Source organism: Myripristis murdjan, chromosome 5 (genome assembly GCF_902150065.1).
Source record: "Myripristis murdjan chromosome 5, fMyrMur1.1, whole genome shotgun sequence".
Taxonomy (NCBI): domain Eukaryota; kingdom Metazoa; phylum Chordata; class Actinopteri; order Holocentriformes; family Holocentridae; genus Myripristis; species Myripristis murdjan.
The window spans coordinates 15,549,851-15,828,153 of record NC_043984.1 but is presented as its reverse complement, the minus strand read 5'-3'; the positions used below and the strand labels follow the sequence as shown (position 1 = coordinate 15,828,153).

Genomic DNA, 278,303 nt, shown 5'->3' with positions numbered 1-278,303 from the left:
GCAGTCCAACTTTTATCTAATTATCAACTTTTATCCCTTTGCCTTGCACTGCTAATAGTAACATTCAAGCAGGTGGATTAAAACTCTCTTTGGCTATGGACAAGTTTGTTAACCTCTGAATCAGAATCTTATAAAATTATGTTTGAGGTATTTTGATAGTCATAAATCACATTATAGCCCTGGACTTAGCCAGCAAGCCTACTGAATTCATCAAGCTAGAGTAGTTAGCCCATTACTAAACCTACATTAACAGTTTGGATATTTTTCTCTCACTGTAATTTTCAAGGAAATTGTGCAATTAGGCAATTAAGTGATGCAATAATTAAAACTTCATGGAGGCTGAACTTTGCAAAATGTTCTATTGTTCTACAGGTGGATCTGGATATTCATTTTTTAGCATGTGTCCTGTCCTGTGTTTTATATAAGACACCTGGCTGCAAGGAGACTTTCCCATTTGGGCCAGTGAGGTTGTATTTAATTGTATTGAATTGAACTGATTGAATTATTGTGTATATGATACAACCGGTGCAATTTAATCATGATCACTTTAAAACACATACCGATACAGACAATTTTTTTTTCCTATAAGAAACTAATTTCCAACTTTCTTCCTTGAGTTTCTTTGCACCTGTATTAAATATAGCTCTGTGCCTTTTCTACTCGGTAGCAGCGTTTATATGGCTTGGGAGAGAGAGCACTAAATTTTCTTTTTTTTCTTTTTTTTTTTTTAGAAAGTTATAAATACACCTGGAAGGAATTTCAGAAGGGGTTTAGCAATATCAGTTTCCAGTTCTTCTTTGATGCATTTACACTTGAGTTTAAAATTTATCTTCACACCAAATTTATTTTTTAAAAAGTGATAAAAATGAAATGAGAGTCAGCAAAGTTGCTTGCTGTTTACACTGACAAATACCTTCATGCTGTGGTAGTATTTCTTAACTAAACAGTGTGTAAGTTGGGCCATCTTTTTTGACCGTCATCCAAGTAATTGCCTGAATCCTACACAATATCTCATCCAGGACTTGTCTTTCCCACGACTGGCAAAGGAGGGGTCAAGTGGGGGGGGTGGGTTGGTATGAATATATGACTACTAATGAGGCGGTCTCCATAAAGAACCTTACAATTTGGGTATGAATATGTGAACACAAAGAAGACCTGACAATAGCATCACCTAGCAACTCTTATCTGGAGGAATTTCAGAGTCAAGTCTTCTCTGTGAAACAGCGTGTACTTGGACAGGAGAGCCCCTCAAACTGAGAGCCAAACACAGCCGCCCCTCTTGCAGAGACCCCCCCCAAAAAAAATCAACTGAAGAGGCAGACATTGTCTCGTCCTACGTTACCATACACGGACATTAATCATACAACAGACAGAATGAAAGATGTTTGTTAAAAAATAGATTAACAAGTTAAGTGTGGTTTGTATCATGCCTTCATGACCCTGAAATGACAATCATTTCACTTGCTCACAAGTACAAATGGTGGTTAAACATGAAGAGCGCCATTCAAGCAGGAGATATCAACATTATGCAACCTGACTGGTGGAATTAGAGCAAAACAAATGATGGCACACAATTAAAGATGACAGCTGTCTTAAGATCTTTGCATGCAAATTTACAAAGCTTCCAAGGGTTTGTTGTCATTTGTTGTTAAAATACTGAATGATGAATTTTTTTTTTTTAATAAAATGCCAACTGAAATTTGTAATTCAGAATGCCATCTTTCTCATACACAAAATGTCGATTTGTCTTGTCCTTCCATGTATTTCTCATCACTTGCTTTCAAAACTGTTTGTAAGATGTTTTAAGATCCTTTGGTGATTCATTTAGTAGCTTTATTTCAAAAACAGACATTAGAAACCACAGACATTTTAAGGAATTGTTTTCTCATCTCCCTTTAGGCAAAAACTGTGATCTGTTTTCATATCTCAAAAAGAGCCCACACCATGCTAAGAGGATCCAGAAACCTCTCACTTTTAAAGTATCCGACACACTTTGTTTTGAGTGTGAAACCGCCACTTGAAGGAAACCTCAACGACGCACTCAAGAAGTCTTTTTCTCGCTTGTCTTTATTGGTTTTGATACACACCGCGGTACGGTAAGGTGTTATTTTCAAGTGCGTTAATGCTAAGACTCTGAGAAGTGGTTTCTGTTGTCGTCCATTTCTCGAAGGTGTCAAAGGTTAACACCCTCTCCAACTCACAAGTATGCAAATGCTTTCTTTACAATACAGGCTCCTTTTTATTCACCTATAGAGCATGCGTCCTGCTGGAGAGTGGACTGCGCTTACAGATACCCCTTTTCCACCAGGGCTGGTTCGGAGCCGGTGCCTGACTTAGCACCAGTTTTTTGGTTTTCCACCGCCCGAGCTGGGGCCAAACTGGTGCCAAACTGGTTCCAAACTGGTGCTAGGCAAGCACCGACTCCGAGCAGGGGCTAAACAGGAGCCAGAGAAAGAACCGATGACGCGGCCCACCGCGTCATTGGTGGGCGGGGTTACAAAACAAAACAGGAACTGCGAACGCTATAAACATAAACAATAATCCCCGAGAAGCCGTGGGTTATACTGATTTTACAGCGGCATGGAACGCGGCTCGGCAAATTACATTTAAGGATGAGAAGCACCCGTTTTATAACTAAACATCGCTGTCATTCGTTCCGATCGCGAATCCGACAGGTAGCCGGCAATAATTGTGTTTTTCGCCTCTGTATTGAAACGTAGGCTTGTAAAGACACACGCAGTATTTGCATCGCTAATAAATCCAGATCCTGCTCCACCCGGGGCCAGAAACTGTATCGGGAAAGCAGCATTATATGCTTGACTGAGACGCGGCTCACGAACATCATCCCCGACTCCCTGATCAGTTTCAGCGGCTTCAGGACAGGACGGGCGGACAGAGACAGAGACGCTGCAGCCGCTGGACTGTATGAGTGTGCAGTTTGATCTGTGTTGACGTGATGAAGCTGCCGTGACAATGTAATTTCCTGCAGCGGATTAATAAAGTATCATTCATTCATTCATTCATGATGGTTATTGTGATTCTGAGCGGGCGTCTCGCGCACCCGTCATTACGTTTTCCGAAGACGTCATGACGTGGCTCTGACTTGGCTCCACTTTGCTCTTGGCCGGTGGAAAAGCAAACCGGTTCTTCGTTGGCACCAGTTAAGCACCGGCTCTAGCACCAGCTCCGAACTAGCACCAGTTTTTTTCTGGTGGAAAAGGGGCAAGAGCGTTGAAGCCCTCCGGGTGCCCAAACACCCCCTCTGGTCCTCGGCTTCTGAGGGGAGTGACAGCACAAAAGTACTTCACACTGGGGGCTGGGCCGGCATTTTGGGGGTCAGTGAACAGCAGCAGCAGCAGCAACGCCGTGCCATTCAGACTCTGCTACCCTCACACCCCCCACTTTGCTTGCACCTCTTGTGGTATCAGCAAACAGAGAGGTGGAACACCATTGTAAGCACTGGGGAGTTTTTGTGTACCGCCAACATGAAATGTGCCTACCGTTTTCTATCACTCTCACAGCCAGGGTCTGCAAAAATCTCATTAAGGAATGGTGAATTTTTGCCTTTGTAAAAGCATTTCACTTATTGGCCGTGCTTGTGTAAGTTTAAACTTTATTTTTGTTCTTTATCAATATGTCTATTTTATAGCCAGTATGTTTAAAATGTGTAAATGTTGTGCAAATACGGGGTATGACTCGCTAAATTCCACATGTTCAATATCCAGCAGGAGTATCGAGTGTCTTGCCAAAACCGAATAAAAGACCCCACATAAAACCACATAAGCATGAAGTCTGTCCCAAACCGCTGTCCTTTCATGTTACTAACAAAAAGGGGTTAGATGTAGTGGGAAATTCCTCTATATGTTCAGTGTGCTCTGTTGCCCAGACAGTGCTGAAAAGCCTGTGCATTGTTTTTCTCCATTCTCTCACACTAAAGGTTACATGCCACATCTGAAAGCCCTACCTCTCTTGGTTGGAATTTGGGTGGATGACTGATTCCTGTGTGGGATGTGTTGTGTGCGGTGTAGCGCTGAGGAACAAAAGACGAGAGACGTGCCCTTACATGTTTTTTGTCTTATGAAGGGGAGAAATGTGGGAATGCGGTTAAAAACACTGAACATTACTCATACTTGATTTAAGTCCACTTGTGGCTCCGCTTTGAACGCTCATCACCGCCTGCCCTGGCATTGGGATCATATATCACCATGAACTGGGTGATGCAGGTTGAGCGTTGACTGAAAAAAAATTTGAATCCGTAAGATAAAAGGCAGTTGATAGTGTTCTCTAACTTTGAAATATAACACCACTACCAAATCGTACTAAGAAGTCCTTTGTTCTTTGTATTTAAATTAAATATATGCATAAATTAACCAAACAAATAGACCAATACTATGAAGTAGAAACATGACAAACTTACATAAAAATTGACCTTTTTTCATGCAATCCAAGTCTTAAAGTATTATGTTCTCTCACTGGTAAGTAACAGGTTGTGTATTCAAGTTTATCCCCAGAACCCCAGTGTCTGTAATCCTCCTCTTTTCACAAGTAGGGAACGAAGGCATGGCTTGAAAGTGAAAACTCATTCACTAAAGACCCATGGTAAATGTAATGTGTGTTGGCAAAGGGGCCTAATAAAGATGACAGCACACATTCATATGCATTCGTTTGTGTGCTCAGCTTGACGAAGTCTGCCCTGCTGACTTAACAAAGGGGAGGAAGGAAGCCAGGGGCTGAGCAGAATGCCTGGGGGGTGTGGGGCCGTAACACACACTTCGGCCCTCCAGCTTGTCTCCTGCAGTCTCTCAGCTCGGAGGTTATAGCAGTGACAGCTGGGCTAGCAGGCTCTGCATGGGCCCATTCTCTCCCAGCAGCCTCTAATGCCCCCCTCCAACACCACACACACACACACACACACACACACACACACACACACACACACACACACACACACACACACACAGGATGTTCTGTGCTGTTTACTATTTACATTTCACACTGGCTGGCCAACTTGGGGGGGTTTTGCAGTGTAATCACTGGCAATACAGCTGTCTGCAAGGTCTGTAAGGTAGAGATATTTGACACGTGTGTGTGTGTGTGTGCAGGGGGGTATATGGGTGGGTGGGTGGTCTATGTTATGATACCAGTTATGATATGTATATGTAAGTTATGTTATCATATAGTTGTACTATACTATAAATGCTTAGAGTTTAGTGTGAATCATGAGCTTTTGCAGGCCATTTGTTAAATCATTTGTGGTAAAGAAACAGAAGAACTCATGTCAGCCCTTAAGGAGCTGATGGTTTGTAGGGTAAAGAGTGACAAAAAGTTTTTTTTGTGTTAAAGTCATCTGATTCTGGCTGTTAACTTCCATCAGCGAGTATAAGGTGGCACCACAGAGTTGCTGAGTTGAGATCTGTGCCGTATCGCCAACTGTTTAGAACAGGAAATGGGAAGGTCAGAAAGTGCAACTGGCAGTGTGGTCCACAACAAGCAGATCATTATTTGGCCAAAAGGGCACCTGCTTTGTTTGAGGTGGGCCGAGAGTCAGGAGGTGATGACACGAGACAGAGGGACAGTGTAGAGCAAACAGAAACCAATGTTTATCCACTTTTACAACAGCATATTTCCATTTTTCTGAGATGTATTACTTTTTGTTTTTATAATGTAGACATACAGTGAGGCTGTGTGCTGGCAACATATAAGGCCTGATGGCATTTTTCAGGTCATTTTCATATAACCATATATGATAACCATGGCACAGTTTTAGATGAGATGATGCTCAGTGTAAAAAAAACAATTTCAGCACACAGAGAGCAGATTATTGCCTCAGCAATAAACTACAGCCCAGAGCTGCCCCCAAGTGACAGACAAGGGCCACAGCTATGCAATGTTCAGCTGCTACACACAACAGCCCCTATTAGTTTGGTTAACACCACTGGAAACACTTAACATGAGTTTGTGCTCATAAGGCAGACATTACACTGTTAATTAATCATTCATGGTAATTCATTAATGGTGTTCATGGTATTCATTAATTTATCTGTTAATGAATATTTATGATTTATTTATGTTTAAATGTCATTCGGTCAGTTATTTTGCTTTCTCTGCAAAGTAGACATTGTCTTTGAAATGCTGACATTTTCTTGGCCTGAGTCAAGTTGCTATGACAAAGAACGTAACATAAACGAAAATAAATATTAATTAGCTGTCACATGTTTATGGCTGCACCATCACAGTTGTAACAGTGGAATATCCGCCTTATGAACACAGCAGACAACTTAATAAAAAAAAAAAAAAAGGCCACATAATATTACTCGTAGAATACTGCAAACTGAATTACATGACTCCTGTCCACTAAATCAGCTATTATAATACCATTATTATAAACTCTTTTTGATTATTGCACATGAACACAGAGGCTCTTGTGTGTTCTTGTGCAGTTATATTTTAGGTATTGAATCTCACAGCCTTTAAATGATAAAGTTTCAGTGTTTGGCCGTATATAGGTTATTTACATGACTTACCGTGGCCTTAATTGAATATTGCCTACACAGCCGCACAGCACGCAGCAGCTCGTGTCACGTGACCACTCTAGGAAGCGTCGTTTGACCAATATCCGCGTAGAGAGAGGGGGACACCATTCATCCAACAAAGGGACAGGTTCGTATCAACTTTTCTCCACTACTCTGTTGCCCCTCGGTGTGGAGCCTGTGTGCCTGAAGTTTGGTGGTGATGCGTGTGTGTTTTTTAGCGACGAGACGGCTACATGTACACAGAGAGGGCTGGTTCTCGCGCGGCGTGTGTCTAAGTGTGTGTGTGTATATATATGTGTGTGTGTGTGTGTGTGTGTGTGTGTGTGTGTGTGTGTGTGTGTGTGTGTGTGTGTGTGTGTGTGTGTGTGTGTGTGTGTGTGTGTTGAAGTTTGGCAGCTAGCAGGTGGACCCGTGGAGCTGTCATACATCCTTTTGTATGAGCAGCAGTGATGGCCATGCTCACTTCAGCACATGGTTTTCAATAGGCTCTTCACGTGATGTAACGCCAGGCCCCCGGTGTGCCTACATTTGTGTACTAAATATAAGAGTGTTTCTCCCGGCGGTGTGTGTTGTTTGGCGACGGCACACGGGGATTGCCGCGGAGGAAATGCACCTGTAATGTTTGCCAAAATGTCACGTACGCTGCTGTGCGGTCTGATAACCTGTGGAGTGAAGGCACTGTTTCCGATAATAAGAGCACAAACACGCGTGGGCTGCGGTGATTACCAAACAGTTCAGGGTAGTTGGAGTGTTTTGAAAGCCAGTGATAGGACAACAGTCCGCAGTGTGTTTGTCTTCCTGACTTTACGGCGAGGCGCTGTTCAAACGCCGGGGGATAGTCTAAACCTGTCTGTTCTGACACAGCGCTTACATTAAACCTGCACACTTTGAAGCCGAAACATGGAGAATGTGGCCCAGGTTACGCCACGACCAGCCTGCCTTTATCAGTTTTAAGTTGATCTTCATTACCCCTCTTGAAGTGATATGGCTCTATACGCTATGGATCCTGGCATGAAGACACACTGGTTTGTGTTTGGCTATTGAATTGTTCAGATGTCACACGTGAATAACAAATACGTTCAAAGTGATCACATTTAAACATAATTTTCAAATTCACACAATCACACACCTTTTTTGGATTTGTACCAATTTTTTAAATTATAATAAAATTAAACTATTCCTCATTTTGCTGAGGACCCACTGGAAGTTCCCTATGGGACCCCATTGGGGTCCCAGGACCCAACTTTGAAAACCATTGGCCTGGACGCCCAGTGTTCCAGAGATTTTTTTTTCGTGGGATTGAAAACCAGACTTTGAAAACAGAAAATGGCAATTTTTTAGTGTGGCTTACATTTAATAGCAGTGTTTCAGCTCGATCTTAGCTAGGGGCAGATCAGCACCTCAAGATGATTATCAGTTTGACCCCATTAGCCCAATTCTCATGGGAATCTACACTTCTGGTACAGCACATCGCCCAGATGTGATCCTGCTTTTTGATGTGGCGAAAGAGAAACTGCAAGCTTTATGGTTTGCTTCTCAGTTTTCATTTTGCTCAAAGCCATAATTGGTTTGCATATCGCAATGAAACATATCATTGTGTGTGTCTTGAAAGAGGTCTGTCACTACCTGTGCAGATGTGTCTTGACTTTAATCATTGACCTTTATCCTAATTGTAAATTGTAAAAAATAAGAAAATCCACTCAAAACTTGAAACTTTGATTTTATTCTAAATAAAATACGCTTTTTTCCATGACATTCAAAATTATAATACATTGTATATATCATAAATATAATTATATGTAAGAAACACTTAATGGCAAATTCAGCAGACTCAGTAATTGATTTAGAGAGTAATGTGTGAAGACTTTATAATATGCTGCTGGCAGAATGGAAGTAGCAGTATCTGCCTGCAGACTGCGGAGGAATCATGTGCTCAGCAAAGTTCACAACATTCTGAGAAAGAGATGCTTTGAAATTGAGTATGACATAGCTCTCGGTCACAAGCATGTCTCAGAGGGCTTTAGATACCGTCACATAGCCCATGTCAGACAGAAATGGGCATACATTTAATGAGAAAAAGTCCCTGGGATAGTCCATGAAATGCTTGTAAAATAAAATGGAGAAAAATACAGAGTACTCTTTGTGTTTCAGCCTGGTCACATTTTATGTCTTGTCATATTTTCATGTAGTAGTGGGACTGCTGTTTCCTGCAGTCCACTGCGGGTGGGGTCATCTTTGAATTTCTGACCAGGCAAGTACGCAGCCCGAAGCAGTAGAAATGTTGGCGTCATGCTGTTGGAAGAGAAAATGCTCAACAGTATACAGTACCCACTGCGTCAACATTAAATAGATAAAAACAAACAAGACACTTGTGGTGAAGCTGCCAGCTTAGACTGGACAGAGCCGTGGCCTTTGTTGTTTGCATTACCGCTGTGTAAACTTTATTGTGCAACGCAGGGACTCCAGATGTCATGTTTCATCACAAGACCAGCCCCTTACTGTAGATGATGTGGTTCGCCTTGTGTGCCTTTCATCCTCCTCCTGGAGCAAGATTCAAGTTTTTTTTTTCTTTTTTTATCATGATTCAGTTTTATAACTTCTTCTTCAGTTATATGCACTTTCCATTTAGAATTGCACACACAAAATCAAGTTTCTTATGATGGAACTAACTGCAGGCAGTTTGAAGGAATTACTCTGCAAAATCTTGCAAAACAAGTCATTTAGTCTTATATTCATTGTTAAAATATGTTCACTGTTAAACCCCAAGTGAAAAAATGTGCTAGTGGGATGCGATTTTTTCACTCCACTTGCAGGATCTGCTGCAGTGTTTGTCATAGGATTTTAGTATCAGATTAATGGTGTGATCAGATGAGGTTTTTTGCAGGTGCATTTCTATCAAGACTTAATCCATTTTCCCTGTGAGCCCTACAACCTCGATTTAAGATATTTTTAAGGCCTTACAAAATCCTGAAACATTCAATAAAAATGCTGTGCATTGGGACAGCAAAAGCTGGACTTTCTCAGCCCACTGTCAACAGAGGAGCTCTTCTTCCAATTGGAAAATCAATGCCCTCGGGTAAAGTGCACCATCTACACTGCTGCTCTACAAGTAGCCAGCAATCATTACGCTCATACCCATGTCACGACACCACAGCTCTGATTCTCGTGGGACTTCAAAAAACTGAGGAAAAACTCTGCTAAGTAATTTAATGATTACCTCTTTATCATTATGATTATCTCAACTATTATTGCAGTTTGCTTGCATTTATCTTTTATTGTGCTCAGACTGTAATAGTTGGTAATATGTTGTTAATTCTTTATTTAGTTCCAAGATTAAGTTCTCTAGTGTGATTTATTTTTTTATTTCTCAGGAAAAAAAGATTTTTTTTTTTTTTCATTTTTATTGCTTTAGTTTCAGTTTAGGTTTTTCTGTATTGTCACAGTGGCAAACAAAGTAACAGTAGATATTTTATGTATTGCTGGATGGTTATTTGTATCATTTGTATAAATAGGCTTCTTTTCATTTCTAGGTTTTCCACTATATAGGAAACAAGACTAACAGTGCAAATACTTCTTGACCATTTTAGTCTGATTTCAGTTAGTGTTCCGGACATTTATCTTTTTTTTTTTTTTTTTCCCAAAAAAGATTTCTACTATTGTGTTTTCTTGCCTAGTTTCAGTCCAGGTTTTACCTTCAAGTTAATACGTAATGCTTGATGGTTCTACATATTGCGTACATGTAATGTCCCGCATTGCTGTGTCCATACAGGAGCTGGGATTAGCTGCTTAGGACCGGAGCATGTTTGTGGCTGTGTTCCTGCTCCTGATCACTCTGTGTGCTCAGGGAGGAAATGGCGATGAGGGGCAAGAGGCACAGAGACTTGGCCATGTTTCGGTAGTAATAGCAGGAGGCACGGGTGACCTGGCTAAGAAGTACCTGTGGCAGGGCTTCTTCCAGCTGTACATCAACCAGGTCAGTAGCGGGTACACATTTTGCTTCTATGGTGGAGGACTGTCACCCAAGGACAAGGGCACACCGGCCCTTTTTGAGATCTTGAAGGCTGTGTCCTGCCCGAGCGGTGTTCCTGTAGAGCGCTGCGCCGTGTTGAAAGAGCAGTACCTGCGGCTTGCGCAGTATAGGCAGCTGAAGACTGCAGAAGACTACCAGGATCTGGATAAGCACATTAAGCAACAACTTCAGGAAGAGGGAATGGTGGAGGCAGGGAGGCTCTTTTATCTTTCGGTGCCAGCCTTTGCATACGCAGACATTGCTGATAAGGTCAATAATGCTTGCAGACCAACCACTGGGGCGTGGCTGAGGGTAGTGCTAGAGAAACCTTTCGGCCATGATTTCAGGAGTGCACAAATACTTGCAACTCAACTTGGGAACTCCCTGAAGGAAGATGAAATGTACAGAATTGACCATTACTTGGGGAAGCAGGTAATTAAATCTTATATGTCCAGTAAACTTAAACTCATACGTCCACAACTGAGATGTTTGATTTCATGACATGCTTCCTCTGTGGTTAAAAGGTTGTTTCAAAGATACTGCCATTCAGAATAGCGAACAAGAAGTTTCTGGATCCTATCTGGAACAAGTACCATATTGACAGAGTGGAGGTTGTACTGAAAGAAACCCTGGATGCTAAAGGTGACTAAAAACATTGCAAATTTATTTCAACAGAATATTTTCCCATAATTCGGTTGAATAATTTTCAGAGGTATTGGAAGAGAGCAAGAATTCCTGAAATGCAATTACTCGCTCACCTCTCCTGTCTGTCCTCAAAGGTCGTATTCCCTTCTACGACGAGTATGGTGTGATCAGAGATGTGCTGCAGAACCACATGATTGAGGTCATGACCTTGTTGACCATGAGGTTACCAAAGAACATGAGCAACAACCAGGAAGTTCTCCAGAACAAGCTGAAGATCTTCAGCACCTTGCAGCCCCTAGGAAAGAAACAAGCCGTCATAGGTCAGTACCAAGCCTACAACGCAGAGGTGTGGGCGGAACTGAACAAGACGAAGGATTACGTCAGTCGCACACCAACATTTGCTGGTGAGTGTTGAAAGGATTTCTCTTTCATTACTCAGATTCTGCTGTTTTTGCTTTTTGTAAATTGTGTATTGCAATAAATTTAGATCCCACTAATGAATGTTGTTGTTTTTGTCTCTTTCTATATTTCAGCGGTTGTGACACACATTGATGTGGCCCAGTATGATGGTGTGCCAGTTGTTCTGGTCTCAGGCAAGAAGCTAGATGAGCGTGTGGGGTATGCACGTATTCTTTTCAAGAATGATGTCTTTTGTGTTCAAAATCACGACAGTATCCACTGTAAGCCGAAACAGTTAGTTTATTACTTCGGGCATGGCAACCTTCAATATCCAGCAATTCTTGTGACTAAAAATCTGTTCAAGCCAGCTCTAATTGACAGTGAGTGGAAGGAAGTGACAGAGCATAAAGACATTAAGGTTCTAGGTTTGCCCATTTCAGACTATTATGTACAAACTCCAATAGTGCAGAAGGATGCTTATGCAGAACTTATCGCTCAAATCTTCTCTGGTCGGAGGGATAATTTCATCAGTGCTGAAAACCTCCTAGCCTCCTGGAACTTATGGACTCCACTGCTCGACAGTCTTGCCAGCTCTTTCCCCCGCATTTACCCAGGAGGTGCCGACAACGGGAACCTGTTGGACTTCCGTTTGAAAGGAAGGGAGATTAGCTACATTAGCAAAGCCGTAATAATCCCACCTGACCAGGTGGGTGGCTCTTCAACAGACAATTTCCAGATAATGCAGGGCAAGTATCGCAGTGCTGACATGGTGACCGCTTGGACCGAGGAGCTCATCGAGAGGCTAGCTACAGACCTGCAGGCAGCAGCTGAGGCAGTGGTGAGTGAGGGAGGAACCTTCCACCTTGCCTTGTCTGGTGGCTCCACTCCCCTGGCCTTGTTCCAGAGACTGGCCCAGCACCACTTCTCTTTCCCCTGGCGGGACACCCATGTGTGGATGGTGGATGAGCGCTGCGTGCCTCTGACAGAGTCTGAGTCAAACTTCCACCTCCTGCATGAGCACCTGCTCCAGCACATTAGGATACCCTATTACAACATCCACCCCATGCCTGTTGAGCTAAACCAACGTTTATGTGTGGAGGAGGATGGAGGAGCACTGCTCTATGAGAGGGAGGTCAACAAGCTTGTCAGCAACTCCAGTTTCCACTTTGTACTCTTGGGTGTGGGCTATGATGGTCACACAGCCTCTCTGTTTCCTGGCGATAAAGTGGATGGCCACGGGGAGCGCCTGATCGCCCTCACCGAGAGCCCAGTCAAACCTCACCAGCGCATGAGCCTCACTCTCAGAGCCATCAACCGTGCCCACCAGGTTGCTGTATTGGTGATGGGAAAGGGCAAGCATGAGCTGGTCACCCAGCTGAGCCGAGTCAAAGACAGCCCAAACAAATGGCCTGTGACTGGGGTTAGGCCTACTAGTGGAAAACTTATTTGGTATATAGACTATGATGCCCTTTTAGGATAGGAATGAATCAGACAAATGTCAGTGTCCACTGGAGCTGCTGTAACTGGACTTGTATACTGGATATTAAAAAAAAAAAAAAAAGGTATGGGTTATGAGCCAGCACCTAAATGTGTTCAATGTGAAATCCTTATTATTCAAAATGGTGATTTTTTTTTTTCAATATTCATGATTAACTTAAATCCTGAATCTTGAAAATAAAGACAGTTTTCCCTCCTCAGTTATGGAGAGAGAGGGAGATGAGGAAAAGAAATACATAGATGAGAGAGAAAATATACCATGACATGTCATGGTATATTTATACCAATATACCATGACATGTCATGGTATATTTTAGTCTAATTAACTGCCCAATGGGCAGAGTTTGCTGCATAAAACAAACCAGTGCCTCTCTACAATTTACAAATTACAGCTTGTCTGCCACTATACTTTGATGTGCAAAACCCACATACTTGGTGCTTTGAGAGTTGTAAGAGTGTGTTCAACCAAACAGTAAGAATTATCTGCATATGCTATGTAACCGAAGATGTGTGTTTATGTGTGTGTGAATGATTTTTTGTACCAAACAACATCTCAGGTGAATTTACTCCCTCTGACACACACACAGGCATAAAATAGATTTTGTCAACATTCAATGGAAAACATAAACTGAACATTTTGTGTAAAGATTTTTCAGGTAATATAATTTGGTGCGTGACCAAAAAGCACATTCCTAATCCATACCAATTTAATTTCAATACTGGTGAAGTGAAGACATATTTTAAATAACAGGAGCTTAAGCACATTTAAATATATAATTCAGACCACTTTCTTAAAGTGCAATTCAACCGAATTTCAGCATTCACGTTATTACTATTCCTAAGTAATGACATATGAATACCATAGATAATAGAGACATATTGCAGAATGTCGTCCTGTGGCCTTGTCTGTTGTGTGTACAGTAAAGCTCCATAAAGACTGAGTCAGAAAAATACTGAAAAAAGTGTGTGAGAGGCTATAGTGTTTTTTTCTGGGGCAAAAAGCAAGTCGTTTTTCCTATACATCTAACAAATAATTTTCTCAGACATGTTGGTAAGTCTTTGTTTGCCTTTGACCATACTGTAGGAGTATCATGTAATTTCTTAAATGAGTGCCTTTTGAAGCTATTATGGTTTGCCCCCCATAACCTGACCATATTTTCCTGTCGTTGACCTATTATATATGACAGATGGAAATTAATTTATTTGGTGTGCATACTTATCAAAAACTGTAGAAAACTACAAGCTGATTATTGGTTATTAGTTTCTTGGTACACAAGATGATCTGTTGTGACCTGACCAAAACTATGGTTTTCCCCCCATCCCATTATGATTATCTCTAGAGGGTGATTGTGAGTTAGCTTTCACTGCAGTGTTTGCACTTTTACATATTTATTTCATTTAAAATTTCAATTACTATTTTCATACTTGGCTGTCTTAACTTCTAATGTGGGATAAATCAAAGTCTCTTTTCTATTCATTCAATTCATTCTATTCAATCTATTCATTATGGCTTTACTTTCCCAGGGGATCTGACAACCACTTTCAGTACAATATACAGTTTTCAAATGTTTATTTGTGTAACTCAGCACAGAATCGAATTAAAGCACATATTTATAGACTTTTTAAATTGTGTTTTACAAATTGAACACTGTTTTTTATTGTATAAATCAATGAATAAAAAGCAACACCAACAATTCAGACAGATGACTGCTGTGTAATACTTTGTCAACAAATGAACATAAAGAATGATTAAGTTACTTTTCCCTTTGAGTCTCTATGGTTTAATCTGACTAGCTGGTGGTGGCATGGAAACCACATAAAACATTGATGTGTGGAGTGTTGAATGTCAGCATGGGACAGCTGGACTGGTTTACTGCTCATTGTTCCCTCTCAGGCCGTGCACGTGAAGTCTTTTAGTCAGCCAGAGCCCTCCCCGCACCGTGAAAAACACTGAGTAGACATCACAGAAAAAACTTGTTTCAGTGAAGATGCTGCACACTGAAAGTTACTGTATGTGATCTGCATGTATTGAGTTTCAAGACAGTTTCACTTTACCTGTGCTGAAAATGCAAGCCACTGTTAGAATAAGGGATAAGTAGTACAGCTCTGGGGTGGTTTTTGCCTGTGAATATGCAAGTTTTGTTTTAACTTTGTTTTCTATAGTGCAACAAACACACTATTCCTGCTGTTAGCTTTACATACACTTCATGTTTTTGTCAGTCGGTAAGTGTGAGGCACTCTTTTCCTTACACATCCTGCTGCTGTGAGAGTCAAGACAGCAGTGCACAGTCCTTGGACAAATGACAGCAGTCCAAACACATGGTAGGAGGCCTGAAAGCCGGGAGGAACTGGATCTATCAGTGTGAATGTCACTGAAAAACCTGTGGAGAGAATAAATACGTTAGCATGCCATGACTCTTCCTCATTGTTTGTGATTACAGGTTTATTTGAGCCATGAGGTTAAAATTCTGCATTGTATTGTGAAATCATATCACGTGACATACCTGAAGCTATGATGGACAAAGCAATGGAGGCTGAGAGATTGTTCAGAAGAGGCTGCCTGCAGTATCGGGATGATTTTGGCCTTCGATCATAACAGACATGATTATTAATATCAAGCAATTACAATTATAAAGCTGATTTCAAATTATTTCAGTGGCTTGATGTCATTGCCTAGGATCTAATTACCTTCCCATGATGTAGAACTGAGGCAGCAGAACCAGTGCCATGAACAGAGCGTTGACTATTTGACTGCAAATGAAAAAAAAAAAAAAAAAAAACACTCAATACAACCTCAGTGAAGCCTGTAGCCTGTAGCAGCAATATATAAAACTCAAAAAATACATGAAGTTTAATTATTCTATTTTCCTGCAGTTATGAAACCATCCACCACATCATCACTTACAATTTTAATCTTTGATGCCTTGGTATCCATCTGCTGCTATGATAAGCCATGAAGATTAGCATGTAATGAAACATGGATATCATGCGTCCAGCCAGACATGTAACTCCATTCCTGGCGGCTGGAAGTGCTCAGCGAAGGAACTGCCAACTGCTCCAAATGTGAGCCTGAGGAAGGAAGCATCACGTTTCACAGAGCGCAAACACATGGAGTGCCGCTTGTAAAAAGTCAGAATGATTTGCCAAAAGCCCCACGTGTGCACATAAGTTCAGCTGCAAGATTATTGTTAAGTTTTTCCTCTATTTTGGCTTCAGTGCCATACAGACATATGGTTTATGCATCATGTCATATTAAAAGCCTCAATTCTCAAGAGGGTAATTTCCCCGTAATCAGGTAAAAAGTCCTCCTCATAATTAGGTAAAAAGTCTTGTTCCGCTCTCCAGTGCTCTTTTCATTGTATGAGTCCAAAATAGCAGCAGAAAGCAATATATCACCTCTGCCCCATATTAACACACAATGGAACAGCCCACCCACAAGATTTATATCTGTTCACTCCTAATATTCATGCCACTTGCGCTTTCCAGAGAGTCGCACAAACATCCAACATGCCTGTCAACTACACTGGGACCTGGGACTTTGTCAGTAATGACAATTTTGAAGGATACATGGTTTCTCTTGGTGAGTATCTTTACTCTCTTGACAGATGATCCAAGTGTGAAAATGTAAATTTTACAAGTAGAGCATCACATTGTCTTAACTTTGTATTTGGCAGCAGTGCTCATGAGCTGGTTCCTGAATTCAGTTGTTGATTTAGTTCTCAAAACAAGATCACAGGACAAATTTGTGTCTATAAGGAAATTGTAACATATTTGTTATCTGAACTAGTTACCTGAATGGTGAGCAGTGTCTTGTAATATGAGAGTCTTGTTAAATATTCCAAGTAATAGTTTTTGAATATATGAAAGGCATTTATTCAGACATCAGAACAAAAGACGGTAGAGGAGATAAGTTTAACGGTAGTGTGTGAAGTTTTGACCTGTCTTTCTCTTTCACATACAGGCATTGATTTTGCAACTCGAAAGATTGCCAATATGTTGAAGCCCCAGAAGGTGATTAAGCAAGATGGAGACTCTTTCACAATCCAGACATTTACTTCTTTCAAAAACTACTCGTGCTCATTCAAGATCGGAGAGGAGTTTGAAGAGGTGACCAAAGGGATGGACAACAGAGTGTGCCAGGTGAGTGTTTTAATAATACGCCATATCACAGTCAGTGCGATATCACATGCTGCTGCAGTCAGGACAGAACAGAAAATGAAGCAAGAAAAGTGAATCCCCAGCGGCAACAAATAGAAACTGTCTACACGTAAACTGACATTATGTCCTTGTATGTCCTGTCATTTTCCATTTTGTGTAGCTTTTGAAATAATTCCAGACACTCCAAACTGCAGTATGTAGATGTCCTGAATCATAAACAGAATTAATAACCTTACCTGCTATTTGGCTGTTATTTTCTATCAGACTGTGGTCAACTGGGACAACGATAAGCTGGTGTGTGTTCAGAGAGGAGAAAAAAAGAACAGAGGATGGACCCACTGGATTGAGGGAGACCTGCTGCACCTGGTACGAGGAAAACTTTTTACCCTGATTACAGTCCAGTCAGGGTTTGTGAACAATGTTTTGGGAAATTTAGAAACCAGTTAACTAAGACCTATCATTTGTCATGTCCTACTAATGCACAATGTACAGCAAAGCCATTGACAATGGCTGGCTACTGTGGACTCACACGGTTTGTCATAATTTTAAATATGAGAGAAGTAAAATATACCCCTCTCCCCTTCAAAAATCTGACATAAGACACTTTCTATTAATTACACCATGTGTCCAAGCAATATCTGATTTGTTATGTAAAGTGAATATCCAGTAATACAATATAAAACTAATAGACAATAACTGATGTACTCATAAATTCACTGTTTCCTCTCATGCTCTCTTTCAGGAACTCACTTGTGAGAAGCAAGTCTGCAAGCAAATGTATAAAAGGACTGCTTAACCGTTTCTACTGTGGAGGCTCTGCACCGGTGTTGATGCAGATGATCGGATGACACCTTCAGAGCCTGAGAGAGAAGAGAAACTTCAATAAAATATTTACATGAATTTGGCTGAACAACATAATCAGTCTGTGTTGGCTATTTCTGTGTGTTAACTATAAAAGTACCGTATCACTGATGTGGACATGTAATGAACAGGTAATGTGGAAAATAATTGGTTGATTTGGGGTGATTTTGAGGGGTTTTAAACATACTAACCACCAGATGGTGCTCTAAAATTTGTAAATGAAAATAAATATGACAATAATATCCATGTATTATTACTACCATTATTATTATTAGTGGTCGTGGCAGTTTTAGTAGTAGTTGCTGTTGTTGTAATAAAATGTGGTATAAAAGCGGTTTGCAACAATAAACACACACAACAGAAAGAAGGGGGAAACTGATATTCCCCTTCCATGAAGCAAAGCTGAAGCAAAAGCAATAATTTAGAATAAGGCTATACAAAAATGGCAGAACACTTGGAGACAGGGAGATATGGTCATTTCAAACAAGCATATAGACAGAAACCGAAAAGAAGAAATTACACTAGAATCAGGCTGGGGCGTGGCAAATAACGAGAAAACGTTAAATGGGTTAAATAGTTTGGTTTTGGTTTTAATTGTCAAGTGAAACAATTAGTGCATCATGTTATAATGTGGGGAATATCAAAATGAATGAGATGAAAACAGCCTTAGACAGAGCTGGAATTTGAGTGCTTGTTTAAAAATTCTGGGAAAGCTTTATGTAAGGACCTATTTAAGTTTGTGAATAAGTAGGTAGGTAGTAAGTAAGCTATTTTATTTTATTTTATTTTATTTTATTTTATTTTATTTTATTTTATTTTATTTTATTTTCACAACAAGCAGAATAAAGTTCTAGACCTCACCTCGTCTGGCCCACACTCCGGACCAGCAGGTGGCGGTAATGCGCCGTTGTGCTCGTTACCGGCCACCGCATGAACACAACAAGTAGGTACCATCCTCCGCGGCTGTTGGTTGGACAGTTGATTTGTGCCGCGAAACTTTTCAAGTAGCCTCTGGAGCATGTTGTGATTTTCTGAGGACTGGGACAAATTCATCGCTGTAGTCGGCGTGGATCAAGCTGTAATCGTGTGTTTTCAGACATCTGACGGAAGAAGAAATGTCAGTTGACACAGACGCGGCACAGCAGGTGAGACCGTCTCTGATAGCCACAGTAGCTTTCCCCCGGGGCTGCCTCTGACACACTGCCCAGTATAAAGTGTGGATTTGTCAGGAAATTTGATAGATAACGTCTGTCGCGCTGTTATGCGAAGTTCAATGCCATTCAAGCTGTTTGGGGGATGAGTAAATTTGTTTAGTTAGCCGTAGATGTTCAGGTTTCCTAAAACGTCTTGATGTGGCTGATGTAGCTAACTTAATGTTAGCGTGATTGTTAAAGTTAAACGACACCTTGAGTTAATAAGCCCGCTTACACTATGGTCATCTGCCAACGATATAAATATGAAAATACAGTATATTAAGCAAAAAAAAAAAAAAAAAAATCACTTGGTGTGTTTCCGTTCCCGGTTGATAACTCAATAACGAGTAAACTTTGACAGCTGTGCTTTTTACTGTTGCCATGGTTACACGTTGAGTGGCGGATTCATTTTGAACGTTGGTTAAAGTTGGGCCGAACTACGCGTGCAGTGCACTATTTTAATGCACAGAAAGAGTATTCTGCCAGACCGTGGTGTGAGTAATATTATGCAGACCTGCCGACGACGAAAACACCACAACATTGTCATAGTTTGTGCGACTCCTCCGATGCAAGATGTCACTGCAAGTAAGTTACTAAGCTGAGGTAGATGATGCTGTAGAAATGTGTAGGAGTAGGACAGTAGTAGTGGATACATCGACTTAATCTTGCACATTTGACCTGAGTTTGATTTCAAGCGTGTGAATTGTAGAGACTGAAGGCTGCGGTGCATTTCACGGTGGGACGGATGTGCCACAGTCTTGGAGAAGACCACCGGAGGACGTTCAGTCGACAAGTCATAGCCGCAATAGCTGAAACAACGTTCAGGCAGTGTGGTGGGTACCATCCAGCATGCACCGTGCTGCAGTCACCACTGTTTATGTGGGCAACACACTTTTTTGGGGAGCCATGACGATGTGAAATTAGACTTGTTTCAACTTGATTCAGTGTACTGGTCTAATTTACAGCACATAGCAGGGTAAAGTAAACTTGAGGTGCTGTAGAGACCAAAACAATGAAACTTTATTCACACATTAAGTTTTCATTCAGCAGTTTCAATCAGGTGTATAGTACCAGGCAATGGAGACATGAGTTTAATAATTTATAGAAATCCATCCAGTCTTTGCCTCCCACTAATGATTCTCCTACTCCTTTTTCAGATATATTCGCAAAGGACTTGGAGGCCTTTGCAAGGTAAGAACCATTAGACCTGTGTTACTTTTACATCTGTATATGTCACTACAGTAGAGTGGATTATCCAGAACCAGGCTTGTCATGGGAGATCTTTGTTTCATGCACTGTGCAAACCATTATCAGTTTCTTTACCTTTTGATGTGAATTTTGTAATTAATGTGTAGTGTTTGGGTTTCAGGCATGCAAAAAGAAGTACAGTGTCTTCAGAGGATGTGAAGCTCGCAGCCCGACGGAGTACTGCGTTGGTAAGTTACTTCCATCACAAACAAATGCACATATCAACAGTGGATGTATACCATCCTCAGTATTGTTTCAATAAGTGACTAAAGGTCTGTCCACATATACTACAAAGTCCATTTTTGTTTATCCACAAACTCAGAATCAAACATTATGTACAGTGGAGACCAGTCATTATAGACAACTTAAAAAACATTTCTGGATATTTTCATTTTTTACATTTTACCATTTCATTCTAATAATGCATATTGAAAGCATGTAACAATATATTGTACAGCAGACAGCACATTGTTTGATTTCCCTTTATTTATTCCAGTCCATCTTCATACAAAATAAAATTGAAGAGCTTAAAAATCAGGAGCAGAGGGATTTAAAGAAGAAGAATACTGGGAAGAGGAAGAGCAGAGACACTGAAGAGGACAGCAGGGAATAACGACAAGAGAAAGGCAGGCCTGCAGTGTCTCCTAAACTGTTGGCAAAATAAAACATGCTGACTGCTTTATTTGCCATGAGTCAAGTGTCATCCAAACAGTTTTTTGTTCATGGTGTCTATTCTGCCTGTGATCTGTACTTTGAACAGCTCTATAGTCTTCAATTCTGTTAGCAATTATGCATAACTACAATAGATTGTGTTCACTTCTGCAGTGAAGGAGAAATTAACCTCCCAATACTTGCTGCCCTGAGACTCACTGATGCCACCATCACTTGGCAAAATTATAAGCGTCACTCAAACATGGATTGATCAACACTGAAGACTGACCTTTCATTAACTGCTACATGTATGCAGGCTAAAAAATAAACATTGCTCTGGTGAAAACTTGGTTATACAGACTTAAAATAAAAGTTGACTTCATTTTTTTGTTGGGAGCGATGTTTGTATTATTAAATTCTTACATTAATGTCACATTCAGCATGTTTCTAAGTTAGGGAGTTACTTATGGTGAAACCTAACCTAAAGAAATCTCAAGGGACAACTGAGACTGTCAGCTTCACTTCCCAGGGAAATAGAGCCACCTTCCCATTAAAAAAAAAAAAAAAAAAAATCCCATCACCACTGAAAAAGCCCAGCAATGTGTCATCCACTCCCTAAATTAGAGGACACTTTAGGTATTGATCTATGTATGGCCATGAGCTAATGATTTTTTTTTTTTTTTTTTTGTTACCACCATCACTTTGGGAGTTGATGCCACATTGCCATGTTCACCCTTTCTGTATAAAAGCCCAAAACTGATCCCTCAGCACCATGACATAACAGGGTGCAAGTAATCAAAGGCATGATTCACTTTCAGAAAAGCCATGAAAAGCAGCAAGAAGACAGGTACTACCCCATGTCTGAGAAGGCCACACAATGTAAGTGTTGGAACTTCCATCTTCGTCCTTCAGAACAGACTTCAGTCAGGATTCAAACGGAGACCTCGACCAGCAGAGCCCAAGGTCCCTAGATATGTGAATCGAATTAGATTGTTTTTTTCTTTTCACAAATTGACACAAGTACTGTCAGCTAAGCATCTATTTAAATGAGCTTTATTAGAGAACTCCCTTCATTTGACATGTCTTTAAAACACCTCATAAACATCAAGAACTACTGGGAACCATTGAACACACCACTCCACGTTCTCACACTATCACTCACGTTCCCCAGTGTCTTCAGCAGATGTCATCCACATCAAGTTCATACTTACAGATCAGTTCAATAACAAGAAAGCACACACCATACAGCATCCAGATCAGATAATATAAGCAGTACAAATAAGTCATCACAACATTCCACTACATTTTGATACTACTTCTGCACTTGATCGACATACTAAAGGAAAGGGATAAACTGCAAAGATAAAAAACGACATGTTGAAGTACTAATTAAAGAATGTCCATGTTAGGGGGGGAGGCGCTCGTAGCATCTGCAGCTTCCATTCACACACTCAAAAGCAGTCAAATTGGGCTCTTTCACCGCACAACCAGTCCGTTTCACGCGTCTCTCCGTTCGCTCACTCATCGCTTCACTCTTCGCCACAAGCCATCCTCAATCGCACTCATCAGTTCTTAAAAATGTCAGTTGCGCAGTTCTTTCCATTTAAAAGTGGATAAAAATGAAAACACCCACCGTCTCTCAGAACATGCGGAGTGAAGCCGTTCTTTGATGGCATAGCATTTACTGGTGGGAAGAGGGAGAGTGATACCGATATCACCCCAAGAATGCTGCCAAAGAGGAGCTTCCTCCCAGGAAAATGGAAGAGAGGTGAACTGCAGAAGAGATTTCAGTGAAGGCTTTTCCACAGAACTTGACTGCAAATAAAGTTGCACTTAAAACAGTTGTTTCAACCAGATTCTTCCCAATGCAAGATTGCATTCTAAGTTGATGACAAAGCTGGATAATGGTGAGCCACAGACATTCATGCATTTTCAAAATGATCGTTATCACATTTCACAATGCATGCATTAGAGAATCCAGTTGAAATGTATACAAACAAATGAGACATCAAAAATAGCACTTAAATTGGACATCCTGGTAAACATTTCACTTCAACACTTTCTAAATTAAATCTTTAGCATTTTTTCCCAAATGTACAAAACATCTTTCACAAAAGTGTTTAGTTTTCAGATACGCGTAACACCAGAAATAAATTTGAGAAAAGACCCATCTTTCGCACAATACTTACCATACAAAACATTTACCTTACATACCCCACCCAGACGACTTTGAGTCCATACTGGACCCAAACCCTGAGCTAAACCCAGTAGTAGTGGATGCAGAGTTTGACCCTGTTCCCCAGCCCAGACTGGCTGTGCTGGTGCCGTAGTTGCTGTTGCCTGCAGTGAAGGACTGACTCTGGTCCCTGCTAGAGCTCGTTCCAGTGGAGGTGCTTCCTGAGGTGGATGTCTGCCCTTGCTGGCTGGCCAGCATACCCATCATCCCCCAACTACTCTGCAGAGCAGCCTGCGCAGCAGCCATCATGGCGGGGTTCAGGCTAAATGAACCAAAATTAGCCAGATTACTATTGGTGCTGCTCCCTAATCCGCTACGGCTACTACCAAATCCTTGACCTCCAAAACCGTTCCCAAACCGCCCAGTACGATCCATCTGCCTATTGCCATGTTTAGGCTCTGCATTTGAAATGTGCACACTGACCCCCTTGATAATGAGGTCCTCTCCACAGAGAGACTGGGCAACCTGCATGGAAAAGATAAAAATCAGGTCAGCTGGGTGTGACAGAGTTAAGGGAACCACAAGCAACTCTTTATAAATGATGTTGCACCTGATCATCTGCAAAGGTGACAAAGGCAAAAGCACGGAATGGCTTGGGGATGAAGACATCTGTGACTTCACCATACTGCATAAAGAACTGCCGCAGATCATCCGTGGTCATGTCCTCTGTGCAGCGGCCCACAAACACTTTCCGGCTCCTGAGTGGCTCATCTGGACCTTGCTGTGAACCAAAGGAAAAAAAAACAAAACAAAACAAGCAAAAAGAAACATTAGAGGTTTTAAATAACATAACCAGACCAGCATGAACCTCAAGTTGTCCATTCCTATAATGTGTGTTTGTGTACAGACATTACCATAATCACCTTTGAGTTAGGAAGCTTGCAGTCGCACCATCTTCCATCAATCATATGGCGCTGGGAGATGACCTTTTCCTGTGACTCGTATTCTGTGAACCTCACAAAGCCAAACCCCTTGGAGTTCCCGGTTTTGGCATCTCGTTTTACCTGAGGAAATAGTAAACCAATAACTAGCAATTAGCGATCACAACCATGTACGCAAGCCAATGTGTCAGTATCAGGACTTCAATCATTAGGTGATCAATCAATTAGCTGAATTGATCATAATTTATACAACTGTTTTAGCCAGTTACAGCTTCATGAAGATGCCAATATTTGTTTACATTTCTCTGATCATAATATAAAATATATACTTTGAGTTTGTTGGGTGCTGATCAGACTAAGGAACCAATATAGAAAGATATCACTTGAGGTTTTCTGTTGTTCCAATGGACAACATTATTTATTCACTGCAGACTACATAATCTACTGATAAACAGTACTTGATGCAGCCCTTGGAAATAAGCATTGTTTTTAACTTATGTTACCTGCACCATGATGACTTCTCCAAAGGTGCTGAAATAGTCTTTCAAATCCTGCTCTGTCGTTTTCCACGGCAGACCCAGGACGATCAGGTCAGATGTCTTCATATCCCCCCTCTTCATTTTGACGGCAGAGGACGCATCGATCTCATCCATCTTCCTTTTGTTATCTGAAACACCAATGTTCACAATAAACCACTTAGTTTACTTCAAAAACCCATTTTAATTCGGGATGCTGCAGCAGGGGATCACTGGATGTGAACTTGTTTTTTGTCACTGGTACTATTTACAGCCTTGTGCGTCATTAATAATGAATACAATTTTCACATTAAGAATTTATGGAAAGATAACATAGAAGCACGAGTGCCTGTGCCCACTGCCTACCTTTGGGGTAGTTCACAACATACACCAAATTGCCCCATCCGTTCTCTGGAGCGTGCAGGACCCCCTCCACCAAGCGCACCCCTCGCATGCACTGGGACACGGGGCTTCGGAAGCGCAGGCCGCACGCTCCTGGAAACTGAGCCGCCACTGTGGACAGCAGCACCGTTCCGTCGTCCTCGGACGGGATCTCCATGGGCTCCTCGTTCTCCTCCTCCGCCACGCGAATGTACACTTCAGCCATGATCAAAAACAAGTTTCTTTTTTCTTTTTCAACTCAATCAAAACAGAACTCACGTTAGCAGTTAGCTTGCTGGCTATCCACGCTTGCAGCTAACGCTAGCTAATGTTGCTAAAACGCTCCAAAAGAGTCGGGATGGCTTCTTAGCACTTACAAGCTTCACAAATACAGTCATAAAAAAAGTCAAACTATCGCGTTGGATGGATTTCCGCTAGATGTTTATATAAAGAGTATCTCAGCCCGGGTTGCACCAAGTGTGTGGGCCTTGCTCTCCGTTCCTTTGTTCGACGGCTTGCGGAGCTGTGTCATCAGCACCGGACGACGACCGATCAAAATGTGCCTTTCACCACCAACACATCCGCACCGCCGCCCGCTAATCCAGACATGCAGTTTCTCCAAAAAAAAAAAACAACCTATAAACGCAATGTCGGGATTATCTTGCTGCAACGGCGCACGTGTTTTATCTGTACGGCAAGGTTAGAAATAACGGCAAGTAGGATATTTTTTCCACGAGGGGAAAATGTAACCACCCCGTGAGGCCTATCAAAATGGCATTATCTAAGCGAGACAGGAAGTGCGTCATGACGTCGGGACGATTCATTTCACAGCAGTTATATTGTATATTGTTTGTCATCAACCGATACATTTGTCTATCATGTTGCACGCACAAAGTTTAAGCGTGCAGTTTGTCAAATATGCTGCATATGCAAATTCAAAGAGAACTTAAATTTCAATCGACTAATCGTACAGTTGTTGCTCGATTATTACCCCCCGTGTTTGACGGAATATAGCAGACCAGTAACCAACAAATCCAACAGCTTCCGCTCAGTGCGAGCCAGCATTTGGAAGATGGCCGACCGGGTGATCCGGATAAATTTTGACATGAAAAACGATGGTTTAAGTGTCTTCTGATTGATCCACGCTCAACGACTTGGAGGATTTCGATTATAACTCAAACACGATACTTTGGACAGCTATTCGGTTTCAGTCAGGCTTAATAATGCATGGTTGATTTCTGCTGTTTTGGCCGAGTGTGAGAGTTTGATCACCGCTCCAGCCAGCTTGTTAGGTAAATAGCACTTGCCGCATTTAGTCGGATAGCTATCACGGTGTGTTTTTCCTCCAGTGTGATGCACACGGTGATCTCCACCTGGAAACCAGTGGGTAACATCAGTGTTAGTCGCTGGTTTCTCTGGATGAGCTACCTCTTGACAGACGGAGCAGTTCACTGTGTCATGATCAGGAACCAGAGGCTGAAAAACATCACATCTGGTGGCTCACCTTTTCATGTAACTACACCGAAGCGAATGGACATACAGCCACCACAGATCATACACCTCGGATTTTTTTCTCTAGCCCGTTTCCATTTATTTAACCATTTGTGCTCAGCCTGCTCTCAAGATGGCGCGAGGCGTAGTTGCTAGGAGACGTGACGCAAGTTGGCCACATTCAGAGCTGGGCAGTTTATTCATTTTATTTATTAATTAGGGCCCGAGCACTGGAACAGTGCGAAGCCCTATTGTATTTGCTTCGTTTCTTTTTTTAGGGCCCGAGCACTGGAACAGTGCGAAGCCCTATTGTATCTGCTTCGTTTTTCTTTCTTATTATTATTACGCCCAAATAATGCTTAATTTGACCCCCTAAACATGTTCAAAAACCCACCAAATTCGGCACGCAGGCCAGGTCTGGTGAAAAATTTGATAAAATGGACAAACAGACCCCCAAGGTGCAAAAATGGCCTCGGTAGCGCCACCTAGGCACACAAAGGCAGCCGCTGCGGCCCACAGGAATGTGATAGAAACACCAAACCAACGCCGAAATGTAGGTCTCATCAAGCCCTACAAATCACGCGCTGACACCCCCTGCCTAAAACCAACAGGAAGTCCGCAATTTGCGTTGCAAAGTCATGTTCACGCCCAAAATTCCGCTTTGAACAAAATCTATCTCCTCCGAGGGCATAAATGGCAGCGGCTTGAAAATTTAGCAGATGACAGAGGACACAGTGCTGAACAACAGTTGCTAAAGATTTCGTCATTACTCGATTCGTTTGGATTTTATAAGCCCTCAAAGTTGGAGTGGCCAGAGCCAAAACCTCATTTTTTCCCATGGAGTTTGGTGTGCAGAGGCTGACACTTGGTACTAATTAAGCCCCTGGAGTCTAAAGTAAAAGTCTGACAGCCTTGAAAACTATGCAGATGGACAAAAATTCCTACAAAAATATGTAGTTTTGATGTGGATTGGACCAAGTTTGTGGGAGCTGTGAAGAGTTTTCAAACATTTTTGACTCTGGTGTGCTCTGCTCTGCACTCTACCTGGACATGTGACTCACTCTAGCTGCCTCAGGAATGCGCAATACACACCCATTGTAAGAGCTCAGAGGGAGCTGAAAACACTCTCAAACTAAAACTGCCATAACTCAAAAACGGTAAAAGATAGCAAAATCATGTAAATGGGAGATTTATACATCCGAGTCTCGTGACTCGTTTAAGCTTTGAATAAAGTCTGTAACTCAAACGGTGACCGAGCTGTGATACCTCAAAAAGGGGTGGGTTTTCTGGATTTCTCCATTGGATTGAATGAGGATTTCTCTGTCTGCCTGCATTTTGGTCTGATCACGCCACAGCTGTACTCGTGTCGGTCACACACTAGGACTTCCGCGGCCTTTCAAAATAAAAGCCCAAAACTCTTTCAAAATAAAAGCACCAAAACATACCCTTAAAACTGGCACAAACTCAGGAATTGTCTACACTTCGACACGCGCGCCGTCCCCGACGTGCATGGGGGGGGGGGGGGGGGGGGGGGGGGGGGGGGCCGTCCAACGCTGCTTGCAGCTTTAATTTTATTTTACTTCTTACTTCTCACTAACAAATTCAGATTTACAAAAAAAATGATTTAACTTCATAAAGGAATTGGATCAAAACATGTCAGCGATTTCTTCCTCACAAAACAAAACAGCTATCAAAACAATGTGCGCAATCAAAGTCTTTCAGTGAGTTTATTGTCATATACTCATGTTCCAATTAATTTATTTTCTATGACTTTCGTTTTTGCAGTATCTCTCTCTTTTGGACTACTTTGTTTTATCGTCTCAGTGCTTCGTCGTGCTTGCTGTATTTGTAAGCAATGTCATCTTCTTTGTTCATGACTTGAAATAAATATTAACTTTTTTTTTAATGTTGTGAAGAATTTTTGGCTGTAGGACACTGGCAGAAATCATGACTCAGGGGTGGTACATTGTTCATAAAAGATCGTTGCTGTAAAGTGGTAAGAAAGAAGATTAAATGGGCTAGAAGAAAGGGTTGGGCTGTTGTCATGATAAAGGAAAAAAAATAAATAAATGGGTATCTACATAAGTGTACTATGAGTTAGTTGACAGAATAAAGATTAGGCAGATTTCTACAAATAAGCAGCGATGGAGCAGTGCAGAAGACGGACTTTCAATGTCCCAAGGGTTTGGATGATAAATTACCCTTGATTTTCCTGAAGAATGGATTGCTGGAAATATGAATAAGCATAAGCAATAAAAGGTTAATTAACTGAATTAGTTTATGGATAAAGGGGATGTTTTTTCATTTCAAATCAGTGCATTTCAGTAGTCCACTCTGAGTTGTCTCTGCTGCCATAACACAAGAACTGCCAGGCCTATGCACATAAGATTGGCAAGTGTGGTGCATTAACATGAAAACTGCCACAAGGTGACAGTGGGGTAAAAATGACATGACTGTTCAGTAACCACCATCCTGGTGAGCAGTTAGTCGCCCTGACTCTGGCTCAGTGTGGCAGGTAAATGTTTTGCACACACCTTTTCTCTAAAGACCTGGAAAGCAAAGCCAAATCCCTGGGACCCAAACACACCCTGGACCTGTGCCATGTGCACCAAAAGTATCATTATTCTGCTAAAATTAATGAAGCCCATGCTTAATCGACTTTATTATATTCTTACCCAAAGTAAGTCTAGCTAATTGCATATTCACTTTTAAACTTCCCATTTCCAAATGGTCAATGTGTTGAGTATAAACTTAATTGCTACACACTGTAAAACAGCACAGAGCCCATCACTCCGACTCAGATTAAATTTCAGTCAAGAAGAAAAAAAAAGATCTCAAACAGCTTTTTATTACATGTTCAATAACAGTACAATTTAGTACAGTATCTATCTTGCATCCAGCTCACCGTGGAACACCAACAGACTGAAATAAAATACAAAAAGTGAAAAGGTACATAAGGGTGCAGAGCTCTATCATATTAATGGAAAGAGAAAAGGGAATCCATCTCAGTTGAATTGCATTTTCACTTGTGGCCACACACGAATACATCACATTTATTGTACATCATTGCAGAAAAAAGAAAAGTGAAAATATGTCACAACTTTAACAAAAGTGCTTCTGTATACAGTGAAATGTCCTGCCATTCAGATGCTTTCTGACTTTTAATTTAAGACCAAGAAAAAAATGTACAAAAAGTTTTAGTATGGACAGTATGTGAGGACGTTTTTGTTCCATTGAGTGTGGAGATTTTAAGAAGAGGGAGGACTGGTCGAGAAGGATAGATTTCTCAATGATTGTTGCAATTATTACAAAACTTGGCATCATTAGAACTGGTAAGCATAATTTACACTAAGTACGCAGTCAATATTAAGTCCTTTCTCCATTCCTGCTCACTCTGGTGCATAGCATTACCAGTATTAGTACTTGACATATGCAGAGTTTGAACCAAAACAAAACAAAACAAAACAAAACAAAAAAAAGGCTCCTATCAAGTCAAATTTTATTAATAGGATACTCTCCTTTTGAGGGGGAAAAAAGATACAGATCTAGGATTTTTGCACCATTGAAAGCAAGTCTACAGCATGCACATCTAAATTAACTCATGGCAGACAAAATTAAATGTCTTAACTTAAAACATCAGACCATTATTTTCAGACATTGATTTGTACATTTCATTCACAGAGTTGCAACTGCAGTCCCAAGCAAAGGAAGTGTCTATTTAGTCAGGCGAGGTGTTTCACTCAAAGTGGATACTAAACACAGCCCCCCCTCCCATCCATATAATAAAATCCAGCCATGCCCCAACCATTTCAGTACCCTACACTGCCACCCCATCCCTTCCCTCCCAAAGTCAAAGGCATGTACAAGAATTAAGGGGGTTAACTGGTTAAGGTTACTCATAATAACTCCTTCTGTACTGGAATGAGCATTCATAACAACTTATAGCATGTGCTTGGTTAGTTAACATAGTATTAGTTGAGAGGCAAAGCTTTTTCATGTGCAAAAAGCTGTGATGAAACAAAAACAGCTAGTATATAAATACATCATGGACATTTCGAAAGCTGCTCATGTAATCTGATCAAGCTTTTGCTTCTGCATGTTTTCTCATCTTTCTTACATTATTTAATTGGATTAGAAAGACAAGCTGTAATTTCAAACATATCTAAAACCACTGAAGAAATATGACAAAAAGAAAGCCATCAAGAATAACAAACCATCAGAATAGAATTCTTAAAAAAAGTTAAATAATTTGTACAATTACACTCCAACATTTGCTTTCAGGACGCATACATTTGCATGGGATGATAGTGTTGTTTTCTCTTTCAAGGTAACATAAAATGGTCCAAGAAGGAATGCACAAGTTTCTGATTTGATACCACAGGAGATCCTTTTTTAGCTAGGTGATAAACAATTGTGCTCTTCTTTGTGTAGGAAAGGCATTGGTTTCCCTTCGTTTTTGTGGTGTCCAAGTCAGTTTAAACAGTGTTGAAGAAGATGCTGTGAAATATAACATTCTGAAGTTGTAATGGTCTTCCAGTCAACTTTGGAGTTAAAATAACATCTGAAGAGCAAAGACAGATTAAAGTCAGACTTTAACAGAGTGGTAACTCCTGTCAAGTGTAATTTTAAAGATCAGAGTATTAAAATTCACAGAAAGCCAGCCATTCATTCACAAGTCAGAGTCCTAAGAATTAGGGGAGTCCTGCGTATGTTCAAACTCTATCCACAACAATTTGGAGAGGGAGCTCACATTTGTTAATTGTCCTTGTTGGGACCTTTCCAAATGTGAGACGCTAAGTCAAGGATTTCAGTCAAACACTGTAATTGACTACATTACTTTAGTTAATAACTCAACAAAGTGTATTTGTACAATAAAATTCTTCCATTTTACAAGCCTTTTATCATCGTCTGTTTTCTCACAGCAGCAATGAGCTGTTTTGAAAAGGCACAATGATTTGAGTAAAATGAACTGTCTAGCTGGAATAATTAATAACTATAAAAGTGGAAACATTTACATGAGCTACAGTATAGTTACCAACAAAAGGACTTTTCTCTACACATCTGATCATTTTAACAGTGAAAATGCCACATTTGGTAGAACGTTTGGCCTAATCACCTTTTGCTCATTTGAATTTATTTTTTTTAACCTGCAAATTTTGTTACTGGGCAGGTTTTAATTTGAACAATTTCAGTTCAAGGAATAACTTAAGAGTAATGAATACAATGATAAAGAGTCTACCTTCAATTCTGTTACATACTGCACTTTAAAAATGTCAAACTTAGTGTAACAACTTCTAGAGAGAAAAAAATGCTGTATGCTGATTATAAAAACTTAAGTACCAAAGTATTAAAACAGCAAGAGATGTGAGAATTTGGCACAGAGGCCTTGTGAGTGGTGGAAACAAGACAAAAAAAGAGGAGCACCTTCAGGCCTCAATTCCAGATCTTCAGAAAACTGTCCCAGGATCCTGTTGCAACTGCCATACCATCATCAGTAACTCCCAGGCAGCTAACACGGTTGTCATGTCCAGCCAACACACCTAGAAAAGTACCACAATGTTAAGCTGGTCAACAGGGAGACAAAAATCTCAACTTTGCACACATTTGCTCATATGTGTCGTTCCTTTCCATTTGACTAATACTTAACCAAAAAGTAAGTCTTGAAGGCAGCACAACCATTTTTGTGTCATATCTGAATTACTAACCGGCGCGGTCAGCCTTTAGTGTGTCCCACACATTACAGTTGAAGTCATCATATCCAGCCAGGAGGAGACGGCCACTCTTTGAGAATGAAACTGAGGTGATACCACAGATGATATTGTCATGAGAGTAGATCATTAATTCCTGATCAGCACGAAGATCAAAGAGCCTGCAGGTGGCATCATCAGAGCCCGTGGCAAATGCATTGCCATTAGGGAAGAACTGTAAAGTACACAAAATAAAATTATTAATACAACAAAACAAAGCAGACAATTACCACAGTTGTTGTAACATTTATCATGTCTCACAACACAACTTGGTTACAAATGTCCAGTGTAAACTACTTACACAGATGGCATTAATGTCAGACTCGTGGCCAGTAAATGTCTGTCTGCACATGCCCTCTCGGACATCCCAGAGTTTAGCAGAGGCATCACAAGCACCAGAGACAAATAACCTTGTGTCAGGAGCCAATGACAAGCTCATGACATCACCTGTGTGTCCAGCAAACGTGGTTGTCTGCTGACCAGTCTCAATATCCCAAAGTGCACTATAAAATGAAATACAGGATTAGAAAGCTTTTCAATTCTCCAACTTTCTCAAATGTTTATAAACCCTGTTCAGATGTAAAATAACATTGTGCATAAGCTCTGTTCACACTCTTGTTACTCAGAAAAACCCAATGACATGATAACTAAATCTAACTGCAAGTGTCTCGAAACTTACCAAGTGGTATCTCCAGAGCTTGTAACAATCTGGTTGTCATCAAGAAAGCGACAACAGGACAGGTAACCTGGTATTTAAGAATAGAGTGGTCGTTAAAAATGAATATATGGGACTTTTAATTTAGGAGTTAAACACAACTGTCAAATCAAAATCTGAACATTTGTGCAGCAACTGAATGATCAGCAGTTAAGTAAGTCACTCAGTGCTTGCATTTTAAAACGTCTTAATTGTTGAATTTTCATGGGAATTTCAGACACTGCTATGAAATGTTTTAGGCAGCATCACCACTCAGACAGGCAGTTCTCTGTTGACTTGGATACTTGTATGTCCTCCTGTGCAAGTTTTAACTGCAGTATTTCAAGGCTCTTAGACACTATTTGGTGCTCAATCTATATATTCCCAAACTTTACTATTCCAAAGAGTGGAATAAAGATAAAGTCACTCAGCATTTCCAATCAGCATCCAAATTTTATAACAACCCATTTGAGGAAATGTAATTAGCAATATGGTTTCAGAGTTTTGCTGACTAAACCTTGATATGTCATAGGTCTTCACACAAGTTGTCTATTTCAGTTGAATGACAATGGCTGCTTACTTATGAAGTTAACTTTATGAAATAATGTGAAAAAAATGTATTGTAAAAACTTTATTATAACGAATACACTGTTACTTCTGTAAAGATTGTCATACTATGCTATGATAGCAATGACTGCTATGTATTTTTTTCCAGACCTATTGCCTTTATGGTGTGAGAAATAGTCCTTTGCAGTTCATTTGGTCTTTCATCGTAATTCTTAAGGTCTACTGTAACAGATGGAAAACAGACAGCAAGAATAAGAGTAGTTCATGCACCTGTATGTCCAGCGAGCTCACGGCTCACACGTACATTCCCCTCACGGGTTTTCAGGTTGTAAATAGAACAGATGTTGTCTAAACCTCCACAGGCCACATAATTTCCTGAAGGTGCATATGCACAAGTCATGACCCAGGAAGAGCGAAGAGGAATGGCATGAACCTAGAATCAAAGTGACAAAAACATGCAAAAACAATGGGTTGTCATTTTTGCGCAACCAAACGATGAAAACATTCCCCTGGAATTGTAGTTAATTTCATTTGATTTTCTTGAGCACACAGATGTAACAGTTTTTGTATGAGAAAAAAAAGTCACCTAGCTACTTTTAATAGGGTTCTTATGACCCTTAGCATTCACTTTTAGCATTATGGAAATTACCTGACAAAGACCTCTTTTTAACCTAGTATCGCGCATCATCTAATACCAGTGTCAGTGCATCCCTAAAATGACCCTTGTTCAAGTTACCAAGATAGCAGTGCCAGAGTCTACAGTCGTTTGCAGTAATTTTCTTCATTCTGGACAATGACTAGATGTCAGTTTGCTGGATAACATTCAAGACATGTCTATTATCACAGGCTGTAGTGACCAGTCTTATCAAATCAATACATTTCCATGGCTAAATTGTTATGACAACATTTGCATTATTGTGAAGCCTAGTGCTTTAATATTACATTGGGATAGTCACTCAGCAAAATGCAGAACTACTCAGCATGTAACCCCTGACCAAAGCAACAAGAACAAGTTGCTATCAGGGCACAGAAATATTAATGAACAGACATTAGGTAGTAGGCCATACAATCACACAAGCATCCATTTAATTGACAGCAACTTGACTGTTGTTGTTAGGTTGCTACTGACTACACAGTGTGACTATTAGTGAACCTTTGAATGCTCAAATGGTATCCTGTCACTTTAATGTAGCCACATCATTAGGTCTAGATGTGGTGGAAGGATGGACTTCTAATGCCTTGATTACCAGTTTTATTTGTTGTCCCTGTATTCAGCTGAATAATTTTGCTCAATGTTTTTTCTATGGCTGGATTCCATCTCAAACTTTGTAAGTGTTAAGGTTTTGGTGGCTGAGGCTGGGTCAGAGTTAAGTTATGCTTCCACCAAATCCAGTGACAACCATCACTTCCAAGCTTTCCATTCATCTTCTATGTAGGCAGCTGTGCAATGCATTCTGGTAGTGAAGCAGCACGGTTCCAAAGGCTGCTCTACATTTGTATTAGGTAGAAGTCTACTTTATGCAAATCAGTGGCACTGAAAATGACTCACTGAGTATGTTTACATGCACACCATATTCCGGTTCGGGTCAATATTCCGGCTAAGGTAACTGCGCCGCGGCAACTGGAATATTCCGTTAACATGTTACTTGGCATGCCCCCGTGTTTCGGCGTATTCCACTCTCTGACGTAATGAGACACTCAGCCGCGGGGGGCAGCAGTACGCGTATAGGCGTCTGGTCTGCCGGAAAAACAGACGAAGAAGTCTTCTTCTTTTTCTTCTGTTGCTATTTCTATGTTTTCTCCCATCGATATACTCCATGATATTTAAGTCTTTTATTAGCTGAAGGCGGACTGCAGTCTCCTGGCTCTTGCTGCTGTTCGCCCTGCCGTTTTCCCCGCTTGCAGGTAACCATAGCAACAAAGACGCCACAGAATTCCTTGTGAGTCGAGCATGCGCAGTCGTGACTGAATATTCCGGTTCGGGGAGTTTTCCGACTAAGGTGTTTACATGCCCCAATATTCCGGTTGGAACAGGCATATGCCAGGGGTCTTATTCGGAATTCTCTCCAACCGGAATATGACCTTAATCAGGTTTGGTGCGTGTTTACATGACACGTGCACAACCGGAATATTGCGAATATTCCGGTTAATACAGGAATAAGGTGTGCATGTAAACATGCTCACTGCCTCTGGTAACTCCCAAACCTCATGAACAAACTTTTAAACTACCTATTGCAGATCTAAAACGAACCAAGATTTAGCAACTGCATGGCCTATTTTTTGGCACAAATATTTTTATGAACAGGTTTTAGTGGACTGTTTAGGTGAAATATTACTGAACAAGCTGCCATAGTTTCAGTTTGAAGACCAGATACAGAAACCAAGGACAGTCCAATCTAATCTTTTAATGCAGACTTTAATCCATGTCAGATGAAAGTAACCACACTATGCAAAACTCTCAAAATTCTGTCTTTGCACATAACTGTGATTCGGACTGCACTGAAATAAATCAGGGAGGAGAATCCATTGGGTTGTAATATTTGGAGATGTTTTGAGAATGAGCGCACTTTTCATCTAACAGGACGCCGCCTTCTTTCTCTAAGGGATAGACCCATCAAGTGGCCAATATTGGGAAGCAGCACAGTGCATTCCATTTAATAACATGATGGTGGAAACACACCATTATGGAGGAGGTAAAGCATAATGCTGATACTGTTGCAATTCATACTGATCACCAATAGAGAACATGGATTATATAATGCCGCTTAAACTGCAGACTATTAAAAACATGATGTTTCAAATCAAGGAGGTCTTCCAATACTCTTCTGCTTTCTTTTAGCATCTGTAGTAAAATTACTCTGAAAATTGACCAAATTCTCTCATGAAATACATACCTTGTTTGTGGTATAGCTGTCCCAAATAATGAGTTTGCCATCTTGGGAGGCACTGACCAAGAGCCTGCAGGAATGAGGGGGGGGGATTAGTCACAGGTATCACACCAAATCTATTGTAGTGTATGTAGTGATATAGGCACTTCATTCATTTAGGCAACTAAATGAATGAATGAATGAATTAATTAATTAATAATTAAATAAATACTAAGGGTCTGGAAAAAAAATCCAAAAGCCATGTCCAAGTTAAATGAAAGCACAGTTAGGTGACTTTAACAGCTTTTACATTTAGGTAACATGTTCAGCATTTGCATCTTCCTCAACATTTGACACATAACAGTCGTAAATAAATGGTTTTGTTCTTTGTTTTTGTGTTGTGTTGTGTGTACCTGGAATCTGTTCCCCAGTGCATGGCATAGATTTTAGCCAAGTGGCCCCTCAACGTTCGTCTTGTACGCATCTGAATTCGGCCAACAGGGTCAATATTGGCTGTGATCTGAAAAACAAAGGGCCCATTGATTAATTTCAAACCAAACTCTGGGTCTTTGTGCAAGAAAAGAGTGATTTTATTAAAGTAAATGTTACCTGTGATAGTGTGGCATCTGCACATGCTTTCCTGGCATCCTGAGAGAAAGGACACATTTTAGCAAATCCTTGAAGCACAATTTATCTCAGTCTCTCACACTATATTAGTCTCATATTCGTAGCTGTGACTGGAAATTATTACTTTATTTAGATACTGATGGTATATGATTGTGTGTGTGTGTGTATGTGTATATATATATATATATATATATATATATATATATATATATATATACACACATATATATACATACATATATACATATATATACATATATATACACATATATATACACATACATATACATACATATATATATATATATATATATATATATATATATATATATATATATATATATATATATATATATATCATTGCTCACTCACTCTGATCTGATTTTTGAGCTGCTCTGCCTCTTGACGTAACTGGTCCAGTTCACTCATTTTTCCTCAGGTTCTTCGATTACCTTACTCCAACTGGTTGATCTAAAGAAAGAATGAAGAGAAATACCTCAAATCACTCACATAAATCTTCATGTACAGCTATCACTAGGCCCAATTTTGAGCTATAAGAAATGTAGGTTCAAACTCAGTTAAGACAAACAAATCCGAAACCACAGAGGGTAGTGGTGGAGGAAATTCATTTTCACACCATTATTAGCCTAGTCACTATTTCAACCACCCATCATTACTTTACCAACTATTGTGCTATATCTGTACAGGCTAGTTCACAGTTCAACCTTACTTTCCCACCTCAATGTCACTGACATAATCCTGACACACAATTTAAATTGCCAGACAAATCCTGTTAAGGCATGATTTGCCAATGATCCGAAAAGCAGTCATTATCCAGTTGACCCCAATCCTGGGGATACTCAGAATTTTAGCCAAGTGGTCAATAAGCCCGTTATATTAGTACAGCCTGAAAGCATCTTTACAAAGTCCAAGCAAAAAATAAAAACCGAAAAGTCATATCACACAAGCAGCATATTCCCAATATTAATAAGCACTATTAATAAGTAGCTTAATCATTATGTTGTCATTGTTTGGAAGCAAATAATATGATTAATACATATCAACCTGTGCTGAATTAAATTATTTCAAGACAAGGGTTCTGAGGGAACCAAGAGGTCACAGGTCTGATCCCCAGAGCAGTATCCTCGTACAAGGCACTGCACCCTCGCCCACTCTAGGGCCCCGACATCATGGATAAATTTCTATTTAGAACCATCTATTAAAATACACAATTGTGTCTCAAAGACATATTCACAGACACAAATCTTTAATTTGACTGTATATGTACAAAATGATGAGCAAATGCCAACAAGAAAGTGAAAATGGGAAAAATGAACAAAAATGGAGAGTGCTTGCAAGGTTCTGATCAAATGCTTGCTCAGTTAGGATTTCTCTAGATAGGGCATTTTGGTAAACGCACTTTTGGATTTAGTTAAACTTTATTTTCATTTTAACTCAAAACACAATGACTTAATTATACAGAATCTACATAACATGTCCAAAAGACAACTTTCCTAGGGCACTCTGCATGACATTAAAAGAGTACAACTTAGTTCCAGAAATCCTCTACTGCAGATCCACCCTATGGCATCCTTACCCTTTTTCATGTACCGTCTCTCTTTAAAAATAATCACCTCATAGATAAAAGTGCAGTCTATGCAAGCTGCTCTCACATGAACAAGGCCTGCCTTTTTGTAGTCTCAAATAACAAACAGACACTTAACAGTGACTTCTGCATAACTCAGTTTAAGGCAACATTACAACTTGCACAAAAAGGCAGTACGCTGACTTATGAACGGACTAAACAACTAAAACTTACTAAAGATGGCAATGTGCCATTTTAACACTCCCTGACAATTCAATCACCTTACGTGGTGTATCTCAGTCATCAGGCCTATGTCACAGAACGTTTCTTGACAAGACTGAAAATCTTGCCTCCTTGATCACAGTATCCTTTAGTTCATCTGATTGGTTGACCTTTTCACACACACATTATCCTCTGACACTTATTAATCTTATAATAAACATTTTATGGAATATAATTATTGTGTAGTATCAACAAGTGATGACTAAATGCCATTCGCACCTTGAAAACCTCTGCAAATATAGCCAAGCATAATTTTAAAAACATGCTTTCACAGAATTCTACTTCTTTGAATTCAATCCAACTTATACTTCCTATGAGAAACTGAAACTTGAGTGAATCAACTATGCTGAAATCAAATATCTGACAATTAAGTTCTTAATCAATGCCAACCCTAATATATGGCAAATATATTGTGTTTCCTTTATCTTATTTGGCATACAGTGAAATTGATGCTTTAAGACAACTCAAGCTAAATACAGACAAAAAGAGAGCGATCGTCTTTATCTTGGTTCAAGCAATAAACTAACTGCATATAACCAGTTATTTCCATATTATCAGTTTCATTGCAACTCACAGGGAAGATAACCAAGTCATTCTTTCACTAGAAGCTGCAGTGTGGTTATAAAGGGCTTTTGTGTCAAAAGTGAAAGGCTATGCCGCAAACCAAAAATTGCTAACTCACTGAATAGTTAAAATACAAAAAATGTTCTTCTGTGATCCAAGATAAAACTCCAAATTATTTAGTGCAAATAACTACTCAAATAACTAAGAGGGAAATTTTGTGTAAGTTGTTAACAATTCTATTTTTGACATTCTGTTTTTTTTTTGTTTGTTAGTTTGTTTGTTTTAAGCAAACTGCAAATGGTAAATCCCAAAGAGGATGTGTTCACATTATAAATCTGAGATTTTTTTCCACTTTTAAGAAATATTATTTGTCATTGACCTCTATAGATGCTTTCAGTTTGGAGTTCCTCTGCCTCATCACTTCTCCTTTCCAAGCGCCTGATCAGGGTCAGCTGACTGCATGATAAACAATGAACTAGTGGCAAACAGCCTGGAGTTGTGGCTTACTAGCTGCTCTCAGGTCTCTTAAGGGCAATGTGTGCCTCCCTGGAGTCAAAGGTACCTCCTACATTTGCAGATGTAAAGTACAGATTCTATGTCTCTGCAAAAAGAAACAAATTTCCTGTCTCAGAGTACAGGCAAGTTAATCTGTACTGTTGTATGATAATAATGCAATGTTTTACAGGTCTAAAGCTGGATCACAGAAAGACCATAACCAGCACTATCACCAAGCAACCACATAATCCTAAAAGCTAAAATCCTCAGTCAGCGAGTCTCTAATCCTGTCCATGTCCACTAACATATAAACAGCTGGCAAAGCCAGCCAGGATCAGAAATATGTTTTCCCTATCATAAAAGGATGAGTATAAGCTTAATTCTTTTACACAAAACATGCTTTAAGTAAGTGCCTGGATTTTCACACTGCCAGTTCAATGACTGGCCTCATATCAGTGTCGTCCTTGTGTGAATGAACTAGAATTTGGAGTATTTTTACAGAATCCATGTACATAACAAAATAAGTTGCAAATGAAACTCATAACTGGCAGTTAATAGTAATGATGAAAACAACAAATTAAAATATTATATGGCATACATAGCATACAATAACATAAAAGAAACGTATTTAATAATGGATTTCTGTAACTGTTACACAGGTTTGGCCAACACTGTAGGAGGTGCACCAACAGCAACAGCAAACCAGCACAGTCATTGTTTGTAGAACCATGATTTGCCTCCCAACAGTAAGGTACTTTGCATCACATTTGAATGGCTGCTGAGCAACAGTGTATCTGTCAGTTACTTTAATCAGTTTGAAAGTTTGGTCTGCAAACACTACTCATAGTGTGAACTAAACAACTGCTGTAGCTCCACCTAATAATATAGCAAAACAGTGTTACTTTAAACCATTAGGCGAAATTAAAAAGACAAATTTTGAAATTCACTGTACATCACACATAGTAACGTTAATCCGACGTGCACTGATGGGAATCTGAGAAGATGCAGCTAAACGCCATCTTGCAGACCGCTGCCCGCTAGTTAGCCTGCTAGCAGCCTTGACAGTGTAGGCCTGCAGGCAGGGCTGAGCTACTATCCAAGAAGAGAGATCAGGTAGTCACATATTAGCGACAATTCTGGTTGTGACTGAAGAGTGCATTTATGGTTAGTCACAATACTGTGCCACCATCGATGAAATGATTATGAAAGCAGCTTACGAAGCTAAAATCATTTCGCTGGTAGTATCTAATGTAACGTCAAGCTAAAGTTACCATGGTCACTTTTGGGAAGACTCCACTGCTCTTCCGCAATTATATGGATTGCTGGGTAGCTAGCTTTCAAGCTGATGTAGTGAGTTGACTGACTACTCCAGGCTGTTTGCTTGGCCTTCGGAAATCCAATTACTTAGATACCAACAATCTTGTTAAAACCAACTGTGCCCATTTGATTTGATTACGACGTAGCATATATCTAGTTGATTCCCTAATCCAACAAAGGACCTGAGCCTGGAGAAACTGCAAGGTCGGCTGGTGGCCTGTTTGACTTTAATGCATAGCAAAATGCAGTAATAGACAGACGAAAAATTCCCTTGGTATATTAACACCTCCTACCCTATATTTTTGTAGTTAATCACCGTTTGTTAACTAACACGACTAGCTAACTTAACCTCAACATCAGTGCAAGAGGCGGTCCACCGGGGTGGCCGTGTCGCTGTAGACGGGGGTAGACGAGAGGCGTCTTATGCTAATTATTCGCCCTGTAAAAAAAAATAGGGTGTTAACGCCATTACAACAGATATCATTAACGGCACTCAGCACCTTTCTAAACTAAACCTTAACTAGTAATGTCGCTTACTGTCTCGCTATCACTAATAACTAACGATTGCTATTAATGTGTTAATAGGACGTTTGTTGTTCCAGCCGGCCAAGGGACTGTGTCATCCACTGACAGCAGCCTGAATAAACTCACGGAAATGTTAAATTTTTCATGTAGGAAACCAATGTTAACCATAAAGCTTACGACGTTAAAGTTACAAACATTTTCCTAGAGGTATCACTGCCTGTTAGTTAAAACAATAACGTTACCCGCCAGTTCAAGCAATTTAGGCCAAGAAGCACCTCCGCTGGCCCATCATCGGCTTCACTCGCTACTACAGCTGCAGCTAGCAGCATTCACTAACATTTAACTGAATTAGTGCTAACTGAATGCACGGCGAGCTCGTTACTTCAGCTAGTTTAATAACAGTCAGTGCAAAAGCTCAGCGTTGGGATGGTTCTCAGCAGCCACAGATCATGCTGTTGTCTTTGCATATGAGATAAGAAGCTAACCCCAGCTAACTAACTCGTTAGCAAGCTAGCCATCGCTACCCCACCCCCAGGCACTTCTATTATGCCAGGATTCAACAGCTAGGCTGTTATTCTTGCAGCGAGTGTCAAAGTAGCATCTTTATGGTGTTTCTCCTTACCTGCTTCAATTTGCGTTTGTTTTTATGTTTTTGGCATTGACCGGAAAGGAAAGCGGTGTATCCCTCCAGTCCACGCATCAACGAACACCGAAAAGCTAGCTTACAAACTAGCTAGCCAGCTAGTTTTCTGAGGAGCAGCCCTTCCCGAACGTAGGCTACGGTTGGGGAGCTTGACAACCTCAGTCAACCAACCGGAGAGGGGAGGGGGGGGGTTACACCCACTGGCCCTGGACTGAAAACACGGTGTCCTTGGGATTCTCAGGCAGACAAAGCAAATAATCTTTAAATTCAGTATTCTTGATTCAACAAGGTTGCCTATTGTCTCCTTTTTGTCAGGCTTGACTTCTGCCCTTTCCGTAGTAACGCTCTCGCCTAGCCACCGAAAGAGGAGATGGGCGCGGTAACCCTGCAATCAGCTCTGGGAAACCCCACGCTGCAGCAGCGATGGAAAGAGAACCTTCGATTGGTGAAGAGCTACAGATGCGTGTGTATGTGCGTGTGTGCGCGTGCGTGCGTGCGTGCGTGTGTGTGTGTGTGTGTGTGTACGTGCATAAATGTAAATAAATATACTACATATATGTAAATGTGTGTGTATGTATGTGTGTATGTGTAAATATTATATATATATATATATATATATATATATATATATATATATATATATATATATATATATATATATATATAATGCACATACTCAAAACACACAGATGCACAACAAGCATTTTTGTGTAAAATAATTCATAATTATTTTAACAATTTATTCTCCAGTGCCCCTCTACCACATGAAGTGCTTCAGGCCATGTTGTGCACAAGGGACTTTGTTCCCTGAATTATGACTGGAAGGTAGTCCCCTCCAAGACTACCAAGGTCTGCCCACTTTTTACACATCCTGTTGCTTGCTCATCTCCTTAGCCAGTGACCAAGACTTGAGTTGGTTCATGCTTTGTGTGGAAACAAACACAGTGGAGTGTGCATAGTCAGAAATTTTCAATTGTGGCCAAACAGACTGGACAAACTAAAGTCTCATGTACAATCATACACCACCTAAAATCTGAAACATTATGGAAAAAAAAAGGAATCAGAATTGCTGACTGTTTCTGATGTCAGTGTGTTGTGTTGGGAGTTGTCAGTGCTACTAAAATCTAGCCCCTAGAAAAAAAAACAGCTCTTCTTCTCACTTGGAAAGAGTTGTAAATGTTCTCATGTTGATAGAAACTCATTTTCTGTGCGTTTGTTTAATATCAGGAAATGATTTGTGTTAGGAATTGTGCTTTTTTCCCTTATATTTCCATGGTTACAGGTTACAGATATCGTGTATCTATCTAGGAACATATACATCTGAAAACAAAGAAACAAGTTAAAACTGACATGAACATGGCATAATGTTCTAGCCATTCCAGTGGTAGTGGATTGATTCCAGTCAGCTATAAGAATATAAAATAACCAGCAGCTCTAATGTTGTGCTGGAGGCAAGATGACTGAGCTTTCCAGACGGCCAAGTGTTAGCAGAGAGCAGATATAGGCCCACTAGAGAGGGAGGGCAGATCCTGCAAATGCTCTTTCAATTTACAGAAACCCTTGCCTGCTTTAGCAGAAACACATAGGGGCAGGGAAATCAACTTGCACATTAACTGAAAAAAACTGCAATATTATACTGATGAATAGTAATGATATATGTTGTAGTATTTTTAATAATTACATATTTAATGAAAGATATTCATCAATTATACCATGTTTCACTACACAGGTGCAAAACAAGAGCATCCATTAAACATTTATTTATTTATGTATTTATTTATTTATTTATTTTTGCTGTTTTACTAATTAAAAGATACATGTGGATCTCATGCTACTATACCAAGAGCTTAAACACTATGCTGTTTTGCCTGAGTCAAATAAGCCTTTTGCACAAAACAAGATATTGGTTTGAGTATGAGACTTTGTCACTGAGGCAATCAGAGAGGACTGTAATGTAAGAATTTCATTGTGCAGTGCAGCTTGCCTCTGTGCATATGACAATAAAGCCTTTGAATCCTGAATCCTTGAATCCTGACTCCAGCCAACAAAAAAAGCAGTCTGGTGTGTTAGTGTTTTCAGTGAAGAGAGAAGTAGTGAGAAGTGAGGCATATCTCTGTACTGTCTGGTACAGAGCCTCCAGACATCCTAAGGAAAAGCTACACAGGGGCATGCTAATGCTAATACTGATAACACTAATCTGGCTGGTATTTAGCCTGTCTTGAGGCAAAGCTATTGTACTGGGGTTTGATGTATATATGACATATGCACTAAAAGAATGTACTTACAACTTTCCACACAGATTTTTTTTTTATGAAAAAGAAAATACAGTGAGAACATGTGTACCTCTACATATGCTTTACACCACATGCACATACATTTATGAATGAGCTGAGTATGATATAACCATGTTGCATAAAGAAGGAAAGTGGCAAAGATGAAATATTGGTAATATTTTATTTGGGGCCTATATTTGTGCAGCATAATGCAATAAGTCCCACTAGAGCTTCATATAATGATATAATGAATGTCCTAACATCATTTTTTCTACTAGTATGATTTTTGTTTGAGTGTGAGTAAATAGGGTTACATATTGCCATCCAAATTGTACAGTAATGAGGGAATAAGAATAATGCCCATATTAGGTCATAAATTAGACCCACTTGTGTGATCAATCAATAGGCCATTATGGCTCACAATGTATGATGGTGCATGATGACTGTGCATAATAATGGCTGCTTTAGCACTGTCAGATGGAGAGGATGAGTGTGATTTTCTGACTGACTGACATTCATGGCCAAACCAGGCCTAACAGAGGTGTAACTGTGGTTCTAACTGTGGGAGTGGGCGTTAGGCACCTGCATGTGCATACAATGATTGAAATGTGTAAAACAAAACAATGTGTGAGCACCATGTAAACAGGTTTTTTATGAATATGAAGACAATTCTGTGTATACATGTATCCAATATTGTGCATTTGCAGGTTTTTACTCTTGAATCTATACAGCTTTACATATCTGGCCCCTACACTGTATAAATAAATACACCAGGTTCTCCCCTTTATTACTGTTGTAAGAAATCAGTGCATTTGATCCTGGCAGGTCTATAGTTTGCAGAACTGTCATATTATAGTAGATAATCATTTAAGTATGTTGGAAGAAATCATGTTAATGATCACCTTTTTTCCTAACATTATACATTATACATAGATTAGAGTCCATATTAACTTGATTCAAGCTGTTATTATGTTCCCAACACAACTTACTCACTGATGCAAAACTGGTGGCACAAGTTGTGGGTATCAATCAACATGAAAAAGTGAGCCACCATTCAAACGTGCATTTCTGTAAGTGGGGTGAATAAGGCTCGTTTAATGGCCAAGGTGAAAAGCAAAGCACTGAGCACATACTGTTGTGACGAGCGGGGCAGGCCCTACTGCATTAAATTAGGCAGCTGGGCTTCATAATTCAGGAAACAAAACTCCCTTGTGCCTGTTGGTAGCTCCTCCTTCTGCCCCAAACATAATTTAATTGGTCAACTCAGAAAAGTCAGCTTCACAAACTGGGAGCACAACCTGGCCTGCTGACCACTGAACAGCCTGCTAGTTTAAGTTTAGGTTAGTACATTAGTGCAATTTGCTCCATTTGATCATTCAGGATCATTCAAGAGTATAAATCCATAAGAAACACCAAATCTATTTCTAAAGATACACCCCTTTAAATGTATTATATTTCAGAGTGTAGCTACTATATAGCCTCTACTAGATGGCAGTAGCACACAGGCATGAACACACACTCGCTCACATTGCTTTAACAGCTGAAACAGGTACTTCAGTGCAGAATTATAATTTGAACCTAATATACAAATGATCAAACATACACATTGCAGCTGCACATTTGATCACAATCTGAAACCAACTGGATTTTCTTTGATTTGTTATTTGTATTTTGTCAAACACTGAGCAGAATTTACATTTCAAGTAAATAAGGTAATAGTAGATTATTTACACTGTTATTTTGAGATAGGAGAATGGCTTATTTTTAAAGGGAGTTGGAGAACATGATGGCATGAGTGATACGGTCAGCTGTGTGCTGACAGAAAGAGGACATTTCAAATTGCTCTTCAGCATTTCATAACATACATCATTCAGGTTTCAGAGATAAAGTACATATCTGACAATATATCAAAACAGTTGTTCACTGATTTCCACTGAAGTCGGTGAACAAAAATTAAGATCGTCAAGATTAGATACATAAAATTACATTACATTAAATTAAAGTAGATTACATTACATTAAATTAGATTAAACGGTCATAATCATCATGGGGAAACTAGGTAATGGCAATTTTTTCCACTACCTGCACAAAACAATGTGAATGGATTTGCAGATGCCTTGCTCTTCACAATGATTTTAAAACAATAAAAGAAGCAAGAAATATGGGCACTTATTTCATTTGTGGTTCAGCAGCTCTGACTTTGGCTTCGAATCTGAGGATGACTCTGATGTGAAGGTCAAAGCCCTTCTTGCCAGTGACAAAGAAGGCAGACAAAGTGGTTGCTTGTCTGAGCCATCCAGTTGTGAAAACTTCTGGTGTCAGCCACACACACCTGCCTGCTCCTGCTGCAGTTGTCACTCAGAGCTGTTCTGCCATAAATGCAATTACTTGAAAGATATTTAAAGTTTTTTGGTGTTGTCCAGACAAATGTGTTTTAGGTTGACAACTGAAAATGTGGCAGTTTTTTTTTTATTTTTATGAAGTAATTTTATCTACATATTAACCCTGAGCTCAGATCTTTGACCCTTTTTCAGAAGTTCCTGGAAAGGAAAAGCTCAGTGATCATGATAAAATATTGTTGCGATGTAAATTTGAGGCCCAAAACATAGATAACAAAACAAGTAAATACGGTGAAGTAAATGCTTTTTGTCTTTGCAGGGCAGTATTGCAGCAGCCAGTCATCACCTGTGCGGAGTGCCTACACTGGACACGTAACCACCAACCAACTCGGCACTGATCTGGGAACGAGCAGTGGTGTGCAGATTGTTTGTGACCAGAGCAGACCAGAGTGGAGGTGTGCAGGAGGTTTGAGCAAGACATAAGGCCCCCAAGTGGAGGAGGACCGCATGATCTGCCCTTCTGTCCAGCTCCGTCCACAGGCTTCAATACCAACCAGCCAGCTGCAGGAGAAGCCATTACCATTTTTTGTTAATAAATATAAAAACTTTAAGAAAAAATCTATCTATATACATATAGATAGATAGATTTTCAGCCAAACTTTTACCTGTTGGCTCACTGTCAGTGATTTTATACTAATTCCTAGGTTGGGATCACCCCCACAGGTTATGGGTTAGTAGGATCCTATACTGTATGTGCCATATTTTCCCCTAGGATGGCAACATCATGACCTAATTGACTTTCATTCTCTACACTGTTTCCTTAATCTTAGCCAAAACCGACTTCTGCCTAACCCTAGCCTTCACCATAACTAATATGCCAATAAGCCAAAATGACCTCTCAAATGACTTTGCCATCCTTGGAAAAAAATTGACTAACTCGCTCTTAACCAGTCAAACCAGCCTAACCTGTGATCCTATTTTATAATATGTGTGTTACATTTTCCAGGTTTTTAGTATCTTTATTCAAGCTTTTATACTATACAAGGATTGCTGGAAGCATATTGCATCCATTGGCTCACAACCTTTTGCCCTCAGCTGCCCCTTTCCCCTCAGTTGCCAAATTTCAATGACAAATGTGACTTTGTTAATGTTCCCTATGCAATGTTCGAAATAACCTTTGGCAGTTAAGAGCCGCCTTATTTGGTGATGCTTTCATGAGATTCACTGGGGACCGCACAACACCTGCTGGTGGCTCACAGGAAGATAACTGCAAGTCCCATAAGTGGAACATGTGATGTCGAGGTCACACAAATTAAATCTGATGCTGGTTAACACATTGAGTTTGGTACTTTTTACCTTGGTTTCTTTGAGAATGAAAAGTGAAAAATGTGAAAAGTGTACCTAATAGAATATTTGCCCGTATGATTTCTCTATTGCATTTGTTGTTTGAGATCAGTATCTAAATATTCCTCATGGGTGAGCAGTAAGCCCATCCTCTAAATGCCATAAAAGGTGTTAACTCAGGTTTTACTAAACTCTGGGGAAAGGGCAGCATAGGTCTGGTAATTCTGTGCCTAAGACATCATCTCATTCTACAGTTTCACTTGCCTTTACACACAGCTCAGCTGCTCTGTATTACCAGACAAATGGTGAGTACCTCATTTTTGACATTAACTGACCTCGCACACAATCCAAGATGATTTACTATCATTAACCTATGCAGAACCAAAATTAATAGCTGTTGTTAAATTCATCAGAAAATTATTTCTGAAGCTTCACTGTGCCAATCTATAAATATTCCTTTACTTTCTCATTGTTGATATCCAGAAAAATGCACTGCATTAATTAACTTAGCCTTGATTCCTATATCCCATAGGCCAGCAAGCTCACACAAGAGCAGATCACCGAGTACAAAGGGGTTTTTGAGATGTTCGATGAGGAGGGAAATGGAGATGTGAAGACACAGGAACTGGAGAGACTGATGAGTTTAATGGGAATCAATCCCACAAAGAGAGAGCTCAGCCAGATGGCCAAAGATGTGGACAAAGATGGTGAATATATACTGCAGTTATTGCAAACTCCTTGCCATGAAAACAAATGACTGTGGCAGGTTGTGATAATGACACACTATCTATATATATAGACCTATACACAACACATTAGCCTGAAGCAACTATTCAACCTGTAATCCTGAAAAGTTATCTTGTACAGAGGAAAACCACAATAGAAAAAAAGAGATTGTAGCAGTGTGTTTACTGTAGGTATTCACTTTAAACTCTAGGTGTCAGTATTTCTCTATATGTGATTTGTGTCCATGGTCGATAATTCCCATTTTGACTTGATTAACCCTTAAAGTGGAACCTACACTCCTCCATGAGTGGGTCAAAACTGAACCGTATTAGAGTCAATGTATTTTGCAATAATTTAAGCTGATTATTTTTTATCTTTTTTTTTTTTTTTTTTTTTTTTACCAACATTTATTAAATAAACATATTTAGTGCACAATAATGTTGACACATTTTTAACAGTAATACTTAACATCAAATCAAACCGGGATCTCACCTATTATATGGGCTTCCAAGCTAATTAGGCTGCAGGTTCGTGGCCATGTAAAAATGTAAAACAAATGTCCTGGTTAGTAGCCTAAGCATCTACCTCTCTCTTGTTGCTCTACTGTTTGTACGCAACAATCACCCAGGGGCACCATATGTGGGGGAAAAGTTAGGACAATTCCAAGGGCCCTTGCCTGACAGGGGCCCTAAAAAATAGGTAAAAACTAATATAAAATTATTAAACCATCATCGAGTAAATAGATATCTATTTTTTTTTCATGGGGCCCAAAATTCCTGGCGGCGCCCCTGCAACCACCAAACCTATAATAATATTATCAGGCTATTTTGAATAGTTCAGCCATTAACAAAAAGTATATAATATTGATAATATTGATATGATGTGATATAATATTATATAAAAATGTGTAAAATAGTCTGTGGTTACACAGCTGACATTTGAATTGCTCAACAATAAACAGGCTTTGTACTTCATAAGGTTTTAGACCCACTTATGGACACCTGGGGCAGTAAGACAAAGTATTATTCTCAGTACAAAAAGTGCAAAAAGTAAATTTAAAAAAAACTGAATGTGATGGTATCAAAAACAATATTTTTTAGGAATACCTAGAACATGAAAAGATGAAATATTGTAATTACAAAGATATTACAAAAAACAAAACAACAACAACAACAACAACAACAACCAACACAGGTAATTTTTACCCACTTATGCATTTAAGGGTTAAAATGCCTTTTTCTATTGTAAATTTACAATTTGTTCCTAATTCTAGCAATAATTATTGATTTCCTGCTGTGTCAATAAATATCTTCCCTCAAAATGACTCATAAATCATACAAATCAGTCAAAAAGACAAGTGGTCAGGGGTGTCATCCTCCTGTTGTTGTCATGCTGGAGGATTAAATCGATGTGTCTCACAACACAGGAAGTATGCCAAAAAACAAACAAACAAACAAACAAAAAAAAAAACTGGTAGCTCAAGGCAGGGACGTCAACTCACTAAACCTTACTGCATCTGATTTAATTAGCCTCCAAAACCTCCAAACTAAAAAAAAAAAAAAAAATAAAATAAAATGACTGAGTAAAAACAAAGTATTATGATGTGGTTAATGTAATTAATTATGAGAAGCAGGTCATTAGAATGTCAGCTTATAGGAAACATTGGCTGTGAATGCTTCCCAGGTTTTATAATCTAATCCCACTTTCTGTTTCAAAAATAAATTTATTGTTTGCTCAAAACTGTATTTTGCTGTCCTTTAGGAGTCTTTAAATTTTACTTTGAAAGTTTATTAATTCTGCATTAGTTCAACTAAAATGGCCAAGATTTTTAAAGTGCCACAACGATTCATCCACATGGTTCCTGATATTTTGGAGGTAAAAAATCAACAAGAAATATATCTGTCCAAAGATATATATTTTTATATAAGTTTTTTTCCCTTTAAATTAGCCTTTTTTACGGAGAAGTTGTGGGAGCTGAGACTTTTTGTAGATACAGAGATATGTAGCTTTATACCAGAGCTGCAAGAGACAAAGTGAGATATTTATTATCTCTACAAAGTTGGAAGTAGATATGTTTGTGTGGAATAACAATACAGTTTTCAACCATCATTAGATAGTTTTATTTATCACTAAAGTGTGATATGTTATATTAAATTCCTTTCATCTCAAATAGGCTGTAAACATTTCAAGCTGCCTAATGTGTTTTTCTGTCTGTCTGCCTGCCTGTTTGTCTATCTACAAATTAACGAATAAATATCAGCGTTTTATAGTTGCACTTTGATAATGCTGCTGCTGCTGCTTTACATTGTTTTTTGTGAAATTTCAGGTAAAGGCACATTTAACTGTGACAGCTTCTTGGGTCTAATGGCGCTCTACCACGAACGAACAAAAAACCAGGATGCTGAACTCCGAGCTGCTTTTAAAGTGTTTGACAAAGAGGCCAAAGGATATATTGAGTGGAACACGCTGAAGTAAGAGTAATATTTGACAACATTTTTGCAAGGTCTAAGATAAAATCTCCTTTTAAAGGAAAGGTTTTCTATTTTATTTTCCAGTGAATGTCCTGAATAAATTAATTCTCCACAATCTACATTAAAAATATTCTAGCTATATAGCAAATGTTACTCTCTCATAACCCAGGACCCCCCACTCTTTCATGTTCTTTCAGTATTCCTTTATGTTTCATATCCTTTGCAGATATGTACTGATGAATGCAGGAGAGCCACTTAATGAAATCGAGGCAGAGCAGATGATGAAGGAGGCAGATAAAGATGGAGATGGAACCATCGATTATGAAGGTATGAGAAGTCAGATCAAGCTCAGAATAACTAGTTGTCATCATGCTGTATACGGCCAGTGGTCTTTTTTTGTAGACATTTATCTCAGTAAGAACAAAAATTTGACGTGATACTCTCATTGTTCAGAAACAAAAGATGTTGTTTTTCCACTGTTTTGATTTAGTGTGGAAATATTTAAATTCACAGTGAACATTTACTCTTTATGGCATTCAAAATAAATTGTAAACTTTTTGGATAGATAGATTTATTCCTTTTGTTATTTCAGTTTGACTCACCAAGTTGCCATTCCATGCAGCAACAGCTATGTAAATCAAAGGAATGGGGGAAAAAAAATCATCCCAACATTTTAGTTCTCTCAAACAAGGACTGTTTTGTTAACATTTCAATTAAAAGTGGAGAATAAAAAAAAATGTGCTAATACATTTTTGTCACTGATTACTGTTATTTTTTTTTTTTTTTTGCCCACATTCCTATTGTTGGTGCATGATACTATGAAGATGAAATGATAAACTGATACAGTAAAGTAAATAATAGAAATATAATACCCTTTATTGCTGCCTATTATTCTTTCAGAATTTGTGGCCATGATGACTGGTGATTCATTCAAAATGAGCGGATGACTCAATGAAAGGAATGGCCCTCGCACTCAATCCTGTGGATATTTTTGTTCTGCTGCTTTGCACACACAGCCTTATGTTTCAATCACATTTGATGATAAAACATGAAAACTGTTGCTGTTTTTTTTTTTTGTTTGTTTTGTTTTTTAACATATTCATAATTCCACTAATGGAAATATGTGCCATAACTACATATGTGTGACTCATGAGGAATTGTACAAATACTTCCCACTAAAATAATAACACAGATGCTTCAGTGAAAGTTTTTTTCTGCTTGTGTGTTTCTATTTGAGTGGATTCAGGTCCTTGAGGGTTGGAGGGAAGACATCATAGGGTTAATTTCCTCACCCGGATGCAGTCATTCGCATGGGCCTGACAGCATCTGGTGTGCAGAGCTATTAAATCCCACTCTCATCCCTGCAAAGCCAAATAGACAGCTGAGGGAGCCAACCGCATCTATCATCTTTAAGCCATTAGACCAATTACAGGGTGATGGGGGAGGGAGCTTGCAGCACAGATCTCTGTTTGCAGCATCCCTGGAGCAGCTTCTGCTATGTGAAACACAAGAAAGGGCTGGACAGGGGGGAGTAAATCCTAGGAGGCAAGCGGAAGAACAGCAAGGGGATCTGTCGGAGGCTGCTGGGGATAGGGTTACCGGTTGTGCAGAGTCCATCCACAGAGAAAATGGCTGTGTTTTCCATGTAAACAGCCTGTGTAGCGCCTGTATTGCTACGGGGAGAAGCAGAGGAGGAGGGGTAGAAAGAGGGGGAAACGTTCCCTCTTCCAATGAAAATTTCCCTTCCCTAGCTAGTCCCCCGCTGCAACTCCCCTTTGAACTCTACATGTTATATGTTAAGGTACGTATACATCTCTAATCTGTAGAGGCACATGGAGTAAGAGCTGGTCACGTTGGTAGGATTAGTAGCCCAGCCATTTGCATGGGACAGCTGAGGTGTAATACACGCTGACTGAAAATAACATGTCATGTATCACTAAGACATAGAAATATGAGCATGAATCGACTCAGACAAAGATGACCATCTTGTATTATGTAAACATCAAATGCACTGTGTATGCAGCATAAGCTTGTTTTTAACTGGACAGCAGCAGTGACTGAATCGAGCTCTTGGTTTCCATTGGTTGTTTGCTTTAGCTGCACATGTTCCTCATTAAGAGTGCGAGCAGACAGGATGCACTAAGGAAGGCGGAATGGATCTTATGTCTTTGTTTTCACCGCCTTCCTGTGTCACTGCACACAGACTACAGTGTGGTAACGCTTGCTTTAAAATGGACAGCAAACATGACAGTAATCCATATTATGTAAATGTTATTAAAAAAAAAAAAAAAAACATGAATACCCAAAATGTGCAAATATTATTCCTCACCGGGAATTGCTGATAGGGACCTAAAATCTCAATCTCATGTCGCTGAGATGTGCACATGTGTGGGTGGTGGGTACATGCACTGTGTCTTGGATGCAGTGGGTATTTATGGAACCCATATGCGGTATTTGTGTGTGTAGGTGTAAGTTTGATTTTGAAGTTCGAACACACTTCTGACACATTTGCCTCACTGTGCATGCTACAATTTGAGTGGTTGGCATTCTACAGTATTTTATCTGCTTTGTTATGCCACCCGTCTTGTGTGCCTCTGCTACCCACATCCTGCCCAAAACACCCACCACAACCCTGCTGGCACAATCACTTATGGGTTTCATTCGGATAACATTGTAGAGGTGGGGCTTTGTTTTTGTTTTGTTTTCTTAATTCTTAGCCCTGAGTGATCATGTTGCGTTTCCTTTGGGGCGGTAACGGTAAAAATGTACCGGTAAGATGGTGTGAACCTGTATATTTCAGGTTTAGCTCCTGGGATTACATGGCCAGAGCCTGTCCAACGCTTCAGCAGATGCCATGCCAGAGGGAGGACACCTGCGTCGACCATGAGACACGCTGGAGACTGAGAGGCACACAAACATCCATTTAGACGTTCAAAATACACTCATCAGTTGGAACTGCTACACACGACCATGGCTTTGACTACAGCTAAGACAACTGCGAGCTTTCTCTCCACAACTGCCACAACTGCCACCACAATCCCTTTCCTCTCAACAAGCACAACCGCCAGGGACAATATCACCTCCAGAACAACACTAATGACTGTTACCATCACAACAAATGAGACCAGTTTCAATGCCACCAAGTTTCCAGAGGTGGTAGTCGAGGGCTCAGGGATGGGAATGGTGCTGCTACCCTTCGGCATCATCACGGTTATTGGCCTGGCAGTTGCAATTGTAAGAAATAAAGTAGTTAAACACTATAATACTTTTTTTTTCTTTTTACAAGTCCTCACTTGTTTTCAGTTCTTCTGAATCAGCTGGGATGCTTATTACATCCTCTGCTGGTTTCTGCACCGTTCTGGCAGTATCTTAATATCAAAACCCTTTGCCTCAGTTAATTGCAATAACTGCACATCACACTCCACTCTCTTCTTCGATAAGTTATTACATTTGTGTCATAATATTTCAAATATATTATATCTCTCCTCTCTATCACTTATTTGTCAACACAAAAACTGTTTGATGGTGGATAGTTTCATATTTTTGGAGCAGTTGCTCATTGATAAAATAATAACTTTATAATGACTTGGCTCTCCTTCCCATGATGTCTCTCTTTCTCCATGTAAGATGCTGTACATTCGGAAACGGAAGCGGTGAGTTTATTTAGCTTTTCTTTACTGATCTCACGAGGCTTAATATTTATTTTGTCTTCCTGTGGATTATGGCTGGATGATACGGACAAAATGAAATATCACAATATCTGTGGTTGAATGCCTTGATATTGATATTGATATTGTCACAATGTTGTCATACAAAATTACCACCCAAGATAATGTTTTGATAAACAATCAGTAGTATTGTGGATATGATGACCATGCAGGAAGCTCGAACAGACTAATAAGTTGAAAAAGTTGCATCCCTTTACCGCAGTGCAATCTGTAAAACCTGGAAAAGAATCACTTATGCCATATTACAACATTATAACATCCAAAATCCCAGACAACATCCTGTGTCATATCATGATATCAACATAATACAGCCTTACTACGGACCGTGATATCAGTCTTGACCTCTGAACTGTTGCCATGCAGGTTGGAGAAGCTGAGGCACCAGCTCATGCCCATGTACAACTTTGACCCGGCGGAAGAACAGGATGACCTGCTGGAACAGGAACTGCTGGACCACGGCCGGGATGGCAGCCTCACGGGCCCCAACGCCAAGGTAGGCCAGTCCCAAGATCACTCTGAACTGCACAGGCACAGGCACCGGATAAAATAAATAATGAAAATAGATGAATTGATTTAAAAACAAACAAACACAGGTAAATCAGGGATAAAAGGTGTCCTGAGAGAATTTTGATTTGGTGAAACATTTCTGTCCTCTTGGTGGAATGAAAATGCCCTCATTAGACCCAAAGTGCTGAATTAATGGTCTGACGGGCGTAAAAGCAAGGCTAACCATATTCCACAGCTGTATCAGTCACAACATCCATTTCAAGGTGAACTTCAGCTGGTGGTGTTTTCACCCTTTATTTTGAAGTATAGTTATATTTAAATGTCAGTTTGACATTGTTTTGATGTTTTTTTTTGTCATAATATATCCATGCTCTACTAATTATGTAATGTACACAAAGTTACTTAAGTCTCTCACTTCTCTTTTGAGTCTATAAAATTTGATTTAATGAAAAAAAAGGTTGTTTTCCTGTCATAATTCACCGTTTTCTTTCATTTCTTTTAAGTTTTGACAATGGCATAATGGTAAAAGGCAAAATGGTAAAGTATCGCCTGTGTGTTTTGATCCATGTTCCTAAACCTTTTATTTCACACTACTGATCCTTTTTTCAGCTTCACAGTCTAGTAGGTTAACAGTCTTTCTAACTGATTTCAGACACACACACACACATACAAATATCTTTCATCTCCTTTCTTTTGTGGTTCCATCACTAAATGATTACACATAAAAAACTCCTGGGGCCAGATGTATACACGATGTATATGCAAAGTAAAAAAGTAAGTAAAATACTATTATTACTACTATTATTATATTATTATGGTGGTTGTTGTGTGCATGTGTGATAAGAAATCCGTCCCTCTCCTGTCCTTAGATCAGTAAAAAAAACAAAATAAAACAAAACAAAACTTAACTCTGTCCTACAACCTGATGATCTTAAATTAAATTAGTTAATTAAAAAGTAGTTATCAAAATAGCCGTGTGGATACCTGGAAAATTAACCACCTGTCAGGGTTGAACTGCATGAACTTGGAAAATATAGGATTTGATGCATTTGAGCATCCATTAAATGCTAAATAGGGGAATGCACATAAAGCGCCCTATTTCATTATGACTGTCATTCGAGCAAGAGAAACAGCCTTACATTTAGTTTTTTTTTAATCTGACAGAAGAGAATGAGTACTCACTTTTTGTGCACACATTTTTACAATTAAATTTCCACAGTTTTATACATGAGGCCCCAGGAAGGATACTAACAAATGCTGCATTGTAGAAGTGATCAATCATCTAACTCCAGAAATATTCAGCACATTCAGCTGTGTGTTACTAGAATATGTCTGAGTCCTTCACCTGTCCCTCCTGTCAGTGGTCCTACCAAACCAGATCAGTGACAGATATTTATTACTTCCACCAGAACGACTAGTGATTACTGATCTTGTTGCAACTCAAAGCTGGAGTCACCATGTGAATTCAATGTAACTTGAGGTTTTACTGTTTTGCCCCCCACTGTGCTCACCATCTTCCTGCTGCCCATCTTGCTTGCAGACTCTCACAACCTCCCAGGGGACGACGCAGAGGCCCAGTCGTCTGGTCTTCACAGATGTAGCCAATGCTCTCAATGCTTAACAACACTCCACCAGTCATAGCTGAGTTGAGCTTGTGGGGTCTACTGTCCTCATCATGAAGATATGTCGCTCAGGAAGAAAATTAAAAAAAAAAAAAAAAAAAAAAAAAAAAAAAAGGGAAAACTGGAGTGTTTGGGAACAACTGGAGCTTTGGTGAATGTTTTTTGGGGTGGGGCAAGCTGTGAGGCACTCTGATAACTGGTGTTTTAATCATATGTGCTCCCGACAATTTTCATATTTTCACATCCACTTCCGTTTGTACATGTTTCTTCAATGTTTAATAATGGAATTTCACGAGGGAACATCATGGATGATCTTGCACTGTTTATCATTTGGTGCACAAAAGCGATACAATGCACATTTCTTTTAATCACATTGGTGTCATTGCTGTTACAAGGTCTGGTAGCTTGCCAAGTTCCTCTGAACTTTGATATCTACTTCAGTGTTTGATAAGAAGGTAGTGTAAATTGAGTTGTATTTTATTGCTTTTGTGGTCTTAAGACTATGGCAAGATTAAACACTGGACGTGTTACCACTCCCATCCTAAAGTGAACAGTCACCCTTCAGTTCATTTTGTTTCTTCTTTACTGAGTAATGCAGGAGTGCTTCTTTCAGTACTACATTAAACATATTCAAACCATTTCTCAGTGTCTGCGCTGTGTTCTGTATGGATATATAACAAAACGGAGTTGAAAGGTGTGATATTTTATTGAGAAGCGATAAAGAAGCAGAATAACACAAATCACATTGCAAAGAATCATAACAAAATTTACATTTACACATGGTACAGGACTACAAATTGCTGTTAAAAGTAAGGCTTAAAGGATGATTTCTCAAGTTAAACTATTGAAAATTCAACTTTTTAATCACTGAAAATAGATCAAGTATGTCAACATATCATATCAGTAAGATCACAGAACAACATTGCCACCATGTAGTTTGTAAAGACAGGACAAACCTCGTGTAAAATTACAAACATTGACTCAACTGTAGTTAAGAGGCACCGCTACTTTAGGCTGACATCCACTGAACATGGGTGATATGAGCGTAGTGAGATGAGATGAATGGACTACAGGATTGCTTTTCGATCTCAAAAAATCACGGGGAGTGGTGCTCTCGCTAGGTGTCTAGATCACAGGGCCAAGATCCGGATTGCTTGCAAGTTTAAAGGAGAGGTAGGCCTGTATGCAAAACCAACCAAAACCTCCTCTGAGATGGTGCGGCAGACCCAGGCGTGACTGTTTTCAGAGGTAGTCCACAGGGCAAAAGAAGGGAAGTCGATGCAGAGAAACAAGAAAACACAACTTCCTGCCAGTGAATTCAGCTGTTCTGGTAGCATTTTAGTAAACAATTCTGAAATACATGAACTCACTGAGAAACAGCATGGTAACCGCACAGTAATAAAAAGGCAGTTTGAGGCAGAAAACAAAAACACACTTCAGAAATTACTAAGCAACATTAACAACTAGGTTGTGACAGCAACTAGCGAGTGATAGGCAACGTAATCTCTAACTAGCAAGTGACGTGTAAGTGGATAAATAAACATCTGGCCACGCATGGTGACAGAGGGACAGCGTTTTAGGAAGTAGAGGCAACTCAGATTATAACTTGAGGCACACCAAGTGCAGTAATCCAGACCAAGTTAGCTGTTGAAATTTTTCAACAAGGTCTCAAACGAGTTTTTGAAAAACAGACAGGAGGCTAGAAAGCTTTGAAGCTGCTGAGGTTAAAGACAGTATGGATGGCGGCTGTATGGAAGAGTGATAAGGAAAAAGACATCCAAATTAGTCCAAAATAGCATAAAAAGCTGTTCTTCGTTATGGGAAAAAGCTGATCTGTGACTGTTCATTATGAAAACATTTAAAACAGTGGCTAGCTGAACAGCCAACTGGAGTAAAAGGCTTTCCTTAATTTATTTTGGAGTACCTTGGATGTCTTTTAAAAATGAGAGTAAAAATGGTCAAACAAACAAAGAAGGGGGATCAGATGTACTGCATTTAATATTTGCTTAACTGCCCACAATTGACTCAGTAATTTTCACATCGTTGTTACTTTATGGATAAGTACTTGGATGGTATCTTGTTGTTTTGCGTTACTGTCATGCATTTCAGCACTATGTAGTTATGTGCCACAGTTAAAATCACATGGATTAAGCGTGTCACACATACAGTATACAGTGTAAGAATCAGAAACAAAAACATGATGTAGTAAAAAAATGTTATTGTAAGATCTCAAGGGAGTGACAGACCCAAAAATAATTATTTCACAAGACACTACAACCTAAAAAAAACAAAAAAAAAAAAACAAGCTGCTGTAAACTATTGGCTGAACTGTCGCCCAGGATAATAAACCAAGTCTCATTTCAGGTTTGTAAAGTGTTGACACTGACATTCTTATTTGTACACTGATAGGAGTCGAGCTTGCTGCAACTGTCTGCAAGATCCGTGTGTGTGTCTGTATGGAGGCTTGCATGCACTACAACTCTTTCCCTGCCTGTGTTGGTGTGTCTGTGTGTGTCTTAAATGTGTGTGTTACTGTTGAGGGAGCGGACAAGCGCTTCGTTGGAGATCTTCTGTCCTTTGTGTTACTGAGGTAGAGTGAGAGACAAAGAGGGTAACTGAGGTCTAAATGAGGTCTTTGTGTCAAGGCATACTGTTAATGTCAAATACAGATCAGAAATCCACAACAAACATAGCACAATAATCATAACCGAGTAGACTGACAACATGTTCCTGAATTGTTTTGTACCTGAGGTTTCAATATTGTGTAAAAGCAATGTAACAGTAAAATCCTGAGTGCAGTAAGATGACACGTCAACACTGTTGTTGACTACACACTAAGAGTAGAGGAAGGCGAAAAATACATTTTTAAAAAAGCTGTAAAGGAATATCATCAAGCTTCTCAGCTATCTAAATATCCTTGTTTACACTGACACTGTAATTGTATGCAAATAACATCGTAACATTGTTGTCCCTATAATGAATATGGCATTTTGGAATCAAACTTTTCACATCTATGTTCATGATAATGACTTCAGCACACACTGTAAATATTGTAACATTGCTAAAAAATGTCACCGACTTGCTCCCATTTGATATGTGGGATCACAACAGTTGATTTAGAAATGTTGTTCAATGGATGTTGGTTCAGTTTGGTTCCTTTTTACCTCAGTTCCCTTCGTTTTAACCCATGATCCCAACCCTTCTCCACACAAACACCACACTGACATAAACGCACGCACACACACACGCACGCAACCACACACACATGCACACGCACGCCCAGAAGTTGAGTAAAGCAGACATTCTTAAGAGCCCTGTCCATATGCCAAATTATTCAATGTTCAAACAACAAAGCTTTGTCAATCATTCAACAAACTACTGAGGTGAACCAACAAACCCAAATTACAGTATCCCATGATTTTTGTACAGAGAAGAAACCACTGTGATGATGTTTGTTTTGTTTTTTGTTTGTTTGTTTGTTTGTTTTGATTTTTTTTTCGTGCTCCTGAATCCCCAAAATAGATTGGGGTCAGACTGTACCCCTCTTTGTTTGAGGCCAAGCCTTGAGGTAGGTAGAGAGGCACCCTATCTACTCCCCTTGCTCCTGCGCTGGAACCTGAGATGACGAGGCCTCAGAGTGTGACGGACCCTCCTCAGCCTCTTCTGAAGGGCCCTGGAACAGGAGGGACAAAACACGCTATCGCTTTGTCTGTGCATGTCTTTCTCTGCGTCTACAGCCTGCGGATCGTTATGTACAGTGCAACGAATCACGCAATACAAGAATGAGTGTGAAAATTTCAATGAGTGATTGTGTGCATGTGGGGAAACAGGTCCAGCTGTCAGACCTAGAAATGTGAGGAAGACGACAGTTATGTCAGGAAACCAACAAGACAGGGGAAGAGAACAGTTAGATCAGGTTTCCCCTCTCTACATTGACTCATTCTTCCCCTTCGCGTGTGTGCATCTGAGAAAGTGAGTCTGCCTAACGGTTTCAGTTCTTGAAGCATCTTAACCTCTTTGAAACGCTGCTCGGCAGAGAGGACGCGATAAGACAGGCGGGGGGCATCAAGAGAACTGGCCCCTTTTGGTGAAAACAGTTGTGCAATCTGTTCGTTCATACAACGAACAAGTTGGCGTGTAAAAACAAACTTTCTCACAAGCTCTGGGCTGGCATTCACCCCGGTGAGAAACGGCACCCAAAACTGGAGTAGCTTCAAGAGGGGTATTTGGAGGTGTATTTGGGGAATTCAGCACTGCCGTTTCTGCGTTTCCAAGTAATCATATCATAATGAAGTCAGTTTACGTAAAACACAAGCAGAGTACAGTGCTGAAAAGTGTACACAACTTCCTGCTCTGGAATCGGAAGGCAATGCGCCAATTAAGCATCAGAAATACCTCAGCATTGTGATCTTAGCCTTTTCTCACAAAATTAAATGCTCAATTAAATGACCAATTTTCTGATGTGGCTTAATGCAAAGCCAGCATTATTAAACTGGTTGTCATGCCGCTAAAAAAGCTTTCACAGAGGACGTGGACATTAGAAAACGTACAGCCACATCTGTAAGGGTCAGTCAATAATGTGCGAATGATGATCGTGGTAGAGTAGGCCAAGGATATGCCTTAGTTTTAGTAAGAATACTTATTTATAATTCATATCTGTTTGAATATGTCTTGGTCTTGTCAAAAAAATACAAATAGTTTTATTAGGAATACAATAATGTAACATATGCATGGCAGTACTGTCATACAAATTTTTTTTTTCTCACCTGCTGCTCTTCAGTTACCTCTTGAACTACTTTCTGCGGCTGTGGAGAGACAAGCAATTGGATTAATGAAACACAAAGGAAAGGCTGCCCTCTAAGACTGCAATTATACAGTTCTGATATACACAAAGACCTGGGAGGCTTCAGACCAACTTTTACAATGAACTGCATGATGTCTTTATGGTGACAGGAATTGCTCCATACCCATTTCCTTGGTCGCCCACGTGGTCGTCTCTCCCCAACTGGCTCTGCTTTCTGAGGAGTAAGAAATGAGTGGTTGAAGGATTATCTGTGATTTTAAGAAGTAAATTAGACTGATCATTAGCCAAGATTCAGGGCATCCATATCACTGTTTTAGTTGTCAAGAAGTTGCCAGTGAGGTATGAAACCAGTCCTTTCAGAGGCCATGCAGCTATTGTTCTTTGCGCAGAAAGAATATGTAAAAGATGTATTTGGGATGATTGTCATTTGATTTGATTTTACTAGCAGTGGTTAACATTGTCAAATCATACAAAACAACAGCACAGGGAGCTCAGTGGGAGGCAGAGTGAAAACAACTTCTTGTCTACAAGAAGAATCTCTCTGTAAAAGTCAACATGTGTCCGCATTAACTTGGAAATCTGCATCAACAAGAAATGAGGTAATCTCTCAACAAACATAATATCAATTTCAACAACCAGATACCACATTTTTTGCATGCTGTTTCTAGATCCTATTGATCTGAGAAGGAGCTCTGAAAATTAAAAATTCATATTTCCTAAATAGAAAAGTGGCACCTTAAACAGTGGTTTAAGGTCATCGGCATTTTTATTTGCAGGATCAAATATAAAATACTACAATTTTGCTCATTTTAACAAGCTCGGATACAAAAAACATTTGAATGTATGTAATGTTGGAGAAAGCAGTGTTTCTTTTTCCTAGATGTAAGAAAAATCTTGAGAAGTCATCTACTGTTTTCAACCTGTCTCCACAATATAAAATACATAAACTAGACATTTCCCCCCCAAAAACTGTATGGAAAGACCAATTTATTTACTATATATACATCTGCTGCACGCCATATAATGCTCAGCCAGTTCCTGCCAGGCTTCCTATTTAAATGAATCACTGCCAGCGGGGACAGTATGACAACTCCTCTCAAAACAACAGACCTCTTAAAATCTGTCAAACCTGAACTTAAGTGAGGATTTGGCAAAACTACAATGGGCATCTTTATTCCAGTGTGTACTAATACAATCCTCTACAACTACATAAACAGCCATGTTCCTGATGGTAGTGTTAATGTGTGAATATTTGTTTGCATAATTGTAAATTTCCTCTGAAAGCTGTTGTGAAAATATATGAACTTGAACTTCACTTTAGCTTTTGGCAGAGTATAATGACTTTATGGGGCTTTTATTTATCATACTTTTATGTTGATGTTTTTATGTCTTTTATATGTTACATGTCTTTTTTTGTTTTTATTGCTTGCTATTGCTTTTATTGCTTCTGCTTCTTTACTGTAAAGCACTTTGGTAGGCCACTGGCTGTTTTAAATGTGCTATACAAATAAAGCTGACATTGACATTGACATTGAACAAAACATATTAGTACTAGTATAATGCAGTAACAATGTTTTGCTACAATTCTGAGATTAGAGTGATTGATCAGATTCCTACAGTTGTATTTGCTGCTCCATTTGAGTGTACCATTGAACCTTCAACTCCATGTCACAGAACAAGAGCCTCACTGGGAGTGTGTTGCTCCAAAATTAATTAAATGGATATAGAAGAGCAAACAGAATGTATATATATATATATATATATATATATATGTGTGTATTTGAAGGATGCACAACAATTGGTCAGTGGATCATTATAAACTGTGATGCATTGGCAGTTCTAGGAAAGAAAGTAGTTGCGCCATTTTGGAAGGAAGGGGCGCTAGAAGGACTGTCTGATGATTCATTGATAAATGTGTTGCACTGCACCCTTCAAAAAAAAAAAGTGGTACACTAACAGTGAAGATCTCATTCTGGTGTTCTGGTGACAGGGAAGGAGTTGCAAGGTCAAACTCTATTGGTATGGAGCAGGAAAATATGACTGTGTGTGTAAGAACCCTAACTATGACTTTGAAATCTACAATGTGACCAGAGTTTTAGATACTCTAGATGATCAGGATGTTGCACCTTCAGTGCAGCTCGGGGACCCTTGTTCTTGCTCCCTTTGGGTCGTCCTCTGGGCCGCTTTGGAGTTGGAGGTCCAACAGGTTCCTAGAGAGAACAGATTTGGCCATTGAAACAGCTTGCTTGAATCTGTTACTCTCTGCAGTCAGGAAACAACTGAGTTGGAATTCATTATAAAATACTGAGCAATATAAAGTCAACAATGGCACTTGTTCCAATTAAAGCAAGCCCTGATCTGTAAAAATTGTAAGTCCTACCTGCTGCTGTTTCCTTGGCCGGCCCCTTCCCCTGCGCTGAGGCTCGGGAGGTGACTGGGCAGTGCCTGGCTGGGGAGACGGCTCTTTGGTCCCACTGTTACTCATACCTGTGTCTTTCCACCAGCTTCAAACAGTGTGGGCATCGAAGCCTGAGGGAGAGGCCTCAAGGGCTAGAGCAGGAGAAGACCTGAGTGTCAGAGGCTGGGGACACAGGCAAAGACAGGGGAACACAACTTACCAATTTTGAATAAGTAAATTCGGATTGGCATATTGGATTATAAATACCATACTTGGATGTGTACTAATTATATGTTTATAAATGTTAAAATAATCTTTGAGGAATGAAATGTTTTGACTGGACATTCCACTACATATTTCCACACACATTCAATCCATTTTTCTTTCTGCATAAAATACATTTTCTTGCTTCTGCTCGATCCATTTTCTTTCTCACCAAAACCATTTTCAACATATGCTCAATGTGGCACTGAAGGGATGATTCAAAAAAATCACATAGGATCCTGTTTGCAGTGAGAGCGTGAGAACTGCTTATATATAAGCCTTGGCACCAGTCATTGCAGGTTCATCCGAACACAGACAGGGGTTTGGCAAATGCAGGGAAACATGAGATGGTCTGCAGTGACTAAAAGTAGCACAGATATTCACAACTCAATATACCATCCAAAATCTGGATCTGGGGTGCCCATCTTTCTATCCAGACCCTGGGAACCATTTCTCAGCGGGTGTTTAAGCAGGCTATTACCGGCTATAGGTGTGCTGATGCTGCTTTTTTTTAATTGCTGTGGAAATTGTGAAATTACAGTAGAGAAAAGTAAGCACACTGAAGCTGTTAGAGTAGAAACCAGGCTACAAGCAGAGCTGAAATGAAAAATCACTGCAATATTCCTTGAAACTTACAGATTGTGATGCTCAACTTATCATAATCAATGATATTTATATCCCTTATGATGTCACTATAATATCCCCATAAGGACAGAGGCAACTAGTTTTGTTGTGAAATTTACAATTACCCTCATATGATGTATTACATTGTTATTACAAGTTTTACCCAAAAATAAAAAGAAAGGAAGGGGGAAAAAAGAAAGAAAGCTCTAAATTGGGTGTTGTGATACTAGTCCCGAGGTGATCATTTAACACACACCGTCGAGATCCCCAAAAAAAGGAATGTGCCAAACACTAATTGCCAGCACAGCCTATCAAAACGCCCGTATCGAAGCAGGAAGTATGTATGCGCTCCGGTTGAAACGATATAAAGCCAAAAAACAGACCTGACGCACGGCGCTGTTGTTCCTAAACTCGTTTCGGCGTTAAGAAACACGACCTACACTTTAGCAGCAGGATATCCACCGTCTGAACGAGTGTGTTTGGCGATTAAGTATAGCACGGGCTGTGCTTTTTTTTTTTTTTTTTTTTTTTTTTTTTTTTTGCATATGGGGCGTCATTTACAACCATAAAGAACATACTTTAACAACTGTAAAGAGGTGTGTGTGGCGCTCTGACCTACACTATGAAGGCAGCTCCTCACGTTTGGACTGTAATTGAGTACAGTAGATAGCTCACACTTCGGTTGAGTAACCGGCACATGTAGACGCCAAAACAAGAGTCGAGGCCATCAATGTTAAAGTGTAAAGTCGGGGCTCACCACCCAGCGAAAGCAACAACTTCCATCACTTGCGCAATTTCAAATGACTTCTGCAGTGATAACAGGTCCAGCAAAACTGGATGTAGCCACCGCCGGCAAGAGCGACAAAACTTTGTAGAAGAACAAGGCAAAAGGCAAGTAATACAGGTGCAAAAAACATCTTAAATCAATTGCTCCAGACACAGCCCGTGTTGTTCAGTGGCTTGTCTGCTTGCAGCAAAAGGGAGCAGTGTCAAATATCAGAGGCTGCACAATGACAGCAACAAAAACATTTAAACTTACCTTGCGTCGGCAAGATGTGTCCTTGTTTGCTGTTACCTGGAAGTTCAGACAGTCAGCCTACTCTGTGGTCCTGTACAACAACTCTGAAAATCTTAGTAAAGCCTATCGCCCCGTCTTATTGGCTGGAATGAAAGGGTAATATCTGTCTCTCCTCCTTGAATCGGAAATGTACGTGATCCCCAGACGTCCAGTCACCCCAGTTGAAGTATAAAGGGGGTTATAGCTGAGCAGTATGCATTGCATACTTTCTCTATTAAAGCATGTTTCAAGAAAGAGCAGGGTAGGAGGGTTGAAACAGTGGACCCCGCCCCTAAAAGCTCAGTGGACCACCCACCAGAGAGAGATGGGCATCATACAGGGTATAGGCTAGACCACTGGTTCCCAATGTAGGGTCTGGGGACCTCCAGGGATCTGGGACAGGGTCCACACCAACATGAGGAATAGGTTCAAGCTGTCCCAGCAGAAGCCAGGAGGAGACCAGACTAGTTTGACTGTTTGAATCAGAGGTTTCACTCGTCTTGCTGCTGTTATCTCCTCATCTAAAATGCAGACATTTTGAAATTTCTCCAAGTCATAACTAAGAAAAAAAAAAAAAAAAAAAAAACAACCTCACATCAGGTTGCTGGTGCACTGCACAGACTGTACTTTAGAAATGAATAGTCATGAGCAAAAAGGCATGATTGAGCTGGTGCACACGCAAGATGCCCAAACTGTTTTTCACAATGTTAAAACCATGGTAAATATTTCCTTTCAAAGTTTAAATGTGGTGAAAGTTCATGCTGTCTTGGCTGCCTACGGTGATACCACTTGTTTTTGTTTATTGAAAGCTATACATCTAAAACAAACAGACTAAAGCAGAACTTAGATTTCTTTCCCTGTTGTTTGTCACTCTCAAAGGGTAATTTTTCAAGTCGCAAGAAGTGAACTGAATATAGATGGAAGTGTTTAACAATGTAAACACACATTCCAGGAACAGCTAATGCTGGCCTGCTCATGGAGTCATGTCAGGTGAGAGTGCTGGCAAAGGACCAAACTATTACACTTTAAGTTAAAAGTATCAAGTACAGGGTTAGAGTCGCATGGATTATAGCGTCAAACTGAGGCTCCACTGAGGCTCAAATCTGCTTCATAAGTCAGCGCACTGAATATCCTGAGAAACCAGGTTACTGAAGTTTAAAAAATCCTGAGGTTCAAAATAGTTCTTTCAAAGATTCAGAGTTTTGCCCTCATTTAGCCTGCATGTGACTTACAAGGCATAACCATTACCGTGACAAATAAAGAAATACAAAACTAAAACCATAGCAAATAACGTGAAATTACAAAGAACTGATGAATGTATTTTCACTCCTTTATTCAATACTTCAAGTCAAAGTTTCCCAGAAATTTGTGACAGCAGTTAGTGAGAACTGACAGTCATATGTGTGTATGATTAGTCATATAGATTAGTCACTATAAATATTACTAAATGAAAGAAACAGAATGACGCTTAAATCATAACTGACAGTCTGACATTGCCAAAAGTTGGTATTAGAATGATTGGCCAGAGAATATAATGTGGGATATATGCTGCACTGTGGCCCTATTGCCTTTTCTTTTTTTTTTTTTTTGCACAGAAGAAGTACAATTTTAGGATTTTACAGGCAAAAGAAAAGTGTCTGAAAGGGTTGGTTTGCGAATTATGGAGCGAGACAGAAAGGGGGATAGAAGAGGGGGAGAGGGATAGAATGAGGAAGAAATTGTGTGTGTGTGTGTGTGTGAGAGAGAGAGACAGAGAGAGAGGGAGGGAGAGAGAGACAGAGAGAGAGAGGGAGGGAGAGAGAAAGAGAGAGACAGAAGGGACAGAGAGAGTTCAGTGGTCCTCTGCAGGCTGGTGTGTCTGAGATTCTGCTGGACTCTGATCTTGAGGTTTATTTAAGCTGAATTCCGTGGGCTCATCAGGACCGGGTTACAAAAATCCTCCTATAGAACTAGAAAGAATGTGCAGCGCATACAGTTCTGCATAAGGCACAAAGGCATGTCTTTAGAGGTGGGGGCAGGCATCAAAAGACAGGCAGAGGAGGGATTTCTTTAGAGGCTGGGGGCAAAGAAGGTATTTTGGAGCTCCATTCAATGCCAGGGAGAGGGGAGGTGTGCAGTTTTGTGGTAAACTGTGAGAGGATATTTCCAGGGGATGCTGGGAACTTAAAAAGTTTGGCATAAGCCCCCCACCTCCCACCATCCTCCCCATATGAGTGCCATTGGAAGTTAATTAGCTCGAGTCATTGTGCTTCCCTGGAACTGGGGAAACTAGCCACAGTTTGGCTTTATTTTAACCTGTTTTATCATGCTGATAAATAGCATTAATTAATACTAAACAGCGTGCACTACTGCCACATGCATCTTTTAATATTTTTCTTTGTTTTGCACTGCTGTATTGCACATGAATATTCTTGAGAACATAAGTGTTTTTGTTTTGTTTGTTTTTTTAACTTCTGTCTGGGCGTTGTCAGATGTATGCCTGCACGTCTAATTACTGGCTGCTTGGAACTGGCAATTCAGGAATTTAATTTACTCCTGTCACGCAGCTATTGTTAATTATTCTCGTTGAGGGTATCAACAAAATGTAAATGTAAACACAAATTTATTAAGCCAAAAAATAATGACTCGTCCTACTGTCCACGTACCTTTCACCAGGGATTGCATACAAAACAATATTGTCTACTTGTGATATTTTATACATGAATCTCTCTGCGTTATGATAATGTTACAGATAATAAAACATGCTGAGTAATTTTGTTGTGTGAGAGAAATAGTTATTATGAGAGGACAATGTATGAGGAGAAAAAAACACGTGTTTTTTGAAAGGGCATTTTATAAGAGCTGGTTATGAGATTGTGAAAGCAGATTTGCTGGATGCGTCAGTCCCTGTTGGATTCCCGTATATCTGTCACTAAGTCATTTCCATGACCTTCTTGATCCAATCCACATACACAGAGACTCGGATGAAGATGTTGGGCTGGCCTGGGTGTCCGCAGCGCCTCATGGGGATGATCACGCCCTCAAGCACCCAGCAGTCACTGTTCTGACAAGCAAGAGGTCCGCCGTAGTCTCTCTGCAGGCCACACAGGAACAGACTCTGGAGTCATAACTCATTGTCTCTTTTAAGATTGACTCTGCCTGCTGAGGTTGGACTAGTCACATCTTGCCCTGTCCTCTCTCATTAGTCATTACTTCCAGGATTTGATTCATTAATTCTCAGTATTGTTGTTCTTTGTTTTCCTGCCCTTTTCCCCATATACCCTGCAGTTACTGGCAATCAATTACGTCTGTAAACAAGGAAAATCTGCTGCTAGTCTATGAGAGAATTGGAAACAAAAGCTTTACTCTAAACAGATAATAAAGCTGTTCAAGGTTTTATCTGGTACTGTACACCTTGCATGGACACCTACCTCACAGGCACCCACACCACCCTGGAAAGAGCTGGTGCACATCTCGTTCTCTCGCACGCGACCCCGAAAGTATTTGTTGCATTCCTTGTTACTAAGAACTGGTATCTGGGCCACATTGAGGACAGTCTCGTCTCCGGTGCCTTAAAAAAAAGAAGAGGGAATGAGTGAGCAGCTCATCTGTTTAGGTGGGTCACGGAAAGATGGAGAAAAGAAGAAAAGGTGGACAGATGCTGAATAATTCTGGAAATAGCAACACCATCTGTTGCTTAACAGTCTGAACACCCTCCTCATTTAGATGCAACATTAAGGAAACTGATACTTCAAGGGCAGAAACAAGATGCTTGTACTAAATTAGCCATCTATGATTAGTATAATAATAATAATTATTATTACATAGCCATATACCTATTGCAATAGGTGCAGCATGACAGCAAATACAGTGTAAAATACTGAATCCCTATGCATTATACTTGCCTTTAGTCTCACCCCATCCAGCAATCTCACAGGGTGTCCCCTCTGCTACAATGTAGCGTTCAGGAGGAAGGCAGATCGGAGAAACCCGCTCATTAAATTGGGCAGGGCTAAGGAACACAAAGGGAAACCAATAGGATAGTTAACTTGAGTATGTGCGTGTGCTTGTGTGGCTGTATATGTGCTGGAGGGTGCGAGCTAGCTTGACAGTACACACTATGCCAGTTGAAGCATGACCAGCTGAGATTCAGAGGGTCCGCAGACGATCTTGGTGAGAGGGATGGTTTGCACATCAGGCTCTCCTTCCTGGGGATCACGGAACAATGTTCCCATCCTGGCTGAGTATCCTGGGAGGTCCACGTAGCTATACACACACGAGAGAAATATGCTTGTATGTGCACCCGGAAGAATAGGCAAAGTAGGATATTTTGTAGAAATTTTTTTTTAAAAAAGTGTGCTACACTGGGTCAAACATTGGTGCTCTTCAGGATGGGCAGCAAGCATGGCAAAGGGTGTAAAAAGGATGATTTCAGGCACTCAAATGCAATGTGAAGTCCTTACTGCAGCATGGCTAACCAACACATTCTGACCGACAAAAAAACTTGAAGGGTAACTCTTCTTCCTGACGAAGGCCTACGGCTGAAATATGTTGGCTCTTTTTGTTACAATTTTATAGGCCTATCTCTTCTCCAAAGAGCGTTGTTTGTTTTTTTTGACAAAACCCACACAAGTGTTTACCTACATAGTGTTTGCACATTTTGGCTGCAGCTGAGTCTTCATCAGGGTTCAGCTCCAGACTCAGCTAAAGCTGAAAAGCATTGCTGCAATAAAGCCTTTTGAAACTGCATCAGGTGGTAAATCCCCTTTCGCATTCGATGACATTTTGTGTTTCACGTCTTATCAAAAGCATCTGTATCAAGTCTCGGTTGTGCCATCTTCAAAATCAATCAAGCTTACCAGGAGGAGAAACACTGCTTGGTGCTGATCACCCATTTGGGGTTAATCAGGGATCCTCCACAGAAATGGTTCCCCTTCCTGCGCACAAGGATTTTGAGATTATGCAGAGCAGCAGGTCCCTTGATTGTCCATGAACAGGTCAAATGCCAACACAGCCACCCCTTCCCCCATCCCGACTGACCTGTCTCTGAGGCTCACTGTCCACGGCGAGTTCCCAGGAACCCCATTTACAATGCGCAGCATCATTGGGGGAGGACGATCATCTCTCTTCCCGCACTCATTAAACTGCGGCTGCTCTGCGTTCACAAACAGATATGACGGATGTAGAAAGATGAACTAAGTTATGGGGAAAATAAAAGTAAGATTTTATAAGATGAATAGTTACGTTGGAATTATTGTTGCATTTGGGTTCAATAACTAACCTGCTGATTCAATCATGGACACTTTCTCTCCAGCTGTTCAAAACCAACAACAAAAAGAAAATGTTAAATTGCCTGTTGAGAAAAAGAAGCTTTGGATGAACTGCCTCCAGATCTATATGAAACTAACTTGAGGAGTTTAGACAGTTTTATGAGGAAAGCACAAGGAGAAAGCAGGGTCATTTACCACATTGTTTGATGGCGCAGTAGTCAAACTCAGTTTTGGGGTCAGTGGTGTAGCACCAAGGTCCATGCTGGTCTTCATCTGGGTTACGACAGTAGTTTTCTGTCAGATTGGCCTCAGGGTGTGTCTTTGGGTTTATCCTGGAAAATCACACAGTATGCTTTGAAACTGTAAAACAAGTCACAAGCCTTTTTAAACAAGTCTTAGCAATACTATCAATATCCCCTAAACATTTTAGACAGATAAAGGCATTCTCTTCTGGCTTTGTAACTCATAAATCTCTTAAATTATATTGATTGTCATACTTTGTTTGGTGAGGTGTGTTAACGTTCCATTTCTGGCAGGTGATACCCTTACGAGTTTTGCGAACCATGCCCCTGTAGTTTTTTCCATTTTCATGGTAGCAATCTGAAAAAAAAGGGCAATATTTTAACAGTGACTTTGATGAATTTAAGTATACTGTGAATGTTGACAGTAGCAGGCGTGTGACTCTGAGGCTCTTAGGGACATTAGTCCATAGCCTCATCTTCATCCACTAAGGCAGACAGTATCTTCTTGACTAAATCCAAAGCAGACTCAAACAGCAGGGGGCAGTGTACCCTCAGCTTCAATGTCATCTGCACAGCGTTTGATCTGTAAGCAGAAGGCAGTCCTCATTGTGGGCTCAGATGTGAAGCACCAGGGAGCCTCCGATCCATCTGGGTTACGACAGTAGTTCTCCTCCAAACCCCTGTAATGCAGTGCAGCTCACAGTCAGCTGTGGACTAGAACAATGTCTATTCACTCATCCTTAATGCACTAAAAGGCCCTTTTCACAGCCCCAGCAGCCTTGTCCTTTCAGTGTAGCTATTTCACACAAATACAGTATAACTACATCTGAAGAGGGTGTTTCTTTCAAGTTGAAAATTTAAGATTTATAAACAGTTTTGGGTTGATAACTGTCTGCATCACAACCGAGTTTAATAGTCGGTTCACGTCCACATTGCCACTCAAAGTCTGAGAAAACAAAGTGTGCACCCTGTTTGCAGGGTGGTGTTGTTGAACATCTATCATCTACTGTCAATCTTCAGCTGTCAGTGGTGAAATAACAGTGTGAGGAACGTCACTGTAATCACATCTTGACATTAATGTTCATGCTTCAAGGAAATACTGACTTTCAAACTAATGGGTGTAAAGAATGCGCAAAATAATGCAAAAATTCTGCCCAAATATTTTCTGGATTTTGTGGCTTTTTTGACTGGGCTGGCAAGACAACTGATCCGTATAAACTGGAAATGTCCCCGGCCACCCACTCATACCCCTTTGATGAGCGATGTCCTGCACTTTATGCAACTTGAACAGATGAAACACACCCTATGAGGCTCAGAACTGCAGTTCCTCAAAATTTGGCAACCTCTGGCATACTATATTGATAGTATACAATTAACCCCCCCCTGTACCCCTAACAATGAATTGGCTCTTTCCTCATCCTGTTGTCCCCTAAAGCCCCCCTGTTTTGCTGTTTTTTAAGTATAGAGCCATTGTTACTGTTTATTGATAATACTTCCCCTATGTGTTCTTCCTAGTCTTTTATTGTCTTAACCTGAAGAACCCACAAATTAATCATAAACAGAAGGAAGAAGAAGACAGAGGACTAAATAAATAAATAAATGATCAAAAAGGAGCAAAAAATACTGCCCCTTTTGTTGAAACACAATGAGCTTCTTTTAAGTATGCACGTACTTGCATTCATATGTATTTGGATAGAAGGGATGCTCATGAGGTTCCTGGGCATCCCACCGCTGACAGGGGATCCCCGATGTCGTCTCATTCACTTTCCCCCGGTAATCCTCCCCGCGGCCACGAAAACAGTTAGTGGTGTAGCTGGAACGGTGCCGTTTCTTTGGAACCACAGCTGGAGAGGAAGGAGGAAATGAAGACGATAGAGTGGTGCAGACACACACTGATCAGAAGTATGTTGGCCCCATGTGTAAATTATTTTATGAATATGATGTGATATACTTGAAATGTAGACTATAGCCATTAAAAAACACTGTAGTAAACTTAAAGAAAAAGCAAGCAAGAAAAAATGGAACATATGTGAGAGGGTTTTTTTTATTATTGTTATTATTGTCTCTGTTTATCTGCAGAGTGAAAATGAGAGTTAATTTTGGGCACAGATTTTGTTTTGCTGTTTTTTGCTGATCACCTACCACTATGCCTCAAGATGGCGCTATCCTGTAAACTGGCTTGTTCAGCCCCCTGTGAGCACCTTTTGCTCTTGGAAAAAGGGCCAGTTTTTGCCAATGCCATTGCTGTTTACACAACTCATGTTGAAATCTGGGAGAAAACACTAGAGTGTTGTTTGGGATTATTTTGAGCTACATGGCTTGAACTCAGATGGCTGCTGAGTCTGCCAGTGCATTCTGTTTGTTCAACTTGAATCCAAGTGCTTCCAACTTGAAGCAATATGAGGATGCAGTGAAAAAAATATCATTTTTAATAAAATTTATAAAAAGTATTTGTCATTGCTTATGTATATTACACAATCCATGCTCCAAACATATATAAAATACGTGATGTTAACTTTTACAAACAAATGACCAACTGCAAATAACCAACTGACCCACTGACTAACTAAATAAATGACTGAATAAAACTCCCAATCCTACATTGAAAACTAAGAGATAGTAAGGATTTATATAGGGTGTGTAAAACACATACTTTCTAACGGCTTAATGGTAAGCACATACAGTATAAGAATAACATGCATATTTATAAACTATAAACAACAAATTATATATGAATGCTTCATTGGGGTGGGGGATTAAAATAGAGTGTTAACAAAATCCCAAACTAAAATTACCCTGAAACCCAGTGACTCTAGAGTGCCTTCACTGACAACCAGCAGCACAATTTAATCACCTTTACAGTGAAATCAAAGCGAGTCACAGGGGCAATCATGAAATATCTGACATTTCAGGGAGTATCTTTCACAAATACCAAAACCTGATTGTTTATCTAATTACACTGATTTAATGAGACTCCCTTCTCCTGCCATGCCTCCTCTTACTATTAGCTTTGGCTAAACTGTCTCTGTGGCAAACAAAAACATACATCCCTGTTTCACCTTGTCCTTAGATTTCTCTCCGAGCACTGGGGGCAGGGGTAAATAACAAAAAGTCCAAAACATGGGCAGTATTATTATGAGCAGTAATAAAAACGGAACAATCCAGAATATGTGGTCGGGTTATAGGAGGGATGTCTTACTGCACTTGCTGATCTCACAGCTCTCTCTCTCCACCTCGGGGTCTGTAGTGTAACACCAGGGGACTGGCGAGGCATCTGGATTACGGCAGTAGTTATCATCCAAACTCTTATCGGGATACCTGAAAACAACATGTTGGAGTCATATCTTTTTAATGTTCACAGCAGCACAAGGAGGGACATAAACAATTAAGCTGCTATGGGAAAACCTGCAGAGCCTCTCCTGACACCTGACATGTGATGAGCTCCTACGTGATTAGTAGGTACCATCACCCTCTCCACATATGGTGATAGAGGCAGCTGATACACACATCACAAACACACATAATCTTTATCCCTCTCTGGCGGTTTTCCCCCAGCCTGTCCCTCTCATGCTTTCCTGCACATACAGTGTAAACAACAAACATATGCACACATACCACACACATGTCAGGCATTTCACATTTTCCCATCAGTGTGAAAAATCAGGTGTGTGTGTGACAGTCTAGAGAGATGTATAAGTACTTTTCGGGCTGGTAGATGTGTTGGTGAGGGTACTGCTGGTCCCATCTCTGACACTCCCTGCCACTCACAGTGTGGTCAACTTGGCCTCTGTAGTCCTCTCCGTTACATGTGATACACACCTCTGGGAACAAACCCAAAACACATAACACACTTTTACAGAGCAGTGTTATGAGATACAATATGGCATCACATGTATTTATATCCACTTCCTATACAGCGTGGGACTCAGCGGGATGTACCATCTTTGCAGTGGGGGATATTGCAGCTTTCGTAGCGTCGTTCTGGGTCAGTGGTGTAGCACCACGGCCCGATACGATCCCCGTCTGGATTCCTGCAGAAGTTCAACTCCAGGCCATTAGTAGCTGTGGGAGTCCACCTAATAACAAGTTGAAAACAAGAGACAGACAAAAAAAAATGGGATTACTAAACACTTTTGATGTGAAGAACTTAAGCTTCTATAAAAGGATTCAGGAGAAGAGCTGCCTCACCTGTGATCATGAGGGAACTTGGACCACCACTGCTGGCAAGTGTGCCCACTTTTTGTCATAAAGACTTTGCCTCGGTAGTCTTCTCCTTTACCCACGATGCACTGCCTTACGTAGACTATCATGAAAAAAAAACAACAACAACAACAACAACCAATTCCAGTGGATATTTCATAGCAATCTGCGCATTAGGCCTTGGTATCATTCAGTGGTTATCGACACCAGTACCAGCAACAATACCTTGACTTCGAAACTGGGTCATGAACGATACTGTTTTGGATACCGATTTTATAAATCTCATTATAAAATCAACATAGTGTTTGTCCTGTGTGCCTCTACAATGTGTAATGTGAGACAGCCAATCACCGACATTATTAGATTCTGGTACAGGTGCGCTGCGTGCTTATTGCCTCAGTGATGCTGATGAGATTTACTCCTTGGGTATTGAAATTTGGTACCAAATTTCAGCATCATGACATTTTTTGATACCCAATAGTAGGGGTGCAACAGTTCACTAAACCCATGGTCTGGTTTTTGGGTTAAAATTTTTGTTTGTTTTGTACATCAGGGAACAAAAACCCATTACCATTTCCAATGTTCTCTGTACTTTGTCTTATTTGCAAAAATAACTTTTTTCATTTCACAATATGAAATCAACAAATGTTATTTCAAAGGCAAAAGTCTACTTAGTCTACTTAAAAGGAAGCTAAAACTATTTTCAGTATATTCATTTATTCATCAGCTCAGTGTGTGGTAGCATGGCTCTCATACAGTCGATGTGTTTGTCACACTGCACTTTGTAGGGTGTATTGTGTATTGAATGTTTTTTTTTTTATTGTTTTTTATTTTTCTTTTATTTTTTTATTGAAGCAATTTGGTCAGTACCGTAAAGTATCAAAGTTCAGTACCCAGCCCTGCTGCACATAAATCATTTCAGGGCACATCACACCATCAGAGTGTAATCTTACCTTTCTTCTCATAAAGGTCACAGTTAACATTCCTCTTCACCTCTGCGTTGTCCCCATCACCCACCCAGGGCAAATGTTTGCAGGTGATGGAGGGGCGTGTCTCATAGTTGAAGGCCCTGCAGGTGTTGAGGGATATTTTCATGTCAAAGTCATATACACTGTAAATTCTCGAGTATGAGGCTCTATCTTGGGGAGGTATAGGGGTGGCTACCTGCACTCCAGAGACTGCGAGCAGCGTGTGGCACAGTCCTCCAGGTTCAGGCCGGGTAAGATGACCACTCGAGCCGAGTTCCAAGGTGTAGGAACGAGCTCCCTCCCCTCAGAGCGCTGGAAGTCATTCAGTGGGCTGCGGTACCCTGTGAAGAAGCACAGTGAACACAGTCCAAATTTTGGGGAATTTGGAATGACAAATTAAAAAAAAAAAAAAAAAAATCATAAACACAAAGACACAAAGCCTGGCTCTGTATCTATTTCAGTCCTATTCAGAGGAAGAGTCCAGGTTGTATATAATGGTACCCACAAGCTACATTTGGGCATGGGCCTGCACACATATAACCTTTGGACCAAGACACTGCTGGTTTGTCAGGCTAGTCACAGGAAGACCCTTAAAAAGGCATTCAACAGCAGTGGTTATAGAAACATGCTCCTACTATACACGTCTCCAGTAAAACAGCGCAACAATTCAAAATGAAGTTAAAGCCTCAAAATAATAATAATGATAATAAAAAAGGAACTCACTGAAAGAGTGCATATTGCACATTAGGCAACAGGAATGCTTCAACTATAATTATGTTAAAATTACATTGTGAAGTGAAGAAGTGAAGATTGTTAGTGATCTACACAGGTTTACACTTTAAACCTCCTGCCAAAGGTATATTAAAAACACAACTTCAGTGTCTCTTAGCACTTAAGCAGAGAAGATAAAGACAAAGTGAATTAAAATTAAAAACATGAATCATAAACATTTCTTACCGACAACCAGGCCGTTGCAAACTATCAGGAGAATCCAGGACAGCACCAGTTTCATAGTGGACGATAAGGATGAGGTTGTTTATAACACTAGATGGAAATTAACAAAAACTGGTGAGTTACTGTTCCTTTGAATTCTTCCTCTTTCACTGTTTCTTCAGAAGAATTAGTCAGATCTGCGCTCGGACGTCACAAGTCGACTTTCTGTCCTGGGAAATACAAAAAATACATGTGCTGCCGGCCTGGAGATCCACTCAGAAAGTCAGTGTTAAAACATAAAATAGCCACCCACACGAGAACACTGAGCGCTTAATCAAACAGAGGCTCTTATCCCCCAAAACACAACCAATCAATAAGTGCATTAATCATTAATAAAAAGTGTCACATCTTGGAATATACCTACGTGATTTATTTATTTTGGGTCTTTTGTTTTGTGACAGGGGTTTATCTTAGAATTACTTTAAAGAAACACAGAGAAAGCGTCTTGTCATTTCATTAACTTTTATTCCTGAATGAAAAGGCATTTCTCCAGCTAAACGCTAGACGTCAGTAGAATAAGTGCCTCCTGCTTCTCCTGTTTTCCGGGAAATAAAGTGAAAGTAGCCTACAGCTGGATAGGCTGGCGAAGTGTACAGCAGGGAGTCGAGAGGTATCTTACGTTGCAGCTGAAATACTGAATATTTCTGAGTGCATTTCAGGTAAGGACTTTTTATTCCTTATCTTTGACGGTGTAGTCTCAGTGTTACAGAGTATAATGGAATAATCTGGACTTTGATCAGACTATTCGGCATCACGAATTGTCCACAAACTTCGCTCAGTTGACTCCCACATTGCTTCATCAGGTGATCAACGCCATCGCACTTCGCTGTTTTACTCAAATTTCTCATAACTGGCCAATAAAACTATATCCTAAGTTTAAACGCACAAGTTGCATTAAATTGTGTTGGTGAAATAAGTCAAATAGGCGGATTTGTTGATGCAAGCAGCTGCCAGCTGTCTTCTTCCACTTGGAAGTGTTAGTTTTTTATGTGCTTTACCACAGAACAGCAGGTAATGTCTACCATATAACTCCCATCCACACCAGCGCATTATTATTATAGTATAAATATGATCAGTATCAGTGCCCTTAGTACGACTGCTACTACTAGTAGTACTGCTACTCCTACTAGTTAGTTGTATTGCTACTACTCTTTATACTTTTGTCTACATTGCCCTTCATAAAGTTTGCCTCTGCATTAGCCTCTTATTATTCTTTTGGAATTGTTTGCTCCAGCGTTTTGTGATTTATGAAGAGTGTCACTGTAATGGGAAATTATTCTCTCTATTTTCTGTGCAGGATGTCGTCTGTTAAAGTGACTGAAGGGCATGTTAATGTGGAGTCTAGCAAGACGCAGCTGTTTTACAGGCAAAGTGAGCCTGCCACAGGGGAAGCTCGGATGTCAGTTTTGCTCCTTCATGGCATCCGTTTCTCATCAGAGAACTGGCTCAAGATTGGCACCCTGGAGGAGCTGGCCAAAGCAGGGTGCCGTGCCGTAGCCATTGACCTGCCAGGTTAGTTTGTTGGGAGTTGGCTGCATGCAAAAAACCTTCCTTTGTGCTTTGTGTCTCCCCCTCTCCTCCTGTTCAGTCCTTCACAGCTACAGTTTGCCCTCCTCTGCCCTCTGTCCACAGGCCTCGGCCAGTCCAAGTCAGCAGAGGCCCCGGTAGCAGTGGGACAGCTCGCTCCGGGAGGGTTTCTCAAGGAGGTGTGTGACGGTCTGGGCCTGAGTCAAGTGGTGGTGATCAGCCCATCACTGAGTGGCATGTACTCCCTTCCCTTCCTCTTCCAGCACCAGGAGCTCGTACAGGCCTACATCCCCATAGCTCCCATCTGCACCGAGAAGTTCACTGCAGAGCAGTACCAAAGCATAAAGGTACAGTCTTTGTGCACTTCAGCACTTCAGCACACATCTCACCATCTCTACTGTATATTCTCTTTTCATTTTAAAATGATACTTGCACTGATATTGGCACTGGTTAATGTTAAACCCATTTAAACCCAGATTTTCTGTGGATTTGTACATGCATAGATGAAAAAAAGTTTTATCTTGTGGCTTTTTCCCTACTTACAGATGCAGTTAGCTCTCATATTCCTCCAAACTATTGCAACACAAAATTTTTGAGATAACAAAATAGTAACATAATCCTTGAAGCTGTGTGCCTTCACAAAATTTCTTCTACAGGCCTCATTTAATAGAAACAGTTGTTTTGGGAATGAAATGTAGTTCCTATATCCAATATTATTATCCAGTGCATACATTGTCAGGCATAATGATAATATTTCTTATCAGTGATGAGACCTGTCGCAAAATTCTGAAAATACTAAAACCAGAATGGCACTTTGGACAGTGGGCTTAGAGTTTACATGACCAGAGTTACCTTTTAACAAGTGTATTTGTATTTTGTGTTTACTTATTTATTTGACAGGGAGAGTGCACATTAATGAACACTGCTGTAAAAATGCCTATTAGCCTGTTCATCTGTAGTCCCTCGCCAGATGTTATTAAAGGCTCTCTCTAAAAAAAAAAAAAAAAGTAAAGATAAAGACACAATAATTGAAATATGACACAAGCAAAAACTAAAAGTAAAAATGTTAAAATTGAATGATGTGAAATGATGTGACAGCACTGACAAGACAACATTAAGCAGCATTAAGCAAATATAGATGAAGCATGTAGTAAAGAAACATATAGCTGATGAAGCACACGATGTTAAGCCGCGTTACACAAACACTAGTTGAAGCATTGAGGCAGTCGCCTACAGAAGCGCAGCACGCAACAGGACATTAAGCAGCGTCAAGCAAACATTTGCTGAGTCAAGCAGGCAGTACAGCAGCAACAGAGAACATGGAGCAGGCAACACATCCAGTACATGTGAGACAACACATGAATCACACTGACAGAGCTACACACGAAACACAAAGCGCAGAAGACAGCAGACACCAGTCCAGCAGCTGCAGAGACAGCGGCCAGGTTCACAGACTGACATCAGCAGTGTGGCAGCAGCAGAGAGGAAGAGTCTTTTAGTGCTGACCGAGCTGACAATCAGTGAGCCACGGCTTTAAAGGCAGGGTTTGTAAGGGCGCTGGAAATCCTTGAAAACTTCTCATGTGGGTGGCTAGTTTATGTTTTAACACTGACTTTCTGCGTGGATCTCCAGGCCGGCAGCACATGTATTTTTTGTATTTCCCAGGACAGAAAGTCGACTTGTGACGTCCGAGTGCAGATCTGACTAATTCTTCTGAAGAAACAGTGAAAGAGGAAGAATTCAAAGAAACAGTAACTCACCTTTGTTAATTTCCATCTAGTGTTCTAAACAACCTCATCCTTATCGTCCACTTTCATGTATTTTCAAGATTTGAATAGTGCTTGAAAGTTTTCGGGCATTTTTGCTCTCTTAGACAGTGACAGTGGAGAGAGACAGGATGACCGGCAGCATAGGCTCTGGGCTGGATTCAAACCCAGACCGCTGACACAGTTTTTGTTGTTTTCGTCACACAGCAGCATCTGATTTAATGAGATGAAGAAGTGAAATGATCATTGAGTAGCTGTAAACAGCCGCAAGGTGCTGGAAAAGCTTGAAAAGTGCTTGAATTTGATTAAAGAAAAGGTGTAGGAACGCTGCTCAATGAGAACCATATGACTGGTTCATGTTCAGTTCTCTGATATGTGCTGGAGCTCCACTCTCACGAGGCTCTGACTGAAGAGGCAGAATGACTGAATAATGCAGTCCCTGGTTTTGTGTGTGTGTGTTTGTGTGTGTGTGTGTGCCGCTCTCTCCTCCAGACCTCAGCTCTCATTGTTTATGGCGACCAGGACACTCAGCTTGGCGAGGTGTCGCTCCGCAATCTGAGCCACCTGGCCAATCACAGCGTGGTGGTGATGAAAGGAGCAGGGCACCCTTGCTACCTGGACGACCCGGACACTTGGCACAAGGCTCTCATAGCCTTCCTCGAAACTCTGTGAAGCTTCTCACTGTAGTCATGCGAGTAATATAAACTCTGCAGGACATGTGAAAAGTTACTTTAAAGGGATATTTCAGCACTTTAGGCAAAATAACCTTTTTCTGACTTACCCAGACTGAGACAAGCTGACTGTCATTTAAAAAAAAATTAAAACTAAAAAATACAAGACGTGTATTTCGTATACACATGGTACACTGTAAATAACACAGCTTTGCAGTTGCTGTAAGGTTTATTTTTTCACCTTGGCAGAGGTGGGCTAATGACCCCCAAGCTAACATGAAATGCCACCCATTGGAGCTGAACCAGTGGACGTACAGAGGTGAAAATGGTATCGCACATCTTGTCTCGGTCGGAAAAAGGGGATTTTGCCCAAAACCATGGAGAAGTCCTTTAAAGTACTTTATATTCTGGCAACTGTCTTCTTTCTTACACATTTCAATACCACTGACACACAGAGATGATTTGACTGCTTGATTGCTTGATGCTTGAGCAATTTAGGTAATTTGCACCAACCACATTCTTATGCAGGGCCTTTTTTGACATTATTCATGATGAAACTGATTATCTTTGAAAGTCATCTTTTCTAATATTGAGTGCAGATGAAGATTCAACTTTTCACAATGTGAAATATAATAAGGGATTGTTTTGTGCTGTGATTGCTGTTAAGGATCTTGTTAGAGCTAATGTGACACAATAAGCTATATTATGATTTATAGAATTTATATAGATGAATAATTATAGGTAATTACTCTTGACCACGCAAACAAAGTAAATGAAAAAACAAACACCACTCGTGGAAATGAAGTGAAAAATATGAACATTATTTAATAACTGATTCTCTGTAATAAACAATTTGAAAATATTTTACAAGGAGTCACAGACACAATATTTTACAAATTTTGCCCTCTTCTTTTTTTTTAGCTTCATCTGTACAAAAGAATGGAGCGACATGGACCAATGCCCAGAAAGAAGGAGCTAAATCTTCCGCGCACACAAACATTCACACTCACACACACGCACAAGAAATCAACAAAAATAAATTTAAAACATTTTGACTTCAGGTCTCAAACTTATCAGCAGTGCTGTATTCCTTTTTTTTTAAACTTCACTTAAAATTCGACTGATTTTACTCTTTTTTTTTTTCAATGTTGCTGTTTTTTTTTCACACATTTGTCAAACATGGTCACATAGCACCAGACTACAGACTACAGAATCACATACACACGTTGTCTTTCCCACAGAGACGCACCTACACAGATGCAGCGAGGGTCGGGAGGGAGGGGCAGGGCAGGGACTCCAAGGAGACCCTCCCTTTTTGGGGGTTTGCTCTTTAACAGACCCCTCCCTCGAATCCCCAGGCTGGTCCATTTTTCTTTTCTCTTTATTTATGTATTTATTAATTTTTTTTTTTTTGGCAAAAGTAAATTTCTCAAACCACAGAAAACAGACCTGTGTCCCTCAGAACACTTGTGGTGTTCCCCGTCGCGATTCACACACACACAGAAGTCACTCGGATTCTCTCTGAGCTTCTGTTTGACACAGTCCCGTGCTGCTCTGTGGAGACCCACTCCCTGAGCTGACCTCTGACATCCCACAAGTTCACAACGGGGGGAAATTCAAACGCCCGGGAAGTGGAACTCCTCGGCTTGCTGCCCCCCCCCAGAGCTCGACATCTCCCGGCTGGACGTGAATCACCAGCGCCTTTGACCGATTACGTGTGCACTGTGCATCATGTATTTATGTGTGAGACTGAACGTGTGCAGGATAACAGAGGAAGATACAGAGGGTGCATTTCCACAGGCAGGTGTAGCATTCATTTACAGACGGTGAAAATAGGGATCCACAGATAGACTTAATGGCACAGGACAGAGACAAACAAATGCCAGAATAGAATGCAACAAAACTGCATCAGGCAGCAAATGACCGGCCCATACCAAACACTGCAAAGAGCCAATTGAAAATAACAGATCATTAATTTCAACTAGTTAACAGTCTCATTAAAATGAAATTGTCTTTCTAGCAAGTTGGATTTTTTTTTTTTTTTTTTAATTTGTTTGTTTTGTTTTTGAAGGGGGGAGCTGTGCTGCAGTTACTATGCCAGCATGTTTGTCTTATCAAATAGTATCAAGGATTCTGTACAGACGGTGTAATTTAAGGTTCAAATTGTCGTGTAACTTCGCCCACCTGAGTAATACAATGAGGTCGGGTGGGTGAAAATCAAGATTGGAGGCTTTTGAAATTTAAAACGCCCACCACTTCAAGCATTAATCAAACAGGCATCAATCAGGAACTATCATTCCAAGATGTAAAATACAAAACTAGAGCTCACTATGCTTTCTCCAGAACATAAAAAAAAAAAAAACCCAGGGGGCGGAATATTTTGGAGGATCCATTTGTGTGTGTGTATGTGTTACGTGTAAGAGAGAGAGTGATAGTACAGTGTATATGAAGGAAAAATGAATCAGAGCTCCATACTGTATAACACTAAGGCATTTAGAGAGGCTTTGTAACTATGTTGCCTTTGAAACAGAAAACACTGACATACTAAACATTCTTTCAGACACCTCTGAATCACAGGGGCCGCACTGCTCCCACAGGATAATATTTACGCAGACTGATCATTAAAGATGGACTTGATTTTGTTGTTGTTGTTGTTGTTGTTTGTGTTGTATCTGTAAAATACCTTTTTTTTTTCTCCTCCCCGCACAACGATGTTGAATTACATTTTGTCCATTGCAACACAGGAACAAGAAAACAGCGGTGCTACCACAACTGCCATTCCTCACACACTCCACTCGTTTAAAAGACATTCCCTCTGAGGGTGTAACTCAAATGAACACACACATCCACGCACGAACACAAACAAACGCACATACAATTCAGGCAGAAACGCAATTATAGCAGTCAGGTGGCCCTATAAACGTTCTATGGCCAGTTAAGTTGCTTTATACTTATAGTGTATCATAGCTCTATACATGGCTTTGTAAAGGAACGGTATAGTAACTCCATATGATGGCAGTCAGGTAGCTCTGGAAGGGTACAGTGACCACAGCCATGTGGGTGACTACATTAAGCGAGAGCCAGCAGGGCGGCTCTGTATAAAGCTATCTCTATAGCCAATAAGCTGACTTTTATCAGGATCCTGCATTATCCAAAGCCTACAAGATGGCTGCTCTATAAAGGTACTATACAGTAGCTCTACTGTACACAGCCAATGCATTCCAAAACAAAGTGCATCAAGGCACTATGAAACAGAGAGTGGCTCCTAAACATGGGAGTCTAAATGACATTTCACATCATATTGACCAAAATAACATGTACTGTAACAGATTACAACCAGACTGCAATGTGATCACCATATTTAGTGGCCTCTTCTGCACTTCTGTTTTGTTCGAAATGTTGATAAGCCCCTATCCCCCAGCAGCGAATGGTCTGAAGTTTGAACAGCATCAGTCAAAGGTAATACAAGCTTAAAGAATTTGCCAAAAACCCACCTGGAACTACTATGAGACGGTCATGAGGCAGAGATATCGGTATGTCTGTTGTGTATACAGAAGTAAAGCACATACAAATAAGTGATTAGGAACATTAGTAGAGGTTACTGGAGAAGCCTCATGAGGATTGGCAGAGGTGAGTTTTCGCATCAGAGAGCACAAGTGTTTATACATCAGTCCAAACCAGAGGTCTGAATGGTCTGTTGATCATAAAGGAGAATACTACACGACAGCAACGATGCTTCTGACCAAATGAGCAGCAACCGAGTGCTGATTCATATTTTACAGCAGCTCTCACACATGCTCCATTATCCTACACTGGTGAGTGGGCCAGATCACGGTAACCTTTAAGAAACAAATACCAGAAAAAAAAATACTGGATGAAATTGAGATTACCATCACAGAACGGCAATAATCTCAATGGGCCGTCTTCTGAAAGGCATGAACCTGTAATTAAATTTGGGACACGAGAGCTGTACAAGATAAATCAGCATTCAGTTTCTGTCTCCTCCTCCCGCAGTTTATCCTAATTCTTAATCAGAAGCCTTTTTTCCTCTTGCTAATTTGGCTATAAAAATAAGACCACATGAAAGTCTATCTCATTTTGGCAAGAAGTAGATATAGTGCATAAATTAATTCATGTATTTTTTTTTTTTTTTAGTTAACACCTAACAACTTCCTTTTCAACCTAAATATATGTTTGGAATACTCATCACTTCAGCAGTTTATACTTGACATTTTGTATAGCTGAAAGTTATTTTTTTCTTTTATGTATTTTTTTTTTTTATGGTGGCTATAACTGGCTGAATGGTCCATAGCCCCTTATGAGAGGCGAATGACAGAGTGGTGAGACTCTGAGATGAGGGAGAGAGCGAGGGATGCCAAGTCCCGCCATCTGTCTGACAAACAGAGGCAAAGGTGGACAGACAGCCTAAACTCTCCAGTCCGGATGTGGCAGGAGGTCTGGGACAGGGAAATCAACCCGTCCTGTTCCCTCCCTCCCGGTGATGGTGGAGGCGGCGGCGGCGGCGGAGGTCGTGGGGTTTTTATTTATTTTTTTTCTTCTCTCTTCTGACATGGCCTCTGATGATCCAGGTGGTCCGGCACCACCCACTCTTCATGTAGATGAGGGTAACTGGCTGAGGACAGGATCGTCCCGCAGCTGTCGCTAAGCAACAAGAACTGAAGCGAGCTGGGTAGCGCGGTACTCAGGGCTTCCGACTTGACGCGATGGGAAGTCCCATTATTACCTATGACTATATCAGGAGTAGGGCATAGGGGCGAAGAAGAAGAGGAGGAGGAGGAGGAGGAGGGTTTGGATGAGTAAGAAGCTTGGGGTGGGCGGGGCTAAACGGCTGGGATAAGTGGAGGAAATGGAGTTAATGTAGTAGAGACAGAAGATAGGGGCTGGCGACGGGATAGAGTAGAACCAGCTGAAGGGCCAGTACGGTGTAGAGGGAGGGCCGGAAGGAGTGGCCCCGTCCGCAGTCTGACGTGTTCTCCTGCAGAGCGAGAAGTGAAGCTGCTGTCACACATCCAACACACTTTATCAACTCTTTAAACGCAGTGTGTCTATGGAAAGCTGTTCTTTCTTCTTTCCCCTTTTTACTAGTTTTTTTTAATGCCTTTTGTTTTCTGTGCATTTTTAATGTTTTTTTCATGTTTGTAAAGGTGCACTGTAAAACTGCATTGAGGTGAGGATGCTTTACACTCAAAACATGGAATAAGGACAAAAAAGTTTAAAGTGGAGGTTTTCGTTGTCAATTTGATGCAGTGATAAATTCCTCATTTATTCATTTATTTTTTTTTTTTTGTCAATCGAGTCTAAATGGTACATAGTTCAATGCTTAATTTTGTATAATGCACCTTTAACGTATATGTGTTGACGCTGGAAAACCAGTTTCCTCTTTTTGAGGTAATAAAGGTCTTCGAAATCTAAGTCTAACTGGCTCATTAGTATTTGTATTCGATTCTTACTTTACTACATGTCTATTTTGTTTTTATTTGTACTTATTTAATAAACATTAGTATTACTACCTCTCATTGCAAGTTGAAAGTGCAATTTTTTTCTTTTTTGGAATGCTTCCCTTCAATTCAAGGTTGTAAATCATAATTTGAGCCAACGATTTCATTCAGCATTTTTAGCCAAAATGTTATATCCATCAAATAAACATATGCACTAATGGACTATCCTGTTTCTTCTACAATATGAAAAAATTGGACAACTGAAATAGCATTATTCACCAAAAATACTGCAATTCAGTGTTCTGTTACTGTATACCACCACAACATTAAGTCTTCTTTTTCTGGAAAGATTCGATTCAAGCATTTCACATTAACTCAAGCCAAAATGTATAATCAGTGCACTGATGCAGTGACTGAATCGTTACACCCTTACTGCAGATTATTAACTTAATAGCAATGGGAATAAATGATACGCTTAAAATTTGTTTTCATTTGAATTTCATGCATATTAGTGCCATGCTGGTAAATCTTACAGTGTGGTTGTTGTCAAAACAGGTGGAGGGTCCTTTTCGATAGCGCGCCACATTCATTTCTTCACAAGGATTATCTTCCTTGACTGAAAACGACACAGTTAAGGAACGGGACAATCCCTACAACCATTTCCCCCCCAATCTTTCATCCTTTCATTCACTTGAATATTGGTGGTTCAACCAGCTCTATACATGTAAATGACATGGCCATAACTTACCCCACTGATAAAAACAGCCTTTACTGCATATGAAATATCAGTGTTTCCACAGGTATGGCAATAAGGTGATCAAATAGTGTGGTTAGAGATCGCCTCTCAGTGTGAAAAAGGATACACTCCTCCTCCTCCTGGGACAGCTTCTCTATCTCGCAGGTGTTGCAGGGTATCTTCTCTGCCACCACAAACAGCAAGTTGGTGTTGTTTATCCTCTTGGCATGAATCAGCCTGCAGAGAGACAACTCTGTCAACAACCCCCTCCCTCCGCTCTCTTACATCACAGGCTCATTTGCTAATGGATCAGCTAGCTTCACGAGGACGGTCTTATAAGGCTCATTTAGCCAATGATATGACCGTTTCATTAACTCCGATATGGTTTAATCATCAGCAATGTTTATTAGCTCCAACAGAACGATAAATCTAGCTTGCTAAGTGTGCCTCTGTCACACTGTTTGTTTGGTGTGTGTGTGTGTGTGTGTGTGTGTGTGTGTGTGTATTCTATCATTCCCTCATGTATACAAACCTGGAGCAGTTGCCGCAATCTTGCAGCATGTTGTAGGAGCTGCTGATGTTACTGAAGTAGTACTGGGTTTGTATCATCACACAACTCCTCTCTTTGGAGTCGAAACCCTCTGCATCCACTTCATCTAGAGCAATTACAAATGCACAGAGACAGACGGCCCATGATTGCATTTGCCATGTTAATAATTTAAATGTGGTTTGCAGATTTAATTCCAAAGGAGAGATCACAGCTCTGTGAGTCCACACTAGGCATCTCCTGTAGCTGTATTTATTCAAATCTGCGTCTGCATTACTTCTTGTCACGCTCCCTCTCTTCATCTCTTTAAACTGCGTATATTGAACTAATTGCACCAAAGCTTAGATCCATCCAGACAATGTTGAATCACAGAATCACAGTGCAACCCCGACCACTTCCATATCAAGATCTAATACAAATGTGGCGGAAACGTCATGATTGGCTGATTAAAGTCACATTGAATAAGTGTAACCGTGGCAAAGAATGCTAATTCTGTTAACATCCTGTGCACATTAATGGCCATACACTGAGCATCCATTTCAACTTCATCCTCAGATTTCAAGTTTATATGTTTTAAGTTAATATAATACATGTTATAAGTTAAACGGTTACTTTAAATGTTGTTGTTCAGTGATTTTCACATGATGGCATGAAAACACCCAATTCATATTCAGTGAAAATGCTTGTTCACCTGTGATGAACCAACTGTGATAAGCCATTCCATATATGAGCTGCTGGAACAAGGACCTGCGAAGAAAGACAGGGCGTGAACAAATTCGATTAGTGCACTGTGTTTTTTGGAGAAAACATGACGTGTAATATCAAGAACATAAGGTATTGTATAATAGGAAATATATTTCCTATTTTTCTTATTTTTATTTTATTTATTTATTTAGAGAGGACAGTGCACATTAATTAACACTGCTGTAAATGTGCCAGTGTTAGCCAGAGGCTAGTTTACAACCGCAGTCCTCCGGCATGATGTTAAAGAACCATTTCTTCGGGTATATTACAGTTGACTTTATTTTATTAGACCTAGAGGCCCTTACCATGCAGCTGCTGATGTCCACCAAGCCAGATTTACAAAGTCTGCAATGGTGGGCTGTAGGCATGGTAAGGTGGGAGTGAAAAAGAAAAAGGAAAATATAAAAAAGATTACCTGTAGTACAGTATGCATGTCATATCAAGTATTTTACACAAGCATAGTATATCAATCCATCCATCCATCCATTCATACCTAATTAATTAATCCAGTGTTCAACGTTAAGTTCTTACCACAAACACTCCTCTGGGTGCGGCGCCCGCTTCGCTGTTCGGCACACGTTCACACACAGACTGGTAGTCAAACGACTGCTTGCGGTTGTAGAAGGAGTTGTTGTAGAGAGCGTACATCAGGTAGGGGTCCACGTCGCTGAAGAACATGCCCACCTGCAGAGGGAAGGGGGGATTCTGGTCAAGCTCTGTGTAAGGATCATCAGATGGAAGTTCATCGTGATGAATCGTTCACAAGTTTCACCTTGTTCCAGTCGTCTTTCTGATTGGACATGATTAGGAATCCACCGTCATCTATCAAATAGCACAGAAGATCCTGCGCACACAAACCACAGATGGAATGTTAGACAAGATCTGCAAGAAATATTAAAAACATTGCTAGATTCAGCTCACTGTGCATTGTGTGGGTCTTGAATCATTTCTTACATCGCTGTTAGCTTCGCAGTCCATCTCACAGCCACTGTTTGGTCCACACTGCCATCGAGAAACACACAGGTCATCAGCGCAACAGCGTAACACTAGTAAAGATGTCCAGTAGAACTAGATGAAAATTCTTGTACAATATTCACTGCAGTCTTTTTGTTACCGTGTTTGAGCCTTGACGGTTGTCTGTATGGTTGCTTGCGAGAATCTTGAACTTGTCCACCCAGGCTTCAAGGTCTAGTTTCACTCCAACCACTGACAGGCACAAGTTAGGAAACGGTTAAGGAGATGGGAAGGGGTAAAAAACGCAGACAGACACATATACACAATGTAGAGACTTGTCCAATCACAGACTAAGGGAGACAAAGTGCTAGGACAGAAAGAGATGCAGAGATATAATTATCAAGTCAAGATTTGTCTCTTTTGAGAACTGGGTCCACCTGCTGGTTTGATGGTCTTCCCTCCCACTGTGATCTCCACAGCGGTGCTAACCAGGATCCCTATGGTGTCATTCTCCGGGTTCAGCAGCTCGTCTCTAGCTGCCAGGAGGAAACAAACAAAGCAACAAGCCAAGAATGGGTGAGGAACAAAGAGCAAGCAGCATCATATGGCTCTGTGTGCTGGGTACTGAGAGCATCACTCACCTGTTCGATAAGGCGCTCGAAAAATGTAGCCTTTGTTGTCCAGACTGCGGCGGTAATAGCTGGCATTAAACGGCTCAGGGTCTTCCTCCCAGGTCTCTGCAGCCCTGAGATTTAAGACCATGCATAGGCTCAGGACAGTGGAGCTGTAAATCTGTGATGTACAACAAGCTGCCCGTACTGCTCACACCTATCCTAAATGTTTATGAACCGTTGAAAATCTTCACAACTTACTACTTTAAAAGAGAATAAAGTGAAAGTCATAATGCAACTAGAGTAAGACGCTGCCACAGTAAAGTCTGGCAAACAGACACAAAACCGTCGTGAGGAGTGAACTCACTTGTTGGGAAACACTCTTGTGATACCTCCATCTGTTGCAGCAAACACAGCCAGAAAGCCGTACCTACATGTCAAAATAAAACGCAATGAGAAAATATCTGAGTGTATCCATAACCCATTGCTCCCAGCGTTGGCTGACACTACTCACGTATTCAAGTCTTTATTCTTCCACACTTTCTCCACCAGTTGTCTGATGATGCCAGTGTCCAGAATCAAGTTGTGAAGGAGCAGATTGTCACCTAAACGTGATTAGAGATGAGCAAACAGGGGACAGACACAATATCTGTTAAATTTACTTCAAATATTATATTGCTTCTGCCTTCAACACTGAGTCTATCGATAACCAGAAAAACAAGTCAGCAGTGCCCATGGCACCTCACACAATTAAGAGTAAACTGCCCTGGGTGTATATAGGCAAAGCACATTGCTGTTTAAAGGTCTGTTGGATATATCAATATCAATGCAAAACACATCATTCCCCAAAGGTTCATCAAGTATGACCAAGCAGTGTTTAAGATACTGAGCGAGATGCTTATGGCCCTGTTGGTGTTACTGGCTCACTGAGATGAGCCTGTAAGTTTCCTTTTGTCAGAGCCACATCTCAACATAAAGCTTCATCATCTCACCCAAGGTGTATCAAAATTGGGCCTGCAGTGTCTGAGACATTGGTACTTGAAGCTTGGGGACTTTTTGGCCTGGTGGTGGCACTGTGGATGGCTGATCAGGTTAATATCCAGAATGCCAGACCCCATAGTAAAAATTCATGATTTTGCCAAGTTTTGGCCAAGCAGAAGCTCAGAAATCCCACGTGACAAACAAAAGGAGCGACAGAAGCCAGTTCTTAGTCCCTTCCCTGATCTTCAGTCGTGGGGCACGATAGCCAGTGGGGAGCCACTTTAAATGCAAAAGTGGTTCCACTCTGATTATTTTTCTTGTATTTTTCCCTTCTTGGGAACCCACTGCCCTTCACCACACTTGGTTGTACTTGCAGCGACCAGACAGTGTATGAGAGAAAAGAGAAAAACTCACATTGTTTGGAGTCAGGTGTCACCTTCTCCATGAGAGCAATGAAGTTCAGCAGGAACTCGGTGTTGTTGTTGGACAGTTCCAGATCATTGCAGTATTCCCTGAGGAGAGCCAAGGCAAATTTTTTTTTAGCTCTGAGAAATAAGGTGAAGACTAAACGTGTATGGAATGCTCACTCTCCCGTTTGCCTCATGTATCCCTTATACAGGGAAAGGACAAAACCACTTTGGGATGCATGAGCCCATATATGCCTTCCTCTCATACTCTCTTATGCAGCATGCATGTCCTGAGTATATTCCAATATGCTGACAAGGCTGTCAGTCAAAGTGAAATATGGATTGGATTGCTGAGCACAGCACTGGCAGCACAATGAAGGACTGACTTTATCAGTGTTTCAGAATAAGGATTGCAGCTCGAGGACAGGAGGGTCTGATAAAAAAACGAGCGCATGCAAAGACGTTCTCATTCATTTTTTTTCATAGATCATAGGATTTTTTTGATTATACTTTATGAAGTACAATATCCATTAAATTCTTAACTTCACACCGCACACAAATACAAACATACTCACAACAAACTAACATGCAGCACCAACGCAGCAGCATGCAAAGGGGATTTTGATGGGACTTGGAAGCGATATTTCAGACTGGACAGATATGTTTTGGTATAGTCTGGGGTAGTTTGTGGAAGGAAAGGAGTGAATGCACAAAATCATATAAAATGTTGAATGTGGAATGATAAACAATGTACTGTGCACTGAAAGACGTGGAGACAAGACCAACAACGGATGACCACCCATGACAGCAAGCATTCACACAGGGCTACCTGGGAGCTATGAATACATGTCCTTCGGACTCAAAACTGTTTGGCAGCAGTGATTCAAAATCTGCAACAGAAAGGGGAAGATTATCTGGGAAGAGCCATGAGCGGAGCAGTGGGGAGTTGTGGGTAAACAGCAGCTGTTCTTCAGAGGTGCAGGGACGCAGAAGGGAGTTTACCATAGCAACACTGAGGAATCATGGGGGAACACCAGCGTTAGCCAATATGGTGCCTAAAATGGAACCTGACACTCAATGGACGACTGCTTTAGTTTCACAAGCACTCACAATCTTTTTGTTTTCTTTTCTTTACCAGTTTGTCATCCAACAATCACTAATTCATTTGGTTTCAGTCTAATAAGCTTTGGATGTCTGAGAACTGACTTACCAGACACAACATGTCAAGAAGCAAGTTCTCAGACAAATTACCCACAATGAGTGCTTTTTTATTCAGGCAGGCATCAACATGGCCAACTATTGCAAGGGAGGTGGGTGGAGGTCCTGATGGAAGTGGTCACCCCTCAGACTGGCAGGGGAGAGGGCACAGTGAGACACATAATCAGGGGAAATGCATTGCATTGTGAAGGGCATGTTGAAGGGCAACTTATTTGAACTGCCATAGACAAAACAAACCAACAAAAAAATCAACCTACACCATAATTATAGCCTCCTATGAAATCCAGTTTAATGCTGTATTTCTGTGTACACAAGAGGAATGTGATGTGTATATATATACTTTGAGAATCAGAATAGCGTGCCCAGGTAGTGTTCCGCCCACAGTGCCGTGCAGATCCGGGTCATGTTTACTGAGGAAGCCGTTGGCCATGCCCCAGGCAGTCTGAGGGGTGAGAGGGGAGGGAGACAAGCTGATGGAGACAGGGATTACAGAGGGACGACAAACGAGTCAGGCGCTGCACCGAGGGGCACCCTGACGCCTGACGACATGAGAGGACCTGAGCGGGCAGGACAGAGCTCAGCCCTGTAGGGTTAGTCTGCAGTCACTTCAGCTATAGATGAGATAGTATGGTAACTAGCAAACATTAAAAAAGGCTTTTTTTTAAAAAAAAAAAAATACCACTTAAGTACAGCTAGCTTCATTTATTCTTACCTCTCTCCTGATTTACCTGACAATAAATTAACTTACAAGTGGTATGCCAGCATCATTATAGCTAAGGTATGGTCCTATAAAAAGAAGACTTAAGGGATGTGTGAGCTTCCTATGACTACACTATAATAATTATAAATCCTTTATTTAGATCTCAATACGCTCTAACTTTCCTATAGCCACTGCGATTAATAAGGGGGATCATTGTTGTTGTTGTTGTTGTTGTTTTTTAATTCAATGAAAGATTCGTCAAAACCTGTGCACTAGCGTGACAATTAGTCAAGACATATCTTAGCTACAAGACATTGTAAGAGAACGATAGAGAGAGACAGAAGAAGACAGAAACAGACAAAAGAGGATGAAAGAAGAACAATGGCAGAAAGACAGAGAAAAAAGGGAAGATGACAATAGAGAGAAATATGTTCAAAGAGATATGGTCAAAGACGGAGTGAGAGAAAAGAGAGTGAGAGAGAGAGAGAGAGAGAGAGAGAGAGAGAGAGAGAGAGAGAGGGAGAGAGAGAGAGAAGGCAGACACAACCCGCTTGGAGCTATCCACAGAAGGGAAAGGATTAAGGGGGGACAAAAGACAAGTTTTAACAGAGAACATGAATATCTGTCTTCCTCGGGTGTGGTGGGTGTTTTGTGTTACTGGAGCAGCGGATACGTGAAGGTGAGATTAGGGACTGGAGGAGCCATCGTGAGAGATGTGGGATCTGAGCTGCAGCAAGAGGGTGGGTGGGTGGAGAGTGAGGAGGAAGGAAGTAAGGAAAAAAGGAGGAAGAGGAGAGGAGGAGGGAGGAAAGGGGGAGGGGTCCTGAAGGCAAGACGGGCAGGAACAGAGGCAAGCAGGCTGGGACAGGTGAGGGTGGGGGGGCAGCAGGAAGAGGTTTAGGACAAGAGGTGTGGGAGGAGGCAGCGGGAGTAGGAAGTAAAGGTAGGGTACGTGGACCAATATGGAGTATACTTGCCCTTGGTGTATGGCACTGTGTGGATCCATCAGAGAAGGAGTGAGCAAGAAAAGAAACAGGGGATCGGGTGGGAAGGGGGGTCACAGACAATATTTTATTCAATTACTGTTTGAATAAAAATATTGTTTTCTCAAAAGAAAGAAACCAATTAAGTCGAACAAGACAAGAGAGAAAAAAGAAATGAAGAGCAAACCCCTTACTTGCAAGAGCAAACAAGAAATGGAACCGACAAAGGAAAAGGAAAAACTTGGAAATTCAGGAAAGGAAATGCAAGGAAACAGTAAAGACAAAACAGATATTGTGGAAGATAATCACAAATTAACCAAAAATCAAAACATAACAGAATGAACCAGGAAAAGAGGGGAGTAACGGGGTCTGTAGAGAGAAAGAATGAGAAAGACAACAGGTGTCCCCATTCAGACCCACACAACCCAAACTCCCACATTAGACAAGCCCTCTGCCCGGGCCGTGTGGGAGTTTATCTACTGAATGATTCCAAAGCTGAGAAACACCTCACAGCAATCCAACAGAAAAACTGAGAAGAAAAAAAAAAACCAAATAAACAAATAAACAAAAAAATACACAGAGGCACACATAACTAAAAGAAATTCCCCAAATCATAAAACTCATCATAAGGAGTGAAAAGCATGCATGTTTTCACAGTTTTTCAGAACATCAAATACTTTGAAACACAGATGCTTCAGAATCATTACTTGGTGGAGAAGAGGCGAGAGCATTTGGCAAAAAAAATAATAGCACAAGGTCACCATTATTTTCACCTGAGTTACACAGTAAAACCACAGCTTTCACCTTTCTGTCATTTCAGTTGTTTTTTTTTCTTCAGCACGTGTGAAGAAAAAACATCACCATTTTACAGCACAGCATGGAGACAGGAGGGAGTAGGGGGGCAATAGAGGAGTCGGGGGACTCCAGGTATGATCCTGCCTATCGGATACGGAAGAGAGGGGGGGTAGAGGTAAGGACGGGGAGGGAGGGGGGGTCGGGGGGCAGAGCCGAGGAGTCCACTTGGACACTCCTTATGATGATGTTGGAGACCCAGGACAAAGGATTGAATAAGAGGGGCAGCGTAAGGTCATTTTTGGGAGAAAGAGAGGAGAGACAGAGAGATAGAGAGAGTGAGAGAGAGAGAGAGAGCAAGAGAGATAGGAGAGAGAGAGAGAGAGAGGCCTCAATTGTCTGCCGGGTGTTCCCTGGTACTTACACTGCACCTGAAGGATCTGGTCGCTCAGGTTGGCCTTGATGTGGTTCTCACTGTATGTGGGCAGTACCAAACCTAGACTGTGGTGATGAGGCAGATGCAGAAAATCAGAAACACATACGCATGCGCAGTACGCCTGCGCTGATATCTGATTATATCAAATATCACAACATTTGAGCACAGCTGATATTTTTTTTACAGTATTGAAACCCCACAGACTGCCGCCCAAAGTCGTGAGACCAGAGTCAGACCAAAGCATAACAAATATGCAAGGCAACGGTTTAATACGGAGCCCTGGTATTTAAAGGACATTATTCTGAAAGGTGTTGGAAGTTTGAATGTGATGTTTGAATCAGTGTATGCAATTATTAAATGTATTGTAACAACAGGATAACCATGTTATTTCTGCAGCTGTAGCACTAAACTGCTTCTTTCATTTAATATTGACTTTTGTTTCACTTATTGTTTTATTTAACTTCAATCAAAATTCCCTATGCAAAATAGGGAATTTTGATTGAGCAGTTTTGAAGTTTTGCAATTCATGTACATAAAATGTTTTATTTTTTTTTTTTATTTTTTTTTATTGAATTTTAGGTTGATGTTGGGATGAGTGCGTTGGGATAATATCAAATATTGCAATATTTCAAAGAGACAATATCGCATATTAAGTTCTGGATATTTCCCAAACCAAATGCACACACAAATAATCTCTCACACGGGTAGACACACATTCTCTCCCACAAATACGCAGACACACAGACAGGAATGTAAGCAGTCATACTGAAATTCAAGTGAAATGATGAAAGGCTTGAGACAAATGTTCCAGATTAAAGGGGAAATACCATATCAGTCTGTCTCTGTAACATGTCATCTCTGCGCCCTCATGCAGTTTGATCTGCGCTGGTGAATATTTACTATTTTCTCCCAAAGTCAGAAATCAAAGAGAAAAAAAAAAAAAAAAAAGTCCCGCCCCTTAATCTGGGGTGTCACACAAAGCTAAAATATAGCTCCATAAGAGGATTAATTGGAACAGGGGGAAAATACAGCTGCGACCTTATCAGGTTCAAGCTGACATCACCGCTACAGTATCTATAACATAAAGCCAATGCAGTTTTCAAACAAATTCAAATATCAGACATTGTGTGCGAGCCAACAAAGTCGGGCTCCCATGTATTGTCCTGTGAGTCTAGCTCTGGTTTCCATCTGTGGGAAAGAGTTGTTTATGTTGAGGAGCACTGATTGCACTATCACAGGCCATAACTGTAACATATGATAATTCTTAAATACAGTGGAATTTCCCTTTGAGCTAAATATTAATAGAATTGTGGAGAGGAAGCCTCATATGGCCTGTCCCACAGCCAGGACCAGGCACACTGCCAGCGGATACAATAAAAAAACACACATCAGGCATTCGTAGGACTATTGAATATCATAAACTGTAATTTGCCTGGAGAAAATGTCATTATAACGCAACCTCAAATGTTCAACCAAGTTTTGAGATGAATAAACCATGCAGTTAATTTGTGCTTGGGGTACTGTTGTGAATTTTATGAGAGAAGGAATAAGGTTCCTTCATTTGGGTGTTTCAGATGAATCATTTAGTGCGTGTGCAGAAGGCAAATGAACAACTTGACTTTAATCAGTAATAGGTTTTAGTCTATTCCCATCCTTGATAGATGGCAGCTATATTCCTACATTTACACACACGATTAGCTGATGAATAACAGCTGTCAGCCACGCGTCTCTGAGACTTGTGTGATATATTTAACTCAAAGGGATGAATCAAGGTTGCGTCACGGCAGTATCAAAGTTGGACTTCACTCACAGGTTCAGGTTGTGCAATCTTGTGGTCTGAGGTCAGGTGATGGATGTTTGATTTTAAACCTACCTGTAGTCGGTGCCCTCCACAGGTGTCCACGTGTATGTGCGGATGGCCTCGTCGATGTACCTCTGTTGTCACACAAACACAAAACAGGCCCGGGTGAACATCGCTGTCATGGCCTCGACACAAATCTCTCACTATAATTGGAGGGAAACAACTGATCCCAGAGTACCGTGTGAGTCTGATTCAATATATAACACTATTCTGGAAGGTGCCATTTTGGATCATGATTGAGTCTCATATATTGATGACTTGCCTCATCAACTGACTTAATGAGCGTCTTGATTTTCCTTTGCCCTGGTTTGCCATCAATCATCTGTCGACGGATCTGAGGAGAGACAGATGGTATAGTGTGTGTGTGTGTGTGTGTGTGTGTGTGTGTGTTTGTGTGAAAAGGCACACAGAGATAAAGAAAAGGGAACCACCATGAAAAGACGAGCGGCGTAATCACTAAATCGGACAAATGCTAAATAAATATGAGTTGCAACCGATGAACAAATCGTGTCTCTGTTGTTATTCCTACCTCCTCCTTGTTGCTGTCCTCCAGCTCTGCGTCCAGAAAGTCCAGAGTGACGGGCTCCCTGAAGTTAATGATCTGAGCAGAGAGAGAGAGAGGGAGGCAGGGAGGACGGAGGGGGAGGTTTGGCATAGTCGTCAGGAATAATATCCAAACTTAGCTTGAGAATCATAAGTGCAGAGGCTCCTACGATGTGGGGCAAGGTTCAGCATGATTCCTACCTTAGGCTGTAGGTTGGGATGCAGCAGCACATAACCATTTGGGTCAATGGCAAAGGTGTAACCATTGGCTCCAAGCTGCAGAGATAAAGGGATGACATGACACTGTTGTCTGTTGAACACCTCCCATCCCCACTGCCTTGTTGCCTAATGAGCATTTTTGCATTTTAAACATGTTTCATTCACCCAGGGGTTACATAATTTTCTCATTCCTATTGATGAAAATGTTATGAAACAAGAGAATTGTGTAAAAAAACACCGAGCCATAGGCGATGACTGTTGTTCAACAGAGAAAGAGTGCAGTACAGCCTTTTGGCCATCGGGGGCAGTGCTGAACACTTGCCAAACAGGATAGAACATATGTTATTATATGTTGGTCAGTGAGGCTGAATGCTATAAAATGATCACTACCTTTCATGACAAATATTTACCAGAAACTAGACTATTACTGTTATTGTTACACGACCCAATATTTATCATGGCGACATAATTATAAGCTGGCGTGAAATTGATGGTTGTAAAATTATGGCAATTTCAGAGGGTTTCCACTAGAATAGCTAATGCTACGTTCTGTTGACTGGTTGCATAACCGGAGGGGAAAAAAATCAATTCTTTTTTTATCCCTGAATGGTTCCAGATTTCATTTATCTAAGCACATAGAGATGTGTTTTTCTTAACCACCATCTGGTGATTTTCACCAATGCACAGTAACAAAATTAGCATCATTTAGAGAGCTGATTATATTGAAAAGTCCCAATGACTGCGGTTAATTTTACTGTTTAGCCCAGTTTAAGTGCTCTACGTCTCCCCCTGCAGGTGGCCTCACATATTCTTGAGTGAGTGGAATATTTCCCAATAGACTATCTCTGATGTAACCCTGCAAGTGAAGTTAAAACATGAAAATCACCAAAACTGGAATTACCATGTTTTCATCTGGCAGTGACAATGTGAGTCAATAAACATAAATATGCAAAAATCAGGAAAATGACACAGAATGTGCGGCATGCTCACTCTATACGTCGGTGTCTTCTTTTTGATTTCGCTGATTGCAATATCCACTCCCATGACTCCAAGGATGAGCTGGTTCTGTGTGAAGAACACTCAGCAATTAGTATTTTATCCACAAACACACACTGCTCGCTCTCCCCAGTTGTGCCATCAGAGCACCACGCAGAGCTAAGGAGCTGTGTGCCGAGCACTGAGAGCATCTCCCTACCATCTGTGACTGATCACTTTGTGTGCAATCTGAGTAGTCCATTTATTTACAGTCTATCTTAAACTGAGTCACTTTGCTACAGTATCACTGCTTTAAGCCTGCACGATAAGCTCAGAGTAAATACTTTGGTCATGGATCCTGAGAGCTTAATGCCTCTGTGCCCATGGATGATAATGGGTACTGCAGGACACAAGCTGTTGTGATGTCTGCTGTCACCTCAGGGGGGAGGTGTTGCCCAGAAGAGCAGCAGCTGGGAGGACGCCATTACAAATGACTGATGATGGTCAACATCAAAGAGATGGAAAACCCTAATATCCTCCTGCTACTCCAAGTCCCGCTGGGTTTAGCATCACATACGTGCATCCATGCTTATTCCTTTCCTAGATAGCCTTAAACACCTGAAGAACAGTGATAACGCCAAGCTTTTGATTGTACCTACATTCATAATAAAGGGGAAAGATTCATTAATAGCAGGGATTAGCTGGTCTAAAGAATCAAAACTTATTTATTTCAGTCCAAAGTACTGTAATGCAGTGTTGCTTCTACCTGAGAGTTGCCCCCATCAGCAGTGAGGTTGAAGACTGGCATTGTCCCAGTGATGACGAGACCCAAACCCTAATAAAACACAGCATTACATTGTAACTTCATCTTATTTAGTGTCTTTATGTGATACATAATTATATTACCAGTGAACATGAGGGTGTTAATCAATCTATTAATCAATCAATCTGAAAACTGATACAGGACTAGATTCTGTTGTTTAGATTAAAATAACAGTAACTAGCACTAGGAATTTCACAGAAGTAAGATGTAATGATAAATTCTAATTACTATTGTAAAAAAAAACAAAAAAAAAAAAACATGACTGACACTGTGACCAGTTTCTAAAGCGGAATTTGCTGGAAACTATTAAAAATGATGACAGCTGATAATTTACACATCAAATGTAGCAGAAGAGGGGTGAATAATGAAACATAAGATTGGAGAGTAACATTAACTTGCAGGTTATATATATATTTATGGGCAGTCCATCGCAAGCTTTCTTTGATATTAACTGAATTAATTGCTTTTCAGAGATGTTGGTTAAAGTCGTGTCTCACCAGAGCGTCTTGGTAGACATTTGTCCACTGGACCTGCTTGGCTCTAGGCCCAGCCAGCACCATGGGACGACCCAGGACATCCAGATACTCCTGAAACGGCAGAAAAAACACACGCTTGTATGAGCAACCATGCACATATAAAGCAGGGCACAATGGACAAAATCAAACATCACAATATCTTGACTATTTATGCTTTCATAACCTATTTACGCATAAGATTTTTGCTAAAGTTATTAGCAATGTGGATATGATGATCAGTCAGGTAGAGGCAAATAACAGAACAGCTTCAACAGTCTAATAAGTTCAGAAAACTGCCTCTCTTTACTGTAATGGCTCTTTGGAAATCCAGGAAAAGACAACAGTTATGCCATATCACAATATTACCATATCCAAAGTCTAGACAACATCTGGGCTCATATCACAATATCGATGTAATATCAATATAGCGCCTATTATGTGACACTGCCTTTGGGCACAAACACATACACACAAACACACATGCTCTATCTCTATTTCCACCACACTTGACCCCCCATCACACCCTGTTCCTCCCTCTCGGCCTGTGCCACAACACTGACACAGAAACGCACACAATCAAACACACTATTACTTTATAGTGCTTGTCATGTACAGGCGTTAAAACAGAGAGCTGGAAGTGTATTCCAGCGTTCATCTGTCATAAAACTATAAGAGCCTGACCAGCCTCCTCTCTGTCACCACATAAACCAGTGGGCCACCAGCAGCAGCAGCATCCCGGCCCTGTGGAGCCATAAAGCCTGCAGTCCTCAGCCACTCAAGGCCGTTTTTCATCATTATGAAGGAGCTATTAAAAACACATTAGGAGTGTCAATGGCACGACGTGCAAACAGGCCGCTCTCCCAGCGGCTCTACTGTCAACTCAGCGCTAGAATGTCCCGCAGCATTTGTGAATAGGGGTGAAGGGTTAAATCTACTAGTAATATATCATATTCACTATATTCTCTTTTCTATAGAAACACTCCATGGAGTCCAATACCAGAGATGTTTTTTGTAATCACCTATTGATCCACATCATTTTGGAGTCGGTGTGTAATCGGTGAAAAGTATTGAGTGGGTGACCCTGTGACACACAGTTTGGAGGAGAAAACCCTGCGGATTTACTTTCCAACATCTCCCTGTGCTTTCCAGGGAAGCACTGATCTCACTGTGAGCCAACCAGCAGCCTTGTTTTTGTTGTAATAAACACCGCAGACAGTGAAATGAGTCTCATTAAAATGACTGTGTATAGTTTTGCCAACAGCTCTAAATTTCTCCTCAGTATCAAATTCAGCAGTTGGTTACTTTATAATGCTGATTGCTTGCCCCTGTGTGTCAACTAACACAATATACTGTAATATAAAAATAGGATCAGCAGCTCTCTCTGGGCATCTATTTTAAAAACAGTAGCCATTCTCATAGCTTGACAAATTTCTATCCATTTTACACTAGAAAAAAAAAAAAAGGAAATGTTATTGCAAAAGATCTGACCCTTGCGCCATCACCCTTTGTGTATCCATCCCACATGCACAAAGGGGAGCCCAGTATAAGCACACAGCTATTCCAGTATTATGCTTCTGACCGTTTGTTTTTCATCGCCTGAACACTGAGGTGCTGACAGCCGTAACCTATTCTATTATTAGCTCAATAAAAGTCCGGTTTAACGCGCCACAGGGAGATATTCCATCAGGACAATGACAGCCAGACCTTTTCACGGAATATAGGGGAAATTTTCCGCCTGGCTAGAACAATCTAGGGAACATAAAAAGTCAGCAACCAGAGATATGTGGTCCAAAGGAACCACAATCATAAGGACTCCAGCTAAAAATTCCAGCAGCATCTCTGCATATTGATTAAAAAAGGCTGGCTTAGTAACAGCTACACTCGCAGACAGTAAACTCATCAACACACACACACCTCAAGGCTTAGCCAATGCTTTTCGCCACTTTAATGTTGCACACGCTGCACTCGATGCTGTCTAAACCCATGGACTGGGCCTGATCGAGTTGAACATGGTGGTCACAGCCAGTTAGGGGGAAAAGCTTTAAACCAAATAAATAAAGAAATAAAATGTCGAGCGCTTAAAAGCCTGACACACAAAACCCCATAAAATATACCTCTCTTTCTTTTCCAAACTACTCCACCCTTCCTCAATGAACGCGTGAATCAGGATTATATGAATAATGTACCATCTGATAGAGCTTATTTTGACATAATGTCCTCATCTTTGTCAGGTGAGACGGCGTGATGAGTGCGCGACGTTGAAGGGCAGAGTGCGGTTAAATAATGGAGGGCTCTGATGTGTCTTCTGTGCCTATATAGACGGCTGCAGTCACCCACCTGCAGAAAACCTATTAGAGTAAGTGGCAGTTCTCAGAATATAAATATGCCAGAGTTAATGGAACAGCTGACAGTCTATTCTGGGACCCGATGGCTCAGTGGGGTTTGGGGTTGGGGGTGCGGTAGGAGGAGAGGGGACAGGGAGGGGTGTGCAGCCGCCCACCAACCCCCCCCCACCCCAGCTACTGAGTCAATTTCTACAACTGGAATGAGGTTATCCCAAGGGCCTCTAGAGCCTCATAGTGCCTCAAGCGAGTAGAAGGGGTTGGCAGTGCCACGGGTCTGTGAGGAGCCTGAGGTGTGTGTGTATGTGTGTGTATGTGTGTGTGTGTGTGTGTAGAGAGAGAGAGAGAGAGAGAGAGACAAAGAGAGAGAGAGAGGGGACTAGATTAAGCAGCGCAGCCGCTCTGAAAGCCTTTATCTCACAGAGCTTCGAGAAACACTCTGAGACGGACTGGAACAATGTTTGTTATCACTCCATCTTCCAACTCTGTCACTTCCTTTCTACAGTCATCCAGCCGTGCCGCCTTGTGCCCTTTTGTTATGGAATATAGGCATATCTATCTATCTGCATAATTATCACCAAAAGCAGGCATCAACTAAGAATGAGCAAGGGTGAACTTACAATGAACTAGCACGCATGCTGAATAACAGTATGCAGTTGATTTTCATATAAATGCACACTGTGGCATATGTATGCACTTCATCTCACCTGGGTGTTGATTCTGATGGCGCCAATCGATGGGATTTCAAAGTAGTAACCTGAAGATGAAGAGAAGAGAAATAATGCATTATAGAAAGAGGAGCGTCCCATCCAATCTGCCCCATGTCCCATGTCTGTAAACGCTGATGTTTGGTCACAAAGTTCAAGAATGAAACAACCGCATTGCCTTCAAAAGTGATCTGTTTGTAAAGTGAAATCAAATTGTTTCCATGTAATTAAATACATGTAATGCCATCAGCGCCGAGTGACGACGCTGGGTTATACAGGCACAGTGGGGCTTTTGGCCATTGACCTCCACTCTCATCATTGTGCTGTTAAATGTAAATGTGGAGGCTCATTGGGAATGCTGAGCCCCAGGCGCTGCTGCTGATTAGGAATGGAGGAGAGTGACCGGCTGGGTCAATAACCACGCCGCTCCCCAAGTTATTAAAGCCACGAGTGTTTATACAAAGAGCCACGAAATGGAGACAACATCCCTAGAATGTTAAGAGGCAGAGATGGCTCTCATTATTTTGATATATTATGCATTTTGCCACAGCGTTTCACGTTGAGATTCAGCTTCTTTGTCTCATTCGTTTTCGTGTGCATGCATGCAGGCGTCTCACGCACACATGCACACACATTTGTGCACACACACACGCGCGCGTGCCTGCAGACACACACACACACACAAGCACAGAGATTTGCTATGGTTTTGTTCAGAGCAGTAGTTTGTTCCACTGCTTTTTGGCTGCTTGCCAGGGAAGGTGGCATCTGTGGTTGAGGGGCAAAACACAGCAAGAAGTGAGGTGAGGAAATCAAAGGCAAGAAGTAGGGATGTAACGTTTTCCCCACCATGAGGGTTAACAACATACACCCACTGTTTGAAGGGCTATTATGAATTTGATTATTAATGATTTTTTGTGATTTGCATAATGCTTCAGCACCATTTTGCACTCATTTTTCCCAATTTCCTGATTTCATCTTAGAAAATTACTATGCCATTTGGGCATGTTTTAAAGCAGGCATTCACAAAGAGCGGCCTGCGATCAGTTAAGGCAACATGACGAAGTGCATGCGTTATATTTGGTCCAGATCCGATACAGTTTTAACAAAACCTACAGCACACAATACTTTGCCGAGTCATGTTTGACTTGCGGGACAGATTTCGTCATCATTGCAGGTATGTCAGCCGGTTAGCAAAATGGAGCAGACGGGGGCCACTGCCCAATAAAACATTGTGTCAGTGCGGAAAAAAAGATGTTTCAGGAGAGACGGAACAACTTTACTTTGTTGTACGTCACAGTAAAGTGATGTGCCTAATCTGCAAGCAGGAGAATGCAATGAACATGGACTTTCGCATAAAACACCACTATGATACCAATCATAAAATGTTCATGGGTGAGGAGCACACAACTAAGCTGGAACAACTGATCAACAAGGCTTACCTGTCCAGCAGTCAGTTTTCACAAATCTTTTAGCCTCATTAACTACAAATTCTGTTTATCTTACATTGCAGGCCTCAAACCATCCACAGAGCATACACTACAGACATGTACCTTTGTCATTAAAACATATACAAAAACACAAATGGGATTTTTTTCCTCCAGAAAACACACACAATTCACAACAGGCCTGACTTTTACTCTAGAAGAGGCTATTAAAGAAAAGATTTGTTTTGGAATTATTTTGTTCTATTTTTCTGGGGTCTGTTTTTATTTTCTGTTTTTTTTTTTTCAATCCAGTGTTGGGTCCTTAAATAGGCCCTCAGTCATCAAAACGCTGACAAGCCCTGTTTCAAAGTTTAGTTTGGATTTTTACTGCTACAGTGACATTTGCTGGTCCATGTGGGAGTCATACATCCACCAAGTTTGGTTCATAAACTCCTTCCCTGTCACGAGAATGAGAGCTTGACCGAGACTGTACTGCTCCAAAATGAATGAAGTAGATATAGACTGGAAAACAGCACTACTGGTGTCCAAAATAGCATAATTGTTTTCTGCCATAAAATAGTTCCATCATTTTGGACAACAAGAGGCCTGGTAAGAGCACTGAAAGTGACACCAAAACAAACCCGTGCTGTTGTGCATCCTCAAAACAATGTTTCAGCGATGTGCTGTCTCTCAAAACGGCGCTGTTTTCCGAACACTATCTGCTTCATTCATTTTGGAGCAGGATACTCCCCGTGAAGCTCTCGTTCTCACGACAGGGAACGAGTTAACGAACCAAGCTTGGTGGATGTGATACACTTGCATAGACCCACAAATACCAATATGTGTAAAAATCCTAACGAGCACTTTGAGACGAGCACGTGCAATAGCCCATTTTGAGACATTTAACTGCTAAGTAGACAGTTTTGAATATTATATATTAAAGATTTCTGCTGAGAACTCATATGTCTGAGGTTCACCCACTAAGCCTATGTACCAAACTCCATGGTATAATTAGAGTATGTTTCAACATCACTTCCACTGCAGGTGTTCATCTCGGATTTTCCCAATATTTTACTTTTGGCTAAAAGATTTTCAGCACCACTTTGTGAAAGTACTAGGCTCACCCCATCAGCACACACACACACCAAATTTGCAGCTTTTATCCTCCATTTCACCCATTTTTTCCTTAAAGATAATTCCCCCTACTAATTTCGTTACACCCTACAAGTGAGCATGGAGAAACGGTTTATATGTTTTCTTTAGCCACATGAAAGGGAGCCTCAGCCAGGAGAGAGTCAGGGAGGGGTTAGCTTCTTCTTAAGATGATGCTGCAGTTCAAACTGAGTGAGACAACAGCGAGTATCACAAAGTGGCCTAGATGTGTGTGTGTGTGTGTGTGTGTGTGTGTGAGAGAGAAGGGTCTGTGTGGGTATGTGTGTGTGTGTGTGTCTTTCTGTCCCTCTGTTTGTTCGATGTGTGTATGTCATGGGTGAAGGGCTTGGGGCCTGAGGAGGTGTCAGGACAGTGTCTCTGTTTGAGTGTGATACCAACGAGTAATAAGTATTGAAGATGTGAGAGGACAGCTCCACAGAGGCTGGCGTGTCAACACCATTGTCTTATGTTGGCACAGACCATGGTAATCATCACAGCAGTGAACAGCGGAGAGCATGTTGGCACAGAGGCGTAATCCTGGACTTCCCTCAGTCTGACAGGGAGATGGCAAGGTAATCACCCAGCTAGCAGGCTCCTCCTGCTAATTAATAACAACTTCTGGGGAGATACTTCTGAAGCACTCGGCTCCTCTGGCAATAAGCTAATCAGCGAGCAGTTAGCCGAGGCTTTACACAAAAAGCTAAAGGAAGCTTCAAGTGATGGCAATATTGAGGAACAATCGAAAATCAAGCCACGAGGAGAGGAAGCAGAGGAAGTGAGGCATGGTTATGGGTCGAAAATACCAGCATGTTTAGCATGCAGCATGAAGTGGGATGGGCATAAATGAGCTGAGTCAAGCTGAGATTCACAAGGACACGGGGGCTGATATGAAAGAGCAGCTGAATTATATGCTGTGGATCATCAGACTGTTAGTAGGACTAACTGGGCTGTCTGTTTGCTGAGTAATTTCAGGGTCCGTGACAGCTTCACACGGAGAGAATACTGATACGAAGATCAAGGGAACACCTGAATTAACCTCTTCAGTACTGCTGGTCTTGTCGATGAGTTCAACACAACAAAAGCATGACTGCACGACTGAGATTTGCTCTAACTTGATGATTAGATTCTAGTGGAGATGCCAAGGTTTACAAAAATACCCAATATGTGCTGCTGAATTACAGGGAAATGTGTGTAAAATGATGCATAAAACTCATCCACGTATTTTCTACTTGATGTAATGGTGCAGCCAGAAAACAATGCCAACTTGAGTTTGAATATTTCACTCCACATAAGCTTCAGCCAAGTGCTGCAACCACCAGATAAAGAGCATATACGTGTCATTGTTGTACAATATGGAGCAAAAGTTTTTTTTTTCTAACTTTGAAGTTACTTAAGAGGAATATGGGAAAATCTTTCCTCACTGATGGGTTTGTAACAGTGTCTGTAACAGTGTTTTGTGCTGTAATTACATTTCCACTTATCAGAGAGACATCATGGTCCACTCTAATCGGCATTAAAACAGCACTTTATTTATGATTGCACTGGATCTCAAGCACAGTTTGTCTGCAGTCAGTGCTCAGTTGGTATCTGGTTATTGCCAGATCAATATGGTCAACATTATGCTCCTCAGACTAATGCAGTCGCTGCTGGTTGTTGCGCACCCTGAGGCATCATGGTCCCATCAACACAAAAATGCAGCACAGACACACGCCCAACCACCTCAGCACAAACACCCAGCCCACTTACCTTTATTGGCACAAGCTATCCACTGCAAAGGGGTAACATCGTAGTTGTGCTGGCCAACAGAGAAGGTGAACACACGGACCTGATGTCGAAAAAGAGAGGGGCGACAGGAAGAGAGACAGAGAGAGTGGCGAAAGTGATAAATCACATGAAGAAAATGCCAGAAAAAACAGCCAAAACTGCCAGAAAGCAAACTTCCTGCAGAGACAGCTATTGGAGCGAAACAATACCCCCACAAACCTCCTTCTGGTCAGCAATAAGTTCACTGTCATGTGACTTCCACGCACAAATCCTCAGCAGCCAACATTAGATCACGTCACTAGTCAACTCACAAGCCTGTCTAACGCAGAGCCACAGTGAGAGAGATGTCAAACTGTAGATTACTCCTGTATGACAGCAGCCGTCATGAGGGAACTGGATAGTAATGGATATGAGAATAAATATCAGTGGGGCTATAACACAGGAAAGAGAGAGGTGCGGGGGTGACAGAATGACAGCGAGAGCAAAGCTGGGACACAAACGGAGCGCGTGTCTTGGCCGTAACTTTTTAGGCTCTGATGATAAAGTAGCTAATTAGTCAGCAGGTCAGAGCTGTTCACACCAGCAGCAAAACAACAAAGAGACAAGAGCGACAGAGAGAGAGAGAGAGATGAGAGAGGACAAAAGAGATGAATCACAGGAGGGGGGAAGCCAGGGGGGAAAAAAAGCAGCCAAAATGGACATGCAGGGAGTTTGGACAGAATTTGGCTGCGGCACGCACAGATTGGACCACTGGCATTTCTATAAGCCGCACCAAAACAATGGCTTCTGCTGTAATGAGATGTGTTGGGCGAGAATGTGGTGAGAGACAGAGACAGGAAGCGCAGAAAGGCCCGGTAAAACAATTTCTGGACATGAACGATCTCCTGCATTGGCAGAGCGCAAATAGATGAATAGATAATTGCCTTATGGGGACAGACTCACCGTTTTGTTGGGCCAGTTGTACTTCTCAAAGATGTCCTGTGCACGATCCTCCCCACCATCTGTAAACATCATTATCATCTTATTGCAGTTGGCCCTCGGGGCACTGCTCTCCTGTGGAACACGGAGGGAGACAAGAGGGAGGAGAGAAGAGGGAGCGAGGAGAGAGGGAGTGAGAAAGGTTAGCTGCAGAAGGAAAATATAATAAGAAAGGGGAAGGTGTTCATTCCAGGAAATCACTTAAAAGACCAACTGTATTATGTGCACACAATGTCTGTGCGCATTAATCCTTGTCAGTCAGAGAGGGTGTGTGCGTGTGTGTGTGTGTGTGTGTGTGTGTGTCTACGTTCATATACGTGTGCATGCTTGTGTGCACATATTTGGTTGTGTTTTAATCATCCAGGACTGATTGCTGATGGTTAACATGCAGAACATTCAGTTGCCTCGTGGGGAGGGTGTAACGTCTTTTCACCTTGAGGATTAAACATTAAAATCTGACAAACATTATTGCACAGCTTCCTGCTGAGGCAGAATACCTTCATCCATAGTGTTGAAACTGATCCCCCCCTTAAACCTGGGAAGGGTTTAATATATTATGATGACATGGCGATTTTTAGTATTTCATGAAATATCCACTTCTGCTGTCAAAACTGATAGCGACAAACAAATTTTTAATTTTCAAAAGTGGCAAAATGAAGTTGGTTTTCTTTGACACCCAACCTGACCATTCAGCTCAGTAGGGTGAACTTTAATTTAAGCAAAATTGCAAAACTGAGGGCTGAATGAAGTGAGGACCGTTCAGACTCTTTCAGGTGTCCCTTGGCGATTCTGCATAGTTTTACCATGTGACTTTGCAGTGCAAAGTCTTTGGAGGCAACATGTATGTAAAGCAAGGTTACTGAGCCAGCAAGTCCACTTCAATTTCATTTCTGTGTTGTTTCTTGTGCATCAGACTGTCCTGTATCAACAGAACCTTACATGACGTCATTCGATGCAAAACCACACGGCTCTAGTTTTAAATTTGATTGTGTTTCCGGCATTAAATTCTTTCAGTAACATTTCAGTCATGTATGTTCATAGCCAGGCATCAGTTTTTAGCAGTTTTCAGCTTTTGATATGGATTGGCTGCTTGGTGTCCCCCCCTCTACACTCCTCCCACCCACACAGCCCCCCGCGCCCCCCTCCTCCTCCCGCTCTGCCTGCCTGCACGACAGCTGCCATTGATATGCAGGCCAGCGGCATGTCACTCTGACAAGATTCTAATAAAGATAAATAATATTGCTACAATTACACATTTTTATTGTGCTTCTGCCACCAATCATGAGAGTGAGTCTGCCGCAGACACCGATTAAAAGGGCCTTTTTATTTCTCATTCTGCCGGCGGGGGGACGGGGAAGGAGCTGGGGGAGGGAGGGGGACGGCAGCCGGCGCTTGGCTCCATGCCTCCAAGCCCACCAGAGGAATATAAAGTGTCTGTGGCTGATCTCCTCTGGGCTCTGCTCATCAATCATCCCATCAGAGCCCATTAGGGTGGCAGCCTCCTAAAATACACAGCAGCATACGGAGCTGAGGCAGCACCTGTGTCGGGAGCACGTGGACGCCTGCTGCCGACACACCACACACCGCCGTGCCGTGCCGGCTGAGTCAAACTTGAGCGTCACTCCATTGCAACACCAGCTACAATCACCGCCACCTTCAGCGATGCCACAACCCTGGAACCGTCTGAACCGGTCCTGGATCACTCAACGTCAGCACCATTTTATCACTGTTAATTCACCTTAACTAAATAGATAAAGACAGTAGCACTGACAGAACACGTATTGCAGCATTTCATGGGGGAAGTTTTTCTATCAGAGGCACAGCAGTAGAGCTAATTCCTCAGGCACAGACAAACTACTCTGCTAACGTGACCATGTCCTGAAAGGCTTGTTGGATCTTACATTTAGGAGCTGTTCAAAGGCAAACGTGAAGCCAGACTTGTAATCTGTGGTTCCTTTGGCTTGCATATGCTGGACCGCCTCCTTGAAGATCTTCTTGTTGCGAACGTTGGCTTGGACCAAGGTCTTGAAGCAAGGAACGACAGCATCCGCTTTCTCATTGAACTAGAGAGCGAAAAACAAAACAACAAAGACATGAGGATACATGGGACAAACATAGATGCTTTTCAGACACATTTTTTACAAAGTTACCGGCTTCAGTCGAATTTAAAATTGTTTGTCTCTTGCTGCCATGTGTGAATGTGCTTTTGTCTCTGTTTTCTGCCGGTGTCTTTGTCGCAGAGCGTTGCGGTGGGATGTATGCAGATGTAGGCTGCCCTGCACCTCTCCGGCTGGCAGTAAACACTGGTAATTACAACATTCCACACAAAGAACAGGTGCACCTGAAATGCCAATGCAAACCACTGAACAGAAACCCAGCCAAGGTAATATCATCTGTCTCATCTCATCCACCAAATTAGCCTAAAACTGTGTGTGCGTGTGTGTGTGTGTGGGGTGCGTAGGTGTGCCTGCTGTGTGTAGTTTGTGGCGTATATATTTGTGCTTGCACGCCGTGTCTATGCATGAATAGATTATTAGCGGCAATGTCTGTAACAGCAGGTTTCAAATGTTGTTTCTTCTTGAAGGTCAACTTCAAAATCAGTTGACATTTTCAGGACGGAATGATGTAAAACATTATGTGCATGAAAAGTTGACATTTCTCATGCGGGCTGTGTAGTTTCGTATTCAAATTGGCAGACAAAGAAGGCAAACGAACAAAACTATTCGCATTCATATCCAATGTGCATCTCATGGTTACCTGTTAATATCACATCATTGTGTCTTAAAGTGCTGTGATGCGGTCAAGAGACAAGATAAAAACGAGAGCTGCATGTACCATCTTTGTAATGACACACACATTTCAACACATCCCTTAAATTCTCTATTATAAAATCTGTACTATTATAACTGGGGATGCAGCAATGTATATACACGACATATCAGTATTGGCCGATATAAGATTTACAAAGCCAAATCAGTATTAATCAATATTATTTTTACTGCTGATAATGTTGATATTTTACTTATGATATTAGTAAATACGCATTTTTGTGATTTTTTTCCCCTACAACTGCCAAATTAGACAATGAAACAAACATGGTAGTTTATTTAAAAACACACACAAACACACACACACACATCTTAATATAGGTAGGGGTGAAAAGCTTTATCCGTTTTGCAGCTGCTATGTATAGAAATTCCTACAAAAATGCAAATCAGCCTCAGCATGGTTATGGTTGGGATAAAAACTGCTGTAATGCATCCCTGAATCAATTTATTGCATTTCCATTATCAAAGTGAGCGGGTCACTGAGGAGGTGCTGTAGGTTGCACACATCACAGACGGTATCTGTGGATTCGTTTTCCATAACTTTTGAGTAATTAATTTCTTTTTTGTTTGCAAATAATTCACAGCAAGCTTCTGTAAGCCCTTGCTTTCTTTACAGGGTTGAAAATCAGATGCGTCCCATCCCAGATTACCATGCTCATTTCTTGCTCTTAGAGTTGGGATTTGGAGGCATACAGTGACTTAGTGCAATGGATTATTAAGGATTACTGAAGGAAGTCTCCAAACAGGACTACCACGCCACTGTGTGTGTGTGTGTGTGTGCGCGCGCGTGTCTGTGTGTGTGTGTGTGTGTGTGAGTTCTCTGTCCTGTACTACAGAATAATGCAACATCTCCCAAAGCATTAGTTCTAATAGAAAGCGTGGTAATGAACAGAGAGTGGAAGAGACAGACTGGCACAATCCCACATGAACGATGGAGGTGTACGAGGGGAAGTGTAGTAAATCTTCAGCTGAATAGGCAGGCCACTGCGCTTGGACAGACTGGGGCGTTATCCAAGATATAATTCATAAAACGTGAAGGAACGGGTCACAGAAAGTGATTTTTCTTTGCAAAGTGTATCTACATCTTGATGGAACGTTTTCAGCTGTAAAGCCTTCATCGTGCGTCTACGGGGGTGTAGTAAATCTACTGAGAGCAAACAACTAGCAGCAATATGAAGTACACTGCGCAGTTATATTGACTCCCTGTTTGATTACCGCCCCTACATAAAATAAAACAAATATTTTTTTGTTGACTGATTCACATGGTAAATTACGACGTGTGATCTCACCCTGGCCACATTCACATAGTCATCATCTGACAGCGTGTCCAGCATCTCTACGACTGAGGTCTTCATCAGCTTCAGGGTGAGTCCACTGACACTTCCACTCCTGAAGAAAGAAGCAACAAGTAAACATGCAGCACACAAAAAAATCACTATGACAACTCAGATCTTACGACAGGTCGCTTTGAAAAGACACGAAGATGCATGATTAAAGGAAGATGGCTCCTAATCCAGAGAGCGACAAATACAAAGTGTTATTTGGCTCCAGTCCACTTGCCTGAATTATGAGGCTTACAAATATGTTGGGGAGCTGTAAAAATAACAACTGCATGATCCCATGACCCGCTCACTGCAGATTCAGGCATGCATGCATCAGACCTGTATGTTGCAGAGAGTGGCAAGAGGACTGTGAAGACTAAGAAGATGGAAGATGAGCAGAGATTGTCTTCTTCTGTCTTCAGATTTTCGTCAGACCAACAGGTGGCACTGGTGCCCTTTGAAGGAAGGGGATATTCTATCCAAGGGTGGGAAAGGATGAGAGGAGGCTGGAGTGACAAGGCTGACTAAGGAACGAGATACTCACACATCCACGATGATGACCATATCCTTTGGAGATGACGCTCCTTGGATGTACCTGCACAAAACAACCACAAAAAAACAAGCTCTAATTTGTTCCCATAATCTTTGTTGAGGAGAATTGCACTAAAAAAAAGGAGCCAAAGTTACAATAAGCTGAGACATGATAATATGGAGCTCCCATGGCTGAGCCCACTTAAGCTACAGAATACTGAAATGGCTTATGTGCTTAGAAGAGTTAATAAGTTGTGTTATATACTCCAGACTGGGTATGGCGTGGCTGAGACATACTTCAGCAGAGTCCTCTCTCTGCTGAATTACAATGCCTCCTCTACATAATTACAAGCCAAACTAATTGCTAGTTTATAGTCTAAGTAAATAATAACAGATTATTTACAATGGGTCTGCACTGAGTTGTGTAACTGCCTAACTGCATTAGCTATCACTGCAAAAACAGCCATCTTAGCAAGTCATTTCATCTAGTATTAAATCTTAAAGGTACAGTGAGTAAGATTTTCACAGCCATTTTCAACAGCTAATCATAACATACCTGCTGAGCTGATAATATTTCAGTTTGATAGAGTTTGGTGGTCAATATCAACGACTTGATGATTACAGATGTAGAGATTTCTGACCTTGAAACCCACCTTCTTACCGGTACTGGTTTAACATTACTTTGCATCCTGATCTGATACATTTCTGTTGGATCTCTGCTTTCATTAGCTAGTTCTTGTGTTAAAATATGATTTTATTATTCCTGTCCATTACAGGCCACCGTACACTGTGCCAGGGACTTAACAATGTTGTTGCAATTCATTGCTTAGAGGTCAGTAAAAGTCACTGATTGTTTAATGCCCCTTTAAAATAATATATATATATATATTTTTACTTCCCATTGGCGTGACATAGTTTTTTGTGCTGTTGTCAATGTAAATCATCTTGTTTAGAATTTTTTTTTTCTTTTTAATCAAGCGTTATTTTGTTGATACTACTGGAAGGGCTTGCCTTACTCGGCCTTGACAGATATCGGTTAGGGTATTGATAACCGTTTTTTGAAACTTTGTGAATAAAATGAAATTACATTGGAGACGTTTTGGAAGTGAAAGCACCCCACTGTATTTTTCATATCTATCAAGGACAAATAGGATTTCAGTATTAAAATGTGAGACTAAATGTCTTGCTAACAAGAGCTGTTTCACAGTTACGATGTGGTGACTCAGACAGTCTAATCTGTTATATATTTAGATGCTTGTACTATATGTAAACATGTCAGGGAGCAGCCTGAGTGGGGCTGACCAGTGTTGTGGAGAGCCTGAGCTGAACTAAGTGCTGTCAGTAAAATGAGATAGCTGATGTTCCATTCCTTTGATGAGTCATCATTTGGGCGTCAAACACATTATTTACTCTGGCGGTCCTTTGTCAGGGGGAGGCACAAGCTGCTTAAGACCATTATACTACTGCTGAACAGCTACTCCTAAAATAGGACTGTTCTGGGAGTGTGTCAGCCATGGTGCAGTGTGGGCCCACGAGGCAGAGATGGCACTGAACTGAGGAGGCTAGACGACTTGCCTCCTGGAAGAGGCACAAACATAAAGTCTGCCCATGGTTGATAGAGGATGACATATAGAGGGAAATCAAAAATCGCCCCATTCTGTTCCAGCAGCAATTAAATTCACATTTACCCCTGATACAAAGAGAGATTGATGGACCTTATAGGCCTTTCTGTGGTACATCAGGAAGGGGCGGCTCAAATGTGAGCACTAGTTTGACATTCCGAGGAGTGAGCAAGCAAGCAGTTAGCAGCCGTCTTAGGCAGAGGCAGAGTAATCATCAGGGGTCTCTTTCTGCTGATTATCAACCATTCCGCTGAGTGTGGAGAGAAGCCAGCTGCCCGTGGGCCAAAGAGGCTCTTTTTTTATGCTCAGCCAAGCCGATACGGAGGTAGAGGAACTGAGCCCCGAAAGGCTTCGCCGCTGCTCCCACAAGTCTCAGCGCTTCCATTCATTGGCAGGCGCCACTCCAACGTGCAGCATGACCCCTGACCCGCGCTGAAGTGACGTCCCACAACACTCTGTCTTGACTGCTCAAATCCGTGTTTCAGACACAGCCTGGGCCCCCTACCTCCAAAAGCTGCCTGAAGCCCCCCAGATGGAGCCGGGACTCGCCACCAGTGCTGCTTCGCAAGAGGTCGATTAACTGAGCATGCCCAGATTGAGCACGGGTAAAACGTATGTGTGAGGGAGAGGGGGAGGGAGAATCCAATTATTTTCAATAATAAAGAATGCCACATCAAAGGTAGAACTTCCACAGCTCCCCACAACTGTGTGGCGTACGAAATCAGGTCTGGAACCACGAGGCATATTGGCATGACTTTTATCAATTTAATTACTGAAATCTTAATTTGAGGGAGCGAAAGGGAGAGAGGGAGAGAGCTGAGACTCCACACAGTGACGGCTTCATTCTTTTGAGTCGATGGGGTTTGTGAAAGCGATCATCGATGCAGGACACAAACTCGGTCAGAATGTGGCCCACGTCTCCAGTCCCTCAGGCCCACAAACGGAAAGACCCCGTCTGGAGATTGAAGGAGGGTCATTTGGCGAAGGCTGATGCCTGCAGACCAACTGTAGGATTTCATTAACTTCTATGGTCAGTCTATTTCTCATAGCACAGAATAGTGCTTTAATAGGACTCCCAAGTTATTTTGAAGAGAGTTAAGTGTTAATTATATGGCAATGTGGACTTCTATTACTGAGTCATTACGGGTCATCTTCATCTGCCCCATTGTTAGACCGCACAATGGAAAGCTATGCTAGCCACAGCCCTTTAAATATCTGCTGAGAAAATATCACTTTCAGTCAGATCATTTCTCTCTAACTGCAAGAGAGGCAGCACTGATCAACAGTAATGGGGTTTAGGAGGAATATGTGGGGAGTGAGGGAGTGAGGAAGAGGAACGCATGAGCCAGGATAGCTTCACTCAACACTATAAAGCCTTCGTGCTGCCATGGCTGATCTTCCTCTCAGATTGTCTTCGTGTATCAGCACCAGCCCCTTTCTCTTTCTTTCCCTTGCTAAAAGTAGAATTGGATTTCTCCCTTGCCTCAGAGCAGAGAACATCAGGATCAGAGTGTGGGATGGAGTCAAGAATTTTCAGTCTCCGGGCTCTGACAGATAAAAATCATGAATTGAAGCTGATATCAGTGTATAATTCTCAGCATTTTGACTCATGGATCCAGATGTGTTGTTTCTGCATGGATTCCAGTCAGTAATTACCTCTCAGCTTCTGCCCACTGATGCCATTCTTTCCCTGTCATTACCCAGTCTCCTGCGTGCCAAGGCCAGGTGACAAGCAGATGGGCCTGGCTGGTGCTGAACTGAGCCCAGTCGGCCATTCCTTCCCACCCTGACACGACCATCAGCCATCGGCCGACAGACCGAACACATGAACCTCTGTGTCCGTTCCATGAAACCCATGATATCTAATGGCATCTAATGGTATCTAACCATTTGGAGAATCATGGTAGCATTTTATTCTGACTATTGTATTTACACAGAACGAGAAAGTGCATTAACGAGAGGATGCAAACCTTCCTTTCTTACTCCAATTTGATATGAATCAATTCATTGGATTCAAATGAGGAAGCACATTTGAGCAGGTCAGGGATTAGACAGCAATGAATTCAGTTTTTGATTTGATCTGATATGATTTGATACAGTCAGTCTGATTCAGTGCAGACCAGAGAGACCAGTGCCAGAGTTCTTGAATCATCAACAATAAAAAAAAATATATGGCACTCAACATAATATAAGTAACTGATTCAATATTATTCAAATATCTGAAATTTTACAGTTGCATGTGACATGTAATGCACTTCTGCTAAGGCAACATAAATTATTGCCTTAGTGTGACATTATTTAGGCAACTGGAAAATTTCACCTACGTCTCACAATTTCACCTACATCTCACAAAATAAAATAAAATTAAATAAAATTAAATTAAATTAAATTAAATAAACAAATGGTGGGTTATTGCAATGAGAGAATAAAATGTAGAGGCAAGACGCCTATTTCTAGTTTATATGTGTTGCAAATGGAAGAGCATCATTGGTTGGGAGGATTACTTTCATGTTGTATTCTATTACAGATTACTGATTATATGCTCCAAAATGTAATCTGTAATATTTTTTGTTTCATCAAAATCAGTAACTTAATCGAAACACTTTGGATTACTTGTAGGATACTAGGTTTTAGCTAGGTAACCGGCTGAGTAAAGTAAAACAAACAAGACCTAACTGGAAAAACAGAATAATTCAGTGTTATTGATAACTTAACCCATATGTGGCACACCGTGATTTTAACTTGGCTATCTTAGCATAATGAGCATTATCGCAGCTTTCCCCAGTTTTAACCTTTTTTGTGTGTGAAAATAAAATGTTCATGGTGTTTCAAGGCTGTAAAAACGTTCCGCTCCATCTCCTCCTTGTGTATGTGTTCACTGCAGCGCACATTAATGAAAACATAAAATAAATAAACACTGAAATTCTAAGTAATCTCCACAGTAATCCAAATATTTAAAAAAAAAATTACAGTTACTCATATTTTGTATTTTAAATATGTAATCCTGTTACATGTATTCCATTGCTCCCCGACCCTGAAAATAAGCCAGTGAGCCAGTCAACAGAAAATTCTCATCGTGACATTTGACTTTGGTTCATGCAGGTCTGAATGTGTGAGCATTTCCAAGATGCTCCTTTGAGCTTTACAATCGGTCCAGCAAATATTCCCACATCATGTGAGGGCAGCCACACTCAAAGAAAGGATGTGGCATAATGTGACACGAAGGGGAGAAAGGGTGAGAAGAAAAAATCCAAAAGACACAAAGGCAAAAAGCCAAATGAATGTTTTGATTTTGAAGACTCTGATCAGGTTTCTCTGGTCAAAAGATGTCCATGTCTTGTACAGCTAGCCAGGCCTTCCAGTTGGAATATATATTTATAGAGAATTGGTATTCATTGAAGTAGCCGTGGCAAGTGCTTTTTTTCATTTTAGAATGTATTTCTAATGAAAATAAATCATAACAGAGGTTGGGCTTAATATTACACATTTCTAACCACCACATTTCCCAGAAAGCATAGCATACATGTATGTACATGATATATATCATGGTTCAAACCATCAAAAATATGTAGGCACATGCTGTCATGATAAAGATTGATTTGTGTTTGCGCTGCTCGTTGTGTTTCGTACGTCGAGGTGGAAGTAGGTGTTACTCTAAATGAGAACAGATTAAAGCAGCAACACTCACATGCACCCCACCCCCCCATCCACCGCCAACCCGCCATAATTCTAAAAGAAATGCATTATACTAGCAATGAACACAATGACATATTCTGCGTTGTGGTGATTGTATTTCTGTCCTTTTGCAGCAGTCTGGTAAAGCAGTCTCATTGGAATTCATGAAATAGTTTTATCATGGCGCAGCGCTGTAAAATCAATACATTAACTGTGCCGGGGGGCCAAGTCTCTCAGGAGATTGTGTTTATGCACCCTGACCCATTCCACAGAGTGTTGTGCATTACATTTAAATTGGAGGAATTATCTACTACATACATTTCAGATACACCCAACAGATAACACAGAACATTTGGGCGTGTTTTATTGTGTATAAACAAAGCTACTCTAACTGCATGTTTGCAGTTTCACGCACTGGCGTGATAGTGAGTACAGTTGTGCACGAGTGCATGCATGTTTTGATACGTTCCCTTGTGAACACAGCACCATGCTTAGCGGCCGTGTGACGAGGCACATGTGTGTCATGAGTGGGATGTTTGCCTACTGCATTGTGTGTGTGTGTGGGTGCACTCCCTCAGTGTGCACTTCTCTCACAACATGAGCATTGATATGCAAGCATCATGTAGATGTAAGAAGAATAACCACAGAGTGCTGTGCGAACTGCATATTTAAAACAGAGAGACACTGCTCGTGTGTGTAGGTGTGTTTGTGCGCCTGCTTGCGTGTGTGCATGGATTTGTGTTGTGCTGATGGGCTTATTATTTTATGGACTGCTGCTCTCTTAGTGCTCCTGTGGATGTGGCAGCAGAATAAAGATTGAATTAAGATAAAAAATATAGGAGGATGGGGCCGAGAGAGCCTGCAGGAGAAAGAGATGTTGTCTGCCTTTTATTTATTCCACTTTCTGTTGATTATTGGAAGTGCTGGTACCAAGGTTCACATCTCCATATTTTGGGTTACTGCCAAGGCAAAGACAAAATTTGGATGTAAACATTCTCATTTTTTCTGATATTTTCTTCTCAGTAAAAAATACTTGCAGAATACCGAATTACTTAGGATAATTTGTATTTCATCGCTAGTATTCATTGATAGATGGTCAGCTGCTAAACTAATTTCTCTTGTTGCTTTCACTTTATTGTCATACTTGTAGAAGACAGAATAAATAAAGATAATCCTCTTATGTGTTTTTCTGAGACCCAAAGTTAATATTTGACTCTAACTCAAAGGTCACACTTTAATTGTGAATCCGCTGGTCAAACTGTCATGCCATTTACCTTCAATCCCGGCACAGTGGAATTTTTTTTTTTTTTTTTTTGACTTGGCTCCACCAAGGAGTGAGGAGACGAGAATGAGAGCAGGAGGAGGCGAAGCTCAGGGCTCCAGATATTTAGGGGAATGACATTCGGAGAGGCTCAACTTCAAGGACTGACTAGCAGTCATAATATTTACGGAGAAGGTAGATTGACTTTTTGAAGAAATCAATATGTGATATAGCCTACATGCTGTCATGAACCTGGGAGGTAATGCGATCTTTGCAACGCTTGGCTAACAGGACTCCATGCCTGTCTCTCTTTATTTCTCTCTCGCCCTTTTGCTTTTCCCTCTGCCTCTGCCTCACTTCACTTGGCCCCCTCTGCTTCGCTTCCTTTGATAACGTGAACAGACATTATAATGGACAAATGTTAATAATTAATGTCAGAGCAATTGGAGACAATTAAGTGTGTTGACTGGACCATTAATTTTCCTGGGGCCGTTAGTGGTGGAGCAGACGGGGAGAGAGCCCATCTGCAGAAGCAGGCAGCCTACCCATCTCCATCCCCTCATTTCCTCAGAGGTGCGCCAGGACAGCCCCGGCCAGGTCAGCCACACCGCCATCCATCCTTCCCAGGGAGGAGAGAGGTCTATTGCACTACAAACTGGCCATGAATTTTGGCCCCCTTCTCTCTGCAACACTCTCTACAGTAAATCTTCCCATCTTGGAGTCGGTGCCAGTGCTAGTGCTACTGAAGCATGTTCCTGCGATTGCATCTGTGCATTCTGGTTGCTATATTGCTGTTTGTGTGGGTATCTTGTGGCATATCGCCCCATGTGATATGATTTATCCGTGAGGGGAAGAGTGCTGATATGTGTGTGGGAGGATGTGTGAGACAGTGTGTGTTTTGTGCTTCATGTACATGTACCAAGGTTGTGTGTGTGCATGTGGTTATGTTAGCGTTTGTATCGCTTGTGGTGGTTCCTGTTACATTCCCCTTGACAGGTGCTGTTATCTATCACTGTCACCTAAACACACATGATTGGCTCACCTAACCCAGTGGACTGTTTTTAAAGTGTGTGCGATTGGTTGACCCCTCTGGAGAATGTCAGCCGGGGAGACGGCATGTTAGACTATAATCACACAAGCCTGACCTGACGTATCATGGCACTGCCTGCCACGGCCCCGCCACTCAACACGCCCGGGCACAAGTTGCTAAGCAACAGGGCATGGGAACGCTGAAAGACGGCTGAGGCTCCAAACAGGAGGAGAAGACAGAAATGACAGTGACAAACATGGAGGACCAGGGGGGTGACAAGGTGCCCCCCAACAGAAAATACACTTCTTCCTCTGTCTAACCTTGTCAGATACCCACTGCTTCTGCTCCTGCCTGTCAGCAGCTCCCCTCATCTTTCTCTTCCCCTGTTCCCTCCTGTCTTCAGGAGTCCCCCAGTCAAAACATGTGTAAGGGAATTAAAATCTGTGTACTTCAGTTGTTTCAGCCGATGTTCGCCGAGGAAAACACAGACAGATCCTTGCTTTTACCCCTCCGCTACACAATGCCATGCCACTGAAAAGCATGCTTGTTCTTAGGGGCTCAGGAGGGGGGTGGGGAAGGGACAGCATTTTCAAGGTTTATAGTGTTGCCTCCTCTGACAGCGGAGCACTACAGGGAGACTTTCATCTGGTGTTAACTTAATTAAATTGTCAAGAAACACCTTGTTAGCCTGATGATTGCAGATACACTAAGGTGTTACGCTTACCACTGTTTTATCACACATCGCAACCTCCATTTAACCATGAAACTAGAAAGTGATTTTGACATGATGGAGCGATTATCTCTGTGGTCATTTTCATTTGCATACTGTACGTATGAAAACAAGGTGGACGCATTTGAAGCCTTGAGCATCTTGAAGGATGCAAGCCTTCTGTTGCGCTTGTTTTGTCTTGGCTGGTTTCCTTCATGTGACAGCCTGGCCTGACCTGAAACAGCCACTCAGACTGAGCTGGACGGAGACAGAGATGGAAAACGGGGTCAGGTCTAATCAACATTGCTGTCATGATTATGTCCACTGCACTGCAACATGTAACCAGGCAACAGGCAGGCCTTCCACAAAGCCGATGTGACAGTGGCAGGTAGATTGAACTTGGAAGGAGCGGTGGGTGGGTGCAGAGGATGTCTGGCCCAGTGCAGCCTGGCTCTGACCCGCCCTTCAGACTAGCCTGCCCAAGCAGCCTGTAGCGGCATCATCTGCTGCACAGAGAGCCACAGGCAGATACAAAACCATTAGCCCCTATCTTGTTTTGTCCTTGTAGCAAAAGACAATGCATTTTACAACGTCTCTGGCCGAGATAAATAAGGGTCCGGAAAATGTTTTGATCTCAAACCATTGAACAATACCTTTTATTTAGCTCCGGAGCAAAGGGGGCAAAGGAGGTCTAAAAAGCACCAGAGACAAAACACTGAGTATGAATGTTAATACTTGGCTTTAGGAATCAAAAGCCACTCCTTGTATCTGTGGCCATTTGCACAAAGTACTCTAATGTGGAGAGAGCTGCCGCCTTGGGAAATGATTTATATCACTGGGCCAATTCTGGAAATTATTTTTTAAAAAAATGTCTGTTTTGCTGCCAAGAGTTAAACATTTAAGTAATTGTCCCAAGCCTTTCTACAAGAATAGAGCAAATACATTCAGACAAATGCAACCTGTATGCAGAGGTATTAGTAGAGATATATATGCAGGTAATACATTTAGAAATAGCTGTTGCAAGTAAGTGTCTGGAGGATAGGAACGTATGAGAGCCAAATTGCTCCCATCACCATGGGGAGCTCCTCAATACGTTTTTTTCTTAAAATTCATATACATAAACACAAAGGAAGAGTGGAGAGAGCAGGGCAGGATAGAGGCAACCCTACAGCTGGGTAATACAATTAGAGACAGTTGCTGCAAGTATGTCTGAAACTCGGTATTACTCCAACATCTTACTAAGGTGTGAAGGAGAGTATGAAGAAGGCAAAAACCTCAAATATTAAATAACACTTAAACAAAAATAGGCATGTGCTTTCAAAGTACAAGTACCACGCAAAAAAATCAGCATTTTAGCAAATCATTTAGTCTCATATTTAGTGTTAAATCTTGTTTCTCCTCAAACAAATGAAAAAATCTGGCAGTGGGATGACATAATCCCACTCTTCTGCAATGCTAATCCAGAATCTTCTTGAGGTTAGTGTCATTTCTGTGATACGAGTGGGCTGATCTACCTGATTCTGCCTTGTTTCAGCACATTTATACTACGAGTGAAACCGCATTAGAAACACTGAGGGTGAGACTAGCTAACTTGTTAAGATGGAGCATAGGGACACAGTTTACTTATGTCCCTACTTGTACCTGTAAATGTGGCCAAATTAGCATCTTATCTACTAGGAACCAGCATTAAAATGAATGCAGCTGCAACTTTTCCAATTAACACATGGCTGGTGCAAATATAAACACCTGCTCTGAGCTGTATCTTTCTGTCAGGACACAGCGCGGCATTGCCGACAAAGAAAAAGCAGACAAAAGAAAGGTTAACAGCAGCTGAATCAAAGGTTTTTAGTTGAAGAAACTAATTCGTATATTCAGCTGCATAAATACGCCGTGCAGATTATCGTTTTGAAACAGAGTTAATGCAGCGGGAGGAAGGAAATGTTCCTTAACTGACATGAAGGAGAGATGGCATGACTTGTTTCTGAGCTATAACAATTGTAGACATGTTAGCGCCAAAATTAAGACAAGCATTTCACAGGTGTTAAATAGCATGTGCAATCACCGAGTCAGTGATTACTATCAGCGCTGATAAATCGGAAGGTGGTTCATTACTATAATCACCACCGAGCACTTTGCACTTTGAGAGGGAAACTCCCACAAATGCATATGCAATGAGGCAAAAGCGCCAAAATGCAGCGGCTGCCCCTTTGGTTTTGATAGGGACGCGGCGATAAAGTGCTTTTTCACACCAAAGGAGGCTCTGCGATAGTGCGAAACATTGGTAGACCTGGCCCTGCAGTTCTTGTTGCAGTGTTAGCACGAAACTTTACTGCTGATGACAGTGCAGGCATTGACAAGCTACATTCCTACAGTCCTATAATTTAAAGTGTTTTTGTCTTTATCTGAGAAAGTGAATTGGTTTCTGAACTTTCACACTGGCTGCTGATGATTTTTGCACTGCTTTGTACTGGTTGCCTTCTCTTTGCCAATATCCCTCTCATTCCCAGCACCTGTGAATTCAGATTGCACTGAAAATACCTCTCTTAATCTCATATAATTTGTTCTTTTCCAGCAGCCACCTGGGCTGATACTTTGAAAGTTCAAACTTTCCATATGCCCTTTGTATTTAACCAGCAAATAAATATGAATACTGTTTGAAGGATCCGTTTGTGTTACAATTTCTCACATTTGTGGATGTCAAAACCCTTAAATATGTACAGTTTGTCATATTGTTATAAGAGCAGAACATTTTATATCACTTATAAATCTCTCCATGACTGAATTCACAGCTAATCCAACATTTCGCCGTCATAACTGATGAAAAGGTGCCCCAAACTGGGCTTCTTGGAGAACAATCCTAAATAGAAAATTTCAGTGCTCATTAGAGGAGGTGATACTAAAAGGGCCTGCTCCCACTGAGCACTGAACATCATTTAAATGTTGCATCTGTGTTTTAGCTCTCCTTTAGCCTGGGTTCCTTTTGACTAGGCACAGTACTCATTTAGACCGAGCAATTAATACATTACTGCATCTCGCTGCTGACCAACCAAAACTTTTCAGAAACTAAGGAAAACAATCTTGTCTCTAGGTTGATGACTGTACATTTTTCAGTTTATATAATTAATTTGTAAAAGTTTAATAGACGCCATGGGTTGCACAACTTTCTGAACTCAGACATTTTTTTTACCAACAAGGTTTTCACTGGACAGCGATGATATTTAAGTAATGCGTACACAACTATTTATATCAAGGATAATGCACCACAGACAGCTTTATGCTTTTTGTCAGATAACTCAGAGGACACAGTCTCAGACACTAAACCCTGTAACCCCGCTAAACCCTTCATCTTTAAACCCTACATAACTGAGTTTTAGCCTCAACGTCAATAGCCATTTCGACCTCCTTTAAACAGGCAAAATTGTTCAGTGGGAAAAAGACGACACTCACCATGGTCTTCTACGGACGTCATACAGGTCAATCTTGTTGGGTGCCCTCCATGGAGTGGCTGGAGAGAGCAAGAAAATAGTTTACAGGCCACACGCTGCATTGTAGGATATTTCAGTTCAGATTAGATCAAAGTAATCATAATTTCATTCTGTCTATCGAGTTACCACAACAGCCATCTGATAAGAGATTGCCAATGTTCTGCAGCCAGGGAGCCCTAGGGTCAATTTAGACCTTATCTTGCAGTGACTTATAAGTCGGAGTGTTGACTCCGCACCCTGCAGCCTACCTGGGTAGTATCTTGTCACTCCTGTGGCACTGCCAAACACCTGCCAGCGCAGGGAGCTGTCCTCACGACGGTTATCGATGAAGACCCTCTCCAGCGCCTGGGTCCAGTTCAGCTCGTTTAAGATGACTGGGGCTGTGGGCGCGCAAACACACACACAGAAAAATGCAATCAGTCCCACCACATTGGAATGACAAATAAAGTGCAACTGGAAATGCAGAGACGTCACATCAGGTTTTCTCCGTAGGTAATTCAAAGGTATCTCTCCTAGCTGAACAACCTTGTCTACGCCCGCAGCGGTGATCTGAGCACACAAAAAATGTATGTATGCAGGCAGCCCGAGCCGGAGGCAGCCATCTAAGCGGGGCATCAGTGTAATCTGGATGATCTCTGAGGAGTGCAGAGGAGGAATTGAAGATGACCTTGGCGGGGGTCATGTGTCACTCGCAGCACGCAGCAGCAGCCGTTAATGGAGGCAGCAGTTTATAGGTGCCGCTGCGTATATTTGGGTTCCGTTGCTCCACAGCCTACACACAAATACAAACTCTCAGGATGCATTTCCACATATGTCCACGAAGGTGTGTGTGTGTGTGTGTGTGTGTGTGTGCACTTGGTGGCTAGGAAAAAAAAACAAAAAGAGCATGTAAGAGAAAAAGAGAGGTTTGCTTGTGCACATGTGGCCGAATGCATCAACGTGTGTGTTTGTGTGTTAAAACGTAAGGTCGCAGATATATCTCACAGGTCAATGGTATGCCGTGAAATGGATTTATGGTCCTTTACAGAAATATTCATCATCTAGTCAACAAGAGCTGCAACACCATGCTGAATGTAAGTCGCAGCGTCACATTCGATCAACATGTGTCTCTTTTCCTCCCTGTCTCACCTTCTGGAAACCTACGTGACATTAACACAATTTTTCTTCCACTTTTCATCCAGATTATGCTTCGCCAAAACACGAAACAAAAGGCGCTCACTCAATCACTCAGTCACATGTACACACACACACACACACTCAGAAAAAAACGGCTTCAGTCTATGTTAAATAGCTAAGCTGGAGTCAGAAGATGGGAGTGCAATCAGAGGTTTAATAGCCACCTGATTAAAGAGGAAACAAGACGAGGCGCTGAGCTGAGGAGAACTTCACTCGCTTCTCTGATTTAATTACTCAGGCAACCACAGTTAGATAAGCCTCTGAACCGACAAGTCCAGCTTTTCTCCCCTCCTCGTTTGAATTTCACACAAATAAACGATCATTATCCACTTTTCCTATGCTTTTCAATTACTGCTCACAGTCTTTGACGAGCTGTCAGTTTAAAGGTAAAGGACACCTTCCCCGCACCCCCGTGGCCTCTCCGCTCGCAAACCTCATTTACTGTAAGCCTAAAGCTTATGAATAAAACCAATCACACTGAAATTATTTAAAAACACAATATTCTTTTTTTCCCAGCTCCCTAGACAGATTGCCAAACCCCCTTTCCAAAATTAGCATGTGCAGTGAAATTCTACCTCAAAATAAAAGCCAAGCCTTATTACTGTCTAATATAATGTAAAACGTGAGCGCACACACACACACACACACACACACACACATCACAGCAGCACTAAGCAGTGTCTGGAGGATAGGAACATATGAGAGCCAAATTGCTCCCATCACCAAGGGGAGCTCCTCAATATGTTTTTCTCAAAATTCAAAGACATAAACACAAAGGAAGAATGGAGAGAGCAGAGCAGGATAGAGGCAACCCTACAGATGGGGATAAATATAAAAAGCCAGAGAGAGAGAGCAGGGGGGGGGATGATTGATAGGAAGCAAAAGAGAAATTAACACGAATGAGTGGCTGCGTTCACGGCCCGAAAATGCAATTTCTCTCCCATGTGGAAAAAAAAAGACAAAACAAACAGCACTTTTAACTGTTTCATACTAAATTACAGAGTCTAAGTCTTGACTGGGAGTGAAAAGAACAATTTGTTTCTTTTAATGTTGTGTAATAGTCACATGTCAGCTGCTCGACCTTGACCTATCAACACAGGGTGTCTACAGGTATCAGAGACTTTTAAAGACACGTCTTAATCAGCATTCAGACTCATTTCTGGAAAAATCACATTTTTGTTATTCAAATAAGCACTGCAGCTAAGCACTATTTGGTCTTGTGCTAAGGTCGTCCTTTTGCTGAGAGAGCAGCTGCTGGAGTAACTCTGACCAGGAGTCCAAAGTCCAAGAATTTTTGTGGATTTTTTTTTTCTCTACAGATGCTAGAGTGAGTAATCTGGCTTCTGTGTGCATGTAAATGTAATGTATAGGAGTAAATACAACATGTGTTAAGCGCAGCATGTGAGTGTATTAGGTTGAGAGTTTTGTCACAGCAGTAATGTGGCAGAACAGCTTGAATAACTTTGACAGCAGAAATGAAATGATGTATAAATGAAATTTGGAAAAATGTTTATGTGGAAATTAAGACCTCATAATTCATATTTAAGACTATTTAATGTGGTTAAAACTGAATTTAAGACATTTTATGACTTTTCAAGGTCCCACAGACACCCTGCTATATAAAAACAGATAAACAACAACAAGCTGTTAACTACTGTTAAAAATAAATGAGTAGGATGCTGGGTCAGCTGTAGCAACTTTGAAATTAATCATCCTTGCTTAAAATAAAACAACATATTGTTATTGATTTTTTTTTTATTATTATTAAATCATTTAACACCTTGACAGTATTTTATGCTTAGTCACTGTCCCATTGCATGGTTTTGTTGTGTCAATAGCATTTTGCATTGATGTACTATCTTGCTTTGGGTTGATTAAAGATGCAAAACAGTGATTTAAATCCGTTTCAAACTAAATGGGATTCTGTGAGCAGGAGAAAGTAAGGCAGCTTTAATTTCTACATCTCACAATACAGTGTTTATGTAGGACAAGATGGAGCTGAAGTGCTAGAAAAGAGTATAAATGAGTGAAAAGGCTAATATCAGTGGCATCTTCCTGAAAACGAGCCCTTAAGCTTTAAAAGGATAACATCAAAACTTGTTCATTTAGCAAAAGCAGTGGCGAAAATTTTTGCTGATGTTTGTGTGGTGATGATCAGAGAGCCAAACCACGAATTTCAATTTCATCTGGACTGTACTACACTCTCTGGTCAAAGAGCCATCTGATTAATGTGCAAAAAGGTATTATCCTTTAAGTAAAAGCTATCACAGCAAGTCGCTGCGGCTGCTGGGAAGGCCTGGGTGCTCTTATCTGGAGAGGCACTGGGCCTGTAATGATAGCTGTCCCAGGCAGGCCAAGGGCAAGGAGACATCTGAGACCCCTGTTTCAAACCAGCAGCATCCCAGCCGCCTCGACTAACAGCTTGCACAGGAATTAGCCAAACTCTGCCTCTGCTACACAGAATATCAGTCACATCGCTGCCCACGGCAAAATATACAGCCACAGTGTGCCTGTTCCTGAATTCTGGTGTCTATGTGTATGTTGCTGCTGTGTGTGAACATATGAGTAGTGTATGTTTTTTTTTTTTTTTTTTTTTTCATAAGTGCATATTGGTCACTCTGTGTGTCTTTGAATCAAGGGTAATGAGACAGACCGAGGTGTACGTGGTGTTTACGCCACCAGCCGACACTGGCCAGTCATATGCAGATGCAAACCACCTCTACTGTCAGAGTCCAACATCACAAGACCCACCACACACACACACACACACACACACACTCACACACACACAGACTCACACATCTCCACGGGTTATCTCTGCAGAAATACAGTCACATCATAGATAAGGGAACACAAGCAAACTAATTCTCTTTGATTTATTCAGTTAGGATACGCCATGACTTCTCTGGCCAGTTGATAAAAAGAAAAATTTCCCCCGGGGGGGAAATGTGCTCACGCAGGCGGACAGGGCCCCTGAGCGCTGTGTTGGGCTCATCTTTCACGTAAAACGGGCCTCTCTCTGATATCTTTAAAAGGTAATCCATCAGTACACGGCTCCCCTGACGTTTAGAGCACCCTTGGCTTTGCCCCTTTATGGAGCAAGACTGCACACCAAGTAGGGAAACAATTATGAGTGGGATTTATGGAGCATCTCTGTGTGAGATCATTCCTCAACACACCACCCCCAACCTCTCTCCTGCTCCCCACGACCCCACCCCCATTGCCCTCATACACGCATACACATATTATTCACACTGGTATCCCAATGATAAAGAGCCGTCAAGACCGATGCGCGCCGTATGCTCCGTATTAATCCACTATTACAGAACTGGGTACACACATTTTACACACAGACCAGAAAAAGGCTTGCTAGCCTGTAATTTATCATATCAGGACACAAGTGGTCCCTCATAAGAAATCCATAATGGTAATGGAACTAAAGCTATCAGCTGAGGCCTTTTAAGGAGTCATAACTATTATTGCTGCCGTCTTCATGAAGCTCTTACATATTCGTCTTACTAACAAGAGTGACGAGGAACGAGAGATGTGGTGGTGGGTTGGTTTAATTCCACCTTGACTTTTATAGGAAGTCACTCAAATACAAGTGCGCACACTTAACACTGAGGAGAGTACACAAGCTTGTTTTGCTTCATACAGTGGAAAATATTCGCCAAGCATATTCTGAAGCCCTTGAGCCCAGGGACAGGCCTGTTTGACTTGTTTTATTTTAAAAAGTAAATGGGAAAATAAAGCATGAAGAGGCCCAAAATGTTTGTCTCTTTTTTTGTGTGTGTGTGCACAAAAAAAAATGCTTGAGTGTATTCCTACTTGTAGCTTTGATTGTGCTGATTTCACAGGTGTGCAGCATTTATATTCTATAGTGAGTAAAAAGGGGACGGCTGTAAAGGAGAGGCTGTTTTCCATATGATGTACAGTACTGTACATGTATCTATGTAACTTAAAACATGCGATGCCTATAAACCGACCCCTTTCTCAATGTCAAAGCAACCCAGCACCTCTTTTTCTTTGTGTGCGAGTTCCCCTTCTCTCTCTGCTGTCAGCCTTCCTCCCCTCTCTTCCCCTCTCCTATTTGTTTTCCATCTCTTCCCTCTCTGTCTTCCTTCAGGGCTGCTTTGTGGCCTGGCTGGGTGCTAAAGAGCCTCAACCTTAAACCTTTCATCCACCAGATGAAGCCGGAGCAACAGGAACTGGCAGCAGCTCGCACATCTACAAAGACCGGCGAAAACAAAGTCTGAGCCCTACCAGGGAAAACTGTGTCCCTCTGTAACTTACAGAGTATAAACCGATAATGTCCGAAAGACATAACCTCAACTTCTCCGGGCACTTCTTTGCACCTGAGTGGCGGCCGCAGTCCTCAGCTCATTACATTCATACAGTGTCATTCAGGAATAACATTATTGTAAGTGTATTTGTTATTGAGGACCTCAGCTCTGCTTAATAGTAATCTCAAACTGTGAAGGGGGGGAAACAAATGCAAATTTCTCTTTAGAGTGAAGATATTCGGAATGCAGAATAAGACAGAAGGGAGAGATCTCACCCTCCTCCAAAGAGCTCCTCCAAATAATTTTTCTAATTAAAGAAGTGCAGTAAATAACAAACACATGAAATGTAATTTGTGGGCTTGGTGGTGAGTGAAGTGGAGTTTGCTGTGCTGACTGTTGTAATTAGCGTGCGGGTAAACGATAGTGCCCCTTCGCTGGGCACACACTGTAAGGGTGGATGGGTGAGAGGCAGAGGGTGAAAGATGGAGCCTGTCAAGTCAAGAACAACAGAAATACAGCCCGCAGTGTTTATACTGTCTTTCCTCCCCCTCGGTCTCAAAAAACAGACTTTAAATCCCTTTTCCCCCCGCCACCCTCTCTCTCTATCTATCTTTTTTCTCTTTTCGCACTTTCTCTCACTTTCTCTCTCATTTCTTTCACAAATCACTTTTGCTTTCTTTCACACACTTAAATCTAGTTTGATGTTGAGAGGAGCTGAGCTGATCCCCAGCATAGCGTGAGTTGGCTGACAGGGAGACTTCCTCCATCAGAGGAACCTGGGGCGGGTGAAAAGAATACAGGCTGCACACACACACACACACACACACACACACACACACACACACAAGCACAGAAAACACACTCTTCCACCTAATAACATGTTGCATTCAGATCAAATAAATGTCAAGCTAGATGATAAATTTAGTGTTTTATTATAGAAATGTATAGCAATAACAAGAAATCTACATGAACTGCAGCTGCAGACCGTAGTATGAATACGGGACGCAGCGTAACTAGTATATTGTTCCTCTTGTTATCGCTTTCTCTTCTCTTTTGAGAGCAGACTTGAGAGTATCTGCATAAAAAGTCCTCTTTGTCCTTCGTGCAAAAGACAAGCTGACTTCTCTCTAGATCCATATTAAACGAGCCGAGACATCAGAGGTAGTTTCACTCAAACAAAACCCTGCAGATGCAAATCTTTCCCCTCTTTTTAAACCTTTTGCACAACACTGCCTTGACTCTCTGTCTAGTCTCTCCGTGCCTCTCAGTCCTCCACTGTGCAGCACACACAGTGCACACAATGTGCTGTTTGCTCTTTACGAATTGGATCATTTTTTTGCCCAGAGCTTCCCAGAGGGGATCCAGCCGCAAGCCACAGTGCACCCGGTGAAACAAGGTTGTGGCTAATATTCAAAGGACAGGGAGCATATGCTTGCTGTTGATATTGGCCTTTTTTCCACGCTTGTTAGGTAAAAGAGGGGCAGCAGCTTTCACAGGTGGGCAGTTTTATTTTGAAAAAATCAACAAGGCCAACTTGAAATGGCTACTTCACATAAACAATATTAGTTTAAGTGAGAGATTTGCTGAAAAAAAATCTTTTTTTTACGTGCACAGGTTATCAACTAAGATACAAGTTTCACAGGTCGCACTTTGGGATTTCCTCGCTGTAAATTGAGCTTTTCAGTTTTACTCTAACCAATCAGTGAACTGGAGTGTTTTCACATCACCTTTTAGCATCGGCTCGACTCAATTGGAACCTCGATGGAGGCGGCACCAAAGAAAGCATCAGGTACCAGGTGGGGAAGGGTGGTGTTGATGGTGTCTGTGTGTATTTGTGTGTGTGTAGGTGTGTGTGTGTGGGGGGGGTGAATGCAGGGTGGAAAGGGGTTAATTACTGCATGCAAACCATTTAAGTTTCTTTTCACCATTCAATCCTCATGGCAAAATTTCTGACTGTGCCTGTCTTCAATCTGCGACTGGCGGCATGATTGTCTCCCACTGTCAAAAGGCTCGGCATGCAGGGGATTTCAACTTCAATATTAATGAAAAGACATGCATCGGCTTCCTACATTAAATTGTGTTTTTCCTGGTTTGCAACTGCGGCTGCTTATTCTCATGCAAACGCTAATGTAGTCATGAGTGTATTCGAGTATGCTATATAATTTCTGTATATTAAAAAAAGGCTGACTTACCACCTTACATATTTTCCACAAGTTATACATGCAGCTAAAGATTGACCAACCCAGGCTTAGTATCCTCTATCTACAGCATGAACCTGGTCCAATTACCAGCGAGATTCCCCTGAATCTACAGAATAGTCCCTAAAGAATCATTTGTATATTCCCTCGCTGTTTTAATCCTTATTTCCCAGTGATTATTTGGAAGATTATATTCCCAGAGCCCTTCCTCTGCAATTATTCAGCAAATCCCTGCCTCTTCCTCACCATTCCCATAACGTTCACCGGGAGAATAAAACCTGTCTCTCCACGGAGGACACCTCCCACATCAATTTATTCCTCTGTGGCTGTGCTGCGATGTCCATTCTGTAATAAGCAATGATAATTAGAAGAAAACTGTATGAATGTTTGACCTAAGCTAATTAGAAAGTTTGCAGACTTGGCAGCAGGAATCAGCAGTGGGATAATGAATCATAAAATGGTTCATTACTGCGCTCAGGGAACACTCTCAATCTCAATAAACGGACATGGGCCCTAGCAGACAAATCAAACCAGGACGCATACACCGCCTCATTTAGCTGCTGAAAGGATCACAATAAAAAAAAAAAAAAGAAAAAGCTTTTTTGCTCTAAACGGTTTCTATTATTAAAGTGTCTCTTCTCCTTCTCCTTCACTCTCCCGTCTCTCTTTCTATCTTTTCCTCTAACTGTGCCTCTCTCTCAGTCCATCTCCCAATGCCAGAAATGTTGTTGCCTCAATTTCATTAGGGAGCGTCACACAATTTTATACAAACATTCTAGCTTTTAAGAACAGCCATTTCGCTGCATTTTGCAAATCATATTGCCAATTTCTGGGAAAGTCTTTTTATTCAGTGCATTAACAATAGGCACAAATCAAAGCAAGCTACTCTGACAGCACAGAGCGTGAGCGCTAATGAACAACATTAGTGCTTCACAATTTCACAACCAATGCTGGCGACTATTATGTTGTACTCAGGACTCTGCTCCATTCTCCTAGACTGTTTTATTCTCTCTCTTTCCTCTGGCATGGCCTCCCAAGGAACCCGAATCTGCCCACTCACACTGCCACTCCTCAACTAATCCTAAACCCACAGATGCACTGTAGATCCAGACCTCTGCAGACCCAGAGGACAACAATCCACCCACACTAGTTTCCTCAGACATCCTCTCCAAGGCGTCCAGGCTGCCCCACCGGTGGGACCGCAGCAGTGCAGTAAGTAAGGATAATCATCTCTCTAAAGCAAACTCAGATCCCATGACTTGGGCTTGGGCTATAAAATATGTTATAAAGTCAGTTACCTTTGTCTGCGTTGCATTTGTAGCATATCTTTTTGCATTTAAAACTGCCGAGCAGAACTTTCCAGTTCTGTATGATTTTATGATTTGTCACTCTCTCCTGGCACTAAATTAAATGCTGCATGAAATATACATCTCAGGGTTGTTGAGGGAAATGCCTTTAAATTTTAACACGCAAAGAAAAACTTTGAGAGAGTCATGGAATCGTCAGACGAGGTAATTAGCTACGCTATAATTTCAATTACGCAACTCCAAAAGAAATTGTGTACTGTGGCTGATGTAAAACATGTCATTAAAGGTTAGCTGCGCATCAGTGCGGAAATGGGAAAATGCAGGGAGTTTTCTTGGTGGGTGAAAGGCTTAATTGTCTTTGTGTGAAGTTGTTTGGCATTAGATAGAAAGTAAAGAATGTTTAGTTATAAGTAAATAAATAAACATGTAATTTTCAGAAATAGAACTATTATATCTAAATCCACATGTAGTTTTCACAATGAAACTTAAGAGAGAGAGGCTTTTTAAAAAGGTGTTAACCAATGAGGGATAACTTAGGGGGAGATGGCAATTTTATTTAACTGGAGGAGTGTACTTGTTCAAAAATGTGATTTTTTTTTATTGGTTGAAATTTTTTGTTCACATCTGCTAGCTCCTCAAGACATCACCACTAAAGATACACTGTCTTCCAGGAAGAAGAAGTAATGGGATTTTAATACAAAAATACAAAAGTTAATTGTTAGTTAATTCTTTTGAATTTATTGTTGAATAGCTGAGTATTCTGATACAGAAAATTAGCTAGCAAGTTTTTTTTTTTTCATTACATTGTGACTTTAAGGATAAATGTTTACAACTCTGGAATATGTACAATTGAGCACGGGATATCTGGTTGAATGATAAAGCTTCTTCAAGAATTGTGTTTGAGCAGCAGTGTGCATTTATCAAGCATGACTAAAATACAGCACACATGTTCATAATGGAGTTGGCACGAAATCTGCAGTTGGTAATTTCAGCACAGCAGACCGCGCACTGGGGGCTGATTGAACAACATCAATAGTAAACATTTTCTTTAGAGCAGAATGGGAGAAAAATAATTCCATGCACTGTACTACTTTACTCCTCTAGTCTCCACCAGGCTCAATCAAGAAGCCTTTATTCTCTGAGTCATATCTTCAGACAGAGGAACCAGAGCTAGCACAAAATGGCTGCGGGAACAATGCGCAGCGCTGATTGCTCTATTGTGAGTTAGCTGTGGCCTTTGACACCTCCTCCTGAACCATGAGTGTCTAATTCTGACAAGATTGGTCTGGAGGCACAGCTGGAGGGCATTGTTACAGACAGGTGCCATACGTTGCCCGCACAACAAAGAAGCTTCAGAGCTACACAATAACAGAAGAAAAAAATAGACACTGCAAAAAAAAAAAAAAAAAAAAAAATGTCTGTCTGTCTGCACATTTTCTGCTTGTAGAGTCTTTAAAGAGGCAGCAGGAAGAATGTCCAAAAGATTAGAGGTGGATAAAAGAGGGAACATGCCAAGCAAAATCAGAGCCCCAGAAGGTACACAAGTTCCCTCTTGTCCATTTGGCAGCTGCAGACTAAGAAGGGTGTTATGTCTGCAGGGCAACATGATGCCAGGCAGGAAGGGCAGGGTCCCTGAGCAGGGCAGGCCATGCCCACGCAAACAAATACTACTGTGTGAGAGCGACTGTCATCTAAAATCATGTTAGTGTGTTGGCTGATATAAAAGGAGAAAGCGATGGAGCTAACACACTGAGAGGGAGGGAAAGAGGTCAAGTCACCCATCTGTCATCCATCTACAGCCCAATGATCTGCATGAGAACCACCAAGAGGATGCCTTCATAAACACACAGAGGCCCTCAAGGCTCCTGTGTGATGCAGGTGACTTGCTAGCAGTCGCTGTGAATTCCTATCAGAATTTCAAGACCATTAATTATAACTATTTTACAGTCTGTGGACAGCAGACACAGCCGATGTTATAAAAGTCAGCGAGGCAAACATTATGACAGGCTAAGTTATAAAACACATCGTATGGATGGGCATTCCCATTATCAGGTCTTCACTGAATCTTTTTTTGTAGCACTGCCTATTGGCACACATGCTTAAAAAAAAAAAACAAAACAGATGAGGGGTATTATGCACCTTTTCTACTCCATGGTACCAGCTCATCTTGCCTCTAATATTCAGCACTACTCACTTTACTTTTCTGGATTTCCTTTTCCACTGCAGATAGTATCGCCTCACAGCAAAGCCCCAAAAGTTGCTTGTGGGTGTGTTGACTAGTTTCCCTCCCCCTCGCTACCAGAACCCCACACAAGTGATTTATTTTGAAAAAATCAGCAGGCCCAAATCAAAATGAGATTTGCTGAAAAAAAAAAAAAAAAATACAAGGATACTTTTTCAACTACGATACACGTTTCACAAATTTTGCTCTGGAACGTCCTTGGTGTAAGCAGAGCTGTTCAATTTCTCTCTGATCAGTCACTGGTCTGCAGTGTTTTCACCTCACCTTTACTATCGGCTCAGCATGCTTGAAGCCTTTATGGAGGTGGTGCCAAAAAAAGTACCAGGTACTATCCCCAACTTTTGCCCAATGGATAACCTAAAAAAGTGAGTCGAGCTGGTACCATGCAGTGGCAAATACAGCTTTTCCACCAAAGAGGTTCCAGAGCTGGTTCGGAGCCGGTGCCTAACTTAGCACCAGTTGTTTGTTTTTCCACAGCACAAGCACCGGCCAAACTGGTTCCAAATTGGTTCCAGGCAAGCACCAACTTCAAGCAGGGGCTAAACAGGGGCCAGACAAAGAACTGATGACGCGACCCACCACGTCATTGGTGGGCGGGGTTACAGACCCACACGGGAACAGCAACGCTATAAACGTATAGCTAAACGTAGTCGTCATTCGTTCCGACCAGGAATGCGACAGGTAGCCAGCAATAATTGCATTTTTCGCCTCTGGATTACAATGTAGGCATGAGCAGTATTTGCATCGCTACGATGGGTCGTCCATTTGTCATCCATGTTGGTTATTGTGATTCCGAGCGAGCGTCTCACACACCTTCACCCACGTCATCACGTTTTACGCTGACGTAATGACGTGGCTCTGACTTGGCTACACTTGGCTCTCGGCTGGTGGAAAAGCAAACCGGTTCTTTGTTGGAACCAGTTAAGCACCGGCTCTAGCACCAGCACCGAACCAGCACCAGGTTCTTTTTGGTGGAAAAGGGGCAAAAGAGGCATTTCAGTATTTGCACAAAATAGAGTATGCGCTTGTAAATCAAGCACTAGAGGCCACACAGGAACAATCCAGCCAAAGATCCTTTTTAAGAAGATGTGACTCTCTATTAGCCACCTCATACACAAATGTATCCCTTTTAGCTGCTAGCTTTATGAGGCAGGAGTTATTGTGCAAATGCATAGTCATGCATCTTTCTGGACCAGCTAATTTGAATAAGCTCAAACATTCATTAGTCGCTGGGCAGAACCACGGCTAGAGCCTGTGTGGCTCCAACAGCTGGAAAGCAAAACCTAACTATGGACATTGACGCAAATGATATTCACCACATGCTCATGTGTGAACCTACTATGCACCCATTACAGTGGTCACCTCCAATTTAAACCTTTTTTTGTTCTTAGATGGCAGCCTAAGTAGCACTACCAAAGTAACAACCAGCGCAACCGCACAACCCTACTGAAACACATGGGAGCCAATAAAACACGCAGCCACAGCTCATTATGTGACCCATTCCTGCAGACGTCCATTCAAAACAACTGGAAAAGTTTGGTGTCAGGGACACTTATGAGCTCGAACTGTACTTCCTTCTCTCCGAGGCAGCTCTATGTTGATGTGTAGTACATTCACACACCAGGAAGTAGTTAAACAAGTTCTTACTGTACTGTAGAGACAAAGTCAGAGCGTAGATGAAGTATTTTCCTCAGTGATGCAGTTACAACAACACTATGTAACAAAAGCTCTTTGGTATTTTGAAGTCAACATAGTTTCACTCGCCCCAATCATACACACACACCCACACACACCCACACACACACACACACAGTGCACAAAACATTAGTGCCCTTGTGTACTTACAGCCTTTGTATATGTCCGTGGGAATCTGCACGGCACTGGAGGAGTAGTTGACCTTGTTTTTGAAGTTGGCATCATCCATGAACTCCAGCTCCAGAGAGAATGGGTTCTCCAGCAGGTTCTCCTCATCTCCATCTTCAGTCTGCAGATACACACACACACACACACACACACATGCACGCTTATTCAAACAGGGCACACAAATACAAAGGAGTGGAGTGGACAGAAAACAAGGGAGAACATGCAAACAGAGGAGCACATTCATTTCCCCGCTTGTAATGTGGCTCAACATCTGTGGCTTTGATACATGAAGTTTACTGAACACACACACACACACACACACACACACACACACACATACACGCACACAAACACACAGATGAATTCTCTGTCTTTTTCCCACTTTCTCTGGCACATGCACACACACACAAACGCACAGCATTTGGATAACATTAAGTGCAAAAACAGCAATTACCCTGCCTTTTGTCTGCCTTCATATTTAGGGGATTCAATTCTCTCCGTCTCATCACAAAAAACAGCGAATATCAAAGTGGATACCAAACAGAGAGAATCAATTAGTAGCCAAGATGACTATCACAGACACGGAAGGTGCCATACAAATTAACCCAGGCAATAACTAGCTACCAACAAGACTTAATCATTGTTTTTTTTCCCCCTCCCACTCGCTCAGATGGCATCCCTACCAGCCTTTTCATCTGCAGCCCCTTCTGCAGGCGGTTATCTACCCAAAACAAAGCAAGAGCCAAGACTATGTTTCTCTCTTTTGGCATTTGTACGGCATCTCAGTCTGGTCACTGCTTGTGCTGAAGAACCCTGAGAAACTGCATCAAGAAAAAGTCAGATTTTTAAACCAGATAGAAACAAAAACAAAGAGGGCAAGCTGACGTTTAAACCAGCATTCATGAATCAAACTTAGAAGCCCTGATGATGGTCAGTTCTTTGCTATCTACACACACTGTATTTATTTTTTTCTTAATGTGGAGTTGCAGATGCACAATCAAGTGAACTTACATCTAAAATAACTGATCAACTGGCTGCTTGAAAAGAGAGCCAAATCTTTATTTTTAAAGATGAATCCTCTCAGGGATGTTTTGATGCTGCGTGCAGTAAAAGTAAGACTTCTGTGATTACTAAATTTGTAGCACTCCAACACACACTTATCATTTTAATAGAGCAGCATGGGTTAATTGGATCTGACATGATAAAAACTGTTTGTTTTTTGGTGAAATTAAATCAAAGCCCCATGTCCAGAGCAGAAATTGATTGATGGTCTGGCTTTAATTGACTATTAAAATGCAATTACAAGCTGTTGTTGGGACGAGCAGGGGGATAGTTCTGTGATGTCCCATTGAAAGTCAACATAAGGAACAATACAATGCAGTCAAAGGGACTAGGACATACAACAATAACATCCATTAAATCTCTAATTTGTAAAACTTTTAGAAGATGACAGCACAGGATCTGACCACACAGATGAAAACACACTGGACATTCGACAAATAAATCACTAATGACCTAATAAACAATGATCTAATCATCACACTGGCTTTCTCACCAAAAACAGAACTTTTCAAGTTGATAATGTATCATTAATTTGTGACATTTTACGTCATCTCGTGACCCGGACACATAATATTTAGTTCTTGTTTGGTGTAATTTTCATGAACTGAAGACGGTCCTAGGACTGAACCGTCCGCACTACACCTGAGCACTTTTTCATTAAATGTGAAAAGCAATTTCACTTCAAACTTGGCTCAGTGCCTCTGTCAATAGTGTAGCTTTTTTAATGGTCATTGTAAGATGAAATCAGTGAGGCACACCATTTCTAGGAGAAAATTAATTTCTCGGTCACTTATTTTAAATTTTTGGAGTTGCTAAATATTTTTACTCCATGTGTCCTCTAAATTTTCTAAAATGTTGCCTCACACCAGCTCCTCATTCAATAACTGAGCGGTGAGGTCAGGTGCTATCTATGATTTCATATCAAAACAACCATAAAACCACTCAACAAAGTAAAAACTAAAGCTCCAGTACACAACTTGTTTCATGTTAGAAGCTGCCTGACATTGTATTTTCAATCACACTCGAGATGTTTTGGAGTGTGTGCCGTTTGCTGCGGGCATGGCTGTGGCCAGCGGTGAGCTAGGCAAAAGTTGTGATCCCTGACTCCAGCTAAAAGGCTGTGTGTTGCATCTTTAATAAAATGTCCTTATATAAAAGCAAGTCAATAAAAATGAGCAGTGAGAGGTAATTTAAGATGATACTGACTTAGCCAGCCTGAACTCCTCCGGCAGATCTCTCCACATGGCAGAAGCTCTGACTGCAAAGGCCCAACGGCTTCTTGTTTATACAGTAATCTACGTTTTGAAACAGTCAATTGGGACCTGACCTCAGGCTGTTATTTGGCTCATGGGGGTTTAAAATGCTTGTGACCTAGTGGCAGACCTAGCTGTGCCTTAAATGTGATCAGTAAGATCTTAAAATCAGTTCAGGAACTAACAGGTACCCAATGCACAGATGCAAAAATTGTGGCGATTTTTTCTTTTTGTTCCACTAAGTTATTTTCATTTTGTACAGGCACTTGGAATATAGGAACAACAGGAACTTAGAAATGCAGTTGTCTAAAAAAGAGGAGATAAAAGCATGGATCAGAGACTATATACAGTATATCATCTCTGCTTTGGCTTTTACAATGAAATACTTATGCAAGTAAAGCATTGCAAAAAAATAAAAATAAAAAACACTAAATTTCTATAAAATATACAGTCAGCTACCAGCACTGTCAATTAAACCTAATATTAATATTGTACTTCTTTCACAAAATCACAGTTGATAAGGTCCATATGATGAATCTATAATCAAAATTCATGGTTTCAGCCTTGAATTAACATTACTTCAGGCTTTAATCAATGTTACTTTAGTGCATATTTATCAACCGGAAAACTGAAACACTTCAGGGAAAGTGTTCATCAGTACGACTGATCACACTGGATGTGAATGGATTTGAGATTTCTTAGGTTGACTGTTAACAGTAACCTGATTAGGTTAGAGTTGCTGGGTTTTCAACAACAGTGCTGTGACTGGCGAGCCCGTACTGTATGTGACAGGAGAGTAGAGGTGTTTGTTTATCACTCAGTCTGACACTAATTCTGTCAAAGTCGGGCAGGGAGGGTTTTTTTTGCCTTCAGAAGAGCCCAATCATAATTAACCAAGGCAGCTTCTAATTAGGAGCTAAATAAATCCACGCAGGAAAGACTGATTGGTTCATTTTCTTCAACCATCCACCACCTGTTTTGCTCGATTCATTACCCAATTTGTTAATTTTATCTCCCCATTCTCAAGGTTTAATTAAAGGTTGAAGAGGCCAGAGATGACATTTTGAAAACTCCTTCGTTCCCACCTTCAGCCAAGCAGGACGAACCTAGACCATGTCACTATGACCCTGTTTGTTGTGTTTGTGTTTGAGTAAAAGGGAGCAGGAAATATATAGTTAGAGAGATAGTGGGAGAGAGAGAGAGAGAGAGAGAGAGAGAGAGAGTAAAAACAAGGATTACTTCAGAAACTATAGGATCAGTATTCATCAATTCAGCAATAATGGTCTGGTAAGTATTGCTGGATCTGAAGAAAATGTACATACAGAACACTGTGATACTGTTTCTTTTGTATTGCTGCAGAGATATTTTCCCCAACAATACGGCAGGAACAATAAGACTTGAAAGCCACCATCATATTATTCAACTCGCAGTCAATAGTAAGGCAGGAAGAGACACTCTACAATCTGAGTGTATATGTGTATAATTAACAAATGCATTTATTAGTGAATTAGAGGTAGAATAAAATCTTGCAGGAAGAATGAGTAGGATTTTCCTAAATAAATAAATAAATAAATAAATAAGCCCTCTCAATCATCAATTATGGCACAGTAGAGGTGTGTGACGGTGTGTGTATCTGCAGAGACCCTGCCCTCTGTCTTGTTTTGCTGGGCACGGGACTCTTCTGGGCGTCGGTCTCTGGGCAGTGGGTGTGTAGCTCCCAGCCAATCACAGCGCACAGTGCCAGATCAATCGCACCACATCCAATATAGGAAGCTACAAAAATTGCAAACACGTATCACGGAAAAAAGGAAATATAGCGAAGCGAAACACCAAGCGGACAAACTTGTTCAACAGCGAGAGTGAATCTGGGGCCGGCTTTCACCCGATGGAGAGCACTGAAGCAGAGGATGAGGAGGAAGAGCAAAACAGAGTTGGCCTGCTTTCTGTCGGGCAGGTAGGTGCCAGTGGGCAACTTTTTTCCAAGGAGAGCGATGGCGTTCACTCCATCGGCATCCTCAGAAATGAAAACCTCCCTGCCAGCGGTCAGCTTAGCCAGAGAGGCCCACTTTGAATGTTGTGTTTATAAACCGCAACATATCCTACTGAAATCCTGCTCATTCTGCCTTAAAGTGTCAGTATAGACTTCTGTAACCTTGCTCACCACAGACAAGGACTGCTGAATCATATATCTAAAAAAAAAAAAAAAAAAAAAAAAAAAAAAAGATTAAAATTGGCAATTTAATCTGATGAACTGTTTTCTAATAAAAACAGTGTGACATTCATATGAAAGAAAATCTCAATTACATAAAATGAGATAACAACAATCTACTGGTTGCTGACTGGCTGGTAGTATTGGTGTCCCCGCCCTCCCCCATGGCATTAACAATGGCAGCTGTTAAAGCATGGGTGGGCTGATGCAAAATTAAGACTCGAGATGATTGGTTGATTTTTGATGAGACCCAGTCATTTTTTTCCCCAACAGAGAATCTGGTTTAAAAGTAAGGAGTACCGCCACCATCTTTTAACATCACTTCAATAACATCCCACACTGCAACATCCATGCCGAAACTGATAACTCTTGTTTTGGAAAACACATACAACAACTTTCCCATCAGTCACAGATATTGGTTTTCATCCCTGGTCGACTGAGAGCCTAATGGAGGCAGGTAGGCAGTTGATCAAACCAAAAAGGGAGATATAGTCATTAATTATGAAGGTGGCTAAGCAACACGCTCTGCCCTGCTGCAGTGGAAGGACACAGCATTCACCGACAATGACCATTAGACTTTCTTTGGCACTTTTACTTTATATCAAGGACACAGAGACAAGAAGGAAAATTAACAGGGTGAAGAGGATAGAACAGGGAACAGAGCAGACACGACTTGGATAAAACAGTCCCACCACTCACTTACCTTTCTTGAAACAGCGAATTCTTATCATATCCCTTTAGTAGTACAGGACTTTGACGCCACTGGAAGAGTTTTTATTAGACGGGTCATTGTGGGAGGGACCACGATTCAGATAGTGGAGAAATTATGGGCTACTGTCTGGGGCGGAGAATGACCTCTGCCTGACCTCTGTCTCCATCTTTGGGTGGTTATAGGGGTGGTGATGTGGGGGTCAGGGGTGTGTCGGGGGCTCGGCCTCAGTGTGCCATGTTAATGATGACCGATGTTCTCCAATTAGACGTGCTGACAGGCCCTAAAGCGCCGTGTCATTAATCACAGGAGTGGCGTGCACAAAGAGAAAATCACACCATGATTTATTGCTCCTCTGCCTCCCTCTCTCACTCTCCTCCTCTCCCTATCACTATCTCCCTCTCTCTCTCTCTCTCTCTCTCTCTCTCTCTCTCTTTCCCTCTCACTGTCTTCAAACCTTTTGTGCTTTGGTGATCTAAGGGGCTTCTCGCACTCCTCCGTGAAACTTAATCAATCAGCAGGCAAGAGCTTAAAGTGTGACCTGTCCTGAAGAGGAACTGCAGGCTGCAGCCGGAGAGGTGACATGGCGAGACACCGCGACCAAACACCAATGACTTGCAAGGCTCTGCTCGAGGAAAGCTGCGGCGCCCAGCCTTGCAGGCCTTTAAATGTCATTCATATTTGTGTGAGCTAATATGAATGACACTCATGACAGAAATGGTGACAGTAAGATGTGGCTCGTGTTTTGGCGGGAGGTGTCCTGATGGGCACAGAGGGCTGACAGCGCTGCAGTTCGGCATTCAGGCATAGACCGAGATCATACAGAGCATTGTTGAGGTCCACAGTTGGGTCAGGAGGGATGGGGGTGGGGGTGGGGGTGTGGGGGGAGCTGGGGGTTGGACTTGGGGAGGGCAGCTGAAGTCACTGTCACATGCACGGTGCCAGGCCCTGCTCTGTCACACCGACTCACCGTAAAGCAGCGTCACCTCACTAACACACACAGACAGCCCAGGGGCCTGTGACCGGGAGGACATCAACACCGAGGAGGCGAGGGAGGGGGAGGGTGGTGCAGGAAAAGGTTTGGCAGGGCCGGGCAGGGTGGGGTACGGTTGGGAGAGGAGGGGAGGGGAGGGGGGAGGTAGGTGTTGCTGGGTTGGATGTAGGTTGACGGGAAGGGGGAGGCAGTCCGTACTGTACTCACATAGTCCGAATCCGCTTTCGAATCGTAGTATGAAATGTCACTCTCCTGCGCAGAAAAGAAAAGTGAAAAGACAGGTGATGAGAGAAGATATAGCAGTGCCTATATCAGTCCCGACTGCTCGCGGTGGGAAGCTAAGAGAGAGTCATGGCTATATTCAATCACACTGTTCAGCATGAGAATATAATCAGCATCACAGAACACTTTGAGGAGTTGTAGTGTGATGTGCAATGACAGTCATGAAGGCGAGCAGGTAGCTGTTGAGATTTTTTTTTTTTTTTTTTTTTTGAAGGGATGCAAATGCATTCAGGTAATGTTTTGGTTAACAAAATGCGATGCCACACATGTTCAAACCTGTGTTTGGAACACTGTAGGAACATTTTCATGTGTCGTGGAAAACTGTAAGGAAAATGTGGCATTGTGTGGTGCCGCGGTATGAGTTCAGATGTAGCATGGAGTAAAGTGGTCTGTAATGAGAATAGAATAAACTCAAAATATGACTCTCTCTGGGAGTCTTATCAGCCTCAGCTGGCTGTGTTTTCAGTGTTAGCAGGGAGCTCTCGCAGGAGCAAAAAAAAGCAAGAAGGAAAAGGAAAAGGAAAAGGGAAAAGGAAAAGGAAAAGAATGTAAATTTATGCCATTGTGGTTTCCTACTCGCTTCAATAACCAGCTCCAGTTACCAGTTGGAGGCTGAAGCTCCAGATTGAGCCTTTCACCCCACATCCAGGTCCCCTGCATCCGAGATCCAGGGCTATATCCCCAACTAAGACCCTAAATCCAGGCTTCTAGCCCTCATGTCGTCCTCTTCTCCTCTGAGTCGGCATCCTTATCTCCAGTAGAGGCAGGCGTGAGGTCGGACCGGCGCTGCATCCGTGTGGCCCGCCTCATTATCATGAGGAGGCTGGCTGAGGACGCACTCTCAAGGGCACCAGAGTGGCTCGCTCTCACACCGTGGAAGAGCTCTGGTCATGCTCTGATGGTAGAGGACAGCTGAGAGAGAGCCCTCTGTAAGCCTCACACACTTACCCACTCTGTCTTATTTTTTCTCAATTTCTACTTGTCCACTGTTTTGTGGTTCACTGTTCCTTTTTCCTCCTGCTGTGCGGCACACAAACCCCTTCTGCACCTTGTCGCACACACACACACTCATAAACACACATACCCTTACATCAACAAATGGCGTCTTTCTCTGTCAACCCCCATCTTTCTCTCCGCTGCTCTCAGTATAAGAGCCTCTCTCGACACAATGTGATCATGACCAGGCTCCGGGCTGGCCTCCAGTACTAATCAGAGAGTCAGTCATCAGCTCAACTCAGCGCCCTTACAAATCAGCCTGATCAAAACTCACATTGACACCAAGCATGAGGCAGACCAGCCCGGACAACCATGGCTTGTGTCGCCGGGAAACGAGAGTGGACAGGAGAGAGGGAGCAGGGAGAGCTGAATCTCCCCCTGTCACATCTCCTCATCGTACAAGCGCCATTCCCTCCACCTCCCTGGCTCGGGCAGGGAGATAAGGAGAGAGGATGAGAGGGAAGGAAGTAGAGGGAGAAGGATCAGAGCGGATAGTTCAGGGAGTGCATTGGGTTAAGTTGGAGGGTGAGAATGGAGGCGGAGGTCGGGGTGATGTGGGGGGAGGAACAGAGTGGAGAGTGGAGAGATGGGTGATGGTGGTGGTGGGTGCAGCGGGAAGGGAGCTGCCAGAGCTAAAAATAGCCTATGCCTCTGCAGAGAGAGAGAGTGAGAGAGAGAGAGAGAGAGAGAGAGAGAGAGCGAGAGAGAGAGAGAGAGAGAGAGAGATGGGCTGTGGCAGAGCAACACTGTTGTTGTGTCTGCCAGTGATGGCAGCAGGATTGATGTGGAGCCAGCTCCTGTTTATACTGGTCCCTCAGTTCTACAGAGTTTACTCGCACTGCTGCAGCATTACAACTTATTACTCAGGACGGCTCTCTGTTAATAAATCCTTGCTTCCCAGCACACTCATGTGATGTCGTCAAGAAGTGTTGGCTGGCTGGTTGGCTCAGCTGACAAGATGCTGACTAATTCTGATAAAAACACATCTGAGGATGGAGGTGGGATCTAGTTTTTGGATAATTCAATCTGATATTTAAAGGCGGTGAGAATGAGTTATGTATTGTGTTAACTGTATATGCTGAAGAAGAAGAAGAAGAAGAAGAAGAAGAAGAAGAAGAAGAAGAAGAAGAAGAAGAAGAAGAGGAAGAAGAAGAAGAAGAGGAAGAAGAAGAAGAAGAAGATATGTAATATTGGTACTGACTGGTACTGACACTGAAATGGTTATTCATTACAGTACTTATTAGTGGGATGAATTAATATTCATTATCATAACAACCCCACAAACCTGCCCACCAAACTGTTGAAAAAAAGATTTGTACTTAAGCTAATTTGTGCTATGGTTACTTGTGCAGTTTGGTTAAAGTATGACCTCTAAATGTAATTACATATCAACATCATCATCATCATCATCAAAGCATTTTGTTCATCCCTGAAGGGCAATTAGGTTACAAGTGCACCTACTATATGCCACTCCCTCTCACTAATGTGACATCCACCCACAACCTCCGCCACACAGAAACACACACACACACACACACACACACACACACACACACACACACACACACTCGCCCACACACACTGGAGTCCCAGGCTGCTCTGACCCTCTCAGCTGCCCCCAGGGTAGCACGGCCATCTGCTGTGGCTGGTCAAAGGTCTCTATGGGCTTGGTGTCTGGGTTAAACACACATCTGATAAAACACCAAGCCAGCAATTAACCCAGTCATCACTCTCCACACCCACCCACATCCACCCACACACACACACACACACACACACACACACACACACACACCTTACACCCACGAACGCATGCTTATGCTACGTGCACAAGTTTTTTTCCTCATCTTTTGCTTTTGCTCGTTGCACTTTCCACTTCATCCACAATGCACCGACAGCAGTGCTGGGCAATACATCAATATTATATTGATAATGTAATATGACACTAGTGTTGTCTTTTTCTGGTTTTAAAGGCTGCATTACAGTAAAAGGCTGCAATTTTCTGACCTCATTAGTCTGTTATAGCACTTTGGTTATTTGCCTCTAGCTGCTTGACCATCATATCTGCTCTACTAATGACGGCTTATCAAAAATGTCTCATGAAAGCATCTATAGTCATCCCTACAATGTCATACCAATGTCAATACTGAATTATTTGGTCAAAGATACTATTTAATTTTGTCCATATTGCCCAGCCGACCCCACTGCTGACTGCTAACAGGACCGAGCTATCAGAGATGCATACTAATCGATCATCATTAACACCAATACCATCTTGAGAAAAACCATCCTGATATTTTTCATGTTGAAAAATGTGATTGCATCCTGCATGCTACTTCTTATTTCCGGTTATTCTGACAGTCCGCTGAAAAATTCAACACATCTGGCAGATATGAGCCAGCGGAGTCTGTCTGTCAGTCAAACTCAAAGATTTCCGATCTTCATAAAACCGGCAGTCCAGGAAGTTGTAAATGAGGACGAAACGTTATAGGAACAGTTTTGCTCCTGCTGCCATCATAGAGCTGAACAAGCTATAACTACATACCGTGCACAGGCCTTATTTATTCATGATTTATTTATTTATTTATGTATTTTTAATCTTTGTTATCTGATTGTATTTTAGTATCCGGGTTTTTAAACTATTTGTATTCTTGTTTTAAGCTTATTTCCCCTCGTCATTTTGTGTTTTAGGAAATCCGTGTGTTTATTGGTGGAGCCTTGACCTATGTAGCACTTTATAACCACGGTTTCTGGTTATTATGTTTGTATGATGCAATGTTTGGATGTGTATGTGTGTTTGGACGACTCACTGCAGGACAAATCTACCTACGGGTACCAATAAAGTAACCTGCACACACACTCGTGCTTGTGAACACACATATGAGTGCACATACTACATCTCCACATACACACACACACACACAGACACACACACTGTGACGACATGATGTTGACTTCCATTCATTTTTTACACATGCCTAACCCAAAACCAAACACTTACCCTAACCTTATCCGAATTCTAACCCCAACCTATCCTTAATGTAATCCCAATTCTAACTTTAACCCTAACCTTGACCAATAAGCCAGAATTGCCTTTGTAGTTGTGAGGATTGGCCAAAATGTCCTCCAGAATGCATTCTGGTCCTCACTATGTAGCATTGACAAGTACACACGTACACACATATACATGTACACACACACACACACACAGAGAGAGAGAGAGAGAGAGAGAGAGAGAGAGAGAGAGAGAGAAACTCAGAGAAATTCCCACAGACACAAAGTGCTATCAGTAAATTAAATCTATCATGCTGAGTGGACCAACAAATTCCCAAACAGGAGACAAACACCGAGGTCAGGTGATGATCTCCAGCCCCTCCCTTACATCAATCTCTCTCGGCTTGTCTCCTTCCATCCCTCCTCTCCTCTCCTCTCTTCTCCTCTCCTCACCCTTATCTCAATCTGCACCCCCTCCTCTCCCCTCCCTCAATCTCTCCTCTTCCTCCTCTCCGCCCTGCCTTATCTTCATCTTTCCCAATCTCTCTCTATCCCCAATACCAGCCTCCTCTCCCAATTTCAGATTTCAGCAAATGCAGCGGCGCGTAGGTTAGATGCCTACTGTTGCTATAGAAACCGCCCCTCTGCTCTAGATTACAATGTGACTTTGTCTCCTCGCCAGGACTACAATGTCTGCTTGTTTTTACGTCTGTCTAGAGACGTGCCTGCCTATCTTTTGTTTGTTTGTCTGCCTGCTCGTCGGTCTGTCTGTGTTTCTGCCAGCATGTTTTCTGTCATTTAACGTCTTTGTGACTGTTAAAATGTTTGTCTGTACAGGACGTGTATTTGTTTGTTTGTTTGTTTGTCTGTTTTAAATCTCATCTTTTGCTTGAAGTTATTCAAAATCCTAAATCAGTTTTCAGGTGGATGATGATGCCTTTGGAGCTCTTCATCCTGAGTGGACTGTTAAGTTTAATATATGTATACAGGACAGATAGATGATTTATGGGCAACAGTGTATTTATGACAATGTGGTTACACATAGTCTGCCCTATGTAGCGGAAAAATGGAAACAGTGAGTGTGAATGTTGGGTTTAAATCTTTTGAATTTGAATCTGTGAGCTCTCAATGGACTGGCTGAGACAGGTTGACATTTGAGTCGGAGAGGAGCGCTCCATCATGGGTGGGGACAGATTACAGTCATATTCATATCTCCTCTGGACACCTGCTAATGACTTTATAATTACAGAACACACTCTCTGCCTCCGCCGTGCTCTGGGGTGTGTGCACACATTGAGGCATAAACACACATATACACACAGGTGTATACACACACACACACACACACAACACACCGTAGTTCTCTCCTGGCCCCGGTAGTCCAGCAATCATTCCTCGCACCAGTTTCCCCTAATGGAAGCTGACATTATATCAAACACAATAAAGGATTTCATTTACTGCTCTTCATTAACCCACACATCAGCCCTAAGGTGCACACACACACACACACACACACACACACACACACACATCGCTGACTCAGTATAAAAATATGACCGGAAAAATATATTTACAAAAAAAAAAAAAAAAAAAAAAACACAATTTGATTTGGTTGCAGAAAAGATCTGCTTATGTAAAGCTAAACTGTTAGCGAGGCATACATTCGAACTCGCTCTATTTTTTTTTTTTAATCTCCTTATCTCCACTCCAATCTCTCCTCTTGTCTCTACATATCTCTCCTTCTGTCTCTTGATTTCCACAACCTCCCCACAGTCCCGCTCTACGTGTCAAACAGTATGAAACTCAGGGCATTCGCACTAGATAAACACTTGGCAATATTAGGTGTGGACCCCTCCATTTAGAGGGGAATACAATCCTCCAGACCGAGCTCACACGCCAGCACAGACACACAGGCACACACACAACACACAGATATATTACATCAATTGACGTATGTTAAATAAGAAATGATTGACATTCAATTTAATCTACAGAACCAAATGTAAAAGGACGTACACAAGGGCACTGGTACTGAGAGGAGAGACGTCAAAATGAAATCACGATGCGCCATCAAAAACTAATTTGTTCAGCTCATTTCCTTTATTTCACGTGACCTACAGTTTCTCACACTGTGAAAAGGGCTCATGAAACATGATTCCCAGTGCCTGGCTAAATGAAACTGAGGTAAATTAATCATAGACATGAAGAAATTTGTCAAAAAGGACTTTACACTCTCTCTAAAAAGCCCTTTTGATCTTGAATCGCAGGGACTGTCTGTGAATCAAACCTGAAAGCTCACTTTTGAAAACGGCACCACCAAAGTGGCACCGTTTGGATTTAGAGGATGTTAAATCCTATCTATTGTTGAATACAGGTAAATTGCGTATTCGCAGAGACGAGGGAATCGTAGTAGTGGGAGAAAAATCACTTTATAGTTAGATTGATCTCCTTTATTACACTAATCTCTACTTAGAATAGGGAGGAGGTCCAGCTGCTAACAGGTCCAAGTAACAGAATTAAACTTTAAATGCAATCCTTCACTGTGTGGCCCTGCAGCCACAGCAACACAATACAGACCAAATTACAGCAAGCAGTTAAGACGTGATCTACTGTAGAGCCTTTATACCATAAAGACGTGACGCGGATGCATGTCAGCCTTTACTCAGACTGTATAACCTACTTATTTCCAATCACCTAAAGCGTATACTGACAGCTGTTTAAGGAAACCAACTCATCTGAGCTGAAATGAACTAAAAGAATGACAACAATAGCAAAAATATCCCGGCGTACTCACAATTAAAAGTGCACTGTGCAGGACCGACAAAGGTCACCTGAAGTGAGGGCTGTTTTGACAAAAATGGAGAACAAACATGGAATCTATCACGGCGTCGGTCTGACAGCGAGAACCGCGCGGAGTCAAAACAGTACCGCCTTTAATATCACAATTAGTACAAATTAAAAATGTTTTAAGGTTCCACTTTTATGTGTTTCAGGGGTCGGGAGGAAAATGATGGTTGTCTTAAATACTGAAGATTGCCAAACTGCCTCTTTATAATGTCAAGTCAATAAAGAGTCCACCAGTGAACTAGAAATTAAACTGTTGGCCCGGAAGAAAGAAAGAGAGGGGAAGGGAGAGAGAGAGAGAGAGAGAGAGAGAGAGAGAGTTATCCAGCGAGAGGGACTCAGATAAAGGAGTGCATGACAGAGGCCTTGGGCGCGGCTCCCTCTCTCTCTCCCTCTCACTTGCTCATTGGCATGCTCTGCATCTCTTGGCTTTTAAGCGATTAGGGAGCTGCTGAGACCATGGCGTCCAAGCATAGCTCCATGCAGATGTTCATTTGTATGCCAATAAACAAATGTGCCCTCAGATTAAAGCTCCAATACACAGTGCAAATTCAGCAAAGTGAATGGCACTCTCAATGCACATCACATCAGGGTCTTGCTCCTCTCCAGACAGTGCACAATGCCTCCTCTAACTGCACATTAACTTCAAAGACTCGGGGAGAGATGGGCAGCAAACCAAGAGATAGAGGAAGGAGTGAGGAGCAAAAAAAAAAAAAAAAAAAATTCAAAATCTCATTTGGCCTAAAATTGGGAACAGTGAATTAAAAAGTAGTAACTTTATATATTCCATAGCTTCATTTCCTGTGCTGTGCTTGGGGTAGTACGAGGGCTGAATGATGAATCAAAATATTTTTAAAATCACAATATAACTAATATCCAAGTCACAGGACCTGCAATTTTTCGATGAAGGTAAACTATGTGATAAAATACCATAACAAATGAAATGACACCCTGGCCTATAAATCATTCTCTCCAGATGTAAGAAAACATGTCTGTGTGGTACAGACCTTGGAAATAATCACATGATCATCAGTTTGTTTGATGTGTGTGTTTTTTTTTTCCAGTGAAAATGAAAATCATGATGCAAAAAATAGCATTCCCTAAAATTGTGAACCCTATCACAATTGCAATATCTGTCAACATCACATTGTTCAGTGCTACTACTGAGGCACATTTAGCCTTTCTACTATGCATTATGGTTGTCACACATTCTGCCCGTGAATCTGCAATTTCAGCTCTTTCAGTCCGTCTTTGTAAACATCGTGCAGGTAGCAAAAAGCTCCTCTCCCTTCCTCTCCGACTCCTCTGTGTCTGTCTGTGTCTGCCGTCTGTCTGTCTGTCTCTCTCTCTCTCTCTCTGTGTCTCACCCTCCCTTTCTTTCTCTCATCTCTTTCTCCTGTCTCATTTTTTCAGAGGCTGTCAGTTCCCCTTGGTAAAAAGCAGTTAAATCAGTCTGTGAATATTCCAATCCTGCGATAAGGAGAGGAGGCTTTGTCCTGCTGCACTCTGGGTAATGCTGCTCTCCATTGTTGGCTGACAGGGCTCCATTGAGGAGCAGGCTTTAGCCCTGATAGCATCACCACACTGCATGGACACAGTGCCAGATAACAAGCCTATCCAACATGACACACGCATGCCAACACCTCCCAAACAAGCCTCCAATCTGATCGTCAGAGGAGAGGCAGGAAAGAGGTGCTCTAACACCAAATAAAGACAAATAAGATAAACAGGCCATGGCAATATTAACAGTATCACTGGAATCCGGAAGGAGCTGATAAAAGAGTGTAATTCTCCACGTCTTGTCTGGTGACTACAGCCCATAGTTTTGCTGCCATCTTTGCTGCGGTACCAATCAGGATCCATCTGGTGCTGAGTCTGGACCTCCCTATCCAATCAGGTTGCAGCTTGGTGTGACATTAGCACTCTACTTATCTAGACAAAATGTTTCCAGATTCCATTTTCTCAGAGGGTTGAATACAGCTTCTCATTTTGCTCTTATTTTTCTGCCGTTTTACTACTGCTAGTCCATAAGAGGCCCAAAGAGTCACCACCCCCTCTTTACAGGCTGACTGAGAGTGGCCAATCAACAATCAGCGCCAACCAAAGGAAACCTATTATTTCCGACCCCGTAATCATTTCCATCAGATATCTTGCTGTCCCTCATGTTTTGAACATTCAAATGACAAAGAAAGAAAGAAGACGATATCTGAAGACGGGCACCAAGGACAGAAAGGAAGCCAGCGCGCCGAGCAACCTCTAAAACCCCGAGCAGGCGCCTCTCCTCGGCTACAGCAGAGCCGCCCTGTCAGCCTGTCACTCCTCACAAAAGGCTCCAAACAACCTGGCCACTCTCAGACACACTCACTTCCCCGAACACCCTGTCAGACACCACGTCAACACACAAGGACAACCCTGACATAAAAAATACACCTTTTTTCATGCAGTTATTGTTACCACCCCAATATGACCAGATAACACAACATATGTTTCTTAGGGCGAGAGCCTCACCATACAACATGTCTCACAATGCTAATTTCTGCTGCAATCAGTTCACTGTCTATTCTTTTTTTTTTTTTTTTTTTTAAATCTCTCATTTTTACAAAAGCCCTTCTAAGGTCAGGTGTTGCAAATTAGTATCCACTACAAACACTATGACACTTGCAACAGATAGCTGTTTTCAGTTTGTCTATGTGCATTGTATCGGTCCCTTTCAAATAAACCATAAAAATAAATTAAATATATAAATGCATATGTCACAATACAAATTGCATCATGATAGATTGCAATCCTCTACAGAACTGACTAAAAACGCATTAATAAAAAAAAAAAAATTGCCATTACAATTTATTAGAACAGAATTAACAGAATGCACTAAAATATAGATATCATAAAATACCCTATGAAAATGCGTATAAACAATACATATCGATACAGAGAGAACTGAAAAAAATTCTTTTCTTGAAATACTTCGCTGCTTTAGCTTAGCTCTGATGTTTATAGTAAGATTTAGAAACGGTTCACCTATTAAAAGACGATGACATGTTGACATGTTCTACCTCCTCTGAAAATCAGTCAATATGCTACGACATCAGCCTTTTTCCAGCTTCCCTTTCCACAATCCTGCTCTGACCAGAGGGCCAGGGAGGGAGCAGGTTCACCCTCCGAAATAACATTTCATGGGTGTTGGTCATGTGTTGAAATAGGGGAATCGAGGTCTGGAGCGTGGCCTGCTGGATTTCTCTCACTATTGATTCCCCTCTCCTGTGAGGCAGAAGGATCGATCGCCGGGATTTAGACATGGGGGCCACTTTCTCAGCCCTGCCTCCTGGCTACAGCACGGCATCATGGTTTGCCACACAAACCCTTCTGGAGGCTTTCTGACACACCTGAACTTTTCTCTTTTCTCTTTTTTTTAAAAATTATTTTACAGCTTCTCGTTCTCTGCTGCTGTCCTTCAGTGTTTCTTCCAGTCTGAGTCATCGAAAGCTTCTTCACCGCCCTCCTACTTGAGCGTAAAACAGTGTGAGTTTTTTCAAGTGTTCTCTCTGGGAACAGCCGAGAAGCATTAAGGGTGAAGACTGAGAACGAAGGAAAGAAAGAAAAAAAAAACACACACAAAATGGGGCCATGGACAGAAAAGAGAAAAGAAAGGAGAAAAAGGGCATTTCTACTCTGGAGAGCAACACTTAACCAAATTACAGCTAGGTCTGCAATCAAGAGCCAAGGTCTGCAAGCTGAAATTACCGAACTGTTGGGTCACCACAGCAACCAAAGGCTGATCAAAGCTGTCAGTGGAGCAGCTGTAGAGACAAAGAGAGAAAGAGAGGAGGAGGAGGAGAAGGAGGGATGGGCGATCACAGGAGGAGGGGGTGGCGGGGGCTGCAGGCAAAATGGATGTTTGGAATCTCAAGTGACACAATACTAATCAATCAATAGCTTAAATATTTGTTAATCTATTTGACTTTGATCCAGAGCATACACACACACACACACACACACACACACACACACACACACACACACACACACACACACACACACACACACACACACACACACACGAGTGCTGTTGTGTCAGTGGGTGTGTCCTTGAGGGGCTTCCAGGGGTCCTGAGGAATTTTATTTAATATTATATTATTTAAAACAAGACTGTGTGGTGAGATTAGGCTTTTTTAATGACAAAAAAATCAAATAGGTAAGCAAGAAAATGAAACCCTAGCCAGTTTCAATAGACCAAGAAGTTATTATTTTGTACGCTGCACAACCTGACCTGGTCATGACCAGTGGCTCGCTGGTGGAATACATGTTTTTCATTGTGAGTCCACTGGCATCGTTTCTCTTTTATCTGCACTGTTGTGTTTTTCCACTCTTTGCACATGAGCTTTGCCAATGCCTATGCCACTAGACCAGAAGCTGAAGGGAATCGTGGGAAATAGAGTCAAATCTACCTGATTGTTACAAAGCTATGGTGACTAGAAATTAATACAAAACACACACACAAAAAAAATGTATTGGTGATCATTTAACATTTTGTTTTAATCTTACCACTTTGAATCCGTTGGTGAATGCTCAGGCTTGGCATCTATACAATTTCATGCTGAACACAAGCTAAATTATCTTTTCATATCAGGACCTCTGGGGCAAAATCACTTCAAATGGAGGTCTGTGGCTTTTAATGACAGTCAACTAGGGGGTCCTGAACATGAAAAACTGAAAACCCCTGTGTTAGAGCCCATTAGGGACACATCTCGGTGATGTGCATTAAGGCTTTGGTCAGCCACTTCTGAGGCACCCGAGCCATCAGATAAACTTTCCAGGGAAGGCGACCCTGCTGAATTGTGTACTGCATTAGATTCTCCCGCCCTCTCTCTCTCTCCCCTGTCATTTCTTTCCTTCCAGTGGTGAGCAGATGGAAGTCCGTTCCATGGCGCGGGATTCGGTGATAACGCTGTTTATGAGTTCCATTACGTGCTCGGCAGGCTGCAAGCACTCTGTCTCAGTGCAGCCATAGGGAAGGGGGGCGGGGGTGCTCACAATGAAAATAGAAGCAGTTTACTTGTGATTATACAATGTGGTTATGCTTATCAGTGTTTGAAATAAGCTCTGTGTATTTAAAAGTGCTCCAGTAGCCACATTGCCACCGCCCCCCTCTATAGACTCCTACTATGAAGGTCCTTTGAGTTGTGGTTGTTGTGGTGCTGAAGCGAGGCAGCTGGCCAGCTCAAAACAGATTTTTTGGCTTTTGAAGTTCTGCCTCTAACATTCAAGATTAGAAAACATTGCTATGAATATAACATGTAGGCCAAAAAAACCCAACAAAACTCATACGGTATCACTGTTGAACATGAGCACATCATAGTGGGCTATGCATACACCATAAATGTAAAAATACATTGAACTGATATGCAGCAGCTACAGATGAAACACCACTAGCTAGCGTGCTTCTTATCTGTCTATACTGCTGCGGGTTCAGTTCAGCTTATAACAATAAGGGTAAGGAAGAAGGTCACATTTCAGTTGGAAAAAGACTTGATTTCAAATATTAGCACGGGGGTGCTTGGACAAATGGTTCATTGCCTGCCTGTCTCTCTTGATCCAGTAAGAGATGAAAAGATGGGCTTAGAAACATCCCTGAAAGACAAAAAAGGGGAGAAATAACAAAGAAAATGAACATGTGGAGTGGAGAGTGAGAGATGAAACAAAGCCATAGCGAGGCGTCTTTTGGTGTGTGTCCATTTTACCTGATTTGAATCTGCTCAAGACAGTCTTCATAAGACTAATGTATTCTGTGCCTAATGGAGCTGGTAGCTTCGAGGGCTGGGCTGAGAGAGTCGCCACAATGATTCTCTCTCATTTCCTCTGAAGGGCCAATTATCTCAAATAGAGGCATTATAAAGAAGCCCAACTTGGTCAAGTGGACAAACCCTAGCGACTGTCACCCCCAACATTTCAGGTCATCTTAACCTTCAGAGGGAATCTATTTTGACTATTTGAGGAAAAATCAACCCAAAATCAACAGCTTAACACTGAAAAAGAGAAAATGGTGATCAGTGTTGTGCAAGCTACTACAAACGAGTTAGTCTCTCAAAAATAACTGTATTACTTTACCAATTGCTGCATACAAAAACAATTTGTTACTAGGGGAAGTTAATTTTGTGCTCCTTTTAAATGTCTGCTTCAGTTCTCTTATTAACGCACACATAAGCTATTTGTCACTAGTGTTTTGCTATTTAGGCAACAAACCCAACTGCTGCCATCGGTTGCATGTCTTCGACAACATGCCTGGCGACCAGTCCGATTAGTTGTGCCTGGCTTACAGACAGTGCAGACGAATTCTTGGCTTTAAAATCAAACCTTGGCTGTTTGGATGGAGCGGCTCCTTGCCGGTCAACAGAGTCGGCACTGGGCTCTTTTACACTTAGCTTTGTGGAAACATGTTGCTTCACTAGGCGCTTCAGAAGATTAGACTTACAAATGACCACTATGTTTTTGTCCTTGTTCTTGAGGAGGGAGAAATAATGTCCATAGTTCCAGGACAAAGAGCTCACATTGCCTGAACTGTTGGTGGATGATTCACTCATTCATTGCACCTTGTAAGGTCGGGTGATGTTAGATCATGAGCCAAAAAATCCAGGGAACCGGCTGCATTCGTCTGCTATCAAGACAATGTAATGAGTACTGAGTGCTTTAAATTTCAGTTGACTGCAACTGTGTTGTTTCGATTGAAAAAAGTAATGAGTTACTTTTCTATTTGCTGCCAAAAGTAGTGGGTTTATAGGCATTACTACCAGCATTACTTAGCACTCATGGCTCCATTCTGAAGACTGGCATGTCATCTATTCAGGGATCACTGGTCAAATGTAGACAACACAACATGACACTGAGACATTTCCAGCACAGCAAAGGAGTTTAGTAGAAACAGTAGAAAAAATATTCAGCTGTCTAAATCATCAATGTAAACTAGTACAAGTGCTTTTCTCCAGACTGAGAATTTTTTTTTTTTTATTAAAAAAATTAAAGTTTAAATTAAAATGTATCCTTCTGCATTTTTTGGTTAAAAAATTCATGTCCTTTTTTGCCTCTTTTGCATAGACTTGCACAAGTAGCAGATTCCAAAAACTAGATTTGCGAGACACTCCGTCTTGCATGTAAGAAATGCCTTGAATTAATCATTGGCAAGCATTTAAAAACATGTCAAAACAACAGGCTGCCAATTTGTTCCAGCTTGACTAAGCTTTCATCAGGGTCCCTTTGTTTTTTTTAGGTGAGAAATGAAGTTCCCGGTTGACTGGGATGCAGCTAAACTTCATTTGTCATCTGGATTACTAACATTAAGTTGTAAGGCGAGGGTGGAACTACACTGTTTTGCACTTGACTGCAGTTGTTATATCGTATATATCTAAATCTGCTTTATCGCTTGTCTTTTAGGTTTGCATCAGGCCTCAAGGAGAGTAAGAGATGAGTCAAGTGCATCAAGTGTATGATGGGAAATGTAGTTCTACTTGATCTCCACTAATGTTGAAGGCATTAAAACTCATGTATTTGTGGTTGAATTGCCCTCAAGTTCTGTAAGAGAGAGAGAGAGAGAGAGAGAGAGAGAGAGAGAGATTTATTAAAAAAATAAACCAGGGACCAAATGTCCAGAAAACTATAACTATAATTATAATTATACATTTACAATTATGTTATGAGAAAAATGTTTCAGGTCATTGAAATCTTGTCTGTTATGTTATTTTTAGTTTTGTTTTGTTAATTTTTGGGTCATTTTCTTATAACTTTTTACTGATTTCTTACTATTTTTTTTAGGTCATTTCTTGTTAAGTTGGTCACTGCCTTTTTCCCACGTTTTTGAAACAAATCAAATTAATCTGCTCAGGATCCAGAAGGTTAATGTGCTTTTGTAGGTTTGATTTACAAGCTACTGGAAAGGTGGAAAAAATAATATCCACACGATATCCACTATTGAAAACCAAGCTAACTTTACTGCTGTCATGTCCACACATACTCCTGTCACAACGAAAGGGAAAGGCATTCTGGGAAATGCAGGAAATCACTACCCCATGTAAAAAGTTGACAAGGCAGGTTGAGGAAAAGCAGCTCCAACAAAATGATAAATTACAGCACCTTATCACAAAATAACGTGCTGAACATCACAGATCGGTGATAAATATCAGAGTGAGAATACCCCTGGGTGGAGTTCTCCTTTAAGAGAGCGGATTTGGCTGAATGCCAGAATGTACGTACTACCTGATGTCCACTCAAAGATAAGCAAAGATCTACAGCGTCTAATTTAAGGGAGTGGTAAAAGATCAGTGACAACAGCAAAGGCCATCGGCAAAGGAGGAACTTGCCGACAGGGACTGCGTGTGGCCGCAGGAATCGAGTGTATGTAGGACAAATTTTGTGACGCTAATACAAGCGTACACATGGACGTACATGTGTGAAAAATGTCACGTGGATACACTGTATTATGTATGAGAGTGGGTGAGGGAGGCAGCGCAGACGCAGGGAGAGAGAGGAGGAGAGAGAGGGGACGAGGAAGAAAGGGGAGATGTGTTGTCCTATGATGAAAGGATTGATTGATTAGAGAGTGATGATTGCAGTAAATGGCCTGGAAGATGGCTCCATCTCTGTTTCCCTTTTTCTCCCTCTCTTATACCTTCTTCCCTCGCTCACTTGCTTACTCACTTTCTCGCTTCCCACCTCGCTCTCCCTCCGTGTCTCTCTTTGTCGCCCCCTCTCCCTGGTTTCATCATAGCAACCCATCAACACAATGCCTCTCTCTCTCTCCCCTAATGGCACAGCTATTAGCGCTAATGCATTTCAAACGTACAGCAGCTGCCACATCACAATCTGATGGAAAGTACACGTCTTCTTCCAATCTCCACAATCTCTATCCTTTCTCTTATTTGCTCTTGTTTCTCGGCGCCATCGTGTTGCACTTCACGTAAACCTCGCTGCAGGCAATTGTCAATGGTCATCATGCACTGTATATAGTCTGTATATGGGACGGGAGGGGGAAATCAAAAGCATACAGTACACGGCGATGATAATGTTGCTGTTGAATGAATATCATTACTTTGGCTGTGGGAAATGGCAGCAATTTTCCATTCTGTGCTTGAAATAAACAGCAATTAATATTATGTACAAAAAGACAACGTGAAGCTTTTCAACAGCAATTTTTCAGTTGGCCGACACCCATATTGTCCTATTACCCATTTAAGCTGCAACAATTAGTCCAATAATCCATTTGTTGCCAACTACTAAATTAACTGCCAACTATTTTGATAATTGATTAATTGTTTTGAGTCATTTTTAAAAGGAACGTTTCCAAAATCTCTGATTCCAGCTTTTCAAATGTGAACATTTACTGTTTTCTTTATTTCTCTGCAACAATAAAGTAAATATCTTTTTGTTTGTGGACTGTTGATTGGGACAAAACAAGACATTTGAGGACATTACCTTGGGCTGTGGGAAATTGATGACTGATGATGAAAATGATCATTAGTAGCAGCTTTATTACCCACAGAAACACATTTAAAGTCACACTGAAATGAAAAATCTATTTTTCAGCTTAGCTAATTTCCCATGCCAGAATATTTACTTATTCACAAATAAGTGTCATCAAATTTAGAAAATTTTGATTCTTTTATATACTTTCATATCAAAATCCTATCACTTCTGCATCCTGGGCCACAGTGTATCTTCAGTGGGTGTTGATGATGTCATACTGAACCAGCAGGAATGAATAGAAATTTCAACCAATAAAATTCATCAATTCATCAAATTCAATCATGCCCCTCCCAACAAGTAAAACAAATGAAAGGCATTTTTTTTTTTTTATTGTCGTCATTGGGTGTAGAAACATCATGCAGGGACAAAACTGTTGGTTGTTTTCTCCTCACTCAAACAAGCTGTTTTGCTTGGGAGGATTTCAAAAGTTACTTTCACATGTAACAGTGGGGCCGTCCAATGAGAAAAAGACCTGGATTTTGTTTGTCCTGCCCCCGGCTGATTGACTCTTCAACAGCACCTGCTATCCCGCAGCAGCTTCAACCAACAATATTAACAGCAACTGTGAGCTCGCTGGCATGGCAGTATTATATCAGAGGACGAGAGGAGGCGAGGGCACTTCCATCTAAATGTGGAGCTTGAGCTTCAATCATCAACTGATCATCAACATCAACTCTACAACTACAAACTTCCAAAATGTTACGTTTTCAGCAAGTGAGCTCTCCAGCAATGTGAGCCATGAAAATATTTGTGGCTGCACTCATACCAACAAGTGAAATATTTTCACTTGGCTGGATCGCTGGTTGGTCTTCCCGGAGTCAAGACAATAATAATAATAACGCCCCCTGAGCCCTGCTGGAATGGTTTACTGTAGAAAATGCAGCCCCTAAATCTCTGTACTACTAAATACTAAATACTAAATAATAAAATCCATATTTTTAACTGGGTTTACCATCCCTTTCAGCCCTGCCACAACAACCTTCAATAGGATATACTGCACATCAAATGAACAAAACAATAGGCTCTCAAAATGGCATTTCATTGTGACATTAACCTCTATGGGAGCCAGCACCCACAATATTAAAATACAGACGTAAACACAATATTTTATTGGATGTGTCCCTCCTAAAATTTCATATGGTGCACAAACTGAGCTGCTGGGTCAAAGCTATAGAACTGAGGATGCTTCATGACCTGATTCTGAGAGAGTAAAAATATTTTTTAAGAAGTGAGTGATATGCCGAGGCTATCCCTAGAGTCTCCATGCTCCACTCTCCGTCCAAAATTTGCAGTTTAAACACCAAAAAAGACAAGAGGTTTGATGTTTGGCTCTGAAGCACCCCGGTTCCACCGTTGTCTCATGAGAATTGCAAAGCAGCGACGAAATAACTGTGTCGCCCTGGGATGACTCCATTGCCAGCACAATAGATGGGTTGGAGAGAGTGTCACCGAGGGATGGGCTCCTGACCTTGAGAAATCAGCGGCAATCAAACACTTTAATGTCTATTTCACACACCATTTCATTCCAATGGATTTAAAACCCTGAACGACCATCACAACAGTTGTTACGATCAACATTTTGACGTCCATAATGTCCGGCAGGCAGGATGGACACATCTAGCAACCGGGCTCTGCAGCTACACCATGGAAAAGGTGTGTTTGTGAGAGTGAGAGAGAGAGAGAGAGAGAGAGAGAGAGAGAGAGAGAGACATAAAAGAGCGAGGTCTTCCCATTGCTGCGGGAACAGCTGCGACGGCAGCCGTTGTGAGGACCAGGCGTGTCATTGGGTTCCTATGATGTCACCGGTTTGGTGGAGCGAGCAGATGGGCTGGGCCAGGTACCGAACCAGCCGTTAATAAACACATACAAATAAATACCAACACACCAACAAACACAAACAGCCACATTTCTGCTTTTGCGAGGCACACCGGAGCATGCAGACGCACACATATAAACACACACATGCACACGCACTCAAAACGCTATCAAAACACACTCCGTCTCTCGTGCATAAACACCTTTTCTCCTCATTTGACAGACTGCTCCACCCGCTAGTTTAAGATGCTACGCATTTCTCCTAATATGCCCAAAGAGCATGCAGCCCTAATCTAATTAGAGTGTCAGTCAGCAGAGTGTTCACCCAAAGAGAAATTAGGAAAGCACAAAATCTACAAACAGAAAAAAAAAAAAATCTTCTCACAAGGATGTGGCATATCTACCTCCTCGCCCCCTCCCCGACTCCCACCTCTTTGTAAGATTTTTTTTAATGGTTTCACATTCGCCCCTGCTGAGATTCATTACCTGGCCTAATTATAAAGGCAAATGAAATCAGCTCCAATACATTATTAATAGAGGAGCGCCATTAGGATTCATTTGAAGTATTTGCAACAATATGATATATTCCAACTGTTTTCATGCCTGATTAAAGACACATACAGATAAGAAAAAAGGTGTGCGTGAAAGTGATGGGGATGGAGAAGGTGGGGATGGGGATGGGGGATGAGCCTGATGATTGGACAGAGGGGGAGAGAGGGGAAACGGAGGCAGAAAAACAGGAAAAGGGAAAGTAAGAGCAGGAGAGAGAGAGAGCAGAGGAGGCGAGGCAGGGTTTTGAGGGGAATAGGGAGAGTGCTGGCTTTTCCACTTGAGAAGGTATTGATGCCATATTGGTTGGAGCTAACTATGAACAGGTGTGCTGTGTGTGGTCACTGTGACCCAGGCTCAACTAACTGCATGGCTACACATCCGATTGAGGTGCGCGGGCATCAACCCCCCGTCAGGCCTAAGATGAAGGGACAGACGCACTGCAGCTCCCGCCCTTGGACCGGCAGAGAGGGAGGGGGGGTGCAGCCGAGCCACCCCAAGACTACAGCTTCAGAGTGTAAGCGCCCATGAATAAAAATGGACTTTGCAGGGAAGTAGGGCTCATAATTATTCGTTTTAAATCAGTTAAAGCCTTTTCTCAAATATCCCCCAGGAGGCGTGGGGTTAAAAATCCATTTGTGGGAAGTGTACCATGACAGCGAGCTCGTCTCCCTGGAGACAGAGGATATGACAGAGGGGAATGTGTGTGCATGTGTGTGTGTATGTGTGTGTGTGTTGTGTATCTCTCGGGTGAGGCTATGTGTGTGTGTGTGTGTGTGTGTGTGTGTGTGTGAGACCAGGCATCAGTATGCATGCGTGTTTGCGGGGCATCTGAGTGTTTGTAAATCTGGGAGTCAGTGGAGCACGCGGGCTCACAAACACACACAGACAAACACACAAACAGAGTAAAACCACTTCTCTGATTTCAAGAGTGTTTTTTTTTCCTGCTGCTTTAAAGGTCAGTTGCAAAAAAGAATGCAACATTCAACCTGCTGTGGCCTCCGAAACAGAACGGATTGACAGTATTTATATAACGCTGTTCACCATGAAATTAAAAACCTCAAAAATAAGAATATTTAGTGTGTGTGTGTGTGTGTGTGTGTGTGTGTGTGAAAGTGTATTGGTGTGCATTGTGCCACACAAATTTTAAAATGTGTTTAAAGGATGTCCTGCATCACTTTTGTCCCATATTGGAAAAAAAAAAAAAAACAAAAAACAAAAATGAATATTTCTGCCAGTGTTTGTCTCACTATAATTTCAATTCTTTGACTGGACAAATTTAAATGACCAAAATTCAATTTGACATTTGTGGATCAATCAAAAGCACTTGAGCAAGTTTCAATTCACAGTCAACTAATTACAAACGTCCAGTTCAGTCAATATAACAAACCTCCTGAAGGTAATTAGCTATGCCACTGTCCATGGATTATCATTTTTCTTTACAGGTAAGATGCATGTTACATTTGACAGGAAAGCAGTCAATTAAGTGTCCACCTGTCAAAAGGCAGACATTGTTCTCCACATGTTTAATTTACGGGTTTCCATCGCCATTTGCATGTTCAGATACAATTCAAAGCAAAACCCTGTGTGTGTGCTTTAAAATATTCCATAGGGACTGATGATGAGGCTTATTTTCACTCACTCATCTCACTTTTTTTTTTTGAAACAGGAATCCATTAAACACCTCATTAAATATGCATGGCCTTATGTGTGTTTTCTTCTTCCAGCTGTATAAAATTGCATTTTGATGCTATGTTGTCTCTGTGATGCTGATCACATTGTCATTAAAGGAAAAAAAAAAAGTAGATAAAAAAAAAAAAATACAAAATTGTAGGGAAGGTGGACGAAGAGATGGGACACGGAAAGAGAGTAGGCAGATAAACCTGGAAAAGGAAAAGAGAGAACAAGAGAAGCGGTTTTGGGAAGGAGGGAGAAGAGCAGGCTTTCTACTTTACCTTCACACCGTCCTGCCATACATGCTCCTTCTGAAGCTGCTCCGCCTCCCGGGCCAGTTTCTACAGAGAAACACAAAAACAGCAATCTGAGTGTCAGAGGTCAATAGGACATGTGTGTGTGTGTGTGTGTGTGCAGAGAGAGAGAGAGAGAGAGAGAGAGAGAGAGAGAGAGAGAGAGAAGAGAGAGAGAGAGGGTGACTTTGCTCTGTAACGCCAGTGCTGCAGTTAATACACTGGATAATTCGCGAGGCTGTGGCGGTGCCAAACCTGACATGCTTCCCAGCTGACATGCATGATCCTCCTGAAACGATCAGTCCAGAATTAGAGGACGACATCACACTACTGGCTTTGTCTGTTGTGGATTGGCTTTATTTTAATTGGGTATTTAAATCAAAAACGGTTTGAGTAATGCCACTATGCATGGACTGGCAGTAGGGGACAGCTAGACACAAGTTTTGAATACCATCTGAAGCTGTAAATTGTTTACATTTTTTTTTTATCAGTATATCATGAAAACTGGAGAGAGTGGATATTGCATTACAGTGAAATCTGGAAGTTGTGCAGGGATTATCTGCCACTTTATCCTTTAATAATTAACATGTATATGCTGTAGATTGATAAACCTCAAAAAATCCCAAATGGGGCATCAACATCAGGGGAATTTCATCTCTATAAATATGGGGCTAAATTAACACCAAGCACTGAAGCAAGCAGTGCTACATATTTATGTGGTATTAATATTTGCGTTGAGAAAGAGCTCCTGGTAGTGAAAATAGTTATCCGGGGTCACAAGACAGGACACATTCTGAAAGGGGAAAGGATATTTCCAGTTGTGTAATCAAGCGAGGATTCATTGTCACTGCAGTACATTTCCATATCCTTTAACTAAACAAGCAGCTCTACATTTTAAACTCGTTTGTTTAGAAGAAATTCTCTGAATATTGCATTGTGGTTGGGTGAAATGTCAGGCAAATTGATATTTGATGTTGCCATGTTGCTGCAAATTATACGTAGCGTGGAACTTAATATTTCCATCTCAAACCAACATCAAACAGCAGTCCATTGATGCTGTATTATCATAAAAATATCCCTTTAATAGTCTGACAACATTCATCATGATGCAGCTTAGGCTTATCTCTATAGAGGCTTACTGTATATAGGCTGCTCATACAGCAAGACGCCCAAATGGCAAATATAGTGAAGCATTACTGACACTCTCTCTCTCTCTCTCTCTCTCTCTCTTTCTTTCTTTCTTTCCTCCGTCTTCTTTTCCCTCTCCCTCTCTTTCCTCTCCCTTGTGGCTGTGCGTCAGTATCTAGGTTTCCCCAGGCCTCCAGGGGGCGATCTGGTTCCCATCTCAGAATATACCGTCTCTGTCCGGCCGTAAAGTCCCAGGGGTCTAAAATTACAAACCCTATTTAGACTCCTGCTAAGAGGGCGTTCGCTTCTAGAGCCACACTGAGGCAGTGAGTCCCCCCGCACAGGAGGGGGTTTATCTACAAAAAACACAGGCAAGAAATAAACTCTCATTATAGTAAAGGCTGTCCCATTTCTAATGATCGCCCCACCCACCTTTTCCCAGGAGAGCCCCCTACTCACAGCCGGACTGAACCGGCCCCACCCTCTCACACACTCCTGGACCAGAATATTGGTCTGGGCTCTTGGAGATGCTGTATAGGGACGACAGCAGGGCATAATAGTATAAAGTGTGTACATAATGTGATACTGCTAAACTAATTTGTGAGACATGATAGCAGAAAAGCTGGATCACCCGGGGTCCTCTGTGTCTATATGCTTTTGCATTGTGCTTTTAATCACCTGAACAAGCCTTAAATAACAATGATAAAAGATTTCATTCAATTCGTAATGAGACAGTAGACTGCTGAAACAATGAAAAAGAGGAACTAATTAGCCTATTGAAATGATTGCCACAGAGTCCATTAGAAAAGACAGTAATTGTGTGGCTTTCGTTAGAGAGGGTCAGCCTTGCTAAAGGGCAGCGCCAAGTGTAATCTCTTAGTGAAGCTATTAAGACCACAACATTTTTTCAATTAAGGATAAACATAGAGCGGCAGAACAATAACCTGCGTCGTCTGTTCTGAGAATCGCGTCCATATAGTTTTCATATTCTAATTTCAGGGTTCACTGTCTGTTAAAACGTATGCATGTCTTTTTCAACAAAACGTGATGGTCTTCTGTTCTGTTGTTTTGCTGAAATAATCTGTGTTCCTTTATTTATTTCTTTTTTTGCATCACAAAAAAGGGTAAAAGGGTTTTGACTGACCAGAGAATATCATTACAAATTGAATATAGTATGAGATAACATAGGTAGGGCTGGGCAATATATTGGTACTATATTGGTATTATATTGGTATTGTGATATGAGACTAGATTTCTGATATTGTGATATTGTGATATACATTTTCTGAGCTTATTAGCCTGCTGTTATTGTTATTTGTCTCTACCTGCTTGGGTATCATGTCCACATTATTAATGATTGTTTATCAAAAATCTCTTGTGTGTAATTATATCATATGAAAACACCAATAGTTGTCCCTACAATACTGTCAAAATATTGATATCAAGGTATTTGGTCAAACATATTGTGATATTTGATTTTGTCCATATCATTTTTTCTGTAATACATCCAGTCAACATTATTTTCCAGTGTATTTTTTTGAAAGGAATCGATATTTGTGAAGGTCTTGCCAAGGACATAAAATGAATGCCCACATAACGTAAAGTTAGATTTGCAGAGCAGTTTCCTCCCCTTTTTCTTCCTCGACCCTCTGTCATGATCTATGATCTACCCTTTCATCCTCGCTGCTCTGTCTTTTTCTCAGCATCTAATATGTCAGTAAGAATCTCCCCTTTGTCCCCAAGAAAATCCATTTCTCTCCCTCTGAGTAGCCCACACATCTTTTCTTCAGTTCTCTGTTTCTCCCCGATGCCGCTCCCTCAGTATTCTGCTTCCCTTTCCCCCCAGTGGGCCACCATTTCTCTGGGACCCTATCTCTTCTCTAGCAGCTTAATGCAGTCCCCCTGCTCCAAAACAGCCATGTGTCTTCATGTGTCTTCCCTTCCTCTGTGTTGGCCCAGATGGATGGGCAACACAAACAGCCCATGAATCAGAGTGAGAGATGTGGGAAGGAGGGGGGCAGGGATATATCATCTATGCTGGTGGCTGGAGCCCAAGCAGCTTAGAGCACTGGATGAGCATAGTGAGATCAGCACAGTACAGCACAGATAAGCTCAGCACAGGCCCACACAACACAGCAAATAACACCACAGCATAGAGGCACAAAGACACCAGGAGAGTCTAGCACGTTGAGCGCAATACCTCGAACGTTATTGCCATTGTAACCTTGACACAAAATGCATGACGTGTCAGGCCATTTATCACCGAGCCTTCAGGGAAGGTCAAGAACCATAAACACAACTCAGTAATGGATAGGCACGTGCGAAGTACCTACACAATGTCCACAGCCTTAAACAAGACGTAGAGCGGAGTCCGTCTTGTATGCAAACACGCAACATAATGGAGCGGTTGACAGTGTAATTGTGCAAACAGCTGAGGAAGAAGGAGGAGGCCGCTGCTTGGCGATGTCTCTGCTGTCTAAGAACCCTGCCGGTGAAAAGCCCTGTTCCCTCCCTGTGAACTCAAGGCACAAGGAGACAGGAGGAGGAAAAAAACCCCACAAAATGCTCAGCGTGAGGCGATTAGGATCTTTAATATTCATAACTGTTGAGTTTGCTCTGTTCCAGAGGGGAGCAGTTTAATCACTCAAAGTCATGTTATTTCTAGGGGAATGACAGCACACCAGGGACAGACCGCTTCATGCTGTGGTGAGCGCCAACTCGACACCGGGCCGCTTGTGTGATTGCTGCAGCCTGTTAGGCCTTTCCACTGAGCTTTAACTTAAAGGGCACTCGACACACCACATTGTCGCCTGTGTGATCTAAAGGGACCCTCCAAACAACCCTACAGTGTGTTGTGTTTGAAACGAGAGGGCACTTGAGAAAACGGAACACAAGCTGCATGTGCGATTGAAGCCTTGAACTGAGGCTCTCAACATGCTTCAAATGAGCCCCTCAGTCCAGAATGTGGCACCACTGAAGTCACCTTGGGGACCTGAGCGCTCTGCAGAGGTCACTTAACCTTCTCAGTGACAAACCGTGAGGAAAGGCCCCGAGTAAAATTCACAATGATTGGCTGCTCTGAGTACTGACAATCACAACAGTAAGCCACGGAGCTCTTTGAAGAACATTTCTAAATATAGAACCGCTTTTAAGGGTTCTTCCCACATTGTTGAATTAAAGAAAAAACAAAGATCAAGACTGAGCAACATGAGGAATACCTAGGCACAGATGAACAGGAGTGATCAACAGTAATATTACAAGTTTGCCTTGACTGGAATTCAAAAGGTCATTATTCACATTATTGAGGCAACAGGAAATATTGTCTTTATTGTGATTAGTGAGTGAAAAATTACACAAAATTAACCTAAGGAGCAAAAGTGTATGGAAAACGTTGTGGGTTATGTCTGCTGACGAACAGTGCCACTCATTTTGTATTAAAATGTCAGCCTTGTGTCATGGCCTTGCAGGCTGCTACATGTGGCAGTGCAGAGGGGTGCAGTGTCATGCAGCACTTAGTCCATTAGGGGGCAGTGGGCTGAGTGTAGCTGTGTGCCCTAGCAGCAACAACAGCAGCAGCAGCAGCCAGTGGAGCCTGTCAGAGTGAGAGCAGTCTGCTTTAAGCTCTTCATTCTGTCTTCGCCACTCGGCCGGGATTAAGGCCAATCATAGAAATCACTGAGTCAGAACCAGTCCACAATAACAGATGGAGGGACCTTCCACTCCAGAATTTTAAAACATCGCAGACAAACTCGCTTTCACTTCGTCTAGCCCCCTTGCCTCCAAACTCCCCGCCCCCCCCGCCACCTTCCGTCTCGCGCCATCCTTTTATCTCCCTTCTTCGCTCTGCAGTTTTATCCTGCCATCATATGCTGTACTCCATTTCTCTCCATCTGTCTCACTTTACTGCTTTCAAACTTTCTCCCTCCCTTATATGTCCTTATTAATTCTGCCAACAGAGCCACAAACCAACTTCAAAACACTTTAATTGACTTCACATTGAACAGACTTCTTGAAGACTGGAGGATGAAAAGGGAAGAAAAGCTGTAAAACTTGACACATGTTCCTTATTTCTCACTATGCTGCCTATACATCCCTCATGCATGCTAATTGAAGTCACTGAAATGATCGTGCTGTGACAGAGCATCCCTTTTAAACGTCCCAGTCACACACTTGGAAGACAGTAATGATAAGACTAGACACTCCTCTCTTCAGAGTGGCCAAACAATGTAAAAGTCCATAATGAGGAGAAATAATGACCCTTAATTCCAGGTCCCTGGTTGGTTTGCTATTGGCAGCTGGGTATTGTAGTCCTTATTAGCAAACTCTGACAGAGGATATGCATGGATGGGTGGGAGACCCTGGCTTTGTTCTGTGATCCAAAGCACCCTGTGGCAAGCCCGTTTGCAGAGGCTGTGTGTGTAGAGCTATTGTAGCATGTGCTGAGATAATCCCTGCCTTTGTTTCCCCCCCTAATCTTCTCCCTCCACAACGGAAATGTTAACACTTTCTTTTGCTTTTCCCCACTCATCGCGTCCCAATCCCAGCTCCGCTCCCCTCCGTTTCCACAGAGACCAGATCTGGACAACGCGTGCTGTCACCTACCCACGGCGGCAGTCGAAACTCACCAGCTTTCCAAAGTCAAACACCAGCTTTCTGAACACTACATATGCCCACAGAAACACCATATTTCCATAATAGATTGCCAGCATTGTGCTAAGTCTTCAGTGTCTCGCTCATTGAGACAAAAAGGCAGCTGTCTTGACTCTGGAACAATACTGTAGCTCTCTGCAGGAGGATAACTCCATTATAATGGTTTTTCAGAAGTTAGTGCCACACTGAAGATAACTGACCTTTGTCATAAGCATTTATATACTAATCAGTTCAGCCCCAAGTTTATAATATGGATATAATCAAAATAAGATTAACCAAGTTGCATTACCATGAGAGCAAATCAGCTAATCTAATATTTTACAGACTGCTAAATTATCTCCAAAAAAAAAACATTACTTCACTCACTAATTGGGATACTTTGTAACATTTTTTTCTTACATTTGAGATGCATGATTCAAAATAACATGCATTTCCCTCACTAACCACGGAGTCTTTGGAGCTACAGTAAGTGGTAGAATCACAGCGCAGAACAAAGTCCTCTAAGACAAGGCTATTGTCCTACTCATTGTCATTCACTGGAGCAACTCCCACTGCAAATTCAATTAAACCTCCTATGGGGTGAATGCTACAAAACAGCTCTATCAAAATGAACAGCACTGTAATATTTGCCACGCACACATATGCACACACGGGCAGGCGCACACACAGCCCTGCAAGCTTCATGATGCACAATCGCAGTTATAAACACGGATTTAGAAAGGAAAGATGGAAAGGTCAAACAAGTTCACTGCGGTGCTAATACACTCAAACAATGTAGTGAGTCGATACCACACAGAGCTGCAGCCCTGACTGGTCTGAGGCAGCCAAGTGTCCTACAAGCAGAGGCCAGCAGGGGGCTCAGGGTGAGCGTGCAAGCGGGGCGGCGCGTTGACGGGGCCAGGATCAGCTCAGTGACACGTGGGTGGCTGGCTGGTTGGGCTCACTCTCTATTGTTTGACAGATAGTAACAGACATGCCCAAACTGTTGCCCAGCCTTTCCTGCTGTCACTGGCATCAACCAGATGAGAGAGAGAGGCAGAGGGAGAGAGGGAAGGAGCACAAAGTCGTCATTTACCAAAACAAAACAAGGAAGAAAAAAAAAATACAAGCCTCAGTCTCCTTGCTTCTCTGGCAGCACGCGAGGCATCGACCTTGCAGGTGACTGAGGCAAGAGAAAAATGCATACCTGTTGCCAAGAACAAGTGCTCCCTATAAATAAATAAACACAAGACAGAAAGAAATGAAAATAAAAGAAGTCCAGTGACATTACAGCAGAAAAAAAAAAAAAACAGGGCACCTGACTGCTCTTTTTGTCTGTACATTTGTTAACATGGGCGTACAGCCGGTTCGATGACCCGCCTGTTATTAACAGGCTGAACGGGGATGTGCAGAGCAGCCACATGCAGACAGAAACAACATCAAGACGCAGGGGAAATGTCTCCTTGATCAGAGGTGAGAGCTCTGTGTACACGCACGCTGCAACGCAAACCAAACGTGACGCGATCTGAAACACACGGCGGGCGCAAGAGCTGAGGCTGCAGTCTAGCATTTATTTCAATATTCTGGTATTTAACGTTTTGGAAAAGAAAAGAAAACAAAAAGCTCCGGCAAGAATGCAAAGCCAAACGAATCAGACCGTGTGGGTACAACTCAGGTATGAGCAGGTGAACGATGAAAACACCTGAAATATTTAAACGTCCTGAATGGAAGCTGTGCACTTTGGCATTTGCATGTGTGCGTGCGTGCGTGCGTGCATGCACACACACACACACACACGCACGTACACGCACGCAGTCTCGCTCATCATTGCTCACATATTACACCCACACACACTCTGCGTGGATCCGCACAGACACACACTGTACACTCAGAATCAGTCTTAAAGAACACTCACTAATCAACATGCAATCAATTATGCACACACTTGTATTCTCTGTGTCCTTTCATTTGGCAGACACACACCGGCTGCTGAGCTTAGATGCAAATATAGGTAGAAGGGGCCAGAAGTGTATTGTTGAGTCAAAAATGAGCAGAAGAGAGAATTTGGGGAAAATCCTATCCTGGGGCGGCACTGAATATATCTAAAATAAATGGGATCAGGTCTGTGTCAGTCAGTGTATTTTTTTAATATTGCGCTATGAATGATTTTGTAAGGAGGTGTCACACTTTTTAGAGCGGTATCTAATTTTAAAAATAAAATCCTCACATTTGTTGTGTACAGCCATCTATGATGGAGAGCAAGAGCGTCCGGACCGAGGCAAAAAGAGAGGGAGGCAGAGAAAATGAGGAGGGACAGAAAGCAGGACAGGGGCTAGTGTGTTTTAGCCTTTTTTTTTTTTTTTCTCACATAGAACCATACCAATATTATCTCAGTCCATCAGCTTAGCACCCCCTTCCTTTCACCTCACCTCGCCTCTGCACCATCTGCAGCTCAAGGGCAAACAGTTTATTTTTGCCATTCAATATTTGCCCTTTACTTCAATCATCGTCCATGTTACTTTAGACTGCAGATACAATAATGAAAGAGTTACACGTTAAATGAAAAGGTCATGACGAGTTACTGAGAAGATATTTCAAGATGTCATGCAGATTATCCCCCCCCCCCCCCCCCCCCCCCCGCCCACCCCCGGCCTTGTTTCTTTTTACAGAGGGAGAGTGTACCGGTGTGTTTGACAAAACCATTGTGAGGGTGCCAGCGTCCGGTGACAGCAGCTGGTGTTTGACAAAGTGTATCATTGACAGTGTGTGGCCAGGCGATTGTTCAGGATTTACACACGAGCACACATGAGCACACACCTTCAGCTGTATTCATGAGTCCACACACACCCATACACATACACACACACACACACACAGGCATGCACATACCCTCAGCTGCTATCTTCCAGCAGACATAGAAGAAGCAAAACATGCAGACACGGCCGCCTCTCAAAGCAATTACAGCAGATTGAAACCAAATTAAATTTGAAGCCTTAAGCAATACCAGTGACTGAACGCCTATGACAGATATGACAGGGGAGGAAGGGGGGTGCTGCGGGACCAAAAGGGTGGAGGGGATGATGGAGAGAGCGGCAGGTGCGGGTCACGGAGGTAAAGAGAGAGGTACTTGGATAGAAGAGAAGGGGTAGACAGAAGCAGAGCAGAGTGAAGGTCCCATATATAGAAAAAAAGGATTAGACACTTTTATTTCAAAATAGAAAACATGGCATATGCCTGGCTATAGCATGGAATAAAAAAAAAATGCTGCACATAAAAGATTCCTGTTAAACAGGACTCATTATTAACTGAGAGATTTCTGCGAAATTATGCAAATATAAAGTGCCAAAGCAAAAAGTAAATAAAAGATAAACAGCACCATTATATCCAAATAAAAGCATATTTCCCTGCAGTTATTTCATCGGAAAATAATGTCACACACGCAGAAATATACCATACTCTATAGACCATTTACGCATCACAAATATGTGCCCGTTACAGGCATACAGATTAGCTCAGTTTCCAGTTCTCCAAGAGATATCATTTCTCCATTTTCATTATTCTCGTCCAAGAAATGACAGGATTAGATGTGGCGGCTTTTAAACATCTGATGTTATCTCCCTCTCCTGGGTGAACAATTAATCCCTTTCACTTCCCTTCTTCTCATCACCCTCTCTCCCCATCTAGGCTTCATCTCGGCTCCTCCATCTCCTCCTCTCTTCTCCTCTTCCCCCACCATACTGTCTGTCTCTCCCAGAGGAGATCTGCCTTCGTTCAGAGAAATGGAGCTGCGTGCCCCAGCATTTAAGCACCTATACCGTGACGCTATAAGAAAGCACATAATGAGGAGGATTTTTGTAATCTCTCTCTGGTCTTGGTGTGGATGCACACACCTTTTCTTTTTTTTTTTTTTTTTTTTTTTTTTGCTGTGATAATATATAGTGGTAAAATAACCAATTTATCTCTCTGTAAATTCATTTGAAAGGCATTTGTCCTCAGCTGTGCCAATCACGGAATTAGACAAGCTTCCTGATAGTTGCCACTGGCCTTTTGCCACCTCACTGTCTTCTAAAAAAAAAAAAAAAGAAAGAAAGAAAGAGAAAGAGAAAAAGAAAAAGTCCAGTGATGACCAGTGTTGAAAATTCTCACAGTGTGTGTGTTGTACATAAATTCTCTGGATAATGAAAGTCATACATTTTGACTTATCCCTCAGTTCTACGGCAAGAGTCCAATCAGATGCTCAATACACAAGAGCAGAAAAGAAACATTTCTATTAATACTGAGTGAAAAAAATATTTAGATTAGGTAGATTTACAATAAGGTTTGGCAGATACAGTATTATGAAGGGAAGGGATGATTAATACCTGTCAAATTATACACATTTTTACATCATTTCACCTTTCGACTGGCAGGTGAATTAAAAGGTTATGCTGAGTTGTTTTCTTAGGAGCTGTAACTACGTCGGTAGCAGGTTTCACAGGTTAATTCAGTACCGTCTGGCTAGAAATGTAAATGTTTGACCACTCTTCTGCTCCTCCTGCTTGGCCGCAGTTCCCAGAGTGCACTGAGGCTGCTGAGAGATGGTGACTGATGTGAATATTTCAAAAGATACTCTGACTTCGCAAGCGCCCCAGTTTGATGCTACAGTAATGTATGGCGCTCAGAGCAAGGCCAAATTACAAATGCGCCCTACATTTGCAAACTTTAAACAAAGACGGCAAAATGACACTTGAATAATATAGAGACATCACGCCATGAGACTGCATGACCGCTCCAACTAAATGCAACAATGTAGTTCAATCCTGTTTTATTGTAGACCGTCCCGACACTGATTCATTCCCTCTCCTTCCCGTCTAAGGAAATAATCCCAGAAACTCTGCTCCAGATAGCTCTCTTTTCATTTCTGTCAGATGTGGATAGAGCGCGCTCGTGTCTGCGGAGCTGCAGATACAAGTGACTGGCACTGTGTGTCTTTACATTTTATTCGGGGGAATGCCATTCGGACTCAAATGAGCGTTTAAGACCCACCTCCTCTTCACTTTGTACTGAAGAGGCACATGTTCCTCAGATACTGAAGTGGCATTTGTTAATTAGAAGTACTCATGATTGCCTTTCATCTTTGTTCATTTGCTTTAATTTAAGGGACTGAGGTATTATGGCTGTAGATGGCCATTATCTTACTCAGCTGGGCGACATATCGATATTATATAGACGCTGTGATATGAGACTAGACGTCGTCTGGGTTTTTAAATCATTATATTGTGATTTGACACAGATACTGTGTTTTCCTGGCTTTAAAGGCTGCATTACAGTAAAGAGATGCAGTTTTCATAACTTATTAGACTGATTTAGCTGCTCTATTATTTTTCTCTACCTGCTTGGTCATCATAGCCACATTACTAATGACTGTAATGTCTCTTGCACCAATTGTCAATGCAGTATTGCACAATATTGTTTTCAAGGTATCCAGGCAAAGATATAGTTGATTTTTGCCCATACTGTCCAGCCCCATATACTATATTTCTAGATGGATGCACAACAATAATACACTCACATATAGAGGTGATTTTTTTTTTTTTAAAGAAACACTGTTCAATCAGCCAAATGAGTCAAACATCTGTGTGGAGAACTGCAGACAGGAGATTCAATACCCGTGGCTCAGGCGGTGATACGTCACATGAGAAAGAAGAATTGGTCTCATTTGGGCTGACCGTGAGAGCAAAGCAGCGATCAGGATAAATGAATTAGACAACAGGTATTGGGCCCAGGGCGTACAAGGCCTTTACCAAGTCTAATCAGCTTAACAAGAGTGAAAATACACACATTCAGAGTTTCAAATTAAACTTGAATCATCATTTTAAAAAAGCATGCAGCCATGTAAACACTCACTCACTTGCAGGCACACACACACACTCACGCACATACACACACTCTCACACACATATACACAAACAGAGCACTCACTCACGCAGCACGCACAAAGATACTTAAAAAACATCCATATACATCTATTTTTAAAGGACACAGGCACTCAGCGATGTTGAAGGGCAGAGAATAAAAATACCTTATTTGAATTGTTCCAGGAAGAGCAAACTCATTTTGGAAAAAGCGTCAAACACGCAGCAGTGCGCTGCTATATTCAATATCATTACAGACGAATACTGGTCAAAGATTACACCGTGCAGTCCATTCTGTATATGTGAGGTTGAATTTGCTGGATGGCATTTTCAGTTTCTCATTACCTGAGTGGTATAACGTCTGCGCCTTTATCTCACCTATAACGTGGTAAACAGCAACACGCTCCTGTTGGGAGAGCAACGCGCAGCAAGAAAAGTAAGTTACATAAAAGAGAGAGAGATGTCGAATATGGAGAGTGAGAGCAAGACCCTTGCAGGAGAGAAAGAAAGGACAGAAGATAAAAGGAGGGGGAAAGTAGATAAATTTGAGAAGATTAAGAAAGTGAGAAAGCGAGAGGAGGATGAGAGAGAGAGAGAGGGAGGGAGAGAGAGAGAGAGAGAGAGAGAGAGGCTGCACTCAAGCAGTCTAACCTTGACAGAGAGCATCTTCTGACAAGCATCTGCCTCCTGTAATAATTTAGAAATAATCTCCATCCACAAAGGCCCAGCAGTCTGGCAGAGTAAATGCTCTGTGCCTGATCGATCACTCCGATTCAGCCAGCTGCTGCTCTCTGTGTGCGCAGGCCCAACATCGATCTTGGGCCGTCTCTCTCTCTCTTTTCTCCCTCTTTCTCTCACACACAGAGGGGAATGATGAAGTGAGGTAGACGATGAAAAGGTGAGGGAGAATGGAGATGGAGGTAGCGATGTCAAACTGTGAGAAACAAAAAAGTGATACAGAGAAGAGGTTCCAAGGGAGATTTGGGGAAATGATAGTGCATAAGCAGAGGGAAAAAAAAACACAAAATCAAAAGCGGCTGTAAACTGAAAAAGTGAAAATAAGCATTTTATAAGTCAAAATCTCTGTAGGGCCCTCCACAAGCTGCGATACAAACCCTTGGAGTCAAATGTTTGCCGTGATGCTTTCTCTCACAATGCTGGGCTTTGTGACAATATCAGCCGCTGCTCAACAGCCCCTTTCTTTGTCGAATGGTTTTGGAGGTAGGTGGCCGCCATAATCCAGACACAAGGAAATACACACTTGCACACACAGACTCATCCCATCAACACACCCAATTACTACTCAGCGTTGTGACAGCATTAACCGCCACTGTGCATTTGGCCCCTAGCAATTAATTGACTTTTAAATAGTCTGCCATTAGCACCAATTTAAATGAATAGATGTACTCCTCCGCCTTCACTTAGCATACTTTGCCTTGGCTGTCTTTAAGAGGCAGCCCCACAGTGCCATTTGAAACAGCAGTACAGCAAACCACGCTTCCAAAATCATTATCGTGACATACAGACCATTATTACAGTATCTGCTATTGATCAGACCTTTTCCCCCGAGACACCTGCCGACAGCGTGTGAGCCACAGCTGAATCTTTATCGGCTCTGTCTGAGGAGATGGTTCGCAAAACAATAAAACGATGTACAGTAGGAAGCCAAAGCACCGAGGTAAATGTAAATGCGTAACTGTAATGGGGGTGCTCGGTATCAGAAACCATACAGTATGTAGGGGGGACGGAGGTTCAAAGAAGGCAGAGGCTTATTGTGATAAGCTGAACCTAAGCTTGTAAGTTTGTAATCAATGATAGGGATTAATGTGTATCAAAGAGAAAAAAAACAGAGCCAGGTTGCCTTTATCTGGAGTCGCTAAGATTACAGGAGCAAAGGACACACGGAGAGAGAGAGAGAAAGAGAGAGAGAGAGAGTGAGAGGGAGAGGGAGAGAGACACAGAGAGAGAGGGAACTATTATGATAGAGGTGGTTTTCCAAGGTCAATATTTGAGATTCTCCTCAACTGTCTCTCTGAAGCACAGCCCCCCCCTCCTCACCCACAGCCTCCTCTCCACTCTTCTGCCTGCAGGCAAGCTCCTATCTTCTCCTCCCTTCTTCTCTCTCCCATTCCAACGCCTTTCCCCTGTCACTCATTTATTGAAGGATGGATGGTGCTGTCCCTCCAGTCGCTGTGCAGAATGAGCCCGGACCAGTGGACAGCTGCTGTGGCTTTTCAAATACAGTAGGAATTAAATGGGCGATAAACAAACAAACCTCCCCTCTGTGTAGTTAAGGGAGCCACCTGTCAGTCAGCAACACAACAAGGTAAGTGGGAATCACACCGTGTCTCGCAGCCCCTACCTCATTGGCCTGTAAGAAAAACACCTGCCAATCATGGAAAGTGTTAGGTCATTATATTATGACAGGCTATAGCACGCTGAAAGAGTTATGACAGGCTGTCAAAACTCAAGACAGTGGGGTTAGCAATCATTACAACGAGGGAGGGGAGCCGAGGTGAAGGCGGGTGAACTGCAGCCTGACGGGACAAACCCCAAACACTCCTCTCAGCCCAGTGGGACTGCAAAGTAATTAAGAGCACGCTGGACTCTTTTTGGGTCTCAGATCCTCAGTCTGAGGATGAGCACGCTCACATTTCAAGTGATGAATAAGTGAAGAGTTCATCTGTAAAAATATGTCACCAATTGTGTTTATTTCTATAAATTATGTTTTGTTTTCAGGGAATATTAATTTTAAAAAATGTGATTTTGGATTCAGAAAGTATGTCAGGCAGTTCATTTTTTTCCCCAACAAGAAATGACATTTATCTGTTTTTGCAAAATAACTATCCAAGTAAAGCTGCACACATAATTTTATTTCATTTCATTTTGTCATTAACATGCAGTAAATCCAACAACACGCTCTCTGTAGCTCTTTCCATGTCACAATGAATATTTGTGCTGATTCGTTGATTCGTGCTAAAATGATTAGCTGCTTAATCAATTTGTTGGTCTCCAAAAATTAATCACTCAATTTGATAATCTGTTAATCATTTCATTAATTTATCAATTAAAAATCCAAAATATTTGTGGAGTACAACTTCAATGAGACGACAAAGATGCTAAGATTTACTTTCTTTTCTATGTTCCCATCATAGTAAAAAGAATAGTTTGGGGTTTTGTGACGAAGGAATCAATCTGAAGACATCAACCTGGGCTCTGTTTGAGCATTTCTCATCATGTTTGACAGTTTATAGACTAAATAATGAATCAAGTAATTGACAAAATAATCAAGACATTAACAAAAGTTGAAAAAAATCATTAGTTGATATGGCGACAGGGGCCTGGCAGAAAATGCGAAGACCTGCTTCGTGAACGCCACCTTCATCCTCACACTAACCACACCAAACTGTGGGTGTGTCCAGGGGTGGGCGTGGTCACATTTGGTGGGCGTGGTTACACATGGTGGGCGTGGTCATATTTGGTGGGCGTGGTCACATGTGGTGGGCGTGGTGTGAGCTCTTAGTGTCCGCCACCAGACACTGTTGGATATCACAGATTTAAAAGGAATAATTTCACTGGGATTTCTTGAAGAGACAAGATCACAGGTAAAAAAGAAAAAAAAAAATGTGATATCTAATTTTGACCAATGCCATGCCTAACCTCAAGACAAGACAATTTGGAGCCCCTGAATTTTACCAAACCAGACCTCGCAGCTTGCTGAAAGTGTTTTCATAAATGTGGGGACCTGATACACACACATACGCACGGGCATCATGCTGTGCGTGCGAAGCAACACTGCCAGGGTGGTTGTGGGTATTTGCCTCTGTAAATTTGCTCCCACACCAACAAAAGCCCTGTGTCCCCTTTTTACATAACCGCTATTGCAAACCAATGCCACCACTGATATGAGATGATGCAACGAGCTAAGACAGACTCTGAACGGATTCCACTTAAGAAACAAACACAAAAGAGGAGAAGTGACAGCCCGGTGCAAATGAATGCAAACTTGGGAGAAATGGAACGGAGAGAATAATTCAATCTGCAGCTACCTCCTCCAGTCAGCCAAGGAGAGCCGGGCTGGGGGGGAGGCGAGGGGAGGGAGGCTGAGGCGTGTGATGCCTTTCTCCCTGGGCAGGGCTAGGGTGGCAGGCGCCCAGATAAGCAGGGGCCGAGCAAAGATTAACTGCTTGCTCTGATGGAAGAGCAAAATAAAGGCGAGCCGACCTCTGATTCCCTCGGCCTCCCTGCATGAGTGTCCTTACTCTGTGGGGACGAGGGCCGGGGATTGTGTACATTTACCATGATGAGAATTCTTAAATAGAGCCGGCACCGGCCCAGGCAGAGTAAACTGATGTCACTCCTCCTGTGAGCAATAGGAGCCGCATGACCTCTCATATCCTTTCAAACTCTTCCCTCTTTGTCTCTCACGTACAGTCAAACTTTCATTTCCTGCGTTCCTACGCCGCAGAGTTACACAATAGCCTCAGCAGGTGCACCCGCAGAGTGGAGAAAGCGGTTTCTCTGAAAATCAGTTGAGAACGGCGCTCGGCTCTAACCAATTCAAATTGAGGAAGCAAAAGGTGCTGGAAAAAGACAGAGTTTTCCTCTTCTGCACAAACCAGCGTGGCCCAGTGAAGAGGAGCTCTGCTTTTCAAGTTGGAGCGTTCCGGTGCGGTGAAGCTGCTACAGCTCTGTTGGCCCTGTAAAGGACTGATCTCTCCTATAGGCTCTCATTCCTTCACACCAAATTATCTCTCTACAGCCATTACTGATTTCTGTATAACCGTGAGTCAGAAGTCAGAAAAAGGCAGCAGGTTGCTCAATATAAAGGCTAAAAGGTAAAGGCAACATGTTTCTGATCAATCGTGATATTCATGTGAGCAATCTGATATTGATTTGAAAAATCCTGAGATCAATCTTTTAATCTATACCGTTTTTTCTCTGATGTGTGAAGATTTTTGCTCAACGTTGTTTGTAGAACGCCTCCCATACTGACAAATGAACGACCACGCCCCACCCCCCTGAAGCCTAGGGGCAGATGCATTGATGCATTTTGGATTTAACACCTATGTTGGTTAAGAAGAGATAGACAAAAACAAAGCTATATGCAACCTGCAAAACTGGTATTAAAATTGGTGTTATTGAAATATCCCTGACTGAATCAATATGGAATTAAATAGATTCAAAAAGAAACTGTGATTTGAATTGAGGACCTTGTGAATCTAAATTGAGATATTAAAGCCAATATGCAGCCATATTGCTCAAATTACCTGTGTTTTTTTTCCCCTTTTAGTATGCTGAATTTATGACTCATCTACAAGACTTCTATGCCATTTAGTTAGACAATCGCACATTTTTCCAAACACTTGGAACATGTCCTTGGTTCAATTGTCGCAAAGCCTCTCCTTCACACAGTTGAACAGGTAAATGTGAGTGGCAATGTGCGGTTTGGCAATCAACAAAAAACAGGCCTTGTGTTTGTCAGGGTGAAAGCGAAAACCAAAAAAAAAAAAACTGATTTTAGTGCATATAAATGTACCCATGTGCAAGTAACAGTCATTCCCATACACCCTAAAAATAAAATCTTACAATGAATCCCCTCCACTCAGAAAATACTGTGTTGTGGTGGTGAGGTGGCTGTGTGAAGTGTGCATGTGTGCGTGTGTGTGTGTGTGTGTGTGTGTTGTGTCTGGTTACGTAAAGGCACCATACTGTGAAAACAGACCCTGCTTTTCCAATCAATGGTCTGTCAGGAACTAACGGCTCCTTTTCAGGACAACAGCCCATAATTTGCCTTGTCCATTTCACACGGAGAGCAAGAAAAGGGACAGACTAAAGCAGAGGCTCTCTCTCCATCGCAGTGGAATTAAAGCACAGCTCCCCAGGGTCACTAGTAGGCTATGGATATCAGGCCAACATTCAGACATGGGGATTATTTACCACACCACCAACAGCTATTTGTCCCACAAGAAGCCTTCCTGCATCCTGCTGTGCACTAAAAAAAAAAAAAATACACACACTCACGTGCATGCACACGCAGGCAGACGCATATAAATATTCCTTTTGCAGACGTGCGACTACGATAATAGCAACAGTGGGAATTCTGCGTCCAAACTCAGATCAAACACAAATCACCTCCTAAAAAATAAATTTCATTTCAATACGAATTTCTGACTGTAGTTTTATTTATGCAAAGCACCGCTGCAGCGACAAAGCAGCTTTCAGTAGAAATTATTACAAATGGTAGGTAAAAAAAAAAAAAAAAAAAAAATTCCCGTCTCTACAACCTTTCCCCACAGAAGTTTGCAGACTGACTCCCTCCCACGGGAAGCGTTTTGCTATATGGCCTCTCTGCCGATGAAGCTGATAAGAGGGACCTGGCGGATAATCACTGGGATGAAAAAGAGGTGGAGGAGGAGGTGGAGGGCTGCGGGATGGAGGGTGGGGTGGATGATGACCCCGTTAGGATACCAAATCACGATAACATATATTTTTTTTGAAAATACTTTGATCCTTCTTAGAAAACGTCCACTAGGGAAAGAACACAAGCATTCTGCGTCTTTTTGTCTTTGAAAACACGTCTATTTGCACAAGGCACTATTTTTGCACAGCGCTTATTTCATTTTTTTCCACCACACAGCAGTGTAACACATATTTTCTATTTGATTGCTGAGACGTTTTCAAAAGCCCCTTCCATATAAAATGATCTTTTTCAATTGTGCCCTCTAGGCAAGGAAACAACGAACTGACAAAAGTACCGTCTTGCAATTGAAAAAAAAAAAAAAAAAAAAGAAAACTGGGGGGGGGGCGGCACAAACCCACTGCGTTTTAACACAACGAATCCTGACTCAAGTGTCTCTCTCTCTCTCCCTGTCTCTCTTTTTCCTCTCCCCTCTCTGCAAATACAAAATCGCACATGGGAGACTTGGAAATATATGTTTTATGCATCTTGGAGAGACGGCTGCATAAAAGCACAAAGCAGGCATTTCAATTCATTTGTCTCTTGCTGACGGGGAAATGAAGGAGTGAGGCAGATGCTATTGCAACGTGAACAAGTTGCTTAAACACATGAAGCCTTTTTTTTCCTTCACAAGAAGAAGTTGGATGATTAGATGCTGAATAAAAGCCCCCCCATCCCATCCCCACCCTACCCCACCACACCCCACCCCCCATTTCCTGCCTGGGACTCACATTGTCACTCTAATGAATGATTGTGTGTGAAGCAGGAACACAGCAACAACAAAAACAAAAAAAAAATACATATAAATCTTCTGTTGTACATTGACATTTGCTTGGAAAAAAAAAAGCAGCATATTCAAAATGGACCTGAAAATGGTACATTCGGAGCTAAAATAAATGTGCGCATTGAAGATGTGAGGCAAAGCGCTGGAGGCAGTGTGCTGCCATGGAGCAGATCAGGTTCTGACATTTTCTCTAATTTGAAATGCTACCAAGTAACAGTGGGTGGGATGTTGTGACCTTTATCAGTGGGAGTGATGGAATGACCCAATACTATAGATAGAATAATCTGGAGATACAACAATCTGTTTTAACAAAATGATGCGGCGACCTAGCCCCGTGTATGTTTTGTAATGATCGCCCACGATGTGCACGCATACAGTCGGCGTGTGTTTTTCTGCGTGTGTGTGTGTGTGTGTCTGCTGGCATGAGGGCTGCTGACCTTTTGCCGCACCAGTGGCGTGAGGGAAGTAGTAGTAATCTGTTTGGCTGCTCCATGCTATGTTATCACAGGTGTTTGCGAGGGGAAGGGTGGCTTCTGTTTTCAAGGTTAAACAGGAGATGCTTCAGCAAATTCTCCCAAGGCTCAGAAGAAGTTTGTTGACCATACGTCGGCTGAGGAAACTGTGTCCATTTGTGTGTGTGTGTGTGTGTGTGTGTGTGTGTGTGTGTGTGTGTGTGTGTGAGCCCGTGCATTCATACAGTATGCATGTGTGTATTTTAGGATCCTGTGTGTGTGTGTGTGTGTGTGTGTGTGTGTGTGTGTGTGTGTACACGTGTGGAGTGTAATAGCATTGCTGCAGGTTGGAACAGATGGTTGCTAATGGAAGTTCATAGATCTGAATGACAGGGGCTAGGGGATTGGGGAGGAGATTACAGGAGGGGACATGTGTGTGTGTCAGTATATGCATTTGTGTATGTGTGTGTGTGTGTGTGTGTGTGCATGCCTTGCTGTGTGTCTACTTTTGTGTACACATGCGCAATTAGTGTGTATATCACTAAGAAAGTGGACCAGTTGGAGCTCTCAGTCCTCGGGGCAAACAAACAAGAAAAGTTTACATTTTACAGCAGTTTCCACGGTATTTTTTTTTTTTTTTTTTTACTTTTTATATGTGATGCTTTTACGAAAATGAAAAACTTGCAAGGCATCTTTAACCTTGTTTTTGTTCTGCAAAAATGTGTTGAAACAGGCTAAAACGGTAAATTAAAAAACAATAATGATAATAAAAACTGTCATTGGTTACATTCCAACAGACACCAGTTTCCAGGTGGGCTGAGGACACTGGGATATTTTAATGAAAGAGTCTGCCTGTGAATTATTGAAATATATTTTGGGGTGCTTTTCAAACGTTCTGGGGTTGCTGCAGGAAATGCCAAACCATTCTGTAAACCATCCTTTCCTAATTTCTATTCAGGCTGTTTTTCTGCCATTTTAGCCAAGACTCCCTTGCAAAAGACATTATTAATCTCAAAAGCATTTTTTCCCCTGGTAAAATAAACATAAAACAAAGATAAAAATAAATCCTTCATAACAGCAGTTAAGAGGAATTTTTCAGGACCCTAAAAAAAAACCCATAAATGAAATCACAACCTTAAAAAATCTCACTGAACAAATTCGATAGGTATTTTGATATGATTTTGCCAGCGAGTGTGCAAGGCAAGTTGAGAAGTTATGTCTTCTATTTTTGCCCAAGTGGAGCTCGGCCTACTTCCCCTGTTCTCCCCTGATGGGACCTGAGACTTATAACAGCCTCTCCAAAGGCCTACAGGAAATGGGAAACCAAATTACTTTGTTAGATTCTCCTCTTTCATTCATTTATTTATATATTTTTTTGCAGAGGGGCGGGGGGTACGGTGGTAATATATTGCTCTGTCTTCTACAACAGCGTACACAAAACGGTCTCAGGACTCCACGCATGTAAAAGTTCTGACTGGTGATTGGGTTCATTAGTTATTCAAACCATCTGACCTCCCCACAGCACTGCTCAGGCACACTCATTATGACGGCCTTGTAATTCATTAAGCTCCCTAAATGAACACAAGCCATACCAAGGGCCGCCCGCCATTACTGAGTGGCACGCCATGCCTTAGGGAGGTTAATAGTAAGTGCCAGGATCAAGTTTTAATGCTATGATGAGGGCAGGGTTGGACGTTCGCCGCTGACATCGCAAAAAATAAAAAAAAAAGATCAGTCAAAGGGACAAATTTATCTTTCCAAAGCCACTGCTGTGTTTTTTTTTTTTTGTATAAAGCAGATTGGGGAGTCTTCGTTGAACAAGATGTCTGAATCCTGTTTCATGGTGAAGTAAAACACACATATAGAATAAAGTAAATGAGTACCACTGCTACTACTACGATTATTGCTACCACTAATAACAATAGTAATAACAATACACGTGCATCTGTATCTATATTCACACAATGTTTCATTTAAATTGCCGATAACTGTCAGCCAGAATGAGGTGTGAGGGGAGTGAGACTGTAAGAAAATCGCCCCCCTTTCTTCAACTGCTTCATTTGTCTTCGCTTCACGCCAACAGGAGGGACATAATCGCTTGCTGCCGGTGCTGTCATTCATTGTGGGCACACCAGCTGCTGCCATTCTGCTGCTGTTTGAAATGGCAGAAGCTTTGTTTGGTGAATACTAGTGTTTCAGTTGATTTGGATAGCTCGGAGATCGCTTTTAACAAAAAAACAAAAAAAAAAAACAAAGATGGCATACAGTATTTTTTTTTCTGGTATTCAGATAGCGGTACAAGATGGATCAAAGCACAGCGCCAGCCATCTGATTGAGCAGCCTCGCCAGTCACGGTATTGAAATCAGTAACCAGACCCACATCAGAGAAAGAGAGCATCGCTTTGCTAATCCTCAGAGACTCTACCTGCGAGGGCTGTTCCAGTTCAGAGCGGCAGCACTCGCCAAACAGCAGCGCCGCGCTTGTGTGATTGTGTGAGCCTTATTTTTAGGGCGAGTGGCCCTTTAAAAGACTCAGGGCTAAATTTAGCTGTTATAAATTGGTTATTTGTGCCGGATGCCTGTTCAATTAAAGCCAGTCACTGAGGCGTCTGAGATCTCACTGGGATGACGACTCAAGTCATCAACCACACTCTCCGAGTAGGCGGTTATGGCCGCAGTGCTACCACCGTAGCAACAATAAAAACAGCTCATTTCATGTTTGTTTGTTGTTGTTTTTTTGCTTGACATTATTAAAAAATAAGACCTTGTTTACCCCGAAACAGAGATCAAGTCCTAATTTTTATCACCTAACACGGAAAACTGAACAAGCAGATAGTGATTTTTCATTATTTACCTGACTAATAAATCATTAAGGCTGTGTTTCCCTTGTGGAAACAGTGAGTGAATCCCTAAATATCACACCGCAAAGAACCTGCTTCAAACTCCATGGCACATGGTTGATTTTTCACTGACGCTATTTTTCGAGTTGACAAATGTTAACCAGAGAGCTGTTTGCCCACTCGTACAGCCGATATGGCTCTGGGGCGGCTCTTCTTCAGTGTAACTTCAAAACTAAAAGGCACTCTGATGGGTGCAGACTTCTCTAAACTGGCACAGAGTTGATTTTTTGACACCGATGATTTGGCTGTGTGCTCTATAATGGTGTGCGGCAAGGCTGGCTGAGCGACTGACTTGAAGACGAAGCCATGAGCAAGCAAAGGCAGCTCTTACCCATCAGCCTGCTGCCTGAATGGTACAGCTGGATAATTGTTCTCCTGTCAGCTCTAAATTCCTCAGTTTCCTCAATGGAAAGACAAGCATCGAATTCTGATATTAATTCTAAGCAAAGCGCTAACAGGTTTTGCATGTATATTTGCATTTATGCCAGTGCTTATAAATGTGCAGTGAGTCTATCCAAACGTTCGCACCTGTGTGTCCCCGTGCACGCTCGCGCTCCCTTCGGCGTGCACGTTGGGTGCGCAAGCCACGCGCGACAGTCTGTGTCTCAGTGAATTATTAATGGATGTAAAATGATGACAGATGACTCGGAGCGGCCTGTCCCTCCCCGTCCCTGCCCCTGCGGTGTCGTCTTGGTTTCCATGGTCAGGAGGACACAGAGGCCCACGCAGGCTGACTGATTAATTCTGTCAAGCACACTTTTGCTATCCCTGCACAGTGTCCGGCCCGAGCTCCTGCGATCTCTCACAATCACTATCAGCATGACTGCAAAGTCACAGAACATCTCCGTCATCCATGAAACATCACGCACCCACCCCTCCTCCATCTTCCTCAATTCATCTCATACCCCCCCCAAATCAAATACTTGTCAAGCCGATTCTCATTTGTAGTTTTAAATCTCTCTTACGTCCAAACACCACATGCAACCCAGCTCATGGACTCATTTAACAATAAAGAATGAACTCTCTTGATTCATTAATTAGTTCAAATAGTTAAAAAATATAATGAACCATTTTAAAGCTTTGATCACAAAAATTAATCATCCATAATAATAATAATAAAAAAAAAAAAAAAACCTGCCTCAATTTGCCATTTTTCATACTGGTGGGCAGTCCCTCTTTCTCTTTCAAACACATAATTAACACTGATATCTCTTTATTTTCAAACCAATTACAAATACACTGCCAACATACATTATTAAATAAGTACATTTTTTAAAGTTTATTTATAAAACACCTCTGAGAGACAAAGGTTACAAAGTGCTTAAATAAAAGCACCGCTGATAAACTGGAATGCTGCTTAGATGTTTAATATGAAATCTGTGGAAATTCTAATTTTAATTGCTTTTAATTCTGTGCTAATAATTTCCTTGCTTGGTTTGCACTGTTGTGATTAATTGCTCCAGCCTGTCTGTTTTGATCTGGCTTTCTTTTTCCCTCCTCGGCTACACTGTAAATGAGGGTTCTTCCCTAAACGCACTCCAAGACTGAAATCAAGGTTTTAATGAATACATGTATAGACTGTAGACAGGGGTTAAACTGGGAATTGGAAGGTGAGGAAACTCTTGACTGTGAACGGAGGAAGAGGCAGTGGGGTGAGGAAACAGGCAGTTCGCCACTTGCAGACCTGCAGTGATAGCATCAGCCTCAAGTCAATTTTCTCCACACGCAGATTTCACAGAGGTACAAAATGGGAACAGACTGTAGATGGTCAAATTTGCACCATACCACTACATGAGCATGTAGGGATAAATATATTTAATGATCAAGCTTCGAATGTTGTTACTGTTGTTGTTAATACATGTGCCATGATGTAAGTTTTAAAAGGAAGATGTGCACTGTGGGATGATGAAAATCTTGTCTGCTTTTAGTGTGAAGTGCTGACATATTACTTAGACAGACAGATAGATAGACAGATAGATAGACAGAATGTGACACTATAAAGTTAATGAATTGAGTGAAAAAACAAAGTGGGCTACATGATGGTCTGCACAGATAGTTTATACACACAACTACCCAAAATTTGCTTGTTTCATTGGCAAAATTTGTTTCTTGTTTCAAGCTAATTTTCACTTGTTTTAAGTGAAAATTAGCTTGAAACAAGTGAAAATCATCTAAAAACAAGTTATTTCTGAGGTGATCATGTCTTATTTTAAGTGTAATGAGATATTTTGACTAGAAATAAGACATTTTTACTTGAAATAAGACAAATATTCTTGGTAAGATATGGACTTTTTGCAGTGTGTCTGTTCTAGACTGGAGATCCTTGCTGCAATATTGCCATCACTGCAGCAAAGAGAAACTTGACAGTGAAATGGTATTGATTCATCCGGGTCAAACTGCTTTTTTCTTCAGCTGTGAGTGCCAGGTACCCAATTTAACCCCTGATCATACAGTAGCAGAGTGATTGAACCAGATAATGGCAGATCTCAGTGCAACCACCAGCGGTTTTCACTCTGTTGCACTTCCCAGACTTCATGCCTGCCGCTGCGGTTACCTCACCAACGTGTGTTGTTGGGCAGGAGCTGTTCACTTCCCCGGCACTAAGGAAGGATAATCGTATATCGTAAGGATATTCGACTAGGCCTCGTTCCTTCACCTCCCTGCCTCATCCATGTCTGATTATTTTGGCTCCATAACTTGGCCCTGCAACCACCTCCATAAACAACCTAGCGAAGTGCTGGGTGAGTATCCACCCGTCCACAGCAGCCCAGAGGCAGCCATTCTTCAGTCTGTAAGTAGCACTGGAAGAGTATAGAGATGTGTGTAATTGGATTAGACCAACCTTAGTACCCTCTCTATTCCATCAGTCCCCTCTGTGAAATCCTAACTTAAGAGCTTTGACAATAGTAGTTTTGCTGTGCAGCAGCTGATGGGAATGTAACATGATCACTGTCTGTAGCTCATGGCCTCATCTTCCCTCCCTCGAGGGTGGAGAAATCCCAGCAGCAACCTGACAGACAGCTCAACTCTGCCCGGCTTTGACTGACAGCTCAACAGGATCCGTTGCCGTCTCAGCCGGTTCTGAGGGGCCCAACAGATCTCCGGTTTGCTCTGTGGCGTGATGGGACGGCATATCATGGAGCAAGTCAAAGAGGAGAGGGGAGAGAGGCTGGCTCAGATCAGTGTGAGAGGTCTATCACCCCAGTATGGCTTTATACACATGACAGGCTACATGGAAGGCTGTGTTCTCTCTGGCTGCTCTGGGTTAAAAGGCCTGTCAAAGATACACTCTTGTAGCACCGTTCAGGTGTGAGCGTGCTGCTCTGATAACACACACTCACACAAATAGACAGACAGCCACAATGCATCTACAAAGAAGCGCATAGACACATACTTGCATGCACACATGAACACACACACACACACACACACACACACACATACTGTGTTATGTCCCCCAACAAGCACATCACTATGTGTCTCAGCCTCAGCATCTTCCTACTTTTCTCTGTTTCATAGGATCTCAGTTAATGAATTTTCTTTTCTTCTTCATATGATACCAGGGTCAGACTACACTATATTTATGTGTATCACAATGGTCACCTTGTCAGATTATGAGAATAAATTCTTGCCACTTCTTGGCCGAGGGAGAGGCCAGACAAGACATTTAACTTTGACCAATTGAAACAAGCCTTCCTGAGCCCAAGAAAGGATCAAGAAATGACTCATGACCGTTAATATCCATTAATAAAGCCAAAAACATAGACCTGCTTGACTTTATGTTGTGGTGTGGTGGTGACAAATCTCAGTTCATGGAACATGTTGTACGACAAGCGTAAAGCCACCCAATCAATGTTGTTTAATCAGGCACTACTGTGTAATTTTGTTGGCCACCAAAAAATGTGTCAAAATTGCGTCTGACTTCATTCGGTTTGACCCCAGCGTAATCGAACAAGAAGTGTACTTCAGGAAATTCCTCATCACTGTACATCACACTGCAGCATCTCCTGGCACAGCAAGCGAGGAAGTGATGCCTATGTTTGACTTCAACACTTAATGTCCTGTGGATACAACTGATTAAAGCTAAATGTTTCCAAATGTTTCATGGGACTGAGGGGAGGCAATGAAATCAAAGATATTTTCTACATTCAGTGTTGCAAGGAAAACAATTCCGCTAAAAGCCTGCAGTCTCACATAAATCAGACTTAAAAATTCAGCAGCTAAAATGATGAAAATACGAAAGACACAAAAGTACAATGAAAAATTGCCCGCAACAGCAACATTAATACACCACAAACTTTACTGGACTCACTCCTGATTAGCTGCAAAGTCAGCCCATTTAGAACGGTGAGCAAATATCTCTCAAATAAATATTCCACCCAGGTGTCAGCTGGAACTCGCAAACCCACTCAAATAAGATAACATTTTTTAAATAGTGCAGGAAGCTTTCCTGAATCATATTTCAACCTGTCTCAGGAAACAAAGAGATTTATATAAAATGTCCAGCGGCAACATGCTAGTCTGTCAGCCTACCGGGGTTTGTGTTACATTTTAATTTTGGCACCGACCGTAGAATCAGATCATTGTTTGAGAAGATGGCTGAAGCCAGAGGCAAGAAATGGAAAGCAGACAGGGACATGGAGTGGAGGAGATTAAGACAAGGGAAGGGAAAGAATAAACATTGGAAGGCGCTTTTGAGAAAAAAAAGTAAGTCAGCTTATGCCGTTTCCATTTTTAGGGTGCAGGGAACATTTGAGCACACTGCACTTTGAATTACACTGTATTTTATAGATATTTAGACGCTATTTTGATAATGGCTTTCTTGTCTCCCAGAGGTTTGAAAGAGCACACACGTCACACTATTACACATGCAATATTTTATAGCTGAAATGCAAAACAGTGGTAAAAAGGCCACTCCATTTGTTTACCAATCTCCTTCCCTAATGTTGCATGCCACAAACTGTATCTTGACTTCCGCACAAAGCCCTGTCTCCAGAATGGTGTGAGCCATTCTGTAATTAGCCGAGAGTTAAACAAATACATGCTCACCTTTTCTTTACTCCTTTCTCAACATGACGAACATTGCATTTATATAATTAAAAAAAAAAGACATGTAATATATTCCAAGGTTACAGCAACTAAATCCAGACTTCTGTATCATGAGGAATGTTTCCATCCCTGGCATATATTGGTAACTGAGTATTTGTAGTCGATTTGCATTTGTTCATCAGTAATATAAACATGAATTACAATATGGAACCACCCGAAGCGGTATTTAAATAGGTTGCACAAGAATAATTTCTTCCTCTTTGTGATACACATGCATGCATACACACTTGCATGTCCACACATATACACACACAGACATTTCTTTCCCTCCAAATGTGTAGAAGTAAACATTTGGGACTAAATAACCATTACAGGGGGTAGAAATGGCCAGGAATATAAAACGCGGTCGACACTGTGCCAAGCTGAGTATGAGTTTGGGACCTTCTTATCTACGGACTGCATTAAGACTCGGCTTTCACTTCTGTCTCAGTAGGAATAGCACAATATGAATAATAAGTCCACTCAACTGACTCACCTACAGTCGGCGATTTCATTTGTTTTTGTTTTAGTGAAAAAAACTCATAATGTGGTTAAATTAAACATATTAACTTATTGCATACTTTTTGCTGGTCTTGTGTTCCGTAATGACATAATGACTCCCTATCTCTTTCCATTGCTCATTCCTTTTCACTATTTTCTCATCTCACTCACTTTTCGTCCCCTCCCCGCTCTGTTCTTTTGATTTTTCTCTCCCTCTCTGTCCTTCTCCTGCTCCCTCTCTCTTTCCCTCCCTGCTTGCTGCTCATTTTTAAATCTATGAATTTCTGAACATCATTTCCTTGATTTTTCCGCGCCCCAGGGAGACATTCTCATTCCAGCCCTTCTCTTTTTTCACCTCATTTCCTCCCTCCTGAGTGAATCTCCCAGACAGGATGTGAGCCGACAGTGTGGCCCATGGAGGTTAGGGGAGGGAGGGGGCTTTGCAGGAGAGGGGGCTGTGTGGGTGGGTAGGTGTGTTTGGGGGGGGTGCGACTAGAGTTGGGACCGATCTGATCCAATATCGGTACCGGATGCAGATACTGGTGTAATTCACTCATTGGATATTGGACTGACGTTACCGCGCCACATACTGATCTAGATTCCATAGTCTGATGTTTTTATGAATTATAAATATGTAAAAATGCAATTTTAAACCCACAGCTGAAATGTTGTGGCACATAATTAGCAATTAAACAGTTCTACAATGATATCTGACTTATTTTTTGTCTCCCAGAATTTCTATGAGGTAGATGTACAGGCGGCGCTGGTGCTGGACCATTAGTCTGCAACTGATTGTGCTAGTAAAGGGCTTTGTACGTGGGTGATGAAAATCGCCTGGCTTTAATTCATTTTCATTTTCAGAGACGAGTGGAGGAGCAACACAGGGGAACGATGCAGGCAGGGCTTGCAGGGTGCGGACTCATCCTCGTAAAAAAGTCGTGACCGCGCTCGTACATGCACACACCTGTCCACCTGCCCGAGCGATGCAGAACTCACTCACCAAGCTGACCAGTCAGCAGACGTTATGCGCGTCATGCAATATCTACGTCTACCATAAAATGATGAAATTCACCAAACCAGCACAGGATGTATCCCTGCTCTCCTGCTCCCACAACAAAATTAAACTGATGATCTCCAACTCTGGTTTCACAGGTCTTCTGGACAAACGCACAACCGGCTACAGTGTTTACTGTGCTAACAGGCAATTTTGTACATTTGTAACACATTTTTTTACATTTTTTAGGGTACATACTTGTATTTGTGTTGCTTTTCTGCTGTGCCACAGCCGTTGTTATTGTTACAATGCATGGACTCACATTCCAGCCCAATGTAACTTAACCATTCACACGGGACACACGGAGTCCAGCAGGGCAGCAGTACGGAGCTTCATGCCCATCTAACAGTTGGCTATGAGGTGCTGTGTGGTTTACTACAGCCTCATGTAACCTTACACATAATAACAACAACAATGTTAATAATACTGATAATAATGATAATAATAATATTTAAGAAAAAAGAGCTCTGGTATCAGGATCAGCAGATATCCAAATTCTGTAACCAGAATCTGATCATAACTGAGAAAAAGTGCATCAGTGCATCTGTAGTTGCGAGGTATAGCACCAATCTCACAGGACACTTGGGTAAGAACAGGGGTGGAGGGTCAGTGCCATTCCAAATCCAATCCCACACACATGGTCACAAGATACGTAACACCTTCTCCCCTTTCAAGATCCATGCTACAGAGTTAGCCACGGCTTCGACAGACTGTGCTCAGATCCTCGGCGTAAATTTGCCACTTCCCTCAGACCTTATGCTTTCAACGACACCTATTCCGCTCTCTTTGTGGGGCTTTAATGGTCAAAAAAACAGCAGTGCTTTTGCCGTGAGTGACCATTTCATGGCAAACACAGAAGGAAGGAAAGTGGACAGTTCCCAAAACTCCTTCCCCTACCCTTTTATGAGGTGCCAAATGGGACAAAATTCAATTTTTACCTTGAATATGCACACACAGACTTTTGAAGCCCTCTCGCCCACACAGAAAATGAGTCTTCAACAGTGCATGGAAGAGGATTTCATAACATTTGAATATGTGCAGCATCAGTTCTCTCCTATATGTACAGTATGGGAAATGTGAAAATGTCTGTATGTGGAATCGCACCAACATTCACACCAAAAACACTGCGGCCCCTTGTGGAGGAGCACGGCTCTGCGGCTTTAGTGTGTGTGTGTGTGTGTTTGTGTACCGTGTGATAAAAATTTAACAAACTGATTAAAAGGAATCAGTGATTGTGTATACACTTGTTTGGTGTTGTATGTGTAGGCTATGTGGGTGGAGATGATGAAAATCGCCAATATAATTAAAAGGAATCCCTAACAAACATTTTGAAAATGAACAAATTTATCTTTAAATAGCAATAAATGCAAATTCTAATCAGTTAATTTAGGAATTACAAGCTCTCGGTATGTCCTGCAGATTTGAGTGTGAAGATGATTTGAACAAAACTAACTTATGCTCCGTTAGACAGACTAATAAAACAGGGGACGTCAATATTTTGATTTTAAAATCCAATTTCTCTGGATTAGTACAGATGCTCCTCTACATTATGACTGGCTTTTAAAAATTGCAAACTGATTATGAATACTTTTCTCATTTCCCTCCTTATCACCCACCCCCCTTTTTTCAATCTTTTTTAGCGTTCATCTCTGAATTCCTGTCTCAGTAACTCAGCCTCTTCCCGTCTCTTTAGGGTGAGAGGTCCACCACTGTGAGCAAGAAACAAATTGTAACCAATCACAGGCCTCTCTGAGCATAATGGTGGGAATAATTGTCTCGAAAAACGCAGGACCTTGCAACGATAACCTCTGAAATATTCCTCTTCTTCACTTACCATACTACATAGCGTTCAGAATAAACATCTGCTTTATTATACAGATTAAAAAGACTCAGCAGAGGAATAACATGAATGAATATGAATCTGACCGTCCAGTAACTTCACATATTCCCCTCTGAATATGTATTGTGTATGTGTATGTGGGTGTACATCTGTGCAAGTGTATGTTTGTGCATGCGTTTTAGAATATATGCAGAGGCATCCCCTTACCTCCAGAGCTTTCCTTTTACTGTTGAGCAATTTGGAGATGTCTCGTGCCACTCTCTCCACCAGGTCCTTGGGGTTGTTTCTCTTGATTTCAAACTGGCTCTTCTTCTCATTATAAATCTGCAGATGGAGAACAGAGGGCATCAAAGACCAGGTTACATTAGCCATTCATTTAATTAAGGAAATCACTGAGGAGCAATATGTTTATTAACATGGTGGTACACACTTCCTCTAGAGCGGCGAACACACAGTCTTCCATTATACCCACAGAGTCTGAGCACAGCAGCAGAATCAAACACGGGACAAAGCGTTGATGGCATTGCACTTAGTTAGCCAGCTGCTCACATTCAATGCCGAATAAACACCTTGTATCTCCACAATGTCAGCCTTTTTAGGAACTAAGAAAGACAGCCTTGTGCTTGTTTGCACCTTGATGGCAATGTGTGAGATTATCTAGTGGGTTTGGGGTTTCAAAGGCCCAAAATGTAGAGGGGAAGCATGTAATCGGGCAAGAATTCTTAATGGGGTATCACAGAGAATGATATTAAGGTTAGAGCCAAAAAAAACAGACACTGGGCAAAGCATATAAAACAAATAAGAGAAATGGGGTGGGGATTGCTCAAGCCATTTGGATTTTGGTAGTGGGATCCAGAGGCAGAATGACAGATACTTGGACCACTGACAGAGGAAGGTACTTGGGAGATTAGTCTATGCTGCCTAGAAGGATCCTGAAGGCTGACTCAGCTCTGTGGAAACTGTAGGATCTGTAGTCTACAGCAGAGAACCACCCCAGGGAGTATCACTTATACTGCTGCCCTAAGACACTGTGAGACTCACTTCCACAACAACAACAAAAAAAGAGGAAAAAACACTTTGATGCTTCCACAGTGAGACCAGAAAAGGCATTTTGTTGTTGACTACCTGAAAGCAATTAGTCTGTATTTGTCTGGGTCAAAAGCGCAAACTGAAATGCTGCACTCACACAGGATCAATGTCCACTTTGAATGTCCTTATTTGGAGGTAAGCTGACTTCTTCAGTCAATCAGTTAATTAGATTTGCTTACACAGCACATTTTATACATAAGGATGCAATACAATGTGCTTCACAGAGTAAAACAACTGAAATTTAAAATTACAACAGATGAATAAACAGAAGAAAAGGAAAAAATGTCATAAAGTTTAAGTCAATATGGAAAATAATCTGCAAAAAGAAATGGGGGGGGGAAACAAATAAGATTCTAACAAAGCACCTAGATAAAAGAAAAACTAAAAAGACACACCTAAGGCTTTTGTTTAAAACTTTTGACACCGCGAAGATGAAAAGGGAGGTTGTCCCAGAGTCTGGGGCCAAGGCAGCTAAAATCAGCTTCACCAAAAGTCTTTGTCCTTGCATTAGGAATAGCAAAGATATTAGAATCGGTGGATCTGAGGGCTCTGGTAGGAACATATTTTGGCAGCATGTCATTTCTATACTCAGGGGCAAATGAATGGAGGGATTTAAAAATTAATAAGAGAATCTTAATATCTTTTCTGAAACTGATTGGCACTCAGTGCAGAGATTTTAAAATAGAACTGATTCTTCTTAGTTGCAGCTGAAACTATTGCAGCTGCATTTTGGACAAGCTGTATTTTCTATGTTGTCTTCTTAGGACAGCCTGAGAGCAGTGTGTTACAGCAGCTAAACCCCTGGTGATGAATCCATGCTCCAGTTTTATCAGTGTCAGCCGCAGAGAAGACTGACCTTTGCAGTGTTTCCCACGTGGCAAAACACATTTTTGTTGCATTTTTATGTGTGGGTCAAGGTTTAGAACACAATTGATGGTAACATCCAAAATTCTTATTTTGAGAGTGGCTTGAGTTTTAAATTCAGTTAATGTCTTTGTCCCTTTTCTAGTGTGACACAGATATTAAGTTGGTTGTCATCTGCATAGAAATTATAAGTAGTGTCATGCTTGTAGATGATTCTCCTTAAAGTTTCAACAAACAGAAAAGGATTTGAGACAGAACCTTGTGGCACACCATCCATCTTTTTTTCTTATTTCCAACCCATTTCCCAGCATGTACTGGGCGAAAGATAAGGAAACACCCTGAACAGGTCAACAGGCCATCAAAGGGCTAACACACAAACGCACTCAAACACACATTTGACCTTATAGGCAATTGATAGTCATCAGTTCACCTGACCTACAATGTCATTGCTTTGTGGCACACAACACATAATTAATTCTGTGAAGTAAAGTTGACAAGTGAGGCAAGATTATCATAATTTGTAAGATAAGACCTTAATCAGTTTAAAAATGTGCCTGAGAGGCAGTTTTGAGCTGTCTTGATTTTTAGGTATGGCAGTCAGTGTTGGATCACAAGTAACTTCCAATAAAACTGATTAGTTTAATGTGTGTGTGTAGTATTTTGAATGATTATTAAAGGGTCAAGGTGCCCCCAGTTTCAGTTGTGCTCCGCCTTCAACACAAGTTTGAAAAATACAATGCATCAGGTGTGGAGAGCAGCGCTGGGAGGGGAGGAAAAGTGTTCAGAGAAGCAGTTATCAAACCAGTGACTACATATAATATAACCAAAGTAAGACACTATAAAATCAAATGACATTCAGTAACTTTTTATTCTTGGCTTCAAAAAAAGTTGGTTTAGCATCTGAAACATCGTCATTTCAAAATGCACTTGCATGTAGAGGAGCAGCCTGGGATTACTCTAATCTATCTAAAACAACATCTAGTTGTCAGGTAACATCTCACGAATCATAAGAACTGACTTTGCCACTTGTTTTGCAGTGCTGTGCCATGGGAGTGATCTAACATACAGACCCATGAGCTGGCTTATAAAGGTTAATACCACAGGCATGTCACACATGCACAGTTCAACACTGACCAAATAAAAATCTTACAGGGGCTGGTGTGACTACTGTCTCTCTAGTGTGACTGGGAGCACACTAGAGAGCTCATGGGTTGATTTGTCCATCCAAACAATTAGTGGGGAAAGTGTCCTAAAATTACTGGTCAGGTCCAATGGTTAGCAAAGATTACCTTGTAGTGTCTGCAGTTTAAAGATTGAACCATAGCATACTCAGTCATTTTGCAGATTGATCTGGTCTACCTCGACATTATCAAACTTACCAGATATTTACAACCTGTCATTTGGGCGGGTCCTGAAGTGTTTGGGGATCATAGATTTATTCCAATAACAGAGACCACCAATAGCCAATGACAGATACTGAAGTGAGGCATCACTGTGTGTGATAATCCGTCTTTACCTAATTATCTCATGTAGTGTTAGCATATTTATGACTGAGAAACACTTATCAATTGATATATCATGTCAATGTGATATCATGTCATATCATATATCAATGATTTTAAAATTATTCTAGTTTGTCCAGACTGCCCAGCCTTAGTGACTTAAACAGATATCGAGGGATCTAGGCGTAGATTCTTGTCTTGTTGGCAAGAACAAAATGATCTTACTGCAAAACATTTTGATGCTACTGTAATTTTACTGGAATTTAATCAAATTTATTTATGCCTGGTCATAAACTAATAATGCCTTTTACTGCATTAATTATGCTGTGCCTGAATGAAAGTGAGAGAATGTCACTACAACGCTTAGATTTCCCTTAAAGAGTTAGAAAGGCACGATCTCCTGCTCCGCTCTGGGATATTATTTCTGTGGGATTGATGTGTTGATGTGCAGCGATTAAAGAAGGAAAACACTGGCGTCCATCACACATGATCCATCTCTGTCGAGCTGAAAGCTGGGCACACAGCCAGAGGCAGTTTCCTTCCACTGGCCTACTGAGCAGACAAGCCCAGCCCCAGAAGCTCGGACCATGCCAGCCAAGCACTCTAACTAGATTGCCCGGTGTCTTGTTTTGGCCGTCCTGCGAGGGGCCGCTGCTTAGTTTCAAACACAGCTTTAAACCTCTTCTCAAAGTGAAATATGGTCATGGTGAAATAATGGGAAGCTGCCTGATTTCATACGCCACTGCATGCATTTATGCAACAAAACAGTGTTCTGTTAAATGTGTGGCAGTGGGCAAAAAGACAGGTGGCTCAATGGTTCTTTTTGTGTTTCTTTCATTTTGTGCTTCAGTTACTCATCATGAAGAAGTCATTACTCTGCAATTCAAGACATACCGTGCACACACACAGACACACACACACTCAAGCACACACTCACACACACAAAACATATATAACCACACACATGTACACACCCTTCAGTCATTAGCCGTCAGCACAGAATCAGGCTGTTCTAAGGCTTGAGACCAATAATCAGGTGAGCACTTACACACATGAACACACACATGCACACACACACAAACACACCCACACCAGCACACACGCACCATTTCAGAGGGCTTTTTCTCAAGGTGGAAGAAGCCATTAACGAAATCTTATTAAACCATAAAACAAGAGCGAAGTTTTCTCCGCTCCATTGACAGACTACAAACCCCTGACTCTTTTAAGCGATGCATTTTTCAAGTCGATTTAAAAACCATGTCAAATTTGTTTTTAAATCAATATTCATTCCCTTAATGTGCGGTAGTGCTCCCTGGGCCTGCCTCTCTCTGGAAGATTCATGGCACTCTGAGTGTCGACATTAAAGACACAACCTCCTCTACTCTCAGCTTAGAAACAACACAAACGCAACGGGGAGATCAATAACAATATGATATTCTTTTATGCCTTGTGTATTACTGCTTCATCTACACACGGAAAAATTAAGGATTCCTAAATAGTTTTGAGTTACAACATGAGGTAAGGTTCTGCTTAGAAATGGGTTTTTTTTGTTTGTTTTTTGTTTTTTTTTCTCAGTCCGCATCACTGTTTTCAGAAAACACTGCTCAGGAAGACTTCTTAAAGAAAAAAAAGTTTCTAGAGTAACTTCCATTCTTTCTCTTGCATTCATTCTCTGTTTTTAGGGATATAAAATGATTCCGGTGTACTGTATAATTGTGTAGTCTCAGCCTCTAAAATCATCAAACGGCCTTGTTGGAAACGCTCTGCTTAATTACCTCCTCAAAGCATAGAGCCAGAACACTATTGTGAAATGAAGTCAACCACTGTCATTGTAGTCCAAAATGTGAGAAAATTAGCTGCTACAAAGCAGGCTCAGTTGGTGAATGCATACCAGCACTCCCAATGTCCAGGACTCGAATAAGAGCAGAGCAACCATAAAATTGGATTCATTAAATATCAATACTTAAATGGGTCCCAGGAAGAAATAAATGTATGAAGTGCAGTGGGTTAATGTGCAGTTACAACCTATTTTATATTGTTCATCATTGCACCTACAGTATAAGGAGTCTCCTATAGGAACAATTTGGAAAAAACATATGAAGATGCTGTTTGCATGATTTGACTGCAAGTGCATATTTAGGACATACTGTATATATGTGGCCAAGGGCGTAGAAACCAAAATTGTTGAGGGAGCATAAATTCACACAGATAATTAGTGCACTAGAGCATATTGATAATTAAGCCTAATATCAAAGGGACTTGCTGGCTATGTAGCTACATTTTCAAAAAAAAAAAAAAAAAAATCTTGTGAAAGGAGAAAAACTTGCAAAAATTTAAGTATGATTGAACACAACTGGAAGTGTAACTAAATACAGTAAATTAAAGGTAACAAAAATGCATTTACATCTAGGAAAGGTTAGATATCAAATATTTGAGTTGGCATATACCCCATCACATTAGTGTATTCACCTATACAACATACTGACAGCTAACTCACTCCCCTCTCTAGTAACCCATGACTTTTATGCATCATGAGCCACCCTATAAATGGTGCTATTTTATCCCCAGGGCTAAAATAAAAAAAACACAGAGACACATAAAGACAGATAGTGCTGTATGGTCCACATCTCTTTGACAAACTGGTCATCACAAGTTGCAGTAGTGGGGCTGATGAGCCCCATGTCCCTTTCTGATGGGAGATTGAGCTGTGCTGTCAACCAGGGAGAGAGAACCAGCCAGCCAACTAGCACCAGGTTGAAAGAGCATTGGACACTGATTGACAGCACATGGTAATGCTGGCCATGATAGACCAGAGGAGCTTCAAATCCCCTTTAGCTGGGGGTGGAGATGAGTGACCATCATCGCTGAAGGACCATAAGCACATCAGCCTCACTGGAATTATATTTGAGGGCTTTAGTGCTTGACTCACTCAGGTAATAGGGCAGCTATGGGAGAGAAAGTAAGTACTTTACTGACAGGTACATGAACTGAGGCAAATCATGGAGCACTTGCAAAAAAAAACAACAGCAGAAACAATAATATGTCATATAAAATGCAATGAAGTATAGATAAATGACAAAAATCTAAAACTCAAATCCTGCCTTTAGGCTGTTATGAACATGCAAGATTGCACTCTGAGTGCTGCAAATCTGTTGTATATAAGCATATCCAACAATATCTAGTGTCTGTGCAAATACTCATACAGTTAATTTCAATTCATAGCTGATTTCAGCTTTGTTAATATCTTGCTACTCAATAAAATGTGCAGTGAGGTTACAGACAAGGTCAAATTTTTGTCCTAATGCAAAATTAGTTGAGGACCACCGATTTTGAGGGCTGAAGGTTAGGTAATTAGGGGAATGTTGCCAAGTGAGCGGTATGTACATAAGGATTTGTTTTGGTCTACTGCGAACTGAACAAAATCCAATGAGTGAAGTCGTTAGTATACCCAGCACAGCACCCGCCTTGACAATATGAGCACACAAGCTAAAAGGGAGCAAATCCCCATTTGTTGAAAAAAAAACAAAAAAAACAAAAAAAACAACACAAATGCATGTCGGTGATTGATATGTTTTTTTTCGCTGAACAGGCATGCACATGCATACATCCTATATACACAGACGTATCAGCAGCATTTATTACTATGTTACCAAACCTGTAGAGCTTTCCACATGCAACTCAAAGGAACACAGACACACACTCACACACACACACACACACACACACACACAATGAATAAAAAGGATGTGACTGCTTTGTGAAGCCATGCTGGTTGTAAAAGCAGAGGTATAATGAAATTCATGAATTGGAATGGCTTAAGAGCAAAACAGAGGTGCTTATCAGTTTTGCCACTGACTCATGGCCACGATGCCCGGACAGCGCTCCGTGCAGGCCTGTCAGTCTCGCAGGAGAAGAGCAGGAGAGGCTCTGCGGAGTGGAGAGCCGCTGACGGCCAATGGAACCTTCTGCTGTTAACGCTAACACAGGATACAACAGAAGTATCTGTGCCAGTCCCCGACAATATGCTTTCTTTGGCAGCCAGGACACACACTCACACTCACAAGCACACACATACACAGGCACACATTAACACCCAAAATCACACATGCAAATGCACACGTGCACAAACACACTCTCACGCACACGGTGCTGCTCGTACGTCACACATACTCATATTCTGATCATTAGCCATGATAACTAGTTCCAGTGTGCCAAGCTCTGAGTGTCAGTGTAAACACGCAGATGGAAAGACAGGAGGTGGCAAGACTCCAGAAAATTTCTGTTAAAAAGTCGTATGCAGATTCAACACGCTTTCCAGATCCATTAAAGGAGTGCTGTGTTTTGCAAGTCAAGCCCCCCTTACTGCTCAGGCTCTGTAACCAAGCTCACTCCTAAAATACAAAAACACTAAAAAAAAAAATACTTCTTACTGCCGCATAAAATTTCAACACCATCCCTTTTTATCACACAAACCTTGGAGTGTCCAAAATGTGCCTGCTGTCATCAACACAGTAGAAGAGACTCAAAACAGTAAAAAAAGATAACAAATGAAAAAGATTTCTGTCTGCCACTTTGTAAAAAAGAGTTATTTGTTGGCTTTTAGCTATTTTCTCTGGTAGCAATGATGTTCTCTGGTAGCACTGATGTTATTGTCCCTTCGTCTGTGTCTAAGAGAGAGGACTGCTTATCTCTCCGTGAAGTCAGCCACAATAGGCCTCATCTGGCTGCTGCAGCGCGGAGGTTGACAGAGACAGATGCCACATCATTAAGGAATATTAGTGGGCTCTGCCAAGCAGACCCAGCTTCCACGGGCCCCAGGAACAGTTCAATAAGAGAGAACACAGAGGGAGCGGCAGCCCCTCAGAGGAGCTCGATAAGACACAACACACCAGAAGCCTCTCACAGTTCAATAGGAGTGGAAGCCTCCAGAGGAGTCCAGTCAGACACAGCAGAAGCACTGACTGTTACTGTGAATCTACTGTCTCAGGGAGACTTTTGTGTCCTGGAGAGACAGCAGGAAGACAGATGAGTATGTCAGCAATGGACCATACTACATGCATGAGTCTTATCTGCCACCCGCTCTGATGCCATACAGTCCCTCAGAATGAATCCTGGGCTGTGGCACTGGATCACCACAGCAGAATAAAGAAATAATAAGCTCATCTGAAGATTGACTTACATCTCAGTGAATGCAACAGCCAAGCTGATTCTCATGAACAACCTAGCTAGCTAATGGAACAAGTTAGCATGGGTCGCCACCCATCCTGGTTTTTCCTGGATAGGGAGGCCAGTCCCTGTCTCCTAAGCCAATTCCCTGTTTCTTGTCTGAATTTTTATCCTCCGTCATACTGAGCCGTGACAGGACTGCCATTACTGGTGATTTTAACATACAATTTTAATGATCTCTCACTCTGTGACTCCTCACCCAGCACCGACTCCACCCACCGTCTCTGGGAATACTCTTGATTTATTGATGTCAGATATGTTGCTAATGTTTCAGTGATCAATGTTTGCCCTGCTGCTGGTACCCATGAGAAAAGCGTTTGTGAAAGGCCACTAGACACCGAAACCCAGCATTAATTCTCTGAGCTGGTGACTGCATCCAATATATTCAATATAAACGACTCAGTAAATGAAACGGTCAAATTTTTAAATGGTAGCCTGAAAAATATTTTGAGTTCAGTTGCACCACTCAAGGGAAAAAAGCGATTATTTGATAAAATATCACCACGGATGACAGACTCTATTCATGAGTGCAAGAAATCTTGTAGAGTAGCAGAGAGAAAGTGGAGGAAAATCGGTCTGGAGGTCCATCATAACATTTACAGGGAACAGGCAACATCTTTTAACTCTGCCATACACTCTGCAGGAAAAGCTCAGTTCTCCAAGATGATTGTACAAAGTAACAATAACCGTATAACACTGTTTACAGCCATAAACTAATTGCTCAATCCTGCCCCTGCCAACAACCTCCTGCACCAAGCATCTTCCTCCAGATGTGAGGAATTTGCAATATTCTTCACCAACAAACTTACATCCATAAGAACAACTACTGTCATAAATGCTGATAACATCAACCGACCAAACAAAAATGTTGGGAAAATGTCAAAATTTAACAGTATGTCTGATCCAGAACTATACATCATTGTGACTGAAAGTAAGTTTTTTTATGAGCTGTCTTGACCCAGTTTTAGATTTTGGTCAAATGTCCTAGAAAAACTGAATTCTGCTCCAGAACACGACACCGAATGGAGTCCAAACACTTTTTGAGGTGTTGCAAATCTGCTCCTTGCAGTCCTGCCCAACAGAATTTTACACAATCACATAATTACCTGATAAGGATAAAGCTTTTCATTGGTTTGAACTGTTTCACAAAGGCGTGCTCTGATTAGATATTTTAGGTGATGTTAGTTTGAAAATGCAAAGGTTATCACCCTAACAACAAATTTCAACCAAATAATTCGAAACAAACATAATTTACAACGACTGGAGAAACAGATAAGCAGGACATTGAATGATTACACAGGAAAGCCAAAAACATTTTGTATCATATAAGAGGGAATGGGAAGCACAAACAATGCAAACATGACATCATCAGTGGCTTCAGTCAAATATGACCTACACAGTAAAAGGTCTATTTCAATATTAGTATAATTATCACTATTTATTTTTACTCTTCAATCAGGTGTGAAGGATTGGTGGCTATCTGTATCCTGCCATGTTAATTTTCATATCTATAGATAAATAGAGGCATAAACACCAGAATGAAGATATTATAGTAAAAAAAAAAAAAAAAAAAAGTGTATGAAAGCTGCACATACAGGATCGCAGACTCAGTGCCATCACAAAGTAACTAACTCAGTGGAGGCTGCATCCGGGCACTCATCACACACACACACACACACACACACACACACACAAAAACAACAAAAAAAAAAAAAAAAAAAACAAAGGCTGTGCTAAATATTTACATGCAGCCCTTGGGGAGAGTTTGAGATTAGAGAGAGGGAGAGAAAGAGAAAGATGGGGAGGGTGGCTTCTGTAACATGATCAGAGGGATTGTCAACTGGTGATGCAGACAGGTCTGAACAAAGAAAAACATTATTTGCACACACACACACACACACACACACACACACACACATACACACACTCTCACGACCAGAACCACACACATGTAAACAAACACCCCACGGAGGCAGGCCTTTGCATGCACTCAGCCTTGTCTAATCTCTAAGCTGCTGAGCCAAAATAGCGTATTCACCTGCAGGTACATTCTCATTCAAATACATCATCGGTGTATTTAACTTGCTATCTGCATGGCTTCATTACATCTTACCTACATTGTAAGTGATAGAATTATCACCATCAGGAGCCCCACTTGAGCCACATTACGCAGCATATAGGCACCATTACGACAGCGTGCTGTATAATCTATAAGTCCATGCCTGATTCATCACTGTACTGTAATAGTCCAGCTCAACTGACCGTGGGACATTCAGGATCCTCAGTGAAATTGACCTTGAAATTGTCCTGCTTACTGTATTAGGCTACACACACTATAGTGCTGGATCTTCCCATTATAATCAATCCACCTCAGCTCCCAAATGGGTGGATTCTAGGGCTGAATGATTTGATTAAAAAAAAAAATCCCAATCATTTTGCAATTGAGATATGATTCATGATTTTAGTAGGAATGCTCGTTTTTGCGCCAATAGTGTTTTCATTGAAAAACACTATTAAAATATTGTGATTTTTGCTGTCTGTCTGGCGGATACAGTTTGTAGGCTAGGTCACCTCCTTTGACTGCAATACTTTATTCATGGCAGCGTTTTGTCACAAATATTTGCTTTAAAAAAAAAAAAAAATAGCTCCTGTGTTTTGGATACTGCACTTGGCCATATTGTGACTTTGATAATATTTCTATTAATGAATTCAAAAACCCCTGATTCTCCAGCTTGAGATGCAAGTACGCCGACATAACAGTGTGAGGGACTATACACGCTATGCCAAGACACAGACAGCACACGCTGAAGCACACTCGAGCAAACCAACAGACAAACAAGACCAGCTGGACAGATAGAGCCCACAGCGATCTTTTAACTCCTCCGCTTTGTATCTGTTCATTAATTAGCCCTGTCAGCAAAATCAAAAGGGTCATGGAGAAGCAGTGCGAGCGCCGAGTATTCAACAAGACCTGCCCGGCTAGCTGCAAGCCAGCCAACCAGCCGGCCATGCAGCCAGTCAGGGGAAGAAGAAGTCATAGTAAGTGACTTGTAGGAGAGGAGAGGGACCCAGGGAAATGTGGGGCATCTCCCCCCTGCTCCTCTCCTCTCCTCCATCCTCACTCAGGGTATTTGTCTTTTAGACAGAGATAAACTGCCGCCTTTTTATTAACTTGCTGATGGTAGGGAATTGTTTTTTCCATCCACTAGATTTTCTCAAATAGACAGCCACAAAATATCCTCCCCATAATTCTTACCTCCCCTATTTCTCTTATTTGTCATGACTCCCCCGCTCTCTCTCTCTCTCTCTCTCTCTGCCTCTCTCTCTCTGCCTCTCTCTCCTCTCTCTCTCTCTGCCTCTCTCCCTCTCTCCAGCCTCTCCTCCTGATTCAATACTTTACACTAGTTCTAAAACAGCCTGCATACTGTCACAGTAATGCTTCAGCCAGGAGCTATATCAAACACACAATCATCCAAATTTCATCTCCCATCCCATCACATTAACTCACAGCAGTAGCAACACGAAATTAGTGTGTATATGTGTGTATGTGTGTGTGTGTGTGTGTGTGTGTGTGTGTGTGTGTGTGTGTGCGCGTGTATGCGGGCACGCATTTCTTGAGGCATGTGTATCCCTTATTTCTGTACCTAAAATACTTCTAATGTGTGAATGTCTACACATTACATTTGAGGATGTCACTGTGTGCATGTATTCATTTGTCTGCTTCGTGTGTGCATGTGTGTGTGTGTGTGTGTGTGTGTGTGTGTGTGTGTGTGCGTGCATTTGAGTGGGCTGCAGTGGTCCTCCTGCTGAGGAGACAGGGCCCCGGGGGGTTTCTCTCTCTCTCTCTGTGGTGTCTCCTCCACTTCCTCCTCCTCTGACTAATTACTGCGCCACTTCCACGCCACTGATGAAGCCTGGCACCTGTCCATCAGCCTTACTGTGAGCTTGGCTGATTCAGGCTATTGATACAAATGGCTAACACCATCTCATCCTTTGCTCCCACTTTTTTTTTTTTTTTAATCAATTTTAGTTTCATTTACACTATGCAAAAACACTCATTTTATGAATGGCTGCTTACCACAAGGCATTTCTGTGTACAGCCTTTCAGTGATAGAAATCCAAGGAAGCTGGTTTGGTTTGTTATACAGTATAATGCAATTGGACATAATCTATGTCCAAGTGCATTATTGCTGTTTTGCAGCTCAATGCTCATATTAATGTTGATCCTGGGTCATTTATGCCAAAAATATGAGCACCACTGCTCTTTCACTCCATTTATTTCTCTTTTCCTCATCATCTCACCAACTCTCTCTCTCTCTCTCACACACACACACACACACACACACACACACACACACACACACACACAACCTGTCCCACACACAATTTACCAATGCATCATCACATCTCTGATCATCCATGCTAAGCTTCACTTACTAGATTGAAGCTTGAAGATCCAGACCATTTCTACATCTTGAATTCTACAATTTGATTGTTTCAGATTGAAAAAGGGCAGTGATAGAGAGATATTGTCTGTGGTTTTGGACATAATAATATCATGATCTGACATCATTGTTGTCTTTGGTTTTAAAGGCTGTATTAAAGTAAAGGGCTGCAATCTGAACTGTTCTAGCTGTTCTATTCTTTGCCTTAACCTGCTTGGCCATCATATCCACATTACTAATGACTGTTTTTCAAAAATTTCTTGTGTATAAATATCTTATGAAAGCAACAATAGTCATCTCTGCAAAATACGAATGCACGATATTGGATTTTTTGTCAATATGCAGATATTTTCCAACTCTTTTGGCTGGCTGCCGATGCCGATATATGCACACATATATATACATATATATGAGAGAAATATGCACGTATTTTTTTCCCACCTAATTGTAGAGAACATCAAGTCCTGCAGTGTACTGTCATCGTGGTGGCCCACTGGCAGATACAGACATAAAATGCAATGTTTTTCAAAATGTACACATTCACTGGACAAATTAAGGAGACTACATCAACAGGTTATGTAAAACATGCAATATTTATTTTTATATAAGTTTTTCTTTCAAAGAAACTGTAGGATTTATCCTACTTAAACACGCTTGAGTGATGCTCTGCCTGAGAAAAACAGCCACAACCAGGGCAAATTTGACCTGTTTCACATATCAGCATGTCACAGCACCAGAAATCTTCACTGTGGGCCGATATCGATATTTCATTTTAAAGCCAACATTGGCCAGTAGTGCTGACGTGCCAATATTATCGTGCATCCTCACAACAAGATATCGATACTGAGGTGGTCAAAGATATTGTGCTAGCTGATTTTGTCCACACCACCCAACCCTACATTCTACTGTCAGCCTGTACACACACACACACACACACAATATATATATATATATATATATATATTTATTTTTTTTTTTTTCAATATTTATAACCACAAATAAATTGAAAAAAAAAAAAAAAAAGACTGAAATTCCTGCTTATTACATCTATAAAGGTTTAGGAAACCCACTCTAACAACTACGTATTCTGCAAATCAAAAGTTATATAATTATATTCACTTTTTTGTGCACCTTGACTGTTATTGTCTATTATTTTGGTCTATGTCCATCCGCTACATGCAATGAGGTGTAGTTTCCAGGTTAATCCCATGTAAAGTCAGGTAGTAAAAGAATCAAATGTATTATTTAAAGCCAAATTTAAAGAAAAATGTTCGGAAGGGCAATTTATTCGGCAGAAATAAAATTATTCATGACTTGCTGAATATGGATTCGAGTGCGTCCCCAATATACTCATTTGTATAGATAGCTAGAAAGATAGATGTATTTTGCTGTAGGCTGCCTCCCTCGTCTACCTGCTGTAGTCCTCCTTCACAAACCTCTTAGAGGCTTCATACAACAAATTAAACAATTATATCTATTATCTATTCTATCTATTCGTACATAAATACTACATGTATAATAATGAGAGAAAGCAATTTGCGACCCCAGAAATAGCACGACAGAACGCAAGGGAAATCATATGAATATTCTTTTATGCCATTTGAATTTTGAACAGAAGCCTCAGCGAGAAAGCAACGTCACCTGTTTGTGAAAAACTATTTGTATACATGTGTCTCTTGGTTCCAGGTACTTGATGTACTGATTTGATGCATTGACGCTGTGGTGTTTTTTTTTTGTTTTTTTTTTAATCATTGTGATTACATGGAAATGCAGCACTTAAAATGCAGGGCAAATTTACAAGCAACAGGACAATTAAGTGTACCTGTGTCGTATTATGGTATGGTAAGGTGGATGGGCTTCATTTTAGGAAGGGGTTTTTATGGTGGCATCGAAGAAGCAGAGGTCAGTCGGGTGTTCTGCTACAATTCAGGTGGAACGGGAAGGTGCTGTTAGGAAATCACACAAGTGCAAGGCTCACTATTTAAACCCCCAGACCATATTAAATGCAGCTTAACACATCCATAAAGCAGCATCACAGATATAGTCTGGCTCACTATCTGTTGGCTTTGTAACTCGTACTAATTTATATCGCGACTAAATGAGAACAGATTAAAATTGTCAAAACTGAATTTAGGTATAACATATTGGCTGTCAAGCTGAGTTTTGTGTCCCACCATGTAAGCCCGGCACATACCTGAGTGACAGTCGCTATGACAGCCATTTTGTTCTGGCCCACTTATCTCTGTCTTACCACAGGCAGAAAAGAGCAGAGAGGGAGGAATCCAAAGACAATTTAAACTCGCAGCGCAGATTACATTTCAAACCTCCCAGACTGAATATTTAACCCTCTTGCCTCCCGATAAGTGATAGGGGGATTTTCACTGACTCAGGAACTCAATTTAACCTCCCCTCTGAGAGATGAGGCTGCTGTTCTGTCCTATAGGCTTGCCCTTGGTGATGGCCGAGCCCCCTCCTCCCTCCTCTCCCGTCGTCTGACACTGCGTGGCTGTCTGCAGGACCTGATAGAGAGCAGCTCCATGCTAAGTCATTACACACAGAGCACAGCCTAATTACACAGAGACGGCCCCCCATGTAACCTGCCAACAGGGTCACCGCTCTCAGTAGTGACGGCATTAACGGAGCAGCTACACAAACCCTGGCTGAGAGATAAGAGAAGAAGGGGACTTCTCAAACATGCCATGTGTGTGTATGTGTGCCTTTGTGTTTTGGAGCCTATGGGTGCATATGTAGGTGTGTGTGTGTGTGTCATCCATAAAGATGCTGAGAGATGCACGGTCGGCCCCTCCCTGCGGACGTGGCGGCTCCCTGCCCTGACAGGTGCAGAGTGACACAGTAAACCGGGCGAGCTCTCAGAGGAAGGCGATTGTTCTCCATATTGAACATCGTGGGGTCACTTTTACAGCATGCCAATCCCTGCCAAACTGGCTGTTTCCATGGAAACGTGGCAGTTAATGACCGATAACAGAGAACAACCTGAACAAAAAAAAAAGAAAGAAAAAAGGAAAAGAGACAGAGGCGAGAGCGAGAGAGGCTGAGAGAGAGAGAGAGACAGAGAAAGACAGAGATCTTGTGGAACAAAGGAAGCAATTTAGTATTGGAGGACAGCGTGAAGCCCGATTATGTCGTCAGTGTAAATGATCATTAATTTCCCTCTGTCCAGCTGGACCAATTTAATGCCTACCCATTCTCCCCTGTGAAAAGAGAGCCAGGACTTAACCATTCCACTGGGCACCTTGGCAACAGCAACCACGCTCTACATGAAATAGTACTGAGCTTGGACCGCACCGATCTGTGTGCAAGGACCGAAAGGACAAACTCTTACTCTTACTCTTACAGTTAATCTAATTTTTAAAGTTCAGTCTCTTTCCATGTTTTCCCCACAGAACAACAGGGGCATACACACACTGTATGTCACAGCAAGATAATGAAACCACTGACATCTAGCAGACCTGAGCAAAATAAAATTAAACATTTATTCACCCCGGGTGTGTTCAGACAGTTTCCCATCCTGCCCCGGGAACTGGACCTTTGACAAAAGCTCAGCTCTCACCTCTCCCTCTTCAGGCTAATATTTGAACTACCTGCAGTGTGCTTCATTTATTTTCCAGACTCCTCAACAGACTTAAAGTGAGTAGTTAACTTCCTTCGAGAGATAAATAAAGCTTCCTTCATTTTGTTTCAAGCACGCACCACGTCTCAAATCTACTATCTGCTACTATTACATTTAATAATATATTCTGAAAGGGAAGAGTGAGTGAGTGAAAGTATTTGCATCCTTTCAAATCAACTGTTAGGAAGTTACAGTAAGGACAATTTATGAAAGATTGGTTAATAATTAAGGTACCTAAAAGGTGTGACCACCAGGTCAATGAGCAACCCGACCAGACCAACAATGTCCTTTATTTCTTGTTTTTTCAAATGAAAATAATACCTCTGGCTGCTAAAAAAAAAAGTACCTGGACTGTTCAGAGCTTCTGTGCCAGCAGACAGTCATGTGCATATCAGTCATTTGTCTAATATTAATGGGGTACCTGGCTGCACACAACTCAGTATTGCTGTTGATAGCGACAGAAATCTACTCTTTATGCTAATTTATGACTATACCAAATACAGCCAAATTTTTACTTGCTGTGGGTGAAACCTCAGGAGATCACATGAAAGCCTGCATGGAAATTTCAATAAATGGGCCTCCTGAGGTTAAAAAAAAAATAAATAAATAAATAAAAAATCCCCATTATGATGCCATATTAAAAATTTTCTCTAAGCCCAGAAAGTTCAAGTGTATACAACAACGCATTAGGTACAGCTTCAAAACATAATTTCCCAAAATGTAATAAAAACCATGAATGCAAAACATAATACATTATCCCACATTTTGTACTGATAAAATCTGGGGTGTGTCGACAGTGTGCAAGAGAGGTGTTGATCATGTGATATAAACACTCCCCCCACTTTTCCCTCACCTTAACCTCTCAGGGGGCGTGTCTTAAACGTGTGTGGGCGTGTCTTTGCAAGTTGCAGTTGGATACTCCCAAAAAAGTGAGGACTCAGTCTCAGCCTCTAGGGGGCGTGGCACACATATATTTTTTTAGAATAGTGCAATTTACTGCACTCCTGCTCAATTTCATTTGAGTAAACCATGAGGTGTGGCACTTGATGCAAACAAAGACAGCAACTTTGTCACATTATTGCACTGAATTATTATATTTTCATCAAAAAGATAAAAAGCACAACTCCTGCATTAGCCAGTGGAATAAGAGCCACAGTAAGATACTCCAAAATGCAGGAAGATTTATCATATTTTGTATTCCATGTTTTTACTACACAGTGAGGGTGTTGCTACAAAATTGAGGTAAAATTTCTTACATTTTGGAATATTATTAGAAAATGCAGCAATATTACAGTGCAGCAAAGGATTATGCACACTGAGGTCATGTAGTGTAAGATCAGAGGAGTGTTATGCTGTTATTTAGTTGTTACAACCTAATTTATTTGTTTATTTATTTATTTTGTATATTTCAATTTATCTATTTTCTTTACAAATGTTATTTTTATAGTTTTGTTTTATAGGGCAATACTGTCTATTTGCTCATCTTGTCATTAATAGTGTTGCTCATTTTGAAATCGATAAACATATTGTTCAAATAAAAAAAAAATTAACTTTTACTCTCACTGGGATGGTCGTGGGCAAAATGTGTCCCCAAGCCTCAGTCTACAAAACCACGGCAGGAGCCGAGGGGTCAGAGGTAAAATGTCCCCTGTGATTGCAAATCAGAGTAGAGACACGGGGGCCAGCGTGCTGTGACATCTCCCTGTGAAGCTCAGTGAGCAGAGAGAGAGCTCGTTGTGAATAATTGTACAGCCCAGAATGACATGGCTTCCACATAACCGGTCCTAATCACTCTCATCAGAACCAGCGCACTGTTTAGCCACTGAAAGCCCGCAATTTTATTCCTCTTTACACGCTAATCTGATCATTTACAAAAGCAAGCAATTACACATCCATTAAACCTGCAAAAACAAAAACCGGTATCAACAAAGGTGTCACAGGGATCAGGTTCATTATTGAAAACATCCACAACCTCTGAGAGACAAACAAATTCCAAATCACGGCTGACTGGCTACCAATTAAAACCCAAAGACATTTTTGGCCATCATACTTGAACTGAGGCCAAAGTGCAGCCATAAGCACGAGGTAAAATCTAATGGCGGTTCAGTGAAGAAATGCTCATTTGCAGAATATTCATAATTTATTAACATTTTAACACATTAGCAAGTGAACCGGTGCAAGCAGGATGTAAAGGAAGTGTTTGCCATGCAGATCAAGGGCCAGCAGAGCAAACGGGGTAATAAAAGCCCTTGTTAAGAGACTAGAAATGAGTGGTACTATTTCAGGCTTTCAGTTGCCTTTGTTAGCCTGACAATCCTGAAACTACACCAAGAAATATGCCATTTGTGAGCCAATATCGCCTGCCATTTTCTTTTCAGCAGAAATTCACTCAGTTTAGATGAGAGACAGTTTAGAACAACGAATTCAGAGAGACAGAAAGGGGGCTTCAATCCCCCCCCGAAAAGTAGTGCGGATTAAATGAAGGCAACATTCAAGAAAGGCCTGTCAATCAGCATTTGTACAAAGTCTCAGTGACTGTGTAACAATCAATGCCTTGAACCAGGACTGCTCTTTGAAAAGCTCTACAAACACACGACTAAAACAGGGATCAATGCCGGGGCCTCGGTTACTATGTTATCACGCGACACACACACACACCGGGCCCTAATAGCTGGTTTCCACTCGTAAAAAACAAACAAAAACACATTCAGCAATGTCTCCTCACAATAACACACAGGCTATGAGGATCATGGCCCGTCAACACTGAGCCTTTCATTTCCCAATAAAACGCTGCCGTGACATGAGGCATATAGACGTATTCACTTATTGATTTATTGATTTATTTTCCAAGGTCAAAGGTTAAGGTGAAGATGAAAAGGCTCCTCAAATTGCATAAGAAAAAAAGGTCAAAACTGATTCACAGGGATAGCTGTTCCCTAAGATGAAAATAAGGTAAATAAAATAAAATAATAGTGTGCAAAAACATGGGCTACATTTGTGACATATGCTTGCACAGAAGCCTATAGAATCAGTTTCACACATATTAACAAGTTATTGATATATATATATAGCTGATATATTTATTTGAGTGAATAAGATAAAGCACATATATCAAAGCACAACAGAAGAATACATAACGCTCAGTTTGATGTCAAATTTCTCAGATTAGGACATTCTCGGAAATATGTTCAGGTGTCCTCATTGCAAAAAGACAGAGGCGTATTGATAAAAGCTGCTCCCACATCATTGCTTTGTGTCTGTCTTGTATTTATCCTTGAAGGTCAATGTGTGTCCAAATATTTGGGGCAGAAGGACTGCGAACCAGCCTGAATGACGGCTGAAAAGAATGATCCTCTTTACAGACGGATCTCGCCGGGAGAGTTTCTGCCTTGGTGCACAAATTTGCAACGCTAAAGTACAAAGAAAAGTGTTTTGTAAAATGCTCATCTTCAAGCTCCACGTTTCAATTTCACCTGAAACTGCCTCTGCCACAGAAGGTTCTTTGTGTCTGAAAGGGAAGCCAGACGCAAGGAGTCGGACCATGACTCTCACACTTGAGTTGCATTTTATCTACTACCACATTAGATAGTTTCTCAAACAACCGCAATATAATGGAAACAGGAATGTGGTGATTTCAACTCAGTGGAAATGGAGGTAATTTGAGCCACTAACATTTGTAATGGACAAAAATTTCAGGCTGTGCCAACATATTCTAAAATACATTCAGGTCTAATTTGTAGCTGCATAAATTCGGGTTCATTCAAACATCCAAGTGCCGATAACAGAGCAGATTTTTTTATTTCTTGGGTTAGCATACAGAACTTCACTGTACTGTATATACCTGCTTAATTATTCATTTAAACTGTCTCAGATTAAATGGCTATGCTGTATTTTGTTACTACGCTACACGCTGGTGCAGACACAAGAGATCTCTGTGAAATTTTGCATTTGTTTTTCAAAACGGCCATTAAGGCTTTTTTTTTTTTTTTTTTTTTTTTTGAGTTAGCATCTCTTATTCCCTTGTTACACAGCTAAAAGCACAGATGCAGTAATCAACCACAAATAGGCCATTGGGATGACTATACAGTTTTTGTAATAGCTGAAACAATTTGGGCTATATTCAAAGGTTTATTGCGACTGTCTGAGCTATTCAGCAACTGAGTCTGCCCATAGTTCAAAACCTATGAGTGCTGCAAAATGAGCATTATAAAAATATAAAATGACAAAAGCTCTTTTCAAACTAACTTTTCAAAACAAAGTTAGATGCTGTCAAAAATGTCAAGCCATTATTAGATGTGAACTTGTGCTGGCTTCTTGGTATTTGGTCGCTATGCATTCTTCATAATTTTCTCTCTGGCGTTGTTCGGAACAAGCCGGTCATGCTACCTCTTGTTGTCGCTACAAATGTCACAACATTTTTTTTTTTTTTTTTTTTTTTTTTTTTTTGCTCAGTAACCTGAGTTTGAGGTAAACCTCCTTTGAATCACAAAATGCTGCTAACTGGCTGCTTCTGTTTCAGAGCTAAAGCCTCCCCATGATTCGCTGTAGCGCTGCATGGCCGTGCTTGTTTTGTTGCTGCCTGGTGCCCTCCTGGTCGCCGAGGAGGGTGGGGTGAACTGCCATAATCAAGAGCATTCATAATGCGGTGACAGCAGCGAAACAAACCTACCCCTAAATATGACAGATTGAGTGTGAATCAGAGCGGTCATATCTTCACTCATTGACAGCTGAATATAATTTAATTTAGCCTGCCATAGTTAATCTAGTGTAGATAGCCTATAACTTTTCATTCATGCCTAATTTACATGTCGTTCACTATAACAAAACAGCAGTGTATCTCTACAATATCTGGGAGAACTCTTTAGAAGAATATGAATTTAAAAACTGACTTTAAGTGTCACAGTGTTTACTGTCCTCTGCCATGTGCCTTTCTGTTTCTGTTGATGGAAAATTTTCACAGATCCTATTTGGGCAATATGTTGACATTACATCAACGTTGTGATATGAGATTAGATATAGTCTGCAATTAGATATTGTTGTATTGTAAAATGGCATCAGTGTTGTCTTTTCCTGGTTTTACAGGCGGCATTAATTACAGTAAAGCAATTTTCTGAGCTTATTACACTGTTCTAACTCCTCTATTATTTGTTTCTCTCTGTTTGATCATCATATCCACATTAATAAAGGTTATGAGGAATCTCCTGCATGTAAATATCTTATCAAAGCACCAACAGTCATCCCTGCAATATCATCACAACATAAAATGGAGGTAGTCAGTCAAAGGTATGGTGATATTTGATTTTATCCATATCGTGCAGCCCTAATAAGAAGCCATTTGCAGTTGCACAGCCCAACCTCTCCTCCTTTGTGTCAAACTATTCAGATCAGACAAACCCAAAAAACGCTGAATGATACAGCACTGCACCGTGTGACTGGAGAATGGAGGTTGCACGTGGGACAAACGGTGAACTTGAACATGTTGAGTGTTGCATGAGAGCTGCATCTCTGAGACAGCCTAAGTTGATTTTAACAATGAAATTGAACTGTTTTCAGTGCTTATTTTTCACCCACTACAAATATCTGTTCTGTGTATAGTGCCGTAACAGGTCCCCACATTAGTTCCTTCTTTCGACCAGGCACAGTATGTTGCAGGGGTCACATGTGGACTCAAGATGCAAGTAAATGCAAATGAACAGCAGCGATACACTGAGCAGCATCCATCCGGGTTAACTAACACCTGCCCCGTGACTCCAGCTGAAAATTAGCCGAGACGTACAAACTGACAAATACACAGCAATGTTTATTCATGTACTCCATCCCTGTAACTTTAAACTGTATAAATCAACAAGAAAGAAAGAAAAAAACCAGGCCGACTGCATTCAGATTGTATTAAAAGGTGTCATTCTAAACAACAAAAAGTTACAAAAAAAACCAAAAAAAAAAAAACAACTCCTGCACAAAACAGAATAGTGTTTCTTTCCCGATTCTGCAGTGAGAGCCATATAAATATATGTCCTGTACTGGGAGAGAGAAGTGCATAGTTGACCTCAACCTTGGCTGGCGACTCACACGGAGGCTGTAGAGGTGAGTCACACAGAGAGCTGTGACTAAAAGCTGCTAATTTGAGTGCAGCGGTCCACTGGATACAGAGAGCCTCAACATGTTTTAGACACACACCTTTCGAGACGCAGCCCACCACATCTTGGTGCAAGAGTCACAGAATAGCAAGTGACTAATAGCCATCTCAGAGCTTCTGAGAATAGAGACGGACGTGTGGAGGTTACAGGAAAGAGGGGCAGCAGCGGCGGAAGTGGAGAAACAGTGGCAGGTGAGTGTGTCTGGCTCTCGCCGGCTTCAACATGCTGTTTTGCATATCGTGTGTGTGTCATCGGCTCGTATCGACTGGTCTTGTTGGTGGAGTTTAGGTGCTGAGAGGAGTCCCAGCAGAAGGCTTCACAGCTCCACACATTTAACAGTGAATTTAACATTACAGACCCTGGAGGCTGAGCACAGCTTACATCACAGGCAGACGGGACCGCTCCTAACCCCTCCTCCTCCTCCTCCACCCCTGAACCACCTTCAATGCCAAAATCTCTTCGCAAATACACCGCACTACAGAGCAAAAGAGGGATTTTACTCGCAGCATACATATGTTTCTTTCCCTATAATATGGCTATAACTGAACCTTTTTCCTCATAGACACACACACCTAAGCTGCGCACAGACACACACACCTAGCCACGCACTTGAATTCCTACGTCCGTATTACATTATACGGCTCAATCAGTCCTGGGTTGACTATTTATCCTCCTCATTTGACACTAAATCCTATCCAATACAAACAGCTTTATCCCTTTTTTCTCGCTCTGCAGGCCAGTCAAGTAACGTCATCTTTATCTGGAGCAGCTGCACACACACACACACTCGCACATTTACACACACACACACACACACACATAGACGATGCATAAACACACCTAGAGCAGTTCAGCTCAGTGCAACTGAATAATTCATATGAGGAAAATTTACAACAAGGCTTCATTATGGGCAGAGACAAATGTTCATTTCAGTATGGTACAAGAAGTACGGGACAAGCCTTAACTAAAATGCCACCCTATAAGCAATGACCCATTACCATTTTATTGGCAAGTATAAATAAATTACAACAGAAATCAGTCTGGAATTAACTGTAAGTAAGGATATAATTGGTTGCTAGAGCATTCATGAGTCACCACAAAACAGGAACATCACACACACACACACACACACACACACACCGGTACAACACGTGAGCCCCTATAACTCACGCATGATATTGAAATATATGTCGAAAATAGAGGTAATTTTACAGTGAGAGGCCAAATCCACTTTGAGTAATAGGCCATTATGTGATTGGTCCCTGCAAACTATTCTTTACATTATGAATGATAATTGGAAATGGAGCACGTTCACTAACTTTAATGTGCTGCATTTTTCTTTGCAGCGTTTCTCATTTGTACTCAACATTCAGATTAATCTTTATGATAATTAGACCAATAGTTGTGCCATTAACTGTTGGCAGTTCAGTACAAAGTGACGCTACTACAACTTACTGTTTAATGGCAGCCGTATTCATTATCCAACTGGAGTTTATGGACCATTTATATACAGCATGTCACGCCTATATGCTGTGTACAGAGTAGGGCCTTCACCGACATACCGCTATTGACAATAACAACTGACAATTGTGGATCTGACAATATTGATATCATGTTAACAATAGGCATATGATAATATTGTAAATAAATAACCCAGCGCCTGTTAAATCGTTTCCATTTCTTACCGCTCTCGCTTTGTCTTCCTCCCCCCAACGCCACACACACACACACCTGATGTGGCACCTTGACGTCAGTGCTAGTGGGTGTCCCGTTGTCCCGGGGACAGAAAAAAAAAATTGGTTTGGGACAGACAAACATCTCCTGCAGGACACGTCCTTGACAAAATGAGAATTCGGGGATTTTATTAGGCTGTCATGATTATTATTTTCCAATAACTTGGAAAATGACGTATTGGATCGGCTGCATATCTACAGCGACTACAACCAGTGTTTTCACGACAGGCGCTGAATAAAACTGTGCGTCTTTTCTCTTGCTCTTTCTGTTAGTAATCTCTTCCTGCTCCCTTGGCTGACTGAAGCACAAGACCTGAGAAAAAATATAATCTGAATGAATAATTCTGAAATGTTCCCACGGTACCAAACATTTCTCCGGTGACGTGAGCAAAACATGCATATAAACACACAGACAATGCACATGTGTATATACAGGTGGATCTATTGTGTCCTATTGCTATTTTACCTCATTCTACCTTTTTGTATTTCTTGCTTTCATGTAAATTTTGATGTTAACTACTCCTGTGTCATTTGAATTTCCCTTTGGGGGATCAATGAATCTATTTACTGACAGTAAACGGAGGCACTGTCACAGATGACACACAAATCGACCACCAACACCAGAGAACTGCATCTGATCCAAGTCGGCCTACAAAACCACGACAAAACCAGGATGGTTAACCGGCTGCAAGTTGAAACAGAGACCCGACTCTCTCTGAGCTGCTGTTAGCTCCTTGTTATCATTACAGGTTGTGTTATGCATTATGGTGCATTCAATCTCTGTTCAGTAAAAAATATTACTGGACGAAGGAAAATTATTACATTATCATCACGTGTTCAAATGTTCAAATTTGAAAGAAACGTAATAAATAAATACAGCTGTTTGAAGGAGAAATTTGTTGATGTTTTCCCAGGAACATAAAGCAGACATTAGAGAGGGATTCATGACCTGTTTAACTTCCTAATGCTAGTAATTAAAACTACTAATGTCAAGAATTTTTTTTAATCAGAGGAAATATTTAAATATAAATACAATGATATATTTCCCAATCAACTGAATAGTGTGTTTTTTAATCAAATAAAAGACAGCGTTTTGAATTTTGGATGGCTTACACTAACTTTGGGATGGTTAAAATTATTTTTCCGGATGATGGTTAAAAACATCGGTCAGCTGTGACTGAGTGATGCAGTAACTAGTGAGCTAGCTGCTACCACAGTGTGTGGCTACCACTGTGGATCTTTTGTTTATCAGTTCATTTGGTTCCCTTTTCACTACCAATTGAGTGTAATTGTTCTTTTCTACAGCTATGGTTACAGACTCTCTCTCCACCTCCTTATACTCTTTTGAGTGTAATTCATTTGCCAAAAACACAACTCACAATAAACAAAGTTAAAGATGAATTTGACTGATATTTTTTGTTAAATTTTCTATAAATACCACGATAATATTGTTATCGTTAATTCTTCTGGCCATGATAATCGTGTAGTGGAAATCTGCTATTGGGACAGCCCCAGTACAAAGTATTTTGAAATGGCAGAAAATCCGATTCAAGTCCAATTGATATTCGTGGTCCATTTGACAAATTTGTGGAGTGCAGTCTGTTTACTATGTGTACAAAGTTTAACAGGACTCACAGTCTGGAGTTACTGCCTTTCAGACTTACCAAAAACAGTCATCAAAGTCATCAGTGATCAAAGCGCCACCTTCAGGTGTACCTGAGTAAGATAATTTAAGAATTTTCATCCAGCATGTTTTTGTTTGTTTGTTTGTTTGTTTGTTTTCTTTTCCAAGGCTCTATCTGGAGCACTTAGGATGACATGGTTGTGGGTGGACATGCAAAAACAAAAACAAAGAAAAAAAAAAAACATGCCCACACACACAGACATGACAAACACCAAACATTTCCACAGCACAATCTAAAAAAAAAAAAAAAAAAAAAGGCAGTTATTAAAGATTACGTGAGATTACACTCAAAGACCCCACAGCTTATCTCCTGCTCTATCAGATCAGCCCAAGAGTTTAATGTAATCGAATCTAAGGGCTGTGTGTGTGTATGTGTGTGAGTGTGTGCTCGCGTATGTGTGTGTGTGTGTGTGCGTACCTGTATGTGAGAGTGCATATATGAATGCAAGGGCAGGAGTTCATGCATATGTGGGCGCATGTGTGTATAAAACACCGTCCCGATGCACTATTAGATTCGGTTGGCATTGATGCAGTAGGTCCTCACTAAATAAGCATGAGACTTACTAGTACAGTACTTACTGCACACTGCATGTACGCGTGGGTGTAGGTAACGTGGAAGGATGAGGTAAGGTCTCAGGGGATTACTGAACAACCTCTACAGGAGACAATAAGAGGCAGTCAGGGGGAGGAGAGGGGAGAGGCCAGATTAATGAAATATGAATGTGTTTACTGAATAGCTGTCATGGCAGCCTACCGAGGGCTGAGGGGATATTAAAAATACACAGCGCGGCTGATGACTTCACCTACACCACCGCGACCCCAGCCATCTTCAAACGCCACCGTAATCAGCGCACAACTCATCACAATCACAATCACCCGCAGAAATGATCATCATCGCATCCCCCCACCCCACCCCCCACCCCCCATCTCCATCCTCATCATCATCATCATCATCGCCGCGTTCATCTACATTATCGCCTCCCTCGTGCAACAGCATCACGCCGCCGCAGGAAATTGAAGTTGGCCAGATCAATAAATACAATATAAAATTAAATTAGCTGCCAAGATGAGGTGAAAATGTGAAAATGAGAGATAGGAGGTAAAAGGCAGAGGTAACGCTATCCAGGCTGAACAGTCTAAATGCACATATTTGACACGCAAACATATATACTCCATATACATGCAAACAATGTGATGGGGCCTGTGCTTGGCATTATGGATCTATAGCATGCCGTGTGGTGTGTGTACACAGAGTTAAAAGAGTGTCATGCACAAATGCTTTGATGTGTGCACCTGTGCGTGTGTGTGTGTGTGTGTGTGTGTGTGTATCCATGACATCATCTCTGCAGTGTCTAATCAAGAAGAAAAGGAGCCAGCTTTTGCAAGAGGACTGTAATGGAAATCCACTTGACCTGCTTTAATAAGAAAAACATGATACCCGCACTTTAGCCGCACTTTCACAGAGACACAGGACACCTCGGCTTCACCTGCGACGAAACACAGCCACGCCACTGCTAACAGATCCGAATGTATCTCTGCTCTTTTGAAGTTTTATCTTTTCTCAGTGAGGGATGGCGATTCGGAGTACGGCAAAACTCCCATCTGTTCATTTCAATATGAATGGGTATGTAAGTTTGGTGCTGCTGGAGCGGCAGAGATGTGAAATTGCGGATGGCATGCAGAGCGGCCCGACACGCAGGGTTAATTCAAACTGCCTTTGATGTCTGTCTGTGTGTGAAATGAGCTGGTGGTCCAGAATTCACACAAACACACGCGAGCACATGCATGCCTGGTCTGGCACGCGTATACACATGTAGAAATATCGTACCAAAAATTTCTGGTCCAGCTGTGTACCCACATGAACCCAAACACACAGGAAGCACCTCAGCGCATACTGTAGAAGAGTGGACACAAATAAAAGCTGGACTGTAATGTGTGAGTGTGTCCGGTGATATTAAACCAGGATTTAACTCCTGAACACACACTCACACATGGCATCCACACACACACGCACACACACATGACAATGGAAGCTAATCTGCCTGCAGGTAAAAACAGACTGCTGGATTGCACACACAATACCCATGTTAAGCTGCAGATACTGTCACAGATACAGTGCAGTAATATTCAGATGCATCACATCTCATAACAATGGTCAACTAAAAAAATGAAGCTTCACTGAGCAATTTGTTCTGAGGTGCAGTGTCATCTGACTGTTTTAAAATGTACATGCTGCAAAGTGTTGTTTAGGAAGCATAATAAATTGAATGGTCGCGCATTATGTTATATTCTGTCAAATATTTAGTATCATTTCACAGTTTGAATGCGGCTGATTTCTACCCCCCCAACACTCCAACCCCCAGCGAGTCCTCAAAATTTTACTCATGCAATTACTGATGCAATTATCTTGGTGATATTAAGTAAATGCATTAAGCGTGAATTCAGTTTGGCCTACTATGTGACTGAAAATTGTCACATTCTTAGTGATAGTAATTACAGGGTTGTATAATTCAAATGGCAATTTTATATGTAGCTGGAACACTGAACCAAATTTTGTGATGCTACAAAACAGGCAGAAGGTGAACCTGAGCTCAAGAGAAATAACTAAACAGAAATTGCACTTGGACTTCAGCGTCTTAGAGGAGCTAAGGCCTACCGCTTTGTCCATGCATACAAACATTAGGCTATTAAAACGACCTAGAAGTACTGGCCAATAAAAAGATGCACATAGTGCTTTTAACATCACACTGAACTGGGAAAAGCAAGTCAAATCTGCCAAGTCATCAGCAAAAACAGCATTATAATCAACAAGACTTGGCCTCTGCAGACCGGGGTTCGACTGCAACATTACGCTCACTAGCTGATATTAGCGAATGTTCCTAACCTTAACCAAGTAGTTTCAGTGGCTATAACAAAGCAAACAAAAGTGACTAGCATAGCTAACAAGCTAACATTACATGATGCTGACAGCCACAATGGCTATGAATCTAAATGTTGACATGCAACATATTTTTGTTTCAGAAACATGTAATTCTGGTGAAGGAGTCAAACACACATACAGTCAGCCTCCAAAGGCAATTCAACCCTCGGCTCAAATGTTTGTTGCACAAAAAAAAAAAGTAAAAACTGTTTTTACAGTAGAAACAAAAAAAAGTGTATTGCAACAAGGATTAAAGGAATGAATAAGAAGCTCTAAATCTTTCATTTTTTCCGTTTCCATAGCAGCTTACAGGAGATAATCACCAATACCTGTAACTGATGGCTGACATTATGTTGTTTTTCTGAGTCTAATCACATAATGGCAAGTTTCAGTGCTCCTTTACTTAATCCAGCTATAGACTGCACAGTCTACCAACACCAACTTTTCATGCTGGCCAGCATTTTCAATTTTGCAGGCTTTCAAAATTTTTGGTGGTCAAAAAAAAAAAAAACGCAATTATAGGCTCGCACGTGCTTGCCTGCTTTTGTATGAGGGCCGTCCGCAGACACAGAGGTACAACTATGATTGTCGGTATCAATGAAAGCAGCGTGTCAATTTTTAGCCAAGCTATAGTTTGTATACGTGCACACAATAAATAATATGAGTTTATGTGTGCTAGTTCATGTGCGTGCATGCGTGCGTGTGTTTGTGATGATGTGCGCATGCGTGCGTGTGTATATATGTGTAATGCAGCAATTGTGGTGCAAGAGCACAAATCCCATCAAACAACAGAGCCCTGGGAAAAGGGCCAGAGGCAGAGATGAGAGTGGGTCCAGCTTGGAGCCAAAGAAGGGGGTGGATAGATTATGGGGGGAGGGGTGCCTCTCTTCCAGATTACAGTTGGTGAGCGAGAGAGAGAACAAGGGACGGAGGGAGAGAGAGACAGAGAACAAAGTGATCTGCGATCTGTAAAAATTAAAAAAGATGAGAGTCGCACTGTTCAGGACCTCTCTCAGAAAATGGTTTTCCAGGAATTTGACAGCAGTTCTGGGTCTGAGAAACACCCACAGCTACGGCAAGCCAATTAAAGTTATTCAGAAGTGTGACCAAACGATCACAGACAACTGCAGGTGGAGTAGGAAGAGAAGAGAGAGGATGACAAAGCCTCTGAGACTTCACTCACATCCGAGCAAGTGAAGATATAGACACAAACTCTCTCCGCATGCAAACACTCACACACACCTACAAACAAAACAAATACATTTTGTTCACATGGAAAAACATCCCACCTACCACTTCACACATACACAAGTACTCCCTCTGCACTAGAATGAATAAAGCACTTCACACCTGGAATCTTCCAGGGCACCATGCCACTCCACATTACCACTGCAACCCACTCAGAGACTCGCACCCATTTAGGAGGAGGAACTACCTCTCCCTTTGCCTTTCTCCCGCTCCCTGTCAGGCACAGATAGCACCAAAGACATGCCATGCACTCTCCAGAACATCACACATAAAAAGACTCAAAATTAGACAAGCATGCGTGCACAAACACAGCCACAAAAACACACCATAATGCAACACACACACGCACACACTCCCCAAATAACAGTGTAGAGAACGGAAGACAAGAAGGAGAGAAGATTTGCAGCGTAGGCAAAATAAAGCATCTTCTTCTGACAGGGCTGGAGCTTTAGCAGACCTCTAATCCTATTTTGACACATAATGCCATATTGTTTTCCTTTAAACAAGTGCGAGGCCTTCTTTTCTCCCCAGGAAGCCACTAGTAGCACGGATGCATGTGCTTTGTTCTCCCTGAATTTATCAAGCAACAATTAGCTACACAAATAAGGCCCCAAATGCACCATAGTGAGTGTCAGTGAAATTCAGACCCTCCAACAATCTCTCCTCAGCGCCAAATGAGGGTCTGCTTCCCCCCAGTGTGCACTAAGGCGTGTTTACAGCTCCGTCTTGGTGATCTGTGGAACTGGGGAGCAGCAAATGATATAAGATGTGTTATTACGTGTCCAGAGAAGACACGGCGCCTCATGCTGGCAACGTGCCACATGTGGTGCTGCATCCTTAAAGCTTGCATTATTGATTTCAGTCAGCTGACGTTACGCAAACAGGAAGACATACAGGTCTGAGGGAGGCGAAAAACAAACACACCCCGTGCTGCATAAATGTGCTGAAACTGTTGGCTTGCCAATAAAATAGCGATGATGTGAAACACAGTGGAATACAGCCTGTGCAATTTAATTGCAGAGTCAGATAAAAAATAAAAAAATATAAAACTGAGATGAAGAATTGTCAGACGAGACCAGACCAGAGCAGGATTTCAATACAATTACAGTTTGACCTTAATCACTGGGAGAAGACAAAAAGGTCATCTAAAACAAACAAACAACAAAAAAACAACATTCAAAAGGTGATTTTTTTTCATTGGCATACATGTTTGTGTGTGTGTGTGTGTGTGTGTGTGTGTGTGTGTGTACAAAATGTATAGCTTTTCTTCAATGGTTTGTCTTGATTCAAGGGGAAAAAAAACATTTTCTGCATGTGGGAGATGATATCAGGAGTCAATTACAGTAAATATATATATGAAATTGGAACCAGGACACTGACACTATGTAATCTGGTTCCTGTTTTCTACTCTGACACATTTTTATTGCATTCTATTTCAAGGAATTCCCCCCTAACACTGAACCAGGGATATCTGCATGCAGGGCTGCTGTCTGTAGATATATGTATTTTCATTTATATAAACACCACCAACTGGTGCCAGGCAATCAAACCCGCAAGCTGAGGAATCCTTGTAACCTTCCCCTGTGTCAGAAAACCAATAAAAAGGCAGAAATATAAATACCGTGTGTTTGTGTGCCCCTCTGTTCTCCTGTCAGCCGGGGGATTGGGTCTGGGAGTAATGGTGCTGACCAGCTCTCACAATGCCAAACGCCCTGCTTTCTACCCATTTTATGCGCCTCTAGTGTCCGTGCTTATTTTGCTATGTGTTTCATTTTGTTATTGTTTTGAGTGAATACACAGTGAATGTTCACACACAAAAAATAAAACAACAGGAAAAACTCACAAGGGCTTAAAATGAGGAAAAAATACTGGTTTACGAGCAAACCCTGAACTGTAACCCTGATGGGACGTGACTCATGGGATTTGCCACTGGGAGTCAGAATGGGTGGGCAGCCAACAGCTAGCATTAAAGCATTTCAAAATGCAGGACACACACAGATGGATAGATAACTATATTGTGAGGCGGCACAATTAATTGCAAATAATCACGTCTTGCACTTTTGCCTTTCTTTCCACAGTTAATAATCATGTAATTCTGCAATATTGAAGTGCCTCTTCTATTTTCAATTCAAGTCCTGGTGTGGTACATTAAGCACTTTTATTACATGTTGCAGCCTTTGACTGTGCAGTGTGCACCCATGTGACCAAAACTAAGTGAAGATGGAAAAGCAGGCAGCTCTGGTGGGAATGAGAGGGAGAAACCCTGCCTAAACCATCTCTGCCAGAAGAAAAAAAAACAAGAGCCACAAGCAAAGAGAGGAGGAATGAAGTGGCCCATCATCAGAGACGTTCTGCCTAGTATGAACATGAAAATGTTGTTTCAGTTCCAGTTTTAAAAAACAGATCACTGACTGCTATTGAAAGATACTTTGGCTTTAAAACCAAATGATGACTGACAGGATCATTACAGTTTTGTAAATAAGGACCACAACACACAGATGGTGGTAAAAAAAAAAAAAAAAAAAAAAAGACAAGTGAGCAGAGGATATTTGTAGCTGCTGCTACATAGAGAACTGCTGCACGAAAAAAAAGCGAAAAAATACAGAAAAAAAGTTTGCTCTCAGAAACCAGTACAAAAGATCAGCATTAATCATTGTGGTTAACAGAAGGGGATCTATGAATAAATATCTGGCTCAAATAAGATAAACTGACAGGGAGACAGTGAGAGAGACTGCTAGAGATTGCTATTATAACCACAAATCTCTGAGGTACATTCACTGTGAGATTCCAGCAACCTGGAAAAAAAAAACATCTCTGAGAAAAGGAAAGAACACCGGAAACAGAGAAGCTAAACAGAGCCAAAGAGCAAACTACATACGGCAAAAATAGCCTGTGATGTTTCCAACTGCCAGATAACAAGCGGCTGTTGTGTAAGGTTCAGGCCAGAAGATGGAGAGGGGAGGGAGAGAGGACAGCTGAGGAAGGAGGCCCGAGCGCTCGCTCCTTTAAAGGTAATTGCTCATGGTGGGAGGAGGGAGGACACTCAACTCTTCCCGTCAACCGTCTGCAGGGGTAAAAGAGTGATTAAATCAAGAAATTAATCACATTGATCCGCCGTTACATCATTGTCCACTGATGAAACAGCAGAGTGTGCGTGAGAGAGAAAGAGAGAGGGAGCGGAGGAGGAGAGAGAGAAGAGAGAGCCACAGAAAGAGAGAGAGAGAGAGAGAGATGGAGGAGCTGAGGTCAGCTTTAGAAAGTGAGGAGGGGGGCTGAGCGAGAGGCAGGGGTGATGTCTCGTGTAGCACTGGGCATTTGGGACAGATTATTGGAAATTTCTGTAGTCAGCGATTGAGAGTAAATCCACCAGTGCACTTTATAGAGATATCTGTTTGTTGGGGGGGGTTCAGGAAGTGGAGGTTTGAACACATTTTCGAATTGTGCTCACCTTGGAACAAAATCAAATATCAAGATATCCGAAAACCTTGATATCGACATTGCAACAACCATTAGTATTGTGGACACGATGACCAAGCAGAGCTAGAGGCAAATAACAGAACAGCTACAACAGCCTAATAAGTCCCGATAACTGCATCCTTTTACTGTTTTTGCAGCCTTTAAACCCAGGAAAAGACAACACTCATGCCATATCATGATATTAATATCCAAAATCCCACACAACACCAAGCCTCATACCACAATATCAATATAATATCAATACCTTCCACACAACAAGTCCTCTAAGTCATAGACACACCTGTGTTGCTAAGCTGAACCTGAGGTTGCAACATGAAGAAGTAAATGAAGCAAAAGTGAACACACACACACACACACACACACACTCATACACAAACATAAACACACACAGAGGCTAGACTGGAGGCAAGAAGGTCTGTGTTAGACGGAGATAAACCTGCAGCCAGCATGCAGTCACAGGGCTGACTGATCTAGTGTTGACCACACAACACACAGAGACATGCGGCATGAAGGGCAAAAGTGACACAGAGACAGAAAAAAAACAACCCAAAAGACTCATGCTTCTGTAAAAAAAATTTTTTTTAAATCTCCTTTTCACTGCGCCTTGTTTATTTTGGATGATAGATGAGTGAATAGCACATCCATTCATTTGCACCCTGTTCTTTCCGCCATGGTACGAGATCTGGATATATTTATCGTGATGTTCGTCATCCTCAGGTTTCACGTCGGGCTAATCACGAGCAGTAGAAACACACACACACAGAGCTGAGAGAGAGAGAGTGAGAGAGTGAGAGAGAGAGGGATGGCATCGGCACAGGGAGGGAAGACAGATCTCCAGTGTGCAGAGTTGTAAAGTGTCGGCTGAAGCTAGGGGTTAAGGAGCAGTCATGTGCACCAAGCTAAATTATTCATGCTGATTAGACTCTTCTTATTGAAATAAATTAGGAGTTCAACATATGTTGCATGGCATCACCATTTAAGAGGCTTGCTAAATTGATGCTGAGGATTTATTTTTTTTCTGCATGTGTGTGTGTGCATGTGCAAGTGTGTGCGACATCATCCGTCTGCATGTGCACAATTATACCTGACACTCATCTGCACACACTTGTTTCTACCTGGTGTCCTCATGTGTTCATAATAATTATATACGGGCATGTATCTCTGATAAACTATCAAATCACTGTAATAACAGTATGTGGGTGTAGGCATACTGTTGGAGTATGCCTATTAAAGCAGGTCTGAATAAGCCCGAGGATATGGAAACAATGCCAGTGTCCACCGCCGCCTCTCACTACATAACACATCAAACACAGCAGCACACAGGATAATGAGGGGGGATAAGAACTAAAAACAGCATCAATCTGCTCTCATTCGGTTTACCAATTCCTGTTCTTTCCCTCTATCATTTCATCCATCTTAAATACTTTTACTCTAAATATACACGCACAAAAAAACGCCCGAACATCCATCTCAATTGTCAAGCCATCCTTCACCCATTCTCTCAAAAAAAACCCTCCTCCGCTTGACAAAAAAAAAAAAAAAAACGCCCACTCTCCTTGTCTATCCTCGCTCCACACTCTTCAGCTCTCAACTTCCAGCTCCTCTAATATAAAGAAGCATCTTGACCGAACCAGGACAAAATATACAGTATCTGACTGCGGTTGCAAACATTTGAATCATGTGACTTGTGTTTCATGTCTTTGCAGATACTTCAATAAAATCTGAACACAGAATTTAAACAGTGTGTTCAAGATGAAATACATCAAAATACCATATGTCTCTGTGTTGCTGTTGTTTTTTTTTTTTTTTACAAGTTTTTCTTAAGGCCTATTCAAAACATATTCAACCACCTCTTATGTTGGTCTGTCTTGGCCCTTCTGTCTCTTGTCAGAAAAAAAAAATCAAATCTCAACCAAGAGGAACTGAATAGACCACATTAAATTCAACTTACGTCCTTGTCTCTTTCCGTGTAAGACAAACTCAAAAATAATTTGCACTCTTTACTTTTTTTTGGTGAGAATAAACTGCGCATGAAGAGGAAGGGGGCGCAGAGGGAGGCAATCTTGTTACCAGCCGGCATAGCCCTGGGAAGATTTCTATCAGACACACGTATAGAGAGAGGCATCCATTTAGAAAATGGCTTTTCTAGGCATGCTGGGCCATTTAGCACACCCTGTGACGACTCCTGTTTGGGGCCGTGATAAATGTTCTTTCACACCCGCTCACTACTGCGCACACAGTCAGACCAGCACACACACACACACACATACACACAGCCATATGGGCACCCTACACAAGGAATCACCAGGATGGACACAATGTTTTTGAAGAGAGGGAAAGACCGACTTCATTTGAATTTTCCTATTTCCAGCTCCTTGGGTTTGGCCAACAGAATAAAGCTCCTCTGTGACTTTTTTGTGTAAATTAGTTTAAATTCACATAACTTGCAGACCTCGCAGAATATTGGCACAAACTGTGAAAGACAAACAGCGAGAAGTAAATTGTTCTGTCTTATGTTTGGTTTTCACTGGATGAGTCGGTCACTTCAAAGACCCCCTCTGCCCACGATTAACCCTTCACTCCTCAGGTCTGACACTCCCATCGATGACAAATGCATGTTGCACAGCTGACCTTTGTCGAAAACCACAAAACTTTATTTTCACCTCTACTGGAGATCCCAAGGTTTCCAAAGATACCAAATACGTCTTTGCTGAATTACAGGGAAATGTGCATAAAACGATGCACAAAGACACTATAGAAATTCTCTATTTGATGTAATGGTGTAGCCATAGAGCAATGGCATCTTTCGAATAATTCACTCAATTTATGTGCACAGAATACAGAATAGACAGGTGTCATTGTAATGCAAGCCGCTTAGGAAACTACTTAAAGAGCATATTGCAGGTTGGAGACCCCAGTGAATCAATGTGTAGGAAACTGAATTTTCATTGAAATATGCATATATATATATATTCTACACAGTGACCTCTGGAGTTGTTTTTGTGACAGAATTTTACTTCCGCATCTGAAAAAGCTAAACCGGAAGTGACGTAGGAAGAGGGAGTGCGGTCAGTTTGAACAATAAGAATATAATGGATCTTAATGCTAGTTGTGACACTGAAGAGGTAAAGTCAGAGTTAAAGGAGTTAACCCTTTATCGGGCAAGTGATTATTTTTGGTAATTTCACAAATTTTACATATCACACCCATCCCCTGTCTCAGTTAGTTCAATAATCATTTGGTCTTCACCCAGCCAATCAGTAAAGATCGCTCTACATCCCAGGTCACATGATTGTGGCATTTGACCAATCTCATTGGCCTTGATTTTCTATAATGACATTTTTTTTTTAATTTTTTTATAAAAGTAATAGTCATGTCATGTTCACTAATAACAATCTAGGGTTGTTTTTTTTAAATTCAACGTATTTCAATGAGTGCCCTATAAAAGGTTAAACCTGCACTATCCTTGGCAACGTCCCATCTCCCCTTTAGGATCCATCAGCGCCAGCACCATAACAATGGCCATCACACGAACCATGGTTACAGCGAGTATCAAAGCTGCCACAGGCACCATACCGGCTGACTGAGTCACACTCACCCATATAGCAATAATGAAGCATTTATCTCAGGGTGCATTACAAGTCCTGGAAGCACTGCGAACATGCGCACATTGTAGGAATATGGTGAAACACTGTCAATCACACTCTGCTCAACCATCTGCTGTGCCATAAGACACACATGTGCACACACACACACACACACACACACACACACACACACACACACACAGCACTCCACACAAATGCACACACACATACCAGAGATGGGACGATGTGAAAATTCTAAATCACAATTATCGAGACCAAATTTAACAGGGCTTTCAGTATAATTGCAGTGAGCTACAGTTGAAATGTTCTGAAAATATTTCATAATTACTAACAAATACTGAAATAATTTCACCATATTTCATATTACAAATCACAACTTAACTTATCGGGTCCATGAACAGTTTGCATTAAAATAATGACACAATCCATGCCATGCCGTGCGTTAACACTGAAACATAAATACAGATGAGCCGTGTGTTTCTGCAACTGGGACATGTTTGCCACCATTTCAATGACCGCTGGATTTAAGTGAAGAAAATTTTGTATATTGGGTGGGTGATGAAAAACAAAGGTAACATGCCTGATGTAGCTAACAAGCTAACATGTCATCATGTGTGATGGGCAAGCGTCGCCTGCAGACAGGTGACACACAGGCACAAGAAGTGTGCTTACATTGGCAGGCAGCGTTAACTGAAGGCCTCCATTTACACTGAGCAGCTGGCAAGTCAGACTGATACAGGAGAATTGTCTGGCTGATGCTAGACACTATGTACCACAAAAACCAGCACTTATTAAAAAATGCACCAATCACAAACATTTTAGGTGATAGTTAAAATCTGAAATGGTGTAACAAACCATTGCAGTTTATCTTAAGAAAGGTAATCGTTCCATCCCTGGTACATACCAGTTGTGTGTGTTTTGCTAGCCACAGATTGGCACCTGATGTTGTGTAATTTTGACCAGTGCAATATTGCTGATGAATGATGCATAATGCAACTTTAAAGGGATGAGGAACATCACATCAAAGTGTGACGTCAACTTACAAATCTCATCTGCTGTGTTCCGGTGACGTGCTGCAGAACCTTTTCCAGCTCCTTCTCAATGCGCCCGGCCCAGTGCATCATCCTGGAAAATAAAAGAGGTCATCTTCAATCTGCATCGCCCATAATTATCATTTGAACACGTCTGCACACAGGCATGAGCCTGGCTCTGTCTGTGTGTGTGTGTGTGTGTGTATGTGTGTGTGTGTGTCTCTCACTTTCTTCTCTTAAACTGCCTCACTCTGACGCTCTGGCCATGAGGCCCTACTTAGTGAAGCCTGAGTCTCGTTTCCCTCTCCGACTTGTCAGCGTTAGTCATCAGCACCTTCTTCACCCATCACATCTTGCATATATCTGGCTGGCCCTGGCCGTACCGGGAGCGAACGTGCCTGTCTTGGCTCGGCTGGGATCAGCTGCTCTGTAATAAAACAGCTCAGGTCTGACAGAAGTGCACCATAAGCAGGAGCTGATCTCGGTTAGAGCCAAGTTTGGAATTAAGAGATCAAACGGCTGGAGCTCATCGCTGTATATCACCCACCAAGCAACAAATGACTTAATGGATCAAGATGTTCACTCGATCCTTTTAAAGCAGCAGCAGGGACCAACCTACTAACCTGGATCCATGCTCAACACTCAACACGCACAGGCGAGGAAAATTTCTGACTGGATAAACAAACTGCTAGGGAAAGCTATGGCTCCACTCTGAGCAATCAGACAAGTAAAATCTGTCATGTTTCTGTGAGCAAGGCACTGACTCTACGCCAACCTTTCCCTTTCAGCAGCCAGCAGATAGCTAATCACTAGCATCACCAGCACAACACAACAGAGTCGTTTGTCTTTTAATATGATGACAGAGACAAATGTCATCTTTAAATGTCAGATTTGTTCAGAAGACAAGAGAGAAGACAGATTTATTAAATTGCACCAGTCTGCCGAGAAGTGACAGCGCATGCCATAATCACCGAGTATTTAGTCGGAGCAGGCTTCATCAAGACTATAGCAGCGGAGCGGGCACGCCTGTGTGTGTGGGCACTGGCTGTGTTCATGGGGACAAGATTAAGAGCAAGCAGGAGGGCCTCCTAAAGGACTGTACAAAGCAGGGCCGCTGAAGAGAGGCCGCTGACTATGAAAAGGTCACCTCGCTATGAAATGAAAACAGGCTTACAGTGAGACCGGAGTGTAGCAGGAGGCAGTGATGCTAACAGTGAGGGACAATACCTCTGTCCCCAAGCCAGGCAGACATCTTATGCAACTTGACTAATGTACAGTCAACACACACACACACACATGCATACACACACACACGTACATGTTAAAAAAAAGACATGCATTAAGAATCTACCACCTTATGCCCCAGATACCTTGTCACTCCTGCTTATCATTTTCTAAAATCACTCTCATTACTTAAATAAATAGCACAACATCAGCATCAAAACCACTGAACACACTCGATGCTGTGGTCAAATATGCAGACATGTGCACAGTCAAGGCAGCAGGATATAGTCAAGCATGCAGCCTTACCGCAATTAACCTGCATCATACAGTATTACTCAGTTTAGTTAAGCTGTATTGACAAGCGGCCTTCTTAAATGTTGTGAAAGCCTCATTCTGGGGCATTGCGCTGATTCTCATAGAGGATCTTCCACAGACACGGCATGCATGTAGGACTAATTTTGAATCACTGTGGAAAATCTTAGTCCTTTCACTTCTAAATATGCTGAACTCTTCATCCACTAGCAGCTACACAGATGCTAAACTCATTGGAGATGTTTTTCAGGAAACTAAATTGGAAATCCATGCATCAATCCCCATGTGAAGCCTGGAGTTTTAGTGTTGGATTTGGGACTTTTCTGTATTGCAAACCCTGTGTTCATGTCTACGTAAAAACAAATCACTCAAGGCATTGTCTCTGCAAAAAAAAAAAAAAAAAAAAAAAGAGCGAGAAGTTGTCACTCTACAATACATGAAAGCTGAACAGTCCTCAGATTCTTTGTAGTTTGATGTCGCAGTAAAACTTTGCTATTTTGTTCCTGAGTTTTTGATGTGTTTTTTTTTTTTTTTTTTTTTTTTTGTGCACGGTGATTTATGTTGGGGGAAAAAAATTATGGGAAAGCAGAAAATGTGAGAAAATGAGTTTGAATGGGTGCCCCGAGTGTCAGTCAGACAGCAGCACCATGTTCATTCTGCTGCAATGGGTCTCCTCATTCCAAGTGGAACGTTGAAATATCTTACCGGGCCAAAGGTGGCCTATTTTCATATGTGTGGAAATGACAAAATTTGGGGGGGAAATTGCTCTGAGTTTCATATGGACTGAGGTAAGTGATGATAATTTACCTTGAGAAGACTGTATGTCCATCCATTTAGAATCCAGTGATCGGACAAAGTTTTCTCTGTATGATTATTAAAAAAACTAAACAAATGGGAGGACAGCAGCAATTTCAGAAACACCTGTCCCCTCCATCCACACACACACACACACACACACACACATACACACACACGTAAACACAACATTACCTACAGAACTGTCTGACCAGGCTGCTAGGTGGCAGGCTGACAGAGTGGGCATGTCAGCTAAATTGAAGAAGCGGTATATTACCTTGGCATTACTGTCAAAATAAATTACAGGACTTAGTGTCTTACTGCCCTTTCCTATGGTCAAACATTCCTCAGCTAGGTACCTGGGCCTCCAACACATGGTCCGGCTTGTGTGTGTGAGTGTGTGTGTGTGTGTGTGTGTTAGGCCTACACACGCACTGGATGGCTATTAGCAGGTCCCCATACACTTTAATTAGGTAACTGTCAAATTCTGGCAAATGGCACACTGGTGCGGGTGACACAAACCCAGTTTTTGAAACCCAAGAGAAGGCTGAATATAACCTAGACTATATACTAGGCCTATATTTAGCTTATTTTCATCTGTTCAAACAGTTTATGCAGGAAAACTGGTAACTCTTAGAGAAAAATAAGTAATGATACAGCAGTCTTTTTACAGCTACAAAGACAAACCCGAGGAAAATATAATGTAGATACTCCTGAAAAACTCAATTTATCTGAATGACAAATGTTTGCAGAGGGAGAGGACCTTACTGGTAAGATGACAGACACACACATCTATTTACACACCTTGAAGTAATGGTTAACTTTAAGGGTACATTATGAAATAGCTATTAAAAATGAAGATAAACATGAATGCAATAAGTTTGAAGTCGAAGCAATGCAAAAGAAAAAAAATAACCTGGTTTCTTCTGCTTACTTAAGCAGTCCAATTAAAGATGCTGCTGATTGCAGTTTAAAGCAAGCAACCAGGAATGTACAGGCAAACAGGTTTTTATTTTTACAGTGACCTTCCTCATCATGAATCCCAGAACTTGGGAGTTTCAGATGCAGCTGGACACAGTAAGGTGGCATTGCTCTCAATCCTGTCATTCCTGTGAAGCCTTTAACTCCACTACAGCCTATCACCTCCTAATGAGATCACAACATCATATTCATAATAAATAGGGCAACATAACATTTGAACACTTCAGTAAATAACTGTTGCACTCGGTCTTTTCATCAGTCACAAATTAAGATTCAGATATGTGGGATTGTAAGGCAGTGCTGGTTCAAGTGATGCAACTTTCCCTTTCAAAATCAGGAATCATGGAAAAATATGAAGTAGAGGCAAGATACTTTGCAGTCTACTCTACAAATGCATGCACAGGAGGTAAACTGATACAGAAACAACCAGCTGCATCCTTGACATTGTATAACCTACTTCTCTCAGTCTGAAATCTGTGTGGGATCCACTGGGAGACTATATCCGAAAGTCGGCTTGATATGAGAGAAGGCAGTTTTTTTTTTGTTTTTGTTTTTTTTTTTAAAGATCGATATTATACTTGGGGATGGTTTTAATTGCCAAAACAGTGTTCAGGTTATATACTGCATCTGCAAACAATTTTCCAAGATATCAAGGCGGAGAAGACATAAGTCTAAGAGTTTGATTCTCCTTATCCATCACCTCTGAAGATGGAGAGCTATGTGGACCTCGCATGTGCATGGGCGTCACTTGGGCTGGCCATGGCGTGGTGTGACACTGACCATCAGTGAGTCTAAATTTGAGCGTGTTTTTTTTTTTTTTTTTTTTTTTTTTTTTAAATCAGCGTCATTTAGAGCAAATGTCAAGCAAAAATAACCACAAATCTATTCGGAAGCCCGCAGCCATTGCTCCACTTTCACCTAAAAAAATCATTCCATATTACTTTGGAGTTTGGGTGGCGATTTGTGTTGGATGCATGGACTTTACCATGCCTGAGGGCTGCGTGAATGGACTCTCCTGCTAATTTAACAAACTTGTTTACGCTGGTTTGGCCTCTAGCCCGGCTATCCACGATGCGTAAATGGGATATTCTCACTACGCGATGACAGCAAAACAGCACAACGCCTATTATTGTTTTGTTGTCATCGCCGCCAATAACCCAAACAGTTATGGTCGGGTCAGGGTTATTCGACAGAGGCACCTGTGCACGCTCTGTGTAGCCCGTTCCCGTGTTGGATAAGGCGCTCAAGGAGGCACAAGCATAAATGTCACAACCCACAATAATGATAACAACAACATCCATGAGAGCCTGTAAATTCATAGCGTAGCTCGGGCATTCAGAGACGGAAGCTGCGTCTGTGTTTCAACATCAGGGACAGCGGCTCCGCTCGCACCTTGAGAAAGGCGCTGGGCAGGATTGTCGGGGCCACCTGTCCTAGTTCTGCGCTCTGCACCCCGCTTTATCCCCAAACGGTGGAGGGTACTTACGTGTAGTGCTGAGGGAAGAGGTGGGTCCCGGTGGTCGGCGTGGAGACGCATATGATAAGGACAGTTTGGATTGAGAAGAGACAGAAGATACCGTACGACTGAGTGCAGATCGCCATTTTCCATTAAATATTCAAGAAACTGGGATAAATAAGAGAGGGACCGGAAGGACAGTCTCTCGCAGCTGAGCTAAGAATAACCGAGCCGAGCTCCAGAGAAAGTGAGAGGTGGCGGGGTGATGGTGGCGAAGGCTTCTGGAGACTTCAACTGGCTGTGAAATCTCAATCTGAGACGTACAGAGAGGATTGGCAGCTCAAGACACAGGCGATCAAGGAGGCTCTCAGATGCACTGGCGCTGCCGCCGCTGCCACTGCTGATGCTGATGTGCCTCGGTACCTTATTTGCGCACTTGCTCTCCTCCCTCCCTCTCCGCCGCCGCGCACATTTGCTCTTTTCCTCTCCCACTCTCTTCAATGTAACAAGCCGACTAGTGTCAAGCTCACTAGGACAAGGACAGGCTGTTCCGGTCACTGCTTTCGAAATAAAAATCTCGGTAAGAAGCGCATTTTCCAGCACGGATAAGACTATGTTAGGGGCACAAAAAACAAAATGTGGGGAAAATAGACTTCAGCTGTAGTTGTTTGTTACAAAACCTCCTTTATAGGGGACATTACAGGTCTGGTTTAGCATTAGGCAATAAATTGTCTATTCAAAAATGTAGTCACTAAACATATACCAGTCATCTTGGAACGCTGGCCTATATTAACTTACTTTAAAATGAAAAAAAAAAAAAAAAAAAACGAAATTAGCTGTATTTTTGATGTTCTGTACAGTCCCACTAGCCTCTGTTCCACCCTCCTCCCACCAACTTTACGCTTTATTCTGAAAGCAAAAATTCCCGACTTCCTGTGTAGTTCCTGATCATTTTCAGCGCTTGATGCAGCTGTGAGCACAAACACTTCTCCCCCCCTCTCAAAACATTCCTGTGCGACAGTCGGGGGCGCGCATCAGGCCACCTCCCCCTCCTCCTGTCCATTCTCCATGCTGTATCCTCCCCAAACTCGGATTATGAGCAGAAATCAAGGCTTTATTTTGGTAATTAGAGGCATGACTCTGGAGGGGGGTGGCGTGGGGGGGTCGAATTAACTGGAGTGTAAACATTCAGCAATCACCTTGGGGCTGCTCTCCAACTACATTTGTTCTACTTATTAGCGCGTCTGGTCCAGTGGCCGAACATTTAAATGATGGCAAGGAGAATTAATAACTTCATTTATCTAGAATGGAGACCCAGTTATTGTTTCATGATGTCACCCGCTGTGTAGACGAGGACCTTTTTTTGTCTGAAGTAAAACATTACACAGGCACAGGGCGTTTATCCTTGTTTCTCACTACTTGATGCTTTTTTTGTGATTATAAGCCTGTTAATAAGCTGCATTTTGGCAAACCGAGTTTTCCTCTGGACAAACTCAATTCTGTTTGTTTTGATGGCAAATATAGAGGGAGGAGAGATGCGCCGAAAAATCAGAGTCGATCTAATTCAGCATGAAAGGAAGCCTCGGGAAAACTGAGTATCTCACTCGATCAGCTTCGTGCGTGCGCGCGCGCCTGATCTGCACGTGTTTGTGTGTCTGTGGTTGTTGCGTGTGCGTGCACGAGCGCGTATCTCACTACCTTCTCCTGCTGTGTTCTTCCCATTTCAACTGGAGGGGCACGGTAGGTGTGGCACATTTCCACATAAACAAAATACACTCTCATCCGTCTCCGTGCCAGACAGAAAATACAAAACCCGACAAAACACAAAATTAGAGGTTTTTTTTTTTTTTTTTTTTTTTTTTTTACATCGTGTGCTTCTTTTACATGTCTGCAACATTAGAAACACAGCCCAGAGCACAGCCAAATATATAATCATATTTCAATTATCTTGACAGATACTGCAACTGTGATATGATTCACAGTTTTCGTGGGAGTGATCATTTTTGCATGATAATTTTCATTTTCACTGGAAAAAATTATCAAAATGACGATGATGTGATTATCCCAGGTGTCTGTACCCAACAAACAGGTTTTCTTACACCATACTGCTGTTTCGGTAATATTTAGTTTGGCTGTGCAGCCCTACAGACACATGAAACTGTCCTCCAGGAGTTAAGAGCACCCAAGGCTGCAGGTTTGTTCCCAGCATCTCCCAGTCAAAACACAGGTACAACACAAGCCGTCCCCTTCAGGTGCCCCTGGGTGGGCCCTACATCTCCCAGCTCATTTGCTGGGCACCGAGTAGACAGGCTGTCTCCTGGCTCCGCTGTCCTTGTTTCAGTCGATCAGTAGGGGACATGCAGGCGCTCTCATACAGAGTGGCACAGAACTCAGCGGGGTTGCTGCACAGTGTTTCTGTCACTTCAGCAGCGGGAAGACGGGTCTGTTTTGGTAGAAAGGACACACTGCGGGGCACAGAGCTCAGCAGGAGAGGAAAAACTCACCTGATGGCAGGGATGAGGAGCTGCAGCAATGGATCACTACTTATGCACACCGATGTCACACGTCGTTCAGTCAGAACAAATATCTGGGCTTGTCCCCTAGGAAACAAAAAAACAAAACATTCCCCAGAGCTGCTTCATACTGAAACATATTGACCAAGTGGCTCACGCTCCGGCACACCTCTAAACAAATCAGTGTCAGTGTAGCAGGGGAAAGTGCCGTGCTCATTTATTATTCCCTGTTGGGAAAAAAGCTTTAATTGATAGTCTCACACACTAATTTACCTCACCATATTTCCCATCATGACATTAATGATAACAACAAACAGATACTAGTAGAATGATGTGGTTGGCTGACTCACACTAAGCATTTGTGCTGACTCACAGCCACCTCTGGTTTTCTCTTTCCTCTCAAACATTAGGCATTAAGTTATCTTAATTTACCTGGTTGGTGGGGCCTAAGGGAAGAAAATATAAATGCGAGTACCATGAAGAAACAATCTAATGTTGAGTAGGTACATAAAAACACAACTCTCTCTCTCACACAGAGAGACCTGCTGTATGAACCTCTGTTCATACAGCAACATTTTTTATCTGTGCCTGCAAACATCGGCAGGGAGAGATGTCTTACTGGAGAGATATCCTGCCTGTGGCTGTTTTGCAGCTGCTTGGACCAAGAAACAATTGACAACCAATTTAAGCAAGATTTCCTGACATATAGCCTAGTTACATTTAGCTTCATCAAACCAATACCAATCAGTGTGGATGTGTGTGCTGGTGTCTGAACAGACAGGTGGGAGATAAAAGAGGGGATTGTCACCCCAGGGCCTGTATCTCATTGTACACGCTGAGATGCTTATAGAGAATCCACTCTTTATTAGAGCTGATCGATTAGTCCAGCTAAGGGATCCGCTCAGTGAAAACACACAGATCAATGACCTCAAGCTCCGCTGATCCTCCAGGGGCTGAGAGAGGCAGACAGTGGGAGGGACTCTGCTCCTCGGGCGCTCGCTCATTGGATGCGGCGTTTCTCCTGAAAAGACTCATCTGCCAATCTGGTATTGATCCAGGGAGCGGAGCGGAAGGAAACAGGCCTTGCTATTCTGCAACAGACTCCAGCCCTTTTGGGGAAGTGCTCCCCCAGACAGAGGCCAAGTAGGTCGGAGCAGAATTAATCACTCCTTGCCTCCCCTGTCTCCGGACCTGGGGCAAGTCATCAGTACAGGCGCACTCCACACACCGGTTGCTTATCTTCCTTTCCCTCCTTTTCCATCTTCCTCCTTAACCTCCTCCCCCTCCCTCTCTCTGCCTCTTGCTGTGGCCTGCCCTGCACACCGCCGTTCTGCTACGCTGGACAGAAAAGTAAGGGATCACACTCCATAAAAACCCAGTCTAGTCAGCATGCTGAATGCTAAGATTTTATATTTCTGATTAGAGAGGAAGCCTGTGTCACACGCGCTGCAGATGATAGAGCTCGCCGCCCTTGAGAGAGAGAGTTCCCACACTCTCAGCACAAACTTCAATGATCCTCTGAAGTGTTCTGTGTAAACACGGCGGCATGATACGCGGTTACTCATTTACTACACCGCTTCTTTAAGGGCATTTCTTTTTAACTATGGTGAAGAAGAGTCATCGCATCCCTGGTCTGTAAAGCGGTGTGTTGAAGAGATTGGTAGTGTGATTCCAGCAATCAAGGTTATCATCGCTCCACGAGTCTTTCACGTTGAATGTTTACTCTCAGCTCACCTCACAGCTTATCATCCCATTCAGTTTCAGCCGCACATCAGGCGAGGATTCTCCCATTTAAACAGCACACGGGCCACGTTGGTAACCTTTAATTACTACTACACCACGCAGTCCTCATTATTTGTCTTGCTTTCTTATTTGGCTTTAATTTACATGACCTTAACGCTTTTTATAATATCGACAACAATCTCACCAGGCCACAGTGCTCTCTTTACCTCCTTTACTGTAAAATACACACAGGCCCAGCACTGTCGGGCCGCAAGGCACGCTGGGACTTTCATGCTCAAATGTCAGAGCGTTTCATCCTGATGATGATGACTCACCCCCCGCCCTGAACCCCCCCCCCCCCCCCCCCCCCCCCCCCCCCCCTTTATTTTGCATGAAAGAACAGCACTACCAATTAATGACCCAATCTTCATAACATGCAAAATAAAAAAAATAAAAAAAAAAACAAGTATATTAAATGTTGAAAGGCATGCAAACAATACAGTTAAAATACAGCAGAGAAAATACATACACTCGGGGCTAAATCAGTCCCAGAGAAAGCCCCACACAGACAAGCAGCTGCATGTGAAAACAGAGCAAGAATCAGCACTCACTGACATGCTCTACTAGAGGCCTAATGGCCCCTGGGTAATGGCCTCTTTGGTCTACAGGAAATCCTCCCTCATGCATACATCAAAGTTGGGATTGAGAGGGATAGAGGAGAGGAAGGAGACATCAGTGCCACACAGAGCGAGAGAGAGCAAGAGAGCGAGAGAGAGAGAGAGAGCAGCACGAGGAAGGTGAGTAACATGCGAAAGGATGAAGAGGAAACCATTACAAGGATGCATTTTATGTTTATGATTTCCACCACAGCGTCAATCTCGACCCATTTTCAGCCTCAGGTGCACAACAGCATGGCATACTATCACACTATTAACACTATTTTCACCCGATCGCTTCATATCATCACTGATTATTCACTCAATTTACCTCCATAATAAAATACCTCAGCTCCTCCCCCTCAATCCTCTTCTTGCCCCCTCTCCTCCCCCATTTATCTCTCTGTCTCTTTTTTTTTTTTTTTTTGCTTTCTCTCTCTCTGTCTCTCCCTCTCTCTCTGTATTTCTTTGCTGACACACACCATCCCAGAGTTGGCTGCCAGCTGCTTTAACACAGAAACTTGTAGCCCTTCGCCCAACCCGCCCCCCTTCTCCCCCCCGCCTCTCCTCACTGTCCATGAGCCATCTGCTTACTCTGCATATTGCAGATCTGTCAATGCGAGCTAATTATAATTCACACAGAAGTCTTCATTGTGACCCTGACTGTGTTTGCCAAAGTTTCATCCTACTTCAGGCAGTAGATACACAGAGGTTGTTCATCTCTCTCTCTCTCTCTCTCTCTTTCTCTATGTCTGTCTGTCTATCTGTCTGACTGTCTGCTTGCTTTCGTCTGTCTGTGTTGCAGCCTGCCCATCTGTCTGTCTGTCTATAATCACTGGTCTTTTACCTCTCGTAAAATGCTACATTTCCTCCCTTCTCAGCTGAATATTGGAGGGGTGTCAAAACTAGCAATGGTGTCGAGAGAGAGAGAGAGTGAGAGAGAGAGAGAGAGAGAGAGAGGGAGAGGGAGAGAGCAAAAATGGTGGAGCGCCAGTCAACGACATTCAGAGGAAAGCGTGACCTCCACGTGTCCTCCACCCTGTAGAGGAACATGTGAATTCTGTCTCTCCCAAGGATTTTCGACTCATCTCTCCGTTTAAACATTGTCTTTTGTTCCGCCCTCTGGCAAGACTGGAATCGGGGCTCGGGAAGCCTCAGGGCTCATTGTTGAGTGCTTTGTGGCAGTGATATTTTTACAAGAGCCAAATGAAATGAAGCGATCTGAAATGAACTGAATTAGAGCGAAATTGAAACGGGAGTTACTTTGAGCTGCTCCACGCCACGGTTAGCACGCCCCCACGTTAAACCGGCCTCCAGTAAAGTGTGAAGCAGTGTCACCATATACGTCATATTAAAACAATGTCGGTGTTAAAGAAGCAACGCTAACGGGCCTGTGGTGGCTTTTCGAGCCTCGATAAAGAGAGAGGGTGGTCCTGTCTGAGCGTGGTCTACTCCTCCTCTCTCGTCACTGTGGAGTGAGAAGTGCATAGGCGCTTACCCGCCTTGCCGTCACATTAAAGAGCATCTTAATTAGCATTAAAACTGGTGATAAGGGCTTAATGAAGGAATTAATAGATAACACAGAGTCTGGAGCTTATTCTTCACAGTCACACTCTGACAGACACATAAACACACAGAGCTGTACTCAAACTGGCACATTTTACAGCCAGAGACAGAGTGAGAAGTCATGGCAAATAGGTAGCCTGAAGGAAGAGGCTGGACCAAAACTGAAAGCCCCTAATACGGCACATCACCTGCCATGACAACAGCTTGCCAGCTCAGACTGTATGAATGGGATGCTAGTGCACAGCCACAATGTCACTGAAGTGCTTAATGGGCTTTTAATTTACATGTAAGTGTTTAAAGTAGATCTAAATTGTTATATGTTGCATGTTATTGTGCGATATCCAGCCTACTGAGCATTTTTAACAAGCAAATTAAGATGTAAACATGTTGTTGAGATATGAAGAAGGTTATATGGCTTCTGCGTAGTGAACAGCAACCATGCAGTGCACACCATAATTCCTGTATAGTACTGTGCATTGCTAAAAGAGAAAAAAAAAAAAAAAAGGGTTTCACTTGAGTAACTGCACAGAGCCCTGCTCTTATTGACGTCCTCCTCCAGAGCACCTAATAAACCCACCAATGCAAATCTTCCCTTATTACAGCTAATGGTTTATAGATATGAACACTTCAGCCATTTGCTTTGAAAAGTGCTGTATAAATAGGTTATGGTTATCATTATTACTGTTACATCATTTGCAAATTGTAGAAATAAAATGCATTTCTTTACTCTATTGCACATACTAATTTACATCTAACACGCATCTCTGGTTACTTAAAGGGAAAATTAGGATGCAGATTATGTTTTCACACATAATTGTACTGTTTTAGTTCAAACATGTTGGTATATGTCTCAGTTTGTGTGTATATGTGTATGTGTGTGTATGTGTGTGTGTTGTACGTTGCCCCCTGAGCCGCTGGTTTGGGCTATTTTCCCAGGAATGTGTTAGACAGACACAGGGAGGCAGATGCTTTCCTGTCCTCCCAGAGGAGACAGCAACACATGTGGAGAGTGGCTAGGCTGGTCATATTAAACACACCATGTGCACTCTGCGTGCAAGTGTGTAAGTGTGTGTGTGTGTGTGTGTGTGTGTGTGTGTGTGTGTGTGTGTGAGAGAGTCTGCATGTGTGCGTGCATGGGTGTGTGTGGCGTAAAGGGCGCAGAGTGGGACATCTAGTGGCAAAAACAGAGAGTGCACCAATAATAATGATAGCAATCAGCCATATAAACTGTGACTTATTGCATTTTATAACAATGAAAACAAAACTTTATATCATCTGTTCGTTACCAGATTCAGTTTTTATGGGAAAGAAGAGAATTTGTCATTTACCCTGGAGCTTGTGTGTGTGTGTGTGTGTGTGTGTGTATGCACATCCATGTGTGTGTGTGTGTGCGTGTGTGTTTGTCAGATTGTGGATATTGCTGCTGTATGATACCATCTTTTCTACTGTCACGACAATAAATCTTGCAGCTGATGGTGATGTATCATCTGTCAAACTATCAGTGCCAGTACATGGTCTACCAGTCTCATGAGGCCATTGAAATGACATACCACAGTTGCTATAGCGGGTGCCTTTGCCTCTGGACTGCTGGATTCTCTGCTTTCAGCAGTCTGTACTGAACGCCGTATTAATCGTACACCACTCAGTGCTGATTATTTGTGCAGGGGATATTTAGTATCTATGAGCAGCATAGCAAAGCTTATCTCAATTAATCTAATGGGTCGGTAATAAAGACATCTGCACACAAGCAAACAGGCCTCAGCAATCCCTCCCTGTTTATCAGTAGGTAAACATCAGGCTTTTAATTTTTGGAAAAACATCAAGTTCTAGCTCACTCCCCCACCACAGCATGCTCCAACATGCAATAAGCCCCTGCCAACCAAATGTTTTGTTACTGGGTCATGGGTTGAGCTGTTGTTTACTACCTGATATGCAGAGGAAGCAACACTGATTACTTGATTTCACCTCCCTTTCCTTACAAGAGGCGCCATGCAAACCAAGAAATGAAAATATCAGGGTCTTTAACCCTCTGAAACCTAAATGAAATCCCCCTGTCAGGAAGTGTGGACATACTCAAAGTAAGGACAAAGTGTGGGGAAAAAAAATTACTTTCTATATTTTTAAAACATAGTTTAATGTATACTATATGTTGTTAAAATGTTCCATTTATATATCATTTTTATGTTTATTTATTTATTTATTTATTTATTTTTAGTTTTCTTAGATTTTTTGTTTTGTTTTGTAAAGTCTTAAAATTTCATCTAACTTTTTATTACTTATTAAGAATAATTACCTTCAAAAATTCTATTCCTTTAGATCAAAATCTGCATTTTCTAACAATGAAAACTGCATCTTCATAAGTAGCATTGTGTGTGTGTGTGTGTGTGTGTGCAACACATTCAGGTTTCAAAGTGTTAAAAGAGAGGACATCTAAGTAACCGGTAGACATGCAGCTCATTGGCTGACCAGCCTGTCGTTGACACACCTGCCTCCCCATACTGTGTGTGTGTGTGTGTGCGTGTGTGTGGCCACACAGGTTGCTACAGTGGTGCAGGTTTTATGATTGCATGCCCGGCCTGTTTGAGCCTCCTCACGATGCTCAAACCTCTTTGTTACTACTAAGCTGGGAGGCGGGACCTGCCAGCGGAGTAGCAGACAGGAGATTAAGACCTGAATCAAAAGCGGATTAATGGGGTTTGTGTGTGCGTGTGTGTGTGTGTGTGAGAGAGAGAGAGAGAGAGAGAGTGTGTGTGGATCGGAGCATTTGAGCACTGGTGTGTGTGCTCGTGAACCGCTGTAGTGCATCTAAGTGAGCAAATATGTCTGTACACTATACCATATGCACTTTGCCAGCTGTAATAACTCAGTGGAATCAAAAGGCCTCTATCAGCAATTAAATACACAAAGAGCCTCAAACACAAACACAAGAGCAATCAGTTCTACACGTCACACATGTTGAGCACTGTCCCTAATGTCATTTTAAAGCTGTGCAAACAGATGCAGAGCACTCCACAGGTCCCAGCCGGCCGAGAGTCTGCAGAGATAGTTTCACGTAAGATTGCCAAAACAAAAAACACAGTGATTGTGGGGGGCACCAACGTGTCATTCCTGCACACACACATTTAAACATCTCTCCTGGCGCCTCGGTCCTATCTTTGCTCTCCCTCTCTGAATTAGTGTGCCGACACTGTTGTATCGCAGGCCAGCCCCCCATAATCATCTCCTCCTGATCAGCATCAGATAACATCAGGAAAAGCTCCCTCCACAGGACGGTAACAACAACTTTGCCACTGAAATTGAGCAATAGAGCATAAACAAAGGCACACCTCAAATCCCACCTCGGATGGTGTGATAATTCAGTTCAACTCCATTGACTTAAACAAGAATAATGATTGCGGCAGAGTGCTTATCGAAAAGCCTGTGTCTGGGCCACCTGAAGCCTTGGCTGCGGGGAGCAGGCTCTCCACAGAGGGCAGGAGCGCTGGGCTCAGGGGGAGCCCTCCTTTCTCTGCTCGCAAACGACTGCACATGTAATAACGCTCATGGAGCAGAACACGATTCAATCTGCATGGCCATACCTGAGTTGAACAGAAACAGAATTAATAAAAACATGGTTAACGTGTTGTATAAATAAGATATTTGTGCAACCACAACAACTAGGCCTATCGCTTGAAGGAATTGGAAGCTAAAATATGTAATTAAAGGAATATTCCAGCATTTATAGGCAAAATATCCTTATGCTGACTTACCCAGCCTAAGACAAGATAAACCTTAAAGAAACTCCGAAGCTGTCTTACTTACACAATGTATCATGTGTATTTGAAACACACATCTTGGTATTTAAAAAAAATAAAGAGTAATTTTAGTGCGGATCACTGCCATAGACGGTGGGATAAATGAGTTCAGCGGTTTCAGTTCCACCATCGAACTTCGTTCTCAGACAGTTTAGGAGTTGCTGTGAGGTTTATATTTTCACTTTGACTTTGACAGGCTAATGACTCCCATAGACTTCAAGTCTTTGTGCTAAGCTAACACAAAATGCTACCCATAGCAACTGAACCACTGGACGTACAGAGGTGAAAATGGTATCAAACATCATGTCTCAGCCTTGGTAAGTGTATTTTGTCCCCAAACATTGGAGTATTCCTTTAATGTTTTCTATCGCTGGGTGTAGAAAACATCATGAACTGAAGATTTTGAAGACATTTCTATACGACATAGAGAGGCCTATCAGTTGATTTTTACAAAGTAAAACATCATTTTGTTGGGGACTGGAAGCTCCTTTCACAAATCAGATCGGAGCAGTTTAATCAGAACACAGAAGCTCAGCCGCCTGTTTGATTGACTCCTCACCTGTTCTCCTCCGTCTGGCTCAACACACACGAGTAACAGTAACTGTTAGCTTGTCAACATGGCATGCCACTTTTGTGCTGTTCCTGGATATAAATCTACAATTTCACCAAGGACATGGATTTTCTCACATCAACTCTACTACTACAAGCCGGCAAGTGAGCTGCAAAGTAAGCTGTGAAAACATTTGCTAACAAACTGTTGCAATGTTAGTTCCAACAAGAGAGATATTTTCACTTTGCTGGACAGTTGGTTGGTCTTACCAGGGTCCAGACAGTCATTACAGCTTTCAGCCCACCTGGAATGTACTATTGTAGACAGACAGACAGACAGACAGACAGACAGATAGATAGATAGATAGATAGTACTAACCCTAACCCTAACCCTAATCCCGAGGGAAATTCACAAGTGGCCAGCTGCTCAATCAGCAAACAGTCACACCTATACAGAATAATAAATAAATAGATATCAGTACATTACTCTACATAAAAAATATAAAAAACATACTGCAGCCCCTAAAAGTCGATTTTATTATAGTTACTGACTTCTGGGGACTCTCAAATATTGGAGGATGATAAAGATAGTACTCAAGAATAATACTGAATTATAAAATCCGCATTTTAAACTGGAATATAGGAAATACTGTACATTACTTCAAAAGTTGATTTTAAAAACAGCTATGATCATTGCGTCTTTCATCATGGCATGATACATGATGTTTAAATGACAGACTCATGACATACAGAATAATGGGCTAGAACTGTCAACCGGAGATTTAGTTGCGAAGTGGTGTTCATAAGCCTGTTTAAATTCAAATAAACATTGGACCAGAGTGCCTGTGTTGGGAGTCATTAATCCACTCCCATGCTCCCTTTCTGACATTGTTGTCAGACCGTGCCCAGACACCCGAGACCGCGCTGAGGTGCAGAGCTTTTGTTTGCTTGTGCTTTTGCTAAGTATGCCTGATTTTATTCATTGACTGTAGATCACTGCGGATAACAGGAAGATCTGTCCTGCTGTCAAACCTGGCAGATAGATGAACAGGATGTGGAAACTGTCTGCTGCTGAATGGGCTGAAAAGAAGGGAAGAGAACAACAGGATTTATAGCAGGATGAGGATTTGGAAATTAACTAGCTTTGTTTTGAAATGGGGTGTCATCTTTAAAGGGGATGGGGCATTGATTTCAAGTTGCACCGGCGGAAAAGAAAAGACACAGAGCCACATAGATAAATATTTAAAAATACATTAAAAAATGTTCCTAATGAGCAGGTGGGCACCTCGCATGGCAGCCTCCACCATCAGTGCATGAATGTGGGTGTGAATGGGTTAACGGGAGGCATACAGAGTAAAGTGCTTTCAGTAGGCAGCAGAGTAAGAAAAGCTCTATATAAATGCAGCACTTTTACCATTTGCCATCTATTTACCATATGGAAACAGGCCTACAGTCTGAGCTTGCAAATATTATGTTAAACATGTTGGGACAGAAATGTGCACTTCGACATAGCAAAACAAATTCTCGCCGAGAAAATGAGCTACAACGAAGAGACATTCATACATTTTTTCTTCTGTTTTGTCCTTGACTTGTCCCAGGAAGACAGAGGAGATTTTCCCCTATTTGTTACTCCACAGACAGCGACTGGCTGTGACTATTGCAGAATTTAAAACAGTAAATAAGGAGGTAATGGGCTTTGAGCCTACTGTCATCTCCAGTCTAGCACTGGCTATCAGCGAGGATATTAGCAGATAAATCTGAATGGCTTCCATCTGAGGCAGTGCACAATAGTTATTGATCAGACACCCCCATCCAGAGTGAGGGGAGAGGAGCAGAGTTTATTAATTAGGGATTGACAGCCAATTCCCCTTCCTTATTCAGAGACGGACAGCTCTGGAATCCTGATGAGGTGTGTCCTCTATGCATTCGTCAAAGCAGAGCGCCGCGCGCCCTGCAAACACAATAACACCGCGCCGCTACAAGAATACACAGAGGGAATTGGACCAATGACCCCGCTCAATGCTCATACGGTATAAACCTCAGTACAATGAGAAATCTGCCGGTCACTCAAGCGTAAAATGGCCATCCAACCCCCTGCTCTGATGCTAGTTTTCTTATCCTCTAATGTTGGACAACCCCCTGCAGGGCGGCATGCGCAGGTACCCAGTTATCATTCTCTCTATCTTTTCTGGTTTCAAGAAATTATATTAGAAAAGGGCTTCTTATGAGTTATCTCATCAAATTATTTCTCTCTCAGATTAAAGAACCACACCAGTTCTATCTTGACTTCTCATCAATAGTTGTGATCGTATCTGTCTGTCACAAATATCAATTGTATGAGAGTGAACAGAATATGTCTTGGTCCAGTCAAGGTTAATGTGTTCCAGTTTACTCCCATTCATGGTGTAAAAATTATGGTTGTGAAACTTGACAGTTGCTAAGCAAAGGTAATTTCATTTCGTGAATACTTGGTCAGCAGGTACTTTCACTTCAATTTGCTGTTTTACTCTATTTACTCTATAATCATGCACAATACAGTGTTAAAATGTCACACTTTCATTTAGCAGAGGCTTTTATCCAAAGCGCCATACATCTGAGAGTTAATTCAAGCAAGGATCTAGTCAGGAGAGAACAACGTCAGTGAGTGTCATAAAAATGAGTTCAAGTCTGATAGGACGTAGGTGCCAAAGGCAGAACAAAGGCAATGCATCGACTGCAGAGAAGCAGATTTTTTTAATTCTTTTTTTCCCTTCCTTTTCACTTTCCAGTCCATTCAGTGTTCGTAAAAGAGCAGTGTCCTTAGCTTTCTCTTAAAGATCGAGAGGAACTCTGCAGATGGAATGGAGTTTGGTAACTCGTTTCAAGCTCTATTCAATTTGTAAGAAAAACAATACCAAATGTGTTCTGCCTTCAAAGCTGCAAGAGGTCCACCTGTTGTTAACTCTTGAGTGCTACACAGAGATGTAAGTGGCCCAGCTGGACTTTCGGAGTGCGCTGGGCTGAATTGTTCTCCCTTACATGTAAAGAATCCTTACTCCATGGTGCAACTTTCAGGCAATTATTGACCTCCGCCGTACCTGTGCCCTGTCAATCACAGCCACTCACAACAAAGCCGAGGAGAACATGAGCAGAATTTGAATGTCCTTGGGAAAAAAATAGTTCCTTTCAGGTGGGCAAATTTAATGGGTTTATGGTAATTTTAGTGAAAGAACATGCTGGTCAAAAATTACCTCTGTGTCGCATTTTTCTTGTTTCATGAAGTGTTTTTTTTTTTTTCACAATTTTTGAAAAAGGGGAAGGGGAGTGAATTGAGGTAAGTTAGCCTTGATTTCTGTGCAAGGCATATTCCACACGCACTTATACAGAAGGTATTCATGATGGACAGATATGAGCACAACTGTTGACGAGAGGTCAAAATAGCACCATTACGGTCATATTTTCCCCTTTTCCTCCACTTGTTTCTCCATTCCCGATCTCTGCCTTCCTCTGTGCCGCCACATATCCTCTGCCTGCTCTGATGGCTATTCGAATGTCTTCATGGGTGTTCTCTAGCAGAGCTGCCTCTTCTCCCTAAACTTGACTCTAATAGGATACAGGGCTTTTCCATTGATTGGGTTGCTAGAGAATAAAATTGGCTCTTAACTGTACCACAGTGCTGAGCGGCGGCCTAATCCAGCCACCCCTAGGCTGCCAGGCTCCGTTGTTCTCCCTCAGCTCTCCCGTATGCTCCGATACGGATCTGATCCCCTGCGCAATTTCATGCCTGCTTTGCCCTCTTCTCCTGCAGCACAGCATCAATTACCCTCATAAAACAAATTCTGCCCCCTTCAGAAGCTTCAGCCAAATTCACTCCCCCACTCTCATATCTCCACACAGCCCTAATATCCACAACTCTCTTCTAAAAACTTTGAGCTGGCTGTGCAACTGTCTCGCCCCATCTCCAAACACCTGGACTCTGTCAGCGCCACAGCAACAAATGTCAAAGATTAAAGACGAATCTAATCAGCTTTGACAGGTATGTGCGAGCCTCTCGGGCAAATCTCTGTTGCACATACAGCACCAGATGCAAGCATGTACACAAGCACACTTAAACAAACACCCTCGAGCTAGGGGGGGAGATTTTTATAGCAAAAAGATAAGAGGGAGCCATTAAGTTTCAATTGCAGACTTGGAAATACCAAGCTGTGTGTGACCCGCGACCCCCATCTCTGCCAGGCTAATCCCAGGTTAATGACGGGGCCGAAGCATGTCAGGAGGGGACAGAGCAGTCTACTAAAAGACATCAACACAAGAACACACACACTCTCTCTCTCTCTCTCACACACACACACTTACACACAGTGAGCAGCAAAAACCTTGTATAGATATAAAAATTCAATAACTCTTTCAGCACCTTTTTGGATATACATGGTTTGTGCAGGTCTTTCTCTCTCTCTCTTTCTCTCTCTCACTCACACACACACACACACACACACACACTTTCGAATAGGCGCGCAATCAAAGAGCCTTTATCTCACTGTTTTCCCTTCTCTGTGCCCTTGCTCATCTCTCGACAGCTCAACAGTCCCCTCCATGGATTTATGGAATCATTTTCTCATGAGGATATTCAAATGATATTAAATGTTTTTTTTTCTAAGTCATGCATCTTAGGAGGAGAGGCAGGATGTGTGGTGAACACACAGCATCCTTATCACAGGGCTGCAAAAAGAGGAAAGCCTGACACGGGAACTTTTCCATGACCCAGAGAGCCCAGCTACACAGCAAAGGGGTGAGGGACAGAGGGGAACGGGGTTGAGATGTGAAATTAACCATTCAGATATGTACTGTACTTTTGCACCATTAAAGGGGAGCCTTAATGGGCCAAAACTTTTCAAAACATACATATTCAAGCTAGATGCATTTAAATGCCTCATAATGTCTAATTTAAAGTTGAAATCTTTTACTATAAAGAGCAACGTTCATGTCTTTAAAGGGATTCCGAGCCAAAACTCATTCACAACAAGCTAAGCAACCAACATGACTGTGTTTGATTTAATTACAGTGATTATATATCAAGGTCAATGGTAATTGATTACCCTCTCTCACTGAAACAATCAGTCTCTCAGTAGTTAGCATGTGGAAATTAAACCAAGAACTTAACATTTTTCAAAGGAGTAATTTGGTCAACATTGTGTTTTAAGTTTATGCTAATGACTTATTGAGTATCGCCTTTCATCAGTTAATTAGTATTCAAACTCAAAAGGTACTTAATTTCAAAACAATTATCATGTGATTGGGTGGCCCACATGAAAAAGCTCTCCATTCTTTTAAATCCTTATGGATTCTGCATGAACTGATTTACCTTTGTGTCTCTGTGTGTGCGTGCATGCGTGTGTGTGTGTGTGTGTGTGTGTGTGTGTGTGTGTGTGTGTGTGTGTGCCCGTGCACATTTGTGCATATAGCCATGCTTGTGTGTATGTGTGTACAAAAGCACCTCCCCTTGATTGGATACGACATCTTTAGCCCTTGACAGTTTTATATTCTCTCAGTCAAGCAGCAGAGACAAGTAGCAGGTGGACAGCAGCTGTTTGAAAGGGAGTGGAGCAAGCACAAGGTATTCAATCAATATAATTACTTACACACACAAGCACACACACACAGATACACATGCACACAATGGGGATGTATAACATTAGGCCTGCAGAGGGCCTGGGGATCATGCCCTCTCTTGTAGTAGGAAGAGATAAACAGGAAATGCTTTCCACAGCAGTCAGCTCCTTAGTCCTATCAGCCTCCGTTCTGCATTATCTGCAAAGAATCCCATGTACACATGCTGGAAATGCCTTGAGATTTCAAAAGTTAATTACAGCATCAAATTAAGTGCATGACAAGTGCCAATAGAAGGCCAGTTAAAGAGTGTTTAATCCCCTTTCCTCCCTGGACTCTCCTCCCCAGCACCTCAAGCACCACCTCAGCCAGTTTACCAAATTAAAAAATCCCAGCTGCAGAAAGCAATCAACAAGCATGTGGATTTACACAATTTCATCCCCCTCACTTGTTTGTTTGCGTATTATTGAAAGGAAAGTGATGCATGATTTAATTGACTGGAGTCCCTTTTTGGAGCCAGTTTAAGGGGCAAATTTGATTGCAGTTTTAATTAACCAACATAGTTCGCCCTTTCATCGGTCCAAGGGATTACAATTATGAACACAATGAAGCAGCAGTCATGTGGTGATTTGGTCATTTGTACTCAAGTGGGGGCTGTTCAGCTGTGCCTTTAAAGATGCCTTTCCCATTCACAGCCATAGTGAAAATGGCTACAGTGGGAATTTAGCGGTGCGTTGAAGCCAAGCAATGAGGGCATGTGATGTAATGTGTGCACAGGGCTACAGGTTGGGAAAATAATCTCATGGTGCCCATATGGCGGTATTGTAAATATGTGTATCAGTCTGTCACGTTTGGTAGGATTTGGTGTTTCCTATTACTGACGGATTGCAATGCCATTCATTACTTGATGTTATGAGTCCCTTTTGTGTCGTCTGTCCTTTTATCTACCCTCTTGATCCAAAACCTTACAGGGACAAAATGAATCAGTGGGAGCTGCAGTGTTTGTAAGGCTTTGGCTGGCTAGTTTACCGCACAGCTGAAGCCCACAGCCGGTCCTTGGAATCATGCCTCCCCCCACCTGGATCTTATCTTGCCAAAGGTGACAATAAGCTTCCTCCCTAACTGAACATCGGCCAACCAAACACACTTTTCCTTCATCCCCCCCTCAATCTCTCCCTCTTTACCTCCCTCATTTAACCAGAAAGGAGGGATACGGCATGGTGCAATAGGACTGAGGCTGCTTATCTTGATTCTTAAGTGATATTGCCTCATTAAGATCGTACTTTGCTTGGTTGGGTGTTTTTATATGACTCGTTACACAAATAAACACAGTTAGTTTATTGTGCCAGCTTTAACAATCATTGCCACTTGTCAGATGAACAACTGCCTTGCTGATGCATAGAAACAATTACATACAGTAGTTCTCGTAAGTCGACTCCCTTTCCTTGAGTGTTTATCTGTTCAAAAGAGTCAGATTAAAATTAAGAATGAAATAAGTGCATCTCAGGTTGAATGACCCATAAATCCATATGCTTGTTGGATCGTCACATGTGTACTCATGTTCAACAGATGGCACTTGAGTTGTGACCCCCCTCTCCCTCTCACTCTCTCTCTCTCTCTCTCTCTCTGCCACACACACCCAAACAAGGTAAGGAGGACGAGGTGGACGCAGACAGCCCCTCTCCCCTCTAAACTGTAAATGAGCAGGGCTGGTGTAGATCAGCCCCTCCCGGCCAAATGGGTTGTGTCAGCACACTGAGAGCACATCATCATGCTGCTTAGTTTAGACTGGCGCTCTGCTGGGAGGAGCGAGCTGATGCATTCCAATCCACGAGACACACATGCACACACACACACTCCCATGCATGCAGACATGAACATGAGGGTGTGTGTTTGCGCGTATACACACACACACACACACACACACACACACACACACTTACTCCAACGCAAGCAGTAATGAGATACAACAGATCACAGAGACAGAGGTCGCCAGAGGGACGCAGACAGAGGTTGGACAGAATTTAGCTACAGATAGCGGTAAAGAATAAAGTCAAGTGACGGCTGAACCGCCTCGGAGACCTTGCTCAACTCAATTGCAATACCTCACGCAAAAAATACACACTTTGCATGCACGCACACACGCGCGCACGCACGCACGCACGCACGCACGCACGCACGCATGCACGCATGCACGCACACACACACACAAATGTACACTCATAAGCAATGAGGCACGAATCCACAATCTCTCTCTCTCTCTCTCTCTTTCTCTTTCTCTCTCTCTCTTTCTCTCTCTCTCTCGCTGTGCCACACAGTTTGTGATACGGCACAGGGCCCTGGTGACCGTGTGAGTTTAATGGCATTACTGATGAGGTCAGAGAGAGAGGGGAGTCAGGTTAATTGGGAGCTGCTGAGAAAATCTCAGGTTGAATTATGATTACAAAATTCTCCAAATGTTAACGGGAAAAAAAAATAGGATAAATATAGCTTCCAGCTCGGCTGAATGGGAACATGGAGCACGGTGAAGACAGAGAGAATCTTCCCTGGAGATGGTATCTCTCTCTGAATTAGGTTATGATACCATACCAGATAGAGGAAGGGCCAATTATCACATCTCCTCCAATCTAACAGGACTCAGTGACTGATAAGACGGGCTCCTAAGTGCTCTAGCTGTTGTCACCCAGATTTGATATGGTCATTCATTGTTGAAAAGGGGAAAACAGACAGCCACTTACTTGGACACACACACTGTCACACTCACACACACACACACACACACAGAGAGAGAGAGAGAGAGAGAGAGAGGGCTGAAAGAGTTTTCAATAAAAAAAAAATATATGCAAATGAAAGTTCTCCTTTGATCAGCCGAAACCGCAGACCACTGCTGTTGCTGCGATTTTCTCAGGATCATCCATATGAATTTGTGCCCTCTGCTCCCCTGCTCAGAGGCTCTCGTGTCCCCCCCTGGTGTCTGTGAGACATCGGGTAACAGCGTCTGCACCGTGTCCCCGTGGAGACCTTATCTGTGAGAGGTGTTCGTGTAATGGCGCTTGTCAGTTTGGTCCAAAGTTCCTGCAGGTCACACTGTCTGGAGCAAACGGAGAGAAACAGCAGCACAGGAGGAACAGACAGCGAGAGGACAGGAGGACAAAGAAAACAGAATTAGGAGTGTGTATCTTTTAAGCCTTATTATATCCCCGATGCCTTACACGCTCCCTTTCCTGTCTAGCGCCTATTTTTTTTAACCTGTTTTTAAGTAAAAACAGACACATATCACACAAGAGCTAATCCAACATGCAGCCACATCACACATTTTTATGTGGTTGTTAGGAACAATGCATCAAGTGCAATCTCAGCAGCTACCATTTCTGTTTCTCTACCGTTTCTACACACACACACTCCCACACCCGCACAAATTATAAAAATTTTCAGGATATTCACCACATCTCTCCACCCACATTCCCTTCCACACAGAGATAGCAGCACATGTATAATTGCAATGTGCAACAGTGCGCACCTTAGAGGAAATAATTACCACCATAAAAAGAGCAATTACTAACCTGGCAGAGTTGCTGTGGATTTTAATGCTTCTGCCAGTAACGGCTGCTCACATACTGCTCTTTGTTTGTTTGACTAATGGTTTCTTTTGAGGTATAAACAAACCACATTCACCACTGCTAAAATTCTGTCTGTTTTGCACACACATACTAAGGCATTACAACACAGCTTGCAGGTGCCTTGACAATCAGGCTAGGTTGAGATGAGGAAACAGAGCCGAGGACTGATATGAATGTGAGGCATGTAGCCTAACATTAAAGAGCGTTACAGGAATTGACTGATGAGAGAGGCCCGCTTGAATTCAATAGTTTATATCTACTTTCGATTTGCTCGTGTGTCATTTCGATCCATTTCATCTGTTGTGAATAAATGGTTGCCAAACTGGGTGTCAGCGTGGCAGAGTTATTCATTTTCTTCTTAAACGTCATTATGAGAGGATCACTAAAATGATAAGAACAGCAGAGTGAGTGGCTTTGTAATTTGCATTAAAACTGCTCAGCTCTGTGTGCAGAAAATGAAAAGATGCATTAAGGCGCATAGTCGCATATACACACCATTAACAAGAAAGAAAGGGGAAGAGGGAGGAGGGGGGGTGGTATTCATTTTTTTTTTTTTAACTTCCGGAAAACCAGTTTTTTAGAGAATTAATCACAAACTGTTCCCGTCCTAAATTAAAGAATACGGCCATCTATCAAAGCCCTCGCTCATCCTCAATATGAATCACCTGCTAGTGGCCTCATAACTCTCTCTGAGCTTCCCAAATTATGGCCTGATTGATTTTACAAGGCAGCTACTGGAGATTATCATTTGGCACCATATCCTGTGTATACCTGCGCAGTGTTAACTGATACAGTCAGAGTAAATATGGAAGACATGGGAGACAATTTCTCAGTGGTCAGAAGTAGTTAGTGAGGCAAGTCTAAAGAAACTGATTAATGTGTGCAATACTGAATTAAAGAAACTGTGAAAAACGGTCTCGTTTTTTTTTTTTTTTTTTTCTTGGCAGCTGTGCACTTTTGAGTTTACCTAATTAGTTTTGAAAAACTTTAACAAACCCAAGGGTTGCTGAACTTGCTGAACCCATAGAAGAGAGGGTAAACTCTCAAGTAAGTAGAGTAAAAACATAAAAAACACCAAAAGAAAAGTGTTTTTCACTTGACAGTGACTATACATGGAGTCGAGAGTCGCTCGGGTCACATATTTGGGCTGGAAAAGCAGGAATTATGAATTTGGGATTTTGGTACAAGACGCACTAAACAGCTAAAATGGTTAAAGCAACTGGAAACCATTTTTGAGGTTGATTTATATTTTAGATTGTTCAGCTTAAATAATTAGTGTGTTCACTCTGTTTCCTAAAAGAACCCAACCACAATGCCCAGCAGACTCCTGTTTACCAACACAAACTCCAACATACTGTCCAATGCTCTGCATAGGCTTTACACTGTATCACTGTCTATACTTCATCATGTGACTCTTAGCATGGCTTTGGAGGGAGGCCAGACATTAAATACTACATGAGCGCTGAACACCTATGATCACATTCCCATGATTCAGTATGCTAACAGATTGCTGACTGGGTTAGGGAGCGATCAGCATCGCTCCTGCTAGCAGTATAAGTAACACAATCTGGTGTCTAATTTCAAACAGCTGTCTGCTCTGCCACAGGACAGGAGTGGGGGCGGAGGGGCAGAAACACCTTGATGATTCATGGCCTGTGAAATGAAGATGAATATTTCATATGAACTGGCATTAAGAGGCTTCAACACAGTCATCCACAGCAAACACAACAGCCTCACAAGCTAGCTCCCCACTGTCTGTGAGGCTGAGGCTGTAATAGGGTCAATTACACGGTGGGCTGCCGTTGAGTTGTGGTCTAATATGCATGTGGAATACTTGTTCCTACTGGAAATTAATGACACAAACTAACAGATACTATATTTCAATCAGTGATGGCTGGATTCATTTGGAGGCTTGTGCCCTTTTCTTTATGTTTCATTAAACAAGTTAAACACTAGATTTTTTTGTTTTGTTTTTGTTTTAATCACAATTCATGTGTTGCCCTTCAGAATAGTCATATGTTTCTTGTCACTGCCGGAAATATAATTTCAATCTATTATCTAGATGAGAAATTGGATTTTCAAAATGTATTTTTTCCCTTGATTTCATGTCCTTAATCCTGTTAACTAATGGAGAGTGCATGTGTATCTGGAGGATGCATGTCTCTGTGCATGTGTGCTACACAGCAGCATGTGTACGCCTCCATGTCTGTTCCCTCCCTAACTAGGTTTGTAGGGGTAAATTGAGTGTGTGACTGCATATAATTCACTCTCAGAACAGTCCCATTTCCCTCTGCCCGCCTGCTTGGTCACAGTAATTCAATGCACCAGTAGCAGCACAAAATCCATACCAATAAATTTCACCTCCAAGGGGTTGCATGTCCCATCAGCTGGGAATGCCCCCGCCGGTAACCAAACCAAACCACAGTTGGTTAGCCATGGAGTGGGGTGCAATTGCCCCCAAATGCCCCTCGGTGCTGATCTCAGGGTAGTTTTACCTCCTTTTCCATTATGCTTTAGTGTTGTGATTACTTGGATTTGTGGAGCCCAGGTGGGCGCTTTCGGGACACATCCACACTCATCAGCCGCTGTCACCGTCACGTTTATAATACGTTGTTAAATCAAGGCTAACCCACAGTGCTGGTCATCTCATTCGATCAGTAATGGCTGAGCACTGTCTTTGTGATTGATTCTGCTTATTTGACGCGCATCCCGACGAGGGTCACAGGCCAGCCTTAGATCAGCCACAGCAGTCAGACTTCAATACTCTGATGTGATGCATGCACCATTTCCAGAAGTAACAATCTGGATTTTATACATAACAATCTCTTCACACACCATTAACCTGCCCATGGTCTTCATGTCATTATCGATTCTCAAAGGCTACATGGGCTGTAAACGTTCCTCATGCCCTTCAGAGATATTGCTCCTAATCATCCTGGGACGCTTCAGTGCTTAGAAGAATAGGCCGCAATATGCAGAGTGGTACACTTTCTAATCTTACTGTGTTTATACGTGCGTGTGTGTCTGTCTGTCTGTCTCTGTGTGTGTGTATGTGTGTGGGTGTGTGTGGTGGGGAGGGGAGGGGGCTACATGTGAAATAGCAGGTTGTTGACAAAGCTCAGCTATTACTGAATTACAACCACATCCGTCTTTCAGACCGAAGAGCAGCCAGGAAAAATAACGACAGTGAAAGTGAAAGGTGAGTTGTTTTCCAGTCTGTCCACCTGGTTTGGCAGAGTTTCCCATCAGACATCAGGAGCGCTCGCCTATCATATGCCTATCACACCCTTGGAGTCCTCATTAATATTCACAGAGGAGATGACAGTTTAGCCAAAAAAAAAAAAAAAAAGGATCACTGCTGAGGAACTGGGGGCTGCAGTGAGACCCAGATTTTCCCTGGCATTTTGATTCACAGTTAGATTTTGCAAGCATGTGTAACTCCTGATACGGCGCCACACCAAGGCACTAATTAATGCTAATGAGTTTAATTGTGCAGAGTGAGATTACAGCAGCGTCCTCTCCTTCATCGCAGCACAAATGTCCAGGCCGGTGCGTGCCAGATCCTTTATGAGCCAGTGCAAATCTCCGAATTCTGGGTTGGCCTTGTAAAGTTGACTGCATCACGACCTTTACCAATGTGAGTGGCTGATGTTTGTAGACCCACTGTTACTTTTTCGGGGGATCAAAACACACGGCATGCAGCTGTCCAGCTCAGAGTATATACTTGATACATGTGCACATATTCCACACTGTCACTTGGTCACTAATGGACCAATAAACAGCAAGATGGCGAGATGGAAGATGATGGAGTGAATGTGTCTCTCGCTCTTCTGCTAACATGGTCGATGGTGTTATCACGCCTCACTTCAATTGCATATCCCCATTATGGATGAGTTCCCTTATAGATGTCCCCCATTAGGTTCTTGTGAGCAATGACCCAACTAATAGTTAATGGACGTGTATCTTATACTGTAGTTAATGTCTCCTCACAACACGAGCAGTAGGTTTATCACATCTTGCGATTGTAGCTTGAAAATGTGCAGTAAAAAATTTTAACCTCAACAGAAATTCTGCCATTCCTGCTGTATACTGAGCAATCGTGAAAAAACACCCAGAAAAAAAAAAAAACACTCTATTCACTGGGGTTTGACCACTCTGAGGTGTGTCTTTGTGTCTGTGTACTGTTGTGCAAGTGTGTGAGTGATGCAGCAAATTGTCCATTTGCTGTATATCCGATGGGCTCAGGGATGTCATTAGTCACAGCGTGCTCGTTCTCATTAAATGGCCCAGTCGCCATGGCAGCCCCACAAAGGCCGGCCCCTCCCCCCTAGCGCATGGAGAGTGACAGGCCAATTAGAGCGGGGCCATGTGACATGCAGTCTGCTGTGATTACAGCTCTAAGGAGAGGAGAGCGAGGCGGGGGACACCGTACACCGGCAAGCTCCTAAGATGATCCCTCTCCAAACAAACATGATGAGCCCGGGGCCTGGAGGTTATGTCTGCTCCGAGAGCGAGACATCCTCATCCCTCCATTAAATGTGGCACCTGCCATCAAGAGTGGTTACAATGGATACCAATGGAGGGAAGAGTATAAACTACACCACCCAGAGGGCTTTGGGCACATATCAGATGGTGACAGATTGATTTCCTGCATTAGAGATTGCAGTTGTCACCTTTGGTTCATGCCACACGTACATTTACTAATCCTCTCAAATCTTCGGTTCAGCGTCTTTTGGGAAGCCATTTGATGTTTCCATTAAATCCAAGTCATGGAGACACAACAGGTGAAGAGAGTCCTCTAATCTTGGAAATGAGAAGATGATAACAGCAAAGAGAAGAGAGGGTGAAAGGCAGAAGCTGCTCTCAGTCAGTCTCACTTTTCCACAATGTAGCACCTAAAAAGAAATGCATACACATAAACAAAATAAATAAAGAAGAGGCGCCAAAACATGACTCCAGAAATCGAATGTAATACGCACATTCATCTTTTCAAAAGTATACTGTCACCGTGATCATAGAAATATACAAAATAGGCCACAATGTATCTAAGCACAATACCTCGACACAGCCATGAGTACTGGGAATAGAACAGAATAGAACACAGCAGAACAAAATAGAATCGAATAGAATGGAACAGAAAAGGGATCCAGGTATTTTCACATATACATACAGAGTAAATAGCACAGTTTAGCTCGCTGCAAGCCATGTCAGAGGCAAGTAGCAGAGTTAAACGGCACTTAAAGCTTTTCTGTGAGCTTACAATGGAGAGAATGGAAAAAAGGAGAAGAAAAGAACACTTTCTGGGCAGATCGAGTCCTTGGCCTCTCTCACTGCACATCTTTGTGTGTTTCTGAGAGAATGGTTCACTGCCTTTTGATAATAAAAACCACAGAGAAAGAAAAAAAAAACCCACAATTTTCTTCAGGCAATGCTCTCTTCTACTCTGACCTCTACATGAACAGCTTTACACAAAAAAACAACACAATTGTGCATTTTGGTAGAACTTTTATATGAACAAAGCTTCATCCTGTTTGCCTCCTTTTGGCATTTCCTCTTGGTTGCTTTTACATAAATGTACTTGTTCTTTTCTTTCATCCCGAGGAGGCGGAGGTGCCATGGCAGAACACAAGGTCAGTGACTGATTAAGGATTTAATGGTTGGTAAGTTATCCACGTAAGGAGAAAAAGCAATGGCAGTGTTTTTTTTCTCTCTGATATTTATCTCATTAAATGCAAAAATTTGGAGGCTACAAGCAATTGGCAAAGATAGAGCATACAGTTACATATAAGAAAAGTACTCCCCTGCACCCACAGAAACACAACACATACAGGCAACACACCTACACATCAACTCAATAATTTAATATCATGTAGGGTATTACCAAAAATTCTTACTGTAACCTCTTTTATCACTGGCAACAAGACACATTTCTCTCATTCCCTTTGCTTTCTCAGCTTCATTCTCTTCCTCTGCCTCAGAGGACAGAAAACGACCAATATTAAGGGTGACAGGACAAGGTGAGTAAGGGTAGAAGAGGCTCTAAGTGACTTTGAGAGTAAGAACTGCAAGAAAAAAATAGAGGAAGAGCGAGCAAGGCAAGCAGAGAGTGGGAGATGTAAAAACGTCTTTGAGAGGCAATAGAGTGAGGGAGCTGGGAGCTTTGAAAATGAAAGGAAAAGTGGAAAGGGGGGAGGAGGGGGCAGTGGTTGAAGGGTTAAGGGCGAAGTTGGAGTCTATGTGACAGTATCAAAGCCACAGGAGCAGCAGAGAAAAGCTGTTAACGGGAGCTCACCGTGCCTTAATCGATTGTGAACAGTGCTGCAGAGCACAGCCAATCACAAGAGCTCCTAGAGACTTCTCTGGGTTAGAGCACTTACACGCTGTCTGCCGCCCGATCAGGGAGACGATGGAGGGAGAGGAGAGTGAAAGAGACAGAAAGAGAGAGAGAGAAAAAAAACAAAGAGATGGGGGGGTGAGTCAGCGAGAGGGAAAAGTGGGACTTGAAGATTCTGGCTTAGCTGTTTCATCTTGCTGACCTTGAGAGCTCTTGTTAGAGGAGGCGAGAATATACACTGAGTGTCCTCACTTTGTTCCCTCTGTCTGTCCGCCTGCCCTTCTGTCCCTCTCTCATTTTGTCTGCCTGTCTGTTTCTTTTGCATGATTCTGTACCGGCTCTCTCTCCTTCCCTAAACCTCACCTGTGTATTTCTCCAGATGACAAAATGTTGCACGCCTGACCTTTAAAAGCGCATCACAAAGCATTGAAAGCAGAGTCGTGTAATGTAACCACTCATGTCAGCTGGTGAGGTTTCAAGTGCACCTTGACAATGGTCAGTGATAATGGCAGCCATCTGAAAAACCTTTGCTATTCTGCTTGTCATTTGTACAGGTAGACCAAAAGGCCACCAGATAGCTCATCATCAAGAACAAAAACCTGAACAAAATAAAGGCTTTTCCAGACACAAAATCAAGAATAATATTTTTTTTTTAAAAAAAAAACACAAAGCAGCTTATGTGATCTAGTTCTGTCAGCTTCGTTTACTTGTTTGATCTCACTACTCCGAGTTTTGACATTGTAACTGCCTCATTAGTTGGAACAACTCACAAAGCATCCACTAAACTCAACAATTCACAGACCATTATGGCTTGAGACAGCATTAACTGACTAAACCTATAATGTCTGTTTGTGATGACTCCAGGACTAATTTTCATACCACTTTAAGTCTTCGTTCTAATTAACTTTTGCTTGCTGTAATTGGAATTTTGTAAATGAGTGTTGTAACAACTAAGGAAATGACTCAATAAATTGGCACTCGCTGTGTCTTTCGGGTGTGTAACAATGAGCTTCACGACTATCTGGACAGCAGTGCACCGCTTGATGTGCGGTTATTACTTTGGATGTGAAATGACACAGTGAATGAGGGTGTAGTAAAAACTGTCGCCTTCAATTTGAGACTATTTCTGTCAATATCAAAGGAATTTTTGGGAGCTACTGGGTTTTTTGTGTGTGCATGGTTTGCTATTTATGTAGGCCAAATGTTTGCACACAAATGCACAAATTATGGTGCTGAATTTTTTGATGATTTAAAAAAAAAAAAAAATCTGAAAAATTTAATGTGCAATGACTTTGAAGAGTGTGCAGCCTTTGATACCTTATTGTCAGTCATTCAGTATATCATCATGAGATATTACCAAAAAATTTACTGTGAGGCATCATCAGGAATAGTCTACAGGATTAACTTAATAACTTAAGTATGTTGGCTCTGAGTCATCAAACAAGATTTTAATTATTGCTCTCTTGTTACATAGTTTTTTGGGGGAGGGGGGTTTGGTGCACTCAAAAGAGCTTCACCTGAACACAGAGTTTTCTGTTCACAGGGAGTTCAAATAAAAGATGGAGTTCATGTATTGTCTATATTGCCAATGTAGCTAATGGAAAGAGCTGAAGAGCCACAGAGAAGGAGCTCAAATTAAAATTAAATAGTCTCTTCATTTTGACATGCCCTAGCACCGCATTTGAGTGTATTAAAAAAGCTTTTAGATCAGGGAAAAAATGTTTCGCTACGAAAAATGAAAAAATTAAACAATGCAAATTATAAAAATGGTATACTTCTATAAAAAAAAAAGTATGTATATAAAAGAGGCCGAACAACTATTTCACTTGTTTTTGATGAATCAAATTCAAAATAAAAATTAAATGCCAGGTTTAATATAAGTAGCTAGTCAAACTATCTGTGGATTTGATCCGTCTTTTAACAGACCACAGCTGCACTGAAAAGTTGGATGCGACACTGTGGTATTTAAAGCTGATTTCTGCCCCTCTCCACCTAACCCATAAGTGAACAAGTAAACAGTAACATGCAGATAAATGCCGTGTAAATGTCTCCATGTTAAGTGTCATGCTGTCTTGCCATGTAAAGCTGATTCAGGGTGTATTTGCTTGCATTAGAGAGGGGGAGAATGCGAGCAGAAAGGGAAAGTGTCCAACGCTATGAAGTGTCTTCTTATTATGTAGCTGTGCAGCGTCAGAGCTCTGTGAACTGAACAAACACGTTGAGCTGCCGCAGCAGTCTGAGTCTCCAGCTAACCTCAGATTGTGAAACGCTTTAGCTCCATGCCTCTTTTTGAGCTAGTCCCAAATGCAATATTATAATATTTGATTTAACTATATCAGTGATGATTTTCAATCTGTTTGACATGCTGTGTCAATTAGGGAAATATTGGCCAACAAGTCATGTAGCTTTATACGTGTAAAGTTCAATTTCCATCGACACCAAGCACAAAAGTAAAGATATAAAACTTTAGTGTGTATATATCTACCACCAGAAGCTCTGCAGGACTTGCTCTCTGCAAGACTCCTGTAATGGGCCACAACTGCCAGCCTGACTGACACTTCTGAAAGATCTGTCAGACAACCACACAGTTCAAGTGGTATGTTGGATAGCCTCACAGACAGCTGAATATTTGAACAAACAGGACACACACTCAGTCCAGTCTGACAGACCCTGCACCCTGTTAATTCAGGCAGGCAGCTGAACTGATGGAAGGAGTCCTGCAGACAGCAAGTATTTTACACTGTCTTGCCTCTGTGTGGCAAAATTAACAAAGAAAACTAATCTGTCCTGCCAGAGGTGGTCAGACTACACAAGTCTAGCTGACTGAACACTTCTGTAATGTCGGGGTCACACGACACAACTTCTGCAGGATTTTGACACAATTTTGTTGTGACAAATTGCCTGCGTTGTGCCAAAATAAGAAGTTGCTGAGCAATGGTTGGGCAGCTTTGAACGTGTAGTACGACGTTTTCAAAGAACTGAGATTTGTCATAGACACTCATACAGAAAATGAAAACTCACCAGCAGACAATATGACACCAGTTAATATACAGTTAATTTCTTCACCCCTCCTCCATGATCACTCACTCACCTTGTGCGAGATCAGCCTCAGAGTGGGACCCTGCATGTGTCTGTTGTTGTTGTTGTTGGTACTTAATTGTTGGTACTCCCTGCTCTAAATCCATTATGATAGATGAATATAAAAAATACTTAACCTTTCATGTAGGGTTGCTTGTTTTTAATTAGATATTCAAAGGATGCTAATATGAGCCTATTATTAAATAGCAAAAACATGACTTAAATCCAAAGTGTGCCAGCTGATGTCATTGTTTTCAATGAAGGCCAGCTAAAATGGCAAAAACTACACTCAGTGCTGCCACCAATGGCTGGTGTTTGTGGTGCAACTAATCAGAGAAAACCTTTAGGTGTGCTTTATGATCAACAGCTCCGTGACGGAGGCACTGAATAGTCCATGTCAGAGGTCAGTTTGAAAAGTGACAAATTCAAGCCTTTGGCCTCTGCTGTAGCATTAGTTGCAACACCAGCACCATCCATGAGCGGTAGCACTGAGCACAGTGCCCATGCACCACTCCCAAAACATGCAATACGGCAGCAGTCATGTGCCATCTTTAATTTCAATAGATCAAACTTGCACACCTTGAATTTAAGTCATGCTTTTGATATTTTACACTCAGCACTTATTAACGCCCTTTGGATAAGTTATCAGAAACAAGTATCCCTACATGCAAAGATATGATGTTACTTTTGTATATCCATCCATTATGATTAATTTTCGAGCAAGGGCAGTATAAAGTACCTCTACCCTGGACCCTTTACACAACAACATACATGCTGTTTCAGGGCTATGCTAGATTTAAAAAAAAAAAAAAAAAAAAAAAAAAGTCATATTTTGACTGGCCAAGATCAAAGTATGGCCCCTCTCTCAAGAAAAATCAAGAATTATAGTATAGTGTGATTGTAGCTTAAAGGGTTGTCACAACCAACTCCACCTGTCTGAGAGACTGTAAGGTTAGCAGACAGCTAGGCTGAACTGATGTCAGGAGACAAACATGACGGCAGCCACAAAGACACCATCCTCCCGGACAGAGACCCTGGAAAGTCTACAAGAAAGCTTAAGTAACATCTTACACACACAAAGTCCTGTGGCTAGAATAGTCTGATAGCTGAGTTTACCAGCTAGTGAAGGCTCTGTTTAATGTGAAGTTAGCCTCAGAGACCCAGCACCCTTGCAACCGTTCGCAGTTCAGGCAAAGTTAGATACAACAAATACTAAATAATCTGAAAACGCTGTTACCAGAATTTTGTCGTGGGTGGTGCCAGTCCTTTAAAGTGCCCCCACCTTCACTTAAAAGTGTTTTTCCTCTGTTTATGTCCCCTAAAATGTCTGACCTTGACTTGTTCTGTGCAAAGTTTGTCACTAGGGAGGTGTTTTCACAATCCTCTAGTGAAGGGCGACTGTGGCTGTGCACGCCCCTCACAGAAAGGTGTGATTTGTTTGGATGTGTGTTGCTTTCTGTTTTCGAATCTGACTTTGTGTTAACATTGTATTTGCCTACTTTTAATAAGAGTGGTTCCAGTTTAATCACTGAATTTTCTTGATAATCTGATGCTGCTGTTTGATACTGTTTTGTTTCTTTCGATTCTGATTGTGATTTATTTGATTTATTTTCCAATTTAAACCACCCACATTTCATTGTCATTCCCAATCATTGCTTCAAGGATTTTGTTTCTCTCTTATAATGGAATAATATATGTAATAAACTTTTAATATCCTTCCATTCTCCAGAGTTTTCTACGCAGACTTTTTGGTTTACTTGGGACCAGAGAATCAGCTTCACATGTAACTATAACTGAATCATCAGTGTAGCAATGAGGAATATAATCTCTGTACTAACTCAACACTGACTAAGACTTTCTGATAGGATATTATCAAGGCTACAATTACATAACTCACCATGAGTCTCCTGTAAACAATCAGCATGATAAGAAAATGTTCTGCTCACTGTTAATTCTTACACATATATTTTATTAATTATATAATATAAGTTTATATTCGTCAGCTACAAAGGTTTTCAGTGGTAAATAAATTTGAACTGCTGATGTCAAATTTGCTGTGTCCTGCCTTCTCTTAACACTACTTACTGCTGAAATTCAGTTTAAAATTACAGATGTTGACTCTGATCACGGCAAAGTCACTTATGACAGCATGAACTAATTTAGTGAATGCAGTTCGAGGAATAACGATCAATTTAAGAGTTCCTATAATATCTGAACCGGGAAACAGATCTCATTCACTTTAAACTGACTCACTTTCACAATGACTGTATATCATCATCATAAATGAAGGGGGCTGACCAGACTTTTCTTTTTTCCAACAGTTTCAGGTTTAGGTCTTACAGCATTTGAATTAAATCTTAAAATACTCGAGATCAGAGATTGATATTTCACAGTCTTAAGTGCATCTCCCTTTCTCTTTTCTCCCTCTCTGTCTTTTATGTGTCATCCCTATTGTAAAATATCAGGTTTCTCAAGACAGAAAAGCTGTGTCGCAAATCTGAGGTGAGAAATCCCATTATTTTTGCTTGACTGAGTTCAACCTGTCAGGGAATAATTTCACCATAATCATCAGCAGGAAATAAAAGATGGGCTGCCAGATTGAGACATCAGGCTCTGTGTTGATAACATAAAAGAGAATTCAAAGAGGACTCCACTGGAGGATAGAAAAAGGAGGAGGAGGGGTGAAAATTCTCCACTACATTCATTTTAGAGGGTTTAATCGTAATTTGGTGGTGTGATGATTACACTGTAGGGTGCCAGTGCCTATATAAATGAGTTACTGGTTTACTCAACTGTACCTACAGCTACACCCACAGAGGTGCCGCACTGCCAACAGGTATGAGTTTGTTCATTCCAACCACGGGCTCCATCTAGGCTGGTTTTCCACATTAAGCGCAGACTATGATTAAAATACACCCTCAGTGGAAATCTTCCCTTGAATAAAAATGTGCAGAACATGGCATACAGCAGAGTAGCAGCGAGAGTCTCTCCTGTTCTGAGCTGTTTTACACCGTCCGCTATCAATCCACGGGCAGCAAGAGATGCTGCCTTTCCACTCAGCTGTAAAAACACTCACAGGTTGAACCAAACGGCTTCAAGTGCAAGTGTAGCTCTAGTCAAGGGCAAACAGTCAATAACCAGGGCCGCCCCTTTAAATGTCAGTTGTCTTGGAAACGGGTGCAGAAGTGGGGGATTTGGACGGCGGCTGAGTAACCTGGGAGTCACCATTTAGCAACACCCGGGAACAACAGAACGCAGAGAGAATGTCACCCTGCAGAGCCACGCTGCTCCACCGAACCACTGAAAGCTGCAATTACAGGTGCTGGAGGACCATGAAAAACAAACAAATAGGCCACCTAATACTTTGTTCTGTGTGTTTTATTTTTTACCTTTAGGATAGTTGAAGAAAATATGCGACTGCCTCAGAAAAGTTGCATAACTAAGCAGTTTAAATGGAACACAGGACACTTTCCAGAGAGGCTGTCGGAGTGACAAAATATTCCCTGTTTATTTCATTCCTTCACCCGCTATCATGTTAAAAATGGTTAAAAAAAAAAAAAAAAAAAAAATTCTGGCACAGAAGTTGCATTTAACTCTTACATTTGCTACACTGGCTTGCATTGTTTTTTATTTTAGAGTTTAGTAGAGGCTAACCCATACAGTGTGTAAAGTCACTCATGATTCGATCTATCAGCATCACCTTCCAGTTTCATAACATAATATAATATGAAGGCACAGCGTTCATCAGTATTAGGAATAAATGGGGGACAAAATGCAAACTTCTGACCTCGCCCAGAAATTCTGACCTGCACCTTTTGTAGATTTTGCCAGTGTTCGCTGCTTTGATACCACCAGTCACTACTGCCCCCTGGTGTGCAAACACACACTGACCTGGGTGTTGTCACACCCCTCAGAACATGTTGACCTACTACTGGCTGATATTTGTACATTTCCAGAGGATAATCTGTATGTCACGGTGACAGTATCACGGAACACACATCGAAATGTGTTATTTTTAGTCGTGTAAATTGTTGCTTTACCTTAACTGTACACACCTGTTATCACTCTCATGCCAAGGAAAATGTCGAAGATTGAAGAAAGCATGTCATGAGCCATTTTTTGAAGAGTGGCATGGTTTATGTAATGTAGATCTCCATTTGTCTATCTAAGCTGACATCAAGGATATCCTCTGATCTCCGTGGTTTAAGGAGCAAGGAGCTGGCACTGTCACTTCCATAACTCATGACCCGTGGTGACAGATATACATGTCAGCACTTCCACAAACAGATCTGACTCTAATGCCGCCTACCTCATCCTTCTTTTCTTCCACCATGTCTCATATCCTGCTGCCCAATCACTCACACCACGGCTCAAATAGCCCTTAAAAGCTGCTGAAAAAGTCTCCCATACACACACACACACACACACACACACACACACAAAGATTTCTTGAAAGATTACGATTCCACTCTGTGTCACGCTGCATCACACCATCAGCTCTTTGCTCTGAAACACAGAGTGACCTGGCTCTTATTCTCCAGCCACAGCTGATTAATTGGGGGCAGGGAGATGCAGATACGGCGGGACAGATCAGATCCCGGAAACTTTGCGGGGTGGTGTGTAGACGGCATGGCGTTGTGCTGGTGTTGCTGAACTGTGGAGGCAAGATAGCCGGCGGGCATGACTTGGATGGGGACCTTTCAAATCCAATCGCATCGCCTTGGTCCCCGTCCCAGCCCGGCCACGCTATCAGAGCAGATAACGTGCTCCAGTAAAGGTTACGACTCACCATGACATTTCTGTTGAGACCAAGCAATCCCAGATTCCTGGACTAATCTTGAATTCATATAAGTGTGTACTTGTGTGTGTATGTGTGTATGTGTTAGGGCATGCATGTGTGAGCCTGCATGTGCATTTGTGCATGGGTGTGTGAGGGTGTGTATAGGCCTCACATGCAGCATTTCATGATAAAAAGGTTATGGAATAAAGAGAAAGGGTAGTAAGTCAAAATAGAAGGAATGGACAGTCGATTAAGATAGTGAAGTAGGAACCATAAATCCCATTATAGCACATTTTGCCTTTATGAATTTTCAGTTCAATGGTTACATTGGGATCATCATGGACATGAACACTTTCTAGGGGCGGAAAATGAGTTGCATTTTTATTTGCCTTTTTTTTTTTTAATATAAACATACTATATGGAAGTGGAATAGCCCATGAAACTAACACCTGTGCTCCTTTCCATTGCAGTGACAAGTTTATTCATTGCTCTTTTAAAGACAATTTTCCCTGAGAGGCATGTTTGGAGGAGCTGCAGTGTTAATAAAAATGCAAGGCATGCTGAATCTTCCAGAATGAAAGTAGAAATATGATAAGAAGGCAACCGTTTCAGTACATTACAGATTTGCAAAAAAATAAATAAATAAATAAAATGCTGCTCTGTCTTTGCCTCTGGTATCTAGTAAGGTAAAATCTTTTTTTTTTTTTTTCTCTCAAAAATTTCAGCTGAGTTACATCACCTCAAACTAATTTCCCTCACTGAAATACCAAAACAACAATTTCCATTTTGTTCTACTTGTATGTGCTCACACTTCTTTTTACAGACTCCAGTTCTCAAACATGTAGGCTGTCATAGTTTTCACTCTAAATGCTGATGGCCTGTTTGTCTGTTGGCTGGATATTAATATTCAGGCATAGTTTATGAACAAGGGCACTGTGATATGTGACAGTCATCTTCTAGCTGTCAGCTGACCATAACAACGATCACATAAACACATAGTGTAACAACTTGATCAGACAGAATCAACCTCCACATCCACCAGAGAAACTCTGCTGCTGAAACAATTAGAGATGCATACAAATGACTGGGCCCCTGCTTTAGTGCAGCGAGATGAGCCAGATAAGGCCCCTCCCACTCCCAAATTCGTCAACACTCATCAGTCTTGACGTTCAGACTTTGTCAAAAAATTACAAACCATTATTGGTATTCTTGGCTAGATTGAATCTGGTATCCAATCAGCGTTTTGCCCCGCTGAGGTGACCAGTGTGTCACTCCGCTCTCCCTTTGTGCCGCTGCGGAGTCTCCACTCTCATAACAAAAGCATTTTTCTTCTGAGATCCACTTCATTACCCAGGCTAATATGGAGCAAAATGTGTATTCAAATGAGCCTAGATCAAATCCCAGTAAAACGAATGAGAAAAATGCTGATATGGATTATTTGCTTGCAAAAAAAGAACATAAAAAAAATTGGAATTAATTACAAAATGAAGGGGGCACAGGGGTCGAAAAATTGCTTAGTCTCCCTCTACTTCCTTATTTATTTTCTTATTTGCGTGCATTTGTTTATTCTCATCATCCATCACTGCCCAATGTCGTCAATACAAATCCAGGAAAACAGGGAATAATTACGTTTTATCAGAATCAACATGACAGGGAGAGCCATTGTGAGCAGCTGATTGGCCGTTGCTTAGACGAGATGGCACATTGTGAGCATTTGATTGGCTGCTACTCAAGGAAAGACTTTCTATTAGCGATTGATTGGGCAGTGTAATTTTCCACCTGAATGGCTGCCGGGCGTACACCGTTTTTGTGTGACTTTAGCAGGAGCCACCTTCGTGCACGTGTGTGTGTGTGTGTGAATGCGGCACTAGTGTGTGCAGGCATTGGGGAGTGTGTCTGTGCTCCCTTTGCTGTAAAATGGTCTTCTCAGAGCTCTGATGGGGTCTGGAGGGGCGGGGGTGGGGGGGCTGGGCGCAGCGCTGCCCGTTGCAGGATAAGTCACATGTGACAGTCTGTCAGGTCACCTCTCATCAGGATGCATACAGCAGAGAAAGCAAATCCTCAACAGCAATACACGCGCATAAACCCTGAACACACACACACTCATGTACAAACACAGGGTGATCGGCAGTTTTCACACCGAACCCCTGAGATTTTGTACAAAGGTGGCACTCATTTATGTGCAAATACACTGAATATTGTCAAGCCGCCTGCATCCAGCCATGGGGCCGATATGCCATGTTCTACTGCAGGATATGGTCTGTCTGCCGCTCACGGTGATTATGCCAGTTGAGAAACAGCCTCTAAAGTGGAGAGAGCAATCAGAGCTCCATCTCCTGAGAAATAGGACGCCGTGACCTCTCTCACACCTCCTTCTTTTTCCTTTTCACTTTGTCTCTGCTTCCCGGCGCTGATTTCATTTACTTGCATTTCATGCAGATGTGATAAAAGGAGTGTCAAAGACCACTTTGCATGACAGTTTTCACGGACACTTCACTCACCACTGGCTGCTGGTAAAGTAGCATGTAACTCCAGTGCACAAGCAAGCAGCTGCTGTTTAACTCTTGCCAAATACCTATTGCTGATCATGTGTGGCCTTTTTAAAATATCATGCATATTGACAGCTGCATGCATGGGAGGGATCCGGCAGTTGCCTAATCAATGAACACCAACATGACTTTGGTGACATATAGGCTACATAAATCATATATACAAGTGCAACAGATCTCTATGAAAACTGATTAGGGAGTTGACTCTTTTTGAAGGACACAGACAGAGAGCGTGACAAAACAGTTATTAAACCAAGAGCAAGTGAGACGATCTCTAGACCGAGCAGCAGGGAAAGGGGAGACGTGACCATGGAGGGGTGACAGAGCGAGACGCCAAAATGAAGAAACGTGGAGATGAGAGGATAGAGAAATAGAGGGGCCGCTGGACCTGACAGGGGTTAGAGAAAAAGAGGAGAGCACTTGCTTTGGGATAAACAGATCAGAACGGGAATCTTTTTTTCAAATGTATCTGTTTGTCAAGGTCAACAG

At 41.8% G+C, this 278,303-nt stretch overlaps 11 protein-coding genes across 19 annotated transcripts; 6 read left to right on the top strand and 5 right to left on the bottom strand.

The window, feature by feature from the left end:
* The first annotated feature begins 6,592 nt into the window (after positions 1-6,592).
* h6pd (hexose-6-phosphate dehydrogenase (glucose 1-dehydrogenase)) lies at positions 6,593-13,207 on the top strand. The gene is made up of 5 exons (XM_030050971.1): positions 6,593-6,660; positions 10,303-10,974; positions 11,067-11,184; positions 11,322-11,591; positions 11,721-13,207. Exons 2-5 carry the CDS (start codon positions 10,333-10,335, stop codon positions 13,064-13,066), a joined length of 2,376 nt encoding a protein of 791 aa, XP_029906831.1. The 5' UTR covers positions 6,593-6,660; positions 10,303-10,332; the 3' UTR covers positions 13,067-13,207.
* Positions 13,208-16,572: 3,365 nt separating this feature from the next.
* Positions 16,573-18,266, top strand: rbp7b (retinol binding protein 7b, cellular). The gene is made up of 4 exons (XM_030050975.1): positions 16,573-16,663; positions 17,045-17,223; positions 17,506-17,607; positions 17,984-18,266. Exons 1-4 carry the CDS (start codon positions 16,591-16,593, stop codon positions 18,035-18,037), a joined length of 408 nt encoding a protein of 135 aa, XP_029906835.1. The 5' UTR covers positions 16,573-16,590; the 3' UTR covers positions 18,038-18,266.
* An 812-nt stretch (positions 18,267-19,078) lies between these two features.
* cenps (centromere protein S) lies at positions 19,079-21,623 on the top strand. Of its 2 annotated transcripts, none has more exons than XM_030050976.1 (5): positions 19,079-19,247; positions 20,005-20,128; positions 20,453-20,486; positions 20,665-20,731; positions 21,040-21,590. In XM_030050976.1, exons 1-5 carry the CDS (start codon positions 19,218-19,220, stop codon positions 21,154-21,156), a joined length of 372 nt encoding a protein of 123 aa, XP_029906836.1. In that variant the 5' UTR covers positions 19,079-19,217; the 3' UTR covers positions 21,157-21,590. The 2 variants fall into 2 exon arrangements, with proteins under 2 accessions (XP_029906836.1, XP_029906837.1); XM_030050977.1 differs by lacking the exon at positions 19,079-19,247 and adding an exon at positions 19,721-19,880 and having other exon boundaries at positions 21,040-21,623.
* On the bottom strand, positions 21,010-25,970 carry tardbpb (TAR DNA binding protein b). Of its 3 annotated transcripts, XR_003928211.1 has the most exons (6): positions 25,193-25,970; positions 24,815-24,978; positions 24,285-24,434; positions 23,981-24,151; positions 22,828-23,895; positions 21,010-22,161 (listed from the first exon to the last, which is right to left on the bottom strand). XR_003928211.1 is itself a non-coding variant. In XM_030050972.1 (5 exons), exons 1-5 carry the CDS (start codon positions 25,431-25,433, stop codon positions 23,401-23,403), a joined length of 1,221 nt encoding a protein of 406 aa, XP_029906832.1. In that variant the 5' UTR covers positions 25,434-25,970; the 3' UTR covers positions 22,226-23,400. The 3 variants fall into 3 exon arrangements, 2 of the variants coding, with proteins under 2 accessions (XP_029906832.1, XP_029906833.1); XM_030050972.1 differs by lacking the exon at positions 21,010-22,161 and having other exon boundaries at positions 22,226-23,895; XM_030050973.1 differs by lacking the exon at positions 21,010-22,161 and having other exon boundaries at positions 22,226-23,895; positions 24,294-24,434.
* Positions 25,971-29,525: 3,555 nt separating this feature from the next.
* On the bottom strand, positions 29,526-42,959 carry gnb1b (guanine nucleotide binding protein (G protein), beta polypeptide 1b). 2 transcript variants are annotated; one of them, XM_030052657.1, is made up of 11 exons: positions 42,591-42,959; positions 37,573-37,671; positions 37,183-37,221; positions 36,987-37,093; positions 36,601-36,664; positions 33,977-34,139; positions 33,125-33,191; positions 32,747-32,948; positions 32,404-32,620; positions 32,123-32,238; positions 29,526-31,259 (listed from the first exon to the last, which is right to left on the bottom strand). In XM_030052657.1, the coding sequence occupies exons 2-10, from the start codon at positions 37,627-37,629 to the stop codon at positions 32,132-32,134; spliced, it is 1,023 nt and encodes a 340-aa protein (XP_029908517.1). In that variant the 5' UTR covers positions 37,630-37,671; positions 42,591-42,959; the 3' UTR covers positions 29,526-31,259; positions 32,123-32,131. The 2 variants fall into 2 exon arrangements, with proteins under 2 accessions (XP_029908517.1, XP_029908518.1); XM_030052658.1 differs by lacking the exon at positions 42,591-42,959 and adding an exon at positions 42,211-42,370.
* Positions 42,960-48,517: 5,558 nt separating this feature from the next.
* Positions 48,518-52,711, top strand: LOC115359236 (calglandulin). The gene is made up of 5 exons (XM_030051598.1): positions 48,518-48,568; positions 49,100-49,274; positions 51,620-51,764; positions 51,991-52,091; positions 52,665-52,711. The coding sequence occupies exons 1-5, from the start codon at positions 48,518-48,520 to the stop codon at positions 52,709-52,711; spliced, it is 519 nt and encodes a 172-aa protein (XP_029907458.1).
* A 497-nt stretch (positions 52,712-53,208) lies between these two features.
* Positions 53,209-58,261, top strand: c5h3orf18 (chromosome 5 C3orf18 homolog). Its single transcript, XM_030052659.1, has 5 exons — positions 53,209-53,565; positions 54,565-54,998; positions 55,392-55,417; positions 55,856-55,985; positions 57,540-58,261. Exons 2-5 carry the CDS (start codon positions 54,735-54,737, stop codon positions 57,618-57,620), a joined length of 501 nt encoding a protein of 166 aa, XP_029908519.1. The 5' UTR covers positions 53,209-53,565; positions 54,565-54,734; the 3' UTR covers positions 57,621-58,261.
* A 1,678-nt stretch (positions 58,262-59,939) lies between these two features.
* On the bottom strand, positions 59,940-66,926 carry LOC115359953 (high mobility group protein HMGI-C). Of its 2 annotated transcripts, none has more exons than XM_030052660.1 (6): positions 66,751-66,926; positions 64,806-65,006; positions 64,552-64,635; positions 62,589-62,639; positions 62,388-62,426; positions 59,940-61,294 (listed from the first exon to the last, which is right to left on the bottom strand). In XM_030052660.1, the coding sequence occupies exons 2-6, from the start codon at positions 64,908-64,910 to the stop codon at positions 61,211-61,213; spliced, it is 363 nt and encodes a 120-aa protein (XP_029908520.1). In that variant the 5' UTR covers positions 64,911-65,006; positions 66,751-66,926; the 3' UTR covers positions 59,940-61,210. The 2 variants fall into 2 exon arrangements, with proteins under 2 accessions (XP_029908520.1, XP_029908521.1); XM_030052661.1 differs by having other exon boundaries at positions 64,806-64,975.
* Positions 66,927-69,465: 2,539 nt separating this feature from the next.
* Positions 69,466-78,439, bottom strand: mst1 (macrophage stimulating 1). The gene is made up of 18 exons (XM_030051596.1): positions 78,385-78,439; positions 77,624-77,768; positions 77,413-77,528; positions 76,448-76,562; positions 76,199-76,335; positions 75,960-76,080; positions 75,459-75,577; positions 73,932-74,103; positions 72,809-72,939; positions 72,515-72,617; positions 72,213-72,349; positions 72,029-72,061; positions 71,788-71,902; positions 71,607-71,684; positions 70,867-71,013; positions 70,653-70,759; positions 70,179-70,318; positions 69,466-69,841 (listed from the first exon to the last, which is right to left on the bottom strand). The coding sequence occupies exons 1-18, from the start codon at positions 78,437-78,439 to the stop codon at positions 69,680-69,682; spliced, it is 2,133 nt and encodes a 710-aa protein (XP_029907456.1). The 3' UTR covers positions 69,466-69,679.
* Positions 78,440-78,988: 549 nt separating this feature from the next.
* abhd14b (abhydrolase domain containing 14B) lies at positions 78,989-84,079 on the top strand. Of its 3 annotated transcripts, XM_030051225.1 has the most exons (5): positions 78,989-79,079; positions 79,718-79,932; positions 80,053-80,294; positions 82,206-82,408; positions 83,306-83,415. In XM_030051225.1, the coding sequence occupies exons 2-4, from the start codon at positions 79,719-79,721 to the stop codon at positions 82,383-82,385; spliced, it is 636 nt and encodes a 211-aa protein (XP_029907085.1). In that variant the 5' UTR covers positions 78,989-79,079; position 79,718; the 3' UTR covers positions 82,386-82,408; positions 83,306-83,415. The 3 variants fall into 3 exon arrangements, with proteins under 3 accessions (XP_029907085.1, XP_029907082.1, XP_029907084.1); XM_030051222.1 differs by lacking the exon at positions 82,206-82,408 and having other exon boundaries at positions 83,306-84,079; XM_030051224.1 differs by lacking the exon at positions 83,306-83,415 and having other exon boundaries at positions 82,206-82,718.
* A 358-nt stretch (positions 84,080-84,437) lies between these two features.
* On the bottom strand, positions 84,438-241,452 carry cacna2d2a (calcium channel, voltage-dependent, alpha 2/delta subunit 2a). Of its 2 annotated transcripts, XM_030051220.1 has the most exons (38): positions 241,098-241,452; positions 236,312-236,393; positions 197,912-198,028; positions 166,963-167,022; positions 146,222-146,266; positions 139,770-139,908; positions 126,967-127,098; positions 126,681-126,738; positions 114,950-115,000; positions 114,373-114,472; positions 112,157-112,318; positions 110,220-110,330; positions 109,260-109,338; positions 104,938-104,987; positions 101,871-101,960; positions 101,317-101,385; positions 100,566-100,640; positions 99,558-99,632; positions 99,343-99,414; positions 99,076-99,147; positions 98,826-98,887; positions 96,941-97,017; positions 93,653-93,713; positions 92,831-92,928; positions 91,950-92,040; positions 91,803-91,865; positions 91,466-91,569; positions 91,262-91,360; positions 90,985-91,076; positions 90,825-90,872; positions 90,643-90,714; positions 90,402-90,554; positions 90,176-90,228; positions 89,818-89,873; positions 89,112-89,235; positions 88,707-88,816; positions 88,377-88,459; positions 84,438-87,380 (listed from the first exon to the last, which is right to left on the bottom strand). In XM_030051220.1, the coding sequence occupies exons 1-38, from the start codon at positions 241,211-241,213 to the stop codon at positions 87,258-87,260; spliced, it is 3,324 nt and encodes a 1,107-aa protein (XP_029907080.1). In that variant the 5' UTR covers positions 241,214-241,452; the 3' UTR covers positions 84,438-87,257. The 2 variants fall into 2 exon arrangements, with proteins under 2 accessions (XP_029907080.1, XP_029907081.1); XM_030051221.1 differs by lacking the exons at positions 84,438-87,380; positions 88,377-88,459; positions 88,707-88,816; ... (11 more) ...; positions 92,831-92,928; positions 93,653-93,713 and adding an exon at positions 95,208-95,733.
* Between the last annotated feature and the right edge of the window lie 36,851 nt (positions 241,453-278,303).

Bases quoted from the DNA above. Each gene is read 5' to 3' on its own strand.
- h6pd (XM_030050971.1), top strand. From the start codon at position 10,333: ATGTTTGTGGCTGTGTTCCTGCTCCTGATCACTCTGTGTGCTCAGGGA. The intron at 10,975-11,066 runs GTAATTAAATCT...TGTGGTTAAAAG, and splicing joins ACCATTACTTGGGGAAGCAG to GTTGTTTCAAAGATACTGCC. The intron at 11,185-11,321 runs GTGACTAAAAAC...CTGTCCTCAAAG, and splicing joins AGAAACCCTGGATGCTAAAG to GTCGTATTCCCTTCTACGAC.
- rbp7b (XM_030050975.1), top strand. From the start codon at position 16,591: ATGCCTGTCAACTACACTGGGACCTGGGACTTTGTCAGTAATGACAAT. The intron at 17,224-17,505 runs GTGAGTGTTTTA...ATTTTCTATCAG, and splicing joins TGGACAACAGAGTGTGCCAG to ACTGTGGTCAACTGGGACAA. The intron at 17,608-17,983 runs GTACGAGGAAAA...GCTCTCTTTCAG, and splicing joins AGGGAGACCTGCTGCACCTG to GAACTCACTTGTGAGAAGCA.
- cenps (XM_030050976.1), top strand. From the start codon at position 19,218: ATGTCAGTTGACACAGACGCGGCACAGCAG. The intron at 19,248-20,004 runs GTGAGACCGTCT...TGTGAATTGTAG, and splicing joins ACACAGACGCGGCACAGCAG to AGACTGAAGGCTGCGGTGCA. The intron at 20,487-20,664 runs GTAAGAACCATT...TTTGGGTTTCAG, and splicing joins GACTTGGAGGCCTTTGCAAG to GCATGCAAAAAGAAGTACAG.
- tardbpb (XM_030050972.1), bottom strand. From the start codon at position 25,433: ATGGCTGAAGTGTACATTCGCGTGGCGGAGGAGGAGAACGAGGAGCCC. The intron at 24,152-24,284 runs GTAATGTCTGTA...TTTGGTTCACAG, and splicing joins CTAACTCAAAGGTGATTATG to CAAGGTCCAGATGAGCCACT. The intron at 23,896-23,980 runs GTGCAACATCAT...TTTTCCATGCAG, and splicing joins TCACCTTTGCAGATGATCAG to GTTGCCCAGTCTCTCTGTGG.
- gnb1b (XM_030052657.1), bottom strand. From the start codon at position 37,629: ATGAGTGAACTGGACCAGTTACGTCAAGAGGCAGAGCAGCTCAAAAAT. The intron at 37,222-37,572 runs GTGAGTGAGCAA...CCTTTCTCTCAG, and splicing joins AGCTCAAAAATCAGATCAGA to GATGCCAGGAAAGCATGTGC. The intron at 37,094-37,182 runs GTAACATTTACT...TTTGTTTTTCAG, and splicing joins CAGATGCCACACTATCACAG to ATCACAGCCAATATTGACCC.
- LOC115359236 (XM_030051598.1), top strand. From the start codon at position 48,518: ATGTCGAGGTCACACAAATTAAATCTGATGCTGGTTAACACATTGAGT. The intron at 48,569-49,099 runs GTACTTTTTACC...TATATCCCATAG, and splicing joins TGGTTAACACATTGAGTTTG to GCCAGCAAGCTCACACAAGA. The intron at 51,765-51,990 runs GTAAGAGTAATA...TATCCTTTGCAG, and splicing joins ATTGAGTGGAACACGCTGAA to ATATGTACTGATGAATGCAG.
- c5h3orf18 (XM_030052659.1), top strand. From the start codon at position 54,735: ATGGCTTTGACTACAGCTAAGACAACTGCGAGCTTTCTCTCCACAACT. The intron at 54,999-55,391 runs GTAAGAAATAAA...TCTCCATGTAAG, and splicing joins TTGGCCTGGCAGTTGCAATT to ATGCTGTACATTCGGAAACG. The intron at 55,418-55,855 runs GTGAGTTTATTT...GTTGCCATGCAG, and splicing joins TACATTCGGAAACGGAAGCG to GTTGGAGAAGCTGAGGCACC.
- LOC115359953 (XM_030052660.1), bottom strand. From the start codon at position 64,910: ATGAGTAACAGTGGGACCAAAGAGCCGTCTCCCCAGCCAGGCACTGCC. The intron at 64,636-64,805 runs GTAGGACTTACA...TGTTCTCTCTAG, and splicing joins GGCCAAGGAAACAGCAGCAG to GAACCTGTTGGACCTCCAAC. The intron at 61,295-62,387 runs GTGAGAAAAAAA...CTCCTGTTCCAG, and splicing joins AGGTAACTGAAGAGCAGCAG to GGCCCTTCAGAAGAGGCTGA.
- mst1 (XM_030051596.1), bottom strand. From the start codon at position 78,439: ATGAAACTGGTGCTGTCCTGGATTCTCCTGATAGTTTGCAACGGCCTG. The intron at 75,578-75,959 runs GTACTTATACAT...TGTTGTTTTCAG, and splicing joins CACATCTACCAGCCCGAAAA to GTATCCCGATAAGAGTTTGG. The intron at 70,319-70,652 runs GCAAGTATAATG...CTTTTTTTTAAG, and splicing joins TGGATGGGGTGAGACTAAAG to GCACCGGAGACGAGACTGTC.
- abhd14b (XM_030051222.1), top strand. From the start codon at position 79,719: ATGTCGTCTGTTAAAGTGACTGAAGGGCATGTTAATGTGGAGTCTAGC. The intron at 79,933-80,052 runs GTTAGTTTGTTG...CTCTGTCCACAG, and splicing joins CGTAGCCATTGACCTGCCAG to GCCTCGGCCAGTCCAAGTCA. The intron at 80,295-83,305 runs GTACAGTCTTTG...CTTTTTTTTTAG, and splicing joins AGCAGTACCAAAGCATAAAG to CTTCATCTGTACAAAAGAAT.
- cacna2d2a (XM_030051220.1), bottom strand. From the start codon at position 241,213: ATGGCGATCTGCACTCAGTCGTACGGTATCTTCTGTCTCTTCTCAATC. The intron at 99,148-99,342 runs GTAGGAATAACA...GTCTCTCCTCAG, and splicing joins AGGACAGCAACAAGGAGGAG to ATCCGTCGACAGATGATTGA. The intron at 91,361-91,465 runs GTGAGTGATGCT...TCCTCCTGGCAG, and splicing joins TCGAGCGCCTTATCGAACAG to CTAGAGACGAGCTGCTGAAC.